General features: G+C 48.8%; 1 protein-coding gene and 1 pseudogene across 1 annotated transcript; both read right to left on the bottom strand.

The window, feature by feature from the left end:
- Positions 1-55,329: 55,329 nt before the first annotated feature.
- LOC140393461 (peptidyl-prolyl cis-trans isomerase B-like) lies at positions 55,330-193,759 on the bottom strand (annotated as a pseudogene).
- A 59,729-nt stretch (positions 193,760-253,488) lies between these two features.
- On the bottom strand, positions 253,489-271,862 carry LOC140393876 (adenosine receptor A1-like). Its single transcript, XM_072480444.1, has 2 exons — positions 270,979-271,862; positions 253,489-255,246 (listed from the first exon to the last, which is right to left on the bottom strand). The coding sequence occupies exons 1-2, from the start codon at positions 271,326-271,328 to the stop codon at positions 254,595-254,597; spliced, it is 1,002 nt and encodes a 333-aa protein (XP_072336545.1). The 5' UTR covers positions 271,329-271,862; the 3' UTR covers positions 253,489-254,594.
- Between the last annotated feature and the right edge of the window lie 16,496 nt (positions 271,863-288,358).

Here is a 288,358-nt window from a genome sequence, read left to right as displayed (position 1 = left end):
AGCGGGTAGTATTGCCACAGACCGCACACCATGGCAACAGCCGACCACCCACACCCCCCCACCCATCCACCCACCCAGCACCCTCACCGCCCCCCCTCCCCAACCCCACCCACCCCACCCGCATGCACACCACCCCCCCCATTGCCGATCCACCGGCGGCACAACGGCCGGGCTCACACAGTTACGGGTGGACGCGTGTCTATTGCAGGCCATGGAGGATGATGACAACCCGCCCTGCGGTGAGCTCCTGGCTCCACATCGTTGGACTATGTCTGACCCATGGCCACAGTACCACCATCCACCCGGACCATCCCTGCATACGGCTGTGACACTGCAGCGCACAGTCCCGTCCTCTGCCCGGGGGGATGTTGATGGCGGCCCAGGGGGAAGGGGGCAGACTCACCTGGGGCTGAGGTAAGACCACCCCTCACACACACACTTGCGCTCAACGTACATGACACCCCCGCACGCTTTGGACAGAGCACAAAGGCAGCTTCTGTAGGTGTGACATTGACTTTAATAACCAAAGGAGTTCATGCACATGCCCTAGCCCCTAAAACTCATCTGTGCCCTGCACCCGTGCCAACTTACTCAGTGTCTAATTGTTTGGCCTTACGGGCCCTTTGACTACGTCTACGTGGTTCCCCAGACGGTACAGCAGAACTGGAGGTGGACTCCTGTGATTCCTGCCCTCTGACACTGGATCCCTTTGGCGGCCGTTTCCTGGGGCGTCCTGGCCTAGATGGGCCAGGCTGCGGCCCGGGCGACTGGGATGGTGAGCTGCCAGCCTGTCCTGCCCGTTGCCCACCCGATGCACCTGGGACGGAAGGGGGGGAGTCCGAGGTGTCGCGGTGTTCCGGGACCTCCCCTACAGGGGGAGCCGGGACAGACAACACCACCTCCTCCTCCCTCGGAGTGCCCGATGGCCCCCAGGCCTCTACATGGGTGGGGGATGCGAACGGACTGGCCATCCGACGCCCCCCCCGACATCTGGCGCTGCCAGTCCTGGAGGCACGTGCTGGTATCGACAGTGGTCTGCAGGTTTGCAGCCATGGAGCCCAGGGGGTTGGCAAACCCTGGCTGTGACAGTGCGACGCCGACTCGCACATGGCCACTGGCGCCGATGCCCTCAGCGATGGCCTGTAGAGACTGGGCCATGGCCTGCAGAGACTGGGCAATGGCCTGCTGAGACTGCGCTATGGTGTTGAGCGCCTCTGCCATCTGGCGCTGGCACTGGCTCATGGCCTCCTGTGAGAGGGCAGCCATGTCCTGGGCCACAGGCGCCGCCTGCACGGAAAGCCCCAGGCCTCGCAAACCGTTCCCCATGTCTGACACCGTCGCACCCATTGCCTCCACCGCGGACGCCACCCGTGCGGTGTCGGCCTGGGTGGCACGCATGACCGGCACCACTCCCAGCTCCTGGACGCGGGTGGACTCCTCCACCTGCGACTGCAGACGCCGCAAGCTGGCCGTCACCCTCTTCGCTCGTCTCCGGGTCGGTGGTTGCATCGGATCTATGTGTGGGTGTGGTAACTCCAGGAACCCGGGATCCATCTGGGCGGCAGATGTTCGCTTGGGCTGGGCTGCCCTCCGACCGCCCGGCCCCTCTGCTGCTCCTACCTCCACCTGCTGTACCGGGATGGCTGTGTTGTGCGCACCAGTGAGTGTACCAGACGCCTCATCACTAAAGTGCCCAACCGAGGTGAGTGTTTCTGTGATGGTGGAGGGTGTTGGTGACAGCAGTGGCGTTGTGGCGTGCTCTTCGTCCCACCCCGAGTCCATGGCACTTTGGGGTGGGGGTTCGTCTCCACCCATCCACTCTGAGTCACTGTCCGGTATTTCGTCTTCCTGGGTAGTGCTGTCCCGGGTAGGGGTGTGCTGGGCAGTGCTGTCCCGGGTAGTGGTGTCCTGGGTAGTGGTGTCCTGGGTAGTGGTGTCCTGGGTAGTGGTGTCCTGGGTAGTGGTGTCCTGGCTCGGATGTGACGGGGGCCTGTGGCTGCCCCCCTAGTCGCTGGGTGGTCGCTCCTGCACGTGACGGGGGTGTCGTCTCCCTGTTGCTCCAGGTCTCTCCGTCTCCCGTGGTGTGCGAGGGGCATCCTGCGGGCGTCGCATGCTGGAGGGTCCGGGTCTCTCTGTCTCCCGTGGCCTCCGAGGGGCATCCTGCGGGCGTCGCATGCTGGAGGGTCCGGGTCTCTCTGTCTCCCGTGGCCTCCGAGGGGCATCCTGCGGGCGGTCTGCATCTGCGGGGATGGGTGCCTGGACGTTTGGTCCTGCGATACACAATGAAGCATGCATGGTTAGACATCAGGCAGTGATCAGATGATATTGGGGAGGGGGATATAAAAGGGAGGGGGGATATGGGGACGGGCTGTCGGTGGCTCATTTGCTAGTATGCCCCCGACCTCTGCATCAGCAACCTCCGGTCCTCAGGTCCGCCAGCCAGTTCCAGGGCCCTTTCCTTGTGTCCGGTCAGTGGCCTCTCATCAGCGGGGCCTCCTCCAGTCCTCACATGCTCCCTATTGTTGTGTGCGCGCTTCTCCTGTGGGGGGGGGGGGGGGGGGGGGGGGGGTTGGCAGGGGTAAAACGCAACACTGTTAGGCAGGTATATGAATGCATGCCATCGGTTGCGCGTGCATTGCGGAGGTTAAGGTTAGGGCTGGATTCACTTGGGGATATGGGGGATATGGGGGAGGGGGGATATGGGGAGTGGGGATATGGGGGAGGGGGGATATGGGGAGGGGGGATATGGGGAGGGGGGATATGGGGAGGGGGGATATGGGGAGGGGGATATGGGGGAGGGGGGATATGGGGGATATGGGGAGGGGGGATATTGGGGAGGGGGGTTATGGGGGAGGGGGGATATGGGGGATATGGGGAGGGGGATATGGGGAGGTGGGATATGGGGGAGGGGGGATATGGGGGATATGGGGAGGGTATATGGGGGAGGGGGGATATGGGGAGGGGGATATTGGGGAGGGGGGATATGGGGATATGGGGGAGGGGGGATATGGGGAGGGGGGATTATGGGGAGGGGGGATATGGGGGAGGGAGGATATGGGGAGGGGGGATATGGGGGAGGGGGGAGGGGGGATATGGGGGAGGGGGGAGCGGGGATATGGGGAGGGGGGATATGGGGGAGGGGGGGATATGGGGGAGGGGGGATATGGGGAGGATGGTGGATATGTGGGAGGGGGGATATTGGGGAGGGGGATATGGGGGATAAGGGGGAGGGGATATGGGGGAGGGGGATATGGGGGAGGGGGGATATGGGGGAGAGGGGATATGGGGGAGGGGTGGATATGGGGGAGGGGGGATATGGGGAGGGGGATATGGGGAGGCTCACCCTGCCTGCTCTGACGAGGTCGTTCACCTTCTTGTGGCACTGGGTGCCTGTCCGTGGTGTCAGGGCCGCTGCGGTGACGGCCTCTGCCACTTCCCTCCACAGACGCCGGCTGTGGTGTGGGGCAACTCTGCGGCCGTGCCCGGGATACAGGGCGTCCCTCCTCTGCTCCACTGCGTCCAGGACCGCCTCCACATCCCGTGACTCGAACATCGGGGCTGAGCGGCGGCCAGCCATCCAGTCGGGTGTTCCGGTCGGGTGTTCCGGTCGGGTGGGGGGGAGCAGCGCGGCCTTATGAGCTGTCATGCCGTGCGGCGCGTATGACGCTGCACGGCGTGAACCACGGGCGCAAGCGCGGATCCCGTTACGTCGCTGCTAGCCCATTTCGGGCCGGAGACTTTCGACCCATTTTTCCGACGTGACGCAAGTCGGATTTGCGCCGTTTTTTGTGCCGATCGGCGGACATTCCGCCGATAACGGAGAATTTCGCCCCAGGATCCTCCCACTAATTACAGCATCTCTCTCACACTCTGATCCCATGACCTGCTGACCTAAATGTAAGCACAATGTTTCAATCCAAAATACCAGATAATTCATGAACCCCATATAGTTAAACAAGTACATTCACTTATCTCACTTTTACAACATCTTAATTGCCATCTTAGCTGATGTACAGACAGGCTATCTTAACTTAGATTTTTTAATAATATTACTGCAGCAGATATATGTCATAATATACGCCAGTGTATCATGGTGCAGACACACACTGATGGACACACAGCGGGACCAATCAACACCGCAGCCAATCACCAGTGAGAGCACACGCACTATAAAGACAGGGGGCATCAGAATTCCCGGAATAGTGTTGCACTATTTCAAGTGTTGGTGACCTGTATGTGATCCAGAACACCCAACACATCATGATACCAGGCGTGGTGGGATATTAGCACTTCTGCAAGTGATTTGCCTTCCGCCAGCATTCCAACATGGACAACATCAGCCCACCGCCGCCGCTCCGCATCGCCGGCAACCTCGGGGCCAACTGGAAGATTTTCAAACAGCGCTTCCAGCTCTTCCTCGAAGCCACAGACAGGGAGGTCGCCTCAGATACTGGGAAGATTGCTCTCCTCCTCTCCACGGCCGGGGACCATGCCATCCACATTTTCAACTCTCTCACTTTTGCGGATGATGAAGGTAAATCGAAGTTCAAGACGGTCCTCCTCAAGTTTGACACTCACTGCAGCGTAGAGGTGAATAAAAGTTTCGAGCGCTACGTGTTCCAGCAGCATTTGCAGGGTAAGGATGAACCTTTCCAATCCTTTCTCATGCACCTCCGCATCCTTGCGCAGTCTTGCAGCTATAGGCCCACCTCCGACTCCATGATACGCGACCAGATCGTTTTCGGTGTTCATTCGTACCCCCTACGTCAGCAGCTCCTCAAAGTAAAGCAACTCACTCTAGCGACCGCCATCGAGACCTGTGTCTTACATGAAAACGCCACGAGTCAGTATTCCCAAAAACAAGCAGCTGAAACGGCGCGGCACGGTCCCCACGAACGGAACGGGTCCAAGTAATTGAGCACCTCCAGGGCTTCAGCCTGGATGAGGGCGGCCATTTCGCGCAGTTTTCGCGGACTCCCGCGCTTGTACTGCGGTGGCGCAGCGAACGTGCTGACGTCACGACGAGCGGCAACTGTGGCTCCGCCCATTTAAAGCGGCAATGTCCCGCAAAATCTCGACAATGCCTACGATGTGGCAGACATGGCCACTATGCTGCCTTCTGTCTAGCAGCTCAGCCTGCCAATTCATACCGCTTCAGCCAGCCTCGCGGAAATGTTCGGGCAATTCAACCCATGGTCACCGAGCCCGATGCGGACCTCCCACACAGCAGTGACACCGAGGACCCGAAGGCGCCTTTCCCAGTCGGTGTTGTAACTAAAAACAGGTTGTCCCCGAAGCAAAGACACCAGCCGCTGTCGGTATACAGCATGATCCAGACGATGAGTGGTGTGCCACCCTGATGGTCAACCGGTCCCAAATACGATTCCGCCTGGACACTGGTGCCTCCGCCAATCTCATGGCGTGGTCTGATTTCCAAAGCCTTCGTGTCAAACCAGCCATCCTTCCATCAGCCTGCCAGCTGTTGGATTATAATGGCAACACATTCCTGCTAGCGGCTCGTGCCTACTTGAAGTGACGCACAGGTCACGCAAAGCCATCCTTCCTTTCAAGATCGTGGGCTCCTCGAAGGACTCCTTGCTTGGCGCACAGGCATACAAGCTGTTGAACCTCGTTCAGAGAGTTCACTCTCTCTCTCCTGATGACACGTCTGCCTTCCAGGACGCTGACTTCAGGGCGCAACTCGACGCCATCATCGGCCAGCACTGCGACATCTTCGAAGGCATGGGCACGCTCCCATATCCTTACAAGATCCTACTCAAACAGAACACCACGCCTGTGGTGCATGCACCTCGCAGAGTCCCAGCACCCCTTAAGGACTGCCTCAAGCAGCAGCTGCAGGACCTCCAGGACCAAGGAGTGATCTCCAGAGTTACAGAACCAACCGACTGGGTCAGTTCCATGGTGTGTGTAAAAAAGTCTTCCGGCGAGCTGAGAATTTGCATTGATCCCAAGGATCTGAATCGCAGTATCATGAGGGAGCATTATCCAATTCCCAAGCGTGAAGAGATCACATGCGAGATGGCTCGCGCCAAGCTCTTCAGCAAACTCGACGCCTCGAAAGGATTCTGGCAAATCCAGCTCGACAAATCCAGCAGGAAACTGTGTACCTTTAATACCCCCTTTGGCAGATATTGTTACAACAGGATGCCATTTGGGATCATATCGGCTTCAGAAGTGTTCCACAGGATCATGGAACAAATGATGGAAGGCATTGAAGGTGTTCGCGTCTATGTCGACGACATAATCATTTGGTCCACCACCCCGCAGGAGAATGTCAGTCGCCTCCAGCGTGTGTACAAATGCATACGTGAGCAGGGCCTCCGCCTCAACAGAGCCAAATGCTCGTTTGGTCAGACGGAACTCAAGTTCCTCGGGGACCACATCTCCTAGTTGGGTGTGCGGCCGGATGCGGACAAGGTGGCTGCTATCACAGCCATGAAAACGCCAGAGGAAAAGAAGGCGGTCCTTCGAATTCTGGGCGTGGTCAACTTTTTAGGGAAGTTCATCCCTAACCTCGCCTCTCATACCACGGCTCTCAGGAACCGGGGGCGTCATTTTCCGACCCCCCAGCGGGTCGGAGAATGGCCGTTGGCCGCCGTGAATCCCGCCCCCGCCGATTGCTGAAGTCTCCGGTACCGGAGATTGGGCGGGGGCGGGAATCGGGCCGAGCCGGTTGGCGGGCCCCCCCGCTGGATTCTCCGGCCCGGATGGGCCGAAGTCCCGGCGCTAAATTGCCTGTCCCGCCGGCGTAAATTAGAGTAGCTATTTACCGGCGGGACAAGGCGGCGTGGGCGGGCTCCGGGGTCCTGGGGGGGGCGCGGGGCGATCTGGCCCCGGGGGGTGCCCCCACGGTGGCCTGGCCCGCGATCGGGGCCCACCGATCCGCGGGCGGGCCTGTGCCGTGGGGGCACACTTTCCCTTCCGCCTTCCCCACGGTCTCCACCATGGCGGGGGTGGAAGAGACTCTCCCCACTGCGCATGCGCGGGAAACTGTCAGCGGCCGCTGACGCTCCCGCGCACGCGCTGCCCCGATATGTCATTTCCGCGCCAGCTGGCGGGGCAACAAAGCCGGTTTCCACCAGCTGGCGGGGCGGGAATCCCTCCGGCATCGGCCTAGCCCCTCAATGTTGGGGCTCGGCCCCCAAAGATGCGGAGCATTCCGCACCTTTGGGACGGCGCGATGCCCGTCTGATTGGCGCAGTTTTGGGCGCCAGTCTGCGGACATCGCGCCGTTTGGGGAGAATTTCGCCCCTGGTCAGGAAGACGACAGACTTCCAATGGCTTCCTGCCCACGAGCGCGAAGGGAGAGAACTCAAAACCAAACTCACCACGGCCCCGGTCTTAGCTTTCTTTGATCCAGCAAAAGAGACAAAAATTTCGACCGATGCCAGCCAATCCGGCATTGGGGCAGTGCTCCTGCAACGCGATGTGGCCTCATCATGGGCCCCCTTTGCATTTGCGTCACACGCCATGACCCCACCGAACACCTCTACGCGCAGATAGAAAAGGAGTGTCTGGGCCTTTTGACCGGTGTCGTCAAGTTTCACGATTATGTGTACGGCCTTCCTCAATTCACCATCGAGAGCGACCATCGCTCGCTGGTCAATATAATACAGAAAGACTTGAACGAAATGACGCCTCGCCTCCAGCGTATTCTGCTCAAGCTCAGACGATACGACTTCCAGCTGGTATACACCCGAGGCAAAGACCTCATCATTGCCGACGTTCTCTCCAGGGCAGTCAACACTCCGTGTGACCCAGCGGGATTCGTCTGCCAGGTTGACGCCCATGTGGCCTTCGTGGCCTCCAATCTACCTGCCACGGATGAATTCCTCGTCCAAATTCGCCGCGAGGCGGCGGCTGACCCTTTACTACAGCGTGTCATGCGCCAACTAACAGACGGGTGGCTCAAGGGCCAATGCCCGCAGTTCTATAACGTCAGAGATGATCTGGCGGTAGTAGATGGCGTTCTACTGAAACTGGACCGCATTGTCATCCCGAATAGCATGCGCCAGCTCATCTTGGAACAGCTACACGAGGGCCATCTTGGCGTGGAAAAGTGCCGCCGACGGGCCCAAGAGACAGTGTACTGGCCCGGCATCAATGACGACATCGCCAACACAGTGCTCAACTGCCCCACTTGTCAGCTCTTCCAGCCGGCCCAACCACATGAGACCCTACAGCCCCATTAGTTGGTCACGTCCCCTTGGACCAAGGTGGGCATTGACCTGTTCCACGCGCTGGGCAGGGACTATGTCCTGATTGTAGACTACTTTTCAAACTACCCGGAGGTGGTACGTCTACACGACATCACATCGTCTGCAGTCATCCGTGCCTGTAGGGACACCTTTGCTCGACATGGCATCCCACTCACTGTGATGTCGGACAATGGCCCCTGCTTCGCAAGCCAGGAATAGTCCAACTTTGCCAGGAGGTACAACTTTGTGCATGTGACATCCAGTCCCCTGTACCCCCAATCCAACGGCAAAGCGGAAAAGGGTGTCCACATCGTCAAACTGCTCCTCTGCAAGGCTGCCGATGCAGGATCCGACTTCTACCTCGCCCTGCTGGCCCATCGCTCGGCCCCACTGTCCACTGGCCTGTCGCCAGCCTGAGGATGACGGTGCCGTCCATTCATGTCCCAGACCGCGACCACGTTCCGGTCCTTCAACGAATGCAGCTGTCTCGGGCACAGCACAAGGCGTCTCATGACTCCCGTGCAGTTGATCTCCCTGCTCTGGCTCCAGATGACAACGTCCGCATCCATCTTCCGGATGGTGGCTGGTCTGCAACCGCTGTGGTTCTTCGGCAGGTGGCTCCCCGCTCGTTCCTGGTTCGTCTACCGGATGGCTCCATTCTGCTCCGCAATCGATGTGCCCTTCGTCTCGTTCCACGCTCACTACGTGATCCTCCACCATTGCCACGCCCTCCTGTTGACCCTGACCTGGACTATGCAGAGATTCGGGTCACTCTGCATCCTCCTTACTCTGACGCAGTCCAACCCGCTCCTCAGCCAGCGGCTCCCGACCCACCCTTGAGGCGGTCAACCAGAATTCATTGCCCACCTCAGAGACTTAATTTGTGAACTTTGTGGACTTATGGAATTTCTAATTTGTTCTGTTCTTCTGTTTAATCGTTCAAGTGTTTTGTATATAGTGTTCATATCGTTATTCTTGTGACACACTGTTTTTCTGCACCAGGCACCTTCCCATGTAAATAGCTTAATTTTCATGTACATAGTCCTGTAAATATTTCACACACACATAGTCAGGAATATTCACCATACGCTATTTATTGCAACGCTATCAAGTTAGTGAGACACGACCTCCCCTTCACAAAACCGTGGTGCCTCTCACTAATACGTCCATTTGCTTCCAAATGGGAGTAGATCCTGTCTCGAAGAAATCTCTCCAGTACTTTCCCTACCACTGAAGTAAGGCTCACCGGCCTGTAGTTCCCGGGATTATCCTTGCTACCCTTCTTAAACAGAGGAACAACATTGGCTATTCTCCAGTCCTCCGGGACATCCCCTGAAGACAGCGAGGATCCAAAGATTTCTGTCAAGGCCTCAGCAATTTCCTCTCCAGCCTCCTTCAGTATTCTGGGGTAGATCCCATCAGGCCCTGGGGACTTATCTACCTTAATATTTTTTAAGACACCCAACACCTCGTCTTTTTGGATCACAATGTGACCCAGGCTATCTACACCCCCTTCTCCAGACTCAACATCTACCAATTCCTTCTCTTTGGTGAATACTGATGCAAAGTATTCATTTAGTACCTCGCCCATTTCCTCTGGCTCCACACATAGATTCCCTTGCCTATCCTTCAGTGGGCCAACCCTTTCCCTGGCTACCCTCTTGCTTTTTATGTACGTGTAAAAAGCCTTGGGATTTTCCTTAACCCTATTTGCCAATGACTTTTCGTGACCCATTCTAGCCCTCCTGACTCCTTGCTTAAGTTCCTTCCTACTTTCCTTATATTCCACGCAGGCTTCGTCTGTTCCCAGCCTTTTAGCCCTGACAAATGCCTCCTTTTTCTTTTTGACGAGGCCTACAATATCACTCGTCATCCAAGGTTCCCGAAAATTGCCGTATTTATCTTTCTTCCTCACAGGAACATGCCGGTCCTGTATTCCTTTCAACTGCCACTTGAAAGCCTCCCACATGTCAGGTGTTGATTTGCCCTCAAACATCCGTCCCCAATCTATGTTCTTCAGTTCCCGCCTAATATTGTTATAATTAGCCTTCCCCCAATTTAGCACATTCATCCTCGGACCACTCTTATCCTTGTCCACCAGTACTTTAAAACTTACTGAATTGTGGTCACTGTTACCGAAATGCTCCCCTACTGAAACAGCTACCACCTGGACGGGCTCATTCCCCAATACCAGGTCCAGTACCGCCCCTTCCCTAGTTGGACTGTCTACATATTGTTTTAAGAAGCCCTCCTGGATGCTCCTAACAAACTCCGCCCCGTCTACGCCCCTGGCACTAAGTGAGTCCCAGTCAATATTGGGGAAGTTGAAGTCTCCCATCACCACAACCCTGTTGTTTTTACTCTTTTCCAAAATCTGTCTACCTATCTGCTCCTCTATCTCCCGCTGGCTGTTGGGAGGCCTGTAGTATACCCCCAACATTGTGACTGCACCCTTCTTATTCCTGATCTCTACCCATATAGCCTCACTGCCCTCTGAGGTGTCCTCTCGCAGTACAGCTGTGATATTCTCCCGAACAAGTAGCACAACTCCACCTCCCCTTTTACATCCCCCTCTATCCCGCCTGAAACATCTAAATCCTGGAACGTTTAGCTGCCAATCCTGCCCTTCCCTCAACCAGGTCTCTGTAATGGCAACAACATCATAGTTCCAAGTACTAATCCAAGCTCTAAGTTCATCTGCCTTACCCGTAATGCTCCTTGCATTAAAACATATGCACTTCAGGCCACCAGACCCGCTGTGTTCAGCAACTTCTCCCCGTCTGCTCTGCCTCAGAGCCACACTGTCCCTATTCCCTAGTTCTCCCTCAATGCTCTCACCTTCTGACCTATTGCTCCCGTGCCCACCCCCCTGCCATACTAGTTTAAACTGGAAATGTATCCACTTTTAAACCTGCCAATACCTCCGAGACCTTGTCACTCCCTTTGTCAATTTGCTCAAGAACCACACTGTCTCTCTCCCTGAGTTCCATATCTATCTCCTCATTCTCGTGGGTGAAAACAGATGTGAAGTATTCCTTCAATACCCTACCAATGTCCTCTGGGTCCACCCACAGATTTTCCCCTCGGTCCCGAATGGTCCCTACTCTTTCACTGGTTCTCCTCTACACTTATAGAATATCTTGGGATTTTCCGTACTTTTACCAGACAGAGCATTCTCATATCCCTGCTTTGCTCTCTTAATTGCTTTCTTAAGCTCCATCCTGCACTTTCTGTACTCCACTAATGCCTCTGTTGATTTGCTCCGTTTGTACTTGCTAAAAGCCTCTCTTTTCCTTCTCATCGTTTCCTGAATATCTCTGATCATCCATGCTTCACTAGGCTTACTATTCCTTCCTATCACCAAAGAGGGCAGCACAGTAGCATTGTGGATAGCACAATTGCTTCACAGCTCCAGGGTCCCAGGTTCGATTCCGGCTTGGGTCACTGTCTGTGCGGAGTCTGCACATCCTGCCCGTGTGTGCGTGGGTTTCCTCCGGATGCTCTGGTTTCCTCCCACCATCCAAAGGTGTGCAGGTTAGGTGGATTGGCCATGATAAAATTGCCCTTCGTGTCCAAAATTGGGCTTAGTGTTGGGTGGGGTTACTGGGTTATGGGGATAGGGTGGAGGTGTGGACCTTGGGTAGGGTGCTCTTTCCAAGAGCCGGTGCAGACTCGATGGGCCGAATGGCCTCCTTCTGCACTGTAAATTCTATGATAAATTCTATGTTTGTTCCTGTACCTCACCATTTCCTTTTAGAATGCCCCCCACTGCTCTTCTGTCAATTTCCCCACAAGTAACTCTTTCCAGTATACCTTGGCCAGATCTTGCCTTATTTAACTAAAATCCGTTCTCCCCCAATGCAAAATCTTTTTTTGCAACTTGTCTATTTTGTCTTTGTCAATAACAAACTTAAATTGTACCATGTTGTGGTCACTATCACTAAAATGCTCCCCCACAAACTCACCAAATGCCTGTCTAGCTTCATTTCCCAGAATTAAGTCCGGCATTGCATTGTCCCTTGTTGGACTCTCCACATACTGAGCTAAAAAGTTCTCCAGTATACATTTTAAGAACTCTACTCCCTTAACCGATGACTATCTGAGAAAGATTTTGCTGCGCTCCGAAAGCTAGTGATTCCAAATATATCTGTTGGACTTTAACCTGGTGTTGTAAGACTTCTTACTGTGCCCACCCCAGTCCAACACCGGCATCTCCACATCATGGTTCAGCTCTAGTCTGCCCGCTTGTACAGGTCCTACCTTTCCCAGAACTGGTCCCAGTGATCCAGGAATTTAAAACCCTCGCCGTTGCACCAACTCTAAAGCCACACATTCACCTGCACTATTCTCCTATTTCTGTACTCACTGGCATGTGACACTGGGAGTAATCCAAAGATTACAACCTGAGAAGTCCTGCTTTTTAGTCTACGTCTAGCTCCCTGAATTCTTGACGCAATACTTCATCCCTCTTTCTACCTATTTCATTGGTACCAACACGTAGCATGACCTCTGCCTATTACACTCCCCCTTCAGGATGCCCTACAGCCGTTCAGTCTGCTGGGGTCTGGTCCAGGATTGTGATAATTGTAAATAATCGTAATATTTCCAGAAAAACAATTCTTCAAGTTGCACTTTTTCATGTATGGGCTTATAGATTTGTTATTGATGGGAGTAAGCATCACTGTGTAGGAATCTGCACACATTCCATGTGTTTCAATCCTGCATTACACTAGCTAAATGCAATCACTGCATAATAAACAGCCTTTTATGGCACAGGAGGATGTCATTCAACCCATTCTGCCTGTGGCACTTTCCTGCATGAGTGAGAAACAGATCGATGGAAGAAATGAAAATGAATTGACAGAAATTAAAATGGGGTGAAGGTGGAGGAGAGAATTCACAGTCAGACGTTGTTGAATGCTTTCACGTTCAAATATATACATTATCTGAACCGAAATACTAAATATTTACAATTTTTAAAAATACATTTAGAATAGCCAATTCATATTTTCCAATTAAGGGGCAATTTATCGTGGCCAATCCACCTACCCAGCGCATCTTTGGGTTGTGGGGAGAATACCCATGCAAACACGGGGAGAATGTGCAAACTCCACGTGGACAGTGACCCAGGGCCGGGATCAAACCTGGGATCTTGGCGCCGTGAGGCAGCATAAGACCATAGGAGCAGAATGAGGCCACTCGGCCATCGAGTCTGTTCCGCCATTCAATCATGGCTGATATTTTCTCATCCCCATTCTCCTGCCTTCTCCCCATAACCCCTGATCCCCTTATTAATCAAGAACCTATCTGTCTCTGTCTTAAGGACACTCAGTGATTTGGCCTCGACAGCCTTCTGCAGCATAGTGTTCCACAGATTCACCACCCTCTGGCTGAAGAAATTCCTCCTCATCTCTGTTTTAAAGGATTGTTCCTTTAGTCTGAGATAGTGTCCTCTGGTTCTAGTTTCTCCTACAAGTGGAAACACCCTCTCCACGTCCACTCTATCCAGGCCTCGCAGTATCCTGTAAGTTTCAATAAGATCCCCCCTCATCCTTCTAAACTCCAACGAGTACAGACGCAGGGTCCTCAACCGTTCCTCATACGACAAGTCCTTCATTCCAGGGATCATTCTTGTGAAACGCCTCTGGACCCTTTCCAAGGCCAGCCCATCCTTCATTAGATACGGGGCCCAAAACTACTCACAATACTCCAAATGGGATCCGACCAGAGCTTTATGCAGCCTCAGGAGTACCTCCCTGGTCTTGTATTCTAGCCCTCGTGACATGAATGTAACATTGTATTTGCCTTCTTAACTGCCGATTGAACCTGCACGTTAACCTTAAGAGAATCGTGAACAAGGACTCCCAAGTCCCTTTGTGTTTTGAATTTCCGAAGCATTTCCCCATTTAGAAAATAGTCTAAGCCTAAATACCTTCTTCCAAAGTGCATAACCTTACACTTTTCCACATTGTATTTCATTTGCCACTTCATTGCCCACTCTCCTAGCTTGTCCAAATCCTCCTGCAGCCCCCTTGCTTCCTCAACACTACCTGTCCCTCCACAGATCTTTGTATCATCTACAAACGTAGCAACAGTGCCTTCAGTTCCTTCTTCCAGATCATTAATGTATATTGTGAAAAGTTGTGGTCTCAGACCAGACTCCTGAGGTACATCACGAGTCACCGGCTGCCATCCTGAAAAAGACACCTTCTGCCAGTCAGCCAATCCTCTATCCATGCCAGGATCTTACCCTTAACACCATGGGCTTTTAACTTATTTAACAGTCTCCTATGCGGCACCTTGTCAAAGACCTTCTGGAAATCTAAATAAATCACGTCCACTGGTTCTCCTTTGTCTAACTTCCTTGTCAACTCCTCAAAGAACTCTAACAGATTTGACAGACACGACCTCCCTTTGACAAAGCCGTGCTGACTCAGTCCTATTTTATCATGCACTTCCAAATACTTCGCAATCTCATCTTTAATAACAGACTCTAAAATCCTACCAATGACCGAAGTCAGGGTAATCGGCCTATAATTTCCTGTCTTCTGCCTCCCTCCCTTCTTAAACACAGTGTTCCATTAGCCACTTTCCAGTCATCTGGGACCCTTCCTGTCTCCAGTGATGCCTGAAAGATTATCACCAATGCCTCCACAATTTCCTCAGCTATCTCTTTTAGGACACTGGGGTGTAGTCCATCTGGTCCAGGTGACTTATCCACCTTCAGACTTTTTAGTTTCCCCAGAACCTTCTCCTGAGTAATGGTCACTGCACTCTTCTCTGCCCCCTGGTTCTCCTGGACCCTGGCATCCCACTGGTGTCTTCCACCGTGAAGACTGATGCAAAGTAACTATTCAGTTCATCTGCCATTTCTTTGTTTCCTATTATTACTTCTCCAGCCACATTTTCCAGTGGTCCAATGTCTATTTTTGCCTCTCTCTTACCTTTTATATATATTGAAAAAAATTCTTCCTTTCTTCCTCTATATTACTAGCTAGCTTGCACTCATATTTCATCTTCTCCCCCCTTATTGCTTTTTTAGTTGCCCTCTGCTTGCTTTTAAAAGCTTCCCAATCCTCTGGCTTCCCACTAATCCTCGCCAGTGGATTCCAGTTCCGCCAGCAGTGCTAACCACTGCACCACCGTGCTAACGTTTACAATTTTAAGAACTTTTCTTGTGAAAATAAAATAGAAGAAAGGAAAAAGAAAATTTAATTTAATTTAATATCCTGTACAAATAATACGGATACAGACCCAGGAAGTGTAGAAGATTTTAGTTTAGACGGGCAGCATGGTCGGCACAGGCTTGGAGGGCCGAAGGGCCTGTTCCTGTGCTGTACTTTTCTTTGTTCTTTGTAAATCAGTAAGAAAAGAGAGAAAGAAAAAGAAACACCAAAGCTAAATCAAATGCAACAACAGACATGAAAACCCTAACTAATGTTGTTTTCCATCGACTTTATATCTGCAAGTTTTTGCAGCACTTTCCCCTTTTATGATTAATTTTGTATTGACAAAATTGCCAGAGATTTCAGTTTCTCTTGTGTCCTGGAAGACCTTGGGCTGGATTCTCTGCTCTGGCGGCAGCGTATTCCTTGGTGGCATGCTGTTCGCTGGCAGTGGGATTCTCTGTTCATGCTGCTTGTCAATGAGATTTCCCATTGTAGACAATCCACGCTGCCACAAAACCCACGGGCCGGGGTGCTCTGCTGGTAGGAACTGAGAATATCGACCGCAGAGACTTCAGGCCCTCATGTACATCTTTATCAGTTTCAGCTTACTAACTAAACTGACTGAGCTGTGGGCTGACAAGTCTCTAGCTCTCGAAGGACTTCGTCCCAGACTCCTAAAAGAGGTGGCTAATGAGGTAGTAGATGCGTTGGTATTAAGTTTTCAAAATTCCCTAGATTCTGGAAAGGTTCTATCAGACTAGAAATCAGCAAATATAACCCCTCTATTCAAGAGTGAAGCGAGGCAGAAAATAGAAATCTATAGGCCAGTTAGCTTGACATCTGTTGTGGGGAAGGTGTTAAAATCAATCATTAAACAGGTTATAGCTAGAGTTCTTTGAAGGAGTAGCTATGGTCAAAGGGAGCCTGTAGATATAATGTACCTGGATTTCCAGAAGATGTTTCATAAGGTGCTACATCATAGGTTATTGTGGAAAATAAAAGGTCCTGGTGTAGGGGTGACTTTTTAGGATGGATAAAGGATTGGCTGGTTGAGTCCAGCGGGCGGGAAAGGACGGGTAGAGATCAGGAATAAGAAGGGTGCAGTCACAATGTTGGGGGTTTACTACAGGCCTCCCAACAGCCAGCAGGAGATAGAGGAGCAGATAGGTAGACAGATTTGGGAAAAGAGTAAAAACAACAAGGTTGTTGTGATGGGAGACTTCAACTTCCCCAATATTGACTGGGGCTCACTTAGTGCCAGGGGCTTAGACGGTGCAGAGTTTGTAAGGAGCATCCAGGAGGGCTTCTTAAAACAATATGTAGACAGTCCAACTCGGGAAGGGTCTTTACTGGACCTGGTATTGGGGAATGAGCCCGGCCAGGTGGTAGAAGTTTCAGTAGGGGAGCATTTCAGGAACAGTGACCACAATTCAGTAAGTTTTAAAGTGCTGGTGGACAAGGATAAGAGTGGTCCTAGGGTGAATGTGCTAAATTGGGGGAAGGCTAATTATGACAATATTAGGCGGGAACTGAAGAACCTAGATTGGGGGTGGAAGTTTGAGGGTAAATCAACATCTGACATGTGGGAGGCTTTCAAATGTCAGTTGAAAGGAATTCAGGACCGGCATGTTCCTGTGAGGAAGAAGGATAAATACGGCAATTTTCGGGAACCTTGGATAACGAGAGATATTGTAGGCCTCGTCAAAAAGAAAAGGGAGGCATTTGTCAGGGCTAAAAGGCTGGGAACAGACGGAGCCTGTGTGGAATATAAGGAAAGTAGGAAGGAACTTAAGCAAGGAGTCAGGAGGGCTAGAAGGGGTCACGAAAAGTCATTGCAAATAGGGTTAAGGAAAATCCCAAGGCTTTTTACACGTACATAAAAAACAAGAGGGTAGCCAGGGAAAGGGTTGGCCCACTGAAGGATAGGCAAGGGAATCTATGTGTGAAACCAGAGGAAATGGGCGAGGTACTAAATTATTACTTTGCATCAGTATTCACCAAAGAGAAGGAATTGGTGGATGTTGAGTCTGGAGAAGGGTGTGTAGATAGCCTGGGTCACATTGAGATCCAAAAAGACGAGGTGTTGGGCGTTTTGAAAAATATTCAGGTAGATAAGTCCCCAGGGCCTGATGGGATCTACCCCAGAATACTGAAGGAGGCTAGAGAGGAAATTGCTGAGGCCTTGACTGAAATCTTTGGATCCTCACTTTTCTTCAGGTGATGTCCCGGAGGACTGGAGAATAGCCAATGTTGTTCCTCTGTTTAAGAAGGTTAACAAGGATAATCCAGGGAACTACAGGCCAGTGAGCCTTACGTCAGTGGTAGGGATATTACTGGAGAGAATTCTTCGAGACGGGATCTATTCCCATTTGGAAGCAAATGGACGTATTAGTGAGAGGCAGCATGGTTTTGTGAAGGGGAGGTCGTGTCTCACTAACTTGATAGAGTTTATCAAAGAGGTCACAAAGTTGATTGATGCAGGTAGGGCAGCGGATGTTGTCTATATGGACTTCAGTAAGGCCTTTGACAAGGTCCCTCATGGTAGACTAGTACAAAAGGTGAAGTCACACGGGATCAGGGGTGAGCTGGCAAGGTGGATACAGAACTGGCGAGGTCATAGAAGGCAGAGAGTAGCAATGGAAGGATGCTTTTCTAATTGGAGGGCTGTGACTAGTGGTGTTCCGCAGGGATCAATGCTGGGACCTTTGCTGTTTGTAGTATATATAAATGATTTGTAGGAAAATGTAACTGGTCTGATTTGTAAGTTTGCAGACGACACAAAGGTTGGTGGAATTGCGGATAGCGATGAGGACTGTCAGAGGATACAGCAGGCTTTAGATTGTTTGGAGACTTGGGCGGAGAGATGACAGATGGAGTTTAATCCGGACAAATGTGAGGTAATGCATTTTGGAAGGTCTAATGTAGGTAGGGAATATACAGTGAATGGTAGAACCCTCAAGAGTATTGAAAGTCAGAGAGATCTAGGTGTACAGGTCCACTGGTTACTGAAAGGGGCAATACAGGTGGAGAAGGTAGTCAAGAAGGCATACGGCATGCTTGCCTTCATTGGCCGGGGCATTGAGTATAAGAATTGGCAAGCCATGTTGCAGCTGTATAGAACCTTAGTTAGGCCACAGTTGGGAGTATAGTGTTCAATTCTGGTCGCCACACTACCAGAAGGATGTGGAGGCTTTAGAGAGGGTGCAGAAGAGATTTACCAGAATGTTGCCTGGTATGGAGGGCATTAGCTATGAGGAGCGATTGAATAAACTCGGTTTGTTCTCACTGGAACAACGGAGGTTGAGGGGCGACCTGATAGAGGTATACAAAATTATGAGGGGCATAGACAGAGTGGATAGTCAGAGGCTTTTCCCCAGGGCAGAGGGGTCAATTACTAGGGGGCATAGGTTTAAGGTGCGAGGGGCAAGGTTTAGAGTAGATGTACGAGGCAAGTTTTTTACGCAGAGGGTAGTGGGTGCCTGGAACTCGCTACCGGAGGAGGTAGTGGAAGCAGGGACGATAGGGACATTTAAGGGGCATCTTGACAAATATATGAATAGGATGGGAATAGAGGGATACAGACCCAGGAAGTGTAGAAGACTGTAGTTTAGTCGGGCAGCATGGTCAGCACGGGCTTGGAGGGCCGAAGGGCCTGTTCCTCTGCTGTACATTTCTTTGTTCTTTGTTGTTCTTTGTCTGGATGAATTGAGTTCCAGGAAGCTGTGGGAGGCAGGAAGGAGATTGCAGGACCTTTTATTTTCCACAATAACCTTTGATGTGACACCTTATGAAACATCTTCTGGAAATCCAAGTACAGTACATCTACAGGCCCCCCTTTAACCATAGCTACTCCTTCAAGGAACTCTATAACCTTTTTAATGATTGATTCTAACACCTTCCCCACAATTGATGTCAAGCTCACTGGCCTATAGTTTTCTATTTTCTGCCTCCCTTCACTCTTGAACAGAGGGGTTATATTTGCTGCTTTCTAGTCTAATGGAACCTTTCTAGAATCTGTGGAAGTTTAGAAACTTAATACCAATGCATCTACTACCTCATTAGTCACCCCTTTTAGGACTCTGGGACGAATTCCATCGACAGCTGGAGATTTGTCAGACCACAGTTCAATCAGTTTCATTAGTAATGTACACAAGGGACTGAATTCTCTGTCATCGGGATTCTCTGTTCCTGCCAGCAGAGTACCCCTGCCCGTGGGTTTTGTGGCACTGTGGATTGTCTACAATGGGAAATCCCATTGACAAGTGGCATGAACAGAGAATCCCACCGCCAACGAACAGCACGCCATCGAGGAATACGCTGCCGCCGGAGCAGAGAATTCAGCCCAAGGTCTTCCAGGACACAAGAGAAACTGAAATCTCTGGCAATTTTGTCAATACAAAATTAAATTGTCAGAATGATAAATATACGAAAGTGCTGCAAAAACTTGCAGATTTAAATTCAAGGGAAAAAGCATTAGTTCGGATTTTCATGTCCGTTGTTGCGTTTCATTTATCTTTGGTGTTTCTTTTTCTTTCTCTCTTTTCTTACTTATTTGTATAGGATATTAAATTAAATTCTCTTTTTCCTTTCTTCTATTTTATTTTCACAAGAAAACTTCTTAGACTTGTAAAAGTTTAAAATTCCGGTTCAGATAATGTATAAATTTGAACGTGAAAGCATTCAACAACTTCCGACTGTAAAGTTTCTACTCCACTTTCACCCCATTTTTATTTCTATCAATTCATTTTCATTTCTTTCATCGATCAGTTATTCACTCACCTTTGCCCACCACCAACTGTTCCCTGTTCCAAGTTGTCCTTTGACGCACTGCTCACCTTTGTTCTGCCATTAACACATTCTGATCTCTTAATGTGCCACTGTCCTCACGTTTATTAGCCTTGGTCACAACCATTTACATTCCCTTTGTCTTTCTGTCCATGACATATTTGTCAATCACCAGCTATCGCTGGCCTGCTATCCAGTCCCAGTGCTCCTCGGCACCAGCCCCAAAACAGTATAAATTTCATCCTATTTCCTGTTCACTCCAGCTTTGACAAAGAGTCGTCTAGACTCGAAACGTTAGCTCCCTTCTCTCTCCACAGATGCTGTCAGACCTGCTGAGATTGCCCCATATTTTCTGTTTTTGTTACATATCTGAATGTTGGTTGCATTTGATTTTTTCATTTCTAATACAGTCAACATCCGGCATTTGTGAGGTTTCTGTTCCCACACATTCGAGCAAAGTGTGATATCGCGAACGACAAACTTACGCATGCGCAGTCTGCAGTGCATGGTGTCCACGTGGAAACGATGTGGGAAAGGTGAGAATTTTATATTCCAAATCACAGATGAATGAGGTTTTGGGGCCATGAACTGTGATTACGTGTAGAACTACATTAGTGCAGGTAAATAAATTCACAATAGAGGGGGACTGACACATGAACACATGAATTAGGAGCAGAAGTAGGCCACACGGCCCCTCGAGCCCATTCCACCATTCAATACGTTCATGACTGATTTGGTTGTAACTTCAGTGAATGGTAGAACCCTCAAGACTATTGAAAGTCAGAGAGATCTAGGTGTACAGGTCCACAGGTCACTGAAAGGGGCAACACAGGTGGAGAAGGTAGTCAAGAAGGCATACGGCATGCTTGCCTTTATTGGCCGGGGCATTGAGTATAAGAATTGGCAAGTCATGTTGCAGCTGTATAGAACCTTAGTTAGGCCACACTTGGAGTACAGTGTTCAATTCTGGTCGCCACACTATCAGAAGGATGTGGAGACTTTAGAGAGGGTGCAGAAGAGATTTACCAGGATGTTGCCTGGTATGGAGGGCATTAGCTATGAGGAGCAGTTGAATAAACTTGGTTTGTTCTCACTGGAACGACAGAGGTTGAGGGGCGACCTGATAGAGGTCTACAAAATTATGAGGGGCATAGACAGATTGGATAGTCAGAGGCTTTTCCCCAGGGTAGAGGGGTCAATTAATAGGGGGCATAGATTTAAGGTGCGAGGGGCAAGGTTTAGAGTAGGTGTACGAGGTAAGTTTTTTACACAGAGGGTGGTGGGTGCCTGGAACTCGCTGCCAGAGGAGTTGGTGGAAGCAGGGACGATAGTGACATTTAGGAAGCATCTTGACAAATACATGAATAGGATGGGAATAGAGGGATACGGACGCAGGAAATGTAGAAGATTGTAGTTTAGTCGGGCAGCATGGTCGGCACGGGCTTGGAGGGCCAAAGGGCCTGTTCCTGTGCTGTACTTTTCTTTGTTCTTTGTTCTTTGGTCATTCCCACATTCCTGCCTGCCCTCCCATAATCTTTCACCCCCTTGTTAATCAAGAATCTACCCAGCTCTGCCTTAAAAATATTTAAAGACTCTCCTTCAACTGCCTTTTACGGAAGTAAGTTCCAGAGACTCAGAACCCCCTGAGAGAAAAATGATTTCCTCATCTCTGTCTTAAATAGGCGACACCTTATTGTTAAACAGTGACACCTAGTTCTAGATTCTCTGCCAAGAAGAAACAACCACTCTGTCATTAACCCTCAGGATCTTAAAGGTTTCGACCAAAGGCCTCTTACTCTTTCAAATGCGAATGAAAGCAAACCTTAACCTCACCAATCTTTCTTCAGAAGACAACCCTTCCATTCCTGGTATGACGGGAGGTGACTGTGAATTTTTTATGGCTTTATTTGCAGTATTTTCCGTCATTATGAAGCAATTATAAAAATGGCAAAATGTCTTCCAGGCGCTGAAATTGTATTTGCCCTGGGTGCTCTCAAACTTCGAGCCAGCCCTGCTTACTGGGTTAAATCGCTGGCTTTTAAAGCAGACCAAGGCAGGCCAGCAGCACGGTTCAATTTCCGTACCAGCCTCCCCGAACAGGCGCCGGAATGTGGCGACTAGGGGCTTTTCACAGTAACTTCATTTGAAGCCTACTTGTGACAATAAGCGATTTACATTTACATTGTGTTTGTTAGAATAGAAGTCAATAAGTGCACCACAAAGCTCTATGAATCGCTATGTGTTCGATAAACTGTTAATCTTTCTGAGATGTTGCCTGGGAGTCATGTTAACCTGGACATAAACAGAATGTCCTATTTATGCAATGCAATGTTATTTTTATGTCTACCAGAGGAGGTAAATGGAGGCCTTGACAGAAAACAGCAACCCTGATAATACAGTGTCACACGTTGCATTCTGTGATCCAGCTGTTGTAATGATATACACAGAACCTCTATTTGTTTAACTAAAAAGATGATTTATTGACAAACACGTGGAAAGATAACACAGGAACTATAATACAGACATAGGCTACTAAATGAATTCAATGAATTCTCCTGGAGTTACAAGTGCGACTATCCTGTTGTATGCCTTAGTACCAACTGGCGGTTATCTTGAGTCACGTGATGGATCTCTAATGCCACCCACTGGTCGGAGGTTGTACAGATAACTATGTGCATTGATAGACAACTATATACATTGATATGTACATACATATCACCACAACACTGGGTGATCAGCTCCAGCACTCGAGCGGGACTACAACCCATAACCTTGAGGATGCTACGAACTGACAGAGAGGTAGGGAGTAATGACATGCCTTGAATTTGTACATGTCCCTGCATTTAACTGCAGGAATATTTGAATCAAATGGTAAATTAAATAATATTTGAATTTAGTTTAGGTTATGGAAGCCGAAAGAATTGTTGGAAATCGCAAGAACTGCAATCCAAATTGGTCAGTCATCTGGCTGTTTGTTAAGATTCAGCCATCACTTCAAGAGCTCCCTGCTTTTCTTTGAGGTAGAACTAAGATTCTTATAGACAGACTTGATAACCATTCCCACATAAGGCAATGATATGCATAGCGACAGCTGATACCCACATCTAGACAGATTGGGTTTTATTTCAAAAACATTTCGGTTGGTTAGCTTTGTTTCCATTCAGGCTTAGGAATAAACTCTAAAATCAGTGTGCTGAGTGAACTTAAAATACCGAAGAGGAAGTTAATTTGGCAGATCTGCACTGACCGTACTTCCAGCTCAGCATCTAACAACCCATTGCATGATTACAGACTTGCTCGAGTAACCTCACCTGCAACAATCTGCGCCTTTACTGCCTCAAAGTGCTCCATCGGTATGTTATCCAACCAAATTTGACACAAAGCCATAGAAGGATATGTTGAGGCAAATGACCAAAAACTTTGTCAAAGTAGACTTTAAGAAGAGTATTAAAGGAGAGAGAGGGAGAGATGGAGAGGTTTTAGTGAGAGAAGTTTAGCGCTGAAGGTCTAGGCAGCAATAGGCCCACAACCAGCACTGATGGAACAATTAAAATTTAAAAATCAGTTTCCAAAGATTAATCTCCAGGACTTGGATCTGAGCAACTGGATACAGGGCAGTGGAGGGATGTTAATTATTTTCTTATTTTCATTGAATACTTCTGTTTATTACGTTTATTAAGAATAATATTAGAGATTGGACTGAGGTGCAGTGGGGGGGGGAAGGTGAAGGATGGAGAGAAAGATTTGACCACAAGTGAAGAAATTTCCCATTGTGATTGAATGGGCGTGCGTGTAAGGATGGGCATGTTGGGTGAACAATGACGGAAGTAAGGGGTCAGTAATTGGAGGCAGGAGATCATGTGACAAAACCTTGAAGAAAACATCCATCCAGGATTGGCAACCCTGGCATGAGGTGATTTAGCATCACTGACGCTGAAGTGAGATTTAACCATTGGATTTTGGACTATAAATTTTGATCTATTCCTGTTCTTCTGTGATGGAAACTCAACGGGCATTGAATGGTCAGCTTGGACTTGGAATGGAATGTGGACAGAGGAGTCAAAAACGTGGAGGGTGGCTAAACACATTGGTGGCTGGCTGTCTTGTTTATTCTTGCCCCAACCTGAGCATCAAGGGAGCTTTCATGTGTAAGATAGCTGGTTGGGTGGAATGGAATTTGAACCATCAACTTCAATCATCTCTAAATCTATACTTTCAGTAAGTTAAATTCTGGATCTTCAGGTGGAGCAGGGGTGTGTCCAAACTCAACCAATCAGTTGGCGTCTGGCATTGAGCATTTGTCTACCAGCCTGAGTTTGCTAATAGAATTTAAAGAACTAGCAATCTTACAGGTGAGGGAAATTATTTTTAACCTTTGTGAAGGCTGAGTTACTATTCTAATGAATTAAATTTTCACTCACTGTGCCCCATGTTAGCTTCAAAGTGAATGCAGCAGTCACCGGCGTTTGGTGTAGTTGTTGCTGAGGCTTTTTCCTTCTTGGATTACATCTTCAGCTTTGGCTGTCTCATGTCTTAGATTTAAAAGATAAAGATTATGGAGGGCAAAGTTCTTGCGATGCTAGCATCTTTTTATTTTACAGTTACCTCATGTTACGCCTAGGTGAGCAGTGGTAGAATAGCTCCTCTCTCTTTTCGCCTCTCTGTTAACTACAAGAAGTGTTTCAATTTTTATTTTAAGATTTAGGGGACCCAATTATTTTTTTCAATTAAGGGGCAATTTTGTGTGGCCAATCCACCTACCCTGCACATCTTTAGGTTGTGGGGGTGAAACCCATGCAGAATCGGAGAGAATGTGCAAACTCCACACAGACAGTGATCCAGGGCCGGGATCGAACCTGGGTCCTCAGCGCCGTAGGCTGCAGTGCTAACCACTGTGCCACCTTGCCGCCCTGCAAGAAGTGTTTCAAGAACAATTTGTTTGTCGATACAGTGAATGTTTAACACAGTGCTGTGAATGTAAAAGGCACACTGATAGGTTTTCCTCAAAACAAAATAGCATTTATCATCCTTCATACCCAATAATTTTTTAAAAATAAAAATATGGTACGGCACAGTGGCACAGTGGTTAGCACTGCTGCCTTACAACTCCAGGGTCCCGGGTTCAATTCCAGCCTTGGGTGACTGTGTGGAGTTCGCACATTGTCCCCGTGGCTGCGTGGGTTTCCTTCGGGTGCTCCGGTTTCCTCCAAAGTCCAAAGGTTAGGTGGATTGACCATGCTAAATTGTCCCTTAGTGTCCAAAAAAGGTTAGTGGGGTTATTGGATTCTGGCCATAGCTTCGGGGTATGGGCCTAGATTGGGTGTTCTTTCAGAGAGATTGTGCAGGCTCGATGGGCCAAATGGCCTCCTTCTGTACTGTAGAGATTCTAATTCACACTTTCGCACAGAAGTAGGTTACAAGGAGGGAGTGTGGGTTAAATTTGAGAGCTCAGATAAAAGTCAGTTATATACGGGTAGTAGGGGTGAGGCCCATGCAGAAATGGGGAGATTGTGCAAACCCCACACGGACAGTGACCCAGGGACGGGATCGAACCTGGGTCCTTGGCGCCATGAGGTAGCAGTGCTAACCAGTGCGCCACCGTGCCACCCTGGAGACACTTTTCAAACAGGTTACTTTTACATAGAATGCCCTCGCAGTGGATGGAAGCGGAATTCATTAGTGTCTTTCAAAATTGAAGTAAAGAAATAATTCCAAATGGGGCCACAAAACTAATGGGACTGGACAGAATGGATAGCTCATGCAGGAAACTGCCACAGGCAGTATGGGTTGAATGACATCCTCCTGCGCCACAAAAAGGCTATTTATTATTCAGTGATTGCATTTAGAGAGTGCAATGCAGGATTGAAGCACATGGAATGCATAAAGGCTCATACACAGTGATGTTTACTCTCATCAACAACATAGCCTATACATGAAAAAGTGTAACTTAAATAATCTTTTTTTTCACAATTATTATGACTATTTACAATTGTCACAATTCCGGACCAGACCCCAACAGACTGAACAGCTGCAGGGCATCCTGATAGGCAGAGTTCATGGTACATGTTGGTGCCAATGACATAGGTAGAAAGAGGGATGAGGTCTTGCATCAGGAATTCAGGGAGCTAGGGCAGTAGACTAAAAAGCAGGACCTCTCGGGTTGTAATCTCTGGATTACTCACAGTGTCACCTGCTGGCGAGTACAGAAATAGGAGAATAGTGCAGGTGCATGCGTGGCTTAAGAGTTGGTGCAAGGGCGAGGGATTTAGATTCCTGGATTACTGGGATCGTTTCTGGGGAAGGTGGGACTTGTACAAACGGAACAGTCTACATCTGAACCAGAACTAACATCCTTGCCGGCGGGTTTGCGAGTGCTGTTGGGAGGAGGTTAAACTAATTCGACAGGGGGAGGGGACAGAGACTGTTAGCAGAATAGAGACACAGCAAAACACAGAAAAGCAATCAAGTCAGAGGGAATATCATGGTAGTAAGTTCCAAGGGAGTAAGGCAAGGTTGAATGGCCTCTACTTTAATGCCAGGAGTAATACAGGTAAAGCAGATGTGTTAAGAACAAGGATTAATGTTGTGCTTGGTCCCTTGTACTATTTTGAAGAACTCACCAAAACACTTTGATCTGTCCAAACAAAGATTCTTTTTGTGTGTCTCGTGTGGTAGGATGGCAATCTGATACAGAAGCAGTGTTGGGGGGAATAGCGGGGATGGCCAGGAGGTGGGCAGTGGGGTCGGGGTGGACAGGCATGGAGCACCATTGCCTCACAGAAATGCAGCATGCAGCTGCACACGCCACTGACAGCCCACTGTCAACATAGCGTCACGGGTCGTATAGGTCACTCCCCACAGGTGCCCTCTGGCCCCAGCCGACCCATCAGCTGTATGGGCACGCACCAGCACAACCAGCGCCATCTTGTTGGCTGGGATGAGTGTGCATGGGGATTGTAATGTGTATATGCAGCTGCAGCTTGTCAACCTCCCGAGTGTCAATCACAGACCCGGTGAATCATGCACCGTTTTTCATTGGAATCGATTGTGTTCCACATGGCGCTGCTGCAGCCCTTCCACCGTTACTGAATCGGTCCAGGCTCGGCACCAGCTTTGCTGCCGTGAAAGTCCACGAATCCTGCCCCATCATCACCACTTAGTCTCAGGAATGGAATATCCAGCCCCATGTCTCTAATTATCTACTCCGAGGGAACATTATATAAAAATAATTCCATTAGCCCTACTCCAGGTAAACAGTACAGTTGATTGGAATGAATGATGATTTCATTTTTACGAAGCTTTAATTTGCACCTCAGTAGCCAAAGTGTCTGTCCTTTAAACCAGGACTTTTACAAACATTTCTGCAGCAGTCACATACTAACCCAGGTTTTAAAACCTTACTGCACCAACTACATATAATACAATGGGCTTGATTCTCCACTGCCCGACGCCGTTATCGTGATGGACGATCGGACAGAGAATCTCTTCTGATGCCCAAATCGGAGGCAGCGCAGGTTTGACGCCGGTTTTATATTCCCTGTCCCCTTCAAAATGGCGTCATCGCATCACGCACCACACACCATTGGAATGCCGTTGGCGCATCATTGGAAGGCGCTCCCCAGATGCTTCGCCCCTGATAGGTGGAGTTCCCAGCCGCGAGGTTGACGTGTGGTCTCAGCAGTCAGGAACCCGGCGTGGTGGCCGCGGACTGTGTCCAGCGCCACCACAGTCGGCCGGGAGCTGTGCTACTGGCCAGTGGGGGGGCTTCCACGAGGGCTGGGGGGACTGGTGAGGGGTGGCCAAGGGTTGTCCTGCGGGGTAATATTTGGCAGGTCGGGTCTGTGCACGGCCGGATTCATGTTGTACTGCACTACCGCCGCAGGTCATCGCCATGCGCATGCGCGGCAACGGACCCGGCCATTCTCCAGCTGTTTTTGGCACGGGAACTGGGAGTTTTACCCACCGTGGCTGCTAGCTCCTCAACGGTCCCAGGATTGGTGAGGGTTCGGCGCCGATTTTGGCGTCGTAAAACGCCACAGTTCCCACGCTGGCATCGGCACTTAGCCGCAAAATCGGAGATTCCAGCCCAATATATCTGAAATTCCTACATTCATCACACAATGGATAACTGTGGTCCAACTCCCCAGACATACAAAAGCAAACCATCAAGAGCTCACTGGTCTCAAATTAGTCATATTGCAGACTTGGATTGAACCATGTGAGTAGGAGTGCCTTGCATTCAGCAGATGCAATGGTTATCAATCCATCCGGAAGCTTTCTCATCCTTCTGCGATTCCCAGTCTTTGCAACATGAGTTTGGGCCTACAACTGAATTTAAAGTGCAGTAGAGGAACAAAGATGAAAGCTGGCATGAATGTGGTACTCTTATTGCCAGTTCCCCTCAAATGTCTGATTCCAATTATCTTATCATCCAGATTACAAAGGATACCTCCTGTACCTCATGTCTTTTTAGATACAGGGGATTCTGTCCTTTGCACCTTGTCCGAGCCAAGGCTTCAGGCTTGAGCTCCTGCTGCTTGCCCCTGCTGCTGCTGATGTTCCTCATAGCCTGGCTTCGCTCCCTCTTCAGCTCACACTCAGGCCTTCCTGCTCTGCCTCAGAGAACGTCATTGTCCTCCATTGCCATCACCACGAAGGCCCGGCTAACAGAACTCCTTGGCAGCTGTAGGAAATGCCATGCGGAGAATGACCCACAGAATACGGGATGCGGCATCCAGCCCCGTGTCGATGTCCGGAATTGGTGGGCGTGACCTGTTTTGACTCCCACACGACACCAGTGTAGAGCAGACCCACTTTGTACCGTGTCATTTAAATCAAAATGAATTGCGTTGGTACATTTAGTAGGACCTTGAATGTCCTCATCAACATCGGTTGACTGATGACAAAGTTTGGAGAGCTGTCTCAGGAGTTAGTCAAGCAGATTCTCACAGCCTTCTGTATCTGTGTGAGACAAATACAGAGGCATGTGTGCTTGAGGATACCCACTGCTTTGTGAAAATAGTTGTTCCGATTCCAATCACATTAAACGTCTTTAATGTCACACCAGCTTTCAAGTATAGTTCCATTTAACAATGTATCCAGCTGACTCAATAAAATTTACTTTGATAACACTTAACTAAACCCAGCATGTGCCAATATTGATGCACAGGCATGGTTCAGTTTAATAATGTATCCAGTAAGGCTGACTCAATAAAGCTTACCTGGATCACACTTTAATTAACCCCAGTATGTGCCAATGTTGGTACACAATGCTGCATTTAACATCACAGTTTCAAGGTTTTGTTTGCTTTTGCTTTTGAAATGTTTTCAAAATTCCATTTCTTTACTCCCAATCTAAATTGTTGTTTTAGTGTTTTGCTTTGCAGCAAGATCTTAAGAGATTGTATTATTCCGTGCAGCTTTAGAGTAAATACTACTTGAAGGAGTGTTGTGCAGAATAAAAGTAGTCGGGAGAATTGGCAAGTTCTCAATTCTGTGCATCAATAAACTCAGATTTTTTCATTCCTTCAAGGACCAGATTTGAGATTTGTTTACAGAGTCCTAGAATTTGATCTCTGAATTGTATTTATGTTTGAATATTTCCTATTACCGTTGAAGTTAAAAGAACTTTCTTGCATAACTTTGTTGGGATATGCCTTGGAAGGTATCTATAACAGGGGCCATTGCACAGCACTTGCTCAGCAATAACCTGCTCACTGCTCAGTTTGGAAATGATTCTGCCAGGATCAATCAGCTCTAAACCTCATTACATCCTTGATCCAAATATGGACACAAAGGGCCGATGCTCATTGGAGTTCAGAAGACGGAGAGGCGATCGAAACATATAAGATGGAGTACTCCAGCCATTCGCTAGTGGTGGGATTCCATGATCCTGCCAGCATTGCCCGCAGGTTTCCCGGCAGCATGGGGTGGTTTCAATAGGAAATTCCATTGACAGCGGCAGGAACAGAGAATCCTGCCGCCAGCGAACAGCGCACTGACCCCTGCCACCGAGAAACACGCAGCTGGGGAATCGGAGAATCCAGACCTCTGAGAGGGCTTGGCAGGGTAGAGGCTGACAGGATGTTTCTGCTCAACTAGGGGGCATAGTTTACAAAATAGGGGGTCTTCAATTTAAGGCTGGGATGAGGAGGCATTTCTTCTCTCAGAGGTCGTTAGCCTTTGGAATTCTCATCCACAAAGTGCAGCAGAGGCTGGTCATTGAGCATGTTCAAGGCTGCATTAGACAGAGTTTTGATCTACAAGGGAGTTGAGGGTTATGCTGGGCAGGCAGGAACACGGAGTTAACGCCACAATCAGGATGTCTGGATCTGGGGTCCTGGTGTCACTTAGGCGTGAAGTCTCCATGATTCAGTGAAAATATGTACCTAACTATCTGAGTTGCAAGATGAAGCATGCGGGACGGCATGCCAGGGGCAACAACAGGCATACCTAAAGAAGTGCTGTCAGCCAGCTGAAGCTACAATACAGGGCTACCTCCCTGCTAAACAGTGGAAGAAGCATCTGATAGGCAGAGCCAAGCAATCCGACAGTGTTCTCAGCTCTGCAGGCCCCAGCAGTCCTGAATGGTGGTGGAAAATTGAACAATCAACTAAAGGGGGAGGCACCACAAATATCCCCATCCTCAATGATGGGGGTCCCCAGCACATCAGTACAAAAGACAGGGTTGAAGAGTTTGCATCACTCTTCAGACAGAAGCGCCGATCAGTAATCTCGATCTCCTCCGAGCTACCTGTCTTCTGCCAACTCGATTCACTCCACGTGATGTCAATAAATGGTTGAAGGCATTAATTGCTGGAAAGGCGATGGTACCCTGGCGATATTCCAACACTAGATCAGAAGATGTGTGCTTTAGAACTAGAGATGCTTCTAGCCAAGCTGTTCCAGTACAGCATGGTAGCACAAGTGGATAGGACTGTGGCTTCACAGCGTCAGGGTCCCAGGTTCGATTCCCTGCTGGGTCACAATCTGTGCGGAGTCTGCACATTCTCCCCGTGTCTGTGAGGGTTCCTCCGGGTGCTCCGGTTTCCCCACAGTCCAAAGATGTGCAGGTTAGGTGGATTGGCCATGATAAAATTGTCCTTAGTGACCAAAAAGGTTAGGAGGGGTTATTGGGTTATGGGGATAGGGTGGAAGTTTGGGTCGGTGCAGACTTGATGGGCCAAATGGCCTCCTTCTGCACTCTATGTTCAAGAGTGGTCAGGGACTGCACCCCCCCCCCCCCCCCTCCCCAAAGCCTGTTCACCATCTACAAGACACAAGTCAGGAGTGTGATGGAATACTCTTTATTTGCCTTGATGAGAGCAGCTCCAACAACACTCAATGAGCCTGATGCTGTCCAGGACAAAGCAGACTGGTTTATTTATAATTTAGAGTATCCAATTCATTTTTCCAATTAAGGGGCAATTTAGCGTGGCCAATCCACCTACCCTGCACATCTTTGGCTTGTGGGGGTGAAACCCACGCAAACACGGGGAGAATGTGCAAACTCCACACGGACAGTGACCCTGAGCCGGGATCAAACCTGGGACCTCGGCGCCGTGAGGCAACAGGGCTAACCCACTGCGCCACCGTGCTGCCCTCAAAGCAGACTGATTGACTGACATCCCATCCACCACCTTAAACATTCACTCCCTCCACCTCAACAATAGCAGCAGTGTGTGCTGCCTAAACGTTGCACTGCAGCAACATATTAAGCTCCTTCAACAGCACCTTCCAAAGCCATGACCTCTACCACTTAGACGAACAAGGCAGAAGATGCAGGGGAACACCACCACCTGCAAGTTCCCCTCCAAGCCACACGTCATCCTGACTTGAAACCATATCACTGTTCTGACCCTCTTCTGGACTGAACTGATTTCTTTACACATCTTCTCTACTGAGTAGTACTATACACCTGTATGCTTCACCGAATGCCTGCGTGTATGTATTTCCATTGTGTATTTATGTATGTCCTATTCTTTTTCATGTATGAAATGATCTGTCTGGACTGTACGCAGAACAATACCTTTCACTGTATCTCGGTACACGTAACAATAAACAAATACAAATAAAACAAATACCAACTCCTGGAACTCCCCTCCTAGCCACACTAACCCTAACCCTACACCGCATACTGCAGTGGTTCAAAAAGTTGCTCCACCACCACCTTCTCTTTTTAAAAAAAAAAATATTTATTAAAGTTTTTTAACACAATTTTTCTCCCTTACAAACAATAACCCCCCCCCCGTAACAAAAAGAAACGAGAAATCGCGCAGAGCAAGATATATACATGGCAAAATGATATATTTACACAGCTTTGTACACTGGCCCTCACCCGTACGTGCCAGTTTCCCCAACCCTTCATGTTATCTCTTGCTCATCCACCCTCCCAGGCAGTCCCCCCTTTTCCCCTCCCCCCCCCTCCCAGGACGTCCCCTCCATCCCCCCACCCCCCAAGGTTGCTGCTGCTGCTGACCGACCTTCCTCCAACGCTCCGCGAGATAGTCTAGGAACGGTTGCCACCGCCTGTAGGACCCTTGCGCAGACCCTCTCAAGGCGAACATAATCCTCTCCAACTTTATGAACCCAGCCATATCATTTATCCAGGCCTCCAGGCTGGGGGGCTTCGCCTCCTTCCACATTAGCAAGATCCTTCGCCGGGCTACTAGGGACGCAAAGGCCAGAATGCCGGCCTCTTTCGCCTCCTGCACTCCCGGTTCGTCCACTACTCCAAATATTGCTAGCCCCCAGCTTGGCTTGACCCGGACTTTCACCACCTGAGATATTGCTCCCGCCACTCCTCTCCAGAACCCCTCAAGTGCCGGGCATGACCAAAACATATGGACATGGTTCGCCGGGCTCCCTGAGCACCTTCCACATCTGTCCTCTACCCCAAAGAACCGACTCAACCTCGCCCCCGTCAAGTGCACTCTGTGGACCACCTTAAATTGTATCAGGCTGAGTCTGGCACACGAGGAGGAGGAATTAACCCTACCTAGGGCATCAGCCCACAGACCTTCCTCGATCTCCTCCCCCAGCTCATCCTCCCATTTACCCTTCAACTCTTCTACCAGCGCTTTCCCCTCTTCTTTCAACTCCTGGTGTATTTCCGACACCTTGCCCTCCCCGACCCATACACCCGAGATCACCCTATCTTGAACTTATTGTGCCGGGAGCATCGGGAATTCCCTCACTTGTCGCCTCACAAAAGCCCTCACCTGCATATATCTAAAGGCATTTCCCGGGAGTAACTCAAACTTCTCCTCCAGTGCCCCTCGGCTCGCAAACGTCCCGTCGATGAACAGGTACCCCATTCTTCCAATCCCCGCCAGCTCTGGAACCCCCCATCCATCTTCCCTGGGACAAACCGGTGGTTACCCCTGATCGGGGACCACACCGGTGCTCCCATTGCACCCCGGTGCCATCTCCACTGGCCCCAGATCCTTAGCGTTGCCGCCACCACCGGGCTCGTGGTATACTTTGTCGGCGAGAGCGGCAGCGGTGCCGTCACCAACGCCCCCAGGCTCGTTCCTTTACAGGACGCCATCTCCATCCTCTTCCATGCCGCCCCCTCTCCCTCCATAACCCACTTTCGGATCATCGCCACATTTGCTGCCCAGTAGTAGCTCCCCAGGTTTGGCAGCGCCAACCCTCCTCGGTCCCTACTGCGTTCCAGGAACCCTCTCCTTACTCTCGGGGTCTTATTCGCCTACACAAACCCCATAATACTCCTGCCTACTCTCTTAAAAAAGGCCTTAGTGATCACGATGGGAAGGCACTGAAACACAAACAGAAACCTCGGAAGGATGACTGCACTCTACCCGCCAGTGAGAGCGGTAACATGTCCCATCTTTTGAAATCCTCCTCCATTTGCTCCACCAACCTCGTCAGATTCAGTTTATGTAGGGTCCCCCAACTCCTGGTATACCGAAAGCTCCCCTCTGCCCTCCTCAGCGGTAGGTCCCCTATCCCTCTTTCTTGGTCCCCCGCCTGTAATACAAAGAGCTCACTCTTCCCTACATTGAGCTTATAGCCCGAAAACACCCCAAACTCCCTTAGAGTCTGCATGACCTCCACCATCCCCTCCATTGGATCCGCCACGTACAGCAACAGGTCATCCGCATATAGCGACACCCAATGCTCTTCTCCCCCTCGGACCACCCCCTTCCATTTATTAGACTCCCTCAATGACATGGCCAATGGTTCGATCGCCAATGCGAACAACAGGGGGGACAGGGGGCACCCCTGCCTCGTCCCTCGGTACAGTCGAAAGTACTTCGACCTCCGCCGGTTCGTCGCTACACTTGCCATCGGGGCTCTGTAAAGGAGCTTAACCCAATTGATAAACCCTACCCCAAACCCAAACCTGCGCAGCACCTCCCAGAGGTAGTCCCACTCTACTCGGTCAAAGGCCTTCTGCGCGTCCATAGCTGCCACTATCTCCGTCTCTCTCTCCTCCGATGGCATCATTATCACGTTTAAGAGCCGCCGCACATTGGTGTTTAGTTGCCTGCCCTTTACAAATCCCGTCTGGTCTTCGTGGATTACCCCCGGGACACAGTCCTCGATCCTCGTGGCCAGCACTTTTGCCAGCAACTTTGCATCCACATTGAGGAGCGAGATCGGCCTGTACGATCCACATTGCAGTGGGTCCTTGTCCCGCTTTAGGATCAAAGAAATTGTCGCTTCCGACATTGTCAGGGGCAGGGTCCCCTCCTCTCTTGCCTCATTAAAGGTCTTCACCAGTAGCGGGGCCAACAGGTCTGCGTACTTCCTGTAGAACTCCACCGGGAATCCATCCGGTCCTGGGGCCTTCCCCGCCTGCATGCTCCCCAAAGCCTTGCTCAGCTCCTCCAACCCAATTGGTGCCCCCAAACCTGCCACCTCTTGCTCCTCCACCCTCGGGAATCTCAGCTGATCTAGGAATCGTCTCATCCCCTCTTCCCCCGCTGGGGGCTGGGATCTGTACAGCTCTTCATAAAAGGCCTTGAATACCTCGTTTATTTTCGTCGCACTCCGAACCGTGGCTTCCCTTTCATCTTTGACTCCCCCTATTTCCCTCGCTGCCATCCTCTTACGGAGCTGGTGTGCCAGCATCCGACTAGCCTTTTCCCCATACTCGTAGGTCGCCCCCTGCGCTTTCCTCCACTGTGCCTCCGCCTTCCCTGTGGTCAACAGGTCAAACTCCGTCTGGAGCCGTCGTCTTTCCCCAAGTAATCTTTCCTCCGGGGCCTCTGCGTATCTCCTGTCCACTCTCAAAGTCTCCCCCACTAACCTCTCCCTTTCCATACCCTCTGTCTTCTCCCTATGAGCCCTAATGGAAATTAGCTCTCCCCTGATCACCGCCTTCAACGCCTCCCATACCACCCCCACCCACACCTCCCCGTTGTTGTTGGCCTCCAAGTACCTTTCGATACACCCCCTCACCTTCCCACACACCACCTCGTCCGCCAGCAGTCCCACATCCAGCCGCCACAACGGGCGTTGGTCCCTCCTCTCCCAGCTCCAGTTCCACCCAGTGTGGGGCATGGTCCGAAACGGCTATAGCCGAATACTCCGTCCCCTCCACCCTCGGGATGAGCGCCCTACCCAGAACAAAGAAATCTATCCGGGAGTAGGCTTTGTGTACATGGGAGAAGAAAGAAAATTCCCTGGCCTGCGGCCTTGCAAACCGCCATGGGTCCACTCCCCCCATCTGATCCATAAACCCCCTGTGGTAGTATGTATTGGGGGTCATGTGGGACTGGAAGCCCTAATGTCATTGGCTGACAGATCCCGGGTCCTGGTTGGCCGTTGACCTCAAGCACCGCCCTGAAGGCGGAGTATAAGAAGCCGGAGTCTTCCCCCGCAGGCCAGTTTACTATCGAGCTGCGGGGGAACAGACACGCTTAATAAAGCCTCATCGACTTCACTCTATTCGTCTCATGGAGTCTTTGTGCGCTACACCCCCTAAGTACCTTGGCCGCCGCCGGCCTCTTTCCAGTCCTTGATTTGGAGCGGTCTAGTGCTGGATCCTACACTGTATTGAAGTCCCCTCCCATTATCAGGCCTCCTATCTCCAGGTCCGGAATGCGCCCCAACATGCGTTTCATGAATCCTGCATCATCCCAGTTCAGGGCGTATACATTTACCAACACCACCCACATCACTTGCAGCCTACCGCTCACCATTACATATCGCCCACCATTGTCCGCTACAATAGTCTTGGCCTCAAATGACACCCGCTTTCCCACCAATATTGCCACCCCTCTATTCTTCGCATCCAGTCCCGAGTGGAATACCTGTCCTACCCATCCCTTTCTTAGCCTGACCTGGTCCGCCACCTTCAGGTGTGTCTCTTGGAGCATGGCCACGTCCGCCTTCAGTCCCTTTAAGTGCGCGAACACTCGAGCCCTCTTCACCGGCCCATCAGGCCCCTCACATTCCACGTTATCAGCCAGATTGGAGGGGCTCTCACCTACCCCCCACGCCCCGCCGACTAGCCATCTCCTTTTCTGGGCCAGTCCCGTGTCCACGCCTCCCTCACCCTCCAGTCCCCCAGAGGGGGGATCCCCGTCCCGACCACCTCTTCTGTGTCCCATTCCCTTTCGGCCAGTGCAGCAGCAACCCTTTCCCCCCCCTTACCCCCCTCCCCTCCCCCCGCTAGACCCCTGTCTAGCTTTTTTGCTCCCCCCATGTTACTCCCATAAGTCAGCTGACGCCTGCTGACCCCGGCTTCCCCCGCTGTCCCATTGACCTCCCCGCGTGGGAGTCTCCCAATCCATATGCATTCCTTCGTTCCCCTTCCCGCCTTTCTTCCCGCGCTTTCCAAAGCCCGCTCCGCCCCCTCTGGCGCAGCTCCTGTCGCGGCCTTGTCTCTCTCCCCCAGCCCATGTAATATTTCCTGCGCGTGATTGACCCCCTATAAACAACAACCATCACACATCAAACCTCAAACATCCCCCCTACCCTCACAAACCCTCAGTTAGAGTCCAACTTTTCGGCTTGTACAAAGGTCCACGCCTGTTCAGGCATTTCGAAGTAATAGTGTTGGCCCTTGTATGTGACCCACAGTCACGCTGGCTGCAGCATTCCGAATTTCATTTCTTTCCGGTACAACGCCGCTTTGGCCCGGTTGAAACCCTCCTCTCCGCTTTGCAACCTCCGTGCTCCAGTCCGCGTATATTCGGATCTCTGCATTGTCCCACTTACTGCTCCGCTCCTTCTTGGCCCATCTCAGGACCCACTCTCTGTCCGTGAACCGGTGGAACCTCACCACCATCGCCCTTGGCGGCTCATTTGCCTGGGGCTTCTTCGCCAGCACCCGATGTGCCCCGTCCAATTCCAGCGGCCTCGAAGGGGCCTTCGTGCCCATCATCGCCTCGAGCATCGTGCTCGCGTATGCCCCGGCATCAGCCCCCTCCACTCCCTCAGGGAGACCCAGGATTCGCAGATTCTTTCTCCTCGACCTGTTCTCCAGGTCTTCGAGTCTTCCCGCCCACCTCTTGTGTAGCGCCTCGTTCTGCTCCACTCTCACCACCAGGCCCACGAGCTCGTCCTCGTTCTGACTGACTCTTTTCTGTACCTCCTGGATCTTAGCTTCGTGGACCTTCTGGGTGATCCCGAGTCCTTCAATTGCCGAAAGCATAGGCGCCAACATCTCCTTGCGCATCTCCTCGCGCTGCTCCTCGAAGCAGCGCTTGATGAACTCCTGCAGCTCCCCTTTGTCCCTCCCACCACCACCTTCTCAAGTGCAATAAAGGTTAGCCTAGCCAGTGATGCCCACACCCCATGAACAAACCTTTTTAAACAAATGAGCTTTATCAGCAACCCAAGTGCAGAGTTATGACCTCAGATATTGTGCAGAACACAAATAATTCATTCCACTTCATTGAGTAAGCAGAGCCCCAGCTAAAATGATTTATGCTAATGAGGCAGCTGGTGAGGTCCATGGATGTCTCACAGGTTTTAACCCACTTAGCAATTACGATATTAAGTGAAGCCTGACTCAGCCTGACTAAGCTTTAACTTTGTTTTCTTGTTTATCCTGGGACCAAATGCAAGGTCAGGAAATCAAGAACTCGGAAATGTTGAAAGAAGTGCAGACTGGGAAGGTATGTAGGGTCCAAACAAATGGAAAGAATTTATCATCTTAAACCATGAAATTGCAATCTGGATCATGTGAACATGACAGATGACACTCAGTCTCAGATATTTTTACTTGTTACTGTTGACCTTGGAATCCAGCCAGAGATAAAGAATATCTATCTAATGTTGGCTACTTGCCAATGCAGATCAAAGAAAGATCAGTCAGGCTTTAAAATGAAAGAATACCAGTCACGCACATTTTGAACCCTATGGGGTGAATCTTTGGCATTGCAATGCCCAGACTGGACTTGAACACAGATGGGAGTCTGCAGCAAGGTTTGTTGAAATCATTGTTTGGTTTATACTGATTTCAGTTATTGGGCAAACCTTGATCGACACCAATGGCAGCCAACCTGCTGCCTGGGGGCCACATGCAGCCCATCAGGGTTCTGAGTGAAGCCCACGAGACGTTTTGTTGACCTTTGCCCACATGCAGGGTTGCCACATTCCGCTGGTTCCCATCCAAATAGTTTTGATCTACCAGTTTAGTCGAAGTGACACACACCTAAAGTAAGGGCAAGTGAAGGAGGTGTGCGATGATTGACTGTGAGAGCCGTGCACTCCCTCTGTGTCCAATCAAGCAGAAATACTTATTTTTCTTTTACCATTCAAGGTTGATTAGAGCTCTATTAATATATAAATGATTAAGCATTTTCTATAACTTGTTCTGAAATATTCTGCATGTATTAAATGCATTCAATCTTAGTCAAGGGTCATGGTTAGTGAACAAGCCCGATTTCAATCTTGCAGCCCACAGAGATGAAGGAGGGCTACTCATGCGGCCCACTGACTAGGCTCGGTTGCCCATCATTGATCCAGACAGACAGAGAATTTCACCAGGGACAAGTAGCAAACTCATTTTTGATAGCATTTTTTTTTCTTCCTCTACTGTCAGTTCCTGCTCCTGCCTACACAGCATAAGCCAGGGGGTGGCATTTCCAGTTATGCTTAGGGGACACTCCCCCTCCAATTTGGGAAGCATGGTAACATAGTGGTTAGCACAATTGCTTCACAGCTCCAGGGTCCTAGGTTCGATTCCCGGCTTGGGTCACTGTCTGTGCGGAGTCTGCACGTTCTCCCCATGTTTGCGTGGGTTTCCTCCGAGTGCTCCGGTTTCCTCCCACAGTCCAAAGATGTGCAGGTTAGGTGGACTGGCCATGCTAAATTGCCCTTAGTATCCAAAATTGCCCTTAGTGTCGGGTGGGGTTACTGGGTTATGGGGATAGGGTGGAGGTATAGGCTGGGTAGGGTGCTCTTCCAAGAGCCGGTGCAGACTCGATGGGCCGAATGGCCTCCTTCTGCACTGTAAATTATATGATATGATATATGAATTAATTTGAAGGTCCAGTTGTGGACCAATGGATAAGGATCTTTGCCTTTCTAAGGAGGCTCTGGGAAGGCTATCCTCTCTTGCAGGATGACCCGCAACCAACTAGTACAGCTTTGCCCGGGATCATGGTAAATGTGTATGTCATGATATTCAGATACACATATCATGGTGCAAACACACATACACACTGATGGACAGATCAACGGACCAATCAACACACACGCAACATCACAGCCAATCACCTGTGAGAGCACACGCACTATAAAACGGGGAACACCACAGTTCCCGCTCATTCCAGCAGGAGACAGCTCAGGGCACAGAGCTCACAGCGTGCCACTCAGACATACACCATGTGCTGAGTGCCTCTCTAAGGTAGTGTTAGGGCTAGGTCCACAGGTTAATGGGTAAAGGACGAACCACAGTGATACATTTACAGATGTTGTTATCAAGAGTAATAAAACAGAGTTGTACCATCTACAACCGTGTTGGTTCGTTTGTATAGCGGAACACCCAACATGACATAGTACCAGGATTGGAACCCAGCAACTGTGAGACCTACCTGCACATCTTCAGGGATCCACCATCTTGCGCCATGGACACCATCAGCCCGCCGCAGCCGCTCCAAATCGCTGGAAACCTCGGCGTCAACTGGAAGCTTTTTAAACAGAAAGGGAAAATGCATCGGACACCAGGAAAATCGCCGTTCTCCTCTCCACGGCAGGCCAACATGCCATCCACATCCACAACTCCCTGGTGTTCACGGAAGGTGAGGACAAGACGAAGTACAAGACGGTCCTTCTAAAACTGGAGCAACACTTCAGCGTCGAGGTGAACGAGAGCTTCGAGAGGTACCTCTTCCAGCAGCGCCTGCAGGGTAAGGATGAGTCTTTTCAATCTTTCCTGACACATCTCCGTATCCCCGCGCAGTCCTGCGGCTATGAGGCCACATCCGATTCTATGATTAGCGACCAGATAGTTTTCGGGGTCACCTCGGGCACCCTACACCAGTAACTCCTCAAAATTAAGAGCCTCACCCTAGCCACCGCCATTGAAGCCTGCGTCCTCCATGAAAACGCGACCAGCCGGTACTCCCAATTCCAGGCGGCCGAATCGGCACGGCAGGGGTCCTACGAGGCCGAGCAGGTCTAGTCGATCGAGTTCCTCCCGGCCCGCGGCCCGGACGAGGGCGGCCATTTTACGCGCTTTCCGCGGCCTCCTGCGCTTGTACGCGCCAAAAGAGACGTTGACGCAGAGGGACGTGACACGCAGGCGCGCTCTACAAACGATCGAACTGCGCATGCGCGGTGGCACAACGAACGCCATGACATCACGACGTGCGGCAACTGTGGATCCGCACATTTAAAGCGGCAATGTCCAGCAAAGAATCGACAGTGCCTCTCCGCTGTGGCAAGTTGGGACACTACGCTGCCTGCTGTCGAGCACCTCAACCTGCCAACGCTCCCCAATTCCGCCAGCCTCGCAGGGACGTGTGGGCCATTCAGCCTCCATACACCGAGTCATACCCTGACGACGTACAGACCGGTGACACCGACGACCGGGAAGCCTTCCGTGTTGCGGTCATTGACAGGAATCGGATGTCCCCAAGCAGGACCCACCAGCCGATGCCAGTGAACAGCGTTAATCCGGGTGATGAATGGGGTGCCACCCTGATGGTCAACCCAAATTCATCACCCACCTACTAGGCTGGACTTATGAGCCTGTTTTGAACATTGGACTCACTAAAGGTTTATGCCACAATGTTAATATGTTTCTCTTTTTGTCATTACAGGCGTTTGTTTTGATGCTTGATGTTTACACTAGTTTTGTTTATGGTACAACCTTGTTGCTATGTTGCACCTTCCTATGTATATAGTTTAGCCTCATGTACATGTTGTAGATATTGTACACACACATTCAGCTGCACTCAGTACACAGCAATATTTATGAGCACATAGGCACATATTCTTGCAAAAAGGGTGGATGTCATGATATTCAGATACACATATCATGGTGCAAACACACATACACACTGATGGACAGATCAACGGACCAATCAACACACACGCAACATCACAGCCAATCACCAGTGAGAGTACACGCACTATAAATCGGGGAACACCACAGTTCCCGCTCATTCCAGCAGGAGACAGCTCAGGGCACAGAGCTCACAGCGTGCCACTCAGACATACACCATGTGCTGAGTGCCTCTCTAAGGTAGTGTTAGGGCTAGGTCCACAGGTTAATAGGTAAAGGACGAACCACAGTGATACGTTTACAGATGTTGTTATCAAGAGTAATAAAACAGAGTTGTACCATCTACAACCGTGTTGGTTCATTTGTATAGCAGAATACCCAACACGACAGTGTACAGTCACCAAAGGATGTGCTGTCACATCTCACATGACACGAGAGTTGTCTGTGCAGAGTGACAGGGTAAGAGGTGTTTCAATATACTCTTGTACTTGTGGTGTGTGTATATATGTTCCAGTTAAAGTTAAAATAAATAACTCACACATTCATTGTATATGTTTGTGACTCCTATATCAGTCACACACTGAAGGGGCAAATGATATAACACAGATGTAACCCGCATCCACTTTTTAGTTTTTCTGGCAGAAGACCTTTGGCCTGAAATATTGGGTGCACGGCAGCTGCGGTGCCTCGTGGGATCCACCCAAGATGTGCGAGGTGGTGTGACCAGAATCCCACCCACAATGGGCAGGTCAAGGCCGTGTGCTTAAGTCAGTTTTAAATGTACTTACCCAGAATCTACCAGCCTCCCGGGATCTACCGGCCTCCTTAGAAAGGCCTGAGCCAGGCGCCATTCAGTACTGGTCCAGACAAACGTGAACCAGGCGGAATGACACCCGGCGGGGGGGGGTCTCCCAGACCACTGGAGGCCCCTGGGAGACCAGGGATAGTGCAGGGTGGCCGCCTGGTGCTCCCCTGGAAAGAGGGCACCTTGGCACTGCCCACCTGGCACTGCCAAGGTGCCTGAACCGCAAAGCCAGCAGGAGCACCCCTGGGTGCCAGGATGGCAGTGTCAGGGTGCCCGGGTGCCACTGCCAAGGTTAGGAGCAGGTGAAGGGTGGGGGTCCTGGAATGGGGGGTCTTGTAAGGGGGTGTGGGAGGGCCTGAAGAGGGGAAGCCTTCAGGGACCCCATAGCGAGGTGTCCATACTTGGGGGAGTTACTGCCCATGTGTGTGTGGGGGTGACATTGTCCAGGGGTGGGGCCTGGGGGACCCACAAGCTCACTTAGAGATTGGGCCCCCTTTTGAAAATGTTGGTGCGGTGTCTGAGGAGCCAGTCTGCCCAGTGAGTTGAGCTCCGCAGTGATGAAATTAATTCTAAGTGTGGGCGAAACCGGTGAGAAACTCCCCAGGGCCCACAAAAGTGACGAAGTGAGGTTAGATAATGATGGGAAACTCGCTGACAGAGCCGGCAGGAAACTCCCAGCAAAACCCGCCACAAATGACATGTAGTACCCTGAATAATGACGCAAGAGAGTAGAACGGTAAAGAAGGCTTTAATGAGCTGAGAACTAGCCTGATAGCGAGTCGGGTGCTTACTGGGTGCTGCCTACAGAGCGGCCCCTTATATATGACTCCCTGGTGGGCAGAGTCCCCAGGGTTCCAAGCCCGGTCTTAAAGGGGACATTACCTTACATGATGATAAGGGTACAGTAACACAGTAACCATTCACCACATTCACCCCCTGTTTTAAAAAAACGCAAAGTCCGGCGGGGGTGAAGTGGAATCACAAGTCTATTCGTTTCGGCGGCCTGATCGTCCTCGTCGACGTCCTCAGCTCAGGCAGTGGTGCGGCGGATACGGACGTCTTAGGTGAAGGTACATCCGGGAGCACGGTGGTCGGAGCTTTGGTCCGGGTCAGGGTAGGGAGTCGGGGCACAGGGGGGGGATAGCTGGGGCTGGGGGTAGCGGCGCCGGCGCCGGCGTGGAGTGTGGAGGGGGGGCGCTAGGGGGAGCACGTGGTCGGTGTCAATTGACGGAGAGGGGAATTGGGGGGGGGCATCAGTAGGTGCCAGGTCCCGCAGGGAAACCATGAGAGGGGGGCGTCTGTATTGGGGGAACCAGCGGGTGCCAGATCCCGGAGGGAAACCGTGTCTTGCCTGCCGTCAGGGTGCTCGATGTAGGCATATCGGGGGTTCACATGTAGTAGTCGGACCCTCTCGACCAGGGGATCCGTTTTCTGGCTCCTCGCGTGCCTCCGGCGAAAAGCAGGTCCCGGGGTCGTCAGCCAAGGTGGAAGCGAGACCCCGGAGGTGGACTTCCTGGGGAAAACAAACAAGCGGTTCTGGGGGGTCTCATTCGTGGCCATGCAGAGGAGTGACCTAATGTAGTGTAGGGCGTCGGGTAGGACCTCCTGCCAGCGGGTGGTTGGGAGACTTCTCGACCATAGGGCCAGGAGGACAGCCTTCCAAACTGTCGCGTTCTCCCTCTCCACCTGCCCGTTTCCCCGCGGGTTGAGCTGGTCGTTCTGCTCGAGGCAATGCTCATGCTGCGCAGACACTGACGCAGCTCATCGCTCATGAACGATGTACCCCGGTCGCTGTGGATATAAGCAGGGAAACCAAACAGGGTGAAGATGCTGTGACGTGCCTTAATCACAGTGGCCGAGGTCATGTTGGGACAGGGGACGGCGAATGGGAAGCGGGAGAACCCGTCGATGATGGTTAGGAAGTAGGTATTGCGGTTGGTGGACGGGAGGGGGTCTTTGAAGTCCACGCTTAGTCGCTCAAAGGCCCCGAGGTCCTCACGAGGGGAGCCTTGTCTGGCCGGTAGAAGTGCGGTTTACACTCCGCGCAGATCTGGCAAGCCCTGGTCATGGCCTTGACGTCCTTGGTGGAGTAAGGTAGGTTGCGGGACTTGATAAAGTGGGCGAGCCGGGTAACCCCCGTGTGACAGAGGTCATTGTGGGTGGCCCGCAGGCAATCCTCCTGCGCGTTGGCACATGTGCCGCGGACAGGGCATCTGGGGGCTCGTTGAGCTCCCTGGACGATACTTGATATCGTACGTGTAGGTGGAGAGTTCGATCCTCCACCTCAAGATTTTATCATTTTTAATTATGCCCCATTGTGCGTTATCAAACATGAAGGCTACCGACCGTTGGTCGGTAACTAGGGTAAACCTCCTAGTTACGGGTAGTCCGAGTCCTCAGCCGAGTCGGAGTCACAAAATGGCCACCGCCGTCGGTCGCACGTGTCGGGTCGAGAAGATGGCCGCCACCAAGATGGCCGCCCCCATGATTTGCACGAAGCAGATGATGCGTCAGAAGGGGGGGTGTCGGTGCGCAGCCGCGTTGCGAGGCATACGGGCCTGTGAGCCTGATTTTCGGGCCTGATTAACTTTTTGTTTCTGGGCCTTGGGCCTGGCCAGGCAGACCCTCGCGAAATGCCCCTTCTTCCCACAGTCGCTGCAGGTGGCGGAGCGGGCTGGGCAGCGTGGACGTGGGTGCTGGCCCTGCCCACAGAAATAGCACGGTGTGCCCCTGGTCTGGGCGGACCGCCGCGCGGCGCAAGCCCGTAGCATGGCCAAGTCTGGGGAAGTCCGAGGGGGGCTCGCAGGGTCCGCGGGGTACGTGCCTCGATTGTGGTGGGTCACTTCCAGCGAGGTGGTGAGCGTTACTGTGTCCTGGAGGTCTTTTGCTCCATTTTTGAGGAGCCGCAGCCGGATATAGGTCGAACGGATGCCGGACACGAAAGCGTCTCGGATGTGCAGGTTCATATGGACTTCCCTCGTAACATCCTGATGATTGCAGTTCCTGGCGAGCGCGGTGAGCTTTTCCACTAATATGTCTAGCGTTTCCCCTGAGCGCTGCCGGCAGGCAGAGAGCAGATGCCGGGCATGTACCTCGTTTAGGGGTTTGACGAACCGCTTGCGTATGATCTCGACCGCCTCATCGTAAGTAGTCGCCTTCTTGATCGTGGCGGAGATTCTGTGACTCACCCGGGCGTGTAGTAGGCGCAGCTTGTGTGGCCCTAGGACGGGAGTCTCCGAGGAGTCCAGGTAGGCCTCGAAGCAGCGGAGCCAGTACTTAAAAATGTATTTTGCCTCCGGTGTCAGTGCTTCCAGGTTGAGCTTCTCTGGCTTGAGGCCTGCGTCCATCCTAACGTAGTTCAGCTTATTCAATTGTCGTACCCTCAATAACGACGCAAGAGAGTAGAACGGTAAAGAAGACTTTACTAAGCTGAGAACTAGCCTGATGCCGAGATGAGTGCTTACTGGGTGCCGCCTACAGGGCGGCCCCATATATACGACTCCCTGGTGGGCGGAGCCGGAGGCGGAGTCCCCCAGGGTTCCAAGCCCAGTCTTAAAGGGGACATCACCTTACATGATGATAAGGGTACAGTAACACAGTAACCATTCATCACATGACACTTAGAAACCTTTCCATTAGATCACGCCCATTAACTCTGATTCTCTCGTTCCACAGCATTTGTTGTTTTTGTTTCTGGTTCCTCGCAGACTGCCACATGAAATTCAGTAATGTTAATCAATCTTCAGCTGTAAAAAGCAGTTGACTGGTGCCTTCTGAGGTAAAGCAAACACTTCCACTACATTCGCCATTATACGAGAGCAGGAGGAATTCTGGCTTTGCACATATTCCTCTCATCCCAGAATGCCATTGACTGCTCTTGGGCCCCCCTGCTGGTTCCTTTAGGAATCTCACTTTTATTGTAAATCACAAGGGTTTCCGTTTCATGTGCAATTGAAACCATCACTGTGAATTGCCACGATGGTTGCAAGTTGGATGCACCATCCCACCCACTCCTTTCTTCTACACAGCAAATTCTCCCCCCCACGCCAGGTGGGAGAATCGCTGGGGCGCCGCGTGAGTCCCGCCACGCCGCCCCGGCACCCGCACGCGATTCTCCCACCCCCCCCACCCCCCCGCAAACCGGCGCGGCGAGAAACACGGCTGGCCACTGGGAGAATGTAATGGGCGAGCGGCCTGCCCAACACGACAGCTTCCCACTGGCGCCGGCCACACCTGGTCGCTGCCGGTGGGAACACCGTGGGAACGTTGGTGGGGTGGCCTGTTGGGGGGAGGGGCAGGGGGATTCCTGCACCGAGGGCAGCCTCAAAAGGGGTCCCGCCCACGTTCGGTGCCCACCAATCGGCAGGCCGGCCTCTCTGAAGGAGGACCTCCTTTCCTCCGCCGCCTCGCAAGATCCATCCGACATCTTCTTGCGGGTCGGCCTTGGGGAGGACGTGACGTCATTTATGCGGCGCCGCTTTTACGCGGCGCCAAGGCCCGGTGCGCGTAAATGGCGCAACACTGCTACTAGCCCCCCGGGGGCGGGAAAATAGGGGGCTGGGAGCAGCCTCCGATGCCGGAGTGAAACACTCCGGTTTTCACTCCGGCGTCAGGATTTAGTCTCCCGATGGGAGAATTGCGCCCGAGATTCTGGCTGTTTGAGCATAAAAGCCTAACCCCTGCACACTTGGCTGAGGCTTCCCTCAGACTACCACATGCTATGTTATAATCAGGCCCTCATCAAGCATACCTTCCCCAAGCTGCCGCACAAGGTTTGGTGATTTCCTGGAATGCAGTCCCTGAACCCTGTCCAATATGATAATGTCTGCCTGTACACTGCGTAACTTCGCTTTGCAAGTGGGTGGCACGGTGGCGCAGTGGTTAGCACTGCTGCTTCATAGCGCCAAAGTCCCAGGTTTGATCCCGGACCTGGGTCACTGGCCGTGTGGAGTTTGCACATTCTCCCCGTGTCTGCATGGGTCTCACCCCCACAACCGAAAAGATGTGCAGGCTAGGTGGATTGGCCGTGCTAAATTGTCCATTAATTGGAGAAAAAAAAATTTGATACTCTAAATTTATTAAAAACAACTTAGCTTTGCAAACATGACAGTGGGTAGACTGAGCATTGGACTAAAAGGTTCAGCATAATGAGGGAGGGGACACCACTTGCTTGTAACTGCCGCTCTTTAGCAACAGCTGATTGCCTGATCCCTCTTCCCCCACCATCGACCCCCTCGTCCTCCACATTTCCCAGTAATTCATGTCTCTCAGTCCTTTCTACCCTTGAATAAATTGCCTGTGCCTGGTGACCAATATTAATATTCATGTCATCCAGCATTGCCAAGTCATCAGCTATAAAGGAAAACCTACTAAAAATCACTGAATTGTAATGGTGCCGGAGGACATCCGGCCCATCGTGTCTGCACCGGCTCTCCAAATGAGCATTGTGGCTCAGTGCCATTGTCTGGCTTTTCCCTGTCACCCCTGCACATTGTTTCTACTTAATCATCTAATGCCCTGTTAAATGCCTCGGTTAAACCTGCCTCCTCCAGGCAGCGCATTCCAGACCCGAACCACTCGCTGTGTGAAAACGTTTTTTCTCACATCACATTTGCTTCTTTTGTAAATCACTTAAGATCTGCACCCTCTCATCCTTGACCTTTTATAAGTGGCAGTTTCTCCCGATCTACTCTGTCCAGCCCCCTCAAAATGTTGAACATCTTTCTCAAATCTCCTTCTTCTCTCCAAGGAGAACAGTTCGAATCTCCCCACTTTATTCTCAGACGTTTCTCATCCCTGAATCCATTTGTATCAACTCTCTCTGATGCACTCGCACCCTTCGTACAATGTGGTGCCCAGAACATTTTTTTTTCATTCGTTCATGGGACATGGCTGTGCCAGCATTTATTGCCCATCCCTAATTGCCCTTGAGGGTCAGTTAAGAGTCAACCATATTATTGTGGATCTGGAGTTACAGCAGGGCAGACCAGGTAAGAATAGCAGGTTTCCTTCCCCAAAGGACATTAGTGAACCAAATGGGTTTTTACGACAATCGGCAATGGTTTCATGGTCATCACCAGATTTTTTTACTGAATTCAAATTTCACTCTCTGCAGTGGCGGGTTTTGAACCTGGGACCCTAGAGCAGTACTCTGGGTCTCTGGATTACTAGTCAAGTGACAATATCACTATGCCACCGCCTCCCCAGAGCTGCCCCCAATACTCCAGTTGAGGTCTAAATAAATTCAGCACAGCCTCCTTGCTCTCTACCAAGAATTAACATTACCCTGGCTTACTCAAATGCTTGTACACTAAATATCACACTGGTGTGAGCCCCAGTGCATGTTTAAGAACTCCTTTGTCTGCTCTCTTGCTTCTTCTGGGTGCTGCTCCACAGAGGCTGCATTGGAGTTGGAACGCAACTATGGCTAAGTCAAGAGCTGCTGTGATATTCATTGTTGGTGACTTTAACAAGTCTTGCTGCAGATTACAGAAGCGTGGTCTATCAACTCTGACTCAGCTGGTAATACACTCCCCTCTGAGTCACAAGGCCTGTGTGGTGATATACATTACTGTAAGTACACATGGGTTAATTTACATACACTACACCTAGCTAGACACTAAAGGGAACACCAGAGACATGACACACAGACAGTCAACCAATAGGTCAGTAAGATAGGACACGACCAATGGGCAGTCACGATACACACAGAGGTGACACTACCACAGGAGGGCATTACACCAACCCATATAAAAGGACACATCACACATGCTCAGTCTCTTTCCAGTGGAGACACTCAGTGTGTACACAGGGTTGATTTGAAACACATCACTCCCACCACATGGATTGTAGCAGACTGGTTAGTCAGTGAGTATAGTTAGTGAGAATAGCAGGATTAACAGTAGCATCGAATCCAAGTAGGAGAATTATTAATTGTTCAATAAACGTGTTGAAGCTATCTCCAAGTCTGAACCTTCCTTTGTCAGAGTGCACATCAAGGAAGCAGCTTATGCTACTTCAAGAGCATAAAAACAGTCTGCATTCAAGTCCCCCCTCCAGGGCTTTTTTTTGTTGCAAAACGATACTTTGTTTCGAACGCCTATTTAAGAACATTGCAAAACATTTCAAAATGGCCATCACAGAAAGTGCAATAATATTCACATTTCCTGAATTGATCGTGTTGCACCCTGAGGTGCTTGAGTACAATTGTGATCCATGTTGTCATGTGAGGGTAGCTTTAAGACATGGATGTTTAAGCAATGTACCTTTAAGTAAACAGTGGCGTCATAGAGTGGGTGGAGCTCAGCTCAGGTCAGCCATTTTGCAGTTTAGTTTTTAGTTTCAGTTTTGAAAAGTGCCTGGCTGGTTTTGCTGAGAGCAGTTTGAAAAGTGCCTGGCTGGTTTTGCTGAGAGCAGTTTAAAAGTGCCTGGCTGTTTTGCTGTGAGCTGATTAAAAGGAGAAAGCCAGTTGGAAAAAGCAATTTGTGTGTGTCTGTGTGTGTCCAGAGAGTTTGCAGGAAGAAAGCAAGGTGCTGGAGCTGAAGTCACCCAAGCTAATATATCTCTGTCATTCTACAGAAAATATATATATCCTTCAACCTGATGTGATACTGTTTAAAGGTGTTAAGTCTCTTGGAAGTTTGAAGGAACATTTTAAGGAGTTATTTGCTGTTGCAATATTTTCTGAGTTATCTTTGAAGTAAGGGGTGTTAAGAGATCCAATGTTTATTTAAGATGTTAAGTTGAGTTCATGGAATAAACAGTGTTTTGTGTTTAAAAACCCACGTGTCCATAATTGTAATCCCACACCTTGGGAAAAAGCCGCGTGCTCGGAAAAGCAACAAATCCATTAAAGGGAGAGGTTGGTTGAACTCCATGATACATTTTGGGGTTCTGGAAATGCCTCGCTCATAACAATGTAATATTTACTGTATGCAAAATGACTTTGGTGGTCTGCTCGGGATATCAGTTGATAGAATCCACCATCTCCTTTTCCCATAGGACGTCTAGCAATTACATGTAGACCACTGCCTGATGGACATGTGGTCAAAGGAGTTTTTCTGCATAAATTTTTCCGTGAGGGATAGCTGGTACGTCGGATGCAACTACTTGGAGTGTTCCGTGACAATGTGGCCCAACCGATCTTTTGTAACACCGAGAACAGGTAGAACCTCAGCACGTAGTGACACTTGATGCTAACATATCAGGGATCTAATCAAAGCTTGGTTCTACTGCACGAAAAGGAGGCCGCCACGATGAGGGCGAAGTTGGATATCTTTTTCCCCCTTTCTCTAGAGGTTTGCACATCATGTCCCTGCAAACACATTCTATTTTTGACGTCCAGACAAAGCAAAAGATGGCTTGGGAGTTCGCCACAGCGCAGAAGTGAGGGATGGGCCAGACCTGTGCCACATGGAACAACACCGAGAGTGCCTCACAGCTGATGACCAGGTTTTTACCCGCAGTAGAGAGAGGGCAGTGCTCCCACATGTCCAGTTTTGTTTGACCAATGCTACTTACTCTCATTCCAATTTCTAGCACATGCCCCGGTCCCTCCAAATCACATCCCCAACATCTCCAGTCAATCTGACTTGGTGGTGATAGAGTTGAAAGATCGATCAGCCCAGTTCTTGCTGTGATTTACCTTGGCTCCGAAGGTCAGTTGGAAATGGTCGCAGATGTTCATCAGTCTGCGCACTGACAGCGGATCTGAGCAGGAGATGGTGACATTGTTCATATACAGGGAGGCTTTGACCTGAATGCCTCCACTGCCTGGGATCGTCACTCATTTTATGCCCGAATCCTTCCTAATGGACTCAGCAAATGGTTCTAGTGCACACAGGAACAGGACAAGAGAGAGAGAGAGAGAGGGTAGCCCTGCATGACTCCAGATTTAATTGGAAAGCTTTCTGATTCCCATCAATTGATTGAAACTGGGCTGCTGATGTTTGGATTCAATTGCAGATTCCCTCCTCAGACCCCACTGTGGAGAGCACATCCGTCATGTAGATATGCAATATTCTGTCACAAGTCTTCTCCTGCTCCAGGCTGATGAGGCACGTGTGCACACCACTGTCGTGTGCATAGGCAATTGTATTCCTGAATAGCTCGAGTCTATCAGAGATCTTCCTGGCAGCTATAGATGGGTCTGGTAAGGTTGGATCAACAATTCCAGAGCAGACTTGAACTGATTGGCGATGACCTTAGACAGAATTTTAGAGACCACATTCAACAGTGAAATGGGTGACCAATTTCTAATTTCCTCCCTGTGCCCCTTTCCTTGTAGGTGAGGCTGATGAAGCCTTTCCTCATGCATTCTGACAGCTGGAAAGTGGGATTAGGGTCTATGTTATTCTCTAAGTCTCAATAAAATTGTAAACTTCCAGTTAACACAAAGACTTTATTTATGTTCTGTTTCCAGAGCTTAACTAGATATAATACAGTCAAGAGGTATGACCAGGGAAACTAAGGTAAACTGCCAATGCTGAGCTGTCTCTGTCTGCTGCTGCTTACTAGCTCTGTGCTTCTGAAAGAGGCGGATCCTCCCTTGGGCTGGACCCTTTATACCCGTCTCTGATGCTGCCCTCTAGTGATGCTGTGGCTGTTACATCTGTCTGTAGTCCCTGGTGTATGTGCAAATGCATGTACAGATGTACAGATCACTACAGGTTCAATGGCTACTTGCCGGCCACTGTGCACGTAAAGGGCTGAATGGCCCCTTCCTATGCTGTAATTTTCTGTTTCATTATCTCTCTCTCAATAGAAAAAAAATCACATAATCCCTACAATGAAAAACGAGTCCATTTGGTCCTTCGAGTCTGCACTAACTCGCCAAAAGAGCCCACTCCCCTGCACTATCCCTTAACAATCTAAACTTAACATCTAAACTTTTGGATGCTTAGGGGCATTTGGCATGGCCAATCCACCTGATGTGCACTTCTTTAGACTGTGGGAGGAAACCGGAGCACCTGGAGAAAACCCACGTAGACACGGGGAGAACATGCAAACTCCACACAGACAGTCACCCAAGGCCAGAATTAGATCAGGGTCCCTGGCGCTGTGAGGCAGCGATGCTAATCATTGTGCCACTGTGCCATCATGTTGACAATTCAGTCATCAGAGGGAAATAAGATCCACTTAGTCAATTAGCCCTTCAGCACTGCATCAAAGAATCTGGCACCCAGGTTGAAGTCATTCAGACTATTGCTGTGTGACACCTACCTTAGAACACTGCAGGATGCCTTTAATTAGGGGCTTCCCACCAGAACTCTCTTCCTGTCAATTGGCATGCTGCTTTTCAGCAGTGCATTTCATGCTGGCAGCTCATTGTGTTAATTCACATTAGACTTTGTCTTGAAAATTATTTGGATCCCAGCTGAGTCTTTCAGGCGTGCAATGTACCCATTAGATTTACAAATGTTCCTCATTAATGCTTTTTATTTTCAGACGGTGGAAACTTCAAATTTGCAAAAACGTTATAATCATAGATAATCATAGAATTTACAGTGCAGAAGGAAGTCATTTGGTCCATCGAGTCTGCACTGGCCCTTGGAAAGAGCACTCTACTTAAGCCCATGCCTCCACCCTGTCCCCGCAACCCAGTAACCTCACATAGCTTTTTTAGATACTAAGGGGCAATTTAGCATGGCCAATCCACCTAACCTGCACATCTTTTGACTGTGGGAGGAAACCGGAGCTCCCGGAGGAAACCCACACAGACATGGGGAGAAAATGCAAACTCCGCACAGACAGTCACCCGAGGCCAGAATTGTACCCAGGACCCTGGAGCTGTGAGGCAGCAGTGCTAATCACTGTGACACAGTGCCACCAACGTGCCTCCGTTGTGATTGATTTTTCCCTGGACCTTGGCAGTTGAATCTATTATCTCCAGTGTTATCATGTAAACTGGTTCACAGTTGGACTCTTTTTCTTTTAATTAACATAATTTTAGCCACTTGTGCAGCCTGGCAGACTTGGAACAGCATGTGTTTGTCAAGATTGTGTCTGCTCGGGCCAGTTTTACTGGAAACCTATCTCCAGGCTGTTGTTGCTGCGAATAAACCCCAATCTTGTTCCAATCTAAATACAATTAAATCCATCTAGAACTTCTTGAAAACACTGGGCGCTGTTTAACCGTAAAAAAAAATCTATGTCCGGTTTTGGTCATGTTTACTGGGTGTTTGTCAGCTGCTACAGCGCCAAGAAACACCCCACCACGAAAAGGCACTTTGCCATTTTCTTTGGCCTTGGGTAGTTTCTCTCCACTGTTGCCGCACTTAAGAGTCGTTTCCTGCCGGCAAGCCCAGCAGGAAAGGCTTCCCCGCAGATTGGGAGGCTATTTTGTCTGGCTGTCCCACTCTTCTCCCCCCCTTTCAGCCCCACCCCCTATTTTCGACACCCCTCCCCCCCTCCACCTGGTAAAGCCGCCCCCCGGCCCCGATCCCTAGCAGTGCCAAACTAGGCGCCCTGACATTGCCATCCTAGCACCATGCTAGTTCCCCAGCCAACCTAGCAGTGCCACCCTGGCACTGCCAGGGTGCCCAGGTGGCACTTCCAGGGTGCCAGGCTAGCAGTACCAAGGTGCCCATGTGCCAGAAGGAGTATCAGGGTGCCACCCTACCCTCTCCCCGATCACCTGAGAACCTCTAATGACCTGGGAGACACCCCCAGGTGCCATTACGTCTGGTCTAGGTTTTCCGAAAACGGTACTAAATGGCACCCTGGCGAGGTCTTGCAAGCATGGTCGTTAAGTCCTGGGCACCGGGAGAATTCCGCGCAGGCATATTTGGGCTCATTTAAATATGCAGATCTAGATAATGCCCGATGATGGCGAAATCCAGATTGTGACATCTGATGAGCTGTTTCAAACATTGCAAATCTCGCGAGAGGCCTCTTGCAAAATCCAATGGCCTCGTCCCGACACAAAGTCGGGCACGCCGAGGCTGTTAAATCATACCCACCATTACTCAGATGCAAGTTACTCAGATGCCACTCCTTCCATTATTGTCATTACACTGATCATTTCTTGGGAATTTTGCAGCTTTACTCTAAGAGCCACAGTGAGAATTTACCTAGATCACGGTGTATAACATGGAGTATAAGATGAGCCCATTCTTTCAATGCCAAAATACATGTTTAGGTCTCTACTCGGTGTGTGTCTGTCAACCACCACATCCCACCCACACCCACCAGCAATGTTCAGGGAAAAAATTCAGGTTTAAGGTTATATTTGCATTAGGAGTGGCCTCCACCTTTCAACTCAGACCTACATTTTTAGGTTATCCCCTCCTTATAAATTGGCATATGGAATCAAACAGATAATCTGGGCCGTTTTGCCAAGAAGGTGCGCCCGGGAGTTTAAGGCATGAGGCAAGATGGCCAATTAATAGAAATGGGTCCTCCTCCAAAAAGAATGAAGTATCAAACTGGTTTCAAGATAAATATCCAAATATTTGTTCATCCGTCAAGTAACTGTGTTACAGCGAGGGAATTCAGCTTTGGTGAAAAACTGGTGCTAGAATGGATGACAAAGGAATCTGCCCTGAGAAAGATGCCCAAGCTAAAATGCACCAAGAGAACTGGAACAGCCACCAGCCTGACCTTGAGCAGCATGTTTCAGAATGGGTTCTCGAAAATCGGCAGAATGGTTTCATCGTCATAGTAACGCAATGGCACTTAACTGGGTCAAATCAAATTCTGAGTCCAGCAACGATTTCCGAGCAACAGCTAGTTGGTGTAGCCACTTAATGGGATGAAAAGTCTGGCATAAAGTTGGTAAGAATCACCGTTTCTGACATGCTTAGGTATCTACATATCCTGAAAGCTCAGGATCAGGATAACAATAAACAGGAATCTTGTAGCTTGCAAGGTGTCTGCAGAGAGATGCCTGCGGCTCGCTGCCCATCACAGGCAGTCAGCTCATTCATTGACAGTGGCATGAGGATTTTCCACATCGATCTTGCCATACTCTGCAATGGTCATATCTAATAGTGTTTTATCTCTGCTGCCTATCTTCGAAGCCCCAACTTTTCTTACAGCCTCAAATTCTTCGATGAGGTTTCCTAACACAGCATATTTCCCATCGAGCCAGGTAGTTTTGGTGGTTAATAAGAAATTGAGATCCGTCAGTGTCTTTGCCAGCGTTAGCCAGACTGACGCATCCCGGGCCCTAGTGTTTCAGTTTGAAGTTTTCATCAGGAAGTCTGTCACCGTAAATGTTCTTCCCACCAGTACCATCTCCACGGGCGAAGTCCCCTCCCTGATCATAAACTCTTTGATTACCCAATGGAATTTGCTTTTCTTTGTAACCAGATCCCTTTTCCTCTGTCACTAAAGCAACAACATATTCAACTGTCTTCGGAACAGTCTTCCCCCAAAGACCAAATACTATACTGTATCCTCATCGCCAATTTTAATATCAAAATACACCTTGACAACGACTTTCGGCCCTTTTTTCTTCCCTCAGATGGACTGATTCTTCTTAAAGCATCGCACTTCCATGTCAAAATGTATCACTAAAGATTCCATTCCATAGGCCACAATGCTCAAATTGCCTTCAAATAGAAATGAGTAGTGGGCACCTGAACTCGGAACTGTATGCTTTTATACTCCTGGTTTTTGTTACATACAATTTAATTTAAGAACTTAATGAAAAATTTACCTCAATTTTCCTGAATCACCAGCAGTTCTATGTTCACTTTGTGTAAATGGGCTCAAAGCTGCAAACTCCCTGATAGGAAGCCCATCAAATTGACAATTTCTTCCATTTAATAAACAATACTCATCTAAAATGTGGTTGATGGAGATTTATTTAAATCAATTTTTTATTGTAATGTTGAAGAACTTCAATGTGAAAAACAAAACCCTACCTTATTAATATTTCAGAATGGGAAACTATGAGAAAATGCAATTCAAGTACAGGCAGTTGTCCTCAGGTTGGAATGGAATAGAACAAAGCAGTTAACAATAGATAAATCCAAGATGTGAAAAATTTTGTCAAGAAGTATTTTATGAGAAAATATATTTAATTTTGGTTTCTGTATTACATCTAGTTTCATTTTTCAAACTGTTGTTGCTTCTCTCAGAATCATGTGGTGTCATTAAGGCTATGGGCTGCCTGTTCTATGATCCATGAAACAGCCACGGAATCCTGAAAATCAGCATTTCTATGGCTGCTTTGCTGCAGTTATAGTGGGCAATTGGTAGAGTCCCACAAAAATTCATCCCATCCTTAATGCCATAAGGATTGTTACAGAGCTCCAGATAATAATGGTCTATCAAAGTCTAATAACGTGTCCTCTGATATGCAGAAAACACACAAGCTACTGTTAAGAAAGGGAAAAGTTGAGGTAAAAAAATGTAAAAGCAGGGAGTTGACTAGAGGCAGAAATGTGGAGAAATGATGAGTATTTTACATATGAGACTAGAGAAAACGATGGGGCTATAGAAGTGGCAACTTCAAAAATGGAGACATAAGGAAATTAACAAGTACCTCCCAAAAGCCAGCTCCACAGGGTGGATAATATCAAAGGAAAGAAATAGTATAACTGTAAAACACTAACTAAGGGAAAGAAAGAAACAGCTAACATCAGAACATCAGCAAGCTGCAGATATGGGGCTGGATTCTCGTTCGGCGATCGGCTGGAGAATCCCTGTTTACGCCAGAATCAGGGGCGGTGCCGTTTTTGCAATGCTCCACCCCCTCAAAAACAGCGTGCTTAGGGAGTATGCTGCAAGGCATATGGACGGCCACAGGACATCACCTGAGGCCCTCCCCCAATGCTCTGCCCCCGATGGGTCGGGTCCCCGACTACTTGGGACACGTGTGCCCACACCGTTCGGGGACCACGTGTGGTGGCTGCGGACTGAGTCCAGCGCCATCACAGTCGGGGAAGGGGAGCCGTTCCACTAGCAGGGGGAGCTTTGGAGGGTTTGGGGGGACTGGTGGGGGGTATGGTCCGGGGGTGGCGAGGCTGGTTACAGGGGGACAGGTTTTGGCAGGCCGTGTCCGCACGCGGCTGGCGCCATGTTGCTCGGCTCAGCCGCCGCAGGTTGGATTCAGCCTCAGACCCGACAATTCTCCGGCCATATCCGCAGGTAAAGGTAGGGGCTTTACGCTGTGCGGCTGCTAGCCCCCCACTAGACGGAGGATCGGTGCAGGGGCAGCGCCGACTTTCTGGTCGTAACACCAGATGGATCCTGTGGACATAGCCACAGGATCGGAGAATCCAGCCTCTGGTCTCCCGAAGGAAGGCAGCCATTTTCCGCCTTTGCTGAACCTCAAAGCTATTTTCCAGATGTGACTACCTTAACCTGGTTGTGGTACTTACTTGTTGGATTTAGCTCCTAGAGTTTCATAAAATCAGATGTTGTTAGGGAAAAGGAGTATCTCAAAGATCAGGTAAACTTAGGTAGTTGGGAACCAAGGAATAGTTTTATGTAAAATTCTGTGTGTATGGTCACCAGTATACTTAAGTACCATAATATATAATCGTTCTTCTTGGTGTGTGTGTCTTTGCCTTTCCTTTAAGTTAATAAATATTCTTTATTAATTGTTCACACGATTGGACTGTCCCTCACTGGGTGATACACTGTTCCTCACATTATACCAAAAAAACACACATTCACCAGAACTTGGTGTTCCAAGTTACCCTTCTGGGTTTTGGGATACCCTCACATTTAACATCAGCTGGGCACCCAGTAGCCCCTTTGGCAGCCTCCATGCTGCATCTGGGTATGGCAGGCCTGACTCCACACTGGACCGTCCCCCAGGAGCAAAAATCATGCCACTCAGGACACAATTTCCTGAGGTGGGTTGTTCCTGGAAATCTCCTGGCTTGAGCTCCCTGCCTCAGGAGCGAAAGTTTGATTCTATCAGTCTGCCTACAGTTATCGAATATGTTGTTTCCATTGTCGACAGGTGTGAATATCTTGCACTTTCGTCCCGATAAAATTCCTTGCCCTCCCCTTTAACCTTTTAACAACCAAGGCACTCAAGATTGATGTTGATCAAAATTCAAAACAGGTGAGATAACCCACTTCATTCCCCTATTTTATCCTAAATTGGAGAGAGTCCCAAAACCTCGCAATTTTATAAGTTTGTATTTGTAAGATGCACGTCAAACTGCCTCAAATATTTGATTACCACATTTTTCAGAGAGCATTGACTCAGCTTCAATTTTCACTAACCAGGGGCGTCATTCTCCGACCCTCCGCCGGGTCGGAGAATCGCCGGGGGCTGCCTTGAATCCCGCCCCCGCCGGTTGCCGAAGTCTCCGGCACCGGAGATTCGGCGGGGGCGGGAATCGCGCCGAGCCGGTTGGCGGGCCCCCCCGCTCGATTCTCCGGCCCGGATGGGCCGAAGTCCCGACGATAAATTGCCTGTCCCGCCGGCGTAAATTAAAGCACCTATTTACCGGTGGGACAAGGCGGCGCGGGCGGGCTCCGGGGTCCTGGGGGGGTGCGGGGCGATCTGGACCCGGGGGGTGCCCCCACGGTGGCCTGGCCCGCGTTCGGGGCCCACCGATCCGCAGGCGGGCCTGTGCCGTGGGGGCACTCTTTCCCTTCCGCCTCCACCACGGTCTCCACCATGGCGGAGGCGGAAGAGACTCCCTCCACTGCGCATGCGCGGGAAACTGTCAGCGGCCGCTGACGCTCCCGCGCATGCGCCGCCCCGACATGTCATTTCCGCGGCAGCTGGCAGGGCAACAAAAGCCGTTTCCGCCAGCAGGGCGGAAATTCCTCCGGTGCCGGCCTAGCCCCTCAATGTTGGGGCTCGGCACCCAAAGATGCGGAGCATTCCGCACCTTTGGGGCGGCGCGATGCCCGTCTGATTGGCGCCGTTTTGGGCGCCAGTCGGCGGACATCGTGCCGTTTCAGGAGAATTTCGCCCCAGATATGCCCTCTCAGGGCATTCGCTATATAACATAAACCCTAAAGGTGGATAAGCAATGCTGACTCGGGAATTGAACTGAGTGGAATGTCTTGGGGATTTGTATGGGAAACCTTAACGGTTCGGATCTAGAACAGAAATCTGGGGCGAGATTCTCTGACCCCCCCGCCGGGTCGGAGAATGGCCGGGGGCTGGCGTGAATCCCGCCCCCGCCGGTTGCCGAATTCTCTGGCACGGGAGATTCGGCGGGGTGCGTGAAACGCGCCGCGCCAGTTGGCAGGCCCTCCCCCCCCCGTCAATTCTCCGGCCCGTATGGGCCAAAGTCCCGCTGCTAGAATGCCTGTCCCGCCGGCGTGGATTAAACCACCTCTCTTACCGGTGGGACAAGGCGGCGCGGGCGGGCTCTGGGGTCCTGGGGGGGGGGCGTGGGCAATCTGGCCCTGGGGGGGGGGGCCCCCACGGTGGCCTGGCCCGCGATCAGGGCCCACCGATCCGCGGGCGGGCCTGTGCTGTGGGGGCCACTTTTCCTTCCGCCTTCGCCATGGTCTCCACCTCCTCCACTGCGCATGCGTGGGGATGCCGTGAGCGGCCGCTGATGCTCCCGCGCATGCGCCGCCCAGCAATGTCATTTCCGCGCAAGCTGGCGGGGCACCAAAGGCCTTTCCCGCCAGCTGGCGGGGCGGAAATCAGTCCAGCGCGGGCCTAGCCCCTCAAGGTTAGGGCTCGGCCGTTCAAGATGCGGAGGATTCCGCACCTTTGGGGCGACGCGATGCCGGACTGATTTGCGCCGTTTTTGGCGCCAGTCGGCGGACATCGCGCCGATTACAGAGAATTTCCCCCCTGGATTCAGAAATGCAGTACAAGTATAAGGTTCATAGATTGTACAAAATTTAGTAGACATTTGATAAAAGCCTGCAGAGAACAACTGATCTAGTTAAAATTTCCAAGTGTCCAGTATTGTACGCATGTCGTTCAATATTGGAGTTTAAGATTTCACTCACAGGAAGAAAAAGTGTGGAGAATACTGTATAGTGGACTGAAATGACAAGATAACTGATTCATTTTCAGCTGCGTGACTTAACTAAGATCATGTCGGTTATGCTTTGAGAATGTACAGAACACACAATTGGATTAAGTCAAATTGAACGCTGCTGAACTTTCTAGCTTGACCTTTGTGGGAACATAAGATTTATGTGAGTGGAAAGTAGTAATGTACAGTCAGCTGTAAGCAAGCATGCAATCCTAAGGCAGGAACAGGATAATAAAATGACCAAAGAACCTGGATTGGATTGGATTGGATTTGTTTATTGTCACGTGTACCGAGGTACAGTGAAAAGTATTTTTCTGCGAGCAGCTCAACAGATCATGAAGTACATGAGAAGAAAAGGGAATAAAAGAAAATACATAATAGGGCAACACAACATATACAATGTAACTACAAAAGCACTGGCATCGGATGAAGCATACAGGGTGTAGTGTTCATGAAATCAGTCCATAAGAGGGTCATTTAGGAGTCTGGTGACAGTGGGGAAGAAGCTGTTTTTGAGTCTGTTCGTGCGTGTTCTCAGCCTTCTGTATCTCCTGCCCGATGGAAGAAGTTGGAAGAGTGAGTAAGCCGGGTGGGAGGGATCTTTGATTATACTGCCAGCTTTCCCCAGGCAGCGGGAGGTGTAGATGGAGTCAATGGATGGGAGGCAGGTTCGTGTGATGGACTGGGCGGTGTTCACGACTCTCTGAAGTTTCTTGCGGTCCTGGGCCGAGCAGTTGCCATACCAGGCTGTGATGCAGCCAGATAGGATGCTTTCTCTGGTGCATCTGTAAAAGTTGGTAAGAGTCAATGTGGACATGCCGAATTTCCTTAGTTTCCTGGGGAAGTATAGGCGCTGTTGTGCTTTCTTGGTGGTAGCGTCGACGTGGGTGGACCAGGACAGATTTTTGGAGATGTGCACCCCTAGGAATTTGAAACTGCTAACCATCTCCACCTCGGCCCTGTTGATGCTGACAGGGGTGTGTACAGTACTTTGCTTCCTGAAGTCAATTACCAGCCCTTTAGTTTTGCTGGCATTGAGGGAGAGATTGTTGTCGCTACAGCACTCCACTAGGTTCTCTATCTCCCTCCTTTCTTCGGACTCATCGTTATTCGAGATCCGGCCCACTATGGCCGTATCGTCAGCAAACTTGTAGATGGATTTGGAACCAAGTTTTGCCACGCAGTCGTGTGTGTACAGGGAGTAGAGTAGGAGGCTAAGTACGCAGCCTTGCGGGGCGCCGGTGTTGAGGACTATTGTGGAGGAGGTGTTGTTGTTCATTCTTACTGATTGTGGTCTGTTGGTCAGAAAATCGAGGATCCAGTTGCAGAGTGGGGAGCCAAGTCCTAGGTTTTGGAGCTTTGATATGAGCTTTGCTGGGATTATGGTGTTGAAGGCGGAGCTGTAGTCAATAAATAGGAGTCTAATGTAGGAGTCCTTGTTTTCGAGATACTCTAGGGATGAGTCCAGGGAAATGGTGTCTGATTTGGTCCGGTTGCAGCGGTATGCGAATTGCAGTGGATCAAGGCATTCTGGGAGTATGGAGGTGATGCGCTTCATGATCAACCTCTCAAAGCACTTCATTATGACTGAAGTCAGGGCCACTGGTCGGTAGTCATTGAGGCACGTTGCCTGGTTCTTCTTTGGTACCGGTATGATGGTGTAATGATAAGGGGTTAGTTAGGTAGCATGTCAATGACACGAATACCTTTGATTATCAAGACACTCACAGGAAGGATCTTATCAAACAAATCCTGAAACGTATTTTGGTTTAATGAGGTCATCATTGTGGTGAGGGGAGTGGTGAAACATTGAAACAGTGTGAGGGTACGTCTGTTTGATTCTTATGAACTTTGACAAGTTATCAAATGTCCACTAAATTTTGGATGCCTTGAAACTCCCAAAAGTGGCATTTTGAAACAGTTCACAGGGAATCTGCCCGTGAGGAGTGACCTTCACCTTTGACCACTCACAGAGCTGATGTTACTCATTTGGTGAGGAAGAGTGAGCTGACTCCCCTTCAATTCAGCCCCCTGGGTTGGTCGCAACAAAGGTTTTAAAATGTATTTCCCCCATCAATGCCCTTTCCAATACAAATGTACTTATTTGTTAAAAAGGAGACAATAAAACCATGTATTCTTGAGTCAAATAAAGAGTAAGTATTAGTTATGAAACCCAAGGAAAAATAATAAAGGCATGGCAACACATACAGATATGATTGGTAAGAAAGTTAGAGTCCAATCGAATGTTCAAAGAATATATGATAAAGTCATTTTCTTGTCATTAAGACATAGATTGTTAAACATTGTGGTCCTTTGAAGTTAGTTGCTGTCCTGTAGAATTCTGGAGTTGGCTTGCACTTTGTTGAAGACACTCTTTTAGCTTCAGAGAGGGAGAAAATTAGAGAGATCTTTACTCGTCTCTTCTAGCAGTGATTTAGATGACTGTGATATTTCTTTCTTCTCCTCATCCTGATTCTGTTTGGCAGAATCAGTTTTTAAAACTCCTGTCTGTATATTCATCGGAAGGAATTTGATCAACACATCTTGCAGTCATTGTTGCAGACCAAGTAATCCCTTTTTCTTATCTTTTCATTTCTGAAACCTTTGACATGTTTTAAGATTGAAATTGATAGTGGATGGAGTTATTTCATCCTCCACCCGGGATTTTGAATGCATGATGAATTTCTGCCTGGTTCACAGTTTCCATTGTTTTAATAGAACTACAGCTGATCAAAGTCGGACTCTTGCATTTTTAATGCCTTCCTCTCAAGGACGTCTCTGTTTGAACTGGACTTTATGTCGGTGGTCAGCTGGTGAAGTTGTAGGTAGAGCTCACTCAGTCATAGTTTCCTGCTGTCATGACAGTGACCATGTAGGAAATAATGAAACGTTTGCTTTTTAAATGATGATATTTTTAAATATTAGCAGTTTGACCATAGGGGCAGTGGGTGTGCTATGATTTACCTCAATGCGTTAGGAAGGGCAAAATTGACAAGGCTTTTCTATCTTACATGCTGTCGATATATTTGCACTGGAAGTGTATGTGTGTAGATATCGATTGAGGGCAGAATTGGACTTGGCTATGACACACCATCCAATTGAATAGCCCATAATTGAATGGCCTTCTCCCACTCATTCTTCAAAATTCCCACATGAATAATCTTCCCTAGTATGAGGAATTAGAAGATAAGTGGAGGTTTCCATGTATCATCTTTTGGGATGTGTGTTGCCGATCAAGGCCTGCATTCAGTGCCCATCTCTCCTGGCCCCTGTGAAGGTGAGAATGGGCTTACTTCTTGAGTGGGCCGACTGCAGTCCCTATGGAGAAGGTACTCCCACAGTGCCGGTCGGCAGGGAGTTCCAGTATTTCAAACTAAAATGATAATGTTATTACTACTTCCTTCCAATGGCTCCCTCTTCCATAGACCTCAATAAGATGGACTGTAAGAGTCTAATGCGCAAAAGGACAAGCCTTGGGCTAATGGTGTGGAATGGGCCTCTGTTTGATAGGTGTACTTTGCTTCAGATTAGTATATCCTTTTCAGAAGTATACTTAATCAAACCAAGCTCTTAACTGTATGCAAACACATTATATTAAGCGAAGAAAATTATGTTGACATTAGTTCTTGTATTACTTTTACCTCATGAACTTCCTTAAAAGATTAATCAAACCATAACATTAATATGCAACATTTTGTTTACCTGCCAGAACAGATTTTAAATGAACTCGTCCTAGGTATACACTCACTTTGTGTGTGAAAACCCAGAATAAACACTGAAAAAAATTAATTGTGCATGAGAACAGGAGCTTTTAATCTAAATAAGCGAAAGAATAACTTGGCAACTATTATGGCACCATCAAAGACTACATTTAGCACTACACAAATGTGGCATGCTTTATAGACTTCTTTAGATATTAATTCCTTCACATTGGTTCCCGGTGTAGGATTTAACATGGCACTGTGTAATTCCTTCCTCGCTTATCCGTAAGAGCTGTTGGCTCCTTCTTCCAAGTTGGAAAACCTCCTATTAGCCCTCCAGCTTTGAGAGCCTGCCTGCTGACTTTAATGAAACAGTAAATTTTCCCCTGGCAATGAATTGGACAAATTGGACAAAAAAAACAAGTGAATGACTGCACCCCACATAGCTCAGGCTTCTGACCCTCATTTGAGCTTTATTATGGGATTCCGATACCCATAGGAAAAATCCTGCACATACAGATTATGACTATGAAAGCAATGGATTCTCCACAATTTCACTGGAAATCACTATTTCACAGTGTCATAGAGTCAAATAGTCAAAATTACCAGGTTTAAGACTATCCTCCGCCAAATATTTACTGGCTCCTGAACTTTCTTCAGTAATTGTCAAATTTATTAAAAATTATGGGCCCGAATCTCTGAAAAACTTTCTAAGTTCATTTGCGGCTGACTTTTCAGGGGATTTCCAGCCGGCTCTGCTGGCGAGTTCCCCACCACTGTTTAATGACACTTAGACAGATGTTTGGGCCCTGGGGAGTTTCTCACTGATTTAGGCCACACTTCGAATTTTTTTTAGTTCCGAGGAGCTGAACTCAGAGATCAGGCCGCCATTTTCCAAGCGAGAGCACGACGCGGCCGGAGATTCACTCCCAGAATTTACAAAGTATTATCTTCAATTATTCATCATTTTTTTCCTGTGGTGGGTTTAAATGTTTTGAAAGCCAAGCTTCAATGCCAAAAACAAATTGCTTCAGCAAATTTGAGATATTAACCCAAGTTTTTTTTATTATTCATTTTAGCAGGCTAGTGAGCATAGCTGGCTGAGCCAGCATTTTTTGCTCTTTCCTTTCATTTCAGAGGGAATTTGCAAGTCAACCACATTGCTGTGGATCTGGAGTCACATGTAGGTCAGACCAGGTAAGGGCGGCAGATTTCCTCCCCTAAGGGACATTAGTGAACCAGATGGATTTTTATAACAATTGACAATGGTTTCATTCCAGATTTTTACTGAATTCATCATCCGCGGTGGTGGGATTTGAAACCGCGTCCCCTCAGCATTACCCTGGGTTTCTGGATTGCTAGTCCAGTGACAATACCACTGCGCCACCATTTCTCCAATTCAAGTTGGAGAGCTGGAATTTTGGGGGGAATTTGGCACTGCTCCCTGTTAGAAGATCTTAAATGCCATTAATCTGAGCTCTGCCCATGGCCTAGTGGTAATGCCATGGTGCAATAGCTTGACTTCAGCTGGGGTGCTTTAATAGGCCTGGCTTAAATGCCCTTCAGATGAATAGCCTAAGATTTGCTATCCAATTTTAAAGAGTGAACATGAAGAATGAAGGCATGGACATTAGGGTATTTGGAAAGGTGCCCCAGCATGAGTCAAGGAAAAAGGTCGGAAGAAAGTAAATAATAGTCTGAGATTCATCAAGACTTAAAGCTTTTCTGACAAACTTTAAATGCTAAAAACATTGAATAAGAGGGATAAAAATAAGTTCATTGGAGTTGGAAGGGAACTGCTATTAAACTGATTGATAGGGTGCTGGGAGAGTAAAAAAAAAGACCAATTCAGCCGTCATTGATGCAACTAGATCCGCAAAAAAAACAACTTCAGTAATGTGAAATGTGCTGCAGGTTGACCCAGAAATGCAGCAAAGGAGTGCAAAAGAAATTGAAAAATACATCACCGAGTCAGTGATCATTATGATAACTGTGCTCGTTTTGCATTTCCCTATCTATCAGATTCTGAATTTCAATCTAAAAATGATGACTGCAGCAATGAAGGTTCTTTCGGATAACACAATAAAACATGCTGTGACATTATGCAAGATGTTCTGGCTCTTGCTACTTACTATTTTAAACAAAGACCAATAACGTTTCAAATCATTGATTTCTTTTTCCTTCGTGCTTGATATTTCCTGCTTGACAAATAAACAAGTGATACTGGTTCACTAGAAAAGGCTGATGTCTCAGAAAACACAATATGGTTGAAGAAATAATTTATATGATGCCTTTGAGGACGTCCCAAGATGCTTTACAGTCAATAAAGTACTTCTGAAGTGTAGTCATTGTTGTCATATGGAAAATGTGGCAGCCAATTAGTTCACATCAAGGCCCCACAAACAGCAATGAATTACTGAGACAAAGGGCGCGATCTTCCGGCCTCGTTACACTTGCGCTCAAGAGTAACGAAGCCGGTGAATAGTGGGAAAGGCCAAAAACCGGAACCCGCCAGGCACCAAACTGTTTGTGATGCAACCAGCCTGCTCCCATAGGCAAATTTGGAATCTCGCCATCAGGTGGGGAGAAACCAATTATCACCACTTAAGCCCTATTGCCACACAATTAACGAGAGCCACCTGTCATCTAATGGCTTCCTGTCATTCACCGGCCTCCCCAGCAAGTGATCACGCTGGCGCCGATTGGTACTCCTTTTGACAAATGTGAACCTGGTGGAAGGGCTTCCATTAGGAGCCAAGTAGGGGAGTAGCAACCTTTTTGTACAGGGAAAGAGACCGTGAGCGCTGGGCTTGCCACCCCAGTGCTTGACGGGGGGACCCTCTGCAGGGGTGGGCCACCATGGGAGGTTGGGGGGACACGCTGGGGGGGGGGGGGTAATTGCCCGTGGCACCACCATGCAAACCTTTTGATCCCAACCCCATTCCTGGGGCAACCCCTGTCCATGCAAGTCTGCCCCACCAATCATCTTTCACCCCACTGACTGCTGAGACCTCTGGCTGCGCGTCTGGAGGCTATCGCTAATAGGGCATTGGTAATCATGGTTACGTGAGCACTTGACACATGCCAAGCTGGTTGACATGGGCAGGCAGGCCCTGTAGCATGTGGGAGTCACTGCCTAGCATTCCGATCGCACCTTGATGCCTGGACACTGTGTGGGAGACAACACCACACATGCAGCAGCCAACATCTGAACACCCAGGGTATGGGACACAGCTCCCGGGACATGACCACTCCCAGAGAGTGGGTGGGTACCACGGAGAGGGGAGGTTGCCTGGAGAGACAGGCAAACGGTCTGGAGGTCAGCCTGCATTGTGGAAGAAATTGACAGACATCATCATGCTTGTGCATAGAGTTGTTTAATGTACTGTACAATAACCCATATCCGACAGTGCTGTGCCCCCCCAAACCCCCCAGCCCCCAAACAATACCTAACCATTCCCCCCTACCCCAGTGCCCTCAGTGATGTTCAACGAGCCAGGCCCTCCTAGCTCTACCACTACATCTTGGTGTTGCCCCAGGATGCACATCTGAGGTAGAGGCAGCCAGCTGCTAACCTCGTCCTGTGGCCTTCGATGCCCCTGGCGGGCATCCTCTGGGGACTCTGGGGCCGGAGGGCCCCGGCTCACCTGCCGACGGCACATGCACAGTTGTGCCACCCTGTCCCATGTGCTGACCCCGAGACGCGGCCTCATCAGGGGGGTGGAACTCAGGAATGCTGGTGGCCACCGTCGCCGACACATGGGACGGGCCTGGATCGGCACTCAGTGACCGCTCCTCCCAGCCGGTGCCCATAAGGCCCTGGGGTTCACCTTGGGATGGAGGAGCAGCTGGTTTGGGCCTCGGCTGCCCCTGTATCATCAGGCTCTGCCAGCCCTGGTGGTTCCCCATAGTCCGCACCATTGTGTCGACGCCCTCGGCGACATTTCCCCGTGACTTGAACACATCCCCAGTGACCGGGCCATGCTCTGCAGTGCCTCAGCCATGCCCACCTGAGACTGGGACAAGCTCCGCAGCACCTCAGCCTTTCCCACCTGAGAGCGGGACAAGTCCCGCAGAACCCCGTCAAGGTTGGCTTGATACTAGGTGACATCCTCCAGTGAGGCAGACGTACTGCCGAGACCCTCAGCCATGGCCGTCACTGACTGAGCAATGCCTTGGACACCTTCACTCATGGTGCCGACGTTGTGCACCAGGCTCTCCACTGCGGTCACCACCCTAGCAGTATTGGCCTCGGTGCCACTCATTACCGGCGCTCCCTCCTGTGCCCCTAGCCTCTGGAACCCATCCAATTGGCTATGGATCTGCTGGAGTGATGCTGACATCTCCCTCTAAATGTCCAGGCTGCTCCCTACCGTCCCTATCAACTCCGGGTAACTCTGTGCCAGAGGCTCAGCATCAGGCTGGGACACAGCTGGGTCCAGGAATTGAAATGAAATGAAAATCGCTTATTGTCACAAGTAGGCTTCATATGAAGTTACTGTGAAAAGCCCCTAGTCGCCACATTCCCCCCTCATCCTTCTAAATTCCAACGAGTACAGTCCCAGTCTACTCAACCTCTCCTCGTAATCCAACCCCTTCAGCTCTGGGATTAACCTAGTGAATCTCCTCTGCACACCCTCCAGTGCCAGTACGTCCTTTCTCAAGTAAGGAGACCAAAACTGAACACAATACTCCAGGTGTGGCCTCACTAACACCTTATGCAATTGCAGCAGAACCTCCCTAGTCTTAAACTTCATCCCTCTAGCAATGAAGGACAAAATTCCATTTGCCTTCTTAATCACCTGTTGCACCTGAAAACCAACTTTTTGTGATTCATGCACTAGCACACCCAGGTCTCTCTGCACAGCAGCATGTTTTAATATTTTATCATTTAAATACTAATCCCTTTGCTGTTATTCCTACCAAAATGGATAACCTCACATTTGTCAACATTGTATTCCATCTGCCAGACCCTAGCCCATTCACTTAGCCTATCCAAATCCCTCTTCAAACTTCCAGTATCCTCTGCACTTTTTGCTTTACCACTTACCTTAGTGTCGTCTGCAAACTTGGACACATTGCCCTTGGTCCCCAACTCCAAATCATCTATGTAAATTGTGAACAGTTGTGGGCCCAACACTGATCCCTGAGGGACACCACTAGCTACTGATTGCCAACCAGAGAAACACCCATTAATCCCCACTCTTTGCTTTCTATCCATTGGCTCCACGTTATCTACCGCACTGTTAATGTCTTCAAAAAATTCCACTAAATTAGTTAGGCACGACCTGCCCTTTATGAACCCATGCTGCGTCTGTCCAATGGGACAATTTCCATCCAGATGCCTCGCTATTTCTTCCTTGATGATAGATTCCAGCATCTTCCCTACTACCGAAGTTAAGCTCACTGGCCTATAATTACCTGCTTTCTGCCTACCTCCTTTTTCAAACAGTGGTGTCACGTTTGCTAATTTCAATCCGCCGGGACCACCCCAGCGTCTAGTGAATTTTGGTAAATTATCACTAGTGCATTTGCAATTTCCCTAGCCATCTCTTTTAGCACTCTGGGATGCATTCCATCAGGTCCAGGAGACTTGTCTACCTTTAGCCCCATCAACTGTCCGATATAAATCTGAAACTTTGGATAGTTTTGACTGCCTTACAGTTCTAGTTATCCAGAAAATGTTAGAAAAATTAAAACAGCTTCTAACTTCTGGGTAACTATAGTACTGACCCCACCCCATCCCCACTCTGACTCCATCCCCCCCCCCACCCACTCTGACTACCCCCCTCACCCACTCTGACTACCCCCCCTACGCTCCCCCATGGGACTCCCCGTACCCCTCTACACACCATAGGACCCTCTCACCTAACTCTCCCCCCAATACAGCATAGGACACCCCTAACCCTCCATGGTATCCTTTACTCCCCATGGGACCCCTGACTGCACTCCACTCTTCTCCCCCCCCCCCCCACTGAACATCTCTGGATCACCTGGACCCCTCCACAATGGCAACCCTGTTATCAAATTCCAGACCCTCCCCCGACCACCTAACTACCACTGCCCCCCACTGACCACCCAAACCCTCAACACTGACCACTCCCCCCACTTAAGACCAACCCCGACCCATTTACCACTGGCTCTCCAACCCTCCTGAATAGCTGATACACAGCCGACGCCCCCAACCCTCAATCCTACCCACTTATCTTACAAATGTAACCTCTCCATGGCCTCTCAAAGTGGCTGGACTGTTGAACGTAACTGCTTTACAGCAACGAGTGCATGTCTTCGTTACCGATAACTCTCCAGCCATTGACACAAGGCCTCAGACATCCGCTACTCTGCGCTGTTCTCACCCGGCCTGAGTCAGAAGGATGGGCAAGAACGGAGCGGCTTGATTTCAAGGTAAAAAACTGGGAGCGGAGTGGCAAACCCATCTCTGATTACACTCACAGAAGTTATGGGCTTTGTTGTTTCATTACAAAATAGGTTCTGAGCCCAATTCTCAAACAATGGGGCAAATTGTAAATCCCAAAAACCAGAGGTTTGGATTGGGTGTGATGTTGAAATGGTAACAATTTGAAACCTGGACACAACTCATCTCAAACCTGCCCACTCCATGTTTTAACAGAGACAACACTTGCAGGTGGAGGGGTATGATGGCCCCTTCCACAACACCTGAGCCTTTTTGATTCCTCCACCGTCTGCATTCTACAGTTGTGGCCTTCGATCTTCATCAACCCAAATTTCTGTCCTCACCTTAAGTGAGCAGTGACTAGTAATGGAATTAGACCCATGATTAGCTTGCTGTCTTTGCAGGCAATTCATTATTGAGTGCATTTCCTGCAGACTGGATGGACTGAAGAGATAATACAACTACAATCAGTCGAAAAACCATTCATGGTTCCTGCAAACCATTAGATTTTGTTGCAATATGACATTAGGCAGCTGTGAATCAGAAAGTAATTCAGATCGTGTTTTCATAAACCAGATATCAGGAGGCATTTTCATTCTTATCACCGAGGATAAGATGCAAAATAAGCAAGGTGAAGGAATATTTATATACTTCAACTTTGTAGCTTTTTTATTTGCTTTATAACTTTAAAAAGAATTGCGAGTAAATTGCAATGGAAAATATGTTATCTGGAAAATGAGAGACAAAATAGCCTATCAGCCCTAGTGATCAGCTGCTTTTATTTCTATCTCTCATTCGCTCGCCGCACGTTTGCAGGTAAAATCAGGCAATGGCCATTCGAAAATCGCAGGCTCAAAGCAGTCTCCACACCATTCAGAGCTGAGCACATCTGCACAGTAACACACCACACGACTAGGATCAGCAGGGCATAGGTTTGCGTCCAACAAAGCTTTCTATCTGCAGCTATTTTGTTACTGGTTCAAATATTTTCTATATATGGCAATCCACGGAAGGTGGACAATCATACTCATTAGTGAGGGATTGTCGAAGAGAGAGAAGATATATTTTAGTTCTGATATGACAAAGTGTGCATCCTGCATATTGCTAATTAATCACAGCTAGGTTCTGATCTTGGAAGTGGAATAGAGGCCAAGTGAATTTCAAGAAGCTATGCTCATATATATACCCATCCTATTAGAATATGCTGATTTGAATCAGTATTTATTGCTACCCATAAAGTCATTATTAAAAAACCTTAATAGAAGTAAACAGAGATCATGATCATTTGTTTTACAAAGGTTGACCACTGTTCATCATTACCTTAATTAATGTATTGCAATTTTTAAACATTTGATTGTTTAGAGTTTTTGTTGTTCATTGGAATGGCTGGAACATGAACATAGGATTGAGAAAAGCCCATTTTGTCCATTCACTCTGTTCTATCACTGAAATCTGTCCCCCAGAAAACCAATCCCCCCCCCGCTTTTTGTATTCTAAGTCATACAGCCCCGCACACTGCCAGGATCATCCTGTGCTGCTGGGTACATGGCAAAGGATTGTGTGCAAACATAATTATTCCAAATATTTTGATTGTGATATGACTTTGGACAGAATTTTTCTCTTCCACAAGTGACAAGGAGGGGGCACTAAATTTGGTGTGATTGGAAAAGTCTGTTTCCCACCAGCGGAAAAGTAATTTGGAATTTTGTTCTTCCGACTTGGATGGCGGGTTAATGGTGCGTTGAGTTTCCTGCATCAGGAACCGCAGTTGCTTTAATTTGCATCTCATGAATGCTCATTAAAAGGTCAACGTGTCGGAACTCCCCCTCCAAATTACATGGCCTGTCAGCGGATAATTAAAACGGTCTGTTTTAAATAAGCAGTGTGCAACTGGCGAGCTTCAGTTCATCCATAACTTGGAGGTCAGTAGATGCTGCTTTGCCTTCCTTTAAGACAATGGCTGGGCAATATTGGCAGCCTGTAGGACCAGCTTACACCAAGGCTAGGCATGGGTGAAGAAATTGAGTTCTTTCTGTCCAGTCTGGTCTCAATCAAAAAGCTGAGTTCAGATTTAGAAATTCCTTTAGTTTATTTCAAATAGTTTGCAAGCTTACACTCCCTCTGATGAAGGCAGGAGACCCTTGTCTCTTGAAACTCCCAGAGTGAGTGAACAAAGAGAATAAACCCATGTGTGTTTATTCACATTCATGCAGTATCAAGTTCCACATGAAATGAAATGACATGAAAATGCCTTATTGTCACGAGTAGGCTTCAATGAATACAAGGTTCCGATAGGCCCTTTCCTTGACCTGGTCATATAATCTAACTGCCACTGATTCTGATAGGCTCATTGCACATTCCTTTCCTTCCTCTGGGCCTCTGTCTCCCAGCATCCGTTTTAGCATCCTTTGTGCAAAGAGCCAGTCCTGATAGCCACCCCTCCACCTCTCGCCATGCTTTGCCCATTGTGGTGGTATGTATTAGGGGTAATGTGGTACCTGTGAAGCCAAGAAGCTATTGGCTGACAGGTCCCGGGTCCTGGTTGGATCTGCCGACTTCTGGCTCCGCCCTGAAGGCGAAGTATAAGAGCTCGAGCTTGTCCCCGCAGCCTCATTCTGTTGCTGAGCTGCTGGGGACAAGTCTCGCTTAATAAAGCCTAGATCGACTTCATCGCTTCTCGTCTCGCGTAAGTCATTGTGCGCTACAATTTATTAAGCGAGCTTAAAAGAGTATGGAGCTCCAGATCGCCCCGGAGTGCCTGCGGATCAGCCCCCACGCAGCAAACTCGGCGGCCGTATTCAAACACTGGCAAGCATGCTTTGAAGGCTACCTCCGAACGGCCCCCGGCCGGATCACAGAAGAGCAGAAAATGCAGGTTCTGCATTCGAGGGTAAGCCCGGAAATTTACTCACTAATAGAAGACGCAGAGGATTTCCTGACGGCGCTCGCATTGCTGAAGGGCATCTACATTCGGCCCGTAAACCAGGTCTACGCGTGCCACCAACTCGTGATGAGATGGCAAATTCCCGGAGAATCGCTCGAGGAATTCTACGGCGCGCTGTTAATTTTGGGACGAGGCTGCAACTGCCCGCCGGTGAACGTGATTGAACACACGGACCTGCTAATTCGTGATGCATTCGTGGCAGGTATGAACTCTCCCCAAATTCGTCAAAGACTTTTAGAAAGAGAGTCGCTAGGACTCTCAGAGGCACGAGCCCTTGATGTGGCCTCCCAAAACGCCCGCGCCTACGGCCCCGTCCGTGTGGCAGCCCCTTGGGCTCCGTGGACCCCCGTCGCGACCAACTCCCCGGCACCCCCCCCCCCCCGCAAGCTTGCGCGGCTAAAGCGTCAGACCATACCGGGGGGCCCGCTGCTATTTTTGCGGACAGGCGAAACACCCCCGGCAGCGCTGCCCAGCCCGCGCAGCTACTTGTAAAAACTGCGGCAAAAAGGGCCATTTCGCGGCAGTGTGCCGGTCCCGGGGGGTCGCCGCAATCCCCGGAGAAGAACGAGGACAGCACATCCCAAACACCCCCCAACCCCCCCCAGCGCCCCATGCGCCCGCCATTTTGGGTCCCGGGCACCACGAGGGGAGAATGGGCGCCGCTATCTTGTGACCCCCTGCCACGTGCGATTCATGGGGGCGGCCATTTTGTCCACCCCCGACCACGTGCGACCCATGGGGGCGGCCATTTAGTCCACCCCCGGCCACGTGCGATTCATGAACGCCACCATCTTGGTTGACAACAAAGGACCCCAGCATCGACGGCTCCACGGGGTCCGAAGAAGACGCTGCGACACTACTACCACAACTGGCTTCGGTGACACTGGATCAATCGCGGCCCCGGATGCTCCAGACGACGACAACAACGGTGCTGGTCAACGGATGCGAGACGCCGTGCCTGATCGACTCCGGGAGCACTGAAAGTTTTAAGCTTACCAGACACGGTAAGACGCTGTTTTCTGACCATCCATCCAAGCACGCAAAAGATTTCCCTAGCTGCAGGATCCCACTCAGTGGAGATCAAAGGGTTCTGCATCGCAAACCTAACGGTGCAAGGGAGGGAGTTTAAGAACTACAGGCTCAACGTCCTGCCCCAACTCTGCGCGCCCACATTACTGGGATTAGACTTCCAATGTAACCTTCAGAGCCTAACATTCCAATTCGGCGGCCCAATACCCCCACTCACTATCTGCGGCCTCGCAACTCTCAAGGTTGAACCGCCGTCCTTGTTTGCAAACCTCACCCCGGATTGCAAACCCGTCGCCACTAGGAGCAGACGGTACAGCGCCCAGGACCGGACATTTATTCGGTCTGAAGTCCAGCGGTTGCTGAAGGAAGGCATAATCCAGGCCAGCAATAGTCCCTGGAGAGCCCAGGTGGTAGTCATAAAGACCGGGGAGAAGCAAAGGATGGTCGTAGACTATAGTCAGACCATAAACAGGTACACGCAGCTAGATGTGTACCCTCTTCCCCGCATATCCGACATGGTCAATCGGATTGCTCAGTATAAGGTCTTTTCCACCGTGGACCTCAAGTCCGCCTACCACCAGCTCCCCATCCGCCCAGGTGACCGCAAGTACACCGCCTTCGAGGCAGACGGGCGGCTATATCACTTCCTAAGGGTGCCATTTAGCGTCACGAACGGGGTCTTGATTTTCCAACGGGAGATGGACCGAATGGTTGACCAGCATGGGTTGCAGGCCACGTTCCCGTATCTTGACAACGTAACCACCTGCTGCCACGATCAGCAGGACCACGACGCCAACCTCCAAAAGTTCCTCCAGACCGCTAACGCCCTGAACCTCACATATAACGAGGAAAAATGCGTTTTTAGCACAAACCGTTTGGCCATCCTGGGATACGTAGTGCGCAATGGAGTAATAGGCCCCGACCCCAAACGCATGCGCCCCCTTATGGAATTTCCCCTCCCCCACTACTCCAAAGCCCTGAAACGTTGCCTGGGCTTCTTTTCATATTACGCCCAGTGGGTCCCCCAGTACGCAGACAAGGCCCGCCCGCTAATACAGTCCACTACCTTCCCCCTGTCTACAGAGGCTCGCCAGGCCTTCAGCCGCATCAAAGCGGATATCGCAAAGGCCACGATGTGTGCCATTGACGAGTCCCTCCCCTTCCAGGTCGAGAGCGACGCATCCGATGTAGCTCTGGCGGCCACCCTTAACCAAGCTGGCAGACCCGTGGTCTTTTTCTCCCGGACCCTCCACACCTCAGAAATCCGCCACTCCTCAGTGGAAAAGGAAGCCCGAGCCATAGTGGAAGCTGTGCAACATTGGAGGCATTACCTGGCCGGCAGGAGATTCAATCTCCTCACCGACCAACGGTCGGTAGCCTTTATGTTCGATAATGCACAGCGGGGCAAAATTAAGAATGACAAGATCTTAAGGTGGAGGATCGAACTCTCCACCTACAATTATGAGATCTTATATCGTCCCGGAAAGCTGAACGAGACGTCCGATGCCCTATCCCGCGGCACATGTGCCAACGCACAAATAGACCGCCTCCAAGCCCTCCACGAGGACCTCTGCCACCCGGGGGTCACTCGGTTCTACCATTTCGTAAAGTCCCGTAACCTTCCCTACTCTGTGGAGGAGGTCCGTACAGTCACCAGGAACTGCCACATCTGCGCAGAGTGCAAACCGCACTTTTTCAGGCCGGATAGAGCGCACCGGAAACATGTGCGGGCGCACAAATCGGACCCGTTGGTCGAGAGGGTCCACCTTCTCCACGCGAACCCGCAGTATGCCTATGTGGCGTACCCCGACGGCCGACAGGACACGGTCTCCCTGCGGGACCTGGCGACTGCCGGCAACACACACACACTCCCGACACCGATCACCCCCTCCCTGCCACTGGCGCACCTCGCGACCGCCCCCTTCCCGGGGGGATCGGTCTTCCTCCCGTGCCCGCCCAGGAGTAAAACAGGAACAAACAGCGAAACGCTCCCGGAGACGACAACGCCCGAGCAAGCACCTGCACCACCACCGGGGCTGAGGCGATCGACGAGAAAGACCAGACCGCCCGCTCGACTCGTGGATCCGCATGACACCAAGAAAAGCAAGAATGTTGTTGTAACAAAAATTATTTTTGCTCGTATTGTAAATAGTCCTCACAAACTTGTACATAGCCCAGTGTAGGGCTAAAGCTGTATTAACACAGTCCGAAATTTGTTCCAGGGCCAGCCTTGTAAACCCTTACCACCATGCGAACCACCACCCCGCCGGGTTCCTTTTTAACAAGGGGTGAATGCGGTGGTATGTATTAGGGGTAATGTGGTACCTGTGAAGCTGAGAGGCTATTGGCTGACAGGTCACGGGTCCTGGTTGGATCTGCTGACTTCTGGCTCTGCCCTGAAGGCGGAGTATAAGAGCTCGAGCTTCTCCCCGCAGCCTCATTCTGTTGCTGAGCTGCTGGGGACAAGTCTTGCTTAATAAAGCCTAGATCGACTTCATCGCTTCTCGTCTTGCGTAAGTCATTGTGCGCTACACCCTTCTCTTTGTTCATTCCTTGCAACCTGAATTAATGTCCATAATGCACTATTCTAACTGGTCATCCCAGTCTAATGCTCTTTTCTTTAGTTCAATTCCTCATTGGAGGGGGGTGGGGGGGGGGGGGGGTGGTGAACGCAAGAGCGGAAGGTGAATGGGAAGAGTTCAACCAAACAATTTGGGGTCAATTGAAGGGGCACTCTGTAAGATCCCTGATCAAACCATGATTAAACTGAGTGCTGAACTGGGGGTGGGATGGAGGTCATGCACAATGAATTAGCTAGGATCCTTTACTGATGTTACATATTTAGGTGAGTTTCCAGGCAGCCAGAACAGTTGGGTGCACAACAATCTCAGGTTTCTCACGAGTGCAGGGTGCCATCGATTATACACATGTGGCCTTGAGAGCACCCTGGCAGCAGCCTGGGAGATTTATAAATAGAAAAAAATGTCACTCTCTGAATGTCCAGCTAATTTGTGATTACAAAAAGCAGATCGTGCATGTTTGTGCTCGGTGCCCAGCGAGCTCATGCAGCTCGTACATTTTGAGTGATTAACGCTCCAATAGCACACCTTCTTAAATAACTACACAGAGTGTAGTTCGTTCAGCTATGGTGTCAATAGGTCAGTGGGCATGGCACCTGTCAAATGGCTGAAATGCCATTGCATATAGAGATGAACTCATGGCACTATGACAGCAGATTAGCAAGGCATTGCTAACAGGAAAAACACCATTCATTTTTTAAAGCACTTGACTGTCTCAAGAGGAGCAGCATCCGGACATCACCATCTCTCCAATTGCCAACTCTCATCTTGCTACTGAACCCCAACATGTCTTCGGACAACAGGATGCAATGATCTGTTGCTCTACATCATGCACCCAAAGCTGCAAGTTATGTTTGCCTTGTCCTCACAGTGAGTGAGTCAGCGGGACCATGGTTTGGTTATTTATAAACATTCATGAGCCAGAATTCATCAGAAGGCTGCCAAGGTAAGTCCTGTATTACATTGGCATTTGGTGCCTAAAGATGAATACTACCATTCCCAAGAACTCATTGTCATAAAATAAATGCCATTGCAAAGTATACTTTGGAAAAACATCCGAAAGTTGGTCCCACTGACGTGTGTGTATTTGCACAGGTGGAGGCGGCAGCTGATGGGTCTACATTTAATGGTTCTTTGGCATTTGAGGTAGTCTGGGGTGTACGGGAGGAGGGGTGCACTGTGATGCTTGCTAGAGGACATCTTTTGCCTTTACTGGCTGATACCTGGAATTGAGAGAAGGGAGAATTTGTTATTAACCAGGCAGGCCCTATATCATAGGTCATAGGTCATTGGGACGGGGTCGGAGAATCATCGGGGGGCCGTGCAAATCCCGCCCCGCTGCCCCGATGCCAGCTGCTGTATTCTCCGGCGCTGTTTTTCGGGCGGGGGCAGGATTCCCGACACGCTGGTCGGGGGCCGTTGACAGCGGCCCCGCCGGCAATTCTCCGGGCCCGATGGGCCAAGCGGCCGTCCATTTTTGGCCACTCCTGCCGGCGTGGGTTACTCAGGTCCCACATGGCGGGACCTGGCGGGTGAGTATGCGTGGGCAGTCCTCGGGGGGGGGGGGGGTGGATCCGACCCCAGGGGGGGCCCCCACGGTTGCGTGGACCGCGATCGGGGCACACCGATCTGCGGGCAAGGCTAGTTCCGTGGCGGCACTTCTTCCTTCCGCGCCGGATCCTGTAGGGCTCCGCCATGGCCGGTGCGGAGAAGAGAACCCCCGCGCATGCGGCAAAATACGCCGGCCGGTCTGCGCATGCGCGAGATCATGCCGGCCCTTCGGCCCATGCGTAAATTCGCGCAGTACCTTCAGTGCCAGCTGGAGCGGCGCCAACCCCTCCGGCGTCTACCTAGCCCCCGAAAATGCGGAGAATTCCACACTTTCGGGGGCTGTTGACGCTGGAGGGGTTGGCGCCGGTTCTCCCGCCGGCGTGGGGACTTAGTCCCCAGAAGGGAGAATCCCAGCCAATGTGCCCATGTGGTCAGTGTTACTGGGTGAACCTTCACTGGCTTGTTGGCGGTGGCTGATTCTGTGTTCCATCCTCTACTGCCAGCTCTGTGGCCTGTTCCTCTCGAGGGTGTGCTCGACTTTGGGGTCTCCCCTCCTGCCTTTTCTCTCTCCTTTTTGTTGTGGGAGATTTTGTCCTGCAGAAAAACAGATGGATTGACTGTGAGCTCTATGGATGAAAGAGAAGTTCACAAGCATGTGTCTGCTGAGCCGTTCCCAGTAAGGAATTAAGATGCCATTTGTGCAGGTCTTACATGAGATGGAGATTTCAAAGTGGCTGGCAGACACGCAGTCCTGATTGTCCCATCTACTGGTCATGTGTGACATCCCTGTGGACTCTAACCCTTAGACTGTCTGATGCCCCTATTTGAGTGTGAGTTTGAAGTGAGTGGAAGTTTCACTTACTTTGTCAGACTGTATCAGATCATTCATTCTGTGATGAATATAGGGAATGTTTACATGTATCATATGGGTCTGTTGCAGTAACGTTATTAAAAGAACTTAAGGTATCCAGCTGACATGTTCGCTAAAACTGTGATTAAGGGGTTAACTGCTAGGCAGGCTGTGATGTCACTCATGGGCAGGGCTGGGTCTGTTTTTAATTTTGTTTTCAATCCTGCCCTGTTTTTTTTGTTACATTTTTAGGGTTCTGCTCTGGTTTCTGTGGAAAAGATTGACTTCTGAAAACTTCTCTCCTGAGGGCTTTGTGGATAAATCTGTAAATTACTGAGTGTTAACTGTATTAATAAGTGGTATATGCATATGTGTGTGGATTTTGCTTCAGGGGAAGTAAGCTCAATGACCTTTTGAATCTGCGAGGAGCAGAACGCATTGACCAGGGTACAAATTAAAGAACAAGTTTATTCCAAGACAGGTACATACTCCTCCACTCCCCTAAGTTTCTCCTCCCCCGACCTGCAGCTTGGCCGGAGTTTATATACAGCTGGAGCTCTCCTTGGAAAGGGGAAACCTCACCCCTTAAAGGGGAAGTCCTGCCTGCCTTAAAGAGGAAGTTCATATTCCGGGTAGGTCATTGGAAATGGTATGGTCCTGATCCCGGGATGTCCACATCCATGGATATGTGCCCTTCAACAGTTTCGCCTGCAAACGGCGTTCAGGCACAGATCTTGCAGTGTCAGGAGGCGTATATCGGACCGGTAAGTAGCATTTAAGTGACAAGCATCTGGGCGTGGCCACGAGAGCTGTCACGGATGTCGTGTTGGGTGCTCTGCTACACAGACGAACCAACACGGTTGCAGATGGAACAACTCTGTTTTATTACTATCAACAACAACATCTGTAAACTTGTTACTATGGTTTGTTCATTACCCTTTAACCTGTGGACCCAGCCCTAACACTATATTGGAGAGGCACTCAGCACATGGTGAATGTCTGAGTGGCTTGCTGTGAGCTGTGTGCCCTGAGCTGTCTCCTGCTGGAATGAGCGGGAACTGTGGTGTTCCCCGTTTTATAGTGCGTGTGCCCTTGCTTTTGATTGGCTGTGATGTTGCGTGTGTGGTGATTGATCCGTTGATCTGTCCATGAGTGTGTATGTGTGTTTGCACCATGATGTTTATCTGAATATCATGACATCCCCCCCTTTTTTACAAAAATATGTGCCTATGTGTTTATAAATCTGGATGTGTACTGAGCGCAGCTGAATGTGTGTGTACAATATCTACAACATGTACATGAGGCTAAACTATATACATAGGAAGGTGCAACATAGCAACGAGGTTGTACCATAAACAAAACAAGTGTAAACATCAAGCATCAAAACAAACGCCTGTAATGACAAAAAGAGAAACATATTAACATTGTGGCATAAACCTTTAGTGAGTCCAATGTTCAAAACAGGCTCATAAGTCCAGCCTAGTAGGTGGGCGACGAATTTGGGTTGACCGTTAGGGTGGCACACCATTCATCACCCAGATTGACACTGTTCACTGGCATCGGCTGGTGGGTCCTGCTTGGGGACATCCGGCTCCTGTCAATGACCGCAACACGGAAGGCTTCCCGGTCGTCTGTATCATCTGTATATCGTCAGGGTATGACTCAGTGTATGGAGTCTGAATGGTCCGCACGTCCCTGCGAGGCTGGCGGAATTGGGGAGCGTTGGTAGGTTGAGCTGCTCGACAGCAGGCAGCGTAGTGGCCCATCTTGCCACAGCGGAGGCATTGGCGGTTCTCTGCTGGACATTGCCGCTTTAAATGTGCGGATCCACAGTTGCCGCATGTCGTGACGTCATGGCGTTCGTTGGGCCATCACGCATGCGCAGTTCGATCCTGCGTAGAGCACGCCTGCTCGTCACGTCCCTCTGCGTCGACGTCTGTTTTGGCACGTACAAGCGCGGGAGGCCGCGGAAAGCACGCAAAATGGTGGCTCTCGTCCGGGCCGAGGGCCGGGAGGAATTCGATCGCCTGGACCCGCTCGGCCTCGTAGGACCCCTGCCGTGCCAATTCGGCCACGTAGGACCCCTGCCGTGCCGATTCGGCTGCCTGAAATTGGGAGTTGCGGTTGGTCACGTTTTCTTTTTTTTTAAATATATTTATTAAAGTTTGTTAACACAATTTTTCTCCCTTACAAACAATAACCGCCCCCCCCCCCCACCTCGTAACAAAGAAAAATGAGAAATCGCGCAGAGCAAGATATATACATGGCAAAATGATATATTTACACAGCTTTGTACACTGGCCCTCACCCGTACGTGCCAGTTTCCCCAACCCTTCATGTTATCTCTTGCTCATCCACCCTCCCAGGCAGTCCCCCCTTTTCCCCTCCCCCCCCTCCCAGGACGTCCCCTCCATCCTCCCACCCCCCAAGGTTGCTGCTGCTGCTGACCGACCTTCCTCCAACGCTCCGCGAGATAGTCTAGGAACGGTTGCCACCGCCTGTAGGACCCCTTCGCAGACCCTCTCAAGGTGAACATAATCCTCTCCAACTTTATGAACCCAGCCATATCATTTATCCAGGCCTCCAGGCTGGGGGGCTTCGCCTCCTTCCACATTAGCAAGATCCTTCGCCGGGCTACTAGGGACGCAAAGGCCAGAATGCCGGGCTCTTTCGCCTCCTGCACTCCCGGTTCGTCCACTACTCCAAATATTGCTAGCCCCCAGCTTGGCTTGACCCGGACTTTCACCACCTGAGATATTGCTCCCGCTACTCCTCTCCAGAACCCCTCCAGTGGCGGGCATGACCAAAACATATGGACATGGTTCGCCGGGCTCCCTGAGCACCTTCCACATCTGTCCTCTACCCCAAAGAACCTACTCAACCTCGCCCCCGTCAAGTGCGCTCTGTGGATCACCTTAAATTGTATCAGGCTGAGCCTGGCACACGAGGAGGAGGAATTAACCCTACCTAGGGCATCAGCCCACAGACCTTCCTCGATCTCCTCCCCCAGCTCCTCCTCCCATTTACCCTTCAACTCTTCTACCAGCGCTTCCCCCTCTTCTTTCAACTCCTGGTGTATTTCCGACACCTTGCCCTCCCTGACCCATACACCCGAGATCACCCTATCTTGAACTTCTTGTGCTGGGAGCAACGGGAATTCCCTCACCTGTCGCCTCACAAAAGCCCTCATCTAAAGTCATTTCCCGGGGGTAACTCAAACTTCTCCTCCAGTGCCCCTAGGCTCGCAAACATCCCGTCAATGAACAGGACCCCCATTCTTCCAATCCCCGCCCGATGCCAGCTCTGGAACCCCCCGTCCATCTTCCCCGGGACAAACCGGTGGTTACCCCTGATCGGGGACCACACCGATGCTCCCATTGCACCCCGGTGCCGTCTCCACTGGCCCCAGATCCTTAGCGTTGCCGCCACCACCGGGCTCGTGGTGCACCTTGTCGGCGAGAGCTGCAGCGGTGCCGTCACCAACGCCCCCAGGCTCGTTCCTTTACAGGACGCCATCTCCATCCTCTTCCATGCCGCCCCCTCTCCCTCCATAACCCACTTGCGGATCATTGCCACATTTGCTGCCCAGTAGTAGCTCCCCAGGTTTGGAAGCGCCAATCCTCCTCGGTCCCTACTCCGTTCCAGGAACCCTCTCCTTACTCTCGGGGTCTTATTCGCCCACACAAACCCCATAATACTCCTGCCTACTCTCTTAAAAAAGGCCTTAATGATCACGATGGGAAGGCACTGAAACACAAACAGAAACCTCGGAAGGACCACCATTTTGACCGACTGCACTCTACCTGCCAGCGAGAGTGGTAACATGTCCCATCTTTTGAAATCCTCCTCCATTTGCTCCACCAAACTCATCAGATTCAGTTTATGTAGGGCCCCCCAACTCCTGGCTATCTGGATCCCCAGATACCGAAAGCACCCCTCCGCCCTCCTCAGCGGTAGGTCCCCTATCCCTCTTTCTTGGTCCCCCGCCTGTAATACAAAGAGCTCACTCTTCCCTACATTGAGCTTATAGCCCGAAAACTCCCCAAACTCCCTTAGAGTCTGCATGACCTCCACCATCCCCTCCATTGGATCCGCCACGTACAGCAACAGGTCATTCGCATATAGCGACACCCGATGCTCTTCTCCCCCTCAGACCACCCCCCTCCATTTATTAGACTCCCTCAATGACATGGCCAATGGTTTGATCGCCAATGCGAACAACAGGGGAGACAGGGGGCACCCCTGCCTCGTCCCTCGGTACAGTCGAAAGTACTCCGACCTCCGCCGGTTCGTCACTACACTCGCCATCGGGGATCTGTAAAGGAGCTTAACCCAATTGATAAACCCTACCCCGAACCCAAACCTACGCAGCACCTCCCAGAGGTACTCCCACTCTACTCAGTCAAAGGCCTTCTCCGCGTCCATAGCTGCCACTATCTCCGCCTCTCCCTCCTCCGATGTCATCATTATCACGTTTAAGAGCCGCCGCATATTGGTGTTTAGTTGCCTGCCTTTTACAAATCCCGTCTGGTCCTCGTGGATTACCCCCAGGACACAGTCCTCGATCCTCGTGGCCAGCACTTTTGCCAGCAACTTTGCATCCACATTGAGGAGCGAGATCGGCCTGTACGATCCACATTGCAGTGGATCCTTGTCCCGCTTTAGGATCAAAGAAACTGTCGCTTCCAACATTGTCAGGGGGCAGGGTCCCCTCCTCTCTTGCCTCATTAAAGGTCCTCACCAGTAGCGGGGCCAACAGGTCTGCGTACTTCCTGTAGAACTCCACCGGGAATCCATCCGGTCCTGGGGCCCTCCCCGCCTGCATGCTCCCCAAACCCTTGCTCAGCTCCTCCAACCCAATTGGTGCCCCCAAACCAGCCACCTCTTGCTCCTCCACCCTCGGGAATCTCAGCTGATCTAGGAATCATCTCATCCCCTCTTCCCCCGCTGGGGGCTGGGATCTGTACAGCTCTTCATAAAAGGCCTTGAATACCTCGTTTATTTTCGTTGCACTCCAAACCGTGGCTCCCCTTCCATCTTTGGCGCCCCCTATTTCCCTCACTGCCATCCTCTTACGGAGCTGGTGTGCCAGCATCCGACTAGCCTTTTCCCCATACTCGTAAGTCGCCCTCTGCGCTTTCCTCCACTGTGCCTCCGCCTTCCCTGTGGTCAACAGGTCAAACTCCGTCTGGAGCCGTCGTCTTTCCCCAAGTAATCTTTCCTCCGGGGCCTCTGCATATCTCCTGTCCACTCTCAAAATCTCCCCCACTAACCTCTCCCTTTCCATACCCTCTGCCTTCTCCCTATGAGCCCTAATGGAAATTAGCTCTCCCCTGATCACCGCCTTCAACGCCTCCCATACCACCCCCACCTGCACCTCCCCGTTGTCGTTGGCCTCCAAGTACCTTTCGATACACCCCCTCACCTTCCCACACACCACCTCGTCCGCCAGTAGTCCCACATCCAGCCGCCACAACGGGCGTTGGTCCCTCTCCTCTCCCAGCTCCAGTTCCACCCAGTGCGGGGCATGGTCCGAAACGGCTATAGCCGAATACTCCGTCCCCTCCACCCTCGGGATGAGCGCCCTACCCAGAACAAAGAAATCTATCCGGGAGTAGGCTTTGTGTACATGGGAGAAGAAAGAAAATTCCCTGGCCTGCGGCCTTGCAAACCGCCATGGGTCCACTCCCCCCATTTGATCTATAAACCCCCTAAGTACTGTGGTGTTGGGTGCTCTGGTGCACAGATGAGCCAACACAGTTGTATGTGGTACAACTCTATTTTATTTTAACTCTTATAATACAGTTCGTTCTGGATACTCTGCACGTGCTGTCTCCCTGAGTGTGTTTGGTAGCAGATCTGTCCTGGTCCTCCTCTGCAGCTAATACTGACCACCAGGGGTCGTGTCTGTGCTTTTATATCTTTCTGTCATTGGTTGTGGTGTTGTGTGTTCTGATTTGTCTGTTGGTGTGTCTATCATGATGTGTGTGTTTGAATATCATGACATCCACCCTTTTTACAAAGATATGTGCCTACGTGGTTATAAATATAATTGTGTCGTGAGTGCATCTAAGAGTGTGTGTGTGTGTTGTGTACAGCGTGTGTATATGACGTAACTATTTACATGGGGCGATATCGGGTGCGTCACACTAACAAGGTTGTACCATAACAAAACTTGGATGCGAGAGAAAAAAAAACTTGAACAGTGGTCCGGTCAGACGATATCTGGAACAATAAACAACAACAGGTTATAATACAGAAGTGTTTGACTTTTTGAACGTATGAACAGCGTTATAAGTCCAGTCTAATGGGTGACCGCCTCAAGAATGGGCTGGTCCTCAAGCCGGTTCAGCTGTGGAGATTTGGGGTCACACTGGTTCACCTTGGACTGTTGGAGGTGATGCTGTTGCCGAAGTCTCTACTTTACCATTTGTTGTACTTCGTGCAGTGCTTGGTTTTTTCATTCGTGCAAATATAACATTCAACATCTTTGTTAGTGGTGCCTTGGCTGTGGTTTGGTTCTGGTGGCGATGGAAGGGGCATGATCCGTGGCATCTCCACGAAGTCATCCTTGGGAACCAGTGGAGGATCCGGCGTGTGCGTACGGTTCAGTTGCGAGCGTGGAAGGCGGCGCAAAGCTCGCTGATTGCGCCTACGCACCAATCCATCCGCCCTGCAGGCCAGGAACAAGGTGGAGTCTTTTTTCTTTTTATGTTTTTGGTGGACGGCATCTTGTAGCCGATGGGTCGTTGCCATCGAAGTAGCACCATCACTAATATCATGCAAGGCGATGACTGTGCCAGATGTGGAAGTTGGCTGAGACCGTGCACGCTGGTTCCGGCCACCTGCTGTGCCGGAAGGGCGACTCCGCAGAGAAACGTCGAAGCATGTCGCCTTGGAGAGAGAATTGTTGCTCGCATCAACGTCTGGCGATGGCGCGAATTGGTGTGTCCATCTTGGACCGCCGGTGCTGGTTGCCACTGCCGACCCAGTGGGACTGCCACGTGATCCATTCCCTGTCGCCGTGGCATCCGCCGTCACCCTGAGCGTGCCATCACCGAGGCCGCGACACCGCCCGTCCGGAGCAAGGTCTGGCGTGCGCAAATCAGAGTCGGCGCTTGGCTGCTCCCCATCTGGAGTCCGGTCTGCCTTCCGTCGATGCCCCCCGTCCGGAGTCCCAACAGGTTCACTGGAGGCAGCCGAGATTCCCTGAAGCTGCACTTCTGGAGTCGGAACATGCAGGAATGCACCAACCAGTGGAGAGGCTCGAGCCATCGAGGGTGGAAGCGGTGCGCCACCACCGCAGTCGTCAGTGGTCCAACCGTGATCGTCGAGTGCCTCGGTACGCACTAGGCGAGGTCTGTCACCTTGCACCTTTTGCATGGGAAGTGGGATGCTGTCGTCACTCGTCTCACATCCCGTGGATAGATCCTCATTAGCAGCTTGCTGTTCACTAGGGTTGGATAAATTGTCAGAGTTTTCATCTGGTGGTGCACACCATGTCGGTGGACTGTCATTGTCTTGCCGTTGTCCTTCATTTGGGCTTTTCTTCTTTGGAATTTTAAATCTTCCCCCAGACATTGCAGAACCTTGTTTATTACCCCCAAATTCTCCCATATGTATGGTCTCGAATATAGGATCCAATGTTTCTATCGACATTGTACTATTTTCCAAAGAACATTCCGTTTCACTTTTCTTCTCAGGTACCTCATATGTATCTTTGTCTAATGTACATGCCTTCATGGTCTCTGGGTCTGATTTTGCTGGGACTGGCATGGTCACAGTCTCTCTTTTACTGTTCTCAATTGCCCACATTATACTCCCCATACATAACTGCTTAATCACTGGGGTTAGTGTGGTACAATGGATAATCGGGTCGACCTTATCTGCATCTTCACCATTAGTGGAAAGCACACTTGGTTCACTTGAAACTGCTGTGGGTTTTAAATTCGTTATCTGGCTACTCGATGTCGGTGTCCTCAGGATTCTTGCTCCAATGTTCTGCTCATTTATCAGTGGAGTGTGTATAGGTTCAATGCAATTAATGTTCCCCTCAAGGTTTGAAGAGTCATTACTGACTAACTGCTGGTCTCCGAAGTTGGGATTTTGCGGCGTTGTGTTGAAGGGAGACATTTGTCCCTGCTGTAGATATGATTCAGGTTGTGTTATTTCCATTACCTGAGGATCAATGTCTTGTCCATTTTTTCGATCCGTACTAAAACACTGGCAATTCTCAGTCTGCTCCTTGCAAGTTAAACATTCAATAAATTTCTTTAGCAAATCCTCAGCATCCTTCTGTGGCCGTGCAGCATTATTAATCTCTGTTCGGCTATAATGATCCTGAAGGTCAGCGCATAAACCTTTTTTCTTCGGGCTTGGACGAGGCGATTCCTTTGGCTTGTCTTCAGTTGGGCTTGAACAGTCATCAGCGCTGTGCCCTTCATTGTAGCATGAGAGACCGTCATGGTCATGCTGCTGTGTAGTGGAGCATGGTAGGCTGTTATAGCCTTCTTGCTGTTCACGTGAGCATGGCAGACTTGCATCGTCTGCCACTGGTTGGTCAGGAGAGGTTGCTAGACCCTCATGGTCTTGTTCCTGCAAGGACTGCACATTGGAGTCTTGCGTTGCTTCTATCGTGGAGGCTGTCCACGAGCTCTCTGTGGAGGCTTGTGACACTGGAGTCACTTCTTGTTCGTGCAAGGACTGCGCTCTGGAGTCTTGCGTTGCTTCTATCGTGGAGGCTGTCCATGAGCTCTCTGTGGAGGCTTGTGACACTGGAGTCACTTCTTGTTCGTGCAAGGACTGCGCTCTGGAGTCTTGCGTTGCTTCTATCGTGGAGGCTGTCCACGAGCTCTCTGTGGAGGCTTGTGACACTGGAGTCACTTCTTGTCCGTGCAAGGACTGCGCTCTGGAGTCTTGCATTTCTGCAATTGTGGAGTCTGTCCACGAGCTTGCTGTGGAGGCTTGTGACACTGGAGTCACTTCTGGTTCATGCGAGGACTGCGCTCTGGAGTCTTGCATGTCTTCTTTCATAGAGTCGGGAACGTTGAGCGGGACGTGGACCACGCTCTGTGTGGCAGCAGGGCGCTCTCCGTGTGCTTGCACCGCTCCCTGTCTGTTAATGTCAGGCTGCAGCATCATCCGGTACTGATAAGTTGGGACGTCATATCTGCTGGATTGAAGATCCTCAAATCCGAAAAATGAATCCGCATCTGCGTCGGATTCAATGTGGGGGCCGCCAATGTGCAACACGAAAGGTTCGTCCGAGTCATAGTCGTATAGGACCACGGAACTATCATTGGGCTCGCGAGGTCCGGAAACACTATAAAGATCGTCATCGAAGTATTCGAGGTCGGAATCATCGGCTTGTGCGTAGGTAACTGCTTGTCGGAGGGTTCTTCGGAGGTCAAATTCATCTCCTGGGTCAATTTGCGGCACTGTGCTGTCATTCCAGGTGAGGGAAGGTTGTTTTACAGCTTTAACAGATTTTTGATTTTTTGATTTGGGACGTTTCCCTTTTAAATTGGATTTGGGACGTTTCCCCTTTAAATTAGTGCAGTCTGGGGCCTCTGACATCCTGATGCTCGGTATGTAGCACGTAGGAAGCGACTGCGCATGCTCAGATCGCTGTTCCTTTACCGATGGCCGTTTTCTTGACTGCGCATGCGCAGCATCTCGCGCATGCGCAAACGAAACTTCCGGTTCTGCGCACTGCTCGCGCAACTGTGCTAGCGTGATACCTTTAGCAAGATGGCCGCCGACCTCGACCCAGCCCTCTCTCAGGCCCGGGATTTCGGCCTCTGGGAATTCGGGCTCCGGGATCCCAGCCACGAGGTGAGTACTGCAGCTTTTCTTACCTTTACTTGCCGATTGGATTGCGTTTTCTTCACGGTACTTGGAGAATTTGTCCAGGACTGCCTGGTAATCGTACCTTTGCTGCCTCCTGAAGAACCTGAACCTTGTGAATATTTCTCTTGCCCTTGCACCGGCGATGGTGAGGAGAAATTCAATTTTTTCGCTATCATCCAGGTCTTTGAGTTCAGCTGCCACCAGGAACAATTCGAACATTTGCCGGAATCGCCGCCAGTTTTCGCGGAGATCGCCGTAGCACTGGAGCGGCTGCAGAACCGGGAGCTCTCTCATTTTGCCTGGGCACTGCTGGTTGTCTGTGTACACTGAGGTATGCCGGCAGGTATCGATCCACTCCTGTACCATGTGGTGTTGGGTGCTCTGGTGCACAGATGAGCCAACACAGTTGTATGTGGTACAACTCTATTTTATTTTAACTCTTATAATACAGTTCGTTCTGGATACTCTGCACGTGCTGTCTCCCTGAGTGTGTTTGGTAGCAGATCTGTCCTGGTCCTCCTCTGCAGCTAATACTGACCACCGGGGGTCGTGTCTGTGCTTTTATATCTTTCTGTCATTGGTTGTGGTGTTGTGTGTTCTGATTTGTCTGTTGGTGTGTCTATCATGATGTGTGTGTTTGAATATCATGACAAGTACCTTGGCCGCCACCGGCCTCTTTCCAGTCCTTGATTTGGAGCGGTCCAGTGCTGGATCCAACACTGTATTGAAGTCCCCTCCCATTATCAGGCCTCCTATCTCCAGGTCCGGAATGCGCCCCAACATGCGCTTTATGAATCCTGCATCATCCCAGTTCGGGGCGTATACGTTTACCAATATCACCCACGTCCCTTGCAGCCTACCGCTCACCATTACATATCGCCCTCCATTGTCCGCTACAATAGTCTTGGCCTCAAATGACACCCGCTTTCCCACCAATATTGCCACCCCTCTATTCTTCGCGTCCAGTCCCGAGTGGAATACCTGTCCTACCCATCCCTTTCTTAACCTGACCTGGTCCGCCACCTTCAGATGTGTCTCTTGGAGCATGGCCACGTCCGCCTTCAGCCCCTTTAAGTGCGCGAACGCTCGAGCCCCCTTCACCGGCCCATTCAGGCCCCTCACATTCCACGTTATCAGCCGGATTGGAGGGGCTCTCACCCACCCCCCCCCCAAGCCCCGCCGACTAGCCATCTCCATTTCTGGGCCAGTGCCGTGTCCACGCCTCCCTCACCCTCCAGTCCCCCAGAGGGGGGACCCCCGTCCCGACCACCTCTTCTGTGTCCCATTCTCTTTCGGCCAGTGCAGCAGCAACCCTTCCCCCCCCCTCCCCCTTCCCCCCTCCCCTCCCCCCTGCTAGACCCCTGTCTAGCTTTTGTGCTCCCCCATGTCACTCCCGTAAGTCAGCTGATGCCTGCTGACCCCGGCTTCCCCCACCGTCCCATTGACCTCCCCGGGTGGGAGTCTCCCAATCCATATGCATTCCTTCGTTCCCCTTCCCGCCTTTCTTCCCGCGCGGGGGAAAAAACCCCGCGCTTTCCAAAGCCCGCTCCGCCCCCTCTGGTGCAGCTCCTGTCGCGGCCTTGTCTCTCTCCCCCAGCCCATGTAACATTTCCTGCGCGTGATTGACCCCCTATACAACCATCACACTTCAAACCCCAAAACATCCCCCCCACCCTCACAAACCCTCAGTTAGAGTCCAACTTTTCGGCTTGTACAAAGGTCCACGCCTCTTCAGGCGTTTCGAAGTAATAGTGTTGGCCCTTGTATGTGACCCACAGTCGCGCTGGCTGCAGCATTCCGAATTTCACTTCTTTCCGGTACAACGCCGCTTTGGCCCGGTTGAAACCCGCTCTCCGCTTTGCAACCTCTGTGCTCCAGTCCGGGTATATTCGGATCTCTGCATTGTCCCACTTACTGCTCCGCTCCTTCTTGGCCCATCTCAGGACCCACTCTCTGTCCGTGAACCGGTGGAACCTCACCACCATCGCCCTTGGCGGCTCATTTGCCTGGGGCTTCTTCGCCAGCACCCGATGTGCCTCGTCCAACTCCAGCGGCCTCGAAGGGGCCTTCATGCCCATCATCGCCTCGAGCATCATGCTCGCGTATGCCCCGGCATCAGCCCCCTCCACTCCCTCAGGGAGACCCAGGATTCGCAGATTCTTTCTCCTCGACCTGTTCTCCAGGTCTTCGCGTCTTCCCGCCCACCTCTTGTGTAGCGCCTCATTCTGCTCCACTCTCACCGCCAGGCCCACGAGCTCGTCCTCGTTCTGACTGACTCTTTTCTGTACCTCCTGGATCTTAGCTTCGTGGGCCTTCTGCGTGATCCCGAGTCCTTCAATTGCCGAAAGCATAGGCGCCAACATCTCTTTGCGCATCTCCTCGAAGCAGCGCTTGATGAACTCCTGCAGCTCGCCTTTGTCCCAGGCCACCGCCATTTTGTTTTCTTTCCCTCGCTTCTCCCGTTGCTCCAGTGCCGCTCCTTTGGCCGTTACACTTCTGGTCCGTTTCATAGAAGTTGGCAGTGTTTGCTTCACCAGTCTGCCCCCAAAAAGTCTATGGAAACTCCTGAAAAAGGTCTGAGAGTCGGCTCCAGACGGGAGCTGCCGAATGCGCGACTTACTCCTCCATGGCCGCCACCAGAAGCCTCGTCCCTGCTTCTTCAATGGACCTGGTAGATCTTTTCACAGTTGTTCCCTCTGCTGCTAGAATTCACCTTTGATAGAGTCAAGCCAGATTGCTGCTTTAAGCTTGCCCTTCTCCCACCTGCATGCTGGAAGAGGCCCTCGTCTACTGCTGCAACTCAAGCCAAATCTTTTACTGTTTCTGCCGGGTCTGGTAGCCAAAAGACACAACACTCCTGGGGGACACTGTCAGGGGAATGCTGCAGCCTTCTTCCCACACCAGGAAATGTCAAACAAATGCCGTGGGGGCCCTGTAAAAGAGCCCAAACGTCCGTTCCAAGCGGGAGCTGCCGAATATGCGACCTAGCTCTGCATAGCCGCACCCGGAAGTGCTGGTCATGTTTTCATGGAGGACACAGGCTTCGATGGCGGTGGCTAGGGTGTGGCTTTTAATTTTGAAGAGCTGCTGGCGTAGGGTGCCCAAGGTGACCCCAAAAACTATCTGGTCCCGAATCATGGAATCGGAGGTGGCCTCGTAACCACAGGACTGCACGAGGATACGGAGGTGTGTTAGGAAAGATTGAAAAGGCTCATCCTTATCCTGCAGGCGCTGCTGGAAGAGGTACCTCTCGAAGCTCTCATTTACCTCGACGCTGAAGTGTTGCTCGAGTTTAAGAAGGACCGTCTTGTACTTCGTCTTGTTCTCACCTTCCACGAACAACAGGGAGTTGTAGATGTGGATGGCGTGTTGCCCTGCCATGGAGAGGAGGAGGGCGATTTTCCTGGTGTCTGAAGCATTCTCCCTTTCTGTGGTTTCTAGGAAGAACTGGAAGCATTGTTTAAACAGCTTCCAGTTGACGCCGAGGTTTCCAGCGATTTGGAGCGGCTGCGGCGGGCTGATGGTGTCTATGGCGCAGGATGGCGGATTCCTGAAGATGTGTAGGTAGGTCTCACAGTTGCTGGGTTCCAATCCTGGTACTATGTCGTGTTGGGTGCTCTGCTACACAGACGAACCAACACGGTTGCAGATGGTACAACTCTGTTTTATTACTATCAATAACAACATCTGTAAACTTGTTACTGTAGTTCGTTCATTACCCTTTAACCTGTGGACCCAGCCCTAACACTATATTGGAGAGGCACGCAGCACATGGTGAATGTCAGAGTGGCACGCTGTGAGCTCTGTGCCCTGAGCTGTCTCCTGCTGGAATGAGCGGGAACTGTGGTGTTCCCCGTTTTATAGTGCGTGTGCCCTTGCTTGTGATTGGCTGTGATGTTGCGTGTGTGTTGATTGGTCCGTTGATCTGTCCATCAGTGTGTATGTGTGTTTGCACCATGATGTTTATCTGAATATCATGACAACGGGCACCTCTGGCGACGGCAGAATGTCCATCTCAGTTTCTGAATCGGGGCTAGGTGGATCGTCATCCGGCATCTTAGTGTCCTCAGAAATTACCGCTGAATCCTCGACAGCCGGCAGAGTCGGGGCCGTGCGGGAAACTCTGGACGTGTACCACGTGACCTGCTGCAACTTGAGTCTGCCTTGGTTCGGTACTGAGCATGGCGGACCTTTCCACCAATATCGAGAAGGATGAAATTCAAACGATGTGGAGAGGTGACCCACCCACATCTCCGCCAGGGCGATGCCCATTGTGGCATTCGGGTTGTTCAGTAGCAGACTAAGAATCTTGCTAAGTGAGTCTCCCAAGGTCCAATGTTTGTTTTCTCATGCTGATCTTAAAGGCTTGCACTGCTCGTTGGGTCAACCCATTCAAAGCTGAATGGTATGGGGCGGTCCTCCGTTGGTGGACATGAACGCCACAAATTTTGCATTCGTAAACGACGTACCATTGTCTGATACTAGCACCTCGGGTATACCACGCGTGCTGAAAATGTGCCAGAGTTTCTCCATGGTGGTCCGGTCTGTGGTCGGCTGTATCTTGAGGACCTCCACCCACTTGGAGTGGGCATCGACAAGGATGAGAAACATCACCTTTGAAAGGGGTCTGCAAAGTCTATATGGAAGTGAGACCAGGCACAACCTGACCATTCCCATGGGTGAAACAGGCTGCAGGAGGCAACTTTTGGTATGCCTGACACGGGACGCAGTGCTAGGCCACCCGCTCGATGTCCACCTCGATGCCGAGTCACCTTCGAGCTAACATTTTCATCTTCGGCATGCCAGGGTGTCCATTGTGGAAGTCTGTCAGAAGCGCGCTGTATCTACATTCGGGGACCACCATGTGGTCCCCCAAAGAAGCACACCATTGTCTATGCTAATCTCCTGCATTTTTGTGGTGTAGGTCTTTAGATCCTGTGGTACAGCCCAGTGCTGAGCTCCATACTGCACCATATGGTGGACACGGGATAGCTGAGGGTCAGTCTGGGTCCAGCCACAGATACTGGATGTCATGATCAGTAGTGAGTCCATAAAATGGAGGGTGGCAATGGCCTCGCCAGCCGCCGCTGGTATGGGTGGTCTGGTCAGCAGGGACAGATGTTGTCAGCATGGGGAATCTTGGTTTCAAAGCAGTGTTCTAACACATAGTGTTATGGGAGAGGCGTATTCAGAATCCCAAAATGTATCATGGAGTTCAACCAAACTCCCCCTTTAATGTATTGTTGCTTTTGAAGCACACGGCTTGTTCTCCAGGAGTGATATTACAATTATGGACACGTGGGTTTTTAAACACAAAACAATGTTTATTCCATGAACTCAACTTAACCTTTTAAATAAACATTGGATCACTTAGCATCCCTTACTTCAAAGATAACCCAGAAAATAATACAACACTAAATAATCCTTCAGTTATTTCTTTCAACATCCAAGAGACTTAACACCTTTAAACAAAAACACATCAGGTTAAAGGCATTACTATTATGAGTTTAAATCATCCAAATGATCCAGAGATAGTCTTTCATGGCAGAGATCACAGCAGATCTAGCTCACTGCAAACACAAGCTCTTTTCCTCAAAACTCAAACTAAACACTGCAAAATGGCTGAGCTAAAACCCAGCTCCACCCACACTCTGACATCACTGCATTTCTTAAAGGTACATTGCTTAAACATCCATTTCTTAAAGGCACTCTCACATGACACCTCCCCCCAAGAAAAAATAAATAAACCATCAACTTCAAGATGGTTTCATTTTTCACTTTTGCACCATCCACTAAGAAATGCACACAGTAAAAATACTTTTTGTTTCACAAAAAAAAACCACACGCAAACAGGCATAATAATATAGTCCATTTTTCCCATTCTTCTTCCTCCAACCGAAATCCTTCCATTCATCACATTCAGGACAAAGCATCGGCTATCACATTTTCCCGTCCGACCACATGTACTATTTTTAAATGAGATGGCTGTAACAATAAACTCCAGCGGAACAGCCTTGCATTGTTATTTCGGAATCGCTCCAAAAACGTCAAAGGATTATGATCAGTGTATATAATGGTGTCAGATGGATTGCTGGTCACATAAATGTGAAAATGTTGCAAAGCCAGCACCAAACTCAAAGTCTCCTTCTCAATCGTCGAATACATTTTCTGGTGAGAATTCAATTTCTTTGAAAAATAACCAACAGGCCGCTCTAGCCCTTCGTCGTCGTCTTGTAGAAGCACCGCACCTACACCCAGATCACTCGCATCAACAGCCACTTTGAATGGTTTGGTATAATTTGGGATGACTAACACAGGAGCAGTGGTTAACACAGCCTTCAGGCCGTCAAATGCCTGTTGACACTCCGCTGTCCACTGGAATTTGTTACGCTTCTTGAGCAAGTCCGTCAGTGGAGCAACCACACTGCTAAAGTTTGGTACAAATTTCCGGTAAAATCCACTCATACCAAGAAACTGCATTATTTCCCGAATTGTAGAGGGTATCGGAAACTCCCCAGTAACTTTCGTTTTCACATCCCGCAGGACCATTCGACCCTGTCCGATTGTATGGCCAAGGAAAGTGACTTGGGCTTTTCAAAATTCACTTTTGGCTAGGTTTATCACCAAACCCGCTTCCTGAAGTCGATCAAATAACCCCCTCAGATGTTTTAAATGTTCTTTCCATGTCTGGCTGAACACTACTAGATCGTCGATGTATACGCACGATTGGGTAATCCTGAAACGACTGTATTAGTTAACCGTTGAAATGTTGCTGGGGCGTTTTTCATGCCAAATGGCATAACTTTGAACTGGTATATACCATCTGGAGTCACAAAAGCTGAAATTTCCTTCGCCTTTTCAAATAAAGGTACTTGCCAGTAACCTTTCAGTAAATCCAATTTGGAAATAAAAGCAGATTGTCCCACTTTCTCAATGCAATTCTCCAAACATGGGATAGGATAAGAGTCCATTCTTGTAACTGCATTCACCTTTCGATAGTCCACACACAACCGTTGAGTACTGTCTGGTTTAGGTACCATCACTATGGGTGAGCTCCATTGGCTGCAACCCACTTCAATTATGCCATTCTTCAGCATATTCTCAGTCTCTCTGTTAACCTGTGCCAATTTTAAAGGATTAAGTCTCGATGGATGTTGTTTGATAGGAGCAGCATTTCCCACATCTACATCATGTATAGCCATTTGAATACTTCTCAATTTATCTCTACAAACTTGCCCATGTGATATCAATAACTCTTTCAGGTCAGTTTGTTTTTCCTCTGAAAGTAACTTAACAATTCATCCCAATTTTTAAGAACATCCGCATTTTCCAATTTAATTTGAGGTATGTCAAATTCACAGTCATCTGGATTTGGTTCGTCACTTTGAATTAGAATCATTAAAACCTCCTTTTTCTCTCCTTCCCTTTCAAAGTACCTTTTAAACATATTCACATGACACACTCGGTGAGTCTTCCTTCTATCTGGTGTTTTTACCACATAATTCACCTCACTTAATTTCCTTTCAATCTGATACGGTCCACAAAACCTAGCTTTTAAAGGCTCACCTGCAACTGGTAACAACACTAAAACTTTATCCCCACTGGCAAAACTACGAACTTTGGATTTCTTGTCCGCTACCCGTTTCATCACATTTTGTGCAACTTTCAAATGTTGTCTAGCCAATTCACCTGCTCTATTTAATCGTTCCCTAAAATTTGACACGTAATCCAATAGTGTAATTTCCGATTTCTCACCCACCAATTTTTCCTTAATCAATTTAAGTGGTCCTCTTACCTCATGAACAAAAATTAGTTCAAAAGGACTAAATTTGGTAGTCTCATTAGGTGCATCCCTAATTGCAAACAATAAGAATGGGATTCCTTTCTCCCAATCCTCTGGATAATCTTGACAATACGCCCTCAACATTGTCTTTAATGTCTAATGTCTGATGCCACCTTTCTAACACTCCCTGTGATTCTGGATGGTATGCAGTTGATTTAAATTGTTTTATTCCTAAGGTATCTATAACTTATTTGAATAACTTTGAAGTAAAATTCGATCCTTGATCCGATTGAAATTCTATGGGTAGTCCATATCGAGTAAAGAATTTAAGTAACTCCTCCATAATCCTTTTAGCTGTAATATTACGTACTGGAATGGCCTCTGGAAACCTAGTAGACACATCCATTATAGTCAAAAGATATTGTTTCCCACTTTTTGTTTTAGGAAGCGGTCCTACACAATCGATTAGGACCCTTGTAAAATGTTCCTCAAATCCTGGAATGGGTATTAAGGGCGCTGGTTTCATCACTGCTTGAGGTTTCCCTATCACTTGACATGTGTGACATGATTGACAACATTTAACGACATCTTTATGTAGTCCAGGCCAATAAAAATGTTTCTGGATTTTAGCTTGAGATTTCCTTATTCCCAAATGACCTCCCACTGGTACCTCATGTGCAACTCGCAACACCTCCTTTCTATAACCTACCGGCAATACTACTTCTGCCCACTTTTCATCCGCCTGCATATGTACAGGTCTCCATTTTTTCATCAAGACATCACTTTTACTGTAATAACACTCTGGTATACTCTCAGATTCCTCTTCCGTATATGCATTCTGATATATCTGTTTTATTTCTACATCTTTCTCTTGTAACTCCGCCAATTTTCCTGAACTAAAAACATCAAAGAACAAAGAACAAAGAAAAGTGCAGCACAGGAACAGGCCCTTCAGCCCTCCAAGCCCGTGCCAACCATGCTGCCTGACTAAATTACAATCTTCTACACTTCCTGGGTCTGTTCCCTCTAGTCCCATCCGATTCATGTATTTGTCAAGATGCTCCTTAAATGTCACTATCGTCCCTGCTTCCACCACCTCCTCTGGTAGCGAGTTCCAGGCACCCATTACCCTCTGTGTATAAAACTTGCCTCGTACATCTACTCTAAATCTTGCCCCTCGCACCTTAAACCTATGCCCCCTAGTAATTGACCCCTCTACCCTGGGGAAAAGACTCTGACTATCCACTCTGTCTGTGCCCCTCATAATTTTGTAGACCTCTATCAGGTCGCCCCTCAAACCCTGTCATTCCAGTGAGAACAAACCAGGTTTATTCAACTGCTCCTCATAGCTAATGCCCTCCATATCAGGCAACATTCTGGTAAATCTCTTCTGCACCCTCTCTAAAGCCTGCACATCCTTCTCGTAGTGTGGCGACCAGAATTGAACACTATACTCCAAGTGTGGCCTAACTAAGATTCTATACAGCTGAAACATGACTTGCCAATTCTTATACTCAATGCCCCGGCCAATAAAGGCAAGCATGCCGTATGCCTTCTTGACTACCTTCTCCACCTGTGTTGCCCCTTTCAGTGACCTGTGGACCTGTACACCTAGATCTCTCTGACTTTCAATACTCTTGAGGGTTCTACCATTCACTGTATATTCCCTACCTGCATTAGACCTTCCAAAATGCATTACCTCACAATTGTCCAAATTAAACTCCATCTGCCATCTCTCCGCCCAAGTCTCCAAACAATCTAAATCCTGCTGTATCCTCTGACAGTCCTCATCGCTATCCGCAATTCCACCAACCTTTGTGTCGTCTGCAAACTTACTAATCAGACCAGTTACATTTTGCTCCAAATCATTTATATATACTAATAACAGCAAAGGTCCCAGCACTGGTCCCTGTGGAACACCACTAGTCACAGCCCTCCAATTAGAAAAGCATCCTTCCATTGCTACTCTCTGCCTTATATGACCTAGCCAGTTCTGTATCCACCTTGCCAGCTTACCCCTGATCCCGTGTGACTTCACCTTTTGTACTAGTCTACCATGAGGGACCTTGTCAAAGCCCTTACTGAAGTCCATATAGAAAACATCCACTGCCCTACCTGCATCAATCATCTTTGTGACCTCCTCGAAAAACTCTATCAAGTTAGTGAGACACTACCTCCCAGTCACAAAACCATGCTGCCTCTCACTAGTACATCCATTTGTTCCAAATAGGAGTTGATCCTGTCTCGAAGAATTCTCTCCAGTAATTTCACTACCACTGATGTAAGGCTCACCGGCCTGTAGTTCCCTGGATTATCCTTGCTACCCTTCTTAAACAGAGGAACAACATTGGCTATTCTCCAGTCCTCCGGGACATCACCTGAAGACAGTGAGGATCCAAAGATTTCTGTCAAGGCCTCAGTAATTTCCTCCCTTGCCTCCTTCAGTATTCTGGGGTAGATCCCATCAGGCCCTGGGGACTAAATTGTGGTCACTGTTCCCAAAATGCTCCCCTACTGAAACTTCTACCACCTGGCCGGGCTCATTCCCCAATACCAGGTCCAGTACAGCCCCTTCCCGAGTTGGACTGTCTACATATTGTTTTAAGAAGCCCTCCTGGATGCTCTTTACAAACTCTGCCCCGTCTAAGCCCGTGGCACTAAGTGAGTCCCAGTCAATATTGGGGAAGTTGAAGTCTCCCATCACCACAACCCTGTTGTTTTCACTCTTTTCCAAATCTGTCTGCCTATCTGCTCCTCTATCTCCCGCTGGCTGTTGGGAAGCCTGTAGTAAACCCCCAACATTGTGACTGTACCCTTCTTATTCCTGATCTCTACCCATATAGCCTCACTGCCCTCTGAGGTGTCCTCCCGTAGTACAGCTGTGATATTCTCCCTAACCAGTAGCGCAACTCCGCCACCCCTTTTACATCCCCCTCTATCCCGCATGAAACATCTAAATCCTGGAACGTTTAGCTGCCAATTCTGCCCTTCCCTCAACCAGGTCTCTGTAATGGCAACAACATCATAGTTCCAATTACTAATCCAAGCTCTAAGTTCATCTGCCTTACCCGTAATACTTCTTGCATTAAAACATATGCACTTCAGGCCACCAGACCCGCTGTGTTCAGCAACTTCACCCTGTCTGCTCTGCCTCAGAGCCATACTGTCCCTATTCCCTAGTTCTCCCTCAATGCTCTCACCTTCTGACCTATTGCTCCCATGCCCACCCCCCTGCCATACTAGTTTAAACCCTCCCATGTGACACTAGCAAACCTCGCGGCCAGGATATTTATGCCTCTCCAGTTTAGATGCAACCCATCCTTATATAGGTCACACCTGCCCTGGAAGAGCTCCCAGTGGTCCAGATAACGGAAACCCTCCCTCCTACACCAGCTGTTTAGCTATGTGTTTAGCTGCTCTATCTTCCTATTTCTAGCCTCACTGGCACATGGCACAGGGAGTAATCCCGAGATTATCCGCCTCATCCTCCACCTGTCTTGTTCTTTTTCAACCATCTGATTAAAAATCGTTTCTGATAATTGCACTTCAACTTCATCTTCACTCCTCTTGTCTTAACCTGTGACTTTGCGACCGGGTTACTACACAATCCGGAAAAACCCCAGGATATTCGTCCTTCAACCCTTCAGTTGCTGATTTTCCACTGGTTTATCAACCACAGTAGGCATCACTCCCACCTGCGATCCAGCTATATCATTACCCAAGATAAACTGTATTCCTGGACAAGATAGTTTCTTTAATACTCCTACTACCACTTCACCACTCTTCACTGAACTTTCCAAACTTACCTCATATAATGGAATGCTACTCCTCTCACCCTGAATTCCACATATCACCACCTTTTCTGGCAACATTCTTCCGAAACTACATAATTCCTCATCTCTTAACATTAACGATTGACTAGCCCCTGTATCTCTTAAAGTTGTGACTTCTTTCCCTGCTCCTCCTGATACAAATGACTAAACTTTACCCACACAAGTAAATTCTTTAAAGACATCTGGCACCTTCTTAACAATTACTTCTTGAACAAGCTGTACAATCGTTTGCATCTCCTTCTCTTTCCTTGGGCTTTCCTTAACCACTCTAACAAATCCCACTGTCTTATCCTGTTTTACCACATCAGCTTTCCCAGTGCTTTTCTTCAACCACCAACACTGTGACTTTACATGGCCTAGTTAATTACAGTGAAAACATTTGAAACTTTTCATCGCTTTTCCACCCTCCTGGATTTCTTTTTTAATCTGAGGTACACTCTCTATATTGTCTCCCATCAGATCACCTTTACCTTTACCACTTGAGTATTTCTCATGTCCCCAGTTTCTATCCCTCACCGGCTGAAACTGATGTCGGAAACCAATCTTTGATTTATGAACTAATTCATAATCATCTGCCATTTCTGCTACTAATCCCACAGTTTTAACCCTCTGTTCTTCCACATGAATTCTCACTACATCAGGAATTGAATTTTTAAACTCCAAAAGTATAATTTCTCTGAGAGCTTCATACATTTGGTCTATTTTCAAAGCCTTTATCCACCTATCAAAATTACTCTGTTTGAGCCTTTCAAAATCCATGTATGTTTGACCAAATTATTTCCTTAAATTTCTCAACCTTTGTCTGTAAGCTTCAGGCACTAGCTCATATGCACTTAAGATGGATTTCCTCACCTCCTCATACGTTCCAGATACCTCCTCCGGTAGTGATGCAAACACTTCACTAGCTCTACCTACCAGCTTTGTTTAAATCAGTAAGACCCACATGTCCTGTGGCCATTTCATTTGTTTAGCTACCTTCTCAAATGAAATGAAAAAGGCTTCCACTTCCTTCTCGTCAAACCTTGGCAATGCTTGGACATATTTAAATAGATTCTGGAGCTGGAGTTGGAAGAACTTCGGATCATTCGGGAGGCAGAAGGGGTCATAGATAGCAGCTTCAGGGAATTAGTTACACCAAAGATTGGAGAGAGGTGGGTAACTGTAAGAGGGACTGGGAAAAAACAGTCAGTGCAGGGATCCCCTGCGGTCGTTCCCCTGAGAAACAAGTATACCGCTTTGGATACTTGTGGGGGGGACGACTTACCAGGGGTAAGCCATGGGGTACGGGCCTCTGGCACGGAGTCTGTCCCTGTTGCTCAGAAGGGAAGGGGGGAGAGGAGCAGAGCATTAGTAATTGGGGACTCTATAGTCAGGGGCACAGATAGGAGATTTTGTGGGAGCGTGAGAGACTCACGTTTGGTATGTTGCCTCCCAGGTGCAAGGGTACGTGATGTCTCGGATCGTGTTTTCCGGGTCCTTAGGGGGGAGGGGGAGCAGCCCCAAGTCGTGGTCCGCATTGGCACCAACGACATAGGTAGGAAAGGGGACAAGGATGTCAGGCAGGCTTTCAGGGAGCTAGGATGGAAGCTCAGAACTAGAACAAACAGAGTTGTTATCTCTGGGTTGTTGCCCGTGCCACGTGATAGTGAGATGAGGAATAGGGAGAGAGAGCATTTAAACACGTGGCTACAGGGATGGTGCAGGCGGGAGGGTTTCAGATTTTTGGATAACTGGGGCTCTTTCTGGGGAAGGTGGGACCTCTACAGACAGGATGGTCTACATCTGAACCTGAGGGGCACAAATATCCTGGGGGGGAGATTTGTTAGTGCTCTTTGGGGGGGTTTAAACTAATGCAGCAGGGGCATGGGAACCTGGATTGTAGTTTTAGGGTAAGGGAGAATGAGAGTATAGAGGTCAGGAGCACAGATTTGACGTCGCAGGAGGAGGCCAGCGTTCAGGTAGGTGGTTTGAAGTGTGTCTACTTCAATGCCAGGAGTATACGAAACAAGGTAGGGGAACTGGCAGCGTGGGTTGGTACCTGGGACTTCGATGTTGTGGCCATTTCGGAGACATGGATAGAGCAGGGACAGGAATGGATGTTGCAGGTTCCGGGGTTTAGGTGTTTTAGTAAGCTCAGAGAAGGAGGCAAAAGAGGGGGAGGTGTGGCGCTGCTAGTCAAGAGCAGTATTACGGTGGCGGAGAGGATGCTAGATGGGGACTCTTCTTCCGAGGTAGTATTGGCTGAAGTTAGAAACAGGAAAGGAGAGGTCACCCTGTTGGGAGTTTTTTATAGGCCTCCTAATAGTTCTAGGGATGTAGAGGAAAGGATGGCGAAGATGATTCTGGATATGAGCGAAAGTAGCAGGGTAGTTATTATGGGAGACTTTAACTTTCCAAATATTGACTGGAAAAGATATAGTTCGAGTACAATAGATGGGTCGTTTTTTGTACAGTGTGTGCAGGAGGGTTTCCTGAAACAATATGTTGACAGGCCAACAAGAGGCGAGGCCACGTTGGATTTGGTTTTGGGTAATGAACCAGGCCAGGTGTTGGATTTGGAGGTAGGAGAGCACTTTGGGGACAGTGACCACAATTCGGTGACGTTTACGTTAATGATGGAAAGGGATAAGTATACACCGCAGGGCAAGAGTTATAGCTGGGGGGAGGGCAATTATGATGCCATTAGACGTGACTTGGGGGGGATAAGGTGGAGAAGTAGGCTGCAAGTGTTGGGCACACTGGATAAGTGGGGCTTGTTCAAGGATCAGCTACTGCGTGTTCTTGATAAGTATGTACCGGTCAGACAGGGAGGAAGGCGCCGAGCGAGGGAACCGTGGTTTACCAGGGAAGTGGAATCTCTTGTTAAGAGGAAGAAGGAGGCCTATGTGAAGATGAAGTGTGAAGTTTCGGTTGGGGCGATGGATAGTTACAAGGTAGCGAGGAAGGATCTAAAGAGAGAGCTAAGACGAGCAAGGAGGGGACATGAAAAGTATTTGGCAGGAAGGATCAAGGAAAACCCAAAAGCTTTCTATAGGTATGTCAGGAATAAGCGAATGACTAGGGAAAGAGTAGGACCAGTCAAGGACAGGGATGGGAAATTGTGTGTGGAGTCTGAAGAGATAGGCGAGATACTAAATGAATATTTTTCGTCAGTATTCACTCAGGAAAGAGATAATGTTGTGGAGGAGAATGCTGAGCCCCAGGCTAATAGAATAGATGGCATTGAGGTACGTAGGGAAGAGGTGTTGGCAATTCTGGACAGGCTGAAAATAGATAAGTCCCCGGGACCTGATGGGATTTATCCTAGGATTCTATGGGAGGCCAGGGAAGAGATTGCTGGACCTTTGGCTTTGATTTTTATGTCATCATTGGCTACAGGAATAGTGCCAGAGGACTGGAGGACAGCAAATGTGGTCCCTTTGTTCAAAAAGGGGAGCAGAGACAACCCCGGCAACTATAGACCGGTGAGCCTCACGTCTGTAGTGGGTAAAGTCTTGGAGGGGATCATAAGGGACAAGATTTATAATCATCTAGATAGGAATGATATGATCAGGGATAGTCAGCATGGCTTTGTGAAGGGTAGGTCATGCCTCACAAACCTTATTGAGTTCTTTGAGAAGGTGACTGAACAGGTAGATGAGGGTAGAGCAGTTGATGTGGTGTATATGGATTTCAGCAAAGTGTTTGATAAGGTTCCCCATGGTAGGCTATTGCAAAAAATACGGAGGCTGGGGATTGAGGGTGATTTAGAGATGTGGATCAGAAATTGGCTAGCTGAAAGAAGACAGAGGGTGGTGGTTGATGGGAAATGTTCAGAATGGAGTACAGTCACAAGTGGAGTACCACAAGGATCTGTTCTGGGGCCGTTGCTGTTTGTCATTTTTATCAATGACCTAGAGGAAGGCACAGAAGGGTGGGTGAGTAAATTTGCAGATGATACTAAAGTCGGTGGTGTTGTCGATAGTGTGGAAGGATGTAGCAGGTTACAGAGGGATATAGATAAGCTGCAGAGCTGGGCTGAGAGGTGGCAAATGGAGTTTAATGTAGAGAAGTGTGAGGTGATTCACTTTGGAAGGAATAACAGGAATGCGGAATATTTGGCTAATGGTAAAGTTCTTGAAAGTGTGGCTGAGCAGAGGGATCTAGGTGTCCATGTACATAGATCCCTGAAAGTTGCCACCCAGGTTGATAGGGTTGTGAAGAAGGCCTATGGAGTGTTGGCCTTTATTGGTAGAGGGATTGAGTTCCGGAGTCGGGAGGTCATGTTGCAGCTGTACAGAACTCTGGTCCGGCCGCATTTGGAGTATTGCGTACAGTTCTGGTCACCGCATTATAGGTAGGACGTGGAGGCTTTGGAGCGGGTGCAGAGGAGATTTACCAGGATGTTGCCTGGTATGGAGGGAAAATCTTATGAGGAAAGGCTGACGGACTTGAGGTTGTTTTCGTTGGAGAGAAGAAGGTTAAGAGGAGACTTAATAGAGGCATACAAAATGATCAGGGGGTTGGATAGGGTGGACAGTGAGAGCCTGCTCCCGCGGATGGATATGGCTGGCACGAGGGGACATAACTTTAAACTGAGGGGTAATAGATATAGGACAGAGGTCAGAGGTAGGTTCTTTACGCAAAGAGTAGTGAGGCCGTGGAATGCCCTACCTGCTACAGTAGTGAACTCGCCAACATTGAGGGCATTTAAAAGTTTATTGGATAAACATATGGATGATAATGGCATAGTGTAGGTTAGATGGCTTTTGTTTCGGTGCAACATCGTGGGCCGAAGGGCCTGTACTGCGCTGTATTGTTCTATGTTCTATGTTCTATTCCCACCAAGACTTCGACTGTGATGCTCTTTCTCACTATCCTCATCACTATCATCCAACTGTACGTTTCCCTTTACGTCTGCCAATTTTAATTGACTGTCATGTTTCATGGCCATTTTCTGAAGTTCAAACTCCCTCTCTTTATCTTTTTCCCTGATCTGTATCTCCCTTTCTTTTTCCTTTTGTTCTGCTAGGGCTATTCTTTCTTTTCTCCTTTCTTCTCTCTCCTTTTCTTTTTCCTCTCTCTCTCTTTCTTTTTCCTCGCTCTCTATTTCTCTCTCTTTTTCCTCTCTCTCTCTCTCGTATTCAAGCCGCTTTAATTCTTTTTCATGTTCCTTTTGTTTAATTTGCAACTGAATTTTTGCCATTTCCAATGAGTCAAAATCTATCTCAGGCAACTTTAAATGCTTAACCACCGCCATAATTACCTCATCTTTTCGCATTTTGTCAGGTAATGTTAACTGCAATGTTTTTGCCAGACCCAATAGTCTGCTTTTAGTCTCTTTCCATAAGGTACTGCGTGTGACAGTCTCCACCCCCAAAAACTTCTGAGCCTCTGAAAGAGCCATTGTCCACAACACACTTAAACTAAAATACCACACTGGAAAAGCAACAATCCTTCACTGTCTTTAAGTTCACAAAAGCCAATCCAATAGATAGACTTTTATCCTCCTCGAGCCTCCAATTGTTATGGGAGAGGCATTTTAAGAAGCCCAAAATGTATCATGGAGTTCAACCAACCTCCCCCTTTAATGTATTGTTGCTTTTGAAGCACACGGCTTGTTCTCCAGGTGTGGTATTACAATTATGGACACGTGGGTTTTTAAATACAAAACAATGTTTCTTCCATGAACTCAACTTAACCTTTTAAATAAACATTGGATCACTTAACACCCCTTACTTTAAGGATAACCCCCAAAATAATACAACACTAAATAAACCTTCAGTTATTCCTTTCAACATCCAAGAGACTTAACACCTTTAAACAGAAACACATCAGGTTAAAGGCATTACTATTATGAGTTTAAATCACCCAAATGATCCAGAGATAGTCTTTCATGGCAGAGATCACAGCAGATCCAGCTCACTGCAAACACAGACACACCCAAGCTCTTTTCCTCAAAACTCAACTAAACACTGCAAAATGGCTGAGCTAAAACCCAGCTCCACCCACACTCTGAGATCACTGTATTTCTTAAAGGTACATTGCTTAAACAGCCATTTCTTAAAGGCACTCTCACATGGCAATAGTCATATGCTGTGAGCAGCAATGCTCATCGTTGGATGTGGGCGGAAGCAATGGGAGAAAAAAGAAATTGCTTGATCTTCCTTTAAGAGCCCTAGGAGGGGCTTGTGGTCCGTTAAAACATTGAAGCGATAGTCATATTGCTGGAATGCCTTGACCCGAATGACAACCAAACCCTCCTTCTCGATCTGGGCATAATGCTTCTCTGCTTCGGCCAACATTCTTGGGGCGAAGATGATTGGATGTTCAGATCCGTCATCCATTTTGTGGGCCAGCATGGCCCAAACGCTGAACGGAGAAGCGTCACAGGTCAACAGGATTGGCCGGGATGGGTTGAAGTGGGTTAGCAGTCATGATGAGGAGAGTTGTTGTTTTACCTCAATGAAAGCCGTTTGCTGTTCTCAGCCCCACTCCCAGTGTTGCCCTTCTTCAACAGACAGTGGAGGGGGGCGAGAGTGGTGGCCAGGTTTGGAAGGACCTTGTCATAGTAGTTTGCCATGTCCAGGAACGAACGCAGTTCCATCGGGCTACTTGCGTGTCCCTGCCAAATTTCTTGTACCTTCTCTTCCATCGGGTGCAAGCCACTGCGGTCTACGCGGTAGCTGAGGTACGTTACTTCGGCGGCGCTAAATACACATTTCTCATGCCGGAGGAAGATGCCGGTATCCTCAAAATGCCCCAGCACCTCGGCCAGATTTTGTAGGTGCTCCTGGTCAGACAAGCCCGTGATCAGAATGTGGTTGAGATAGACGGCCATGCGGGGTAGGCCTCATAGGATGTTCTCCATTACCCTCTGGAATATCGCGCATACGGAGGATACACCACAGGGCAGGCAGGTGTATTCATATAGCCCCCTATGTGTGTTCATGGTTACGAAGCATCTGGACTTGGGGGTCAGGACCAACTAGAAGTAAGCGGGACTCATGTTGAGTTTCGTAAACGTGCGCCGTCCGCTGAGCTCCGCATAAAGATCCTCGATCTGAGGAACCAGGTAACAGTCCAGTAGAGAGACACGGTTGACCATTATTCTATAGTCGCAAAACAAGCGAACTGTTCCATCCGGTTTCATGAGCAGGACGACCGGCACCTCCCAGTCAGCGAACTGCACTGGGCATATGCGCGGGTTCATCCAACCTGCCACTGAACAGGAATCATGCCGACTTTACCGCACATTACCGCTCTTAGTCTCCAGAATGGCCTTTCAATATTTTTCCAGTCTGGTAACCAGCACAACAAAGAAAACATCTGGCAAAACTGCCAGGACAGGTTTTGTTATTTTTAAGTATAATTTCCCAACATAGACATTATCATGGAGATGCACTGTTGTTTTCCACTGTGAACCAGTCATCAAGTTGCAAAATAGAGCATTAGATGCAATGACAACTATAATCAGTCTTTCCGCTCAATTGCAAATAAGAGGTGAATGCATCATTTGCCCACCCTATAATTATAGACAGGGATCAATATAGAAGCAACCTCAAAGTGTGCTCTGACACTCTAAGCCATAGTCCAGATTGCTCCAGGGTTAGTTAATTATTGTTGGAGCGAGAATGGCCTCCGAACAGTCCTGCTTTCCGGCACATTGGTCACAGTAAGTTATAGGATATGCTATTGGGTGAGAATACAACAACAACATGCATTTATATGGCATCTTTAACATAATAAACTATTTGAAGGTGCTTATTATATAACGCAATGGGGAATGAATTATTTTACTTCTCAGCTGAAGGAATGTTTGAAGTGCCTTATGCAATTAAGAACATGAAATTCAATTGCTATGAGAATATGAGATCACTTCAAGCTTAACGTTTTTCTTTTTGTCTCTTAGATACAGTACTGCCGATCATTTTAGTTTGTGTAATCTAAGTTGATGATTGGATTTGTCGCGGTTTTATGAATATTACTTTCAATCACTGAGATGCAACTATATTCCAAGCGTGAACTATTTTCAAGTGAGGTGGAATATTCAGAAAACGACTTGTTTCTGCACATAATATCCAATCTCCCAGGACCTTTGTAACTTTTGGACAGTCAGTCAGCCACTTTAACAACAAAGAGGCTGAAGCCATTCTATATTTTGACACCAAAATCACTGGCAAGGGCAGCATTTATTGCCCATGCCTGGTTTCCCTTGAGAAGATGGTAAGCCACCTACAAAAGTGAGTGTGGGCTGGGCCATTTCAGAAAGTGGTTAAGAGTCAACCACCTTGCTTTGCCTGATCATATAAGATCAGCAGATTTCAACTCCACCTACCCTCCCCGAAGGGTATCAGTGAACCAAACGGGGCTTTTACACCAATCCAGCTGTTTCATGATCATTATGATAATAATAATCTGTATTGTCATAAGTAGTCTTACATTAACATTGCAATGAAGCTACTGTAGTGATATTCAAATATCAATATACATGATCAATGTATGTAAATGTAATACCAATCATTTCAACACTAGATGGCTCACAGACAAATACTATAAGAACTGGTTTCCCGCCTTTTCTAAGTCAGATGATGACATGATGATATGATTCAGAACAGTGAACAAGCAAGACATAGAAGTGAGAGAAGTTAGAACTAGTTTGTTATAATAATGTATAGTCATATAGTTATCTGTATTGTACATTAATTCTTTATTGTTAGTTTAGTATTGAGTAAAAGGACTCACAATTTATTATTTTATTACTCATTAAATAGTTCATCTTTCAACAAGAAGACTATTGATCATTTTATCATCCTGGTGGATTCAAGAGTAATATACATATTTTAGATAAGTCATTATTTAAAATATAACAGTTACTGTGAAAAGCCCCTAGTCGCCACATTCTGGCGCCTGTTCGGGTACACAGAGAGAGAACTCAGAATGTCTAAATTACCTAACAGCACATCTTTCGCGACTTTTGGGAGGAAAACAGAGCACCAGGAGGAAACCCACGCAGACACAAGGAGAACGTGCAGACTTCACACAGACAGTGACCCAAGCTGGGAATCGAACCTGGGACCCTGGAGCTGTGAAACAACAGTGCTACCCACTGTGCCACTATGCCACCCTCATTATTGATGAGACTGTAATTGTATTCCACTCTTATTCATTAATTACATTTAAATTCCCTAAGCTGTAATAGTGAGATTTAACCTCATATCCATCTGTGCCTTTGGAGTACTAGCCCCTAACATTACTACAATGCTATCAATCCCCCCCCCCCCCCCCCCGCCCCGCATCTGCCCTAGGCCTTATTTAGCTCAAACCAGTGAATTCCCCTCACTGGATTTAGGTCGGTGCAAAATTATGTGGTTCGGCGCTGTCTGTTCAAAAGCAAGGGACGTTTTGGCGGAGAGGATGTGAAATCATGAGCTGGCAATGACGTAGATTATTTTTACGGGGTTCAAAGAAACATTCCTGCTCCTCCTGGCCCCACAAAAGTAATTTCAGATCTAGCTTTTCAAGCATAGCATCACCAGTAAAACCAGTTGGAAAGTGCATGGTTTAACCACTGATCTAACCAGATCTGGCCTAAAATGCCGTGTAGGAAATGATAGGAAAACAATTTGAATATACTACCTACAAGAGGCAGGTGCTTTTATAAAATAAATTTAGAGTACTCAATTCGTTTTTTGCATTAAGGGGTAATTTAGCAATACCTATTCACCTACCCTGCACTACTTTGGGGTATGGGGGTGAGATCCCCGGGGAGAATGTGCAAACTAAGAGACAGGTACTTTGATAGCCCATTGCTCAGCCTCTATAAGAGTGAAGCCTCACTGTTAATAGAGCGACAAGCCTATTGACTGTATTGAGGACATTACAGTGATGTATTAAAGATCAGTTAATGCTGATTTCATGAAGTTAACGTTCACCCTTAGATATCCATACCAAATATAGTCAGGTGAAGAAGCACTCGAGAGTGAGATATAATTAGACCAGAATTCAGAGTTATTTTTAAGTCATTACTATATTCCTTAATTGTGTTTAATGCTTTAATTTTCATATTACTATTTATATTCAAATAGCAAAATTCATGCAAAGCAAAGAATAAGAGGGTTTTTTCCAATTAGGAGGCAATTTAGCATGACCAATCCATCTACCCTGCAATCTTTGGGTTGTGAGGGTGAGACCCACGCAGATGTGCAAACTCCACACGGATAGTGACCCAGGGCCGGGATTGAACCCGAGTCCTCAGTGCCGTGAGACAGCAGTGCTAACCACTGTGCCACCATGTCGCCTGCAATGAATCAGAGTTGATTGAAAGACTGAAATGTCTCTGTAGCAGAGGCTGGGAAGATGGAAAATACAAAATTGAGGAACTACAGCACTAGTGGAAACAGTTAATTACATCTGCCATTTTTACATGGATAGCTTACATTACAAGTGTGGGCACCAGGAATTCTTAATGAAAAATATGACATAAAAATGTAATTAAAAATGATGAAAGTAGGAAATAATATTTTAGAAAAAGGAATTGCATGCAAATTATAGAGCCAAAATATGGTCTATTGTAATTATTTATTTACCTAATTTTGGTGCCATATTTCCCAGTTACAATATTTCAGGATCACTTTTAGTAAAGGGGGTTATTTTAATCTAACCTACCCATTGGAAACTGATGGGGTCAGATGGCCTCCCTGTTTCATATACCACCTAATTTTGCCTTTCATTGAAGTCAATATTAACTTGCAAAAGCCATTCACTTTGTGAAAGAGTGGGAGAGGAGAAGAACCATAAGTGTTTACTGTTACATGCAAGTGAAACAAAAATTGAAATAATTGACAGTGTGTAGTGTTTTTGTGAACAGGTGACCAGGCCTGGAGTACTCTGTTCAGTTTTGGGCACCACACCATAGGAAAGCTATACTGGCCTTCGAGTGAGCGCAGTGTAGATTTACTAAAATTATACCTAGAGTCAGATTATTATAGTCCCAATTGGGATCAAACATAGGTGGAACTAGTAGAAAATGGCAGCCAAACGGCACACCCAGACCACCCACCTCCATTTCTGCCCTCAGTCATTTTTAGAAACCCTGGAACCTGACCTCTATTATAAAGGAGACAGATGTTAGCTTTGTGGGCTCATTGCGCACCTGACCCAGGTAAGAATTTTCCATTTTCATGGAGGCAGTTGGAGTTCTGCAGCTGTTGGGTTTTCCACCAGCAGTTGGGAGTCATGAACTACCAATTGGAGGCTGATAGAGTTTAAAACATAAGTAAAATGATATTGTTTTCCTTTCAGTTTATCATGAAGTACTGTAACATGCCTTGTATCTATGTTCATTAAGGTGAGTTATGACAATATTATGGTTGTTTAATGGGTAGTTACATTTTCCAGTGTGTTTGCCTGATTGTTACTTCTATCAACTGGAAAGCTGCCAAGTAAAAGTTCAATATTATAAATGTGGAAGTGTCTCCAAATTAGTCAAAAAAGGTGCATCCTATGGATGAAAAAGTAGAGTGAAAGTGTGACCTAGTATGGTAATGTGTAAATATTTAATCTTTGCCTATTGCTTTTATATGTTTAGTCTGGACATCAGTTAAGATTGCAGTTCTGAAATCGGTTTGTTTACTTCAGGAATTCTATGGGCTCTTGGCTGCAATCCAGCTGCCTAATTGTTTTACAAATGCTTGATTCTATTCACACAAGTTCTTTGAAGAGTCCGCTTGTTTACATGGGGAGATATGTGGTCTATTCAAGTGTTATAATAGGGTTTGTATTTTCTGTTCATCTAGTGGATAATGAGTGAGCAGGGCGAAGGGATAAGGGCGAAGAGTAGGTGGGTAGGCGAGGACATTTTTAACATAACCAGAAGTGATTTAAACTGGTTTCCACGAGGCACTGATTGCATCAGAAACAAGGTCAAGGTTTTTGTACAGTAAGAAGTTTTACAACACCAGGTTAAAGTCCAACAGGTTTGTTTCGATGTCACTAGCTTTCGGAGCGCTGCTCCTTCCTCAGGTCTGCCGTGATATTAAGGGAATTGATAGTGAAGATATAGAGGAACTATTGCCACTGATTGGGGAATCTAGGACTAGAGACAAAAGCTGAAATTAGGGTCAGATTTCTCTGGAATGAAGGTCTAGGCATTTCTGTGCACAAACGCTGGAAAAGCTTGGATAACTCCTCCACAAGTGAGAGTCAATGCCAGGCCATCTGTTAAAATCTGGTATTGATAGATTTCTGTTAACCAGATGTAATAAGGGATATAGGACAAACATTCGGCATATGAAGTTAAGTCACAGATGAGCCACAGTTTTATGAAATGGTGGAACAGGCTCAGGGGCTAAATAGCCTACTCCAATTACTGTGATTTGAGCACTTTGTAACACAATAAAAACAGTTCAAACTAAAATAAATTTGTCATGATATGCAGACATGCACTTAATGAGATACAGACAGGTAGCTAATGTGCACAGGGAACAGGACATACCAATCAGCAGGCTGTAGATGTAACGCATAGCACGTGGCTAAGTGCTAGTCTGGTTCAGTCAGATAGAGAAATCACACTTAGGTTAGCAGAGAGTCGAACTCACAGAGAACTGTGCTAACTGTGTGACAGGTTCAATAAATCAAATTGAACTAACTTCAAGGTCTGGAGTCTTGAGTTATAGCTGCATCCAGTTGCAGCCCGTATTTTCTCAGTGTGCTTAACACGACACAATTTACAATTGTTGTTATTACCTGTTAACATGAAGAAATTGCATCTTTCTGAGACCGAGGCTTATGGATCTTGTTTCAGTTGAGTTAGTAAGTTACAGTCTGTACTGTCAAAGTTGTTACAATTCTGAAGTTTATAAGATTATTACGTTTTGGGATTGCGACTTTAAATTTAGGATAAAACAAAGAGCTTCATGCCTGGCAACAGGCCTGGATGATGGAGCTGCCAAAGATTAAAGGAAGGCTTATTTTGTTTTATTGGGGAAAAAAGGTGCAAAGTATTCATACTTGCAGATAATGTCAAAGGCAGCTGTAATGCCGGTGGAAAGACTGGGGATCACCATGTCCCAGAAAAATATTGAGAATGCCGGGGTGTAAACAATTGTACTTTGAACTGTCCATTTAGTTCCAAGGTGAAAAAGAGTTGGTCTCTCAAGGATATTTAATCAGCATTTCTGCATGACTACAAGGCCCATGTGATTCACTTTGCCACAGTGATAAACTTTGAGATGGGAAGGATACAGAAGAAGATATTATAATATTGGGTTGGAGGCTATTCACTTACAGGCTTTCCTAAAATATTGCTTAATATCACGGACAATGGATTAGTCTTCCAGGGAGAGAGATAAGCGAAAGGCCAACGTTTTCTGTAGTTCACCGTATCTGGATGTGGGTGGAGGCTCACATTCAAATTGAAAAGACCATATTTGTGAGAAGTTAATACAAAACTGAAAGATTCATTCCGCATTTACTCAAGGGAGTTTCCCCAATAATAGGACAGTTCTGAGGTTACAAGTTACCAGGTTTGGAAAGGAAAAGAACAAAAGTAAATTCCTGGGTGCTGAGAATCATTCTGGGAAAATTGAATATCTGCTTAAAGGACAGTGTAACGCATACCGCTGAAGTGTGTTTTTGGGTGTATTAAAATGTCCTTCTATTATTGGAGAAACCACTCTCAGGTTTGTGAGCTTCAAGTAAACAAGGACTTTATTTACAAGCATATGCTGGAGAAACGCAACATGGTTTTCCCAGGGTGTCACACAGCTACAAAGGCTGTGTAACACATTTATATATTTTAGTTATCACATTTTAATATACTACCTCGTAGAACTTTCAGTTACATACCTTATTACTCGAAATGTTCAGGCTGCAAATATTAGAATCCATACAATGCAGAAGGAGGCCATTGGGCCCATTGAGTCTGCACCTTATCTTGGAAAGAGCACCCTACTTAAGCCCACACCTCCACCCTATCCCCATAACCTATTGGACACTAAGGGGCAATTTAGCATGGCCAATCCACCTGACCTGCACATCTTTGGGATTTTTTCTGTTACCACACTGGGAGGCTGCTATTGCCGCAATTCCAGCTGTTCTCAGTGTGTGCTCTTATCACCCTATCATTTTTTTACCCATTAGATTTAATGACTTGTGACTTTCAGATGCGTTCCCACAAAGCTGGATACAAAATGATCAGGGGGTTAGATAGGGTGGACAGTGAGAGCCTTCTCCCGCGGATGGAAATGGCTGGCACGAGGGGACATAGCTTTAAACTGAGGGGTAATAGATATAGGACAGAGGTCAGAGGTAGGTTCTTTACGCAAAGAGTAGTGAGGCCGTGGAATGCCCTACCTGCTACAGTAGTGAACTCGCCAACATTGAGGGCATTTAAAAGTTTATTGGATAAACATATGGATGATAATGGCATAGTGTAGGTTAGATGGCTTTTGTTTCGGTGCAACATTGTGGGCCGAAGGGCCTGTACTGCGCTGTATCGTTCTATGTTCTATGTTCTATGTACCCATCATGCCCACAATGTTCGCTATATTTTCCATAATGCTTAGAAAGAGTTCTCAAAAATAAATTCATCTATTCTAAAGCTACTAATGCGCAGCCTAACATCAAGCTTAATATGAAATCATTTCAGTTACATCACTTGAAAAGTGGAAAATTACACTTTGTAGTACAAAAGTACAAAAATAAAGGTTATCATTAGTGTTTTTAGTCTGTTTTGTCCAGTAAATGTCTTAAAATGTGAAAACTTGCCATGTCACTCACTCAGCTATTAACTGGGAGTTCAAATTTCCTTTTTTTTAAAAGGATCATAACAAAGCACACATTACCCTTCTGTTAGGTGGGCATATAATCAGCTGTTATGTGGTCAGATGTTAGCAGGGCCCAAGCTCTTGAGTTTGGATTTGGAGACTCAATTCATATTGGTGTTGAAATCCATTTAAATCCTTTTGGGTTTTTAATATCATAACATCAGCATGTTTCTTGAGCCCAGGCAGCTATTATACTAGTTAGGCAAAATTTTTAATCTACCATTATTCCTAATTTATGTTTTCAATGGGAATGTTAAATCCACATACAACTCTGCATTTTTGAACCATTTGTTAGAAAATTCATTCGATGTGGGCATCGCTGTCTCAACCAGCATTTGTTGCCAATCCCTAATATCCCTTGAACTGATTGGTTAGGCGATTTCAGAGGGCAATTAAGGGTCAACCACATTGCTGTGGATCTGGAGTCACATGTAGACCAGACCAGGTAAGTACATTACTGAATCAGATGGGGTTTTAAAACAATCGACAACGGTTTCATGGTCAATATTAGACTTTTTCATTCCAGATTTTTCTTAAATTCAAATTTCACCATCTGTCTTGATGGGATTCGAACCCAGGAAAGCATTTCCTGGGTCTCTGGATTAACACTCCAGTGACAATACCGCCACCTCCCCAAATCCATATTTAATAAGACATAATTTACTTCAGTCCGTGAGTTGCAGTTTAGATCTGAAACTCTCAGCTACTGGGTGGCTTCCTGCACTCGCTGTGTAAGCAATCCAAATTACACTTTGCGTCATATTCTGCTGTGGTACTGTTAAGCATCACCCTAAGAATATAGTGAAGGATCTTATAAATCTGATCATCACAGGGTGTCAAGTCCATGCAAATTAATTTTGACAAAACTAACATAACAAAATCTTTAATATCTATGCGTCTACATGCATAGAATCATAGAATAGTTACAGAGCTCCAATCCCTCACCCTTAGAACTACTCTCGTTAATCTTTTCTACACACTCTCTAAAGCCTTTGCATCCTTGCTAAGGCAAAATGCTCACAACTAGTCATAACTGGGGTCAAGTGATGTGAGCGCAGGAGCAGCTGCATTTTCACAACCTGGCTCTGCTCATCTATTAATCCGTCTTTTCATCCTTGCACACATTGTATTTTTGTCTTTTCTTGGTGCACATGGTTTGTACTTTGTCCCGAGAATTGTTGGCTGATATTTCTGCATGATAGAGCCGAGACAGAATGTTTGACTTCCCACTTGTTCGTGGCAGCTGTCATAATATACACCAGTATATCATGGTGCAGACACACACACTGATGGACACACAGCGGGACCAATCAACACACACAACACCGCAGCCAATCACCAGTTAGAGCACACGCACTATAAAGACAGGGGGCATCAGAGTTCCCGCTCATTCGAGTAGCAGCTAGCGAGGAGCACAGAGCTCACAGTCTGCAACACAGACATTCACCATGTGCGGAGTGCATCAACTGGTTAGAACAAGGCAAAGGTCTTTAGTTAAAGCTAGTATCGTATTTACCCACAGTTCAAGTATGTTTAAGTAGAACCTTTTAATAAAATAGTGTTGCACTACTTCAAGTGTTGGTGACCTGTATGTGATCCAGAACACCTAACACATCAGCAGCTATATGGAGTAGTGCTCATTGATTTTGATCCTGCCTCATCCTTGATTTTTGCTTTCTGCATGTGCCAGTGAAAAAGTCTTTATCCTGGCGACTGCCCTGCATGCAGCTCAGTTGTTATCCTGGACTGTGCTCCTTGGTGATCATGTTGCTGCCCTGCTTGAGGCGGCGCGGTGGCACAGTGAGGCACTGCTGCTTCACAGCATCAGGGATTCAGGTTCCATTCTGGCCTTGGGTGACTGTCTGCGTGGAGTTTGCACGTTCTCCCCATGTCTGCGTGGGTTTCCTTCGGGTGCTCTGGTTTATTCCCATAGTCCAAGATGTGCAGATTAGGTGTGGTTACATGTTTTTGGGGATAGGGTGGGAGAGTGGACCTAGTGCTCTTTCAGAGGGCTCGATGGACTGAATGGCCTCCTTCTCCATTGTAGGAATTCTATTCTATGAAAATGTTGTCAATTATTTCCTTTTTACAGGGAATTGTAAGTGAGATGAAAGAGAAAATGCTGGAAAATCTCAACAAGTCTGGCAGCACCTGTAGGGGAAGAAAAGAGCTAAAGTTTCGAGTCCGATGACCATTTGTCAAGTGAGATGGCCTGTACCATTGGTTATCCTGATTTTATGAGTTCATATCATGAATGTTGAATTTGGGATTTGTGCACATAAATATATAAAAGGAAGGTGAGCAGAGCCGGAGCGGAGTGAGGCGTGGAAAGTTGGTGTTGTAAGGGTTAGCTTGTCCTCGCTATGATTGAAGAAGGCCTCCCATTTGGAGCTAATCATTCAAAATTATTTTCTTTTAATTTTGTTTTTGAGCATCCGTGATTTAATCCTTTTTGGGCCCAGGCAGACTTCATGTCATCCTGATGAAGACTGCGCTCTACCTGATTCTTCCTTTGGGGTCGAGTTAGTCTTTTCTCCTGATATGGGTCTCCCTCTTAGGCTGTTTTGCCCGATGTTGGGGTCAGGTAACTCGGGTCTTTATTTCTCCCTCCTTGCTCTTTTCGTGATTCTCTACAGGAGACCCAGGGTCCGAGGTTTGAGGTCTGAGTTTTACTTGGATGTGTTGTAACCAGCCCTCTCTTTGTAGTAATGCAGTCATGGGATGGCGGTCTGTTCTGTCCTAGGCTATGAGAGGGGTTGGATTGCGTTGTGGGGTATCAATGTAATATAATCCCCCAGCACTGGCACTTTGTTGTTTTTCTTTGAAGTGATGGGTATGATGTAGCTCTGTGCTGTTTACTGTATCCTTGTATCCGTGAAGGGAAGATGGTGGGGATACTTATAATGACTCCTGTGGTGTGCTGTACTTGCGATGTTTGTAAAAATTTGAAAATTTCAATAAAAATATACATTTTCAAAAAAGAACCAGTCATAATTCTTCACCTGAGGCCAAACCAAAGTTTTATAAAGTCTAATCGCATCCTCCTTGCTTTTGTACTCCATACCTCTATAAATTCCAGCTTCCCTGCCACCTTTAGCAATTTGTGTACATGTGTTCCCGGGTCTCTCTGTTCCTGCAACCCCTTTCCAATTGTATCTTTACTTTATGAACTAGGAGCATGAGTAGGCCATCTGGCCCCTTGAGCCTGCTCTGCCATTCAATAAGATCACGGCTGATCTTTTTGTGGGCTCAGCTCCACTTATCCGCCCGCTCACTATAACCCTTAATTTCTTTACTGTTCAAAAATCTATTTATCTTCTCCTTAAAAACATTCAATGAGGTAGCCTCAACTGCTTCACTGGACAGGGAATTCCACAGATTCACAGTCTTTTGGGTGAAGAGATTCCTCCTCAACTCAGTCCTAAATCTACTCCCCCTTATTTTGAGGCTATGGCCTGTAGTTCTAGTTTCGCCCGTCAGTGGAAACGAACCCCCGCTTCTCTCCTATATATTCCCTTCATAATTTTATATGTTTCTATAAGGTTCCCCCTCATTCTTTTAAATTCCAATGAGTATCATCTCAGTCTACTTAACCTTTCCTCATAAACTAATCCTCTCAACTCTGGAATCAACCTAGTGAATCTCCTCTGCACCCCCTCCAGTGCCAGTACATCCTTTCTCACATAAGGAGACCAAAACTGTAAACAGTACTCCAGGTGTGGCCTCACCCGCATCCTATACAGCTGCAACATAACCTCCCTGCTTTTAAACTCCATCCCTCTAGAAATGAAGGACAAAATTCCATTTGCCTTCTTAATTACCTGCTGTGTCTACAAACCAACTTTTTGCGATTCATGAACAAGGATACCCATGTCTCTCTGCACAGCCGCATGCTGCAATGTTTTACCATTTAAATAATAGTCCAGTTTGCTGTTATTCCTACCAAAATGAATGACCTCACATTTACCAACATTGTACACAATCTGCCAGACCCTTGCCCACTCATTTAAACTATCTATATCCCTCTGCAGACTTTCAGTGTCCTCTGCATAATTTGCTCTACCACTCATCTTAGTGTCATCTGCGAACTTTGACACATTACACTTGTTCCCTAACTCCAGATCATCTATGTAAATTAAAAACAATTGCGGTCCCAACACTGATCCCTGAGGCACACCACTAGCCATTGATTGTCAACCGGGAACACACACATTTATCCCCGCTCTTTGCTTTCTGTTAATTAACCAATCCTCTATCCATGCTAATACATTTCCCGTAACGCCGTGTACCTTTATTTTATCCAGCAGCCTTTGGAAATCCAGATACACCACATCCACTGGTTCCCCATTGTCATCTCCTCATCCTTCCTGCTAAAATTCACATGTCTCTGCGTTAAATTTCACCTGCCTGAAGTCCACTCATTTCATCAACCTGCCTCTGTCCTCTTGAAGTCTGCCACTGTTCTCCTCTCAGCTCACAATACTTTAACTTTTGTGTAATCTGAAACTTTTGAAATTGTGCCCTGTACACCCAAATCTTGTCATTAATTTACATGGAGAAAAGCAGTGGTCCCAGCACCGACCCCTGGGGAACCCCACTATATACACTTCAGTGTGAAAAACAGAAAGGAAGAGTATTATTTAAATAGAGATATATTGGGATATACAAAGTGTGGATGTCCAAAAGGATCTGGATGTCCCAAGTACACTGGTCAGTGAAAGTGGAGAAGCAGGTGCAGCAAGCAATTCGTAAGGCAAATTGTATGTTGACCATCATTGCAAGTTCAGAATTGGGGATGTCTTATTGCAGTTGTAAAGGACCTTGGTGAGACCACACCTGGAGTAATACGTGCAATTTCAGTCTCTTTACCTAAGAAAGGATATACTTTCCATAGAGGGAGTGCAGCTGGAGTTCACTAGGTTGATACCAGGGTTGACGGGACGTTTCTATGAGGAGAGATTGGTTCAACTGGGCCTGCATTCACGAGAGTTAGGAAGGATGAGAGGAGATCTGATTGAAGCACACAAAATTCTAACAGGGCTGGACAGACTAGTGCGGGGCGGGGGGGGGGGGGGGGGGGGGGGGCGGATGTTTGCTCTGATCCACCCAGGGGAGAAGGAGTTTGTTCTCTTTCTTCTCCCAGGTACATAACGTATACACCTGGATTGACTTGTTTGTAGTGGGGAAATAGGTGCTTCCAGGGATAGTAAGAGCGGAATACAATGCGATCATAATCCCCGACCACGCTCCACATTACTTGGATGTGAGGTTGGAGACGGGCTGTGCCCAACGCCCTCCATGGAGGTTGGACATGGCCCTCCTGGCCAATAAGGCTTGCTGCAAGAAAATATCGCAGGCTTAGGCGAGTATATTACTAATAACCAGAATGGGGAGGTTACAACCTCCACGCTGTGGGAGGCTCTGAAGGCTGTGATCAGGGGTGAAATTATTGTTTACAAAGCACGGAGAGATAGGGAAGTGAGGGAGGCTGGGCAACAGCTAGTCGACTCCATACTGGCAGTAGACTGGCGATACTCCAAGACTCTGACCGTAGCACTCCTGGCGGAGAGGAAGAAGCTACAAATGGACTTTGACCTACTCTCCATGAGGAAAGCAGCGCATCAACTCCGCAAGGTATGGGGGACCCTGTACGAACACCAGCTGAGAAGCAGGCATCCATGAGGGTAATAGCCCATATTAGAGAGAACAGAGGAAAACTAGTAACGGAGCCTAAAAGATCAATTTGAGACCAAAGAGGACAAAGACCCAACAATGCAGCACCTACTGGCCTATTTCGCTGTTCAACATAGATGTGAGTAAACTGGCCAAAATCCTAGCCAGGCTGAAGAACTGCGTACCAGAGGTGGTGGCAGAAAACCAAACGGGCTTTGTCAAAGGTAGACAGCTAGCATCGAACATCAGGCACCTGCTGAACATACTAATGACCTCCTCCATGGAGAGAACACCTGAGGTGACCATCTCCCTGGACAGAGAAAAGGCCTTCGACAGATTTGTATGGAAGTACCTCATAGAGGTCATGGAGTGGTTCGGGCTTGAAGCTGGGTTCGTTGTCTGGGTGAAGCTCCTGTACAACGCCCCCATGGCAAGCGTACAGACGAACACCACTAGCCCTAGGTACTTCCAGCTGCACAGCGGCAGAAGACAGGGATGCCCCCTGTCCCTGCTGCTGTTTGCCCTAGCAACTGAACCACTGGCAATCGCGTTGAGAGCGGCAAAGAATTGGGTGGGGATCCGTAGAGGAGACAGAGAGCAGAGTCTCGCTCTATGCGGATGACCCGCTGCTCTACGCAGACTCACATAGCAGCATGAAGGGAATCATGGTGCTTTTGAAAGAGTTTGGAACCTTCTCGGGCTACTAACTCAACCTGAGCAAAAGTGAGATCTTCCCAGTGAACTTGCGAGGGGGAGGGGCAGGCTGGAGGAGCTGCCATTTAAACAGGGCCTAAACAAATTCTGCTGCCTCGGGATCCAAATTGCCCATGACTGGATAAGGATCCACAAGTGGAAGCGGACCAATTTGGTGGAGGAAGTTAAAAAGGACCTGCAGAGGTCGGACACACACCCACTCTCCCTGGCGGAGAGGGTGCAGATGATCAAGGTGAATGTACTGCCCAGGTCCCTCTTCCTGGTCAGATCCATACCGATCTACACCCCAAAGCCTTTTTCAACTCAGTGGAAAAATTGTTCATGGTGTTTGTGTGTGTGCGCGTATGTGTGGGGTGGGGGGGCAAGAACGCTAAGATCGCCAAAAAAGGTCCTGCAGAGAACAAAAAGCACAGGGGGGCCAAGCCCTCCCAAACATGCAAGATTACCATTGGGCAGCAACAGTGGAAAAAGTAACGGGATGGATAATGGAACCGGAGGCCGAATGGGTAAGAATGTTGGAGGGCTCCTGTACAGGGACCTCCCTCCGGGACCTGGCCATGGCAGCGTTCCCATCCCAACGACCAGGCGCTCAACGCGGCCAGTGGTGATAGCCACACTCCGGTCATGGAATCAACTACGACAGCGCTTCAATCTAACCGAGATGTCCATTAAGTCCCCCATTGGCAACAACCACAGGATCGCTCCAGCCAAAATGAATGCCACCTTCAAAAGGCGGATACAGGATGGGGGGGCGGTGACAGTTAGGGACGTCTACACAGACAACCGACTGATAACACTAGGGGAACTGACAGAGAAGTTCCAACTGAGCTGGGGAAATTAATTAAAATACATGTATTTCGGGCCAAGCTTTAGAGAACCCCAAAGTACATCATGGAGTTCACCTGACCCACAACTTTTAATAGATTTTGGTTATGGGGAGCACAAAGGCCCACTTTACAGGTGTGATGCAACAGAGAGCTAAAGTATGTTTAAAACAAAAACAATGTTTGTTCGATGAATCCAGTTAACATTTTGTAAACACACAGTAAACAGTTTATCAACTACCAACACTGATACTTTCCCAAATACAATATTCTGTACGTAACCCTTAGTAACTTTCCTAACAACATCCATAAGCCCAAAACACTTTTTAAACAAAGATAGCAGGTTTATATTCTCTACAGAAGCAGGTATTACTTTGAAATCATCAACGGGCTGAAGACATTCTTTAGCTTGTAGAGAGAAAGATCAATACACATATCTGCCTGGTTCACATGCAACTCTCCAACTCTGAAAACGAAACTAACCACACACTGCAGCTGCCAGCTCAAAAACGAAAATAAAAGACAGAAAGACAGCCCAGCTCCACCCACACAATGACATCACTGCAGCCGTTTGATGAAACAAACTTTTCTTAAAGAGACTCTCACATGACACCTCCCCCAAGAAAAAAAAAACCATCAACTTTAAGATGGTTTCAATTTTCATCTTTTCACTTTCCTTCAAGAAGTATTGACAGTGAATATACGTTTTTTTTTAACAAAACAAACCCCACAAACATTTACAATAACATAGTCCATTTTAGTTCTTTTTCCTCCACCGAACCTGTTTCTTTTCATCACATTCATGGTAAAGCATCGGCTATCCCATTTTCTCATCCTGCCACATGTATTCTTTTTAAATGAAATGGCTGTGACAATAAACTCCATCGAAACAGTCTTGCATTGTTATTCCAGAATCGCTCCAAAAACGTCAATGGATTATGATCAGTATATATAATTGTGTCAGACGGATTGCTGGTCACATAAATGTGAAAATGTTGCAAAGCCAGCACCAAGCTCAAAGTCTCCATCTCAATTGTTGAATACTTCTTCTGGTGCTTATTTAATTTCTTCGAAAAATAACCAATAGGCCGCTAAAGTTCTTCGTTGTCGTCTTGTAGAAGACCACACCTACGCCCACATACTCGCATCAACAGCCACTTTGAATGGTTTTGTATAAATTGGGATGGCTAACACAGGAGCCGTGGTTAACACAGCCTTCAGGCAGTCAAATGTCTCTTGACACTCCGCTGTCCACTTCAATTTGCTACATTTCTTCAGCAAGTCCGTCAGTGGAGCAACCACACTGCTGAAGTTCGGCACAGATTTCTGGTAAAATCCAAGCCAGGAAATCGCATTATTTCCCTTCGTGTCGAGGGTATTGGAAACTCCCAAATAACTTTTGTTTTCACATCCCATGGGACCATTCAACCCTGTCCGATTGTATGGCCAAGGAAAGTGACGTGGGCTTTTCCAAATTCACTTTTGCCTAGGTTTACCACCAAACCCACCACCTGAAGTCGATCGAATAATTCTATCTGATGTTTAAATGTTCTTTCCATGTCTGACTGAAAATTACCAGATCGTCAATGCATACCACACAATTGGGTAATCATGAAACAACTTTGTTAGTTCACCGTTGAAATGTGGCTAGCGCGTTTTTCATGCCAAATGGCATAACTTTGAATTGGTATATTCCATCTGGAGTCACAAAAGCTGAAATCTCCTTCGCCCTTTCGGATAAAGATACCTGCCAGTAACCTTTAAGTAAATCCAGTTTGGAAATAAAAGCTGATTGTCCCACCTTCTCAATGCAATCCTCCAAACGTGGGATAGGATAAGAGGCTGTTCTTGTAACTGCATTAACCTTTCTATAGTCCACACACAACCTTTGGGTACCGTCTGGTTTCAGTACCATCACTATGGGTGAGCTCCATTGGCTGCAACCCACTTCAATTATGCCATTTTTAAGCATACTTTCAATTTCCTTGTTAACCTGTGCCAATTTTAAAGGGTTAAGTCTATAAGGATGGTGTTTAATTGGAACAGCATTTCCCACATCTATATCATGTATTGTCATTTTAGTACTTCCCAATTTATCTCCGCAAACTTGCCCATGTGATATCAATAACTCTTTCAGGTCAGTTTGTTTTGTCTCTGGAAGGTAACTCAACAATTTATCCCAATTTTTAAGAACATCCTCGTTTTCCAATTTAATTTGAGGGATGCCAAATTCAAAGTCATCTGGATTTGGTTCTTCACTTTGAGTTAAAATCATTAAAACTACCTCCTTTTGCTCTCCTTCCCTTTCAAAGTACCTTTTAAGCATATTCACATGACACACTCGGTGACATTTCCTTCTATCTGGCATTCTTACCACCTAATTCACCTCACTTAATTTCCTTTCAATCTGATAAGGTCCACAAAACCTTGCTTTTAAAGGTTCAACTGCCACTGGTAACAACACTAAAACTTTATCTCCACTGGCAAAATTACGAACGTTTTCTTTCTTGTCCGCTACCCGTTTCATCACATGTTGCGCAATCTTTAAATGTTGTCTAGCCAATTCCCCCGCTCTATTTAATCATTCCCTAAAATTTGACATGTAGTCCAATAATGTAAGTTCCGACTGCTCACTCACCAATTTTTCCTTAATCAATTTAAGTGGTCCTCTTACCTCATGACGAAAAATTAGTTCAATAGGACTGAATTTGGTTGACTCATTAGGTGCATCCCTAATTGCAAACAGTACGAATGGAATTCCTTTATCTCAATCCTCTGGATAATCGTGACAATAAACCCTCAACATTGTCTTTAATGTCTGATGCCACCTTTCTAACACTCCCTGCGATTCTGGATGGTACGCAGTTGATTTAAATTGTTTTATTCCTAAGCTATCCATAACTTCTTTCAATAACCTTGAGGTAAAATTTGATCCTTGATCCGATTATATTTCTGTGGGTAGTCCATATCAAGTAACAAATTTAAGTAACTCCTCCACAAAAGTACTGGAATGGCCTCTGGGAACCTAGTAGACACATCCATTACAGTCAAAAGATATTGATTCCTACTTTTCGTTTCAGGAAGCGGTCCTACGCAATCAATTAAGACCTTGTAAAAGGTTCCTCAAATGCTGGAATGGGTATTAAGGGTGCTGGTTTTTGTCACTGCTTGAGGTTTCCCTACCACTTGACATGTGTGACATGATCAACAAAATTTAGCTACATCTTTTTGTAGTCCAGGTCAATAAAAATGTTCTTATATTTTAGCTTGAGTTTTCCTTACTCCCAAATGACCTCCCAATGGTACCTCATGTGCAACTCGCAACACCTCCTTTCTATCCCTACTGGCAATACCACTTGATGAACTTCTGCCCACTTCTCATTCGCCTGCATATGTAAAGGTCTCCATTTTCTCATCAAGACATCATTTTCACGGTAATAACATTCTGGTATACACTCAGATTCCTCTTCCGTGTATGCTTTCTGATACATCCGTTTTATTTCTATATCTTTCTGTTGTAACTCTGCCAATTTTCCTGAATGAAAAAAATCCACCTCATCATCCACCTGTTCTTGTTCTTTCCCAACCATCTGATCAAAAATCGTTTCTGATAATTGAACTTCAACTTTTTCTTCATTACCCAAGATAAACTGTATTCCTGGACAAGATAGTTTCTCTATTACTCCTACGACCACTTCACCACTCTTCATTGGACTCTCCAACCTTACCTTAAACAACGGAACACTACTCGTCTCACCCTGAATTCCACATATTACCACCTTTTCTGGCAATATTCCTCCCAAACTACATAACTCCTCATCTCTTAACATCAAAGATTGACTAGCTCCCGTATCTCTTAAAATGTGACTTCTTTACCTACTCCTTCTGATACACATGAGGAAACTTTACCCACACAAGTAAATTCTTTGAAGAGATCTAGCACACTCTTAGGAATCACCTATTGATCAGGCTGTACAATACTTTGCACCTCCTTTGCTTCACTTGGGCTTTCCTTAACCACTTTAACAAACCCCACTTACTTATCCTGTTTTATCACATCAGCCTTCCCAGTGCTTTTCTTCAACCACCAACACTGTGACTTTACATGACCTAGTTTAATACAGTGAAGATACTTTAACCTTTTCTCTTCCACCCTCCTGTATTTCTTTTTTAATCTGAGGTACACTCTCCTTATTATCTCCCATCAGATCACCTTGACCTCTACCATTTGAGTATTTCTCTTTTCCCCAGTTTCTATCCCTCACAGACAGAAACTGATGTCGGAAACCAAGCTTTGATTTATGAACTAATTCATAATCATCTGCCATTTCTGCTGCTAATCTCACAGTTTTAACCCCCTGCTCTTCCACATGCATTTTCACTACATCAGGAATTGAATTTTTAAACTCCTCCAAAAGTAGAATTTCTCTGAGAGCTTCATACGTTTGCTCTATTTTCAAAGCACTTATCCACCTATCAAAATTACTCTGTTTGATCCTTTCAAACTCCATGTATGTTTGACCAGGTTATTTCATTAAATTTCTAAACCTTAGTCTGCAGGCTTCAGGCTTTAGTTCATATGCACCTAAGATGGATTTTGTCACCACCTCATACGTCCAAGATACCTCCTCCGGTACTGATGCAAACACTTCACTAGCCTTATCTACCAGCTTTGTTGGAATCAGTAATACCCACATGTCCTGTGGCCATTTCATCTGTTTAGTCACCTTCTCAAATGAAATGAAAAAGGCTTCTAGCTCCTTCTAATCAAACCTTGGCAATGCTTGGACATATTTAAATAGATCCCCATTAAGCCTTCGACTATGACGCTCTTTCTCTTTATCTTCATCACTATCCTCAAACTGTATGTTCCCTTTACCTCCGCCAATTTTAACTGACTGTCATGTTTCATGGCTATTTTCTGAATTTCAAACTCTCTTTTTCTTTTTCCTCGTTCTCTTTTTCCCTTTCCTCGCTCTCTTCTTCTTATTGTTCTGCTAGGGCTATACTTTCTTTTCCCCTCATTTCGTATTCAAGCTGCTTTAATTCTTTTTCATGTTCCAGTTGTTTAATCCGTAACTGAATTTGTGCCATTTCTAATGAGTGAGACTGTATCTCAGGCAATTTTAAATGCTCAGCTACTGCCGTAAGTACCTCTTCTTTTTGTGTGCCATCAGGTAACGCTAACTGCAATGTTTTTGCCAAATCTAAAAGCCTTTTTTATTCTCTTTTCGTAAGGTACTGCGTGTGACCTTCCCCACGCCCAAAAACTTCCGAGCCTCTGAAAGAGCCATTGTCCACAACACACTCCCTACTTAAACTGGTATACCACACCTGAAAAGCAAACACAAATATGCTCACCCCTCACTGTCTTTAAGTTCACTAAGCCAACCCAATCACAAAAGATAGACTTTATCCCACAAGCCCCCAATTTCCTATGGGCCAGAATTTAGAGAACCCCAAAGTATACCTTGAAGTTCACCTGACCCACAACTTTTAATAGATTTTGGTTATGGGGAGCACAAGGGCCCACTTTACAGGTATGACGCAACAGAGATCTAAAAGTATTTTTAAACAAAAACAATGTTTATTCTATGAATCCAATTAACATTTTCTCAACACACAGTAAACAGTTTATCAACTACCAACACACGTAACTCCACAGATACAATACTCTATAGATAACCCTTGATAACTTCCCAAACAATATCCAGAAGTTAAACCCTTTTTAAATAAAGACAGCAGGTTTAAATTCTCTACAGAAACAGGTATTACTGTGAAATCATCAAGTGTTTTGGAGACAGTCTTTAGATTGCAGAGAGAAATCATAACATCCTCTTGCTGTGAATGCAGCTCTCCAACTCTGTAAACAAATCTAACCACACACTGCAGCTGCCAGCTCAAAAACGAAAGTAAAAGTCAGACAGACAGCCCTGCTCCACCTGCACAATGACATCACTGCAGTCATTTGATGTAACACACTTTTTTTAAAGTGACTCTCACATGACACATGCAAGTCAAAAACTTCTTACATAGGGAGACAAAGACATTCCACGGCCATCACAACATCGCTACTAGAGGACCTACTGGACGCGGACATCCTAGAGAGGGTAAAATGCGGGGACCTGTATGGATGACTACTAGGAAGGGCACACTTACCACTGGATGAGACAAGGGAAAAATGGGAGGAGGATCTAGGGTTTGAAATAAGTTGGGGATTCTTGAGCGAAGCACTGTACAACGTCAACCCCACCTCCACCTAATCGAGGCCAAGCCTATTGCAGCTGAAAGTGGTACACCGAGCTCACTTAACCAGAATCCGAATGACTCAGTTTTTCCCGGAGGTGGAGGACAAATGTGAACGGTGCCAAGGAGGCCAGGCCAACCATGCCCGCATGTTCTGGTCATGCCCCAACCTTGTCAGCTTCTGGGCAGCCTTCTTTGAGTTGATGTCTGAGGTTGTGGGGATGAGGGTGGAGCTGTGCCTATGTGTGGCAGTCTTCGGAGTATCAGAGCCCCTAGACCTCTTTATGGGAAGGAGGGCCAATGCCTTTGCCATTGATCCCTACTCGCCCACCGGAGAATCCTGCTCAGCCTCCGATCAGCAGCACCACCCAAAGCTGCGGACTGGCTGTCCAACCTATCAGAATTTCTCCAACTGGACAAATCAAATTCACCATCAGGGGGTCGGAAGAGGGCTTCCATCATATGTGGGTGCCATTCACGGATCTGTTCCATGACGTGTTTGTAGCCAACAGCCAAGAGGGAGGGGGACCCACAGACGAACCACAGGCGCAAATGAAAGAGAGTGGGGAGCATTGGGGAAGGAGGGAGGGAGGGAACAAAGAGGCACAGAACCCAACCATATCTAACACAAAACAGTGTACGTGGCAGCATATCACCCCATCAGGTTCAGGTTGGAAGGCTACCTAACAGCACGTCTTTTGGGACTTGTAGGAGGAAACCGGAGAACCCAGAGGAACCCCACGCAGACACAGGGAGAACGTGCAGACTCCACACAGACATTGACCTAAGCCAGGAATTGAACCTGGGACCCTGGCGCTGTGAAGCAACAATGCTATTCAATGTGCTACTGCGCCACCCACGTGACACGCACGTAAAGCAAGGGCAAGTGAAGTGAGGTGTGTACTGATTGCTCACAACATTGACTGAGAGCCGAGCACTCCCTCTACATCCAATCAAGCTAAAATATTTATTTTGGTTTTAGCTCTTGAAGTTGATATTATTTATATTAATATATGAATGATTAAGCATTTTCTCTAATTTGTTATGAAACATTGGGTGTGTATTAAATGTATTTCATCTTATTCAAGGGTCATAGTGAACATGATTCATTTCAATCTTGCGACCCACAGAGATGAAGGAGGTCACTCATGTGGGCCACTTATGAGTTTAGGTTGCCCATGACTGCTTTACACTAACACTGTTCATCTATATTAGGATAATTAAAGCTCCCATTTTCACTCCTCAATAATTGTGAGTCTAATTATGTGAGAGATTGTTACACAAGTTCTCCTTTAAACATTACAAAGGTGTTAAATGCAACTAATTAAACTATCATTCAAGATCACTTACCCTTCATATCCAGTTGCTCAGTCCAGTTCAAGTAGAGTTTAGGGCACCACCCCTAACTCTGCATCCTGTGTACTCAGAATGACTGAATTATTTTATTCTGGTTATTGACAAGACAATTTGTGGCGCCACTTTTCCACTGCCATGCTACAGTAAGTGCCCCAGGGCATGACCCTTTGAGGTTGATGGAGTAACTATTCAAATGCAGCATCTGGAAAAATGCTCAAATTGGGGGCAGCACGGTGGCGCAGTGGTTAGCCTGCTGCCTCACGGCGCCGAGGTCACTGGTTCAATCCCAGCTTTGGGTCACTGTCCGTGTGGAGTTTGCACATTCTCCCCGTGTTTGCGTGGGTTTCGCCCCCACAACCCAAAGATGTGCAGGATAGGTGGATTAGCCATGCTAAATTGGCCCTTAATTGGAAAAAAATGAATTGGGCACTCTAAAAAAAATGTTTAATGCTCAAATTCATGGAAAGCTGGTGCACGAGGGATTGTTTCACTTAAGTAAAATATATTTGATGTGGCTTGCGCTGAATACGTCAAAATGAATCAAGTGCAAAGAGCATTGTGTTCAGCTCCCTCGCTCTCTCTGCTGAGCTGTTATAATAACATTTACAGACCTGTCTGGGTTTCTATTCAGTGACTTCTTTTATAGCATTCAAACAAGTATGCCAAAAGATATCCCCACCAAAAGGCTCCATCTGCTGGATGCATATGTAATTACATGATATATAAGGGTGGAAATATCCCCCAAAATGGCGAAGTGTCAATTCTGGCACAAAAGCCTGTGTGATTCCTGCCCGAGCCGGTGGCGTGATCTGGACCACAATTTTTAGGCACTTCGAATATTTTTGTTTCCCCACGTGAAAAATGCTACATATGAGGGGTGAAGCATCTGATGGGTATCCTGTGAGAACCTAGATTCACAGAGGGGGCCCTCACCCGTATGTTGGATGCTGTGGAGGAGAAATGGGCAACAATATACCCTCGAGCTGGCATGTGGCCCTCCAGAAAGATTACAAATCCTGCCTGGGAGACAGTCACAGCACTGGTCAGTGCCAGCAGCCTGCTAAAGAGAACGGGGTGGGGGGGGGGGGGGGGGGGGGGGTTAGTGCAGTGTTGCAATGAGATGAATTACCTACTCCCTTCTGCCAGGGTAAGTGCTCTCTGTCTCCTTGAGGTGCTGCCAACTTGCAGGACCCCAGCACCCGACTTCCTACAAGCTTCCTCACATCTCCATGGCACTTCTCATCAGAACCCCTCCTTGCTTACACGCAGTGCCCACACATTCCAGGTATCATCAACATCTTGCCCACCAGGCGTTCAGCTCACATTATCCCCATTTGTATCCCTGCTGGAGAAGTTTGCTCAGAACCACCACGAGTGATAGAAGACGTGCAATGGGATGCCTGAGCTGAGGATTCAGACTCCTTTTGAAGAGAGAGCCCTGGAGCTCAAAGGGGAGGAGAAGGAGCGGGCTTGTCCATGGAGGACATTCGAGTCCTGTAGATACTTTGGTGTCCTTCGGCGTTTCATGTTCCCTGTATGACTGGTGCGGCCTCCGGCCACTGAGTCTGCCTTGCCGCCCCCTAGTCTCATTCTGCAGGATGGATCTTCCTTCGGTGTTGCTGCACATTGATGCTGGAGTCTGTGCTCCTCCACCGCAGTTATTAGTAGGATGGCCATCTCCACTGGTTCCATTCCGATATCATTTGGATTCCTGTGCGGGATGAGAGAGAGAGAGAGTAGGGTTGGTGTTGCAGCGGCTGACTATCATCACCTTCCCTGACACATTGGTCATCCGGACCAGATCTTAGCCAGCGGCAACCGCTCACTCACAGCTCAGGTGCCCTCTGTTCGCTAGAACAAGCCTGGACCCGGCCTGTGCCCTTGTCCACTTAAACTTTAGCCTCCCATCTGGTTCTCCCCTTCTTAAGTTCTCCGCCAGGTTCTGGCAGGAGGGTTATACGCCCGCTCATCCTGAATGGCCAGGATTAATTGGACGGTTATGTCCGTCCTGAGGACTCATGGAACCTGACTGGCAGGCGTTGGGTTCCAAGCAGAGAAGCGAGGCCAGTGCCTCTTGATCCCATGCCACCAAGCTCGAAGCCCTGAACCCTGAGGATTCATCCCATTCCTTGACTTTGAACTCTTTTGTAGTTCCAACTAATTAAACTGCAGTAAACAAATTAAGGACCAAATCAAAAGGGGACGCTCCTTAAAGGCACTGCCCAAACAAAAACAAACTGAAATTGAAACAACATCAAATTAAAAGATGATTAAAAGCGTCAATGAAGCACCTCAGGCCCTGCAGTGCCCACCAGACACAAAAGGTCTTGATGGTGCCAGTGGGCACTGCAAGGTCTGAGGTGTTTCCCTCTCCAGGGACACCGGCCACAAATTCCTTGACTTTGAACTACTTTAAAAGTCTCAAGTGGTTAACCTAAATTAAACAAATTAAGGGACGAATAAAAAGCGGCCGCTCCTTCAAGAGGCACTGCTCATACATAATCACAGGGCAACTGAAACTTAAAAACTCAAACCAAAATGTTATTAAAAGGGTCAATAAAGCACCCCAGACCCTGCGATGCCCACCGGGCATGGAAGGCCTCAATGGTGCCAGTGGACACCGCATTTGCCCTCTCCAGGGACACCCAACCATGTAATCCTAGACTCTGAGACTGCCAGGAGCTGATATTGCTTAGGGGTTGACCAATTAGTGGCACGAGCATGAGTCTCAGGAATGTTGGAGGGCCCCAGTGCTTCCTGCTTCAGGGAGAGGCAGAGTTAATAGGCAGCCTTCTTACTCAGGCTGCACCACTCAGAGATCTCATTGCTGTTGTGCCTCAACACTTCAGTATCCCGGACAGTTACTCCATAGGCTGAGGACCCCCCACCTTGGGTCGGCAACCTGTTGCTTTCTTTTGGGGGGTCTCATCCATCCAGCCCATTAGGCCTGGATTCTTGACTCTCATCACACCCCACCCCCATGTGCCCTGAACCAGCCCCACCCCATACTCCCATGCCACAGGCAGCAGACTTACACAGCACTAAAAGCGTATTCACACAACACAGACAGCAAACTCTAGGACGATCAACACCAACTGCAACTCCACCCCACCCCACGAGTACAGCCTTATCTCCCCAACAGCTGCCCTCCTCTTTCTCTCACACCACTGACCTCTCACCGACCCACCTGACACCCCCCACTACAACCTCAAGGACCCCCCCATCCACATGGACAACCCCCCATCTACCCTTTCTCTCTGGAACTGGACAGTGGGCTCAGTCCACACGGACTCCCTGGTGCTCAGTGGAGACAGTGATGCTCACTTCCTCACTCTTTGAAGCAATGGCACCTGGTTCCCATTTTGAAAATGCAGTCGTGATTTGCGCTGGGGTGATGTCACATCCGGTGGGTGGGACGATTGAGTGAGGGCTGGGGACGCCATGTTAACCCTACAAAGTGTATGCGAATGGTTTCAAATTCATGTTAATCAGGATTGCGCCCTTCTTGGTTCTGAACTTGGTTGTGTCATCAGGGAGAGCCTAGGAAGATCTTGTTCACAAATCTTGCTGTGGAAACTCTATTTGTGGCCTCTTAGCAGTCATTATGGAATATTCCCCCCAGCGGCTAACGGGCCCACTAAATCGCGCCCATAATCATTAACTCTTAAAGACATCTTTGATTCTTCCACAACATAGAAGCCATAAAAATAGACCACCCTTCATACCACTGAATAGAAGAGATGAGTTCTCCCAGTGACCCAGAGAAGACACAGTCAGAGTGAGGCACAGCTAAGAGTGAGTTTGGTAATTTGAATCGAGGTGGGAATTTGAAGCTGGGTGGGGAGGAAGTGCTTTTCATCCCTGGTAAGTGACTGGTAAGTAGTGTTTCTGTTTTTCTGTTTCTTTTCATTGGTATATTTATTTATTTTTTTCTTTGTTGTTTATTTATTTATTTAATTTTTGGAAATTGTAATTGTTGAAGTTAACCGAAGGTTTAAAGACATGGCAGGAGATCTCAGACCCGTGTTGTGCTCCTCGTGTGCAATGTGGGAGCTCAGGGACACATCCACTGTCCCTGGCTTCTTCACGTGCAAGAAGTGTGTCCAGTTGCAGCTCCTGTTAGACGCTTGATGGCTCTGGAGCTGCGGATGGACTCAATTTGGAGCGTCCGCGCTGCTGAGGACGTCGTGGATAGCACATTTAGTGAGTTGGTCACACCGCAGGTGAAAGGTACTGAGGGAGATAGAAAATGGGTGACCAAAAGACAGAGCAAGAATAGGAAGGCAGTGCAGGTGTCCTCTGCGGTCATCTCCCTGCAAAACAGATATACCGCTTTGGATGGCTCACCAGGGGAAGGCAGCAGCAGTCAGGTTCATGGCACCGTGGCTGGCTCTGCTGTGCAGCTGGGCAGGAAGAAGAATGGCAGGGCTATAGTGATAGGGGACTCAATTGTAAGGGGAATAGACAGGTGGTTCTGCAGACGCAATAGAGACTCCAGGATGGTATGTTGCCTCCCTGGTGCAAGGGTCAAGGATGTCTCGGAGAGGCTGCAGGACATTCTGGGGGGGAGGGTGAACAGCCAGCTGTCGTGGTGCACATAGGCACCAACGATATAGGTAAAAAACGGGACGAGGTCCTACAAGCTGAATTTAGGGAGCTAGGAGTTAAATTAAAAAGTAGGACCTCAAAGGTAGTAATCTCAGGATTGCTACCAGTGCCACAAGCTAGTCAGAGTAGGAATGTCAGGATAGATAGGATGAATGCGTGGCTCGAGAGATGGTGCAAGAGGGAGGGATTCAAATTCCTGGGACATTGGAACCGGTTCTGGGGGAGGTGGGACCAGTACAAACCGGACGGTCTGCACCTGGGCAGGACTGGAACCGATGTCCTGGGGGGGTGTTTGCTAGAGCTGTTGGGGAGAGTTTAAACTAATGTGGCAGGGGGATGGGAACCGATGCAGGAAGTTGGAAGGTAGTAAAACAGGAACAGAAATAAAAGGCAGTAAGGAGGAAAGTGTAAGGCAGAGAAGCCACAGTCAAAAATCAAAAAGGGTGACAGTACAAGGTACAGTGACTGAGGGGAGCTCAATGAATAGGACCAGGACTACTAAAAGAAATAAAACGGGAAGTGAAAACAAATAGTAATATTATGGTGGGGCAGGCAATAAACAAAGAAATAACTGATGCATGTAGAAATGGTACAGCAGTTATCATGGGGGATTTTAATCTACATGTCGATTGGTTTAACCAGGTCAGTCAAGGCAGCCTTGAGGAGGAGTTTATAGAATGTATCCGTGATAGTTTCCGAGAACAGTATGTAATGGAACCTACGAGGGAACAAGTGGTCCTTGATCTGGTCCTGTGTAATGAGACAGGATTGATTCAGGATCTCATAGTTAGGGATCCTCTCGGAAGGAGCGATCACAATATGGTGGAATTTAAAATACAGATGGAGGGTGAGAAGGTAAAATCAAGCACTAGTATTTTGTGCTTAAACAAAGGAGATTACAATGGGATGATAGAAGAACTAGCTAAAGTAGACTGGGAGCAAAGACTTTATGGTGAAACAGTTGAGGAACAGTGGAGAACAAGGGAGAGTATCAAATTGAAGGAAAAACATACAAAGTAGCAAAGTTCAGTGGGAGACTAGAGGACTGGGAAATCTTTAGGGGGCAACAGAAAGCTACTAAAAAAGATATAAAGAACAGTAAGATAGATTATGAGAGTAAACTTGCTCAGAATATAAAAACAGATAGTAAAAGTTTCTACAAATACATAAAACAAAAAAGAGTGGCTAAGGTAAATATTGGTCCTTTAGAGGATGAGAAGGGAGATTTAATAATGGGAGATGAGGAAATGGCTGAGGAACTGAACAGGTATTTTGGGTCGGTCTTCACAGTGGAAGACACAAATAACATGCCAACGACTGATGGAAATGAGGCTATGACAGGTGAGGACCTTGAGAGGATTGTTATCACCAACGAGGTAGTGATGGGCAAGCTAATGGGGCTAAAGGTAGATAAGTCTCCTGGACCTGATGGAATGCATCCCAGAGTGCTAAATGAGATGGCCAGGGAAATTGCAAATGCACTAGTGATAATTTACCAAAATTCACTAGACTCTGGGGTGGGCCCAGGTGGATTGAAAATGAGCAAACGTGACACCACTGTTTAAAAAAGGATGTAGGCAGAAAGCGGGTAATTATAGGCCAGTGAGCTTAACTTCGGTAGTAGGGAAGATGCTGGAATCTATCATCAAGGAAGAAATAGCGAGGCATCTGGATGGAAATTGTCCCATTGGGCAGACGCAGCATTGGTTCATAAAGGGCAGGTCATGCCTAACTAATTTAGTGGAATTTTTTGAGGACATTAACATTGTGGTAGATAACGGGGAGCCAATGGATGTGGTATATCTGGATTTCCAGAAAGCCTTTGACAAGGTGCCACACAAAAGGTTGCTGCATAAGATAAAGATGCATGGCATTAAGGGGAAAGTAGTAGCATGGATAGAGGATTGGTTAATTAATAGAAAGCAAAGAGTGGGGATTAATGGGTGTTTCTCTGGTTGGCAATCAGTAGCTAGTTGTGTCCCTCAGGGATCAGTGTTGGGCCCACAATTGTTCACAATTTACATAGATGATTTGGAGTTGGGGACCAAGGGCAATGTGTCCAAGTTTGCAGACGACACTAAGATAAGTGGTAAAGCAAAAAGTGCAGAGGATACTGGAAGTCTGCAGAGGGATTTGGATAGGCTAAGTGAATGGGCTAGGGTCTGGCAGATGGAATACAATGTTGACAAATGTGAGGTTATCCATTTTGGTAGGAACAACAGCAAAAGGGATTATTATTTAAATGATAAAATATTAAAACATGCTGCTGTGCAGAGAGACCTGGGTGTGCTAGTGCATGAGTCGCAAAAAGTTGGTTTACAGGTGCAACAGGTGATTAAGAAGGCAAATGGAATTTTGTCCTTCATTGCTAGAGGGATGGAGTTTAAGACTAGGGAGGTTCTGCTGCAATTGTATAAGGTGTTAGTGAGGCCACACCTGGAATATTGTGTTCAGTTTTGGTCTCCTTACTTGAGAAAGGACGTACTGGCACTGGAGGGTGTGCAGAGGAGATTCACTAGGTTAATCCCAGAGCTGAAGGGGTTGGATTACGAGGAGAGGTTGAGTTGACTGGGACTGTACTCATTGGAATTTAGAAGGATGAGGGGGGATCTTATAGAAACATATAAGATTATGAAGGGAATAGATAGGATAGATGCGGGCAGGTTGTTTCCACTGGCGGGTGAAAGCAGAACTAGGGGGCATAGCCTCAAAATAAGGGGAAGTAGATTTAGGACTGAGTTTAGGAGGAACTTCTTCACCCAAAGGGTTGTGAATCTATGGAATTCCTTGCCCAGTGAAGCAGTAGGGGCTCCTTCATTAAATGTTTTTAAGATAAAGATAGATAGTTTTTTGAAGAATAAAGGGATTAAGGGTTATAGTGTTCGGGCTTAAAGTGGAGCTGAGTCCACAAAAGATCAGCCATGATCTCATTGAATGGTGGAGCAGGCTCGAGGGGCCAGATGGCCTACTCCTGCTCCTAGTTCTTATGTTCTTATTATGACGGCATCCTCAATATTCCCCATTGTATCCCTAAAATAGCCACTGAGAACCTATATGATTGGTGATTGCTGTTGACTCTTTTCTCCCTGTTGCCCTGTGAAATGTTGAGCCACAGATTTTGCGGCCAATTTTCATCTTCATTCGATTTCAGAAATGATTGACACCAAGGAAATGTCAATCAGACATGTTTTATAATGGACGAATCTCCCCGGCAATGTGGAAAATTGCCCAGGTGTGTCCTGTACACAAGAACAGGACAAATGCAATCCAGCCAATTACTGTCCTATCAGTCTGCTCTCCATCATCAGAAAAGTGATGGAAGGAGTCGTCAACGGTGTTATCAAGTGGCACTTACACAGCAATGACCTGCTCACGGACACTCAGTTTGGCTTCTGCCAGGGTGACTCAACTCCTGACCTCATTCCAGCCTTGGTTTAAACATGGACAAAAGAGCTGAATGCCAGAGGTGAGGTGGGAGTGACTGCCCTTGACATCAAGGCAGCATTTGACCAAGTATGGCATCAAGGAGCCCGAGCTGAACTGGAGTCAATGTGAATCAGGGGAAACCTCTCCGCTGTTTGGAGTCATACCTGGTACAAAGGAAAATGGTTGTGGTGGTTGGAGGTCAATCATCTCAGCTCAAGGACATCACTGCAGGAGTTCCTCAGCGTATCCTAGGCCCAACGATCTTCAGCTGCTTCATCATTTACCTCCCTTCCATCATAAGGTCAGAAGTGTGGAAGTTTGCGGATGATTGCACAATGTTCAGCATCATTCACGACTCCTCAGATAATGAAGCAGTCCATGTCGAAATGCAGCAAGACCTGGACAATATCCAGGCTTGTGCTGACATGTGGTAAGTTACATTCCTGCCACACAAATGCCAGGCGATGACCATCTCCTGCAAGAAAGGATCCAAATATCACCTCTTGACATTCAATGGCATTACCACTGATGAACCTCCCACAATCAACATCCTGGGGTTACCATTGATCAGAACCTGAACTGGATTAGCCATATTAATACTGTGGCTTCCAGGGCAAGACCAAGGCAGGCCAGCAGCACGGTTCAATTCCCGTAACATCCTCCCCGAACAGGTGCCGGAATGTGGCGACTAGGGGCTTTTCACAGTAACTTCATTTGAAGCCTACTTGTGACAATAAGCGATTTTCATTTCATTTCGAGTGCAGCTCCAACAACACTCAAGAAGCTCGACCCCATCCATGAAAAAGCAACACGCTTTATTGCTCCTCATTCCACAAATATTCAATCCCTCCACCATCGACCAACAGTGGCAACTGTGTGTACCGTCTATAAGATGCACTGCAGTAACTCACCAAGGTTCCTTAGACAGCACCTTCCAAACCCACAACCACTACCGTCTGGAAGGACATGAGCAGCAGATACCTGGGAATCCCACCACCTCGAGGTTCCCCTCCAAGTCATCACCACTTTGACTTGGAAATATATTGCCATTCCTTCACTGTCACTGGGGCAAAATCCTTGAACTTTCTAACAGCACAGCGGATGGACCTACACCTCAACATCTGCAGCCGTTCAAGAAGTCAACTCACCACCACCTTCTGAAGGGTAACTAGGATGGGCAATAAATGCTGGCCTAACCAGTGACACCCACATCTCATAAATGAATTTTAAAAAAGAATGGCCCGTCCTTCCAGATTTCCATCCCTACATCGAAGATAAGAATGTAACCTATTGTTTTTCTAGTCAGGAGTGTTACTGAAATGTTCAGCGCCCAAAGCCATCTCAGCCTGTTCGAGAGTCATTCTGAAAGAAGAGCAAAGCTCCAACAGGATACCATAAGTGTCTCCTGCACCGCAATTAACTTTGATGCAAGTAATCTGCGCTGGGATGGTGGCTGGTGCATTATAAATAGAACACAAAATTCAGATCAGAAATAGCTCAACACGTGTAATTATATAAAATAGCCGCGATTTCATGGCCCCATTAGCCATTGCAGTAAATCTTGTAATGCAACAAAATCTCGCAAGAGGCCTAAAGCAGATTTGTTCCAGTGAGGTTTCTGATCGCAACCTTCCCAGGCCCCCTCCAATGACACGATCAGGTTCACCTTCAGGAAGGCCGCAAATCTGATCAGCATAAATTTGAATGCACTATAATGTATTTAGTGGGGTTACCGTCACATCTTCCACCCTCAATAAATGGCCCCACCCGCCAGCCATGACATCATACCGGCGCGAATCACTGCAGCTCTTTTAAAACAGGAACTGAGCACCAGGACCTCCAGGAGGTCACTGTCTCCACTGAGCATCAGGGAGTTCAAGGGGACTGAGCCCACTGGGAAGCTCGAAGGAGGAGGGGTGGGGGGGAGGTGGGGGTGGGGGGGGGAGGTAGGAGAACAAGGAGGTCAGATGTCGGAGGTTAGTGATTTTATTGATTGGGCAAAAATATAGTGATTGATGTTGGTGGTCTTGGAGTCTGCTCTTTGTGCTGTGTGAGTCTGTTCTCTGTGGAATGGGAGACAGGGGTCAGGCCTGCCATGTCCTTCCAGACTTGAAGCCACCTGACGCCAGAGGGCACCCACTCCCTGTGGCCGTCAAGGTCATGGCAGCAACAAACCTCCAGGCCTCCACAGGAGACCTCTGCAGAATCTCTCAGGCATCCACCCATAAGTGTGTCTGTGAGGTCATGGATGCACTGTATGCAAGGGCTGCTGATTAAATTCACTTTGACCAGGACCGGGCCACACAGGATGAGAGATCAACAGGGTTCGGACAGATAGCTATTCTGCCACAGGTGCAAGGGGCAATAGACTTAACTAATGCCGCTCTTCATGCCCCGTGGCACCAGGGAGTTCCCTTCATAGATATGAAGGGATTGCACTCCTTAAATGTCCAGCTGGTGTGCAATTAACAGATTCAGCTCACGAATGTGGGTACCCGTTTTCCAGGGAGAATGCATGCCAGCTTCATCCTTGGCCAGTCCCAGATACCTCTTCGAGGGACACCCAGGTTACAGGGATGGCTCCTTGGAGAGAAGGGTTATCCCCTCCAGTCATAGCAGATGACGCCAATTCAGACATCACAGACCGCAGCAGAGACCAGATACAACGAGGCACAAAGTGCGATGCTCTCAGTCATCGAGGGGTGCATCCGACTCTTAAAAATTCGATTCCCCTGCCTGGACAGGTCCGCTGGAGTCCTGCAGCACAGCCCCTAGAAGGTCCTCACCTTGTGTTAGTTTCCTGCACCCTCCAGAATCTGGCTGTGCAATGGGGTGAAGAACTGCCAGAGGAGATATGAAAGAGCGACACATGTGCTCAGACGAGGAGGACATGCAGGAGGGTGCCAAGGATGAGCCTGCTGAGAAGGCTGAGGATGGACACCAGGTGGGGGTGTGGGTGCGCATGGGCAGGAGGGCTAGAGAATTCTCATCACCTCCCGGTTCATGGAGGAGGATTAGTTCAGTGAACAACCAGATGCCTCCCTCCCAGGACGTCGTCTCCCATCTGCGAAATGGGGATGAAGTTGGCCAATCACTCATTAGACAGGGAGTTAGGGATGGGGAGTTGTAGAATGCTTGCTGCCCTGTCAATGCAGGGGGATGGTGATGACTGGCGGTGAGGAATTATCTGCGATGCTCCTCAGCCAGTGCTTATGTCTGACTCCTGTCTGCCTGCTGCCAGCACGCTGACTCCCCAGCTTATGTCTGAGCAAGGTTGTGCTACATTCCTCTGTCCTTATGCTCTAGAGGCGGATTAGGGGTGAAGGTTTAGGGTCCCCTGCATCATGCCTGAATCATCTCACTGTGAATGAAACAGTCACACTGAGAGTACCTAATCGTTTGGAGGCCCAATGGGAACAACTGTGTCCCAATGGTGAGATTCACCATGCCACTGGGTGGAAGCTCTTAACATTCTGAGGTGTTAAAGTAGTGAGCAACAACAATATTTAATTCAGTGACATATTAAAATTGCACAAGTGTCAGTGTTCCCGAGCTACTCGAGCCTAACTTCACAAGTACCCCTGAGATGCCCTTGGTGGGTGCCCTTTGGGGGGGTTAAGACCCAGAGTGTCCTGGCCTACTTTCGGGTGGCACTGATGTTGAAGTGCCTTCTGCTGCACCTGAGGTGTGCTTGTCTTTGGAGGGGGCAGAGTCAGATAGGCAGAGCACTCCCAGTGTCTCCTGGGTGGAAGGCCCCAGGCTGTGCACTAGTGGATCCTCCTTCCTCCGGTTGCTCATGGGTCCCTTGGCCACTCCATTGTCTAGAGGGGCAGCTGGAGCGATATCCAGAAGCCCTACCGCCCTTTCGGGCTGCCACTCGTGGATGCCCACCAGTGTCTGCACCATGCAGTTGCTGCCCTCAGCCATGGTACTCAAGGACTGAGCCATGCTTCAGGAATTACCCGCCATGGATCTAACTTCAAGCCCCAGGCTTTCCACTGTGGACACCACCCTTACAATGTTGGCCCGGGTGCCATGCATTGCTGGCACAATCTCCTGCGAGAGAGGTCTTTGGGACTCCTCCATTTGGCCTTGCAGTCGCATGAGTGTTCCATGAGGGACAACCCCTCCTGCTATTCCCAGCTCTGCCTTTGAATCTCTAGCAGCTGAGGGGCGAATAACACGAGAGGTACGACACTAGGCTGGGCCCAGCTGAGTCCTTGGATCTAACAGACCTCTGACTGTCCGATCCCTGCGACATTCCTGCCTCTACATGATCCAGATGTGCATCAGAAGCAGTGTGGTGCTCAACAGATAGCAACCCAGGAGCCTGGCTGTTACGATCACCCACTGAAGGATGTGTCTCTGCTCTGGTGGAAGGTGCGGGTGACAATCATGAAAGATCTTCTGTATCCTCCACCTCCGACATTTCCATAGAACCGAGAGAATCCCTACAGTGGAGAAGGATACCATTTGGCCCAACGGGTCTGCACCAACCCTCCGAAAGAGCATTCCACCTAGGCCCACTCTCCTGCCCTATCCCCACAACCACAGCTAACCAGCACATCTTTGGACACGAAGGAGCAATTTAGCAAAGGTTGGTGTGGGAAATGGGTTTTAATTCATGGGGCATTAAAAGGCTAAGGAGAGAGCTGTTCCGATGGGACGGACTTCACCGGAATCCTACTGGGACCTGAGTTCTACCAAATTGCACAACTAGGGCTGGAGATGGGGCTTTAAACTAAATAGGCGAGAGGGTTCAGTTGCATATAAAATTAGAAAATCAAAATTAAAGGGGAAGGTAAGAGTGCAGGTTAGTGATGAGGTGGATTGTTACCAAAAGATAAAAGGAAGGGACAGAACATGTGAACATCTTATTGTACCAAAGAATCAGACAAGAGTACAGAAATTTGATAATAGAACAAACTTAAAGGTTTTGGGCGGGATTCTCCAATCCCACAGCAGAGTGTCCACACCGTCATAAACGTCATCGCGTTTTACGATGGCGTGAACAGGCCGCTCCCAGGACTAATTCTGGCCCCTACAGGGGCCAGCCGGGCGCTGGAGCGGTTCATGCTGCTCAAACTGTGCGCCGCAGGATCCGTGCATGTGCAGCTGCGCAGGCACCAACGAGGACATGCGCAATGACGTCAGCGCCAACGCGTGCATGCGCAGTGGCCTCCTTCAACGTGCCGATGCAACATGGCGCAGGACTACAGGGGCCAGCACATTGGAAAGGAGGCCCCCAGACACAGCGGCCAGCCCGCCGATCGGTGGGCCTCAATCGTGGGCCAGGCCACATCGGAGGCTCCCTCCGGGTTCGGGCACCCCCTCCCCCCCACAGGCCGCCACCCAACAATTCAATGCCGAGGTCCCGCCGGCTCAGAGCAGGTTAAAACAGCGCTGGCGGGACTCGGCTCTTTTCTTACGGCCGCTCGGCCCTTTGGCCCGGAGAATCGGCGGGCCGGCCACAAAGAGCACCCGCGACCGGCGCCGCACCAATGACTCCGGGGCCAATAGTGCCGATTCTCCGCTCTGCGGAGAATCGCATGCCGTCGTCGCCCGTTCGCGGGGATTCTTAGGCCCGGCCCAGGGCTGGGAGAATCCTGCCCCATGTGTCTCTGAATGCACAAAGCATTTGGAACAAAATTAATAGTTAACAGCACAAATAGAGACAAAGGAGTGTTTGACTAATTTGCTAGAATTCTTTGAAGATGTAACAAGCTAAGAGGATAATGAGGATCCTGTCGATGTAGTGTATCTGGACGTCCAGAAGGCATTTGATAAAGTGTTGCACAAATGTTTAATAAACAATGGAAAATCACATGGGGTTATGGGTAATTTATTAGCTTGGATAGAAGACTGGCTGCTGGACAGAAGGTAGAGGGTCGGGATAAATGGGTCTTTTTCTGGATGTCAAGATGTAACTAGTGATGTGCCACAGGGTCCAGTCGTCGGGGGCCCAATTATTTACAATATATATCAATGATTTGGATGCAGGGATAACAGGTACTATCGCTAAATTTTCAGATTGACACTAAAATAGCTGGGACTGTAAGTTGCAATGAGGAAATAAGAAATTCACAGATGGATATAGATAGGTTAGGTGAGTGGACCAAAATTTGGCAGACAGTGTTCAACGTGGATACGTGTGAGGTTATCCATTTTGGCCAGACTGATGAAAAGGCAACTTACTATCTCAATGGAGAGAAACTTCAGAGTGCTTCAGTGCAGAGGGATCTGGGTGTCTTCGTGCATGAATCATAGAAAGCTAACATGCAGGTACAACAGGTAATAAGGAAGACAAATAGAATTTTGGACTTTATAGCTATAGGAATAGAATATAAGGATAGAGTGTTGCTGTAACTGTACAAGAAATTAGTGAGAACGCACCCGGAGAACTTTGTAGAGTTTTGGTCTTCTTACTTGAGGAGGGATGTAGTTGCAATAGAGGCAGTTCAGAAGAGGTTCACTAGGTTGATTCAACAGAAGAAGGCTCTGTGCATTATGTTAAAAATTCAAGAAAAATTAAGATTAAAAAAATGAAATTTGTTTCTTGTGTTGGGGGGGGGGGGGGGGTTGCATCGTCATTCCTGAGGGGCGGGGCCTAAAGATGCCAGCAAGCCCGACTCCACCGTCTCCACAGCGATCAGGGTGTCTATTTACAAAGGGCAACCCAATGTCAAATTGAAGTTAAACAAGCCGCCCCTCGCGCATCATCACTGACACCAGGGCATTATACCCCCCCCCCCCCCCCCCCCCCCCCCCCCCACCCAATGCAGGCATCCCACATGCACAGTCCCATCATCGTCAGTCCCCCGTCCACATAATGGGAACCCCCAATGGAGTTTCCTGGAGGTCCTCTCAGGACCCCAGAGTGCCCAGGGTAGTGCCAGGGCACTACCCAGCCATGTCCCTCACCACCTGGGGCCTATTTTCCCCTCTGAGCCCCTGGGATGGTCATCACAACTGGTTTCCACTTTTGCAAACCATTAGTGATTACCACCAGTGTGACGACAGACAGCGAACTCGGAAGCAACGGCATAAAGCTATTTATTAAATATTTAAATACATTCAAATGCATGGTAATCAGGTTCTGATTAGAACAGCGGGGAGGGCCCCGGACCATAGCGCCATAGTTCTCACCGGCGCAAATCCCATTGTGGCCCTATCGCAAGAGATACCAGCCATAACAGATGTATCCCTAGGGAACAGGGCCAGAAAACCATCCCTATGAAAATAACTATGACCCCCTTCTTCTTCGGTGATCACTTTCTAACGGGAATGATTGACCACCTAAGAAACTCCGTGTTATTGGTCATGGGTTCTGTTGGTCCTTGCATGGCTGATGAGCCCAATCCTATAGACGCATCTTCGACCACCATTTGGCAGATGTCACCGGGAGGTGGAATCGATTGTTGGGTTCTAGATCACTGGTATAACTTTCCCAGGTTCATTTTCCAGACCTCCTCTTGCTGTCGGGTGTCCTTGAAGGATAGTGTCCCATCAGTCAGGAGGTCCCTTCAATTAGGGTCTCCCAGGCGTTGACACCCATGTTGCATTTCTTGGGGTAAGCCTTCAGGGTGTCTTTCCCGAGGAAGAAAAGTTTGAAAAGCCACAGGGGTAAGGGTGGATGCATAAGACTTGCTGAGTTGCTCTTGCAGAGAGCTGGCACTGATGTGATGGGCCCAATAGCCTCCTACTGTACTGTAACCATTCTAGGATTCTGAACAGACTTGTGGCACAGGATCTTGACAATTACAATGTACAACACCAGAGGGCACTCATGGCTTCTGTATGTTAATCAGCTCAAGGCTAATGGATATTCCGCACTCTACTTACTGCTTCATTTTTGTATTCGTGCTTACGTTTGTAGCCACCTGGGTTGGCCAACTCCCGATGTAAAATGGAGAACAGCAAAGGCTGCAGGGAAATTCAGCCAACACAGGCAGAAACCAGCAGGTGCAAGTTACTGGGTATTAAACTCTGCAAAAGCCCAGACAACATCGATACAAGCAGCCATCTGAATAATAATGTAGCAGCCATCTACATACTAATAAGCGATCCCCAGGAACAATCGCAACATTTGGGACAAACAAAGCTAAGCCAGACTCCCCGGCGCCAGCAGGAGCCAACACAAAAGAGGTTAACGGACACCTCAAGACCGCCCATCGATCAGGGAACCACTCCAGTATTGGAGAAATTCGAACCAAGCGATTGGAACAAAGTTGAATCACTTGGAACCAGGTACAGGGTCTGCCCCGAAAGGCGGGAAGCCCCTGGGGACTAAAAAGTTAAGCCCCCAAGTTTGAATCGTTCTTCTTGACCGGGTCACTCAGCAACGCGAACCAACCCTTGACCGTGACCGGTTCAACTGCCGCCGATATCCAGTAAGTCTTAAGTCAATGCTCGCTACAAGATAGGCGCTCCTAGCTACCAATCCGTACCAACTTTGAATCCCGCAGACTTAGAACCCGAACGAAAGGCCATTTGTTCCCCTGACCTGGTGGGCCAGTCCGAAGCTAAGTATAGGCCTGTTAGTTATAGAAGTAGCTTAGACGTAGAATTTGTGCATGAGTAGCGATTACTATGTATAATAAATGTGCTTTGATTTGAATCTTACTAATCGGTGTATTGAGTTATTGATCATTACTTGAACTTGAACCTCGTGGCGGTATCATAAATATACCTGGCGACTCGAGAGCAAAAGTTATAAAACAGAGCCAATTGAACCAACCAAAAGTTAGCAACATGTTCTGTGCACAATATGTCAGATTCTTTTTCAATAAAGTGTTTTTTGTTTTGTTAAACCCAAAAGGAATGTATGAAATTATAACTTAACATCGTGAGCCTCTGTTTCTCTATTGTGTCATCCTTTCTGATGAAAGCAGAGGATGAACACATTATCTCCAAGTATTTGATACATTGCATTTTAAGAGTGAACATGTATTTAACTGACCCACTGTCTGGTCTATATCTGGATGAAATGAGATGGCTTAATTATGGGTTTTTTTTAATTTTAGAGTACCCAATTCATTTTTTCCAATCAAGGGGCAATTTAGTGTGGCCAATCCACCGAGCTTGCACATTTTTGGGTTGTGGGGGCGAAACCCACGCAAACACGGGGAGAATGTGCAAACTCCACACTGACAGTGACCCAGAGCCGGGATCGAACCTGGGACCTCAGCGCAGTGAGGCTGCAGTGCTAATCTACTGCGCCACCGTGCTGCCCTGTAATTATGTATTAAATTAACTCATTCTTCGCTGTCATCCTGCCGATTCAGTGATTTTTTGTTGTTGTAAGCTTGGCTGCTGTGTAGGAATGATGAGAAAGCACTTCAACTTAAACGGTTTACTGTAAGATCTTCAACACCATCTCTTACACACCATGCCTGGAGCCACGCTGGTGAGAATCCCGCGCAACAGATACCCCACTTCCTGTGTACGATGGCAATATATATACATGAAACACTACATTGTATCTATTTTAGTTTGGACAATCCACATTCACCTGCAAAGAACAATGTTGAATGCAGTAACAGTACATTGGGTATTTAAATTGCACAAAACATAAACTCGGGCCACAAAACCTGTTGCAATGCCCAAGATCGTCTGTGATAACCTAAGAGTCACAAGCAGGAAGGCTTGCGTAGTTTATTTACAATACAAAAGTGAAGCCACTACCATGTCGTACAGCAATTGAGTCCCAACTTGGGACTACCAGCACTGCTGATCTAGGTTAGGGCCAACATTTAAAAGGTTCAGTTAATGAGTCACAGTTGGGCAGGCCTCTGCCCACTACCAGTGAAACACGTACTCCACAAGCCCTACTGGTGCTTCTTAGTTAATCTTCAGTATACTTTAGTGATCTTCCATGGTGCAGGAGATAGCACTGGCAATGCATGGCACTGAGGGCAACACTGATAGGGTGGCAATCGCAGTGGAGAACCTGGTGCATGAGGTCAGCAGCGCGGGTGGAGGTGTCCAGGGCCCAGTTCAGTCAGTGGTGGCCGGGGCTGAGCATCTCAACAGCATGTCTCAGTCCCACATGGACATTAATGAGGCACCACAGAGCACGCCCCGGTCGCTAAGGAGCATTGCCGAGGGAGATGACAGCATGCTGCAGACATTGGAGAGTCGCCAGTGCTGACAGAGCTAGATGATGGAGGAGAGGCTGCCGGGGCTCGATCCAGATGCTCCTCCATGCCGAAGGGAACCCTAGGGCCCTATGGGCACTGACCAGGAGTTGGGTGCTGGGTGCCATCCCGGAGCCACCCATGGAGTGACGACAGCGGCCACCAACTCCACCGGTTCCATCCCTCTGACAACGGCGCATTTCAGAGTCAGCACCCATTACAGGGTGGCACTGGGATGGGAAGGGGGGTAGGGAGGTAAGGGGGTGGGGTGAGGAGGGGGGAAGGTGAGGCAGCATCATCAGGGGCTAGGGGCAGTTGGGAACACACATATACAGCATCAAAATAATGTTGCAGACGAGAAATATGACCCCTTTGGCACTTTGTTCCGCAATGCAGGCCGACGCCCAATCCCCTGCCCCAGATCCTCGAGCATTGAGGTCCTGTACTACCCACTGATGTGTTGGGTGTTCTGGATCACACACAGGTCACCAACACTTGAAATAGTGCAACACTATTTTATTGAATGGTTAACTATTTAAACATACTCAAACTGTGGGTTAATGCGATATTAGCTTTAATTAAAGACCTTTGCCTTGTCCTAACCAGTCGATGCACTCAGCACATGGTGAATGTCTCTGTTACAGGCTGTGAGCTCTGTGTTCCTAGCTGGCTGCTACTCGAATGAGCGGGAACTCTGATGCCCCCTGTCTTTATCGTGCGTGCGCTCTCACTGGTGATTGGCTGCGGTGTTGTGTATGTTGATTGGTCCCACTGTGTGTCCACCAGTGTGTGGCTGCACCATGATATACTGGTGTATATTATGACACCCACCCCCTCCTTTCCCTACCCAGGCACATCACATGCAGGTGATGGGTGTGAGCGAGCACACAGCAGACAGGCAGGAGTCAGACTATGGCATAGATTGAGGTGCACCAGCGCTCAGCTCTCAGCGGGGAATCCTGCTGCCAGGCAACTTGTTGGGCCTGGTCCATGTCAAAGTTTATATAGTTCACTGCCCGGGCAAACAGGACACCTGCGACCTCACAGGTGCACTTTTGCGCTGTAGCTTGTGAGAAGCCATCCAAGTGCCCGCTCGAGCCCTGGAACAATCCTCAGGCACAGAGTTTCAGGGCTGCGGTGACCTTGACGGCCATCAGGAGCGGGTATCCTCCTCCCCACATGGTGCCAAGTGCACAAGGACATGGCACAGGTGCTGCACCGTTTCCTTGGAGCCTCAAGCAGCACATGCTGTCCATCATCTGTTCGAAAGACCAGTGATGCCTCTACACCTTAGATAATCGCTGGCCTCCCCCTCTGGATCCCTCCCTGGCCTGATGGGTGACCGTGTCCTCAAGGTGTGGGGCGGGGCCATGCACATGGACTGCCACCTCGAGCCTCTGTCAACGCTGTTGCCACCACCTTCTCCGGTGTCTGGCCAGCTGGCCTGCTAGCAGCACCTCGAGGGCAGCCTCCGCGGGATCCAAAATATCATCCATCCCATGTAATATCTGTAAGGAATTGGAAAGGGTGTGAGACTGGCAATCAGCAGTGTCCTCCCCCCCAGGGCCCTCCATTCCCACATTGCACCCCCTCTCCCCCCCACCTCATATTCCCTGCCATCCGACACGGCAAGCCTCTGCACCCTCGGCTGCATCGGGGGCCCCTGGTCACCGGACCTCAGACCCTGTACCCCAGACTCCCGCATGTAACATTACCTGGCCCAGGCGCTGGTCCCATCCCTGGTGTACACATCCACTCTGCGGTCGTGGAGATCCTGGGGCCCAGCCCCTGGGTGTTCGGATGTTGGCTGCTGCGTCCATAGTGTTGCTTCCTGCAGTGTTCAGGCACAGTGTCCAGGCATCAGGGTCTGATTGGAATACTAGGCAATAACACCCACATGCTAAATGGCACGGGAATCCACTTGGGAGCTGTGCTCACTTGACTATGATTGCCAATTCCGTATGAGCAATAGCCTTCAGCTGCGCGGCCAGAGACCGCCATGGTCAGTGGGACAGACAGGCAGGAGCTGGGGTTGCTCCCGTAATGGGCACACACGATCCAGGGGGTGGCATGGCGGACCCACGGGTGCTGAGAACTCCCCCCCCCCCTCCCCCACCCACCCAGGGGCAACCCCCTTCCTCATTGATGGCAGCCCACCCCGACCGAATCTGCCACCCCCCGAACAGCTGGGCAGCAGACCCAGTGCCCCAAGCTTATTGCCCAGGAGCGAAGATGGCTCCTCGCCTCCTCGGATCCCCGCAGCAGCCACCTACCAGCTTCGCGTTTTTAAAAAGTTGTACTGATCGGCGTCTGTGTGACCACTTGCTGGGGAGGCGGTTAGATCACGGGAGGATGTTAGGTAGGGGATCGTTCCTGTTAATTGTATGGAGATTGGCCTTAGGTGGTGATTATTGCTTTCTTGCCACGCTCCGGCGGGATCCTGATTTTGCCAAAGAGAGCGGGCGGTTAAATCGCAAACCGATCGGCGCCCAGCACGGTTCTCGATTTTGGCCTCACCCACGATCTAACAGCTTTGTCGTGCTCTCGCTCAGGCGCAATGTGGCAATTAAATTGTGCTTGTCAATCATTAAAATATATTTTTTAATTTAATGCTGAATGTTTGGGGGAATCTCAAAACAATCTAACATCAAAACAAGATGGTTGTCTTGCAGACGTCAAACTAGATCATTTTAAAGAGGCAAATGGCAACAGGCCAAGTTTCTAATTGTGAAAATAGCTTGAGGAAGTCGTACCCACACACGCTCAGGTTAAGAAACTCAATTGCACACATCTCCACTGCTAGCTTGTGTAACCTTATCTTCCCGTGCGGAGTTCCCCTAAGTCAATCTGAACTGAGCAGTGTTGAGCAATTCTGCTGAAAAGCCTGCTGGGAGCAATGTCGTTCAGCTGGCCTGCTGCATGCTTCACCCCGCCCCCACTTTAGGGGGTACTCAGCTTCTGCTGGCAGTTTGTTCATTTAGCAACTTTGCCATTGATCTTACATTGATCTTACAGCAATGATCATTTGCGCAGCACAAAAACATGACGTTGTAATACTCATGTTATAAATTCTTTTCAATTAAGGGGCAATTTAGCGTGGCAATCCACTACACTGCGCATCTTTGGGTTTTGGGAGTGAGACCCATGCAGACACGGGGAGAATGTGCACACTCCACATGCACAGTGAGGGGGGGAGGGCGTGGAGGTGGGAGGGGGGAGGGAGGGGGGAGGGGGAGGAGGGGGAGGGGGGAGGGGGGAGGGGGGAGGGGGGAGGGAGGGGGGGAGGGAGGGGGGGAAGGGGAGAGGGGGAGGGAGGGGGAAGGAGGGGGGAGAGGGGAGGAGGGGGAGGGGAGGAGGGGGAGGGGGAGGGGAGGGGGAGGAGGGGGAGGGGAGGGGGAGGGGGAGGGGGAGGGAGGGAGGGGGAGGGAAGGGGAGGGGGAGGGAGGGGGGAGGGAGGGGGGAGGGGGAGGGGAGGGGGAGGGAGGAGGGGGAGGGAGGGGGAGGGAGGGGGAGGGAAGGGGGAGGGGGAGGGAGTGGGGAGGGAGGAAGGGGGAGGGGGGAGGGAGGGGGAGGAGGGGGAGGGGGGAGGGGGGAGGAGGGGGAGGGGAGGGGGAGGGAGGAGGGGGAGGGGAGGGGAGGGGGAGGGGAGGGAACGGGAGGGGAAGGGGGGGGGGGAGGGGAGAAGGGGAGGGGGGAGAGGGGGAGGGGGAGAGGGGGAGGAGAGGGAGGGGGGAGAGAGGGGGGGAGGGGGAGGGAGGAGGGGAGGGAGGGGGAGGGGAGGGAGGGGGAGGGAGGGGGAGGGAGGGAGGGGGGAGGGGGAGGGGAGGGGGAGGGAGGGGAGGGGGAGGGAAGGGGGAGGGGGAGGGAGTGGGGAGGGAGGAAGGGGGGAGGGGGAGGGAGGGGGGAGGAGGGGGGAGCGGGGAGGGAGGGGGAGGAGGGGGAGGGGAGGGGGAGGGAGGAGGGGGAGGGGAGGGGAGGGGGGAGGGGAGGGGACGGGAGGGGAAGGGGAGGGGGGGAGGGGAGGGGAGAAGGGGAGGGGGGGAGAGGGGGAGGGGGGAGAGGGGGAGGAGAGGGAGGGGGGAGAGAGGGGGGGGGAAGGGGGGAATTTAAAATAAAAATACCCTGAGCAGCCATGCCACCAGAGAGGAGGGATAGCCCTTTGATAGAGTGACTGTGGACAGTTGGACAGGGAGGGGAAGCTTCCATGCCTGCCTCGAACACTGCCCTATTGACCTGCATTCGGGAGGCCCACTCCAATTACCGTTCCTCAATGCGTCCAGGGACCCGGAAGCTGATGGGAAAATTCCAGTCAATCCCTGACAGCAGGACTTCTTAGGTCTTTGATAAGTTTAATTGACGATACGCTGCTTTTGGGTGGGTAACCAGGCTGCCCCTCTCCCCCGCCCCACCCACCACTACCACCACCCATCCCCCCACCACCAACCCTCCCCAGGCCCAAATCCTGTCTCCAGAAAAATGTTGGAAGGAGGTCTAGGGGATAAACAGCTCGGGCGGAATTAGGAAGTAAAAAGGGGAATTGTGTTTTATACTCTTAAATCTTGGGAAATTATAGTGTTGGGTGAGTAATGCCTGCTTTGTTTCTTTTTATATACAGTAAATGTTTTTGTGTTTAGAAGTGTGAAACCTTGTGGTGTAATTTCATCCAGTTAATCACTGGGTGTTTGAATTTCTCTATAGACATTAACAGCCTCTATAGTGATCACAAATGGTTCTGAAAGACGCCATATAAGTGCAAGTCTTTTTTTAAATTACACCTCAACAGCAGTGAGCACAGCCTCACTCTACTGTGTTGCCATTGTGTGGCTGATCTTCCTATGGTATCCGAATAAATGGAGCCCGTTAAATTCAATGAATATTTCACCCTTCCTGTCTGCAGGGTCCTCCCGAGCAGCTCCTGCTCGTGCAGCCTCATTGCATCTGCAAGGACTGCTGCGGCATGGCAGGTGCTCACTGTCATGATATTTAGATCAGCATTTCATGGTGCAATCAAACACACACTGATGGACATGCAGTAGGACCAACCAACACACACACAACATCGCAGCCAATCACCAGTGAGAGCACACGCACTATAAAAACAGGGGACACTACAGTTCCCGCTCATTCCAGCAGCAGCCAGCTCAGAGCACCGAGCTCAGAGCCTGCCACTCAGACATTCACCATGTGCTGAGTGCCTCACCCAGATAGTAATAGGACAGGGTCCACAGATTAGCAGGTAATGCACGTACCCAAGTTAGCAGTGTGCTTGTTACAGTTGAGTAGTTAATAAAATTGAGGTACACCATCTCCAGCCGTGTTGGATCGTTTCTACATCAGAACACCCAACACGACATTCACCATACCTAGTTGAATACTCAAGTCCACTATCTGAAGGGGTGAAAGCAAACATGTTAGCATGGTGGGTTCCCCCATGCCCATCCAGGTCCAGCGGGCTGTAAGGTGGCCCTGACTTTCACTGCAGCCCCTGCCCCCGCATGTCCCCCATCCGGCTCCCGCTCCCACTCCCGGCTGCTCCCCCGACTCTTTGCGTTCCACGCCGCACCGCTAGTCCCGTCGGTGCCTTGCGCCGGGAGGGCTTCTAACCCTGCCACCCATCCCTGCTGGCATGAGTACCGATGGCTGGTGCTACCCATGCCAGCAGTATGCTCTATTTTCCCTGTCGTAGGCCCTACTGTGGGTTCTACTGTTGGTGGGCCATGTTCTACCTCACCAGCTGGGTGGCAGTAGGTTGAAGGGGGGTGAGCATTGTGCCAGCACCTGGTGGTCCACTGGCTACTCTGGATCATGTCCATGCCGTTGATGGATTGGCTGTGGTGTGAGGGTTCCTAACGGGGTGGCCTGGGGGAGGGCACCCATATAGCTGATGATGCTCTGCTCATCTACGGGCCACAGTGGGCAGTAAGTGGAGTGAATAGCCAGATGGCTGCCTTGCAGGTCCATGCCCGGTCATCCCAGTGCCCACGGCCCATCCCCTGGTCGCCCCCCCGCTACTCTCTTGGCTGATACCCCCCAGACAGCGGAACAACTGTTAGTCCAGCATTGCGTTTTGGGGAACTTTTCTTACCTCCTCACTCTCCCTCAGCAGCCACGGCGCCTATTCCTGATTTAAAATACCACAAGTTAACTTCGCCGTCATCTTTTCCACCTGGCGGAGGCGGGGCATCGCGGGAGGCTGGAGACTACTTGGTCAAACTCGTGAATAATATGCTTCTGTACATTTTGCATGGCCATATCGGCACACGGCGTGGAATGCATTCACGCCACCATCGAGGCATGGGAGCATGGTGCTACGCTCGGTACCCGGCGTTGACCTCGATTTTCAGCTGGTACCATAATCTCCGTCCTATCCCGATTCACGATTCCAAAGTCTGCCAACGGAAAATCCCGCCCTTAATGTTTCAAGTCAATGACCATTCACCAATCAAGAAAAGGTGGAGGGGTCTCTGTCCACCTCCTGCCAATGTGTTGGACAAAAACAAAAAAAAATTGAATTCACATAGTATGATTACCGAGGGCAGCACAGTAGCATTGTGGATAGCACAATTGCTTCACAGCTCCAGGGTCCCAGGTTCGATTCCGGCTTGAGTCACTGTCTGTGCGGAGTCTGCACATCCTCCCCGTGTGTGCGTGGGTTTCCTCTGGGTGCTCCGGTTTCCTCCCACAGTCCAAAGATGTGCAGGTTAGGTGGATTGGCCATGATAAATTGCCCTTAGTGTCCAAAATTGCCACTTTTGGGTGGGGTTACTGGGTTATGGGGATAAGGTGGCGGTGTTGACCTTGGATAGGGTGCTCTTTCCAAGAGCCGGTGCAGAATTGATGGGCCAAATGGTCTCCTTCTGCACTGTACATTCTATGATAATCTATGATTAATGTTGCATAACCTCCCAAGGTATTTCACAATGGCAATTGTCAGTGAAATTGACACCAGACCACATAAGGAGAAATTAAGAGATGTAACTTCATGCCTTTTTAAAGAAAAAGGTTTTAAAGAATGCCTGAAAGGGTTATCACAATTCCAGTTGATGTTGTAATTGGACGGAAAAAACGTGGAGGAACAGAGTCACAGGATTGCTAATTAGTTTTAAAAACAGGAAAAAACATTCATTAAATATGAAAGTTGGATTTTGATATGATATTATTTTACTTTCCCCCCCTTAGTTTAACAAATACACACAGATTTAATGAGTAACATGGATTACAGAATACATCTTAAATTACAATGGTCTCATTAACACAAAATGTCCCTTTTAAGCACATAAAATGACTGTGGCCAAATACACACATTCCCCTCTGGACCCAGTTGAATTTCTCCTCAGAATCCCCCCAGATAATGATCTGGGGCGTGGCATAGTTGTACTGTCATTGGACTATTAATCCAGAGACCCAGGATAATGATGTGGGGACCTGGGTTTGAATCCCACCACGGCATATGGTGAAATTTGAATTCAATAAAACTCGGGAATGAAAAATCTAATGATGACCATGAAACTATCGGCAATTGGCATAAAAACCCATCTGGTTCACTAATGTCATTTAGGGAAGGAAATCTGCCGTCCTTACCTGGTCTGGCCTACATATGACTCCAGACCCTCAGCAATGTGGTCGACTCTTAACTGCCCTAGCAAGCCAGCATGTTCAAGGGCAATTAGAGACGGCCAACAAATATTGCCCCAGCCGGCAATGCCCACATCCCCATTACAATTTTTTTTTTAAATTAGCGTTTCCAAACTCCACTCCCAAAAACATGCTTTAAAATTGTTTCTCATAATAATGCTTTCCCTTAGCAGTTTAGTACAAAGTCTTACAACACCAGGTTAAAGTCCAACAGGTTTGCTTCGATGTCACTAGCTTTCAGAGCGCTGCTCCTTCCTCAGGTGAATGAAGAGGTATGTTCACCTTAGCAGTTTGCCTTCTAAAATCCAGACCAGGTTTTCCAAATTACACTTTTAAACAAAGTTTCAAGTCCACCTCTAACAGTGAATCCAGTCCACGATTTTACACTACCCCTTTGGGATTTTTTCTGTCTTGACTGCTGGACAAACTGCTTAACTGTCAATTCCCAGACAGTGTTAAAATTACAACAAAATGTTCCACTTAACTCTGAAGTCTGCTGTCCAACTTTAAATCTTGGTACTGCAATTGTCTCTTTAACTCAGAACACATTGCGGGATTCTCCGTCGGCGGGATCCTCCACTTCGCCGGCAGCGCACCCACACCTGCGGGTTTCCTGAAGGCATGGGTGGCCATAATGGAAACCCCATTGTCCGGCTGCCGGAAAGGAGAATCCCACTGCCAGCAGGGGCGCACCATGCCGGAAAATCCCCCCCACTTGTTTCCTCTTCCTTGAATTCTGCTGAACAACACCTTGGTCTCTGTTCTCTTAACTTCAGGATTCATAAATGTTCTTTCTGGCCCAATTCCATGGGTATCTGGATTGTATCTTGTTCCTTAGGAAGCCTGCACACTTTTAACTGTCTTGTCCTGTCCAGCTTTTCCTGGCAGAGTTGAGAATCGTTCACTCCTCAGTGTCCTGTCTGCAACTTTCTGCAAATTCAGTCAAAACTAAAACTTAAAAGCTTCTCTGCCTTACAATGGGCCCCAGTTGCTAATCAACATCTAAGTGTTGTTGCCTTTCATTTATTCTTCATGCCGTTGCCCTCTCTAAGTACAGTTCGAACTCAACCGACCTCACACATACAAACACCTTTGTCCAGCATGGACCTAACTATAGGTTTTACACTTCCAGGCACAGAAACATTAAATTAAACCCACTTGAGACTATACCTTACTTCTAATGTTTACCAATACAAATATTAATCCCTTAAAACTACCTTTGTTTTCCTAATAGGATTATTAGGAGTGACCTCTCAGGAGTGATACCTCATCCCTGCCATTTTGCAACTCAGCCCAGGTCCAGGTAAGGGACCCATGCTTATGGCGTCATGGAACCAATGAAGTGTCCGTGGTGCTGGTAAAAGAGCTGGTACCTTGAGGGACAGGGGCTTCTTACAGACAGAAGATCCTTTGGGAAGAGGATTTGTGTTTCCTTTAAGGAAGGATATAGGAAACCACCTGATATATTCTTTGCCCGAGTCATATTCCTCATTGAAGTTGAAAACAGAAGGCTCCTATAAGCAACTGGAGGGGAAAGCTGAAGACATGGAGAAATGAGCAGAAGAGCTGCCCTTATAGGCAGATCACTATTACTGAAAGGAGGAGAGAGAGCACAGAGAGTATGAAGGAGGGAATTCTGGAGCTTAGGACCCAGGCAACTTAAAGCACAGCTGACAATGGTAGACTGATTGGGTATACTCAAGGGACCAGAATTAAAAGACCATGGTAATTTTGGAGGATTGTGGTTTCGAGTTGGTTACAGAGAAAGGGAGGGATGAGGTAGGATTTGAAAACAAGAATGAGAATTTTAAAATCAAGCCATTGCCGAACTGTGAGCCAATGTAAGTCAGTGAGCACGTGAATGGAATTTGATGTGAATTAGAATAAGGGTAATTTATGTTTGTGAGCTTGAATTTCTTGGAACTTAGATTACAATCATTCTATCTGTGTTTGACAGTTAAGGGTATTTGATTGCAATATTTTCCAAATTACTTCCCGAAAGCTCCCTCCAGTCTTGAAAGGCCTGGTCTGACTGTTGTCACATATGTACATATCTTTTATCATCCTGGATGGTTTCTCAAACCCTTTGTTCTTTAGTTACCACAGTGCCTCTGTCGTATACAGGGGAAGCACGGTAGCATTGTCGATAGCACAATTGCTTCACAGCTCCAGGGTCCCAGGTTCGATTCCGGCTTGGGTCACTGTCTGTGCGGAGTCTGCACATGCTCCCCGTGTGTGCGGGGTTTCCCCCGGGTGCTCCGGTTTCCTCCCACAGTCCAAAGATGTGCAGGTTAGGTGGATTGGCCATGATAAATTGCCCTTAGTGTCCAAAATTACCCTTAGTGTTGTGTGGGGTTACTGGGTTATGGGGATAGGGTGTTGACCTTGGGTAGGGTGCTCTTTCCAAGAGCCGGTGCAGACTCGATGGGCCGAATGGCCTGCTTCTGCACTGTAAATTCTATGATAATCTATAATATAGAGAGAGCCACAGTGCAGCATTTGATGAAGATGTTCCATCACTCGCTCTGACATTCACAGCTACAAGCTCAGATGTTGGCACGGACCTAACTTAGATGATTGTATAGAGTCGGGGTTGACACGTACTGAGTCATTAGGCATGAGGGAGCTATAGCCAGAAAAGACACAAAGGATAGTTTGTGTGCAAGCTCACCCAAGGGTGAGTTTTGAAGGTGATCCGGTATAGCTGTTTCATGTCACAATCTGGCCAATCAGGAAGCTTATAGTGCACGCCCAGCATGCCCATGCGAGCACCCTTACTGGCATGTGGCACTGCATGGCTCACATCAGAAGCAACCAGAAGTGCTGTGCATCCCATTTGCGAGGCCTTCAGCTTCAATAGCACTGGCTCCTGCAAGATGACAGAGCTGAATTTTTTTACCCAACCTCCTGTGAAGCTTTGAGTGAGCAAATTCAGTTTAACTTTGACATATTCCCATTAATCTTTTGTCACACATATACCACCCACACCTTCCTCTCACCCGGTCACCAAAAAAAGTGCTGCTTTGCTAGTTTTCTTCAGGTTGTATTGAAATGCAATGAAAATGAAAATCGCTTATTGTCACAAGTAGGCTTCAAATGAAGTTACTGTGAAAAGCCCCGAGTCGCCACATTCCGGCGCCTGTTCGGGGAGGCTGGTATGGGAATTGAACCGTGCTGTTGGCCTGCCTTGGTCTGCTTTAAAAGCCAGCGATTTAGCCCAGTGTGCTAAACCAGCCCCTGCTGTGTCAGTAATCAAATTCAATGGACAAGAAAACAAGATAAGACATGGAACAAATTTGGCTTGCGTATAATGCACTTGATTAATTGACTTACTGACTGAACAAGTTACTAACTGTAATATGTTGCACCTTTACTCTGATCTGTTGGATGCTCCAATGATTGGATCTCATGTAGGGGATGGAAAGTTTTTCCACTTGCTTTCAGAGGACTTCTTCATCCTTCCTGATAGCTGCCCGCCAGCTTTGACATGCTGGGACTGCCGCAATGTCTTGCCTGTTCATGTTTGTGTCAAAGAGGCTCCCTCCTGGTACCCACCAGAGGTCACTTCAGCCACCTGGACTGCATCAAGTATCTGAAATGGTGGTCAGTAGGATTCCATCGTAATTGGGGCGGTAAGATAGAACTCTCCATTTTAAAGGCCTCCGCTCTCTGTTAGATTGTTTTTTTAAAAATTATTTGATGGGATGTGATAATCACTGAAAGGCCAGCATATGCTGTCCATTCCTAATTGCCTTTGAGCTGAATGGCTTACTTGGCTATTTCAGAGGGGATTTAAGAGTCAACCACATTAAGAGTCACATGTAGTCCAGACCAGGTAAAGATGGGAGACTTCCTTCCCTAAATTGATCTTTAAGACAATTGATGATGGTTTCATGGTCACCATTACTGAGAAGAACCTTCAATTCCAATTTTTTTATGAAATTAATTTTAATACCACCAGCTCCCTTGGTGGGGTTTGAAGACATGTCTCTGAAGCATTGACCTGGGCCTCTGGATCGCAAGTCCCGTGACATTACCACTACCCCACTGTTTCCCCCTATTGTGTTCAGGCAGGGTGAAGTAAATTGAACCTCATGGCTAATTCTTACCTTGCCAATCAAGATAGATCTTTGCAAACTGTAGACTCGAAACAAACAGGAAGGTGCATCATTATTCTATAAGCTTTCACAATTAAGCTAATTTCTGATGTGCAAAGTTCAGATTGACAGGGCCGAGGCCAGAATTAGTGCAGCTATTCCACCATGAACTGAAATTATTGCTCACTAAAAGCACTATGCAGTGAAAAGTTTCCTTTAATGGAAAACTTCCAAGAATAATTTGAAATATAGGAAATCCTTCATATCTCAAATCCAATATGCCCAAGGGGAGACTGTAATGTCATGGGGCCTAAAAAAGGAACTTTATTTTAGCAAGCATAATGCCAGGTTTGTCACAATCAATTAGAAAAAAGAAACATCAGTGAAATGCCTTTTGATCCACTTTCGCTTCCATTATCACCTTCTTTCAATTCTCCATAAAAGACTGCACAAAACACCGCAACAAAAAATAGACAGGAAGAGGAATTCCCCATCCTAGGTTGGCGGAAATATTCTGAGAGAAGAAATATATTGTTTCTTTTCATCATTCATATTTTTCAGACCAGCTGGTTAAATAAAAGGATTATCTGCTTCTAAACAAATTCCATTGGGAAGAGCATGATTAGCGGCTGCGGTCATTTAAATTCATTAAATTGACAACGTGAGTAAGAACTGCATGCGCATTACAATCAATCCATAACATATATAAAGTCTGCATAGAACTTGTGTGAAAAGTTGTGCTTTTCAAGAAAGTACAACTGTTCGGCTGGGTTGATTACTCCGAAGCATCAATGAAGCTCGAATATGAAAGCAAAATACCGAGGTAAACTGAAATAAAAATATAAAATGTTGGAAACAGAGAAACAGTGTTAATATGCAGGTTTTCCTGTCGGCTATGGGACCCTGATATCAGGACAAAATGGGGGTCCCGAGACATTGCTTGCCAAGAGCCAGACCAGTTGAACACTTTCCTCACAGGCAATACCCTCAATGGACACCTCCAAGCTCAACGTCCATTTGGAGACAATGGGCAGGGTCCAGCTGCTTTGAGTCCCACCAGCCCTCACCGGGAGAAATGGGCACTGCAGAGGCAGATAGGAAAACACCAGCTGGCCTTAAAACGGAGGTGCTCTCGGAGGAGTACAAATGATTATATATTTAGAGGGACCAAGTTGTAGATACCATGGAGGTAGCGTTTGGATATCAGGTATAGATATTTCTGCCTCATCTTTTGGGGATGGAGATTTAGGCTCAGATGACCCTTAAATCAACCCTAATCCTGGGCCCTAAATATGTAGATTTTCTTCCCGCCACCCTTGCGGCAACAGCAAATCTGTATCACTGCCCCCCTCTGGGAAGCCCTGAAGTGCTGACTCATCTTCCCATGATATTCCTGGATTGTTCCTCCTACCCCATTTCTACTCTCAACACCCTTGGGCTGGGAAAATCTGCCCAATGTTGTAACTTGATGACTTTTCATCAGAACTGACTCTCACAAAAGGTCAAGGACCTGTAAAGTTGGCAGAGGTGGGATCAGGAGTGGGAAATTTGCAGAAAGTTATGTGGCTCGCAATCCTGACATGAACCCACTCCTTCTGGCTTTCCCAGGGGTACGATGGGAGTACAGTGAGAAGCCCCTGAAGATGGGCTGCTAAGCCAATTAATGTATAATTTATTAGTCAATTAATGTGATGTGGTTGACTCTTAATTGCCCCCCCCCCACTGAAATGACCCAGCAAGCTCAGTTCAAGGGCAATTAGGGATGAGTAATAAATGCTGGACCCAGCCAGCGATGCCCACATCCCAAGAATGAATGTTCAAAAATTTTAAAAGACTTAAACTTAAGAAGGTTATCAGGAGAAATGGATTCCCCCTTCCTCACCAGCTATTTCTGCAATGCAGGAGGTTGAAGAAAGCGAGAGCATAGTGAAACTGACAGGCTGGGAAGGCTTTGATCAATTACACTGAAGAACTCCAGCCATGGCCATTCAGGGTTTTTTTGTTCAAAGCACTTCTTCTCTCAAACATTGCCAACTGCTCCAAAGTCACTTCACTTGTCTAACACGTCACTCGCCTTCAGCTGTACTTTACTGCTGTCAGCCTTCAGAGCTGTTTTGGAGCACCTGAGCCAGCTCTGCTGTCCCTCGCTGATGAGGATCAAGGGCAGGGGATTCACCACTGTCAACAGGACCACAGCAGCAGGAGCAACACCAGCAGCAGTTGGTTGTTCAGTTGGGGACGTGAGGTGCTTGGAGAGAGAGGGGGATGAATAGCGCTGCAAAGTATGTTGCCCTAAGATGTGCCATGCAGGAGAATGCTGTTGAAGTCAGAGTATGAGAAATGGCACCCGTCAGTGTTATGCCATTCATCTGTCATCCCCTCACTAAGGTTCGGGATCCTTTTGGTCCATAGTCTCCAGGTTAGTGCAGCCACACTCCAGTTGCTGATTTTAGCCTGTTACTTTCATCTCTATCTGTTTGGTCGAAGCAGTCATCCTCTTCCGCTTGCCCTTAGAGCTGACCTCAGATCCTGCAGCAGATCTTTTAAATAAGAATGAGATATCCAAGGTTGAGTCTGCTCAAGTCTCCTCTCGACTCCTGTGGATTCTGCAGTCTGAAAATCCAAACGCAGTAGAGCGTGCTATGGATACTTTAACAGAAATCGTTCCTCTGACAAAATAGTTGTTTCTTTCCACCCAACTTTACTAGTTGGTCAGGGAGCCCAGATGCAGGTTCTTAATTGGTTTCCTGTGATAACAAATCAGGATATCAGGATTGTGACCTGAAAATGGCCTCACTTTGCATCAGAAACTCAGGTGGTAAGAATTTAATTTTGTTACCGAAAGACTGGTGAAAAAGTGGAGCTCGCTACCACAGGGAATGGGTGAAGCAAATAGTGTTGATGTATTTAAGATGAAGTTGGACAAGTTTATGAGGTAAAATGAATAGATGGTTATGATTATAGACTTGGATGAGGAAAGATGGGAGGAGGCTTAACTGGAGCATGGACACCAATGCGGATTGATTGAGCTGAATGTCCTCCTTCTGAGTGATGGCATCCATGGGTGCCCTGTGTTGCCTTTTTTTCCTGTGTTTTCCTGTGGCTCTGTTCCAATTATGGCAATCAGTGAGTATGCCCTCCTTTCTTTTGATATCTATGTTCTAATACTCAGAGTCGCCAGGTATCAAATGATACCACTACAAGGTTCAACCGGCTATTGATCAAAGAGCCAAACACCGATTTGTTAGTTCAAGGTCAAGGGTACTTTATTTACACACAATTAGTCATGCAACATAAACACTACTAGTTAACTACACCTATCGACTAAGACAACCTGTACTTAACTTCAGGCACCCGGCTTAGGTCAGAGGAACAGTGGCCACTGTCCGATTCTGGATCTATCGAGTCTGGAGAGGTAACTGCTGCTCAGCTAGGCTCATCCGTCTGGTAGCGAGCGTTGAACTTCAACTTGCTTTTGGTGGTGCTATGATTGGAGATGGAGGTTGCCGGGGCGCCAGGACCAAAAGAGGCCGAACATATGGCGAACTCTCTTCTTATACCTGGGGGTTTTCGCGCTCTTTCGGGCGGTCCTTCAGTTTGGACCCCACTAATTGGGTGATCCCTGATCACTATGTTCGATTCCTAACCAATAAGTAGGCGGGGATATGGATGGCTGGGCATGTCCCAAACAGTCACTGACCCCATTGTTTACGGTTCCCCTGAATAGGGAGTGGCACTGAAATGTCTGGGACAGTACCGGTCGCTCGAGTACCAGTCCTTTGTTTTGGGGAAGATGGGCCATCAAATGCTAATCGGCCCATCAAAATGTTAATTGGTCGGAGTTTCGATACCGTCTGAACATCTTGCTTGCAAATATACATTTCAGGCTCTGAGCCTGCCTGAGTCTTGCCTTGTCCATTTTACCCGCTAGGCTTTGCGAGTTTCTCTGTCCCTAGTTGTAAGTGGCCATCCCAGATGGCTACACTCCATCCTCTTGATCCTCAATGCGAAGCATGAAGGATCACAATACTGGGTCTTCTCCTGTTCTCTGAAATGCCGGGTACTCTCAGTCAAGGACAGGTTCTACCCTACTCTGTCCTATGGGTCAAAACATTCCCTAATACAACACATCTCTAAAATTTCCTACGGTGGCATTTAACATTCAAACCTATATTCCATTCTCCTTGCACCAAAAGGGGGACCTCTAACTGTCTCTAACTAGTCTACACTCATGCTGCTATTTAACAATCAAAGAACTTATCTTACAATACAAAAATCCAATGGCACCATCACATTTCTTCTTATCAAATGTCTATGTACAAAGAAGTAACTTTGTTAAAGAAACAACAACCGTGGAATTTATTAGGGGGAAAGGGTTCAGAAAGAGTGTGGGGTTTGCTGGAGTCCGAGGAAAGGGGCTCTAAATGTGTATACTGGAGGCGGGAGGCTCTCCTTCTTCATGTCCGCAGTCTGATTGTCTGGATGACACTGCACAATACAGCTTTCACCAGTAAGGCTTCTACTGTGTATGACAGGGAGTACCATTTAATGAGATTCTCACAGCATGTGGGGGTATCAGTGGCTGTGTCTATGTGTGGTGTAGTGTCCGGGCTAAGGGTGTTGTGTTGGGTCGTCATGTTCGGGGCCTGTAATGTTAACCACTCCTGGGATTTTGATGTAGTCGTGCTTGTGCTGGGCAAACGCTGCTTTATGTCTTTTCAAGACCTCTCTAACCGCTTTGCCTGTGGTAATGGTTTGTGGATCAAACCAGTACTCTCCTACTGAGCTGACTCTATGTGCATAGTCTCCTACTGTGAGCATGGCGGTGGCTCGCGCTGCTCTAGCCATTTTCCATATGCATCTATTAACTGGGTCGAATGAAAGGTTGCGTGTACTCATGAAATCTATGCCCAGGACGTATTCTATTGCCTGGGGTAAATCTACTAACACGACCGAGTGTTTTGTTGCCAAGCTGTAGGTCCACAGGGGCTGTGATGTGTCTTTGTTGGAGGTGACCTGTAAAGCCACTAAGGGTAATGTGTCTGTAGTGGACCTCTGTGGTCTCTCTCTGGTACATGATGGAGGAGTTTAACGTGGTTCGGGACCCTCCTGTGTCCCAAAGGAACTCTACGGGGTGTCCCCAGACTGTGCCTGCAACTACCGATCTTCCGGACTTATCCCTAAGGGTATCGCAGACCCAAGTTGGGGAGCCCGAACACCGTCAATCGGTGCCATTCCTGGCCGAATTATCTGGCCGGGCGCTAACACTGTGGGTGGGTCTGGCATTGTTTCTGGGGGGGGGGGGGGGGGCTTTGGGTTCTGATTCCCTTCGGGGGGGCTTTACATTCTCGTGTGTAATGTCCTTTCTGTCCGCAATTATAACATTCCTGTGCTTTAGGATGCTGCGCGCTACTTCTGCCTTCATTTACCCATGCGGGGTCTTGATGTGCCCTTGCTGAATTCACTGTGGCGTCTACGCTCTCCTGCTTTGTCTTTCTCTGTACAGACTGTTCCCAAGCTCTCGATAAGCGTTTCAGAACCCACACTTCATTGTGTGCCGGGTCTGAGGGGTCGTAACTGGCACATGCCTTCTGTCCTGCCTCTGTGGCATGGGATACTAGCGTACGGGTCCATTTGGCCGTATCGTCTGCTGATAAACGGGCGCGGGTAACTCACCGAATACCGCAGTAAAGTGGATGCAGAGGTGTCCAGCAAACGCTGTTGGATGCTCTCCCTTTTTCTGTCGGCACCGGTTGAGTCCTTCTACTGGATCTCCTCTATTATAGCCAATGGCGTCTAAAATGGCTGTTTTCATCTCTTGGAGGCTACCTCCTCCCACATTTTGTGGGTCGGGAAGGGCTGAACTAACTAATGCGTCAAGCACATCACTGTGAGCTTTACCTCTTCCTTTTCGTCTAAACCGTACATGAGGGTCTGTTGCTTCACTAGTTCGAAAAAGTGGTGTTGGTCTGATGTGGGTTGGAAAGTCTCTATCTTATCGCGGGCATCTCTTAACTGGGTGATGGTTAATGGGGTTGTACACACAAAATCGGGTTGGTCTTTCGTGGTGACCCTGCGCTGTGTGGTGATGGGGTTCATTGGGTTGGGTGCTGCCTGTGCAGTCGGTGGTGCGGGTGCTTTTCTTTTCAGGTCCTCTATTCTGATTCTCGGTCTCACTCACGTACCGTTGGGCCGTTTCACTGAGTTCCTGCCAATCGGGGCCATCCTCCTGATCTAACTGTGGGCCAAAGGTGTCTCTGAACCCATTTTGAACGGACAGCAGGGATTGCAATTTTGCAATTTGCTGCCTGCACTTGGCATGATCAACCAAACTCTGCCTCTGTTCCGTGGTGGAACTGTGGAGCACTCGGAGGGCTGCCTTCAAATCATCGCACTGTTTCCTCAATTGTTGTACCTGGTTCTCTATTTCTTCTCTTACCATTACAGCACGTTGCGAGTCCTGGTAGGCCTTATCATACTGAATCTGGAAGCTGCTAAGATGGGTGAGACAGGATTGATGTGCCCTGTTGACATCATCCATTTCCTTGTCCTTCGCTGCTAACTGCTCCCGGAGCTGCACATTTAATCTCTCGCTTTCACTAATATCTCCCTCTCTACTTCTCTCCTTCTCCTCAAACTGCTTGCGGAGCATCCTCACGACCTCCTCTGTGCCTCGCAATTGTGCCAGACAGGACACGATTGCTATCGGCTTACAAAATGAAAATGAAATGAAATTCGCTTATTGCCACGAGTAGGCTTCAATGAAGTTACTGTGAAAAGCCCATAGTTGCCTGTTCAGGGAGGCTGGTACGGGAATTGAACCGTGCTGCTGGCCTGCCTTGGTCTGCTTTAAAAGCCAGCGATTTAGCCCAGTGAGCTAAACCAGCCCCTTATGAACCTTACTTAAACTTTTCTTATTGATCTCGGTCAGGATGTCCCACCAACACTGTCCTATGCTGCCAGGACCTGTTTCCTCATCCCGTAACAGCCTCCCCGAACAGGCGCCGGAATGTGGCGACTAGGGGCTTTTCACAGTAACTTCATTTGAAGCCTACTTGTGACAATAAGCGATTTTCATTCATTTCATTTTCATTTCATTTGCACAAAATTCCGACCATAGGGGCCATCCTTTCCCCTTTAGGTATCTCCTAAGCTCTTCTTCCCATACGGGACACTGTTCTGATCTGTTGGTCGTTGCGACCTCAGGCTTTTGTGGATGAATAAGGCATTCCATTGCCTTCATGGCCATCCCTACAATTACTTCTGTCTCTACCGGAAATTTGGAACAAGGGGGAATAAAGCGGTGGTGCAAACACTGGTACGGCTCAAGCTATTTTCCGGTTTATGCAACTCCCGAAAGTTTCACGCAACAAAATCTATCGAGGTTACCTTATATCCCTTTGTTAGTACGCATGCAAATTACACACTTCTGAATTTTGGAGGTTTGATCGATACTGGTTTCGCTTGTGGTTTCTTTCACTTTGCCAATTTAGATTTCTAATTCAATCGTTTTGTGGGTTCTCTCGGAGTGACACATTCACTTCTGGATCGAGTCCCGTCAGATGTCGCCAATAACTGTTGCCTTTTTTTCCTGTGTTTTCCTGTGGCTCTGTTCCAATTATGGCAATCAGTGAGTTTGCCCTCCTTTCTTTTGATATCTATGCTCTAATACTCAGAGTCGGCAGGTATCAAATGATACCACCACAAGGTTCAACCGGCTATTGATCAAAGAGCCAAACACCAGTTTATTAGTTCAAGGTCAAGGGTACTTTATTGACACACAATTAGTCATGCAACATAAACACTACTAGTCAACTACACCTATTACTAAGACAACCTGTATTTAACTTCAGGCACCCGGCTTAGGTCAGAGGAACAGTGGCCGCTGTCCGATTCTGGATCTATCGAGTCTGGAGAAGTAACTGGTGCTCAGCTAGGCACATCCGTCTGGTAGCGAGCGTTGAACTTGGACTTGCTTCTGGTGGTGCTATGATAGGGGATGGACGTTGCCGGGGCGCCAGGACCAAAAGAGGCCGAACATAGAGGGGGCAACAGAAAGCTACTAAAAAAGCTATAAAGAAGAGTAAAATAGATTATGAGAGTAAACTTGCTCAGAATATAAAAACAGATAGTAAAAGTTTCTACAAATACATAAAACAAAAAAGAGTGGCTAAGGTAAATATTGGTCCTTTAGAGGATGAGAAGGGAGATTTAGCAATGGGAGATGAGGAAATGGCTGCGGAACTGAACAGGTATTTTGGGTCGGTCTTCACAGTGGAAGACACAAATAACATGCCAGTGACTGATGGAAATGAGGCTATGACAGGTGAAGACGTTGAGAGGATTGTTATCACCAACGAGGTAGTGATGGGCAAGCTAATGGGGCTAAAGGTAGACAAGTCTCCTGGACCTGATGGAATGCATCCCAGAGTGCTAAAAGAGATGGCTAGGGAAATTGCAAATGCACTAGTGATAATTTACCAAAATTCACTAGACGCTGGGGTGGTCCCGGCGGATTGAAATTAGCAAACGTGACACCACTGTTTGAAAAAGGAGGTAGGCAGAAAGCGGGTAATTGTAGGCCAGTGAGCTTAACTTCGGTAGTAGGGAAGATGCTGGAATCTATCATCAAGGAAGAAATAGCGAGGCATCTGGATGGAAATTGTCCCATTGGACAGACGCAGCATGGGTTCATAAAAGACAGGTCGTGCCTAACTAATTTAGTGGAATTTTTTGAAGACATTAACAGTGCGGTAGATAACGGGGAGCCAATGGATGTGGTATATCTGGATTTCCAGAAAGCCTTTGACAAGGTGCCACACAAAAGGTTGTTGCATAAGATAAAGATGCATGGCATTAAGGGGAAAGTAGTAGCATGGATAGAGGATTGGTTAATTAATAGAAAGCAAAGAGTGGGGATTAATGGGTGTTTCTCTGGTTGGCAATCAGCAGCTAGTGGTGTCCCTCAGGGATCAGCGTTGGGCCCACAACTGTTCACAATTTACATAGATGATTTGGAGTTGGGGACCAAGGGCAATGTGTCCAAGTTTGCAGACGACACTAAGATAAGTGGTAAAGCAAAAAGTGCAGAGGATACTGGAAGTCTGCAGAGGGATTTGGATAGGCTAAGTGAATGGGCTAGGGTCTGGCAGATGGAATACAATGTTGACAAATGTGAGGTTATCCATTTTGGTAGGAACAACAGCAAAAGGGATTATTATTTAAATGATAAAATATTAAAACATGCTGCTGTGCAGAGAGACCTGGGTGTGCGAGTGCATGAGTCGCAAAAAGTTGGTTTTCAGGTGCAACTGGTGATTAAGAAAGAAAATGGAATTTTGTCCTTCATTGCTAGAGGGATGAAGTTTAAGACTAGGGAGGTTCTGCTGCAATTGTATAAGGTGTTAGTGAGACCACACCTGGAGTATTGTGTTCAGTTTTCGTCTCCTTACTTGAGAAAGGACGTACTGGCACTGGAGGGTGTGCAGAGGGGATTCACTAGGTTAATCCCAGAGCTGAAGGGGTTGGATTATGAGGAGAGGTTGAGTAGACTGGGACTGTACTCTTTGGAATTTAGAAGGATGAGGGGGGATCTTATAGAAACATATAAGATTATGAAGGGAATAGATAGGATAGATGCGGGCAGGTTGTTTCCACTGGCAGGTGAAAGCAGAACTAGGGGGCATAGCCTCAAAATAAGGGGAAGTAGATTTAGGACTGAGTTTAGGAGGAACCTCTTCACCCAAAGGGTTGTGAATCTATGGAATTCCTTGCCCAGTGAAGCAGTAGAGGCTCATTCATTAAATGTTTTTAAGATAAAGATAGATAGTTTTTTGAAGAATAAAGGGATTAAGGGTTATGGTGTTCGGGCCGGAAAGTGGAGCTGAGTCCACAAAAGATCAGCCATGATCTCATTGAATGGTGGAGCAGGCTCGAGGGGCCAGATGGCCTACTCCTGCCCCTAGTTCTTATGTTCTTATTATGTTCTTATATGGCGAACTCTCTTCTTATACTTGGGGGTTTTCACGCTCTTTCAGGTGGTCCTTCAGTTTTGGACCCCACTAATTGGGAGATCCCTGATCACTCTGTTCGATTCCTAACCAATAAGTGGGCGGGGATCTGGATGGCTGGGCGTGTCACAAGAGGTCACTGACCCCGTTGTTTACGCTTCCCCTGAACAGGGAGTCAACTCTGATCCCAGCTAACGTGAGGTCTCGCTTTGATGTCATTGTATCACAGATGTGTTCGACCTGTTGGTCTCACACTGATAGTAAACATGTTTTAGGGGATGCATCATCCATTCAGCTCACATGACCCAGCCAACAGAGGCGCCGCTGACTTGAAAGAAAAAATATGCTAGGCATTCCTCGAAGCTGGCGTACCTCCACTTTCAAAACTTTATCTTGCCACGAGACGCCCAATATTTACCGGCGATAGTGGTGGCGGATGCTGTTGAGCTGCCTATCGTGGCTTGTGTAAGATGTCCATGCTTCACTGCTGTAAAGATGGTGCCGAGGACACATGCACAGTTAGTTTGCTATTGGTCCACATTTAAGTTCTCAACTTTGACATGACAGCTACGGCCTTGACAATGCTGGTGCTGATTTCAGCATCAAGCAACAGGTTGCTGTTGTTAGAGTTTACCTCAATGTCATGTCTGTGTCATTAATAAAGCTTAAATTATAAAATTATATCTCACGTCAGTTTAGTGATGAAAAACCTTAATTTGTATATGTTACTGGGATGCTGTTCTAGAATCTTAAAGTTGACACCTCTCTTTAAGTGCCAGGTGCGGTTATGTCTAAGATGAACTATGATTAAAGTTGCGACATATTTGCCCAATGAGTCTAGCTGAGCAGTTAACAGAAGCCAAAGCTACAAAGCTGATTGGCCCGGGAAATGGTCCAAGGACTAAATGTTCCAAGGACCACTGGTTAGGAGATGCACGTTAAGGTTAGATTGTTGTGGGGGACCAGGGATATTTTTCCCATTGGCCAAGAGTTTCAAATAGAGAGTGTTAGTTTTGTTGACACAGGTGCACATACTTCGGCTAAATGTTGCAAGGCCACCTCAAAAGAAGGTATAAAAATAGGGGTGCCTCACTGAGCATTTTGCGCATGTGAGGGGATAGCAGTTGTCTTGAACGCTTGCTGGGGTGGGAGTGCACTTGTCTGATGAGAGTTAGGAATGGGCACTTGCTGGAAGGTTAGCATTTGCGTAGGACATTGTTAGTCAATGGTATTTGTCATAAGTTGAGGGATTATCGTAAGAACCCAGTATTAGAGATCGGTGGTTCCATCAGTTGAAGTCTAGTTTGGGAGAATCAGTCGTAAAATATAACCTTAGTCATTTTTGGAAAGATAGTCTTTATTAGGAAGCTGTTTCAAAGAAAGTTAGATATGGAAAGATAGATAGAACTCAGCAGCTTCAACATTTAAGGTTATCTGGAAGCTTCAGCAGTTAAGGCAGGCAGGGACATTGTGGGTTGAAAAAGGATACGCTCAAGTTGAAGTCTTAAAGCTGCAAAGAGATGTGTATGTGTGTTGGAGTTAAGTTGACTTAAGTTAAAGTCTTGAAAGACATTGTGAGTCATGGGACCAGGTTCAAGGAGCCAAAAAGAGAAGACCCCAGAAGCCCCCGAATCCACAGGAAAGATAGACCGACATGCGTTGAAATGTGTACCATGCCATGCCTTAACTCGTGAAATGTTAAGTACCAATCTTTATTGTCCAATGAACTGTTAGTTTTGATTCTAAACTAGTGATTGTCCTTTTTGGCAATAAGGTTATTCTCGAACAAGAATTTTCTTACTCTCGGGTTCAGTATAGAGTCCAAATTAGCTCATTTGCCCAGAACAAGGCCAAGGGGGTTCAATTCCCAAACCGGCTGAGGTTATTCATGAAAGCGCCACCTTCTCAACCTTGTCCCTCGCCTGAGGTGTGGTGATCCTCCGGTTAAATCACCACCAGTCAGTTCTCCTCCTCAAAGGGGAAAGCAGCCTATGGTCATCTGGGACTATGGCGACTTTTGTGGACTCCAAATCCCTACACTGTTAATTATTAATGCATGGTATCTGAAGCTGTCAACGACCTCCAGAGTGAGGTTGTCAATGTTGATGGAAGGTGGAGCCTATGTCCTGGCCCATAACGTTGGTCTTGCTGAAACTGACTGACATTCCAATCTTCTTGCAGGCCCGGGAGAACTGGTCTACAAGCTGGTGCAATTATAGGATACCAGTGCAGCACCATCAGCAACTCACAGACTATAACTCTACACACTTTGGCCCTGGTGCACTTTGGCCTTGGCAAGTTGACCAGCTTGCCCTTGGCTCCAGCATGCAGGTGGAAACCTTCATTCGAGTTGCCAAAAGCATACATTAGCAGCATAGCGAAAAGAGAGTCAGCACCAGGTTACATACCTGCTTCACCCCACTGCTGATCTTGAAAAACTCATGATGCTTCCCGTAGCTGACAAAAATATGCACCTTCTCATGGAAAGAGAACAAGAGTCCAGGTGAGCTGCTTATTTTCCATTTTTGATGATTTCAGTTGGAATGCCACCATTTTTAAGGTTTTTTCCCTCAAAGGACAATTGATGGCCTTTTTAAGCTCTGCTTTGATGGGCTCGCAGTCCAGTTCCTTCACGACAGGAAAGTCTGGAATGGTGTGAGGAGGTTTTCTGTTATTATGTTCATCATTGCACAATGTTTAAGGTAATGCTCCACCCACTGTTCCATCTGCTTTCTAGGTTCAGCGATGGCTATCCCTGTCTTGGACTTGAAACGGGCTAATTTGTGTGCCGCTGGGGCTGTTGCTTTCTTGGTCTCTTCATAGAACCCCTGATTCAGCAGCAGATTGTAATACTGTTGCAGAGTTTCAACCAGCATTGATTGGAGCACTGCCAAAATGTCTGCTGCCATTTGATTCTGGCAGCTCTGAGAGCATCGAGATTTTGATTTCTGGGGGGCCTGATCAAGGATGTTGAGGTGAAAGAGCCTGATCGAGGATGTTGAGGAATTTATTGGTCCTCTCAGTATCAGTGGTATGGCAAGTGTTGATCCAATGAAATGAAAATCGCTTATTGTCACAAGTAGGCTTCAAATTAAGTTACTGTGAAAAGCCCCTAGTCGCCACATTCCGGCACCTGTTCGGGGAGGCTGGTACGGGAATTGAACCGTGCTGCTGGTCTGCCTTGGTCTGCTTTCAAAGCCAGCGATTTAGCCCTGTGCTAAACCAGCCCCAAGGACAACCTTTTCTGTTGGAGTGGTGTAGTTTCTTGGTCTGAAGCCTGATATTTCTACACATCAGGAGTGGTCAATGTCACAGTCAGCACAGTGATAGTTATGAGTGATGAGGGCACTGTTTAAGGGTGGTGTGTCCTGTGATGAGATCTAGCTGTGCCTGTGGAATAATCTCGGACATCTCCAGGACAACTTGCAGCATAGCTTGGTTTAGAAGTAGCTGTTCATCACAGTGTCCATGGTAACAGCATCAGCTCCAGCAATCTCTGTCCATTTTCATTTATCTTGCTGTTTGCATAGAGCGCTATGCAGGTTTTCCAAGCTGTGTAGTCGGTACTCACCCTTGCATTGAATCCCCGGGAAACTGCAGCCTCTTAGTGCTGTTAATTCTGCTGAGGGTGCCGTTAAGTGCCTCATCGAATTGATCCTTGACATCTGCGGTGGTGGTGAGTGTTGAGGATCAGGTTAACTAGGCCCATGCATGTCGACACGTCAAGAGTAGGATGTCTTTGTGTTTTTTGTGGTGGCTTTAACCATCGTGAATAGAGTGCTTTTTGCTATGCTATGAAATTCACTCCTTGCCTCTTGGTTTTCCCTGTCAGAAAAAAGTGTAGTGTTTTTCTTTTAGGAATCCACTTTGAGCCTAGTTTCTTGCAGCCAGTCATGTCCATATTGATCAGTAAGTTCTTTGTCGATCACAGCTGTTTTGCATGCGTCAACTTGCAGAAGGTCATCAGGATGCTGGGTCCTTACATTCCAGTTTGCAATGCAAAAGACACATGTCTTCTTTGTTCAGTTTGTCTTGCCTGGGGCATAGATTAGTAAACCACCTGTCGAGATGACTCTCTCAACTCTAAGCTGGCTGTGTTGGGGCAGCGGGTAACTGACTGAAGACTGCGGAGCTTGAGACCAGCGGTAACTATTAAATGCATTTGAATGGCCAGCACGGTGGCGCAGTGGGTTAGGCCTGCTGCCTCACGGTGCCGAGGTCCCAGGTTCGATCCCAGCTCTGGGTCACTGTCCGTGTGGAGCTTGCACGTTCTCCCCGTGTTTACATGGGTTTCGCCCCCACAACCCAAATATGTGCAGGCTAGGTGGATTGGCCACGCTAAATTGCCCCTCAATTGGAAAAAAAATGATAATTGGTTACTCTAAATTTATAAGGAAAAAAAAAGCGTTTCAATGATCTCTCCCGCTACTGGAAGTAACGCCTGGCACTTATGCTTTACGCGAATCGAGCAAGAACTTATATCCGGTAACTTTCTTCCTGGGCGAAGACAATGTAAACCATGAAGCTGGAGTGCCGTCTCCATGACACATGCCTGGGAAAACAGTATTGAGACCCTGAGTTGCCTAGGTATCAGGGCCTCCACTCTCAGAATTACTGAAATTGTCCAAAGGGAATAATGAAAGTAGTACTGTTTGGTACCTGCTGTGCTACAGGAGTTGCCAGAAAGCTGCCTGACAGATAACAGATTACCACCTATGAGACTCCACTCTGGATTTTCTGTCAGGGTTTACTCCCTTAGCCTTCTTCTCTCCCAAGACACCCACAAGGCAGTGGGGCTATTTACCCATAGCTGCTTCATGGGCCTGTATGCCATGCCACTGGGGAATAACTGGCCTCCTCTGAGATCCCTGTAGTTTAGCCTGGATCTGTGAGGTATCCAGTTTATCCATGTCGTCATGCGGAGGCACTACAGAGGGCTTGATGATGAAGAGACCACGTACTGACAGGAGAAACTTTCACAATTGGCTATCTGTCCACAATAGTTGTACGGTTAGACAGTGATGAGAGGTGAATGCAGGAGGTTACAAGCAGACTAACCCCTACACACCAACTATTACACTAACAAACTTGTGACATCACATCAACTGGAGAGTGTGCTGTACATCCTTTGTAATCCTACATAAATCTTCCTGTTAACTCTGTTTCTCTCTCCACAGATGCCGTCAGACTGGCTGAGTATTTCCAGCATTTTCTGTTTCTATTATCAACAAAGCTTTGTTGTGTGAAGATATCAAGGCGAACCTTTAACTTCCACATTAGAGAAACTAATAACGACAGCAGTGATAAATGTACATTTTCAGCCAACAGCTATCTCCCATTTAAATTCTGTTGCTAACTAGATCCCTTCAATGATAGTTAGCTGCAGTTTATTTAATCTGACATCCTAATCAGACATTTCCACCACGCTAGTGTTTATGCTATGCTCGATGTTCCTCTCATCTTTCCTTATCTAAACATACCGATAGAACCATCAATTTCCTTCTCTTTTATATGGTTGTCTAGCTTCCCCTTATGTATCATGTTCTTCATTTCAGGCATTCACTGTGGTAACGAGTTCCACATTCTTACTGTATTTTCATAGTGATTTTCCTTGTTTTCCTCTGTAAATACAGGATGACAGGCGTGCCTGTCAATGTGTTTCCGTGATGTGCCTCCTTTCACATGTTTAGTGCTATATATAACTGCACAGACAGGATAGACACTGGACAACTCCTTTGCTTTTGCACCTGGCTTCACTCTTCACCTTTCCCTCTTGATTGCCTCTTCATATTCGATTTATTCTCCCAAGTGCACTGTGGCTGGATATGAAGAATTTGGGGACAACCTATTAATCTCTCTCTTCTACTATTGTGGATATTGATTGTAAGGCAGTGACTGTTCAACATTATTTTTGCTACACTATTGTTCCTCTGACAGCAGTGAGGTTCTTAAAGTCAGTTAATGTAAGAGGGACAGGCAGCCTAATAGATTTCCACCCTGCACTTGATCTCCCTCACTGTTGTCAAACATTTTCCTTCTTATTCGCTAAATTCATGCCACAAACGAAGAGGAACATCTGGGGCGGTATCCCCCCCCCCCCCCCACGCTAGGTGGGAGAATCGCCGGGGCACCGCGCGAGTCGCACCACGTCACCCCGACACCCGCACACGATTCTCCCACCCCCCCAAACCAGCGCCGCGAAAATCGTGCTGGGCCGCTCGGAGAATCGCCGCTTGCCGTTTGTGCTACGACACGACAGGTTCCCGCCGGCGCCATCCACACCAGGTCGCTGCCGGCGGGAACTGTGCTGGAAAGCTGGGGGCGGAGGGGGGGGGGGAGGGGGGTTCCTTCGCCGGGGGGGGCCTCCGTTGGGGTCTGGCCCGCGATCGGGGCCCACCGATCGGCGGGCTGGCCTCTCTAAAGGAGGACCTCCTTTCCTCTGCCGCCCCGCAAGATCCATCCGCCATCTTCTTGCGGGGCGGCCTTGGGGAGGACGGCAACCATGCAAGCGTAGGGTGGCGCCGGCCAACCCGCGCATGCGCAGATGACGTCATTTACACGATGCCGGCCACGTCATTTATGCGGCGCCGCTTTTTACGCGGCGCCAAGGCCCAGTGCGCGTAAAAGACGCGACCCCGCTCCTAGCCTCCCGGGGACGGGAGAATAGGGGGCTGGGAGCGGGCTCCGACGCCGGAGTGAAACACTCCGGTTTTCACTCCGGCGTCGGGACTTTGTCTCCCTTTGGGAGAATCATGCCCATGGACATTGGAAATAGGAGCACGCACCTTCAACCCGCTCTGCCATTCAACTAAAATATAGCTGATGTTCTATTTCAACACCGGTTTCCCACACTATTCTCATATCCCTTGAAATCTTTACTATCTAGTAATCTATTGGTCTCTGTCTTAAATTGACTAAATGGCTGAGGCTCCATAGTCCTTCTGGGATTCAGAATTCCAAAGGCTCACTGCTCTCCGGATGCAGAAATTCCTCCTCATCTCAATCCTAAATGGCCAATCGAAAATGAAATGAAATGAAATGAAAAATTGAAAATCGCTTATTGTCACAAGTAGGCAGATTCAGCCGCAGATTGTAATACTGTTGCAGAGTTTCAACCAGCATTGATTGGAGCACTGCCAAAATGTCTGCTGCCATTTGATTCTGGCAGCTCTGAGAGCATTGAGATTTTGATTTCTGGGGGCCTGGTTGAAGTTTGAGAGCTCTCCTCTTGATTGCAGTAAGTGCCTCCATTTCAGTCCAATAAGTCTCAAGTCTCACAGCATTCTCTTTTCCCATAAGTACTGGATTCTGAATGAAAGCCGGTGTCAGGCAGATGATCCCACTTTGACACCAGATTTTGGCCTTGGTTGGAAGTGCCTGATCGAGGATGTTGAGGAATTTATTTGTCCTCTCAGTATCAGTGGTATGGCAAGTGTTGATCCAATGAAATGAAAATCGTTTATTGTCACAAGTAGGCTTCAAATAAAGTTACTGTGAAAAGCTCCTAGTCGCCACATACCGGTGCCTGTTCAGGGAGGCTGGTACAGGAATTGAACCATGCTGCTGGCTTGCCTTGGTCTGTTTTCAAAGCCAGCGAATTAGCCCTGTGCTAAGCCAGCCCCAATCTATTATTCTAAGACTTTGTCCCCTGGTTCTAAAGCCCACTCCCCTCACGCCCCAGACAGGGGAAGCATCCGACGTGTATCTACCCTGTAGAGCCATAAAATAATTATGTATGCTTTAATAAGATCATCTCTCATTCTTCTAAATTCTAGAGAATATAGGCCTAATTTCCTTCATCTCTCTTGCTATGACAATCCCATCATCCTCGGAATCAGGGTAGTGAACCTATGCTGCACTCCCTCTGTGGCATGTATATTCTTAAGGTGAGGGGACAAAAACTGTGCCCAAGACTCCAGGTGTGGTCTTACAAAAGCTCAATATATTTTCAGCAAGACTTTTTCTCTCTAAACTCAAATTCTCTTGCAATAAAGGCCAACATATTTTTTACTTTATTAATTCAAAGAATGTGGGATTCGCTGGCTAGGCCAACCCTAATTGCCCATGAGAAGGTGGTGGTGAGCTGCCCATGAGAAGGTGGTGGTTAAATCCTGTTGTCCATGTGGTGAATGGGAGGGATTTTGACCCAGTGACAGTGAAGGGACAGACCTATAGTTCCAAGTCAGGATGGTGAGTGGTTTGGAGGGGAACGTATAGATGATGGTGTTCCCATGTATCACCTGCCCTTATCCTTCTAGATGGTAGTGGTCACGCGTTAGGAAAGTGCTTCTTAAGGAACCTTGGTGAGTTCCTGTAGTACATCTTGTAAATGGCACACTTTGCTGCCACTGCTCATCAATGGTAGAGGGAGTGAATGTTTGTGGAAGGTGTGCCAATCAAGCGGGCTGCTTTGTCCTGCATGGTGTCGCGCTTCTAGAGATGTTGGAGCTGCACTCATCCAGGCAAGTGGGGAGAATATTCCATGAGACTCCTGACCTGTGCCTTGGAGATGATGGACAGGCTTTGTCTAATCGGGAGGTGAGTTACTCACCACAGGATTCCAAGCATCTGACCTGCTCTTGTAACCATAGTGTTTATAAGACTGGTCCAGTTGAGTTTCAGGTCAGTGGTAACCCCCAGGATGTTGATAGTGGGGGACTCGATTATGGCAATGCCATTGATGGTCAAAGGGCAATGGTTAGATTGTCTCTTGTTGGAAATGATCATTGCCTGGCACTTGCGTGGCACAAATGTTCTTTTCAGCCCAAGCCTGGATATTGTTGCGGTCTTGCTGTAGTTTAACATGGATTGATTCAGCATCTGAGGAGTTGCAAATGGTTTTGAACATTGTGCAATAATCAGCTTCTGACCTTATGATGGAGGGAAGGTCATTGATGAAGCAGCTGAAGATGACTGGCTCTAGGGCACTCCCCTGATGATCTCCCATATTGGTATCCTGGAACTGAGATAACTGACCTCCAACAAACACAACCATCTTCGTTTGTGGCAGATATGACTCAAACCTGTGGAGAATTTTCCCGCTGAATCATTTTTCTGAGGCTCCTTGATGTCACACTCGGTCGAATGCGGCCTTAATGTCAAGTGCAGTTACCATCGCCTTATGTCTGGTGTTTTGTTTATTTGTCCATGTTTGAACCAAAACTTTAATGCGGCCAGGAGCTGGTGGAACCCACAGTGGAGCCCTGGTGGAATCCACAGCTGTACCTGCACGTTAGCATTCAGTAAATTATGAACAAAAACATCTAGAACCCTGCCATATTTTGCCCACTCACAACTCATATTCCCACCTCGTTTTGTGTCAGCAGCAAGCTTGGAAATATTACATTTGGTTCCCACCTTCAAATCATTGATAGAGATTGTGGATAGCTGCGGCCGAAGAACTGATCCTTGTGGTACTCCCATTAATCACAGCCTATCAACCTGAAAATAGCCATTTATTCCTATTCTGTTTTCTGGCCTTTAACAAATTCTCAATACATTCCAGTATATAGCTCTTGTGTGGGATCAAAGCAAAAATCTTCTGAAAATCCAAACACACCACATCCACTGGTTCCCCTTTATCTATTTTGTAAATTACATGCGCAAAAATGGATTTCAAATGTCAAACATGAGTTCCCTTTCATAAATCCATGTTCACTTTTCTCAAACATAGAACATAGAAAATACAGCACAGAACAGGCCCTTCGGCCCACGATGTTGTGCCGAACCTTTGTCCTAGATTAATCATAGATTATCATTGAATTTACAGTGCAGAAGGAGGCCATTCGGCCCTTTGAGTCTGCACAGGCTCCTGGAAAGAGCACCCTACCCAAACTCAACACCTCCACCCAACACCAAGGGCAATTTTGGACATTAAGGGCAATTTATCATTGGCCAATTCACCTAACCTGCACATCTTTGGACTGTGGGAGGAAACCCGAGCACCCGGAGGAAACCCACGCAGACACGGGGAGGACGTGCAGACTCCGCACAGACAGTGACCCAAGCCGGAATCGAACCTGGGACCCTGGAGCTGTGAAGCATTGTGCTATCCACAATGCTACCGTGCTGCCCTTAAGAACAAATAAATCTACACTATATCATTTTACCGTAATCAATGTACCTATCCAATAGCTGCTTGAAGGTCCCTAATGTTTCCGACTCAACTACTTCCACAGGCAGTGCATTCCATGCCCCCACTACTCTCTGGGTAAAGAACGTACCTCTGATATCCCTCCTATATCTTCCACCTTTCACCTTAAATTTATGTCCCCTTATAATGGTTTGTTCCACCCGGGGAAAAAGTCTCTGACTGTCTACTCTATCTATTCCCCTGATCATCTTATAAACCTCTATCAAGTCGCCCCTCATCCTTCTCCGTTCTAATGAGAAAAAGCCTAGCACCCTCAACCTTTCCTCGTAAGACCTACTCTCCATTCCAGGCAACATCCTGGTAAATCTTCTTTGCACCTTTTCCAAAGCTTCCACATCCTTCCTAAAATGAGGCGACCAGAACTGTACACAGTACTCGAAATGTGGCCTTACCAAAGTTTTGTACAGCTGCATCATCACCTCACGGCTCTTAAATTCAATCCCTCTGTTAATGAACGCGAGCACACCATCGGCCTTCTTCACAGCTCTATCCACTTGAGTGGCAAATTTCAAAGATGTATGAACATAGACCCAAAGATCTCTCTGCTCCTCCACATTGCCAAGAACTCTACCGTTAACCGTGTATTCCGCATTCATATTTGTCCTTCCAAAATGGACAACCTCACACTTTTCAGGGTTAAACTCCATCTGCCACTTCTCAGCCCAGCTCTGCATCCTATCTATGTCTCTTTGCAGCCGACAACAGCCCTCCTCACTATCCACAACTCCACCAATCTTCGTATCGTCTGCAAATTTACTGACCCACCCTTCAACTCCCTCATCCAAGTCATTAATGAAAATCACAAACAGCAGAGGACCCAGAACTGATCCCTGCGGCACGCCACTGGTAACTGGGATCCAGGCTGAATATTTACCATCCACCACCACTCTCTGACTTCTATCGGTTAGCCAGTTCGTTATCCAACTGGCCAAATTTCCCACTATCCCATGCCTCCTTACGTTCTGCATAAGCCTACCATGGGGAACCTTATCAAATGCCTTACTAAAATCCATGTACACTACATCCACTGCTTTACCTTCATCCACATGCTTGGTCACCTCCTCAAAGAATTCAATAAGACTTGTAAGGCAAGACCTACCCCTCACAAATCCGTGCTGACTATCCCTAATCAAGCAGTGTCTTTCCAGATGCTCAGAAATCCTATCCTTCAGTACCCTTTCCATTACTTTGCCTACCACCGAAGTAAGACTAACTGGCCTGTAATTCCCAGGGTTATCCCTAGTCCCTTTTTTGAACAGGGGCACGACATTCGCCACTCTCCAATCCCCTGGTACCACCCCTGTTGACAGTGAGGATGAAAAGATCATTGCCAACGGCTCTGCAATTTCATCTCTTGCTTCCCATAGAATCCTTGGATATATCCCGTCAGACCCGGGGGACTTGTCTATCCTCAGGTTTTTCAAAATGCCCAACACTTCTTCCTTCCTAACAAGTATTTCCTCGAGCTTACCAATCTGTTTCACACTGTCCTCTCCAACAATATCGCCCCTCTCATTTGTAAATACAGAAGAAAAGTACTCGTTCAAGACCGCTCCTATCTCTTCAGACTCAATACACAATCTCCCGCTACTGTCCTTGATCGGACCTACCCTCGCTCTAGTCATTCTCATATTTCTCACATATGTGTAAAAGGCCTTGGGGTTTTCCTTGATCCTACCCGCCAAAGATTGTTCATGCCCTCTCTTAGCTCTCCTAATCCCTTTCTTCAGTTCCCTCCTGGCTATCTTGTATCCCTCCAATGCCCTGTCTGAACCTTGTTTCCTCAGCCTTACATAAGTCTCCTTTTTCCTCTTAACAAGACATTCAACCTCTCTTGTCAACCATGGTTCCCTCACTCGACCATCTCTTCCCTGCCTGACAGGGACATACATATCAAGGACACGTAGCACCTGTTCCTTGAACAAGTTCCACATTTCACTTGTGTCCTTCCCTGACAGCCTATGTTCCCAACTTATGCACTTCAATTCTTGTCTGACAACATCGTATTTACCCTTCCCCCAATTGTAAACCTTGCCCTGTTGCACGTACCTATCCCTCTCCATTACTAAAGTGAAAGTCACAGAATTGTGGTCACTATCTCCAAAATGCTCCCCCACTAACAAATCTATCACTTGCCCTGGTTCATTACCCAGTACTAAATCCAATATTGCCCCTCCTCTGGTCGGACAATCTACATACTGTGTTAGAAAAGCTTCCTGGACACACTGCACAAACACCACCCCATCCAAACTATTTGATCTAAAGAGTTTCCACTCAATATTTGGGAAGTTAAAGTCGCCCATGACTACTACCCTATGACTTCTGCACCTTTCCAAAATCTGTTTCCCAATCTGTTCCTCCACATCTCTGCTACTATTGGGGGGCCTATAGAAAACTCCTAACAAGGTGACTGCTCCTTTCCTATTTCTGACTTCAACCCATACTACCTCAATAGGGTGATACTCCTCGAACTGCCTTTCTGCAGCTGTTATACTATCTCTAATTAATAATGCCACCCCCCCACCTCTTTTACCACCCTCCCTAATCTTATTGAAACATCTATAACCAGGGACCTCCAACAACCATTTCTGCCCCTCTTCTATCCAAGTTTCCGTGATGGCCACCACATCGTAGTCCCAAGTACCGATCCATGCCTTAAGTTCACCCACCTTATTCCTGATGCTTCTTGCGTTGAAGTATACACACTTCAACCCATCTCCGTGCCTGCAAGTACTCTCCTTTGTCAGTGTTCCCTTCCCCACTGCCTCACTACATGCTTTGGCGTCCTGAATATCGGCTACCTTAGTTGCTGGACTACAAATCCGGTTCCCATTCCCCTGCCAAATTAGTTTAAACTAAACCTACCATTATTTTTCTAAGTGTCCAGTTATCAAATCCTTTATGGTAGATTCTAGCATTTTCCTTATTACCGATGCCAGCTCAACGGGTGTGCTGTTCTCCTTTTTCTCTCTCCTTTCTTTCTTAAATAGTGAGGTTACATTTGCTACTTTTCAATTTGCAAGGTCCTTTCCAGAATCTATACAGTTTTGAAAGATGATCACCAAATGCATCAACAATCTCTACAGCCATGTCTTGCATCACTCTGGGATGTAGATCATCGGGTCCAGGGAATTTATCAATGTTCAATCCCATTAATTTTTTCAGTGTTACTTCTTCACTACTACTAATTTCTTTCCGTTTCTCATTCTCATTTGCCCCTTGGTTCTCTAGTATTATTGTATCTTCCTCTGAAGACAAATACAAAGTATTTGTTTAGTTTCTCTGTCATTTTCTTATTCCATATTATACATTCATCCGTAAAAGGCCCACAACTGTCTTTACTAATCGTTTCCTTTTTATACACCTATAGAAGCCTTTACTGTCCATTTTTCTGTGTCTCGTTCATTTAATTTCTGGTTCTATTTTTTCTTTCTTTATTGTTTCTTGGGCTTCCTTTGCTGAATTCTAAAATGCTCCTAATCCTCAGGCTTACTACTTTTTGGCACCATCATAAGCCTCTATCTTTGTTCTTTGATCTGTATAACCTCTCTTGCTGGCCATGGTGGGATCATCTTTCTTGCCAGGTATTTGCCCCAAAGGAATGTAAATTTGTTGTAAATTAATTCTTTAAGAGCTAGCCATTAACTGTCTAACTTACCTTTCGATATAGTTTACGAATTTGCCACAGCAAATTTAGTCGTCATATCTCATCGTTTCCCTCATTTGGATTTAAGGCATTAGTATGAAATTGAACTACATCACTTTCAAACTTAATATAAAATTCTATCATATTATGGTCGCTATTTCCTAGAGGCTCCTTCATAACAAGCTTATTAATGGACCTTTTCTCATTGCACGTTATTAGATCTAAAATAGCCTCTTCTCTAGTTGGATCCTCAATTTACAGTTCTAGAAAACCTTCTTGTGTACATTCAGAATTGACCCTCGTTTAGATTGAAGTGCCCCCATGATTACTGTATTACACTTGATACACACTTGTAATTTCCTGATGTATACTCTGCCCTAAATTACCAGTACTGTTGGTGGTCTACAAGAAATTCCTACCCTTTGCTGCTTCTTAGCTCCAACCAAACTAATTCAACATCTTGATCTTCTGATCTAAAATTCTCTCTCAGTAATGTACTCAACTCAACCTTTATTAACAGCACTACCCCAACTCTTTTCCCTTTCACCTATCCTTCCTAAATGTTGAATACCCTTAAACATACAGTATCCAGCCTTGATCACCTTGCAGCCATGTTGCCGTAATGGCAATTAAGCCAAACCATTTTACTTCCATTTGTGCCGTCACTTCATCCACTTTTTTTGAGTGCTGTGTGTATTGAAATAGTGCCTTTACTTCGGTCTTCTCTTTTCTTCTGCAACATCAAGCCTTATATTCTGGTGCACTCTTACATTTGTACACACTGACGCTTCCTGAGACACATATCCTAACTTATTTTATTTTTACATTGCTTTCTTGTCTTATCTTCTCTCTTTCATTGATAACATCTTCACACATTTGATCCTTCACCTTGACTATTTAGCTTAAAGCCCATTCTATCACCCGAGACATAACTCGCCAGAACATTGGTCTTGACACTATTCAGGTAAAGAATGTCCGTACAGTACAGCTGTGACTTTCCCCATTATATGTGCGAGGGCCCCTTGAATAATAACCCATTAATTTTTTTATTTGGTTACGGGTGTCGTTGGTTAGGCCAGCATTTATTACCCATCCTTAGTTGCCCTTCAGAAAGTGGTGGTGAGTTGCCTTCTTGAACCGCTGCAGTCCTTGAGGTGCAGGTACACCCATTATGCTCTTAGGGAGGGAGGGAGTTCCAGGGTGTTGTATCAGTGACAATGATATATTTCCAAGTCAGGGTGGTGAGTGACTTGGAGGGGAACCTCCAGGTGGTGGGTTTTCCCATTATCTGCTGCTCTTGTCCTTCTAGATGGTAGTGGCCTTTGGTTTGGAAAGTGTTGTCGAAGGAACCTTGAGTTACTACAGTGTATCTTGTAGATGGTACACAGGGCTGCCAATGTTCGTCTGTGGTGGAGGGTTTGAATGTTTGTGGAAGGAGGAGCAATCAAGCAGGCTGTTTTTTCCTGGATGGTGCCGAGCTTCTTGAGTGTTGTTGGAACTGCACTCATCCAGGCAAGTGGAGAACATTTCATTACACTCCTGACTTGTGCCTTGTAGATGGTGGACAGGCTTTGGGGGGGTCAGGAGGTGAGTTGCTCGCCGTAGGATTCATAGCCTTTGACCTGCCCTGGTAGCCAATATTAATATGGTTAATCTAGTTCAGTTTCTGATCAATGGTAACCCCAGGATGTTGATTGTGGGGGATTCAGCGATGGTAATGCCATTGAATGTCATAGGGTGGTTCTATCCTTCCTTGTAGGAGATGGTCATTGCCTGGCACCTGTGGCACGAATGTAACTTACCAGTTGTCATCCCAAGCCTGGATATTGTCCAGGTCTTGCTGCATTTGGACATGGACTGCATCATTATCTGAAGCGTCGCGAATGGTGCTGTACACTGTGCAGTAATCCACAAACATCCCATCTTCTGACCTTATGATGGAAGGGAGGTCATTGATGAAGCAGCTGAAGATGGTTGGGCCTAGGACATTACGTCAGGAACTCCTGCAGTGATGTCCTGGAGTTGAGATGATTGATCTTCAACCACCACAATCATCTTTCTTTGTGCCAGGTATGACTCCAACCAGTGGAGAGTTTCCCCCCTGATTACCATAGTGTATTTTAGATTATGGCCATGGCTTAATCGGGAGACTGAATCCCTACTGAAGGCCCGGTCTGAGGCGTCCAAGTCAGGCAACTTCATACAAGCAATCCAGGTATGATCTCTCCAAAGTCATCCGGGATGCTAAGAAACAATATCAGACCAAGTTAGAGTCACAGACTCGAGTCACAGACTCTCGTCGGTTGTGGCAATGCCTAAACGCCACAACGGGCTATAAAGCGAAGCCGAGCAGAATCTCGGGCAGCAGCGCACCCCTCCCTGATGAACACTCTGCATTCTATGCTCGGTTCGAGCAGGAAACCAGCAAATCACTGTTGATTGCCCCAGCCACCCTGGGTACACCCATACCCACCATCACAGCTTCCAAAGTCAGATTGACTTTCCTGAAATGAACCCTCGGAAGGCGATGGGTCTAGACGGGGTCCCTGGTCGTGCACTAGAATCCTGCGCGTACCAGATGTCAGATATGTTCGTGGACATCTTCAACCTCTCCCTACTCCGGTCCGAAGTCTCCACCATCTTCAAGAAGACCACCATCGTACCGGTGCCAAAGAAGAATCAGGCAACATACCTCAATGATTACCATCTAATGGCCCTGACATCAATCGTAATGAAGTGCTTCGAGAGGTTAGTCATGGGCCACATCAACTCCATATTCCCAGAATGCCTTGATCCACTGCAATTCACATCCCGCCGTAACCGGTCCACAGCAAACGCCATCTCCCTGGCTCTACATTCATCCTTGGAGCATCTCGACAACAAAGAATCCAACATCAGACTCCTATTTATTGACGACAGCTCCGCCTTCAACACCATAATCCCAGCCAAGGTCAAATCAAAGCTCAAAAACTAGGACTTGGCTCCTCACTCTGCAACTGGATCCTCAGTTTTCTGACCCACAGACCACAATCAGTAAGAATAAACAACAACACCTCCTTCATGATAGTCCTCAATACCGGGGCCCCAAAGGCAGCGTACTTAATCCCCTACTATACTCCCACTACATGCATGACTGCATGGCAAAACCTGGCTCCAACTACAACTACAGGCTTGCTGATGACATGACTGTAGTGGGTCGGATCTCGAACAACGACAAATCAAAATACAGGAGGGAGATAGAGAACCTAGTGGAGTGGTGTAACAACAACAATCTCTCCCTCAATGCCAGCAAAACTAAGAGCTGGGCATTGACTTCAGGAAGCAAAGAATTGTGCACATCTCTGTCTACATCAACGGGGCCGAGGTTGAGATGGTTGACAGCTTAAAATTCCTAGCTGTGCACATTACCAAAAATCTGTCCTGGTCCACCCATGTTGACGCTACAACCAAGAAAGCACAACAGCATCTATACTTCTTCATGAAACGAAGGAAATTCAGCATGTCCACATTGACTCTTACCACAGATGCACCATAGAAAGCATCCTATCTGGTTGCATCACTGCCTGGTATGGCAACTGCTTGGCCCAAGACCACAAGAAACTGCAGTCGATAGCACGATTTAATACAATCCATAACACAAACCCGCCTCCCATCTATTGACTCTATCTACACCTCCTGCTGCCTTGGGAAAGTGGGCACCATAATCAAAGACCTCTCCCACCTGGCTTACTCACTCTTCCAACTTCTTCCATCGGGCAGGAGATACAAAAGTCTTGAGAACATGCACAAACAGATTCAAAAACCACTTCATAGATATCATAGAATTTACAGTGCAGAAGGAGGCCATTCGGCCCATCAAGTCTGCACCAGCCTTTGGAAAGATTACCCCACTTAAGCCCACGCCTCCACCCTATCTCCATAACCCAGTATCACAGTAACCCCACCCAACCTTTTTTTTGGACACTAAGAGCAATTTATCATGGCCAATCCACCTAACCTGCACATCTTTGGACTGTGGGAGGAAACCGGAGCACCCGGAGGAAACCCACGCAGACACAGGGAGAACGTGCAGACTCTTCACAGACAGTGACCCAAGCCGGGAATCGATCCTGGGACCCTGGAGCTGTGAAGCAACTGTGCTAACCACTGTGCTACCGTGCTGTCCTTCTTCCCACTGTTACCAGACCCCTAAATTACTCTCTGGGGAGACGGTGGCATGGTAGTATTGTCACTGGACTAGTAAACCAGAGACCTAGAATAATGCTCTGGGGACCAAGGTTCAAATCCGGCAGATGGTGAAATTTGAATTTGGACTGATATGATTACCACTGCACTCCTGTATGCTTCACCCGATGCCTGTGTCTATGTATTTACATTGTGTACCTTGTGTTGCCCTATTACATATTTTATTTTCATGGATTAAATGATCTGTTTGAGCTGCACACAGAAAATTACTTTTCACTGTACCTCGGTACACGTGAAAATAAATAAATGCAATTCAAGATGCCTGTCTCCGGGTCCTCCTCAGTCCCCCTTATTTAGGTGCCACTACCTTCCTTCTCCTGCTCCTCTCTCCCACTCCTTTACTTGTTCCAGTTTGTCTCCAATTCCTCCTCTTCCACTCTTTTAGATGTTGTTCTCTGCTCTGGGTTCTACTATATTCCACTCTATTGGATGCTGCGGTATGTCTTTGGGTCCTTCTCTCTCCTGCTCTTTAGAAGCTGCTGCTTGACTCTGGGTCCTCCTCTCTCCCGCTCTTTTAGATACCGCTGTCTGTCTCTGGGTCCTCCTCTCTGCCTCTCTATTAGACGCTGCTGTCTGTCTCTGGATTCTCCTCGCTCCCCCTCTTTTAGATGCAAATGTCTGTCTCTGGGTCCTCCACTCTCCTTCCCTAGGTCCTTCACTCTCCCGCTATTTTTAGTGCAGCTGTCTGTCTCCAGATCTTCCCCTCTCCCACTTTTTTTAAATGCTGATCTGTCTCTGGGTTTTCCCCTCTCCCTCTCTTTTAGATGCTGCTGTCTCTGGGTCTTCCTCTCTTCCCCCTCATTTAGATGCTGCTGCCTGTGCCTGGGTCCTCCTCTCTCCCCCTTGTTTAGATGCTGCTGCCTGTCTCTGGGTCCTCCTCTCTCCCCCTCGTTTAGATGCTGCTGCCTGTCTCTGGGTCCTCCTCTCTCCCCCTCGTTAGATGCTGCTGCCTGTCTCTGGGTCCTCCTCTCTCCCCCTCGTTAGATGCTGCTGCCTGTCTCTGGGTCCTCCTCTGTCACGCTCTGATCTCCAGACTGCAAGTTGCTCTCTCTGAGCCAACGGTTATTGGAAGTGTTGGAGATGGATGTTGCACATGAAATCCTCCTGGGCCACGGTTGTTACTGGAAAATTGAAGACAGCAAATTGAATGTTCACAAAGGTTAGTAGAGTTGGATTAGTTGTTTTGTTTGATTTCCGCGTGAACAGTTTAGTGAAGAAGATTTTCTGAGGTTCAGTGGTAGAGGGAAGATAATATTTGTGATTTTTGGTGAGTTGGATTCACTGGTTGGATGAATTATTCACTGACTGTCCAGTGAAAAAGGGGATGAATTGGTTGCCTCCTTCCTACCACTTCTCTTTTTACTTATTTTCCTACTCAACGTATCTCTGGTGAAGAAGGCTGTGTCTTTGTGTCGGTGAGGCAATAGCCGACCTTGAGTTATCATGACATGTGCTCCAGCAAGTGTTGCATGGCTCCAGGGTAGTCCAGACAGCAGAGGAGTTTCTTTCTCTATTCGTTCATAGAATGTGGGCATCGCTGATGAGGTCAGCATTTGTTACTCATCCCTAATTGTCCTTGAAGCTGAATGGCTTGATGGGCCATTTCCGAGGCCAGTCAAGAGTCAATGACCGCGCTATACATCTGGGAGTCAGGTGTGCACCTGACCTGGGCAGATTTCCTTCTTTTAAATACATGAGTGAACCAGATAGGCCTCTACTACAAGCAGCAATATTTGCATTGATGACCATTGCTGGGTCTTTATATTCTAGATTTATTTGCTGATTTCAGAATGCCACTAGCTGTCCTGGTTCCAGGCTACCTGCATGATGTGCTGAGTGTGACGAATGCAGGATTTTCGATATATTGGAGTATAAACATTTTGCAAATTTAAGGGTTAAAAGGCTGGATTAGAGTGTGTTTGACTGCTTAGTCATGTTTTAAAAATAATCCTGTTTTGCAAGACCAGAAAGCTTTTAGGAGTCAGAGGTGAAATTGAACGAGTAAAAACATGGGCTAGTAAATTGAACGTGTAAAAACCTGGGCTAGTGCACTGGGGCGTTAATTTGATATTGATTTGATTTGACTTATTGTCACATGTACCGAAGTACAGTAAAAAGTATTTTTTGCGCCCGAGGAACGTGTACAGTAGACACAAGAATAATCAACAGAGAACATTGACAAATGGTACATCGACAAAACAGTGATTGGTTACAGTGCGGAACAAGGGGGCAAACAAAGCAAATACATGGGCAAGAGCAGCAAGGGCATCGTGAATAGTGTTCTTAGAGGGAACAGATCAGTCCGAGGGGGAGTCTTTGAGGAGTCTTGTAGCTGTGGGGAAGAAGCTGTTCCTATGTCTGGATGTGCGAGTCTTCAGACTTCTGTACCTTCTGCCTGATGGAAGGGTCTGGAAGAAGGCAATGCCTGGGTGTGAATGGTCTCTGATAATGTTGTCTACCTTCCTGAGGCAGCGAGAGATGTATACTGAATCAATGTGGGAGTGGAAGTGTGTGTGATGCATTGGGCTGAGTTCACCACAGTCTGCAGTTTCTTGCGATCTTGGACCGAGCAGTTGCCATACCAGGCTGTGATGCAGCCGGATAGGATGATCTCTATCGCACATCTGTAGAAGTTTGTGAGAGTCGATGCAGACATGCCAAATTTCTTTTGCTTCCGTAGGAAGTAGAGACATCGTTGGGCTTTCTTGACTGTTGCAGCAACGTGAGTGGACCAGGCAGACTGTTGATAATGGTGACCCCCAGGAACTTGTTTCCAGCCTGGGGAGATAAGGCATTCAGACATTTTGAAAAAGCTTTTGAGTTGAGTTCTGATCTGGCTAACACTGAGTCCACAAGTAAGGTCTTTTGCTCTCAGTAGCAGTGTTTAAAAAGATCAATAGTATTTAAAGCTGTGCAGACTTGTCTGAGGACAATGGGAAGCTGAAACAAACCAGTTGAAACAGATTTTTGAAGACATTCAGCCAGAGATTTCAGGGGTTCTAACTGGAGCAAAATCTGATCAGGAAAGCAAGAATTACTGTGCCATTGAAGATGTAGGATGGATTGAGAGCTGTATGTTTTTTTGTTTTTTAATTGGGAATAGAGATGGTAATTAAGGGTATTATATTGTTTAAAGAGTAATTGTAAGCTATTTTCATATGTGAGGTTTAATACTGTGTTAATAATAAAGTTTTTTGTTATAAAAATACCAAATCTCTATTTTTTTCATGCAATCACTCCTGGAGCAACTAAAATATTCGGGTTTCAGTCCAGTCAGGGATCATAATATGAGCATGGTTGACACTCTGAACCTTTCACAATTACAGTACATCTCTAAATTTAGGTGGGGCACCTGCAAAGTCATGTGTGTGCAGTTGATGGCACCTTCCGCCATGGGAAGATGGTAGGGATGTCTCCTGATCAGGCCTGAAAGGATCCTGACTCAAGGAAATTTAAGGTCTGTGGTGATTGTCCCTTTAAGAGCAAAACAGCAGAGTAAGGGTCACCTGGCTTGGGGGACCCTTTGGGACTCAATGTATAATTGCCCGGGAGTGGAGTCCCCTCTTAGGCAGGCAGCATGTAGGGAGCGAGGTGCAGCCATGAGGCTGCTGTTTTCTTATTAATAAATCCTTTTTGTGTTCACAAATGAAATCTGTGAAAGTGCATCATTGCAGGGCCGCACTCCTCTTTCCAGGCTGTCTTTTCCCTGCTCTGAGACAACAGGCATGCCTGCAAGACTGGCCGATTTCCTGGGCATATCCTTTGTGAAATAGAGGCATTGCCCACATTGTTTCTATCTAATGGGGAACAAAAGCAACTGCCCCCTGAAGACCTTGGGTGGATGCAACCTGATTAGTGCCTGCTCTGTCTCTTCCTCCTTCCTCTGCAAGCCTCGCATCTGCTATGGTGTTCTACTTAGTATCCCTGTCACATTGCAGGCCAATGGTGATGTTAACTACATTCACCATGACTGTGGGCAAGTGTCTGAGCAGAATCCTTAAAGTCAGAACCAAGATCTTAATCAGGCATCTCTCCACTCCCTGTCAATTCCATTAATGTTAAATAGCAGCAGAACAATGAGAAGCCCTTCCACAAACTTAAATAAAATCAATAGAAATCAATTAGCAACTAACCAAATCATCATCTATGTTCCATCTAGACGTCAACAAATCACCCTTCTGCAATTCTTTTGGGCCTATCTTAGTGCTTCTACTCACTGCTGTCCCATTGGTTGTAACATGGCTAGTGTAAAGCTGCTGACTTTCAGCAGTGAAGACTTTAAATGGCCCCTCGACCCCACCTGGCCCTCAGAGGCCCGACTTGAACTGCAGATTGGCATGGGTGCCAGCAGTCTTGGCTGACAGGGAACAACAAGGACACAGGTGGGTTGCGAATGGTGAGAGGGTGAGTGCTGTGATCTGGAGACGGGTCAACAGGGTTATGCTTCCCAGAGTCACACTGCCCCTCTCCCACGTGGTGCCTCAGCAATCCTACTAATCTGTTAGTGAACAGAGGTCATCGACTGCGTGAGGACGTGTAGGTCTGAAGGAAACCCCAGGAACATCTGATTCTGCTCATGGTACAGCCTCTCCATGAGAGTCACCATACTTTTAATTAAGGAGGCTGCGCACCCAGTGCCCACTGTCAACGTAGTGCTCAAGTTCCGCAGGGGCTCCTCTGTGACAGATACCATGGAACATGAACCCTACAAGATCATCGTTAGATCTCCTTGGGCACCCCACAATACATCCAGCATCTGCCGCCTGGTGGATGACTCCAGAGACTCACCAAGATTCAGGATGGTCCTGGTCTCTGACTGCCAATGCCCTGGGCAAACTCTCTCTCCGCAGCTATCACTGAGTGTGATATGCCATCGCCACGCGTTCAAAACTGAGCTAACGCGCTATAGCCCACCGAGTGCCTGTAACTGGACTGGTGTTGGTGCAGCCAGCATATGTGGCAAGTGTGCCTCCTTTAGTGGTTTCCTCTCGGGTGTCAAGGCGTCTCCTTTGGATGACGCTTCTGAGGGACAAACAGATTATGTTCTCCAGCATGACAATAGCTTGTCTCAGTGGTCACATGTTTCATGGTGGCCAATCTATAGGAAGTCTGGATTTGCTCTTCTCATTGGAGATGTCACAATTCAGTCCGTCCTGAACATTTCCCTAGTCTCTCATCTACCCAGTGAACTCTGACCATCATCCGACACCCTTGCCTCTCCGATACTTGAGGACCCGGCTCCTCGCTTGCCTTCCAAGTCCAGGATATTCATCTCAAACATGGACAGTATCAAGATGTTGGGCATCTCATCACCCATTCATGTGCGCGTTATGACTTGTCTTCTGAACATGAAAAAGTGCATTCATAAGTCCAACATTTACCTGCTGCACCATTCCAGGCTCACAAGCCTCCCCCCAGAAGAGCCAGCTTCAAGTGCCCTCCAGACTGGGACTCCTCACCCATCCTCATGAGGTGAATGGCTAAATCGCTCCCTCTTGGCATGCACAGAGGTACTTGCCCTTTGCCACTCTGCATCTTTGACCTCTGAGTGCCACTACTTACACCCGCCCTCCACAATATCGATTCTCAGCTCTATGCCAAGTTGGCACTCTGTCTTGCAGAGGAAGATCATTGAAACATTTCTGACACTGGATCGATGTGCGGCACAGCACATCTTTCCTGCTCACCTGAGCAGCCACCTCCAAGCAGGCCTCCTTTGTCTGGTGGGGTGGCTTCCTCTGTCCATCCTTCAGCATGAGTATTTCACCCCAGGTACTCAGTACCTCCACTAGAACTGTAAGTTGCCATCTGTGAATTGGTGGGCTGAGTGCCCACCAGCTTTGGCAGTGCACTGGATACTGAGGCTATCACTTGTGCCAAAGTTTCCACTTTATTGTCCACAGATCCATTGGGATCCTGCCAAAACCCTAGCAGCCTTTAGGGAGCTGACTGGCTTGCTTTACACCCCTTCCAAGTCACCATGTAACCCAACACGCACCATACTCCAGCCCCGCCACCAGTGTTGCACCAATGTCCGGTTGTATTTCACATTGTCCAACCTTAATTGGCCAGACAATGTGAAGTCACATTGTTCCGACATTCACGGGCAGGAGTGGACACCATAGCTGCCTCCAGAGCCACCAATCACACGCGCTTGATGAGGGAAAAATTCAGGTTCTACAATATACAAACGTGGCAAGACATTAATGTGTGGCTCAAGAGGGGACCTTGACCTTTATGTAAATGTTGGAAAACATGCTGTTGTTTTCTATGTTTCAACTAGTGATAGTAATGCGGATGGCAAAAATGTGAAATGGCAGAGAATGGCTGATGTCAGCAGACATGTGAGACTCAGGTCGTCTGTAAAAGGGAAAAAATAAGAAACATCTGTGGGGGGCCAAGGCTCTGATTTTGGATAACTAAGTTTATCTTGGCCCTGTCATGCCAACAAGAGACAACTGTAGCCTGATATAGTGTGAGAGGCGTATCTGGACAGGATACAAGAGAGAGAATCTTCGGCATTGTTGGCATACCTCAAGAGAAGGTGAGACCACCTTCAACAGAATATCATCGGGAAGACCTGCCCTAGTGACTTTGTAGAGCCAGGACTAGAGTTCACTATCGCAACTACTGCTATTGTTAAGTATAGATTTGTGTACATTAATTGAGCTTAAAAATACTTGTTACTTAAGACGGAGCCTGAATAGCAGAAGGGGGGATGCCAAAAAAAAGGAAAAGCATGTCAAGTGTAAATAATAACCATAACCATTTTAATCATCTCCTGTATAGTGTACAAATCTAAAATTCAATAAAAATATTTTTTTAAAACTTGTACTGCTAATTAAATACTCTGGGCTGTATTCTCCGCCGTCGGGATGCTCCGTTTTGCCGGCAGCCCACGGGTTTCCCGACAACGTTGGGCTGCCCCACAATGGGAAACCCCATTGATCAGCCAGCGAGAGGTCAAAGATGCATAGTGGCAAAGGGCAAAGCACGCCGTCGTGCTGAACCGGAAATCTGCCGCGGCGGGACGGAGAATCCAGCCCTCTGTGTCTGTACCTGTTGAGTCGAGGAGTGGTTAACATCTAATATTTATCTCAATTTTTTACAAGACATTGATCAATCTGAACCAGGCCTTGAGTGTGATTTGCTGGTGACTGTTTGCTCCATCTCCTTGACCACCGAAACAGGCGATGCAGGGAAAACTGTGGGAGTGCCGGGCAAAACCTATCCAGTGGGTTCGGTCTTCTGGGAGGCAATGGAAGATAGGCCATTATTGGATACTTGGGAGACAATGTTGCCAAGGAAGTGTGGACACTTCTTTGTCTTTGTCAGGAAAACAAAGAAACTGTAAGAATTTTCTTGTAATATTATTGTCATATTTCGAATGTATTGGAAGATGAGCTGTTGGCGGTTTGTGATTATGGTAAGTTGAGTAAGAGACAGGTTGGCTGCAAGAATCCAAATTAATAAGAAGAAGTGGGCAGCACGGTGGCGCAGTGGTTAACATTGCTGCCTCACGGCGCCAAGGTCCCAGGTTCGATCCCAGCTCTGGGTCACTGTCCGTGTGGAGTTTGCACATCTCCCCGTGTTTGCATGGGTTTCACCCCCACAACCCACAGCCAGGTGTAGCCTCACCAATGCCCGATACAATTGCAGTAAAACATGTCTATTCCTATACTCAAATCCTCTCGCGATGCAGGCCAACATACCATTTGCCTTCTTTATTGCCTGCTGTACCAGCGCGCTTGCCTCAGTGACTGATGCACAAGGGCACAAGGTCTCGCTGAGTATCCATCTCTCTCAAATTACACCCATTCAAATAATAATCTGTCTTCCTATTGTTGCTACTGAAGTGGATGACCTCACATTTATCCACATTATCCTGCACCTGCCCCATGCATGGACCACTCACTCAGCCTGTCCAAATTCCACTGAAGCATTTCTGCATTTCCTCACAGTTCACTCTCCCACCCAACTTTGTAGCATCTGAAATTTGTTGATAATACAAATTGAGCAATTTAGAAAGTGCTGCGTTTGTTCACAAGCACATTGGCACTGAAAAAGTTAAACGTTGCTAAGGGTTAAACCAAAAGGAAAAATGGTGTATATATTTAGAGAATCAATGCTGGAGAAATTGGAATTTGTAAGGGAGAAGGTCTACAGGCAGAGTAAAAGGTGAGAGATAATGGAGATGTTAAATAACAGTAGATTATGAATTCAAGATTATGAAATGAATGTCATTGCATTTCAGAAACAGGTTGACCACATTTGGTTCGTGGAAAGCCAAATGAAATGAAATGAATGAAATGAAATGAAAACAAAAGCAGATTGAAGGAGATTAAAGAATACCACGATAAAGATTAAGATGAACAACAGGATTGTTTATGTTTCAAGATTTCCTGATTTGCAAATCAAGTGTTCCTTTTAGTTTATGAGTGTGCATCCGTTCTGTGCACAGATTTTGTAATGTCTTAGGCCAGGCCTTTGAGATTGGCCAATTAAATACGAGTTCCCTGATTAGTGGCCCAATCAGGGAACCCCTTTTTGTGTATGTAACAGGGAGTGTCAGATCCTCTGCACTCCCGGTGTAGATAGCAGACTGAATGGTCATGGTTGTTCAGCTTGTAAATAAAAGGAATTCTGGTGACGGGACGTCTGCCTCTGTGGACTTATTACAGTGGCGACGAGGAAATCGGAATGACCTGAAGAAACCTGCTCGTCAGGAGCGACCGCGTATTGAGGGTAAGCCACTGACAGGCAAACTGCCTTTATTCGGTAAGTTGGACTCTTTTGACCCTGCAGTGGAAGACTGGGCCCAATATGTAGAGCAGATGAAGTACTTCTTTAGAGCAAACGATAGAATTTCGGATGAAGAGCAATGGGTCATTCTGCTGACTGTGTGTGGACAAGCAGGCTGTGCCATTATGCGCAGTCTCACTTTTCCGGAGGCACCGGATATGAAAACTTTCCAGGAATTGACGGACTTAGTAAAAGAGTACTATGAACCTAAGCCACCTCTGATCCTGCGAAGGTACCAGTTTTACTCAGCATTCTGAGACACTGGGGAGCCAGTTACAAACTTTTTAACAAGATTAAGGCAATTAGCAGAGGCTTGCGAATTTGGCCTGACGCTAAATGAGATGCCCCGAGACCGTTTGGTAGGTGGAATAAATAATTTAGCAATACAGAAATATCTGTTAGCAGAAGCCGAGCTGGATTGCAAACAAGCATTTCAGCTGGCTTTGTCCTTAGAAAAAGTGGCAAGCGGAGCGCATGAGTTACAGGGTACTCAGTTGGAGGTAGATGCCCATACCAGTGAAACTGAGTTAAGGGACTACCGCTGGGGGATAGGCAACTGCATAGCCACCCTCAGGAACGACTGGGATACTAAGTTAACCAGGTCCACTCGCAGAAGTCCTTCCAAGCAAGGAAAAATTAGGTCCAGACAGATGGCCCCTGCAGCCTTTCGTTTGGCAAAATATTGTAGTTGTTGCCAGAGATCGGAGCCAGAAAATAGAAATAGAAGTCCAAAGCCATCATCTTGGAGAAGGTCAGGTAGGCCGGGGTACAGGAGCATGCATACCCTAGAAGCCCCACCTACCTCCAACGAGGAACAACTAAATTGTGTAACGATGGTGAAATCAAAACCCATTAAATTATCCAAAAGGTTGAATGGCCGTGCCACCCTGATGGAAGTCGACATGGAGCAGCCGTATCAGTGATAGGGGAAACAGTATTCAATAACATTCGCACTGGACTCCGACCCATATTCCTAACCAGGAACTTGACAAAACTGAGGACATATACAGGGGAACTACTGAGAGTGTTGGGACAACAGCTGTAACTGTGGCTTATGGAGAGCAACTGGTTAGGCTGCCTTTAATAGTAGTGAAAGGTGTGGGGCCAAGCTTATTGGGACAAAACTTGCTAAAAGAGATCCAGCCTGAATGAACTCCTGTGCAGATACCCAGAGGTTTTCCGAGAAGGGCTCGGACCAATAAAGGGAGCAAAGGCCACATTGCATGTAGATCCAGAGGCAGTCCCAAAATTCTACAAGGCCCAACCAGTACCCTTTGCATTAAGGCAGAAAGTCGATATGGAAATAAAACGATTAGAGCGTGATGGAATAATAAAGCGGGTCCAGTTTGCAGAGTGGGCGGCACCCGTGGTGCCTATCCTTAAGCCAGACGGCTCGGTCCGCCTTTGTGGAGATTTCAAACAAACGATTAATCGCTACTCACAACTGGACAAATACCCAATTCCCCGGGTTGAGGATTTGTGTGCAAAGCTGGCTGGAGGACTCCTATTCTCAAAGCTGGATATGAGCCATGCATATCTACAGCTGAAGCTGGATGAAGAGTCCCAAACATTCTCAACGATAAACACCCTGAAGGGCCTTTTTCAGTATGCAAGATTACCCTTCAGGATATCGTCAGCTTGTGCGATATTCCAAAGGACAATGGAGAATATATTGCAAGGGCTACCACAAGTCGCCATTTACCTGGAAGACGTCCTCATTACAGGAAACAACAAAGGCAGAACATCTGCAAAACCTGGAGGAAGTCCTTCGGAGGTTTTCAGCAGCAGGCATGTGCCTAAAGAGGAAGAAATGTGTTTTCCTAGCACCTCAAGTAACCTATCTGGGGTACAAGGTTGACAAACAGGGCTACATCCTTTGGAGGATTGGGTGAGGGCGATTAAAGATGCCCTGGCCCCCATCACAATCCAGGAGTTAAGGTCTTTTTTCGGCCTGGTGACATATAATGGAAAGTTCATACAGAACAGGGCTTCCATCCTGGACCCCCTACACCAATTACTAAAAAACAGGCAAGCCTGGGAGTGGTCCGCCCGCCAAGACAGGGCTTTCAAGAAGATAAAAGAACAGCTTTCCTCAGAGAACGTCTTGGCACACTACGATCACCGTGGAAGATGGGACCCTGCTATGGAGAGCTCGAGTAATAGTTTCAAGTCAAGGCCATCGAGCCATACTGGCTGAACTACAACATGGGCACCCTGGAGTCTCAAAAATGAAGATGCTGGCCAGAAGCTATGTCTGGGGGCCGGGCCTGGACACAGACATAGCGGCATTGGTAGGTTGGTGCCAAGAATGCCAACAAAGGCAGAAGATACCACCGGCAGCCCAGCTGCACCCACAGGAATGGCCAGGTAGACCATGGTCGCGACTTCATGTCGATTTTCCAGTCCCGTTTATGGGTTCAATGTTTTTTAATAGTAGACGTCCATTCCAAATGGCTGGACGTCTAAAAAATGAACTCTACAAAATCAACAATTACCATTGAAAAACTCCGCATCTCGTTCGCAACTCATGCTATCCCGGAGGTGTTAGTTTCGGATAATGGATCGGTTTTCACCAGTCAGGACTTCACAAAATTTATGAAGTCGAATGGCATTCGGCACATAAGGACGGCACCATACCACCCGGCATCGAATGGTTTGGCAGAGAGAGCCGTCCAGACCTTAAAATTCGGGTTGAAGATACAGTCAGCAGCATCATTGGACGCAAAACTGTTACGCTGGCTATTTGACTGCCGAACAACCCCACACGCCACAACGGGAATAGCACCGGTGGAGCTACTCATGGGCAGACGATTCCGAACCCGGCTGAGTCTACTATTCCCAAATTTAGGTGGCAGAATAGAGCGACACCAAGAGGCCCAATACAGGGGCCACGACAACACTCGCCGAGAAAGGCAGTTCAACACAGGTGAAAATGTATGAGTCAGAAATTATACGAATGGCCCCACATGGATAGCAGAAACAGTCAAGGCCAGGACAGGACCTGTGTCGTATGAGATACCTGTGGGAAAACATGTAATAAAGAAACACCTGGACCAGGTGCGGGCCTCAGATTTGTTTCCTCCCCCAAAGCTGACTCAGACAAGCATACCAAGGATCGTGGAGAGTCCTCCCCGAAAAAATATTCACTCCCCTCCGACACCACTGGTGAGGACATTGGACTCAGATATGGACACCATGGATGATGCCGCAGCTGTACCCCTGCCACCGGAGGAAAGAGGTGAACCGCCCCTCAGGCGCTCACATCGGAAAAGACGGGCGCCTAGCCGTTATACCCCCCCCTATGTCGGAGGCCGAAGTGGAGGAGCCGAACCCGGCACAAAAACGAAGCAGGAGACCCGTGAGTCATGAGGACCATGGGGCTCCTCGGACTTTGGAGGGGAGGGGTGTAATGACTTAGGCCAGGCCTTTGAGATTGGCCAAATAGAATACGAGTTCCCGGGCAGCACGGTGGCGCAGTGGGTTAGCCCTGCAGCCTCACGCCGCCGAGGTCCGAGGTTCGATCCTGGCTCTGGGTCACTGTCCATGTGGAGTTTGCACATTCTCCCCGTGTTTGCGTAGGTTTCGCCCCCAAAACCCCAAAATGTGCAGGCTAGGTGGATTGGCCACGCTAAACTGCCCCTTAATTGGAAACAATGAATTGGGTACACTAAATTTAAAAAATAAAAAATAATAAAAAATAAATAAATAAAAAATAGAATACGAGTTCCCTGATTAGTGGCCCAATCAGGGAACCCCTTTTTGTGCATGTAACAGGGAGTGTCAGATCCTCTGCATTCCCGGTGTAGATAGCAGACTGAATGGTCATGGTTGTTCAGCTTGTAAATAAAAGGAATTCTGGTGACAGGACTTCTGTCTCCGTGGACTTATTACAGATTTCAATGTTGTTTAATTCTTTGTGGTCCTGTCTCGGATGTTATTTTCAGTTTGCCTTTTGTATTGTGTATTTATTACTGGTGGGGTTTTACTGTTTGTAAGGGACAAGGAGTTTGAAAACCTGTCTGCCAGAAACTTGACCCCCGAGTGGAGTTAAAAGAATGGCTGAAGAGAGAAAAGGAGGTTCTACCAATTGAAAATTATGGATCAGCAGTGATACTGTTGTTTCAACTGTAACTGCATGGGGGACAGATCTGGTGGCGAGCTTGCGCTGAATTAATTGTTGGAAATAAAACAAACAAAGAGAAGCTTAACATTGAAAGCGTCATTGAAGATGAAACAAGATCAGGAGTAGGCCTTCGAGCCTGCTCCCCCATTTAACCATGGGTGATCAGAAACCTCAATGCCTTTAACACCCATTATCCCCATAACCCTATGTGAATCAGATATTCATCAATCTCTACATTAAACATACTCAATAAATGAGCTTCCACAGCAATCTGGTGTAGACAATTCTAAAGATCCAAACCCTCTGTGCAAAGAGGCACCCCCCTAATTGTGCTCCTTGGTTCTAGACTCTCCAACCAAGGGAAACATCTTACTTGCATTTAACTCTCATTCACCTCTCATTCGTCGAAACTCAAGAGAATACAGGCCCAGTTTGCCCATTCTCTCTTCATAAGGCGTCCTGCCATCCTCAGAACAAGTCTGATGAACCATTGTTGCACTAATTCTGAGGCAATAATATCCTTTTCTGAGGTAAGTAGGCCACAACTGCACTCAATACTTCAGGTGTGGTCTAAACAAGTTCCTATAAAATTGAAGCAAGACTCCTTGGTGGCTGTGGCTAGTGGGGTACTGCAAGGATCAATACTTGGGCCCCAGCTATTCATAATACATATCATACACCTGCTAGCAATATGATACATCTGTTAACTGTATGACACACCTATTAGCAATACATTACACCAGTTAGCAATACATTACACCTGTTAGCAATATATTACACCTGCTAACAGTATGATACACCTGTTAGTAATATAACACACTTGTTTGCAGTATAATACAACTGTTAACTATATAATAAAACTTCTAACAATACTATACACCTGTTAACAATATGATTAAGCTGTTAGCAACACATAACATCTGTCAACGATATGACTCATATGTTAGCAATATTACACACCTGTTAACAATACAATATACCTGTCAACAATGTGATACACCTGTTAGCAATACAACAGGACTGTTAACAGTATGATGCACCTTTAACAATTCACCTGTTAACAATATGATACACTAATTAGCAATACTACACACCTGTTAATACAATACAAATGTCAACTGTGCGATATACCTATTACAATATGATACACATATTAGCAATACTACACACCTGTTAACAGTGCAATGCACCTGTCAATAGTGCAATATACCTGTTAGCAATACAATACACCTGTTAACAATATGATATGCAGTCGCATATCCTCCCCCATTCCCCCGCGATGTCAGGTGTGCCGTAATCCGGCAGATATGTCGCACTGACCCCCTGCCCAGCCGGAGTCTTTGACGACATGCCCGGTCCGGCAGGTCCTCGAATGGCAGATGCTGCCGGTATACATGAGGCCTTGTGTGTGGGTGGTGGGTAGGGGAGTGGGGGCTTGCGTGTGGAGGTAGAGATGGGGGGGCACCCATACGCCGGTTGGTGGTCAGTGGGGGACGCAGCAAGGAGGCTGCCTTGCAGGCTACGGCAGTGGAGGTATGTGCCTGGGCACCACCCCAGTCCCATGGGGTTCATCCTGACCCCATGGACCATCTCCTGATCACCCCCCCCCCCCCCCTCTCCAACACATCCTCTCACCCCCGGCTCTGTCAGGGGCCCCCCCAGTCAGGACCAACAGCCCACGATAGCATCTCTGCATGCCCTAACTCCTTTCACTCCCTCATCAGCCATGGCTCTTGTTTCCTGATTTGTAAAAGCACAAGTGAACCTCGCCACCGGTATTTCGCCCCAGTGGAGGCGGAGGATATTGAGGTTTCTGTCCGGTATCATAGCAACTGTTGGGGTCTCGTCTGTTGGGGTCGTGTCTGTAATACCTGTGAGCAATATGATGCACCTCTTAGTAATACAATGCACCTGTTAATAGTACCATACACCTGTTAGCAATATGATACACCTGTTACAATACAATATACCCATTAGCTACATATCCACGACAAGAGGTTATACATAGGATCACACATTAAACAATCACTTAATCATGCTCTTCAGAAACTAACCATGTTTTCTGGCTGCAGCATCAAATCATACCTTATAATAATTTTTATTTCCTTCTTTCCCATGGATTGACAGGATCATACTGTCCTATCAAAGTTCACCTTAAGGTACAATTACCGAATGATATTTTGAATCTTTTATTTAATCAGTAATGTAGGTCCTGCCTTGCTAAGTTCCAAGTTTCTTCGACTTTTCCCAGTGAAGCTTATTTGTGGAATTATCTACTTTGCATTTCGATAGAAGACAAACCTTCACATCATCAATCAATGTCAACTTGTGCCACTTTCTTGCAGCTTTCAACTCACTCTGCATCACTGAAGCCAGATGATTTAGCATGCCTTAAACATGCTCCGTGATGCCTATCTTTTATGTCCATGATTTAATTTTGCAATCCCTTCTTTGTAGTACTTTGTGTAAATTTCCTATCAGATTTATTGAAACAAGAAGTTTTACCAAGGTTCTGACTTTGCATCAAAGCAAAATACAGCTTTGAAGCATGGTTGTATATTAGATTGAACCCACTTTTATGACCCCCGGACCTCTTGCTAAACATTCCATGGCTTTGAAAATGTTGTTTCTCGTGATCTTTTTAATCTGCAAATAAAAAAACAGCATTCAGTTTTTCGCAGGTTGCTTTTTTGCCTATGGCCTTTGCTATGCATACTGGTAAAGGTCGGTTCGATTCTGTACACCCACCATCTGCAGCAAACAGCCTTTATTTAATTGAAACTATCGATGCCCCTGGCAAGTTGAAACTGCAAGTTTTTATAAAGTATTATCGCTGTTTTGTACAGTTTGTCTTTTTACCAATCTAGTGGCTACCAAGTCATGAAGTTAGCACACTTCCGCTCCCAAAATCAAGTTTTCTTACGCACACCACTGTGGTGAATGTATAATTACTGATAATTCACCAGTGCACTGTGTTATGTTATTATCCCTGTGGGCTCTACCTATGGGCCATTGTGTGGCTTCACCCACGGGGGATATGTTGGGGCATGTACGGGCTCCGCCCATGACTCCACCCCCTTTACAGGAAATATAAGAGCTGCTGACCTGCGGGGCCGCCTTCAGTGATGTACCGGTCACAGGCAGGCTCAGTTCTAAGCTGATTAAAACCATGGTTAACTTCTCCACGTGTCTTCGAGTGAATTGATGGTTGCATCAATTTAATCAGCTTGAAAGACTACTGTGGAATCAGCCCTCAAACCTGACAGACTGGAACTCGATCCACAGGCCGCGGAGGCGAAAGAAATGTTTTCACATTGGCTTCGATGCTTCAAGGCCTAGCTCGCTGCGTCGTCCACGCCACCCGTCACTGATGAACAGAAGCTGAGCCTCCTCCGTGCACGGATGAGCCATCACATTTCTGTCCAGCTCGACGAAGCCGCTTCCTATACAGAGGCCCTCGCACTATTCGAGCGCCTCTATGTGCGGCCTGCGAATGAGGTATACGCGCGACACGTCTTCACCACTCGCCGCCAGCGCCCCGGGGAGTCGCTGGATGATTACCAACGCGACCTCAAAGCCCTCGCGCGCAACTGTAACTACCAGGCCGTTACGGCCACTCAGCACATGGAGCTCGCCGTCCGAGACGCTTATGTGGCGGGGGTCCGATCGAACTATGTGAGACACGCCTGCTCGAAAAAGGGGCCCAGGATCTGGATGACACGGTAAAACTGGCTGCCTCTCTGGAGGCCGCTTTTCAGAGCCTTACTGCGTTCCCGGCCGATCACGCGACCCCCTCGTGGGCCCCCGACCTGAGACTACCCCAGGCCTGTGCCGCGCGGCCACCCACCCATCAAGGGTCTGCTACTTTTAGTAGCTACAAGTACCCTGCTACTTTTGCGGCCAGTCCCAACACCCCCGACTGCACTGCCCGGCCCGCAACGCAAACTGCAGCAGCTGCGGGCGAAAAGGACACTTTGCCAAGGTCTGCCTGGCCAGGTCTAAGAACTCAAACTCACAGACCCGATCCACAAACTCACAGGCCCGCAGACCCCGCAACGTGGCAGCGTGTCTGCCGACTCCGCCTCCGCATAACATGTGCGACTCATGGGGGCCGCCATCTTGGCCATCCTCCCCCACGCGGCCGGCCACGTGCGATCCATGGGGGCCACCATCTTGAACGCCATCTTCCTCACTGCCCGCCACGCTCGACCAACAGGGGCCGCCACCTTGGCCGCCATCTGCTATGCCGCTCGACGCGTACGACCTACACGGACAGCCATCGTGGGGCCGCCCCAGCACCTCCGATCACGCCGCTGGCTACCCACACCTCAGCGCGGTTACCCTGGACCAGTCGCGACCTAAGCACCTCCGGAGCTCCATGATGGCCGTCCGGGTTAAAGGGTACGAGACACCTTGCCTTTTCGACTCCGGGAGCACAGAGAGCTTCATTCACCCGGACATGGTAAGACGCTGCTCGCTCCCAATATTCCCGATGCAACAAACCGTATCCCTCGCCTCTGGGTCGCACTCGGTGCAAATCCATGGGTGCACTACTGCAACCCTAGCGATACAGGGCGCTGAGTACGCAAATTTTCAACTATATGTGCTCCCAGACCTCTGCGCTCTTCTCCTTTTGGGACTCGACTTCCAATGCAACCTCAGGAGCCTAACTCTTAAGTTCGAGGGGCCACTGCCCCCGCTCACGATATGCAGCCTCACGACCCTGAAAATCGACCCCGCCCCCCTCCCCCCCCACCTCCGTTCGCAAACCTCACTTCCGATTGCAAGCCAGTAGCCACCAGAAGCAGGCAGTATAGTATGCAGGACAGGACGTTCATTAGGTCAGAAGTCCAGCGTCTCTTGTGGGAGGGGGTCATAGAGGCCACCAATAGCCCTGGGAGAGCTCAGGTGGTGGTCGTCAAGACCGGGAAAAAGCTCCGGATGGTGGTTGATTACAGCCAGACCATTAACCGGTTTACGCAGCTCGATGCGTACCATCTTCCCCGGATTGCAGACATGGTCAATCAGATCGCACACTACCGCGTGTTCTCCACGGTGGATCTGAAGTCTGCATACCACCAGCTCCCAATCCGCCCGTAGGACCGCCACTGCACGGCGTTTGAGGCAGATGGCTGCCTTTTCCATTTCCTCCGGGTCCCCTTTGGCGTCACAAACGGGGTTTCGGTGTTCCAACGAGCGATGGACCGAATGGTGGACCAGTACAGGCTGCGGGCCACGTTTCCATACTTGGACAATGTCACCACCTACGGCCATGATCAGCAGGACCACGACGCCAACCTCCACCGATTTCTCCAAACCGTCCAAAAACTCAACCTCACCTATAACAAGGAGAAATGCGTTTTCCGCACAACCAGGCTAGCCATCCTCGGCTACGTCGTGGAAAACAGGGTCCTAGGGCCCGACCCTGACCGTATGTGCCCCCTCCAACAACTCCCTCTCCCTCACTGTCCCAAGGCCCTGAAGAGGTGCCTTGGATTTTTCTCCTATTACACCCAGTGGGTCCCCCAGTATGCGGACAAAGCCCGCCCACTATTTAAGGCCACCCTCTTTCCACTGGCAGCCAAGGCCCGCCAGGCCTTCAACTGCATCAAGGTGGACATCGGCAAAGCTGCGATGCGTGCGGTGGACAAGTCCGTCCCCTTCCAGGTGGAGAGCAACGCCTCAGAGGTCGCTCTTGCCGCCACCCTCAACCAAGCAGGCAGGCCGGTCGCGTTTTTTTCACCCACCCTCACCACCTCCGAAATTCGACACTCCTCAGTCGAAAAAGATGCCCAAGCCATCGTGGAAGTGCGGCAGTGGAGGCACTGCCTCGCTGGTAGGAGTTTACCTTCGTCACCGACCAACGTTCGGTTGCCTTCATGTTTGACAATACGCAATGGGGCAAGATCAAGAATGATAAGATCTTTAGGTGGAGAATCGAACTCTCCACCTATAACTACAATATAGTATATCGTCCTGGGAAGCTCAACGAGCCCCCAGATGCCCTGTCCCGCGGAACATGCGCCAGCACGCAAGATGACTGACTACGGGCTATCCACGATGACCTCTGCCACCCGGGGGTCACCCGGCTCGCCCATTACATCAAGGCTCGCAACCTGCCCTACTCCACCGAGGAGGTCACAGCTATAACCAGAGACTGCCAAATCTGTGCGGAGTGTAAACCGCACTTCTATCGACCGGATAAGGCCCATCTGGTAAAGGCATCCCGGCCCTTTGAACGCCTCACTATCGATTTCAAAGGGCCCCTCCCCTCCAATAACCACAACACGTACTTCCTTAACATCATAGGTGAGTTCTCCCACTTTCCGTTTGCCATCCCCTGCCCTGATATGACCACCCCCACTGTCATTAAAGCCCTGCATAGTGTCTTCACCCTGTTTGGTTTCCCCAGTTATGTCCACAGCGACAGGGGCTCGTCGTTCATGAGCGACGAACTGCATCAGTACCTGCTCAGTAAGGGCATCGCCTCGAGCAGGACTACCAGTTATAACCCCAGGGGAAACGGGCAGGTGGAGAGGGAGAACGGGACGGTCTGGAAGACCGTCCTACTGACCCTGTGGTCCAGGAATCTCCCAGTTTCTCACTGGCAGGAGGTCCTCCCCGATGCGCTCCACTCTATTAGGTCACTCCTTTGCACGGCCACAAAGCAGACTCCTCATGACCGTTTGTTTGTTTTGCTCCAAGGGGAGCTACCTCAGGGGCCTCGCTTCCACGCTGGCTGATGACACCGGGTCCAGTCCTCCTCCGAAAACATGTTCGGAACCATAAGACCGATCCCCTGGTAGAGAGGGTCCAGCTCCTGCACTCCAACCCACACTATGCGTACGTCGAACATCCCGATGGCCGGCAAGATACCGTCTCCCTCCGGGACCTGGCGCCCGCAGGCTCCAGCAACACTCCCACTACTGCATCCCCCACACTATGACCTGTCCAACCTCCCATGTTCAGCGCCCCCACCCCTATATGGTTCCCGCGCTCCCTCCCACCCGCCGCACCGGTGCACAGGAATGAAGCTCCGGAAGAGTCGCTCCCGGAGTCCACGCCTGTGCCGGCTCCGGACCCACTTCCACAGCCACCCGAAGCAGCTGCAACACGAGTGCTTCGGCAGTCGCAACGTACGATCCGGGCACCGGACCGACTGAATCGATGAGCCCGTCACCCCTGCCGGACTTCATTTGTTAATCAGGGGGTGAAGGTAGTGAATGTATAATTACTGATAATTCACCAGTGCACTGTGTTATGTTATTAACCCTGTGGGCTCTACCTATGGGTCATTGTGTGGCTTCACCCACAGGGGATATGTTGGGGCATGTACGGGCTCCGCCCATGGCTCCACCCCCTTTACAGGATGTATAAGAGCTGCTGACCTGCGGGGCCGCCTTCAGTGTTGTATCGGTCACAGGCAGGCACAGTTCTAAGCTGATTAAAACCACGGTTTACTTCTCCACGTGTCTTTGTGTGAATTGATGGTTGCATCAACCACCATCCTTCCCATGTATATGTCATCTGTCCAAAATATTCCTAGCTACCTAAAATAAGCCAGTTCCTTTTTGTACACACCATTCATTTGAGGGAAATGCTTTCTGTGAACAAATATACTTTGATATTCCAAATATTTCATTCAGGTCTGCACGTATTGCTCTTCTTAGAAGCAGAGATACTGGGTGGGATTCTCTGAAATCGGCGCGATGTCCACCGACCGGCGCCAAAAACGGCGCGAATCAGTCCGGCATCGCGCCGCCCCAAAGGTGCGGAATTCTCCGCATCTTGAGGGGCCGAGCCCTCACCTTGAGGGGCTAGGCCCGCGCCGGACAGATTTCCGCCCCGCCAGCTAGCGGGAAAGGCCTTTGGTGCCCCGCCAGCTGGCGCGGAAATGACTTTGCTGTGCGGCGCATGCGCGGGAGCGTCAGCGGCCGCTCACGGCATCCCCGCGCATGCACAGTGGAGGGGGTCTCTTCCGCCTCCGCCATTGTGGAGACCATGGCGAAGGCGGAAGGAAAAGAGTGCCCCCAAGGCACAGGCCCGCCCGCGGATCGGTGGGCCCCAATCGCGGGCCAGGCCACCGTGGGGGCACCCCCCGGGGCCAGATCACCCCGCGTCATCCCCAGGACCCCGGAGCCCGCCCGCGCCGCCTTGTCCCGCCGGTAAGAGAGGTGGTTTGATTCCCGCCGGCGGGACAGGCATTCCAGCAGCGGGACTTCGGCCCATCGCGGGCCGGAGAATCGCTGGGGGGGGGGGGGGGGGGGGTGCCCACCAACCGGCGCGGCGCGATTCCCACCCCCGCCGAATATCCGGTGCCGGAGAATTCGGCAGGGGCGGGATTCACGCCAGCCCCAGGCGATTCTCTGACCCGGCAGGGGGTCGGAGAATCCCGCCCACTGTTACCAACATTGAGTAAAAGAAATATTCCTGCAGACGACCTGCTCATCCTGCACTGCTGGAATCTCTTTGGCATCAAAGAAAATGCAAAGTAACATAGACATTGTTGCCTGGACTCACTCCCTCAGTTATTTCCCTCTGAAAACGAAATAGCCTGAGAAAGCATGGCACATTTTTCATGTCACTGACTTTGGCAGAATGCAAAGCATTATTAATGACAAATACAAAGCTTTACTGGCCTCAAGCCTTCATAAACCTTCACAAACAGAAATGAAAATGCCACTGATCAGCAGCCATTATGCATGTGAATGTTGTTGCTCATTTTAGCCTTAGTTTAATTGCTCTTGTTCTATCACCTTTGCTCTTGAGTCGCCAGGTATCTTTCTGATACCGCCACATGGTTCAAATCCGAGTAATGATCAGTAATCCAACACATCGCTTAGTAAGAGTTAAATCAACGCACATTTATTATATACAGTAATCAATACTTATACATTAATTCTACTTCTAAGCTACTTCCTACAACTAACAGGCCAATACTTAACTTTGGAAATGGCCCACCAGGTCAGGGAAACAAATGGCCTTTCATATGGGATCTGAGCCTGCGGGATTCAAAGCGGGTACAGGTCGAAAGTCAGGAGTGCCTATCTCGTAGCGAGCATTGGAGTAAGACTTATATTCTCGCGGCTGTTGCAGAAGGTCAGCAGAAGGGTCTCGAAAGGTGCGGAGAGGAGAAGAAGGGTGCAGAAGGCTCGATTTGAACTTGGACTCTATTCTTATAGTCCCCAGGGGCTTCCCGCCTTTCGGGGCGTACCCTGTACCTGCTTCCAAGTGATTGGACTTTGTCCTAATCACTTGGTTCGATATTCTCCAATGCTGGAGCGATTCCTTGATTGATGGGCGGTTTTGGGGTGGTCGTTCACCCCTCTTTTGTGTAGGCTCCTGCTGGCGCCGAAAAGTCTGGGTTGGCTTTGTGTGTCTAATTTGTTGCACATTGTTCCCGGGGATTGCTAATTAGTATTCAGGTGGCTGGTGTGTTGTTATGTTGATGGTTGCAGGTATCGATTCTGTCTGGCCTCCCCAGAGGCAAATACACAGTTTTGCCTGCAGCTGCCTGTTTGAGTCCTGTTGGCTGATTTTCCCATCAGCCTCTTCCGTTTGCCATTTTAAATCGGGATTTGGCCATTCTAATCGGGTGTTAGCCATTTTAACTGGCTACAATGTGTATCCTGAACATTCATAACTCCTTTATTCTGGGACAATCCATGGTAATACTATTATTTGAATGGGCAAGAAGCCTTCTCTGAGTCCTCCCCCATAGCTGTCAGGGCACAGTATCTACCAGTTACCATATGATTCAGTCTGATTTGAGAAGTGCGGCTGTGCTTGATGTACCATACCTCAGTGTTTCCCTTTACAATAATGCATGTACATGGCTGCTCCTATCCAACATAATGCTCCCACTAAGTGATAGTTCAGTTTGAAGAGCAGGTGTTTTGGTTGTTTGTTTTCAGTGTGTAGCCCCTGAGGCAAGATGTGCTTCTTGAGCTGCTTGCACCACATCTAATGCAACAGATAGAGCCCAGTTCTCAGGTTACTCTGGTGTTTGCAGATTATTTGAGCAGAGTAGCTAAGTGAGACAGATGTGCTATCACCTTGAACAGCTATTCCATTATCCTATCATTTAACAGCTCCTAGCCATTTCCTCGGCATGTCAGGCAATCCTACATGTGAGCAAACTGCTGGCCAGTCATCAAAAACCTGTGTTAAAGCTCCATTAATCCAATGTTGCAATGTTGCAACAAACAGGGGAGTCTGCTGTTTAATGCAGCCCAAAGTGTCTACAGACCCTGCCAGAAGATTTATTGAAAACCCTGTGTTGGGTTTAGGACTTCTGTTACTGGTGCATTGCTGCAGATAGCCCTGAAGGACCATTTACTCCACAGTGTTAAACAATTTGCATTCATTGTTGAACTTAATTGCATGAATTAATAAAATGGGATTTTCATTCAGGCTCCCAAGATTTTCAGAATGCTTGATATATTCTCAAACGACTTCATAACATGTTTGCAAAGGAAAATATTGCAAGGCTAAGGGGGAGCAGCGAGGGAGTGCAATGGATTGGATACAGGTAGTGCATTCAAAATCAGGGGTGGAATTCTATGTTGGCCGATGCCGGAATCGGGGGCGTCATTCTCCGACCCCCCAGAGGGTCGGAGAATGGCCGTTGGCCACCGTGAATCCCGCCCCCGCCGGTTGCCGAAGCCTCCGAAGGGAGAAAAGCCGGCGGGGCGTTAATGTCGCCGCTGCCGTCGGAGAATGGCACAGGTCTGCGCAAGGCAGCCGATTTTCGGCCTGCCGATATTCTCTCTTCCAGATGGGCCGAAGTCCCGTCGACGTGATGACCGTTCACGTCGAACGTAAATTAAACCTCCTTTTCATCGGCGTGACCCTGTGCTCCAGGTTCACGCCGACCAGCGTGGAGGTGAGTGACGGCCTGGGGGGTTGGCTCTGGGCAGGCGATGGCGTGGCCGCAGTCTGAATGTGTGAGGAGAGGTGTGTCTCGGGTTGTGAGTGTGTGTGTTCGGCGGGGGGGGGGTGGTTAGAGTGGGCTGGGCTCCGGGGGAGTGCCGGGAGGGGGGTCCGTGCCGGGGAGGGGGATGGGGGGTCCGTGCCGGGGAGGAGGTTGGGGGGGTCCGTGCCGGGGTGGATGTTGGGGGGGTCCGTGCCGGGGAGGAGGTTGGGGGGGTCCGTGCTGGGGAGGAGGTTGGGGGGGCGGGTCCGTGCCGGGGAGGGGGATGGGGGGCCCGTGCCGGGGAGGAGGTTGGGGTCCGTGCCGGGGAGGAGGTTGGGGGGGGTCCGTGCCGGGGAGGGGGATGGGGGGTCCGTGCCGGGGAGGAGCTTGGGGTCCGTGCCGGGGAGGAGGTTGGGGGGGGGGGGGTTCCGGGGAGGAGGTTGGGGGGGGTTCGTGCCGGGGAGGGGGAATGGGGGGTCCGTGCCGGGGAGGTGGTTGAGGGGGTCCGTGCCGGGGAGGAGGTTGGGGGGGGGTCCGTGCCAGGGAGGGCGGATGCGAGGGCAAGTGAGTTGGTCCACCTGGCTAGGTGCCAGCCTCCAACAGTTGGACCCATGCGGTCCATGCCACCTGGCTGGGGGGAGAAGGGGATGTGGGCAATGATGGCATGTCGTCATTCCCCTCCCCCCCCACCAGGCCGTCATGTTTTCCGAGCATCCAGCGATGTTGGCCGCCGTGGCGGCAGTCGCTCATGTCTATGTTGCCCTGGATGAGGAGAAGGAGGAGGAGGAGGAGGAGCGTGCCAGAGAGGCGGCGCAGGCTGCCGCAGAGGGACAGGCGGCAGCCACCCAGGCTGGAGGGACACCTGACCGACAGGACGAGGAGGGGGAGGAGGAAGTCGCGGCCCCACGGCAACGGAGGCACCTGAGGGCGCCCCGTGTGTACCGGCCCCGGCAGTCATACCAGGACCTCACGGACCGGGAATGCAGGAGGAGACTCCGGATGAGGCGGGAAACCGTGGCACATATCTGCCACCTGCTGGCACACCTGTCACCGCGTGGCACTGGCGGGGGACATCCTCTCCCCATGTCCGTCAAGGTTACGGTGGCCCTGAACGTTTATGCAACGGGGTCATTCCAGGCACCGAGTGGGGACCTGTCCGGTATATCGCAGACATCGGTGCATCGGTGCATCCGGGCAGTGACAGATGCCCTATATGCCATGGCGCACCGCTACATCCGCTTCCCCGTGGACCGGGCCAGCCAAGATGCCCGGGCCGTGGGCTTCTCTGCCGTAGCCGGGTTCCCCATGGTCCAGGGCGCGATTGATGGGATGCACGTCGCCGTGCGGCCACCTGCAGATAACAGGGCCGTGTTCACCAATAGGAAGGGGACCTATTCGATGAACATACAGGTGGTCTGCGACCACCGCATGATGATCCTGCACGTCTGCGCCCGTTACCCAGGCAGTATACACGACTCATACGTGTTGTCGCGGTCATCCATCCCCGGCATGTACGAGGGACGCCATCCCCGGCTGAGGGGCTGGTTGCTGGGCGACAGGGGCTACCCATTGCGATCGTGGCTGATGACGCCTATACGGAGGCCACGCAATGAGGCGGAGAACCGCTACAATGATGCCCATGTAGCGACAAGGGGAGTGATAGAGAGGTGCTTTGGCGTGCTGAAAATGCGTTTCAGGTGCCTGGACCTCTCTGGGGGCGCCCTCCAGTATCGGTCAGATAGGGGCGGCCGCATCATTATGGTGTGCTGCGTCCAGAGGAGGGCGGACTGGAGGAGCAGCAGGAAGAGGCGCAGTCCTCCCCAGATGAGGGGGATGGGGGTAATGGTCAGGGCAGACGGGGTAGACACAGGCGGGTGGCTGTCCACCGTTACCGGCTGGCCCAGCGGGCACGGGACAGACTGATAGCCGCCCGCTTCACTGACTAGATGGGCGTGGGACTCGGGTAGTATGGCCACAGACCGCACACCATGGCAACAGCCGACCACCCACACCCCACACCCATCCACCCACCCCGCACCCTCACCCCCCTCCCCAACCCCACCCACCCCACCCGCATGCACACCACCCCCCCCATTGCCGATCCACCTGCGGCACAACGGCCGGGCTCACACAGTTGCGGGTGGACGCGTGTCTATTGCAGGCCATGGAGGATGATGACAACCCGCCCTGCGGTGAGCTCCTGGCTCCATATCGTTGGACTATGTCTGACCCATGGCCACAGTACCACCATCCACCCGGACCATCCCTGCATGCGGCTGTGACACTGCAGCGCACGGTCCCGTCCTCTGCCCGGGGGATGTTGATGGCGGCCCTGGGGGAAGGGGGCAGACTCACCTGGGGCTGAGGTAAGACCACCCCTCACACACACACTTGCGCTCAACGTACATGACACCACCGCACGCTTTGGACAGAGCACAAAGGCAGCTTCTGTAGGTGTAACATTGACTTTAATAACCAAACGAGTTCATGCACGTGCCCTAGCCCCTAAAACTCATCTGTGCCCTGCACCCGTGCCAACTTACTCAGTGTCTAATTGTTTGGCCTTACGGGCCCTTTGACTACGTCTACGTGGTTCCCCAGACGGTACAGCAGAACTGGAGGTGGACTCCTGTGATTCCTGCCCTCTGACACTGGATCCCTTTGGCGGCCGTTTCCTGGGGCGTCCTGGCCTAGATGGGCCAGGCTGCGGCCCGGGCGACTGGGATGGCGAGCTGCCAGCCTGTCCTGCCCGTTGCCCACCCGATGCACCCGGGACGGAAGGGGGGGGAGTCCGAGGTGTCGCGGTGTTCCCGGACCCAGGGGGAGCCGGGACGGACCACACCACCTCCTCCTCCCTCGGGGTGCCCGATGGCCCCCAGGCCTCTACATGGGTGGGGGATGCGAACGGACTGGCCATCCGACGCCCCCCCGGCATCTGGCGCTGCCAGTCCTGGAGGCCCGTGCTGGTATCGACAGGGGTCTGCAGGTTTGCAGCCATGGAGCCCAGGGGGTTGGAAAACCCTGTCTGTGACAGTGCGACGCCGGCTCGCACATGGCCACTGGCGCCGATGCCCTCAGCGATGGCCTGCTGAGACTGGGCCATGGCCTGCAGAGACTGGGCCATGGCCTGCTGAGACTGGATTATGGCGTAGAGCGCCTCTGCCATCTGGCGCTGGCAGTGACTCATGGCCTCTTGTGAGAGGGCAGCCATGTCCTGGGCCACAGACGCCGCCTGCACGGAAAGCCCCAGGCCTCGCAAACCGTTCCCCATGTCTGACACCGTCGCACCCATTGCCTCCACCGCGGACGCCACCCGTGCAGTGTCGGCCTGGGTGGCACGCATGACCGGCACCACTCCCAGCTCCTGGACGTGGGTGGACTCCTCCACCTGCGACTGCAGCCGCCGCAAGCCGGCCGTCACCCTCTTCGCTCGTCTCCGGGTCGGTGGTTGCATCGGATCTATGTGTGGGTGTGGTAACTCCAGGAAGCCGGGATCCATCTGGGCGGCAGATGTTCGCTTGGGCTGGGCTGCCCTCCGACCGCCCGGCCCCTCTGCTACTCCTACCTCCACCTGCTGTACCTGGACGGCTGTGTTGTGCGCACCAGTGAGTGTAGCAGACGCCTCATCACTAAAGTGCCCAACCGAGGTGAGTGTTTCTGCGATGCTGGAGGGTGTTGGTGACAGCAGTGGCGTTGTGTCGTGCTCTTCGTCCCACTCTGAGTCCATGGCACTTTGGGGTGGGGGTTCGTCTCCACCCATCCACTCTGAGTCACTGTCCGGTATTTCGTCTTCCTGGGTAGTGCTGTCCCGGGTAGGGGTGTCCTGGGCAGTGCTGTCCCGGGTAGTGGTGTCCTGGGTAGTGGTGTCCTGGGTAGTGGTGTCCTGGGTAGTGGTGTCTTGGCTCGGATGTGACGGGGGCCTGTGGCTGCCCCCCTCGTCGCTGGGTGGTCGCTCCCGCACGTGACGGGGGTGTCGTCTCCCTGTTGCTCCAGGTCTCTCCGTCTCTCGTGGTGTGCGAGGGGCATCCTGCGGGCGTCGCATGCTGGAGGGTCCGGGTCTCTCTGTCTCCCGTGGCCTCCGAGGGGCATCCTGCGGGCGTCGCATGCTGGAGGGCCTGGGTTTCTCTGACTCCCGTGGCCTCCGAGGGGCATCCTGCGGGCGTCGCATGCTGGAGGGTCCGAGTCTCTCTGTCTCCCGTGGCCTCCGAGGGGCATCCTGCGGGCTGTCTGCATCTGCGGGGATGGGTGCCTGGACGTTTGGTCCTGCGATACACAATGAAGCATGCATGGTTAGACATCAGGCAGTGATCAGGTGATATGGGGGCGGGGGATATAGAGGAGGGGGGATATGTGGACGGGCTGTCAGTGGCTCACTTGCTAGTACGCCCCCGACCTCTGCATCAGCAACCTCCCGCTCCTCAGGTCCGCCAGCCAGTTCCAGGGCCCTTTCCTCGTGTTCGGTCAGTGGCCTCTCATCAGTGGGTCCTCCTCCAGTCCTCACATGCTCCCTATTGTTGTGTGCACGCTTCTCCTGTGGGGGGGGGGGTGGGGTGGCAGGGGTAAAAGGCAACACTGTTAGGCAGGTATATGAATGCACGCTATCGGTTGCGCGTGCATTGCAGAGGTTAAGGTTAGGGCTGGATTCACTTGGGGATATGGGGGATATGGGGGAGGGGGATATGGGGGAGGGGGGGATATGGGGGATATGGGGGAGGGGGGATATGGGGAGGGGGAGGGGGGATACGGGGGATATGGGGGAGGGGGGATATGGGGGATATGGGGAGGGGGGATATGGGGGAGGGGGGATATGGGGAGGGGGGGATATGGGGGATATGGGGAGGCTCACCCTGCCTGCTCTGACAAGGTCGTTCACCTTCTTGTGGCACTGGGTGCGTGTCCGTGGTGTCAGGGCCGCAGCGGTGACGGCCTCTGCCACTTCCCTCCACAGACGCCGGCTGTGGCGTGGGGCAACTCTGCGGCCGTGCCCGGGATACAGGGCATCCCTCCTCTGCTCCACCGCGTCCAGGAGCGCCTCCACATCCCGTGACTCGAACCTCGGGGCTGAGCGGCGGCCAGCCATCCAGTTGGGTGTTCCGGTCGGGTGTTCCGGTCGGGTGGGGGGGAGCAGCGTGGCCTTCTGAGCCGTCACGCCGTGCGGCGCGTATGACGCTGCACGGCGTGAACCACGGGCGCAAGCGTGGATCCCGTTACGTCGCTGCTAGCCCATTTCGGGCCGGAGACTTACGGCCCATTTTTCCGACGTGACGCAAGTCGGATTTGCGCCGTTTTTTGCGCCGATCGGCGGACTTTCCGCCGATAACGGTGAATTTTGCCCCGGGAAACACGATTGGATGGAGACTCGGTTCCAAAGCGAAATCGCGGCGGGCGCCGATATCACGCCAAATCGCAATTCTCCGTCGCCTCGACAGTGCGTAAAAGCTTTCCACTCCACAGTAAACGCCATTGGCATATCATTAGCAGGCCCAAACTGGTATTCTTTGGGGCCTACGCAATTCTCTGCCTCCACTGGGGGAATTCCCGACAGCGAGGTTCACTTGTGCTTTTAAAAATCGTGTAACAGGTGCCGTGGCTGATGAAGGGGTAGCCAGTTAAAATGGCTAACTCCCGATTAGAATGGCCAAACCCCGATTTAAAATGGCGAACGGAAGAGGCTGATGGGAATATCAGCCAACAGGACTCAAACAGGCAGCTGCAGGCAAAATTGTGTATTCGCCTCTGGGGAGGCCAGACAGAATCAATACCTGCAGCCATCAACACAACAACACACCAGCCATCTGAATACTAATTAGCAATCCCCGGGAACAATATGCTACAAATTAGACACACAAAGCCAACCCAGACTTTTCGGCGCCAGCAGGAGCCTACACAAAAGAGAGGTGAATGACCACCCCAAAACCGCCCATCGATCAAGGAATCGCTCCAGCATTGGAGAATATAGAACCAAGTGATTGGGACGAAGTCCAATCACTTGGAACCAGGTACAGGGTCTGCCCCAAAAGGCGGGAAGCCCTGGGGACTATAAGAATAGAGTCCAAGTTCAAATCGACCCTTCTGCATCCTCTCTTCTCCTCTCCACACCCTTTGAGACCCTTCTGCTGACCTTCTACAACAGCCGCAAGAACTGTAAGTCTTACTCCAACGCTCGCTACAAGATAGACACTCCTGACTATCGACCTGTACCCGCTTTGAATCCCGCAGGCGCAGAACCCATACGAAAGGCCATTCGTTTCCCTGACCTGGTGGGCCATTTCCAAAGTTAAGTATTGGCCTGTTAGTTGTAGGAAGTAGCTTAGAAGTAGAATTAATGTATAAGTATTGATTACTGTATATGACGAATGTGATATAAAATAGTTACTTTAGAGATATTAGTTACTGTAATGTAGAGATAGGCCAGTCTCATGCTGGTGAGTTCACAGGCAAAGGATTTCAGACCGCATGACAAAGCAAGGAGGAGGTGTGTCCACCAAAGGAGGAGAAAAGGATGCTGGGTAATAAGGGGGCCAGAGGAAGGGATGAGAAGTGAGCCAATGAGAATGTATGACCAGGTCAGGAGGGGTATAGGATGACCTATGGGAATCGTGTATGTGAAACTTGATACCATTTGAATTGATTTGCAGAAATCCCTTTGTCTCTTTGTTCATTCGCTTTCCGGGGTGTAGGAGACTGGATGTGTCCTATGCTTCTGTGAAATGAATCAGGCTTGCAAGCCAAATAAAATAACTAATGCTGTACCTGCAAATCCATCTCGACTTTTATTGAGGCCAGACTGACGGGTAAAGAAATTTGTATTTTGTCATATATAATAAATGTGCGTTGATTTAACTCTTACTAAGCGGTGTGTTGGATTATTGATCATTACTCGGACTTGAACCACGGGGCGGTATCAGAAAGATATCTGGCGACTCGAGCAAAGGTGATAGAACAAGAGCAATTAAACTAAGGCTAAAACGAGCAACAAGGGAGAGAGAGGAAGTAGGGCACAGAGAGGCATGACTGTGGGATACCGGTCCTGGCACTGGCTGGGGTGAGGGGGTGACCCTGCTGGGGGGAGGGGTGACAGGGGGGTGGACCATGCGGCCGGGGTGACCCCCATTGGATCGGGGTGGTGTCAGGCACGGACTGCCATTGCCGTGGCCTGCAAGCCAGCCATCTTGCTATGCACCCCCTGACAACCCACCTTGGCCCATGATGCATGTCGCCCTATGAGTATCTGCAGATTACAGACTGCACTACACAATCCGAGAAGGGTTCCACCTGATGACTCTGCAGCTGGTATGTGACCATCGGATGTGCATGATGCACATCTGCGCCCGATATCGGGCAGCATGTATGATGCCTTCCTCCTGGAACACTGACGATTCCTGGCAACTTCGAGGTGCACCCCTGGCTGGGGGATTGGCTCCTGGGCGACAGGGGTTATCTGCTGCGGTCGTGGCTGATGACGCCCATGCAGTGACAAGGGGTGTAATTGAGCGGTGCTTCGGGATCCTAAAGATGCTGTTCAGGTGTCTGGACCGCTCTGGAGGGGCCCTCCAGTATGGCGCTGGGAGGGTTACCCGCATTGTGGCGACCTGCTGCGTCCTCCACAATATCGCACAGAAGAGGAGCAACATGCTTTAGGAGGAGGTTGAGCGAGGTTGAGGAGGTTGAGCGCCAGGCCTTGTCCGGCAAGGAGGATGCGGGGGAGGGCAAGGATGGGCAGGACATGGTGTCCGGGCAGGCTCGGGAGGCTGCTCCACGTGTGCGCCAGGGCCAATGTGCATGGGATGTTCTGATCGCCTCCACGGTCACCAACTAGATGGGGGGGACTGGCTAGGGACACGGACACCACATCCCACACCCAACCCCCACACCCGGCCGGCCACTCCCCCCCGCCTGCACCCCCTCTATGATACATACCGGTCGCACTTGGGCTATGGACCTAGGTTGGCAGTAACAGTGGGTCTGGTCAATGGGATGGAGGATGATGACAACCCGCTCTGCGATGTGTTCCGGTGCTCCGCATCATCTGACAGCCTCTGACTTCAGCCCACAGTAGCACTTTCCACCGTCCACCTGGGTGATCCCTGCATATGAGCGGGTCATACACCCGGCACTACTGGCCGGTCCAGATGGTGCTCAGAGCCTCTACCATCTGCACCCAGACACGGCTAATTGCGGCAATTGGCAGACTCTTTCCCAGGCCGGGTACAGGGCCGCACAACTTTCCTCCACCGTGTCTAGCAGGGTCTCGAACTCAGTGTCCGTGAAACGGGGTGCTGCTCTCCTCGCTGCCATCTTGTTGGCTGAGATGAGTATGTGTGGGGAGTGAAGTGTGTATATGCGGCTGCCGTTTGTCAGCCTCTTGAGCGTCAATCGCAAATCCCCGAATCCCGCACTATTTCTCATTGAAATCGATCGTGTTCCACGTGGCGCCGGTGCTAGCCCCTCATTGAGTCGGTCCAGGTGCGGCGCAAGTTTTGCTGTCGTAGAACTCCACGAATCCTGCCCTGGCATCAACACTTAGTCTCAGGAACGGAGAATTCTGCTGCAGAAGTATGAATAAATGAATGATCTCCTTCTCAGCAGTAGCTTTGTGTGAACCCCTTCATTTTTTGTTATTCATTCATGGGACAGAGGGGTTGCTGGCTTTTCAGTATTTTTATTGCCTATCCCTGAGTTCCATTGATAAGATGGTGGTGAGCTGCTTTCTTGAATCGCTGTAATCTATGTGGTGTAAGTACACCCACAGTGCTGTTAGGGAGAGAGTTCCAGTATTTTGACCCAGAGATAGTGAAGGAACAGTGTTATATTTCCAAGTCAATATGGTGTGTGCCTTAGAGAGGAACTTGTAGGTGGTGGTTTTATAATCTATCTGCGGCTCTTGTCCCTCTAGTTGGTAGAGGTTGCAAGTTTAGAAGGTGCTGTCGAAAGGGCCTTGGTAAGTTGCTGCAGTGCATCTTGTAGATGCCAAGCATGGGTCTCACTGTGTGTCAGTGGTGGATGTTGATGGTGGAGGATGTGGTGTCAAACAAACAGGCTGCTTTTCCGGGATGGTGTCGAGCCTCTTTGAGTGTTGTTGAAGATGTACTCACCCAATCAAATAGAGAATGTTTTATCACACTCCTGACTTATACCTTGCAGATTGTAGGCAGGTTTTGGGGAATCTGCAGGTGGGTTACTCACCACTACAATGAAGTTAGGAACAGGAATAAGCCATTCAGCCATCAAACCTATTGTACCATTCGATAAGGCCATGACTGACCTGGCTGTGATCAAAACTCTAACTTCCTATCTGTTCCCCTGCCCTCACCCACCCTCGTCTATAACCTTCGACTCTCATGTCTATGAAAAATCTAATTCAGACGTGAATAAATTGAATGACCCAGCCTCCACTGCTCTCTGTAAAAGAAAATTCCATAGATGACTGCTCTTCTGAGAGATCGCTGTCTTAAAAGGGAGATTTTGTATTCTTAAACTGTATCCCCACAAGAGGTAACAACCTCTAGGTATCCACCCTATCAAGTCCCCTCAGGATCTTACGTGTTTCAATAAGGTCACCTCTCATTCTTCCAAACCCCAATGGGTATAGCCCCAACCTGTTCAACCTTTCTCCGTAGGATGAACCTTTCATCCCAGGAATGAGTCAACAGAACCTTCTCTGAACTGCTTCTTCGGCAATTATGTATATTTTTTTCAAATAAGACCAAAACTGTACATAGAAGACTGGGTGTGGTCTCACTAGTGCCTTGTTCAGCTGCAGTAAAACATGTCTCCACTTTCGTATTCCATTCACATGCAATAATTGCATAACATTTTAAAAGTATAATGTTTGTTCATGACTGCCAATCAACTCTCTGACTTAGAAAGTAAGCAATTGCTACTCTGGATTCTCATTCCATCGGTTGTAAATTGGTTTAGGTGCTTTTAAAAATGTCATTTTTAATTTTAATTCATTTTCTTACTTTATCATTTTGTCTTTTGTTCTCTTTCACTTAATCTAATTACTCTCACTCTCTATCTCTCAGGGCTGAATTTTAAAGTCACTCTGAACACTTTTTCCTTTTCATCAATGTCCCTGCTGCCCTTTTGCCTTTGTTGCATCATTTACTGTTCACAGTTCCAGCAAATTTGGGGGTGATTATTTTAAAAGCCAAAACGAAAGAGCCTAACGAACAGGGCAGACTGTGAGATGCCCAATTGGACGATTGGAAATGAGTTATGTCTGGTTAAATATCCCCTCATTTTGTCAATCATGATGTTCAATTGTTAAAAATCTGTTTTACGAATTCTGTGAAATATCACAGATCAGTCTCGTAATTGGACTTTACAGCATCTGCAATCCAGAACATCTGTTTACTGCCCTGTTTTTCCTGTTTCGTTTCACTAAACTGTAAAGCATTTTACCAAGATGAAGTAAACCCAAAATTCACATAGAAGATAAAATAATCAAATTAGAGTTTTCAAAGTTTGCTCGACACTCCTCATGTACAGAATTAGACAAAACGCAATTCTAACTTTGTTCTTGGCAAAACTAGCTCAAGTTTCTGATCATATCTTCCTTCCTTGTAAGTACTATCAGTTTGTAAATCAGCCATAGATTTTGTGATTAGAGAGAGAGTGGAGGAAAAAAATACTCTGACTCATTCCACAACTTGGTCTTTTGAGGTTTGCCCTTGTAGCCACCTAAATTGGCCAACTCCCGATTTAAAATGGTGAACGGCAAAGGCTGATGGGAAAATCAGCCAACAAGACAGAAACCAGCGGCTGCAGGTTTGCTGTGTATTTACCTCTGCAAAAACCAGACAACATCGATACCAGAGGCCATCAGCATAACAAAGTAGCAGCCATTTGCATACTGATGAGCAATCCCCGGGAACAATAAGTAACATTTTTGACACACTCCAGACTCCTCGGCGCCAGCAGGAGCCAACACAAAGGAGGTGAACGAGCACCTCAAGACCATCGATCAGGGAACCGCTCCAGTATTGGATAAAATCGAACCAAGCGATTGGGACAAAGTCCAATCACTTGGGACCAGGTACAGGGTCCGCCCCGAAAGGCGGGAACCCCCTGGGGACTATAAGAGTTGAGCCCCAAGTTCAAATCGCTCTCTTCACTCTTCAGCAGCTGCTCTTCAGCTCTTCTTCCTGTCCGGGTCACCCAGCAACACGAACCGACATTGACCGTGACCGGTGCAGTGAAGACCGACAATCGTAAGTTTTAATTCAACGCTCACTACGAGATAGGTGCTCCTAGCTACCAATCCGTACTAACTTTGAATCCCGCAGGCTCAGAACCGGAACGAAAGGCCATTTGTTCCCCTGACCTGGTGGGCCAGTTCAAAGTTAAGTATAGGCCTGTTAGTTGTAGAAGTAGCTTAGACGTAGAATTTGTGCATGAGTAGTGATTACTGTGTATAATAAATGTGCTTTGATTTAAATCTTACTAATCGGTGTATTGGATTATTGATCATTACTCGGACTTGAGCCTCGTGGCGGTATCATAAAGATACCTGGCGACTCGAGAGCAAAGGTAATAAAACAGAGCAATTGAACTAAGGCAAAGTTAGCAACATTATTTGGCAACTCTGGTGAGACTCGAACCCACAACCTTTGAATTAGAGGTCCAATTGGAAACAGAAAACCACAAGTGTTCAAGCAGTTCTGATCAATACTCATAATTCGGAAGTGTGTGTATGCATGCGTAACTATCAGGGCTATAAGGTAAAACTGATTTTTTGTTGCGACAAAACTGTCGGAAGTTTGTATTTCGGAAAGTAGCGAAAGCCGTACCCGTATTTACAGCACCGCCTTAATACCCCTGTCCCAAATTTGAAGAGCAGCATTCGGATTAATACCCCTGTCCCAAATTTGAAGAGCAGCATTTGGATAGGAAGGATGGCAATGCAGGCAATGCAGCGCCTCATGAACCCAGAGGAATTTGCGGCGCAGCGACCAGCAGCAGTAGAGTGATCCACTTTGCAGCAGACTTTGGAGACTTAGACCATGCCCATTTGTCCCCAGACAACATGGCCAAATGGACCCGCACCCTTATCTCCCATGCCACAGAAACAGGACAAAAAGCCTGAATGAATTATGACCCGTCAGAGAAAGCCCACAATGAGAAATGGGTTTTTAAAAGATTGTTCCGTGCCTGGGAGCAGTCTGTACAAAACAAACCCACAGTTAAAAATCGCAAGGAAGAGCAGGCAGATATGCATCCAGTTAAAATGCACCAGAACCCCGCATGGGTAAACGAAGGAAGGAACAGCTCCCACAGAAACCACCGGAATGTTATAATTGCGGACAATTAGGACATTACGCACGAGAATGTCAAGCCCCCCTGAAACTGCAACGGAATCAGCCCACAAATGCCCCCGAACCAGCGAAGGCACCAACAGCCACGACCCCCCCACCCAGAGAACCACACCCAAGGGAACAATGCACCAGAGAGCCTGCTCCACCTTATGTGCCCCAGGGGTCGTGTTACAACTGTGGGCAGCCAGGACACTTCGCCCGAGATTGCAGGAGACCCCCACCAGCCAGACTAGCCTGCAGATATGAAAGAAAACACCACCCACAGCAGCTACAAGGTCCCAGCTGCCCCATGCAAACTGTGAGCGCTTACCCACCACTTCTCCTGGCAGGGACACCTCAGCAAGGCCACTTCATTTTTGTTTCACTCCTCCTTCCGCTTAGTATAGGCCTGTTAATTGTAGAAGTAGCTTAGGCATAGAATTTGTGAATGAGTAGCGATTACTGTGTATAATAAATGTGGTTTGATTTAAATCTTACTAATCGGTGTATTGGATTATTGATCATTACTCGGACTTGAACCTCGTGGCGGTATCATAAAGATACCTGGCGACTCGAGAGCAAAGGTAATAAAACAGAGCAATTGAACTAAGTCAAAGTTAGCAACACCCTACAGCGTTGTAATAAAATGAAAGCAATTCAAGCTCCAACTCAACAAACGTGATTGCATCAAAACTGGAGTTCACATGGAAAATCATGCAGACTGATTTATCTGAACCAACCCATGAACCATTCTATCACATGTGCATGAACCTTTATGAATGGTAGTCATCGTTGCAACTGAGGAACGAAGGGAGGAGCCGCAAGTGGAAACTCCAACATGGACCAAATGATCCATTTCTATGTTGTATATTCCATGTAATTCCATGTAATTTCACCATTGTTTCCTAATTAACATTTTGAATGACTGTAACATTAAGGGGAGGTGGTGGCATAGTGGTACTGTCGCAGGACTAGCATTCCAGAGACCCAGGGTAAGGATCTGGGGACCTGGCTTCGAATCCCACCACGGCAGGTGATGGAATTTGAACTCAATAAAATAGCTGGAATTAAGAAGTCTAATGATGACCATGAAACCTTTGGCGATTGTCGGCAAAACCCATCTGGTTCACTAATGTCATTTCAGGAAGGAAATCTGCCATCCTTACATGGTCTGGCCTACATGTGACTCCAGGCCTACAACAATGTGGTTCACTCTTAACTGCACCCTGAAGGGCAATTAAGGATGGGCAATAAATGCTGGAACAGCCTGTGACACCCACGTCCCATGAATAAATTAAAAAAAAGATAGATTTCACGTCAATCCTGCATTAAAAATGTTACATTTAATTGATAAGAAAAAAAATTAGTAAAGTCCTCTTGGATCGTTAAAGAAGCCTTGAGGAGGTTCTGTAGGAAAGCTTGTAGGTGGCACAAATCACAATCAGTCCGAAACACAATACAGTAGTGTTGATGTGTTTTCGAGTAACAGATAATGATGATTGAAATTTAGGAAGCCTCGGGCCCATTCGAGTCTGAATATTGGGCATGATCTACGCTTATGGGGCCAGAGTCTCGTAGTGCGCAAGATTAGCCGGGTGTTTCCCGACACTCAGATCAATGGTAACCCCCAGGATGTTGATTGTGGGGGATTCAGCGATGGTAATGTCATTGAATATTAAATGGCAATGGCTATATCCTCTCTTGTAGGAGATGATCATTGCCTGGCATGTGTGTGGTGCAAATGTAACTTGCCACTTGTCAGTCCAAGCCTGGATATTGTCCAAGTCTTGCTGTATTTGAACATGGACTGCTTCATTATCTGAGGAGTCGCGATCGGTGCTGAACATTGTGCAGTCATCAACGATCATCCCCACTTCTGACCTTATGATGGAAGGGGTGAAGGTCATTGATGACACAGCTGAAGATGGTTAGGCCTAGGGTACTACATGTGGAACTCCTGCAGTGATGTCCTGGAGTTGAGATGATTGACTTCCAATCGCCACAACCAATTCCCTTTGTGCCAGGTATGATTCCAACCAGCAGAGAGTTTCACTCTGATTCACATTGACTTCAGTTTTGCTAGGGCTCCTTGTTGCCATACTCGGTCAAGTGCTACCTTGATGTCAAGAAGCGTCACCCTCACCTCACCTCTGGCAGTCAGCTCTTTTGTCATTTTTGAACCAAGGCTGTAATGAGGTCAGGAGCTGAATGACCCTGGCGGAACCCAAACTGAGTGACGTTGAGCAGGTTATTGCTGTGTAAGTGCCGCTTGATAGCACTAGTGATGACCCCTTCCATCACTTTGCTGGTAATGGTGAGTAGACTGATATGGTGGTAATTGTCTGGGTTTGATTTGTCCTGTTTCTTGTGTATAGGGCACACCTGGGCAATTTTCCACATGCCAGTGTTGCAGCTGTACTAGAACAACTTGGCTAGAGGTGCGGCAAGTTCTGGAGCACAAGTCTTCAGTAATATTGTCGGAATATTGTCAGGGCCCATAGCTTTTGCAGTATCCAGTGCCTTCAGCCTTTTGTTAATATCACGTGGAATGAATCATATTGGCTGAAGACTGACATCTGTGATGCTGGGGACCTCCAGAGGAGACCGAGATGGACCAGCCACTCGGCATTTCTGGCTGAAGATTGTTGCGAATGCCTCAGTCTTGTCTTTTGTAGATATATGCTGGGCTCCTCCATCATTGAGGATGGAGATATTTGTGGAGCTTCCTTCTCCAGTGAGTTGTTTAATTGTCCACCACCATTCACGGCTGGATGTGGCAGGACTGCAGAGCTTAGATCCGATACATTTGTTGTGGAAACGCTTAGCTCTGGGCATCCCTTGCTGTTTTGCTCACAAGTAGTCCTGTGTTGTAGCTTCACCAGGTTGACACCTCATTTTTTGGTATGTATGGTGCTGCTCCTGTCATGCTCTCTTGCACTCTTCATTGACCCAAGGTTGATCCCCTGGCTTGGTGTTAACGGTAGAGAGGGGGATCTGCCGGTCCATGAGGTTGCAGATTGTGGTTGAGTACAATTCTGCTGTTGATGGCCCACAGCTAGATCTGTTCGAAGTCTATCCCATTTAGCACGGTGGCAGTGCTAAATGGAATAGACTTTGAACAGGTGATGGCGGGTATCCTCAATGTGTAGTTGGGACTTTGTCTCCACAAGGACTGTACAGTAGTAACTTTTACCGGTACTGTCATGGACAAAGGACGAGGTCAAATATATTTTTCCCTCTTGTTGGCTCCCTCACCACCTGCTGCAGTTCCAGTCGAGCAACTATGTCCTTTTGGACCCGGCCAGCTTGATCTGTGGTATTACATTGAAGTCCCCCATCCAGAAGATACTCTGCGCCCTTGCCACCCTCAGTGCTTCCTCCAAGTGGTGTTCAACATGGAGGAGCACTGATTCATCAGCTGATGTTGGCCGGTACATGGTAATCAGCAGGAGGTTTCCTTGCTCATGAGACTTCATGGCGTCCAGGTTCAATGTTGAAAATGCCAAAGGCAACTCCCACCCAACTGTTTACCATTGTGCTGCCACCTCTGCTGAGTCTGTCCTGCAAGTGAGACAGGACATACCCAGGAATGGTGGTGGAACATTGTCTGTAAGGTATGATTTTGTAAGTGTGACTATGTCAGGCTGTTGCTTTTTCACTGCATTATTGTCTTGAACTACTCCAATCCATGTACATAGGTACATCCACACAACTGGTCAGTAGGGAATTGCAGTATTTTGGCCCAGCAAAGATGAATGGAAGCTGATTATATTCCAAAGTCAGGGTGGTGTGTGAATTGAAACTTGCAATCCAGATTGTTGGTGATCCAAAGTACCTACAATCCTTGCCTTTCTAGGTGGTAGCCGCTGTGGGTTTAGAAGGTGCCGTTAAAGAAGCCTTGAGGAGGTTCTGTAGGAAAGCTTGTAGGTGGCACAAATTCCTGGAAGGGCAGTCCAGATTTTCCCAAAATAAGGTTGTAGCCTTTTTCAGAGTGACCTCCAGTGTCCCCTTTATGCTCCCCATATTTGTATTGGAAATTGACAAATTATGTCCTAGCATAGGGTCCTGATTTGAATTTTTAAGGAGCCTCCTCCGCCTGTTTAAAATGACTTTGCTGAACACCTATTTATAACTCGCCTGAAAATTGGATCAAGGCGACCAGGGGTTAAAGTGTTAAATTTCAACTACCACCTCGTAAATGGAGCAGCCAGCAGTTAAAAATTGTTCACATTGTGTAAAGGAGTAGTAACGAAATTTGTAATGATCTATTATCTCACAGGTTAAAGGTGTGAAAAAAATCATAATCCACAATTTTAAAAACATTCCGAGTGTAGTAGAACATGGCATTTTCTCTTGTGCTGCTCAATTGACTCTTAAGCATGTTTTAGCTCCATTACTATGAAATTCCTTTCCAAAGCAACATTACTCACCTTTCTGATTCCAAACTTTCAAATTTGCTGAGCCACCCATTCATCTCCATTACCATCAGTTACCATCCTATACTCACCATCTCTAGATTCAGCTGCCCAATGGAGTCTAATATTTTCCATGCTGTTATAAATGTTTTGTTACGTTTCAACAGCATGGAAAGAAAGCCAACATTGCACATTCAAAATCTTATACTCATTGCTATATTCTGTAAAAACTGGACATTTTCTGCTGATCAAAGAAAATTAAGATGGCTGCTACCAGTCACCTGATCACAGGATTGGCCCTCTGCCTGGGAGCTATCCCCAGCAGTATCAAGGACAAAATACTTTTTTTCAGCTTCTGGAATTTCTCACTTCATTGTGCAAACCATTTGTGATCAACGAAAATGGAGGAAATCCATTCAAACTGGCTCCTCCATTCTGAACAATCACAAAAGAGAAGGATTGAAACTGGTCACTGAAAGCGATGCTCATCAACAAGTTGTCTCTCTAAATTGTTTGCCTAATGAGGAACACATAGAATCTAATTGTCAAACTGCAGTTAACCATTAATAGGCCAAGTCACATAACCCCAGCCTCTGGCCTTTTGGTCAGTTGAAACATTATGAGCGGGGTTCTCCGACATCCCCCCCCCGCCGGGTCGGAAAATCCCCGGGGAGTGGCATGAACCCTGCCCCACCACCCCGACGCCGGCTGCCGTATTCTCTGGCGGCGTTTTTCAGGCAGGGCCGGGATTTATGCCAAGCCGGTTGGGGGCCGTTGGCAGCGGCCCCCCTGCAATTCTCCGTGCCCCGATGGGCTGAGAGGCTGTCCGTTTTTGGCCATTCCCGTCGGCAGTAGGGACTTAGTCCGAGAAGGGAAAATCCCGGCTTACACCTTTGAGCCTTGAAGACAGCCTGTTGTTTTAACATCAACTGGACAGACCTCCAGCAGCCAGCTACTACCTGTCAACTTCACAAAGCCTGCTTGATTTTAAAAGTCTCTGACAAATACCTGCCAAGCAGCACAAACACAGTAAAGCCCCTGGTGCAGCAACATTATTCATTTCAAGGTTTTTTTTGCATCATTTAACCAATCAGAAACTCATCAGAATTGAACCCCGCCTGTGGACTCTGACTTTAGACTCACCAACTCACATGAACCAAGATTCATTTTTTCTGACATCCTTGTACCGTAAACTCCTCTACTCTATCAATCTCCCCCTTTACTTTGTGTGTGTGTGTGCGTGCAAAGTGGGAAATGACACACACTCCTTTCTTTAGGTTATTAACTAACCTTCTGCGTCAATCCTAACTTGCGTTTGCTGCAGATTATTGGTAAAATTGGATCACAAAAACCCATTGGACGAGATTCTCCGCTTCCCAACGCCGATTTAGTAATCGGCAATCGGGTGGAGAATCCATTGTCACGACCGAATTGGGGGCGGCGCTTGTTTTACGCAGGTTGCACATGCTCCGCTCCCTCCGCAACGGAGTCATCGCGGCGTGCGGCGGCCTCAAGTCATCACCTGAAGGCCCTGCCCCAATGCTCCGCCCCCCATGGGCCGAGTTCACGACCGCGCAGTTCACTCATGGTCCCAGCCGTGTGAGAACGCGGCGTGGCGGCTGGGGACTGTGTCCAGCGCGGCCACAGTCGGGCGGGAACCATGCTGCTGGCCCGGGGGGTTTCGGCGAGGGCTGGGGGAACTGGTGGGGGGTGACAAGGGGGTGGTGAGGGGGTGTGTCCAGTGGGCACTATCTGGCAGGTCGGGTCCACGCTCGGCCGATGCCATGTTGTACTGCGCGACCGCTGCAGGCCGTCGCCGTTCATATGCGCAGCCATGGACCCGGCAATTCTCCGGCTGTTTATTTCGTGGAGGCTGGGCGTTTTACGTGGCACGGCTGCTAGCCCCTCGGTGCCAATATTTCCCATGTAAAACGCCACGGATCCTCTGGACATCTCCTCAAAATCGGACAACTTAGCCCAAGGATTGGGAAAATATGCCACCAGCTATTCTTTTAGCAAAGTTAATTCAAAACACCCTCTGCTTACAGACAGGTGATAAGAGGAAATCAGTGCTGGTTGTTGGTCTCTCTCATGTCCGTAAAGGTTTCTATGTACCCTGCACAGGAGTTTCTACCCAGCTTTGCTGTTTGACCCCAGTGGAATTACTCACCAACTCCACTGGAAATAAGCCAAACGAGCATAACAGATCAGGGAATTTTAAGCACACTCTGGACAGGATTCTCCGACCCGCCGGGGGCTGGTGTGAATCCCGCCCCTGCCGATTGCCGAATTCTCCGGCACCAGATATTCGGCGGGGGTGGGAATCGTGCCGCACCGGCTGGCGGGGCCCCCCCCCCGGCGATTCTCCGGCCCGTGATGGGCCGAAGTCCCGCTGCTGGAATGCCTGTCCCGCCCACCGGCGAGAATCAAACCACCTCTCTTACCGGCGGGACAAGGTGGCGCGGGCGGGCTCCGGGGTCCTGGGGGGGGCGTGGGGTGATCTGGCCCAGGGGGGGTGCCCCCGCGGTGGCCTGGCCCGCGATCGGGGCCCACCGATCCGCAGGCGGATCTGTGCCGTGGGGGCACTCTTTTCCTTCCGCCTTCGCCATGGTCTCCACTATGGCGGAGGCGGAAGAGACCCCCTCCACTGCTCATGCGCGGGGATACCGTGAGCGGCCACTGACGCTCCCGCACATGCGCCGCACGGCAAAGTCATTTCCGCGCCAGCTGGCGGGTCACCAAAGGCCTTTCCCGCCAGCTGGCGGGGCGGAAATCAGTCCGGCGCCGGCCTAGCCCCTCAAGCTGAGGGCTCGGCCCCTCAAGATGCGGAGAATTCCGCACCTTTGGGGCGGCGCAATGCCGTACTGATTCATGCCATTTTTGCCACCGGTCGGCGGACATCACCGCCAATTGCGGAGAATCCCGCCCGGTCCAGCTCAATTTGAGTTTCTGTGATCTTTTTCACTGATTTTAAAAGCATTGCGCTAGAAACTGGCCCCATCCCCAAAACTGGCTACACACTGGATCAAATTACAGAGCATTGCAAGTTCCTGCTGATTGCACCTATTTAGGCTCTTAAAATTTAGTTTGCGGTTTAGGCACAATAAAGACGCTAATAGATATGTTTTAAAAGCCTTTGAATATAAATGTTTTTAATTTAGTAAAGAACTGTCGACGGTATTCCAATAGAACTTGCAAACAGTTCACTGTAGCTTTCTAATGTCATTTTCAACTTTATAAAATTTGGTTACTCACATATGGTGGAATAAACATTCTGATCACAAATGCTTATTTTTGTGCGGAACCCATTTTCAGCTATATTAATCAAACTGTATTGTTACCACCCTTAAATATATCAAGAAATTAAAAGAATACATTCCAAATCTTGCTCTCATTGCATTGGTTCATGGCACTTCTTTCATGTTCGATAATATGAAAATGAGTTCCAGCAGAAAGCTGAGGAAGAATCATAGAATCATAGAATTTACAGTACAGAAGGAGGACATTTGGCCCATCGAGTCTGCACCGGCTCTTGGAAAGAGCACCCTACTTAAGCCCACATCTCCAGCCTATTCCCGTGACCCCAGCTAATCTATTTTTTTGACACTAAGGGCAATTTAGAATGGCCAATCCACCAAACCTGCACATCTTTGGACTGTGGGAGGAAACCGGAGCACCCGGAGGAAACCCATGTACACACGGGGAGCACATGCAGACTCCACACAGACAGTGACCCAAGCCGGGATTTGAACCTGGGACCCTGGAGCTGTGAAGCAACTGTGCTAATCACTGTGCTGATGTGCTGCCCACAAAGAAGTTCTCAGAATGTGCACAATTTGGGTGAAATATATGCCTGCATTTCCAAGCCTGTCCATAGGTCCATAGAATCCCTACAGTGCAGAAGGAGGCCATCTGGCTCATTGAGTCTGCACCACCCCTCCGAAAGAACACCCCACCCAGGTCCACTGCCCCGCCCTATCCCCCTAACCCCAATTAACCTGCACGTCTTTTGACACTAAGGGGCAATTTAGCAAGGCCAACCACCTAACCTGCACATCTTTGGACTTTGAGAGGAAACCAGAGCACCCGGAGGAAAACCACACAGACATGGGGAAAGTGACCCAAGGTTGCAATCGAACACGGGTCCCTGGCACTGTGAGGCAGCAGTGCTAACCACTGTGCCACTGTGCTCAAAAGTGAAAACTCCAAGGGTGGGATTCTCCGTCCCGCCGCACCCATTTTCTGGTGCGGCGCGCCCCCACCGACAGCGGGATTCTCCGTCCCAGCAGCTGGCCAATGGGGTTTCCCATTCTGGACACCCCCCACGCCGTTGGGAAATCCACAGGCGTGGGTGCGCTGCTGACAAAATGGAGGATCCCACTGAATGAAAATCCAGCTCCAAGTCTCTCAATGTTTAGCTAAAATTCACTTAATTTTTTTGTAACAAACTACATTGACTTCATGAGAATAAGGTAAGTTGGTATAAAATTTGGTGATTTTTATATGGACGGAATGCTTTTTAAAATTTTACAGAAGTTCCATTTTCTATAGAACTGACTGCGGCCTTTCTTTCCATATGTTATCTTCCATGACTTGACTTTGGTGGTTAATTTTAATTTGTTCATATCTTTCTTGGAAGTTTGCAAAAGATTGTGGAACATAAAGGTGGGGGAGGGAACTTCCATTTAAACAGCTTCATTCACAGCATTCGGATATCGCAAAGCGCATTAGAACTAATGAAGTATTTTTAAAGTGTAGCCAGTTAAAATGGCTAACTCCCAATTTAGAATGGCTAACTCCCGATTTAAAATGGCGAATGGCAAAGGCTGATGGGAAAGTCAGCCAACAGGACACAAACGAGCAGCTGCAGGTTGAGTGTGTATTTACCTCTGGAAAGGCCAGACAAGATCGATACCAGTAACCATCAGCACAACAAAACACCAGCCATCTGCATATTAATGAGCAATCCCCGGGAACAATGAGCAACATTTAGATACATAAAGCCAACCCAGACTCGTCGGCGCCAGCAGAAGCCTACACAAAGGGAGGTGAACGACCACCTCAAGACCGCCCATCGATCAAGGAATCGCTCATCGATCAAGGAATCGCTCCAGCATAGGAGAAAATCGAACCAAGTGATGGGACAAAGTCCCATCACTTGGAACCAGGTACAGGGTCCGCCCCGAAAGGCGGGAAGCCCTTGGGGACTATAAGAATAGAGTCCAAGTTCAAATCGTTCTTCTTGACCGGGTCACTCAGCAACGCGAACCAACCCTTGACAGTGACCGGTCCAGCCATCGCTGAAATCTAGTAAGTCTTACTTCAACGCTCGCTATGAGATAGGCACTCTTAGCTACCAATCTGTACCAACTTCGAATCCCGCAGGCGCAGAACCCGAACAAAAGGCCATTTGTTTCCCTGACCTGGTGGACCAGTTCCGAGTTAAGTATTGGCCTGTTAGTCGTAGAAGTAGCTTAGACGTAGAATTTATGCATGAGTAGTGATTACTGTGTACAATAAATGTGCTTTGATTTAAATCTTACTAAGCGGTGTATTGGATTATTGATCATTACTCAGACTTGAACCACGTGGCGGTATCAGAAAGATACCTGGCGACTCAGGAGCAAAGGTGATAAAACAGAGCAATTAAACTAAGGCAAAAGTTAGCAACATTTATTTGGCGACATCCTGACGGGACCCGATCTCGAAGTGGAAAACCACTCCGGGAGAACCCAGAATTTGAATTAGAGATCCAATTGGCAACAGAAAACCACAAGTGTTCAAGCAGTTCTGATCAATACTCATAAATTCGGAAGTGTGTGTATGCATGCGTAACTAACAGGGCTATAAGGCAAAACTGATAGATTTTTGTTGCGTCAAAACTGTTGGATGTTTGTACATCGGAAAGTAGCGAAAGCCGTACCCGTATTTACAGCACCGCCTTAGCTCCCCTGTTCTAAATTTAAAAGAAGCATTCGGATAGGAAAGATGGCAATGCAGGCAATGCAGCGTCTAATGAACCCCGAGGAATTTGCGGTCGCAGCGACCAGCAGCAGTAGAGTGGGACAATGTCCCATTTGGGAGGAAGAGATCAGGAAATATCTCAAAGGGAAAGGATGGCCCCTTTGGAATGAATTCTGTGATAACGAGGAATCAGGTCCCGGGAGTATAGGACATACTTGGTGGGAGACCCTGAGCGAGATCCACAAAAAGAGCTTAAGGAAAGCTCGCAAGCCGATGGCAATCGTGTCCTGCTTGGCACAATTGCGAGGCACAGAGGAGGTCGTTAGGACGCTCCGGAAAGAAGTAGAAGGCATACATCGGATGAGTAAGGTCGATGTAAGCGAGGTAGAAAAGGAGAATTTAGACTTGAGAAGGAAATTGGCAGCAAATGATGTAGAGGTGGATGACGCCAAAAGGGCTCACCAGTCTTGTCTGGCGCACTTAAGCAGCTTCCAGTCTCAATACAAAAAGGCCTATCAGGACACGTAACGTGCAGTCCTGGTACGAGAAGAAACGGGAAAACAGGTAGAGGCATTACAAAAACAGTGTAGTGACCTCAAGGCAGCATTAAGAGCACTCCATGCTGCCTCCACAGAACAAAGACAAAGCACATTAGACTACGCAAAGTGCCGGAAGCAGATTGCAGAGCTGCAATCGCTGCTTTCTGTTCAAAAAGGTTTTCAGGAAACCTTTGGGGAAAAATTAGATCAGGAAGACGGCCCTGATTGGGAAGAGTTGAATGAAACAGCGCAGAGATATGTTCAGGGAACATGTGCGCAGGGAAAGCCACAAAAGAGAAAAGCGCCCCAAACCCCCACACAGCAGATAGTTCATGCTCCAATGAACCCAGTAACCACCCGCCGCACAGCCATAGTAGACGACATGGAATTTCTATACTACACCCCCTTAACAGTGACCCAATTACGGGACGCGTGCGATAAGATCACACCGTTCCTCCCCACCTCAAACCCCACCATTTCTTTGCCACAGTCAAGCATCAGGCGACCATGTACGGCCTGGATGAGCGAGAGCATGTAAAGCTCACCGTTTTAAGTTTAGATCCGTCAGTAGCAGCAGCCCTTCCCGACCCACAAAATGTAGGAGGCGGCACCCTTGCAGAAATGTATACCGCGATCCTGGATGCGATCGGGTATAACCGGAGTGACCACGTAGATGGCCTCAACAAATGTAGGCAAAAGAAATCCGAGCACCCCACAATGTTTGCTGGACGCCTGTGGATCCACTTTGCAGCAGTCTTTGGAGACATTTGTCCCCAGACAACATGGCCAAATGGACCCGCACCCTTATCTCCCATGCCACCGAAACAGGACAGAAAGCCTGTACGAGTTATGATCCCTCAGAGGAGGCCCTTAACGAGAAGTGGGTAGTGAAAAGATTGTCCCGCGCTTGGGAGCAATCTGTTCAAAGTAAACCCACAGTTAAGAATAACGAGGAAAAGCAGGCCGCCACAGATATGCAGGCAGTAAAAACAACCAAAACCCCGCATGGGTGAATGAGGGAAAGAACAGCCCCCAACCCAAGTCACAAGAGTGTTACAACTGCAGACAGTTGGGACACTTCGCAAAAGAGTGCAATGCTCCTAAAAAGCCACAGAGAGCCCAACAGACGGGCACTCTGAGTAAGAAAAAGACAGAGCCCATTCATAGCGTTAGCGCCCGTTCAGATCAGACGGACTTGACCAGAACGGACTGACGGTGTACGGGCTCCCCCAGTTGGATCTGCGACACCCTCTGGGATAGGTCCGGACGACCGGTAGTTGCAGCAAAAATTCGGGGACAGCCCATTGAATTTCTCTGGGACACAGGAGGGTCCCGCTCCATGATAGATTCCTCCATCCTGTTTCAAAAAGACATGTGGCCCACTACAGCCACCATCACCCTCAGCGGCTTCACAGGCCACTCAGAGCAGGGACACATCACAGCCCCTGTACCCATTCAAATCGGCACCATCACACCAAGCACCCTGTAGTTTTAGTTGACCTGCCCCACACAGCAGAACACATTCTGGGAATTGATTTAATCAATTCCCACCACCTTTCATTCGATCCAGTCAACCAGTGTGTCTGGAAGATGGCAAAATCCGCAAGAGCCCCCGCAACGCTCAACATAGGAGAGTACATGAACAAAATTAGCACAATAGGAAAATGTTGGTTCAACCCGACCATGCTTAGTACGGACAAGCAGGTTAGGGCAGTTCTGCAAAAGAACAGGGCAGCATTCGCAACCCACAAGCACGACTGTGGACGGATGACTGGCTCCGTACAAGTAACAGGACCTGACCCGAGACCCCAGAAACAGTACGGATTTCCCAAAGAGGCAGAGGGAGAAATCTCCAAGGTAATCGACAGCTTATTAGAGCAGGGCGTACTTAGATCAGTAGCCTCCACTAATAATGCCCCGATTTGGCCAGTGAGAAAGCCCGATGGACCATGGCAACTGACCATCGATTACCGGGAACTCAACAAAGTCACCCCCGCAGCAGCCCCCACCGTAGCAACAAGTCCCGAGACCATGCTCAAGCAGGGACTCAATTCCCTATTCTTCACGGTTTTGGATGTCAGTAATGGATTCTGGTCCATTCCATTGGCAAAGGCGTGCCAGTACAAATTTGCCTTCACCTTTAAAATACAGCAGTACACGAAGACATGCCTGCCACAAGGATTCCACAACTCCCCCTCCATTTTCCACCGACAGCTGGCAAATGGCTTAGCCAAATTCTCTCGCCCCAAATGTCTGGTACAGTATGTCGACGACCTACTATTGCAGACAGACACCAAGGCAGAGCACATTGAGCTTCTGTCCGAACTCCTGGGACTATTACATTCAATCGGTTGTAAAGTCAACCCCAAAAAGGCCCAGATTTTGGAAGATAAAGTGATATATTTGGGAACAATTATCACGCATGGTAAACGAGAGATCGAGCATAAAAGGATTGACTCGATTGCTAAATTGCCCCTTCCCCAGAACGTTTCATCTGCAGAAAGTGCACCCAACTGGAGCTCCTCACAGACCGCATGGTTCGGTTGGAGCAGCAATTGGATGCACTTAGGAGCATGCAGGTGGCGGAAAGCGTCATAGATCGCAGTTATGTAAATGTGGTCACACCCAAGGTGCAGGCAGAGAAATGGGTGACCACCAGAAAGGGCAGGCAGTCAGTGCAGGAATCCCCTGTGGTTGTCCCCCTCTCGAACAGATATACCCCTTTGGATACTGTCGGGGGGGATAGCCTATCAGGGGAAAACAGCAACAGCCAGAGCAGTGGCACCACGGCTGGCTCTGATGTTCAGAAGGGAGGGTCAAAGCGCAGAAGAGTAATAGTAATAGGGGACTCTATAGTCAGGGGCACAGATAGGCGCTTCTGTGGACGTGAAAGAGACTCCAGGATGGTATGTTGCCTCCCTGGTGCCAGGGTCCAGGATGTCTCCGAACGGGTAGAGGGAATCCTGAAGGGGGAGGACAAACAGGCAGAGGTCGTTGTACATATTGGTACTAACGACATAGGCAGGAAGGGGAATGAGGTCCTGCAGCAGGAGTTCAGGGAGCTAGGCAGAAAGTTAAAAGACAGGACCTCGAGGGTTGTAATCTCGGGATTACTCCCTGTGCCACGTGCCAGTGAGGCTAGAAATAGGAAGATAGAGCAGATAAACACGTGGCTAAACAGCTGGTGTAGGAGGGAGGGTTTCCATTATCTGGACCACTGGGAGCTCTTCCGGGGCAGGTGTGACCTGGATAAGAAGGACGGGTTGCATCTAAACCGGAGAGGCATAAATATCCTGGCCGCGAGGTTTGCTAGTGTCACACGGGAGGGTTTAAACTAGTATGGCAGGGGGGTGGGCACGGGAGCAATAGGTCAGAAGGTGAGAACATTGAGGGAGAACTAGGGAACAGGGACAGTGTGGCTCTGAGGCAGAGCAGACGGGGAGAAGCTGCTGAACACAGCGGGTCTGGTGGCCTGAAGTGCATATGTTTTAATGCAAGGAGCATTACGGGTAAGGCAGATGAGCTTAGAGCTTGGATTAGTACTTGGAACTATGATGTTGTTGCCATTACAGACACCTGGTTGAGGGAAGGGCAGGATTGGCAGCTAAACGTTCCAGGATTTAGATGTTTCAGGCGGGATAGAGGGGGATGTAAAAGGGGAGGCGGAGTTGCGCTACTTGTTCGGGAGAATATCACAGCTGCACTGCGAGAGGACACCTCAGAGGGCTGTGAGGCTATATGGGTAGAGATCAGGAATAAGAAGGGTGCAGTCACAATGTTGGGGGTATACTACAGGCCTCCCAACAGCCAGCGGGAGATAGAGGAGCAGATAGGTAGACAGATTTTGGAAAAGAGTAAAAACAACAGGGTTGTGGTGATGGGAGACTTCAACTTCCCCAATATTGACTTGGACTCACTTAGTGCCAGGGGCTTAGACGGGGCGGAGTTTGTAAGGAGCATCCAGGAGGGCTTCTTAAAACAATATGTAGACAGTCCAACTAGGGAAGGGGCGGTACTGGACCTGGTATTGGGGAATGAGCCCGGCCAGGTGGTAGATGTTTCAGTAGGGGAGCATTTCGGTAACAGTGACCACAATTCAGTAAGTTTTAAAGTACTGGTGGACAAGGATAAGAGTGGTCCGAGGAAGATTGTGCTAAATTGGGGGAAGGCTAATTATAACAATATTAGGCGGGAACTGAAGAACATAGATTGGGGGCGGATGTTTGAGGGCAAATCAACATCTGACATGTGGGAGGCTTTCAAGTGGCAGTTGAAAGGAATTCAGGACCGGCATGTTCCTGTGAGGAAGAAGGATAAATACGGCAATTTTCGGGAACCTTGGATGACGAGAGATATTGTAGGCCTCGTCAAAAAGAAAAAGGAGGCATTTGTCAGGGCTAAAAGGCTGGGAACAGACGAAGCCTGCGTGGAATATAAGGAAAGTAGGAAGGAGCTTAAGCAAGGAGTCAGGAGGGCTAGAAGGGGTCACGAAAAGTCATTGACAAATAGGGTTAAGGAAAATCCCAAGGCTTTTTACACGTACATAAAAAGCAAGAGGGTAGCCAGGGAAAGGGTTGGCCCACTGAAGGATAGGCAAGGGAATCTATGTGTGGAGCCAGAGGAAATGGGCGAGGTACTAAATGAATACTTTGCATCAGTATTCACCAAAGAGAAGGAATTGGTAGATGTTGAGTCTGGAGAAGGGGGTGTAGATAGCCTGGGTCACATTGTGATCCAAAAAGACGAGGTGTTGGGTGTCTTAAAAAATATTAAGGTAGATAAGTCCCCAGGGCCTGATGGGATCTACCCCAGAATACTGAAGGAGGCTGGAGAGGAAATTGCTGAGGCCTTGACAGAAATCTTTGGATCCTCGCTGTCTTCAGGGGATGTCCCGGAGGACTGGAGAATAGCCAATGTTGTTCCTCTGTTTAAGAAGGGTAGCAAGGATAATCCCGGGAACTACAGGCCGGTGAGCCTTACTTCAGTGGTAGGGAAATTACTGGAGAGAATTCTTCGAGACAGGATCTACTCCCATTTGGAAGCAAATGGACGTATTAGTGAGAGGCAGCACGGTTTTGTGAAGGGGAGGTCGTGTCTCACTAACTTGATAGAGTTTTTCGAGGAGGTCACTAAGATGATTGATGCAGGTAGGGCAGTAGATGTTGTCTATATGGACTTCAGTAAGGCCTTTGACAAGGTCCCTCATGGTAGACTAGTACAAAAGGTGAAGTCACACGGGATCAGGGGTGAGCTGGCAAGGTGGATACAGAACTGGCTAGGCCATAGAAGGCAGAGAGTAGCAATGGAGGGATGCTTTTCTAATTGGAGGGCTGTGACCAGTGGTGTTCCACAGGGATCAGTGCTGGGACCTTTGCTCTTTGTAGTATATATAAATGATTTGGAGGAAAATGTAACTGGCCTGATTAGTAAGTTTGCAGACGACACAAAGGTTGGTGGAATTGCGGATAGCGATGAGGACTGTCGGAGGATACAGCAGGATTTAGATTGTCTGGAGACTTGGGCGGAGAGATGGCAGATGGAGTTTAATCCGGACAAATGTGAGGTAATGCATTTTGGAAGGTCTAATGCAGGTAGGGAATATACAGTGAATGGTAGAACCCTCAAGAGTATTGAAAGTCAAAGAGATCTAGGAGTACAGGTCCACAGGTCATTGAAAGGGGCAACACAGGTGGAGAAGGTAGTCAAGAAGGCATACAGCATGCTTGCCTTCATTGGCCGGGGCATTGAGTATAAGAATTGGCAAGTCATGTTGCAGCTGTATAGAACCTTAGTTAGGCCACACTTGGAGTATAGTGTTCAATTCTGGTCGCCACACTACCAGAAGGATGTGGAGGCTTTAGAGAGGGTGCAGAAGAGATTTACCAGAATGTTACCTGGTATGGAGGGCATTAGCTATGAGGAGCGATTGAATAAACTCGGTTTGTTCTCACTGGAACGAAGGAGGTTGAGGGGAGACCTGATAGAGGTATACAAAATTATGAGGGGCATAGACAGAGTGGATAGTCAGAGGCTTTTCCCCAGGGTAGAGGGGTCAATTACTAGGGGGCATAGGTTTAAGGTGAGAGGGGCAAGGTTTAGAGTAGATGTACGAGGCAAGTTTTTTACGCAGTGGGTAGTGGGTGCCTGGAACTTGCTACCGGAGGACGTAGTAGAAGCAGGGACGATAGGGACATTTAAGGGGCATCTTGACAAATATATGAATAGGATGGGAATAGAAGGATACGGACCCAGGAAGTGTAGAAGATTGTAGTTTAGTCGGGCAGCATGGTCGGCACGGGCTTGGAGGGCCGAAGGGCCTGTTCCTGTGCTGTACATTTCTTTGTTCTTTGTTCTTTGTTCTTTGTTTCAGCCCTCAGGTCATTTTTAGGACTGGTTGGCTACTGCCGAAACCACATTGACGGTTTCGCCAGCAAGGCAGCACCCCTCTCAGACCTCCTAAAGAAGGGAGCCTCCTGGGAATGGCTTCCGCAGCATACAGATGCTGTGGACTCTTTAAAACAGGCACTCATAGCAGCCCCTGCACTACAAGTTCCAGACCCATTTCCCCCTCACGCCATAGAGGTAGCGACCACAGACCGCACCCTTTCAGCCGTGCTCCTCCAGGAACGGCATGACCAGTTAAGGCCCGTAGCTTATGCCTCCAGACTCTTAGATGCTGTGGAGCCGGGATTTTCAGCCTGTGAGAGGCACCTGAACGCAGTAATCTGGGCAGTCCAGTATTTTTCGTACATTACCAGACTGAACCCCATCACAATTCGCACTGAACACACCCCCCCCCCCACCCAACTTTTACTGGACGGACGACTCAAGGACGGTACAGTCAGTCAAATAAGAGCAGCGAGATGGACCCTTCTCTTGCAAGGATGGGACATCACTGTTAAAAGGACAAAGACACACACCTATTTAGCCGACAACTTACAGTACCCCAGAACCCCCCATGAATGCGAAATGATCTCTCCACACCACAACACAGGCCCCTTTATCGCTAAAACACCCCCCCAGAAAGATAGGTCGTTCAACCCAGAGCCCCCAGCACACGGACACGTGTGAGCTCATAAAGATCTATGTGGATGGATCTTCCACAGTCTTGGATGGGAAACGCGTAACAGGTTGCGGTATCTATGTTGAGGACGCGCAGGGACGCGTCCTCGAGGAAATAGCGTTAAAACTACCCCGACACGTAGGCGCGCAGGCAGCAGAGCTTGCGGCCACGCATATATAGTTGAGCACCCAGATTCCTTCCCCAGCCCAGCAGACATATACTCGGACAGCCTCTATGTCTGCAACAGCCTCACGGAATTCCTGCCCCTGTGGAAAGCAAGAGGATTTGTTTCCGCAGACGGAAAACCCCTCCCCTAAGCCCCATTGCTCCGTCATATTTTAGAAAGAGCCCAGAACAGAACCTTTGGGATCATCAAAGTTCGCAGCCACCATCGTTCCTCCCCCCCCTGGAAATGTGAAAGCCGACGCACTGGCTAAAGCAGTTTCCAGGCACGGATATTTTTGGACACCCCCCGAAAGCGCCCCAGTGAGTGCAGTTCAGGTCTCACAGACAAAGATCGAGGATCTAGTGGAGGCCCAGAAGCAGGACAGCAATCTCAGGGAGATTGTAAAGGGAAAATATCCAGCTCCCTATGAGAGATTTAGAAATGCACTGACCACACATGACGGTGTAGTGTTAAAAGACACCCTTTATGTGGTTCCTGAACAGGACAGGAATCAATTGATTTGCTTGTTCCATGACGGTCATGGACATCAGGGAATCGATCCCACTACAGCCCATCTCAAGCAGCTTTGTTAGTGGCCGAATTTAAAGGAAGCTGTAAACCATTACATCGAAAATTGTCTTATCTGTGCCCAGAATAATCCGGACAGATATGCCAAAAAGGCTCAACTCAGCCAATCCCGACCCGTTAATGGCCCCTGGACTAACCTCCAGATTGATTTTATAAGACCATTGCCCCCTTGCAGGAATGGCTATAAATATGTACTTGTGGTAATTGACACATTTACAAAATGGGTGGAAGCATTCCCAGCCCACACAACCACTGCAAAAACCACAGCCAAGATTTTGACCCACCACATCTTTACAAGATGGGGACTCCCCCGCAGCATTGAATCAGACCAAGGTTCCCATTTTACGGGACGTGTCATGAAAAACGTCCTCATGATATTTGGCATCACCCAAAAATTCCACATAGCATACCACCCACAGTCGAGTGGTATCGTGGAGCGCATGAATCGGACCCTAAAATCCACCCTCAGAAAAATGGTCCAGCAGAACAACACCACTTGGGACTCAGTCCTCCCTTTTGCGCTGAAGTTTTTGCGTAACACAATTTTGACTTCCACAGGCTACACCCCACCCTCATGACCGGACGCCCCATGAAAGGCACAGAATATTTGTTAGATTTGGACTTGACCAGCCCCGAAGTGACGGCCATCACACAGTAGAAAGCAGTCGAACAATTAGTGGAAAATATTAAAATGGCTCAGCTAGCAGCCGCAGTACAATTGGGCACAAGGAAGAAACAGAGCAAGGCTTGTTTCGACAAGACAGTGCATGCGACTGAGTACAGTATAGGACAGCAAGTGATGCTCTCTGTATATAACCCCAGCACATTCCTGTCACCAAAATACTCGGGTCCGTATTCCATTACGGATAAAGTAAGCCCTTCCGTTTTGGGTCAGTAAATTTGCAGATGATACGAAGGTTGGTGGAGTTGTGGATAGTGAGGAGGGCTGTTGTCGGCTGCAAAGAGACATAGATAGGATGCAGAGCTGGGCTGAGAAGTGGCAGATGGAGTTTAACCCTGAAAAGTGTGAGGTTGTCCATTTTGGAAGGACAAATATGAATGCGGAATACAGGGTTAACGGTAGGGTTCTTAGCAATGTGGAGGAGCAGAGAGATCTTGGGGTCTATGTTCATAGATCTTTGAAAGTTGCCACTCAAGTGGATAGAGCTGTGCAGAAGGCCTATGGTGTGTTAGCGTTCATTAACAGAGGGATTGAATTTAAGAGCCGTGACGTGATGATGCAGCTGTACAGAACCTTGGGAAGGCCACATTTGGAGTACAGTGTGCAGTTCTGGTCGCTTCATTTTAGGAAGGATGTGGAAGCTTTGGAAAAGGTGCAAAGGAGATTTACCAGGATGTTGCCTGGAATGGAGAGTAGGTCTTATGAGGAAAGGTTGAGGGTGCTGGGGCTTTTCTGATTTGAATGGAGAAGGATGAGGGGCGACTTGATAGAGGTTTATAAGATGATCAGGGGACTAGATAGAGTGGACAGTCAGAGACTTTTTCCCCGGGTGGAAGAAACCATTACAAGGGGACATAAATTTAAGGTGAATGGTGGAAGATATAGGGGGGATGTCAGAGGTAGGTTCTTTACCCAGAGAGTAGTGGGGGCATGGAATGCACTGCCTGTGGAAGTAGTTGAGTCGGAAACATTAGGGACCTTCAAGCGGCTATTGGATAGGTACATGGATTACGGTAGAATGATGGGGTGTAGATTAATTTGTTCTTAATCGAGGACAAAGGTTCGGCGCAACATCGTGGGCTGAAGGGCCTGTTCTGTGCTGTATTTTTCTATGTTCTATGTTCTATGTTTTAAAAATAAAGTACCCCAACGGTAAGACTGCGTGGTTTCGTATAAACCAGCTGAAGGCATGTGGAACACAGTCGAACCACGCACACCACGTCATGCTCGACGCAGCACACCACACCCCGCCCACAGCCTACGCAACCCTACCAACCCCCACCACGTCCAGCCCAGCCACGGACTCGACCTCGACTCCACCCCCTAAATATACACACCGCCCCGGAACGCCCACAGACTGTAGCAGCAGAGACAGCGACTGTGACTCGGACGATAGCCACAGCACGCCTCCCTACTATCCCCATGCAACACGACGCACACCCAGTGATTCCGACTACGATCCAACTGACCCCTTCATGATCACTTTCCTAAATAAACCCCACCACCGGCCACCGAACCACACTGACGACCCCGATTTTGTCTCCACACAACTGGACACCAATTACTGGCACCAAGATAACTCGTTCTGACTCGTCCGCAACGACGAGAGCAAACCCACCTCACACCACGCAGCCCTTTCAGCTCTAATCCACTCAAGAGTGTGGCACCCGGGCGAAGAGGACGACCTTGGGTCTGACTCCCAAACCGAGAACCCCTTTGCGACCCTGTTCGCAACCGAGAACTGAGGTGTCCAGATGATGTTTTAAAAGGAACCGCTTGGGAGAAGTGTTGTCCTTTCTGATGGAACCTGCAGAATGTTTTATGTTGTGTGTACGTTTGTTAAATGTTGTATGTCTGACAGGAGAATTTTTTCTCACTGCCCCACACCTATTCGGCCGAAACCTCTGAGGACTTGCCTACAGAGACTCACCGTTGCCAGACACTAGTTTGGCTGAAACCTCTGAGAGCTTGTCTGCAGAGACTGGTTAAGGAACCAGACGCCCATTCGTAACTGCCCTTCTGATTCGAAAGATAGAACCACTACGGCAGCCCCACCACGATGACTACAATTTTTGCCCATTCTTGTCGGTTGCTCAGGTAGTGGAGAAACGGCTTGGGACCCGCCCTGCCTGGGAACCCCCCCTCTGGTCAACTACGCTCAGGTAGGAGAGACACGGCATTGGTAGCCGTCCTATCCAGGGACTCCATCCAACTCTTACCCGTCGCGGCTCTTACGCACCTCATTTTGGCATTTTTCTTTCAAAAAGTTTTGTTTTGTTTAGGTAACCCTTATGTTGCCGACCGTCTGCTATTTACATCCTGGAACATTTGGATGGTAAATCAGCACTGGTTCATTATTGGGAAGTGTGCCGTGTCCTAAAATTTGTTTTTTGAAAATAAATGAGGGAGTCACACATAGTGACCAATTATAAAGGGAGTAATTGGCACTACAAGACAGACACACTAGCGTACAATATATTAAACAAAGATAGTTACAGACACTATGCTTGTTTCCACAGAACTCCAGAAGCTCCAGGACCGGAGAAGAGAAGAAAGAAAAGGAAAGAGAAGAGCCATGAGGACTTCCTTCACGTGGATCACCCTCATGATTTTGGACTTTTGGTTGTGCGTGAACGCGAACCCCATGACTTCAAGCCCCCCCAGCCGTTAATGTTTTACTTCCCTGCAGTACCCAGAGCCCAGCCACCAGCGACACTACAGCATCTTGGTGTGCCAGGTTTATAACCTGGTACTCTCTGTCCTATGTAATCGAAACATTACTAACATTAGCGATACTCTGCTGTATTGTGCAGACTATGCGTCTACGTAAATGGAGAAGGAGAGCCTACCGCGTTCGAACCCCGGTATATCGGATCAAATCCCCTATGTTCGGATACGACCAGACCCCCGACCCCCGCGATCTATAATAAAGTGCATTCACTTGCGTTTTTGTAAATAAAGAAGTGTAAAGAACTTTTCATGAGCAAATTGTATGATCCTGAGCTTGACTGCCAAGCCAGGAAAGACTGTGTATGAAATGCTATGATTTTGTTGTATGATTGAGGAAGTTAGGATAATGAAGTGTTTAAGTGAGTGTAGTGTATTAAGAATAGTTAGAGGTTCCCAGTTTATTGTTTTGTAATGCATGTCCCTGTTTGACATAGCGCCCTTAGAATTGTTAGCTAAAAATTTTTGCATAGCTATGGTCAGTGCAGAGGCCATGAAGGAAGTGTCCCCCCCAGGTCAGGGAATGGAAAGCAACATAGTTATGTGATCCTTCACGCTTCGCGTTACGATCACAAGGAGGGAATGTAGCCAGGTAAAATGGCTAACTCCCGATTTAGAATGGCTACCTCCCGATTTAAAATGGCAAACGGCAAAGGCTGATGGGAAAGTAAGCCAACAGGACACAAACGAGCAGCTGCAGGTTGACTGTGTATTCACCTCTGGGAAGGCCAAACAAGATCGATACCAGTAACCATCAGCACAACAAAACACTATCCATCTGCATATTAATGAGCAATCCCCAGGAACAATGAGCAACATTTAGATACATAAAGCCAACCCAGACTCGTCGGCGCCAGCAGAAGCCTACACAAAGGGAGGTGAACGACCACCTCAAGACCGCCCATCGATCAAGGAATCACTCCAGCATTGGAGAAAATCGAACCAAGTGATTGGGACAAAGTCCAATCACTTGGAACCAGGTACAGGGTCCGCCCCGAAAGGCGGGAAGCCCCTGGGGACTATAAGAATAGAGTACAAGTTCAAATCGTTCTTCTTGACTGGGTCACTCAGCAACGCGAACCAACCCTTGACAGTGACCGGCCCAGTCATCGCTGAAATCTAGTAAGTCTTACTTCAACGCTCGCTACAAGATAGGCGCTCCTAGCTACCAATCTGTACCAACTTTGAATCCCGCAGGCGCAGAACCCGAACAAAAGGCCATTTGTTTCCCTGACCTGGTGGGCCAGTTCCGAGTTAAGTATTGGCCTGTTAGTCGTAGAAGTAGCTTAGACGTAGAATTTATGCATGAGTAGTGATTACTGTGTATAATAAATGTGCTTTGATTTAAATCTTACTAAGCGGTGTATTGGATTATTGATCATTACTCGGACTTGAACCACGTGGCGGTATCAGAAAGATACCTGGCGACTCAAGAGCAAAGGTGATAGAACAGAGCAATTAAACTAAGGCAAAAGTTAGCAACAAAAGTCATTGTTGTAATGTAGGAAATATAACTATCAAATTGTGCACAACAAATTTCTTAATCCCTACTGTTCACGTTAGTCATAAATGACAGAGGAAAGCATCTCTTGGTAATATTATAACATTTGGTGATTAACTTAATCTGTGTGGCCAAACTATGAGTATAAGACTAAGAATAGCAGTAAAAGGGATATGAACCAATTAAATAGGAGGGTTAAGTATGGCTTTTAATTTGAATAAATATAAGGTATTGCATATTGGAGCATAACGCAGGAACACCATGAAGGCGTATCAATTAGCAAAGATGGAAAAGGATGGGTAAATTATTGATTACCGACACAGAAAATGCGATTATTAGCAGATCGCTCCAGTTAATTAGAAGCAACAATTGTATGATGAGTCAACAGTCATTTCCATTGATGCCGTAATTTATCTGATTCATGATTTTCAAATAATGTGAACACATTGCCTGCAATATTTATCAATCAAATGCAGCTGGAAGGAATTTGATTAAAAATGCACAAGTTGCTTTAATTTCTAAGTAGACGATTAATTAAGTTTAAGTCAGAGGAGGGTGTACAGCTTTAGCCATCTGACCTTGACAAGGTACTTGATAGATTGCCGAGGCGTGGATAAAAACAACAAAGATACTTTCAGGATTTTAATAATAATAATCTTTTATTGTCACAAGTAGGCTTACACTGCAATGAAGATATTGTGAAAAGTCCCTAGTCACCACATTCCGGCACCTGTTCAGGTACACAGAGGGAGAATTCAGAATGTCCAAATTACCTAACAGCACATCTTTCGGGACTAGTGGGAGGAAACCGGAGCACCCGGAGTAAACCCACGCAGACATGGGGAGAACGTCTGACTCCGCACAGACAGTGATCCAGCGGGGAATCAAACCTGGGACCCTGGTGATCTGAAGCCACAGTGCTAACCATTGTGCTATTGTGCTGCCCACGGTTTCAACTCTGATCAAAAGAAAGATTGAGAATGGATTTGAATGCAGGTCATTAAAATTGCAAGCTGATCTAACATGGCACAGCCCAAAGTATTACTAGAAATTGACACTGGATTTGCAATTACCAGTGGAGTGAGTTCAGGTTTGGAAATTATTTGAAAATAGCCCTGGCCAGGCAGAAAATCCTTGAATGTTTGTGACTTAACCAAGAAGAAATACAGGGCAGAATAAATTGAAAAAACCATGAGTTAGGATAGGCTAAGATGATTGAAACGAAGCAGAAAATTCTAGCTACGCAAGATAAATAAGCACATAAAAAGTATTAGAAAAGTCTCATACATGGAGCTAATTTTACACTTTAGTTGGGCATTTGTATTTGATTCACCTGTTTCCATTTGAAGAACAAAATACATGTTTTAAGTAATTTATTAGAAACATCTGCTTTTACAAGGATAGATTTTTGCCAATTCGAAAAGAAACAACATAAATGGTGCAACGTTTGTGGTCGGGTATTGAGGTGATCGTGCTCACCAATGCCAGAATCACAGAACTATACAGTGCACAAGAGGCCCTTCAGTCCATCAAGTCTGCACCAACACATGAAAAACACCTACCTACCTACTTAATCCGATTTGCCAGCACCTGGGCCAAAGCCTTGTCCTCGAAGACAGTGTTCACAAAGATCTAGCAATCTCGATGGCATGGATTTTGCTTTTCCTGATGGTTTTGTGAGGTCTTCAACATCCAGCAACAGTGATGCCATCATGCCAGCTAAGCAGTCAATCACTGAATTATTCTCAGGAATAACAAACCAGGGCATAAAATGAACAGATTGAAGTCACTTTTTAATTAAAGTATAGCATCAAGGAGCCCTCGCAAAACTGGAGTCAATGTGAATCGAAGGATAACTTGTGAATCAAGGGGAAAACTCTTTACCGGTTGGAGTCATATCTGGCACAAAGGAAGATGGTTGTGGTTGTTGGAGGGAAATCATCTCAGTCCTAGGACATTGCTGCATGAGTGCCTCAGGGTAGTGTCCTAGGCCCAACCATCTGCAGCTGCTTCATCAATGACCGTCCCTCCATCATAAAGTCAAACAAAGGAATGTTCACTGATGATTGTACAACGCTCAGCACCATGCCTGACTCCTCAGATACTAAAGTATTCCATGTTCATATGCAGCAAGACCTTGGCAACATTCAGGCTTGGGTTTATAAGTGGCAAGTAACATTAACACCACACCAGTGCCAGGTAATGACCATTTCCAACAAGGGAGGATCCACAATCTTCCCTTCTATCAACATCCTATTGAGGAGGCGAGGTTACCATTGACCAAAAACTGAACTGGACTAGCCATATAAATACTGTGGCTACAAGAGCAGGTCAGAGGTTAGGAATTCTGCCAAGATTAACTCATCTCCTGGCTCCCCAAAGCCTGTCCACAGTCTACAAGACACAAGTCAAGAGTGTGATGGAACACTCTCCATTTGCCTGGATGAGCGCAGCTTCAGCAACACTCAAGAAGCTCGATACCATCCAAGTCAAAGCAGCCCGTTGATTGTCACCCATTCACCACCTTAAATATTCACTCCCTTCACCGCTGTTGCAGAGTGGCAGCATTTTATGCCATCAACAAGGTGCACTGCAGCAATTCGCCAAGGCTCCTTCGACAGAACCTTCCAAACTTCTACCACCCCGAATGACAAGGGCAGCAGATGTCTGGGAACATCACCATTTGTAAGTACCCCTCAAAGTCACACATAATTCAGGCTTGCAATTCTATTGGCATTTTGTCACTGTCGCTGGGTCAAACTCCTAGAAATCCTTTCCTAACAACAATTGGTGTACCTACATCACATGGACTGCAGTGTTTCAAGAAGGCAGCACAAAAGGCAATTAGGGATGGGGTATAAATTTTGACCTAGCCAGCGTTGCCCACATCCCACATAAGAAAAAGAACAAATCATGGTAAGCTTGTTGGTTCCAATTACTACTGACTATCAAAATATTCTCATTTTCCCAATAGTCAATAGTGAAATGAAGAACATTGCCTTTAAATTACATGTTGGAGTAAATTTAACTTTGCATATTTTTCTAAATGGATTTCCTTTAAGGGTAAACTGTTCAACAATCCTTTTCTTATAAATGTCGCATTGTGGTTAGCACCCAAAGAGAAAATGCTGGAAAATATCAGCAGGTCTGGCAGCATCTGTAGGGAGAGAAAAGAGCTAACGTTTCAAGTCCAGGTGGCCCTTTGTCAAAGCTAAAAGACATAGAAAGTGGGAAATATTTATACAGTGGAGTGAGAGAATGAAAGATGAGTCATAGCCACAGAAACCAAGGGAACAGAGTGCTACTAGCCACAGAAACCAAGGGAAAGAGTGTGTCATGTTGGGTGTTCCGTTGCACAAATGATCCAACACGGCTGTAGATGGTACAACTCTGTTTTATTGTCTTAAACAATAACAACTACTAACTGCTGGCTGAGGTTCGTGCTTCACCAGCTAACCTGTGGACCCAGCCCTATCACTATCTTGGTGAGGCACTGAGCACATGGTCTATGTCTGAGTGGCACGCTGTGAGCTCTGTGCTCTGAGCTATCTCCTGGTAGAATCAGCGGGAACTGTGGTGTTCCCTGTTTTATAGTGTGTGTGCTCTCACTGGTGATTGGCTGCGATGTTCTGTGTGTGTTGGTTGGTCCAACTACTTGTCCATCAGTGTGATTGCACCATGATATGCTGATGTGGATATCATGACAGAGTGCTAATGGCAGTCGCCAGAGAGAACAAAAGATGTGAAAGGCCAAACAGCAGAGAAATTAACACCAGACGGTAAAATGTGACAGATGTAGATGTGGGGGAAAGGAAGGGGGAAGCAAAGGGGAGAAAAGATAAGGAATGGGGGGGGGATAAGATAGGGGGTTAAATATAGATAAAGAAAGACAAGAAATAAATGAATGGTAAAAGACAGTTAAAATGAAATGTGATGAAAACAAAGGGGTAGAGGTGGGGTAGAGCTAATCATCTGAAATTGTTGAATACAATGGTGAGACCAGAAGGCTGTAGCTTGCCTAACCGGAAGATGAGATGTTGTTCCTCCAGTTTGCGTGAGCTTCACTGGAACATTGCAGCAGGCCAAGGACAGACATGTGGAGCAGGGTTTTGTGTTAAAATGGCAAGCAATGGGAAGGTCAGGGTCCTGAAAGCACACAACCGAAGATGCTCAGCAAAGCAATCACCCAGTCTGCGTTTGGTCTCTCCGATATAGAGGAGACCACATTGGGAGCAGCGAATGCAATAGACCAAATTGACAGAGGTGCAAATGAAACGCTGCTTAACCTGGAACGAGTGTTTTGGGCCTGGGATGTTCAGCATGGAAGAGATAAAGGGGCAGGTGTTACACCTTCTGCGATTGCATAGGAAGGTGCCATAGGTGATGGGAGAGATGTTGGGTATGGTGGAGGAATGGTCAAGATTATCTCGGAGGGAACGGTCTCTGCGGAATGCTGACAGAGGGATGGAAGGGAAGATGTGTTTGGTGGTGGCATCACGTTGGAGTTGGCGAAAATGGCGGGGGATTATGCTTAGCATACGGTGGCTGGTGGGGTGAAATGTGAGAACGAGGTGGATTCTATCCTTGTTCTTGTAGTGGTTAGCACTATGGCTTCACAGCGCCAGAGCCCCGGTTCGATTCCCGGCTTGGGTCACTGTCTGTGTGGAATCTGCATATTTTCCTCGTGTCTGCATGGGTTTCCTCCAGGTGCTCCGGTTTCCTCCCACAAGTACCGAAAGACATGCTGTTAGGTGAATTGGATATTCCCTCTGTGTACCCGAACCAGCGCCAGAATGTGGTGAGTATGGGCTTTTCACAGTAACTTCATTGCAGAGTTAATGTAAACCTCCTTGCAACAATAACAGATTCTTAGAATATTATTATTATTTTATGTTAATGATTGTATTGATGATGCCCGGTTTAGATATAAAATATTATGCCATAACACATCTATTAGTACCAAACCATCAAAAATTAGCTAGAATTTCAAGATTAGGTATAGTTTTCACAACGATACATGACAAACAAAAGTAACCAACTAGCCAACATATGAATAAGTAACAAATCATTGCATAAATTGCTTGAAGAAGCTGCAGACATCAGAAGTTCAGGAAACAATCATTTTTGTCAATGTTGGATCAGTTGCACAAATTCATATGGAGCAGCTTTATTGATTTGTTTATTTATTATGATATCAAAAAGTAAATAGAGTGATGAAAATAAACAATCTTAAAGAATATACTTTGGAAGTAAAGAGCATAAAATTGAACAATTGACATATTTCTATATGAAGTTGACTAAAAAGAAAACTGTACTTTAAAAAGTGGGCAGATATTTCTGCCCCTGTTAGTTGGTTTGTCTGTAAACAATATGTCTCAAAAATGAATGGCTGTATTTCAACAAAACGTGGTACACAGATAGGGTATAGCCCAGGAAAGAATTGATTAGTTTTTGGCTAAATGTGGATCTGGATACTGGAATTTTCAATAGGATCCACCTGTTAATTTTGGGAGATATGGAAAATTGACTTTTTCTTTTAAAATATTAAGGGTTGTTTTATTTAGAAATTGTTTTAGAATATTGTGGGTCATCTCAGCCACTGCCTTGAAATTTGGCCCAGCTGTCAACATGTGAGCAGAGTTTTCAGACCAGGTTGTTGGATGCTGATTGGCCTAAAGCCTTCTCAGTGAAATGGAAGATTTCTTTTTTCAGCTTTGTAGTTGCATAACATCAGCCAAGCAAGGAAATGCCTTAAAGAAGAGTAGAGCAGTTGTCATAATCTTAACCAATGTGGCAAAGGTATGTACTATACTGAATTACCTCTTCACTTGTTCAACATATTTCTAATTGCCGATCATGGAGCTGTTGTAGAAATTCTGCTCGAGAAAGTGAGTCCACTGCAATTTGCACATTTTTATGAACAGAGCTTATAAGCACTTGTCACACACTAAACTGATCATACTATGGTCTCAATGAAATCCTGAGCTTCAAATATATGTGGTACAATTTTCAATGGACACATTCAAGTGACCTTTGGCTGAGCAAACTGTGTGACTGCTTCATTATGTGGAAGAAGCTAAGTGATCCACGCCTAGTGGACTAGTCAATAAATGAAGCACATATTTTCCAGCAATCAACAATGCAGAAAAACAGAATATATTCTGTGTATTGTTGTTCGATGTACTTGGTGATGAAACCCATTTTCTACATACACATCCACAAAATTACTAGAATTCACCATTTATAGAGTTTGCAATTTTCCTTATCTCGCAGTGCAATATCTTATGCGGTTAGAATAGAGTTATGTGATAGAGTTCGATTGCAACTTTTCTTGATAAAATATGCAAGTTTTTCCCTCAGAATTATAATCAAACACTGCTGTTTGCATTGTATTCGCTGACTATATGACCATCGTAATTATACATATTTAAGTTATCTTTTTTACATAATATATATTTATTCCAAATCTGAAGAAAGGATTTCCGGAATTTCTTAATCCTGAAAGCATATATCACTGTGTTCACAGCTGAATTAGCATGGGACAGACATATTCCAATATACAAAGCAATTTTTGGAACCTTGCACCAGGGGCAAAAATACCAAATAACATTTAGAATGTTCACTGGGATCCAGCAGGCAGCAAACAGGAATAAAACTAACGCCAGGGATTTTGCGAGTCTGAGCTCCTTCCCAAAATATCTTCTCGACTCCGTAGCGTTGGTAACCTTGTTTAGTTGCTTTCTAATTATACAAAATATTTCAATATACAGGCCAAGCATGATGAGCAAAGGCAAGAGCACGCATCCAAAGAAAGAAAAGTACACCATGAAATCCATTCTGATCACCTTTGTAAAATTGCATTTGATGTATTTGCAGCTGGAATTCAACTCCTCCTTTTGCACCTCGATGTTTCTTCTGTTGTGCCAGCCAAACATTGGAGATAACCCGATCAAAATAGATGCAATCCAGCAGATTCCAACAGCAATCCAAGCTCTCTTCTGTGTAACAATAATCCTGTACCTGTTGAACAACATGAACAATATTTTTCAGTACAGAAACAAAGCGGAGGCTGTGATTAATGTGAATTTTTTGGGAGTTAAAAACAACAGCAGTTACTTGGCACCGTACTCAAAAGTCAGAGATTGAAAATAAAAAGATGCATGAGGGCGGCTGACCAAGTGCTTTGTAAAGGGGATGGAGTTTAAGGAAGATTTTAAAGGCGAAGAAAGCTGGATAGTCGATGAGAATTTTAGGATGTGGGGACCAGGGGCGAAATTCTCCTTTATCGGCGCGATGTCCGCCGACCGGCGCCAAAAACGGTGCAAATCCCACCTGCATCACGCCGCCCCAAACGTCGCTAAGTCTCCGGCCCGGAATGGGCTAGCAGCGACGTGACGCTATTCACGCTGGCTCACGGCGTCACGGCTCATAAGACGCGCTGCTCCCCCCACCCGACCAGAAGACCCGACCGGATGGCCGCCCGCCGCTCAACCCCGAGGTCCCAGTCCCGCGATATTGAGGCGCTCCTGGATGCAGTGGAACAGAGGAGGGAGGCCCTTAATCCCGGACACGGCCGCAGAGTCGCCCCACGCCACAGCCGGCGTCTGTGGAGGGAGGTGGCAGAGGCCATCAGTGCTGTGACTCTGACACCACGGACAGGCACCCAGTGCCACAAGAAGGCGAACAACCTCGTCAGGGCAGCCAGGGTGAGCCGCCCCCCCACCCGATATCCATATCCCCATATCCCCCCTCCCCATATTCCCCATATCCCCCTCCCCATATCCCCCTCCCCATACCCCCCCTCCCCATATCCCCCCTCCCCCATATCTTCCATCCCCATATCCCCTCTCCCCCATATCCCCCCTCCCCATATCCCCCTCCCCATATCCACCCTCCCCCATATTCCCCATATCCCCCTCCCATATCCCCCATATCCCCCCTCCCCCATATCCCCCCTCCCCCATATCCCCCCTCCCCCATATCCTCCCCCCCATATCCCCCAACACCATATCCCCCCTCCCCATATCCCCATATCTCCCCTCCCCCTTATCCCCCATATCCGCCTTCCCCCATTTCCCCAAGTGAATCCAGCCCTAACCTTAACCTCTGCAATACACGCGCAACCGATGGTGTGCATTCATATACCTGTCTAACACTGTTGCCTTTTACTCCTGCCACCCGCCCCCCCCCCCCCACCCGCCACAGGAGAAATGCGCACACAACACCAGGGAGCATGTGAGGACTGGAGGAGGCCCAGTTGATGAGAGGCCACTGACCGAACATGAGGGAAGGGCCCTGGAACTGCCTGGTGGACCTGAGGTCCGGGAGGTTGCTGTGCAGAGGTCGGGGGCCCACCAGCAAGTGAGCCACCGACAGCCCGTCCCCATATCCCCCCTCCCCATATCCCCCCTTCCCCATATCCCCCCTCCCCCATATCCCCCCTCCCCCATATCACCTGATCACTGCCTGCGTGTCTAACCATGTTAGCGGTCTGCATTGTGTATCGCAGGAGCAAACGTCGAGGCACCCATCCCCGCAGATGCAGACCACCCGCAGGATGCCCCTCGGAGGCCACGGGAGACGGAAAGACCCGGACCGTCTGGCATGCGACGCCCGCACGATGCCCCTCGGAGACCACTGGAGACGGAGAGACCCGGACCCTCTGGCATGCGACGCCCGCAAAATGCCCCTCGGAGACCACTGGAGACGGAGGGACCTGGAGCAACAGGGAGACGGCGCCCCCGTCTCATGCGGGTGTGGCGACGCAGGCGAGTGCCACCCAGCGACGAGGGGGGCAGCCACAGGCCCCCGTCACAGCCGAGCCACGAAACCACAACCCAGGACACCCCTACCCAGGACACCCTTACCCAGGAAACTGAAATACAGGACAGTGACACAGATTGGATCGGGGGAGACGAACCGCCACCCCAAAGTGCCATGGACTCAGAGTCGGACGATGCGCACCACACAACGCCACTGCTGTCACCAACACCTTCCACCATCACAGAGACACTCAACTCGGTTGGGCACTTTAGTGATGAGGCGTCTGGTACACTCACTGGTGCGCACAACACAGCCGTCTTGGTACAGCAGGTGGAGGTAGGAGCAGCAGAGGGGCCGGGCGGTCGGAGGGCCGCCCGGCGCAAGCGAACATCTGCCACCCAAATGGATCCCGGGTTCCTGGAGTTACCACACCCACCCATAGGTCCGATGCAACCACTGAACCTGAGACGAGCGAAGAGGGTGACGGCCGGCTTGCGGAAGCTGCAGTCACAGGTGGAGGAGTCCACCCGCGTCCCGGAACTGGCAGTGGTGCCGGTCATGCGTGCCACCCAGGTCGACACTGCACGGGTGGCGTCCGCGGTGGAGGCAATGGGTGCGACGGTGTCAGACATGGGGAGTGGTTTGCGAGGCCTGGGGCTTTCCGTGAAGGCGGCGTCTGTGGCCCAGGACATGGCTGCCCTCTCACAGGAGGCCATGAACCAGCGCCAGATGGCAGAAGCGCTCACGCCATGGCCCAGTCTCAGCAGGCCATGGCCCAGTCTCAGCAGGCCATCGCTGAGGGCATCGGCACCATTGCCCATGTGCTAGCCGGCGTCGCACACAGACAGGGATTGCCAACTCCCTGAGCTCCATGGCTGCAAACCTGCAGACCCTTGTCGATACCAGCACGGGCCTCCAGGACTGGCAGCGCCAGATGTCGGGGGGGCGTCGGATGGCCAGTCTGTTCGCATCCCCCACCCATGTAGAGGCCTGGGGGCCATTGGGCACGCCGAGGGAGGAGGAGGTGCTGGGGCCTGTTCCGGGTCCCATTGTAGGGGAGGTCCCAGAACACCTCAACACCTCGGGCTCCCCCCTTCCGTCCCAGGTGCATCGGGTGGGCAACGGGCAGGACAGGCTGGCAGCTCGCCATCCCAGTCATCCGGGCCGCAGCCTGGGCCATCTAGGCCAGGACGCCCCAGGAAACGGCCGCCAAAGGGATCCCGTGTCAGAGGGCAGGAATCACAGGAGTCCACCTCCAGTTCTGCTGTACCGTCTGGGGAACCACCTAGGCGTAGTCAAAGGGCCCGTAAGGCCAAACAATGAGACACTAAGTAAGTTGGCACGGGTGCAGGGCACAGATGAGTTTTAGGGGCTAGGGCACGTGCATGAACTCCTTTCGTTATTAAAGTCAATGTTACACCTGCAGAAGCTGCCTTTGTGCTCTGTCCAAAGCGTGCAGGGGTGTCATGTACGTTGAGCGCAAGTGTGTGTGTGAGGGGTGGTCTTACCTCAGCCCCAGGTGAGTCTGCCCCCTTCCCCCTGGGCCGCCATCAACATCCCCCCCGGGCAGAGGACGGGACCGTGCGCTGCAGTGTCACAGCCGCATGCAGGGATGGTCCGGGTGGATGGTGGTACTGTGGCCATGGGTCAGACATAGTGTAACGATGTGGAGCCAGGAGCTCATCGCAGAGCAGGTTGTCATCATCCTCCATGGCCTGCAATAGACACGCGTCCACCGGCAACTGTGTGAGCCCGTCCGTTGTGCCGCAGGTGGATCGGCAATGGGGGGGTGGGGTGGGTGGGGTTGGGGAGGGGGGTGAGGGTGCTGGGTGGGTGGATGGGTGGGGGGTGTGGGTGGTCGGGTGTTGCCATGGTGTGCGGTCTGTGGCCATACTACCCGATTCCCACACCCATCTAGTCAGTGAAGCGGGCGTCTATCAGCCTGTCCCGTGCCCGCTGGCCCAGCCGGTAATGGTGGACAGCCACCCGCCCGTGTCTAGCCCGTCTGCCCTGACCATTGCCCCCATCCCCCTCATCTGGGGAGGACTGCGCCTCTTTCTGCTGCTCCTCCACTCCGCCATCCTCTGCCTGGGGCACATCGCCCCTCTGCTGGGCTATATTGTGCAGGACGCAACACACCACAATGATGCGGCCGACCCTATCTGACCGATACTGGAGGGCGCCCCCAGAGAGGTCCAGGCACCTGAAACGCATCTTCAGCACGCCAAAGCACCTCTCTATCACTCCCCTTGTCGCTACATGGGCATCATTGTAGCGGTTCTCCGCCTCATTGCGTGGCCTCCGTATAGGCGTCATCAGCCACGATCGCAATGGGTAGCCCCTGTCACCCAGCAACCAGCCCCTCAGCCGGGGATGGCGTCCCTCGTACATGCCGGGGATGTATGACCGCGACAACACGTATGAGTCATGTACACTGCCCGGGTAACGGGCGCAGGCGTGCAGGATCATCATGCGGTGGTCGCAGACCACCTGTATGTTCATCGAATAGGTCCCCTTCCTATTGGTGAACACGGCCCTGTTATCTGCAGGTAGCCGCACGGCGACGTGCATCCCATCAATCGCGCCCTGGACCATGGGGAACCCGGCCACGGCAGAGAAGCCCACGGCCCGGGCATCTTGGCTGGCCCGGTCCACAGGGAAGCGGATGTAACGGTGCACAATGGCATATCGGATGTCTGTCACTGCCCGGATGCACCGGTGCACCGATGTCTGCGATATGCCGGACAGATCCCCACTCAGTGCCTGGAATGACCCCGTTGCATAAAAGCTCAGGGCCACCGTAGCCTTGACGGACACGGGGAGAGGGTGTCCCCCGCCAGTGCCACGCGGTGACAGGTGCGCCAGCAGGTGGCAGATGTGTGCCACAGTTTCCCGGCTCATCCAGAGTCTCCTCCTGCATTCCCGGTCCGTGAGGTCCTGGTATGACAGCCGGGGCCGGTACACACGGGGCGTCCTCGGGTGCCTCAGTTGCCGTGGGGCCGCGACGTCCTCCTCCCCCTCCTCGTCCTGTCGGTCAGGTGTCCCTCCAGCCTGGCCGGCTGCCGCCTGCCCCTCTGCGGCAGCCTGCGCCGCCTCTCTGGCACGCTCCTCATCCTCCTCCTCATCCAGGGCAACATGGACATTAGCGGCTGCCGCCACGGCGGCCAACATAGCTGGCTGACCAGAAAACATGACGGCCTGTGCGAGCGGGGGGGGAAAACGACGACATGTCATCATTGCCCATACCCCCTCCTCCCCCCCAGCCAGGTGGCATGGACCACATGGGTCTGACTGTTGGAGGCTGGCACCTGGCCAGGTGGACCAACACACTTGCCCTCGCACTCCCCCTCCCCGGCACGGACCCCCCCCATCCCCCTCCCCGGCACGGACCCCGTCCCCCCCGTCCCCCTCCCCGGCACGGAGCCCCCCCGTTCCCCTCCCCGGCACGGACCCCCCACCCCCGTCCCCCTCCCCGGCACGGACCCCCCCCCGTCCCCCTCCCGGCCCGGCATGGAGCCCCCCCCGTCCCCCTCCCCGGCACGGACCCCCCCCCCGGTCTCCCTCCCCGGCACGGACCCCCCCCCGTCCCCCTCCCTGGCAGTCATCCTCCCGCCCCCGGCACTCACCCCCCCTCCCGGCACTCCCCCGGAGCCCAGCCCACTCTAACCACCCCCCTCCACCGCACACACACACACACAACCCTACACACACCTCTCCCCCACACATACAGACTGCGGCCACGCCATCACCTCTCCAGCGGCCCACCCCCCAGGCCGTCACCCACCTTCACGCTGGTCGGCGTAAACCTTGAGCACTGGTTGACGCCGATTGAAAGGTGTTTTGATTTCGGCCCATCCGGACGGGAGAATATCGGCAGCCCCGAAATCCATTGCCTCGCGCCCACCCGTGCTATTCTCCGAGGCGTGCGGCGCGATTGACGCCTCGCCGACTTTTCTCCCTTCGGAGAATTCGGCGGGCGGCGGGGGCGGAATTCACGACGGCCCACGGCGATTCTCCGACCCGGTGGGGGGTCGGAGAATCTCGCCCCAGAGAAGGGAAGACAGTGGGCTGGATTCTCCGATCCCCGACGTCGAAATTGCGTTCAGCGATGGGGCGGAGATTCCCTGATGACGCCCAAATCGGGGGAGGCACCGCTTTCACAATGCTCCGTCCCCGACCGGCCGAATTCTGGACGCGTGGGACACGAGTGGTCTCACCCGTCGTGAACTCAGCGTGCCGGCTGCGGACGAAGTCCAGAGCCGCCACAGTCGGGGGATGGCCAATCTGCGGGCAGGGGTGGCTTCAATCGGGGCTGTGGGCACTGCGGGGGGGGGGCAGCCCGGGGCGAGCGACCGGCCAAAGAGGGGATACTATTTTTGCGGCCCGGGTCCACGCTGCCGGCAGGAAAAGTGAATGGCAACGACCGGAGAATTCCGCCCTATATTTAATAAATAGTAGAATTAACCAACTGCTTTGCTTTCGGCAGTACCTATACATCAATATCATGACAACCTCATCTCAGAGCCACAATGATGATAACATATAATATAGGGGTGGAAATGGGTGCAACAATATGGAGGGCTCGGGGTGGAGGTTGGATTCTTCTTGTTTCTACATTGCAATCTGAATTGATTTCTGTTTCAATCATATAGTTTCTCAGCAAACCAACAAGCAGTTTGCAGATTGTTCTGCAGCTGCTTAATGTAGTTGAGTGAATTTTGTTAACAAGATCAGGGTCGCGATTCTCCGACCACCCGCCGGGTCGAAGAATCGCCGGGGGCTGGCGTGAATCCCGCCCCCGCCGGTTGCCGAATTCTCCGGCACCGGATATTCGGCGGGGGCGGGAATCGCGGCGCGCCAGTTGGCGGGCCACCCCCCACGATTCTCCGGCCCGGATGGGCCGAAGTCCCGCCGCTAAAATGCCCGTCCCGCCGGCGTAGATTAAACCATCTACCTTACCGATGGGGCAAGGCGGCGCGGGCGGGCTCTGGGGTCCTGGGGCGCGGGGCGATCTGGCCCCAGGGGGTGCCCCCACGGTGGCCTGGCCCACGATCGGGGCCCACCGATCCATGGGCGGGCCTGTGTCGTGGGGGCACTCTTTCCCTTCCGCCTTTGCCACGGTCACCACCATGGCGGAGGCGGAAGAGACTCCCTCCACTGCGCATGCGCGGGAATGCCGTCAGCGGCCGCTGACGCTCCCGCGCATGCACCGCCCGGAGATGTCATTTCCGCGCCAGCTGGCAGGGCACCAAAGGCCTTTTCCGCCAGCTGGCGGGGTGGAAATTCGTCCGGCGCCGGCCTACCCCTTAAGGTTGGGGCTCGGCCCCCAAAGATGCGGAGCATTCCGCACCTTTGGGGCGGTGCGATGTCCGACTGATTTGCGCCGATTTGGGCGCCAGTTGGCGGACATCGCGCTGTTTCCGGAGAATTTCGCCACAGGTAGCTCGGTTTTATAGTTTAGTTCTGTACGTGAAGTAAAGTCACCATAGTTCCAGAAGACCATAAGCTGCTTTTCCCCTTTGAGGGGGAGAGCTGACTGGTGATGATTTAATCTGAGGATCGATTGAGAAAGCGGAGCCTGCCTGAAAATTTTCAGCCGGTAAGGGAATTCAATCCATGCTGTTGGCCTTGCTCTGCATCATGAACCAGGGACGCGATTCTCCGACCCCCCACCGGGTCGGAGAATCGCCGGGGGCTGGCGTGAATCCCGCCCCCGCCGTGTCCCGAATTCTCCGCCACCAGAGATTCGGCGGGGGTGGGAATCGCGCCGCGCCGGTCGGCGGGCCCACCCCCGGGGATTCTCCGGCCCGCGATGGGCCGAAGTCCCGCCGCTGTCAACCCTCGCCAGCCGGCGTGGATTAAACCACCTTTTGAACGGCGGGACAAGGGAGCGCGGGCGGGCTCCGGGGTCCTGGGGGGGTGCGGGGTGATCTGGCCCTGGGGGGTGCCCCCACGGTGGCTTGGCCCACAATCGGGGCCCACCGATCCGCGGGCGGGCCTGTGCCGTGATGGCACTCTTTTTCTTCCGCCTTCGTCATGGTCTTCACTATGGCGGAGGCGGAAGAGACCTCCTCCCCTGCACATGTGCGGGGATGACGTCAGCAGCCGCTGACGCTCCCGCGCATGCGTCGCCCGGTGAAGACCTTTCGCCGCCAGCTGGCGTGGTGCCAAAGCCCTTTTCCGCATGCCGGCGGAGCGGAAACCGCTCCGGCGCGGGCCTAGCCCCTCAAGGTGAGGGCTTGGCCCCTAAGGGTGCGGAGACTTCCGCACCTTTGGGGCGGCCCGACACTGGAGGGGTTCCCGCCCCGCCGGAACCCCCCGCCCCACCGGGTAGGGGAGAACCCCGCCCCAGATGTCCAGCCAACTGAGCTAAATCTGCCCTGAGCTAAACCGGTATAATCCTGTATGCCAGCTCTGCCTCACTTGTGAGTTAAAAATGTAAGGTATATTATTGCCTGTACAGGCATGATGGGCCATTGCTTTCCTTCTGTGCTGTAAACCCTCCTCTAATTCTTTGCTTCTATTATGAGGAATGTTGCCGGTGTTGCAAGTCCTAAATTATATTGACTTTTATCAGATGAGGAGGAGATAACTTTAAACTTCATTAATTGTATTTTAAGAAGTTTTCAAAGCTAAGCTTTGTACTTTAATTGATGGCCTCACCTTTCTGCTTCAGTTGTGCTTTCTACTCAGAAATGTGAACAGACGTCTGGAATTATTCCATCTGTTGTCCTCTTTATGAACGAAATCTGCTTGTGAGGAACTGAGATGTGATTGGTCGCTTATATGTGACAAACACATTTTTCGTTTGGCTTTCAATTGCTTGCCATTCATGTTTGCTCAACAAGTGTACACAAAACTCTGAACATCAACATGAAAAAAGGTTTAATGCCTTCTAGAAATTATTTTGCTTTTTCCTCCTAATTGCCAAAGTGAATATCCTCACACTTAACCACAATATACTCCACATCTGCCGTTTTGTTGCCCACTCACGTAAGATGCACCTCAAGGATACTCCAGCCTTTATTCACACCAGCAAATTTCCGCTCACTTCACAGGTACAAAGCTCAATTAACTCTTGGTTAAGTGGTTCATCTCCTTCAGTGACCCAGTGAATACAATGTACAACATGGTACTGAACCACACTGATGAGGAAGTATCACAGGGCAATTCCTTGCTTATCTAGAATTAACTGATCTCAGCCAAGGGTCACTCCAATTGGCCTCAGTGCCCCAGGCCTACTGGGAGCGAAATTCAACCAGAGTTCCCATTATAATCCCCTTGCAGTTACTACTACCGGGAGCGTCTTATTGTAGGGTTTGGGTGAAGACAGCATCGGGTTTTACTGTGAATTCAATACCCTGTCGATACTCATGAGGCTCACACCTGAAGAATTGCTACTCAAGAGCTGATGATGACAATGGAAAAATTATCCTGCTTATTCCATGACTTTTAAGAAAGGGGAGGATATTGGATTCAGTCAACGACTGTTCACTTACTCATGTGATTGATTATATTCAAGCAGCTTTGGAATACTTTCCCAAATGCCGACTTAATCATTCTCAGTTAAATGTTTTTATATTCTTTTGTTCAACCAGATATTGTGCCAAATTGAAACCAACCAGATAAAGATAATACATTTTGATAACAAGATAAAAATACAATTTATTTTGCATGTCACCAAACTTAATTTCATATTGCAATCTTTGTCCAATTGTTCCCTCGGGTTTGTCTGTAACTATTCATCTTCACATTATCCCCAAACAAGGAAAACTAATGACCAACCCAACAACACCTCTACATTGTGCAGGCTAGAGATATTGGCAAATGATGCTCAGGTTCAATGTGTTGAGACTTGTGTATGTATGTATGTGTTTATATAAATATATTGGTCTAGATAGTGTGGTTGAAATAAAGGTGAGACCATGAGCGCTGAAGTATAAGTTGGACAGTAATTGTGTGAAATGTGAAAATCAGGAAGTTATTGTCCTAGCTGCCCTGCTCTTCCAGATGTTTTGCTATAAAATAATCTTGTCCTGGTAATTAGCATTGAAATGCATGAAGTTGAAGTACTTTTGCATTAGGTACCTGCTAAACTCACCAGAAAAAATCCAATTAAATGTAAATAAATTTTGAACAGCATAATAAGTCTTAATTATTGCCAGATAAAATCTCTCGGACACTGAACATTTTACAAGTCTACAGTCTCATTTCTTCAGATTTTAATTATTGTTGGAAAATTAAAAATGTAACTTTGTCTCTTTTATCTGTCTTTCTTAATCCCATCCTCCGTTGCCTCATTTTATTACACTTTCTGCATGTCATTTGTCATTGAATGAATTATTCTAATTTACACTTTGCATTTCAAACTTTTTTATGCCTCAGTAAGGATACTGCAGGTGATTGGTTAAGGAGATACACAGTTGTTTGTTCTATTCACGTCAGGTCCAATAACCCCTATAGAGGGTACTGTACTTGAAATGGTTTTCTCTTCACCCCAAATTACAATACCAAAGGCCACCAAACCGTGGGATTCTTTGGTTCAGAGACTAACTGCTCCCACCAAAGGAGAATTGGGACTATGTCCTGTGGGTGCTTGGAGTGTCCCGAGGTGGTATTCACATGCCTTCGCTCCCTCAGCCCTTTGCTTTAAACTGCTACCTTTTGAATAATACTGTCAGATTTAAAATGGAGATTTATTTTACGAGAAATGTAAAGCCTCAAGTAAAATGGAGGTTGACTTCTTTCAAGAAATGAAAATGCTCAAGTCCAGAATATTTTATGAAGTTGTTTGTAACACAGGAAGAGAAATAGGCCATTCAGCACCTTGAACTGGCCTCTCATTCTGTTCATGGATCATCTGTATCTCAACTCTATTTCCTCAGCTGTAATTTCTTTTTTAGTCTGAACACTAGCTGTGTGATAGTTTCTTGACAAACACATTTAGGACTGTAATAACATTATATCACATTCTTCAGCCGCATAATAGATTTAAAATAATGGGGACAATTTGATCCAAGTACAGTTTATATAGTTAGGAAAATAAGAGCAAGAACATGTCAAACAGCCACTTGTGTCTGTTCCATTATTCAGTTAGATCATAAGAACATAAGAACTAGGAAGAGTAAGCAATTCAGCCCTTCAAGCTTGCTCCACTATTTAATACGATCATGGCTGATTTCTTCTCAGCCCCAACTCCACTTTCCTGCCCTTTCTCCATAGCCCTTCAACCCATTACTAATTAAAAATCTGTCTACATTCCCCCTTAAATTTACTCAAAGTCCCGGCATCCACCACACTCAGGGGTAGTGAATTCCACAGATTCACGACATTTTGAGAAAAGTAGGGTGGGATTCTCTGTTAGCTTGCACCGAAATCGCGGAACCGAATGGGCGGAGAATCGGTTCTGACGCCAAAATCGCGGTGGGCGCCGATTTGATGCCAAATCGCAATTCTTTATCACCTCGACAGCGGCGTAAATGCGTAGCGGAACTAATGTACAGTAAACACCATTTACATATTATTAGCGGGCCGACCCAGTATTCTCCGGGACCGCCGCGATTTTCCGCCTCCAATGGGCCGAGTTGCCGATGGCGAGGTTCACTTTTACCTTTAAAAATCGTGAAACCGGTGTCGCGGCTGATGAAGGAGAGAGAGAGGAGGTAGCACACAGAGAGGAGCAACTGTGGACTGCTGGCCATGCACTGGCCAGGCTGGTTGGGGTGGTGGGGCACTGCGTGGTGGGTGTTACGGGGGGAATAAGCTGAGTGGCCGGGGTGACACCCCTTGGCACGGAGCACCATTACCGTGGCCTGCAAGGCAGCCATGAGGCTGCGCACCCAATTAACCACCCATCCTGGCCACTGGTTCTGCGGAGTATCACCGACCGCATCGGCGCCCCCCCCCCCCAACCCGGCCAAACCACCTCCTCCACCCAGACGCCACTCGCCGGCAGCCCACCCAGGGCAACACCCACATTAGCCCCTATGGAGGCTGTGGTGCCTACCCCGGCAAGGTCAGTGCAAGCCAATGGCACCTCTGGCATCAGGGACAGGCGCCAGGGTCACAGGCCCCCAAGGTGCCGGCCATCAATGGGGCCAGTGGTGCGGGGTTGGGGGGGGGGGGGGCATGCCGGAGCGGAGCCCGCAGTGTCAACGGGGCCACCATGTAGCCCATTGAATCTGGTTGGGCATGGGTGTATGCACCATGCTAATATAGAATCAGAGAATCGACAGTGGAGAAGGAGACCATTCGGCCCATCGAGTCTGAACCAGCTCTTGTAAAGAGCCCTATACCTAAGCCCACATCTCCACCCTCTCCCTGTAACCCAGTAACCCCACCTGGCCGGGCGCATTCCCCAATACCAAGTCCAGTACATCCCTTCCCTAGTTGGACTATCTACATACTGTTTCAAGAAGTCCTCCTGAATTTTCCTTACAAACTTTGCCCTATCCATGCCCCTAGCACTAAGTGAGTCCCAGTCAATATAGAGGAAGTTAAAATCACTCACCACAACAACCGTGTTACTTTTACACCTTGCCAAAATCGGCCTACATATTTGTTCTTCTATCTCCCACTGGCTGTTGGGAGGCCTATAGTAAACCTCCAACATTGTGACTACAGCCTTCCTATTTCTGAGCTCTACCCATATTGTCTCGCTGCATGAGCCCTCCGAGGTGTGTCCCACAGTACAGCTGTGATATTCTCCTTAACCTGCAGTGCAACTCCCCCACCCCTTTTACATCCCCTTCTATACCACCTGAAACATCTGTAGCCTGGAACGTTAAGCTGTCAATCCTGTCCTTCCCTTAACCAAGTTCTGTAATAGCAACAACATTATAGTTTCAAGTATTAATCCAAGCTCTAAGTTCATCTGCCTTACCTGTTACACTTCTCGCATTGAAACAAACACACTTCAGTCCACCAGACCCTCTGTGATCAGCAACCACAACCTGCCCCCTTCTCCTCTGAGTCTTACTGGCCTTACTCGCTCTTTCCCCTTCAGTTAATTCACCTTTGCCTTGGTTCCCAACCCCCTGCCAAACTAGTTTATATTCTCCCGTGTGACACTAGCAAACCTCCCGGCCAGAATATTTATGCCCCTCCAGTTTAGATGCAACCCGTCCTTTTTGTACAGGTTCCACCTGCCCTGGAAAATATCCCAATGGTCCAGATATCTGAAACCCTCCCTCCTATACCAGCTGTTTAGCCACGTGTTGAGCTGTACTATCTTCCTATTTCTAACCTCACTGGCACGTGACACAAGGAGTAACCCTGAGATCACAACCCTAGAGGACCTGCTTTTTAGCTTTCTACCTAACTCCCTAAACTGTTGCTGCAGAACCTCATCACTCTTCCTACCTATGTCGTTAGTACCAATATGTACCACACCCTCTGGCTGTTCACCTTCTCCCTTCAGAATGCTTTCTGCTTGTTTTTTGGACCCTGGCACCAGGGAGGCAAGATACCATCCTGGAGTCTCTTTCACGTCCACAGACGCACCTATCTGTACCCCTAATTATAGAGTCCCCTACAACTATTGCTCTAGAGCTCCTTGTCCCTCCCTGATTAACAACAAAGCCAGCTGCTCTGGCTGTTGTTGCTGTTATCCCCTGATAGGCCATCCCCTTCAATAGTATCCAAAACAGTATACTTGTTGGGGAAGGGGTGACCACAGGGGATTCCTGCACTGACTGTCTGCCCCTTCTAGCAGTCATCCCTCTGTCTGCCTGCACCTTGGGTGTCACCTCATCACTAAAACTCCTGTCTGTGACGCTTTCCGCCACCTTCATGCTCCTAAGTGCACCCAACTGCTGCTCCAACCTATCCATGCAGTCTGTGTGGAGCTGCAATTGGGTACATAAGAACATAAGAACTAGGAACAGGAGTAGGCCACCTGGCCCCTCGAGTCTGCTCCGCCATTCAATGAGATCATGGCTGATCTTTGTGGACTCAGCTCCACTCTCCGGCCCGTACACCATATCCCCAAATCCCTTTATTCTTTAGAAAGGTATCTATCTTTTTCTTAAAAACGTTTAAAGAAGGAGCCTCAACTGCTTCACTGGGCAAGGAATTCCAGAGATTCACAACCCTTTGGGTGAAGAAGTTCCTCCTAAACTCGGTCCTAAATCTACTTCCCCTTATTTTGAGGCTATGCCCCCTAGTTCTGCTTTCCCCGACCAGTGGAAACAACCTGTCCGCATCTATCCTATCTATTCCCTTCATAATTTTATATGTTTCAATAAGATCCCCCCGCATCCTTCTAAACTCCAATGAGTACAGTCCCAGTCTACTCAACCTCTCGTCATAATCTAATCCCCTCAACTCTGGGATCAACCTAGTGAATCTCCTCTGCACTCCCTCCAGTGCCAATATGTCCTTTCTCAGGTAAGGAGACCAAAACTGAACACAATACTCCAGGTGTGGCCTCACCAACACCTTATACAATTGCAGCATAACCTCCCTAGTCTTGAACTCCATCCCTCTAGCAATGAAAGACAAAACTCGATTAGCCTTCTTACTCACCTGTTGCACCTGCACACCAACTTTTTGCGACTCGTGCACCAGCACACCCAGGTCCCTCTGCACTGCAGCATGTTTTAACATCTTACCGTTTAAATAATAATCCATTCTGCTGTTAGTCCTCCCAAAATGGATAGCCTCACACTTGGCAACATTGAATTCCATCTGCCAGACCCTAGCCCATTCACCTAACCTATCCAAATCCTTCTGCAGACTTCCGGTATCCTCTGCACTTTTTGCTTTACCACTCATCTTCGTGTCGTCTGCAAACTTTGCCACATTGCACTTGATCCCCAACTCCAAATCATCTATGTAAATTGTGAACAACTGCGGGCCCAACACTGATCCTTGAGGGACCCCACTAGTAACAGGTTGCCAACCAGAGAAACACCCATTTATCCCCACTCTCTGCTTTCTGGTAGTTAACCAATCCTCTACCCATGCTACCACTTTACCTTCAATGCCATGCATCTTTAGTTTATGCAGCAACCTTTTGTGTGGCACCTTGTCAAAAGATTTCTGGAAATCCAGATATACCACATCCATTGGCTCCCCGTTATCTACTGCACTGGTAACGTCCTCAAAATATTCTACCAAATTAGTCAGACATGACCTACCCTTTATGAACCCATGCTGCGTCTGCCCAATGGGACAATTTCCCTCCAGGTGCCCCGCTATTTCCTCCTTAATGATAGATTCCAGCATTTTCCCTACAACCGAAGTTAAGCTTACTGGCCTACCTGCAGGTGTAGTTGTCCGAGATGCTGGAAGCATCACGGATCTCCCACATCACACAAGTGCAGCACTTAACCCCACTGACTGACATTTCTATCACCAATTAATTTATTTAAGGAAATTTATTAAACTCTTACCTTCACCTATAGCTGCAGATTCCGAGGTAGGTCTTTGTATCACTTACCTTCCCATGCTCTCTGGATCACTCCCTGCAGATTAACAGTTACAATGCAAGAAAAAACAAAACAAAACAAAAAGGGAAAAAGTACCTCCTGCCACTCTGCACCGAATTACCACACTGCTCCAAATTACCAAATTCCAATCCCATTCTGGCTGCGTCAGTCAGGCTGTCTCCCACTTCTTGTGCGCAAAGCTCACCACCATCTTCTCAGGGGCAATTAGGACAACAAATGGCCCACATCCAATGAGAGAGTAAATAAAGTACACATCCCAGTTAGAACCTAGTTGGGTGACTTGATATATCAATATATTTTATTCACAAGAAAATGCTCACTCTTAATAATAACCTTTTATTGTCACAAGTATGAAGTTACTGTGAAAAGCCCCATTCTGGCGCCTGTTCGGGTAAGCTGGTACAGGAATTGAACCTGCGCTGCTGGCCTTGTTCTGCATTACAAACCAACTGTCTAGCCCACTGAGCTAAACCCAGTCCTCTTTTTTGTCAGAATGACAGGGTGATTGACAGAGCAGGTAGATGAATGAAATCTTTACCTGGTCGGAATCCTGGCTCGAAGGTAACGATCCACAGCAATAGCCAAAAGGCAGAGAATGGAACTTTGGGTCAACGTTAGGAGGATGCAGGTTATGAAGAGACAGCTGTAGAAATGGGTCCTTAAGCCCAGGTTGATGGTGATGGCCATGGGGATCGCCAAAGCCCCCACGGTGATGTCAGCCAGGGCCAGGGAGACGATGAAACAGAAGGTGGTGTCCCTGAGAGCTCGGTTGATCTTGACCGCCCAGCACACCAGCACATTGCCCAGGACAGAGGCCACCGCGATCAGCAGCTCCACAATAATGTAGACAACATCCAGCGCATCCCTGGACTCCGTCGAACCGGACATGGTGCCAGAGATTCACCAACCTCTCAAAACAAAACTTTCGTGGGGGAGGGGGCAAACTCGGTTATCAACTCTTGTAGCTTGAGACCTAAAGATTCTGGTGGTTGGCCAGAACGCTCCGTCCATTGCGATCTCCAGAACTCGTCCTCTGTGAATAGCCCATCATCTTTATTTCTGCCATTCCAAAATCCTACCCCATTCACGTTCCCGACTGTGAGCCAGTAATTCCCAAGTAACTCCCACTCCTCCTCGCTGTGAAGATGTTGATCTCTTGTCTGGCAGCCGCCAAGCAGTCAAGTGCACAACCCTAACCCCCTGAGCGTGGAAGCAAATCTCAAGACTCTTCCTTGAAATGTCATCTGAGTTCTCTTGTGGGGCTCCTCTGATTTCTCCCTCGTGTCTGTTTCAACCCACAGGTTTGTTACATAGCCCACAGTGAAACCATCCCACCAAGAAATCCTCCTCAGAAGGTCCTTCGTTCCCATCCGGTGGAACCGTTCCAGCCAGCCCTTGTCTCTCTGTGTGTGCCTCTCTTACTTTGGCTGAGTGCTCCCTCATCTGTTTCCACTTTTCTCAGAGGTTAGTAATTATTGGGCTGCCAGAGGAATGGGAGGGTCTCAGGCGCCGTGTGTTTCGGTGTATTCAGTGTGTGTGTCGTGTGTTTTAAAGTTGTACAATCGAGTTAAAAGGTTCCACACCTCCGTGACATTTAATTCCTTCAGCTACAAAATAAAAGGACAAATTGGGCGTCTTTCGACAAATCTAATTCAGCCCCACTCTGTAACGTTCAACATTTATGAAAGGGAGGTTGGTGAACGGAACGGGAAGGGACAAATAGTGTTGGAGGGAACACTGGAGGATTCTAATTTTACCCATACTCCAAAAACTGGAAATTAAACCAAGCTCATTTTAACTTTTATTATTTTTAAAAATTAATTTGGTTCCTGTTACTGTCATCACGCCACAGTTCTTCCCATTTTAATTTGTTTTGATTATCTTTCAGCATCATGCATGAAAAGAGGGTTAATTCCGAAAAGACGAGACAGTGGTTTCATCTGCACGGGCATATTACATCATTGAGAGGCGTGTCAAAATGGGACAAGAGATCTGACAGGCTTTATCAGGGAAGCGCTTACTAATGTTCTATTAATGAAACCAAGTAGATCCTTTTGTGGGGTTCGAGATGAACACATGTTTGTTTTGAATCTCTCAATGCCTTCAAGTTCTGAAACCTTCGTTCTCAGAACTCTATTCAGAAACCCTCTGGTTGGAGCTTTTTCAAATCCTGTCGAAAAATAATTGATGCCGTGTTCCTGGTGACACGGTGGCACAGTGGTTAGCACTGCTGCCTCACAGAGCCAGTGACCCGGGTTTAATTCCGACCTCGGTTACTGTCAGTGTGGAGTTTGCATGTTCTCCCCGTGTGTGCGTGGGTTTCCTCCGGGTGCTCCGGTTTCCTCCCACAGTCCAAAGGTGTGCAGGTTAGGTGGATTGGCCATGCTAAAATTGCCCTTAGCGTCCAAAGGTTAGGTGGGGTTACAGGGTAAATTGGGTCTGTGTAGGGTGGTCTATCGAATGATTGGTGAAGACTCGATGGGCCGAATGGGATGTAGGGATTCTATGTCTATTCTATAGTGTTAGCGATTTCAGGTGGAAAAGTAAGAAGGCTGACTGGGTTGCTCTTGGAAGGAGCCAGCACAGACTCAATCATTCGAAAGACCTCATACTCCATATTCTGTGAAAGCCAATGGTTGAGAGAAAATTTTGAACATTGTAGTTTAATACATAGATTTTCTTCCAAGATCTTGGACTCAAAAAATGCATATATGTTCCTGAAAGAACACACATTGAAATATGAATGCATAGATGTGAAATTGAGATAAATTATGTGCCTGCTGTAGATGGCGTAGTGGGAGTATCACTGGGCTAATAATCCCGAAACCCAGGCTAATGGCCCGGGGATGTGGGTTTAAATCCCACCATGACCGCTGATGGCATTTAAATTCAATTAGTAAAATCTGGAATTGAAAATTAGTCTCAGTCATGCTGACCATAAAACAATCATCAATTGTTGTAAAACAAACCCCACCAGGTTTACTTGTCTTTTATGGAAGAAAATCTGCCATTGTTCCCCAGTCTGAGCTACCTGTGACTGCACACTGGTTGACTGTGAAATCGCCCAGCAAGACCCTCTGTTCAACGGCAATTAGGGATGGGGCAACACATGCTGGCCTTGCCCGTGACATTTGCAGCTCATGAATAAGAAAGGAATCCGACTGATCTCCCATTCTGATTCAATTTTGAAGGGAGGGAACTGGGAATATCTGTTGTGTTTTATCAAGTAGGATATGAGTGGCTGGGGATTACAGACAGTTCTTTCACAGGGTCCCAGGGGAGGTAATCATGAAGCTACAGGAATACAAAAGTAATGCAGATGAAGAAGCACCAAATACTAATATTATTCAGTCAGGTTAGTGCATGGAAAGACAATCCAGCTGCAGTGAGAATTGCTCACTAGCTGAAAGACTTAATATGTTTATCTAAATTTCAGCTGATTGCTCAGGAAAGGAGGTTGTTTGATAGTACCATAGGCTGAGGTGACAGCAGAGATAGCTGGTACACTAGAAGAATTTACAATTGAGACAGAGGAGGCTAGGAAGGCTCGGTGGGATTCTGCGTTCCTGAGACAGCGACCGTGGAGTGGCTGGCACTGGCGCCATGGGGAACACAATCGATTCCAATGAGATACAGTGCGGGATTCGACTGATCCGTGATTGACACTCGGGAGGCTGACAAGCTGCAGCCATATATACACATTACACTCCCCGCAAATACTTATTCCAGCCAACAAAGAACAAAGAACAAAGAAAAGTACAGCACAGGAACAGGCCCTTCAGCCCTCCAAGCCCGTGCCAACCATGCTGCCCGACTAAACTACAATCTTCTACACTTCCTGGGTCCGTATCCCTCTATTCCCATCCTATTCATGTATTTGTCAAGATGCCCCTTAAATGTCACTATTGTCCCTGCTTCCACCACCTCCACCGGTAGCGAGTTCCAGGCACCCACTACCCTCTGTGTAAAAAACTTGCCTCGTACATCTACTCTAAACCGTGCCCCTCGCACCTTAAACCTAAGCCCCCAAGTAATTGACCCCTCTACCCTGGGGAAAAGCCTCTGACTATCCTCTCTATCTATGCCCCTCATAATGTTGTAGACCTCTATCAGGTCGCCCCCTCAACCTCCGTCATTCCAGTGAGAACAAATCGAGTTTATTCAACCGCTCCTCATAGCTAATGCCCTCCATACCAGGCAACATTCTGGTAAATCTCTTCTGCACCCTCTCTAAAGCCTCCACATCCTTCTGGTAGTGTGGCGACAAGAATTGAACACTGTACTCCAAGTGTGGCCTAACTAAGGTTCTATACAGCTGTAACATGACTTGCCAATTTTTATACTCAATGCCCCGGCCAATGAAGGCAAGCATGCCGTATGCCTTCTTGACTACCTTCTCCACTTGTGTTGCCCCTTTCAGTGACCTGTGGACCTGTACACCTAGATCTCTCTGACTTTCAATACTCTTGAGGGTTCGACCATTGACTCCATAGTGGCTGTCAGCGGCATGCACAGCTGCATGGCTGCCTTCCCGGCCGTGGCAATGGTGCTCCCTGCCCGTACACCCTGACCCCTGAGCCCTCCTCCTGGCTGCCCTCCCGCTACTCCTCACGGCCCTGGCAGAAGCCCCCCGTTGTCAGGAATTCGCCCCAGTGCAGGCAGAGAATCGCAGAGGCCCCAGAGGTGGTCAGGCCCGCTAATGATATGCCAACGGTGTTTACTATACGTACGGAGTGTACGGCATTGAGGCTGTTGTCGAGGCACCGGAGAATTGCAGCTTGGCGTGAAACCGGCGCCTGCCGCAATTGCAGCGTCAAAACCAAATCTCCGCCGAATTGCGTTTCCCAATTCCGGTGTCAGCCAACGGACAATCCCGCCCTCTATCTTTACTTAAAAAAGATAAGCTGGATTCTCCTATCCCCCAGCCGTGTGTTCTCAGTGGCATTCCATTCGCTGCCGGCAGGATTCTCTGCTTCCGCCACGTGTCAATGGGATTTCCCATTGAAGCCATCCCACACTGCCGGGAAACCCGCACGCGGGGCTGCACAGAGAAAGTAAATCACAACAGCCAGAGTATTCTGGTCAAGATACTGGATGACTTACAGCTAAAGCTACTGAGGAAAGCGAAGGTGGAAAGTGCAGAGGCGCTAGTGATAATCTTCCCGTCTTCCTTAGACACCGGGATGGTGTCAGAAGACTGGAGAATTGTGATGTTACACACTTGTTCAAAAAGGGATGAAAGGGTAAAGCTGGCAGCTACAGACCAGTCAGTTTGAATTCAGCTGTAGGGAAGCTTCTGGAAATTTCAGTTCAGAACAAAATCAATAGTCTCTTAGTTGAGTGCAGGATAACTAAGGAAAGCCAGCATGTGCTCATTAAGGGAAAATCATGTTTCACTAACTTGCTGTTTTTTTTTTTGAAGAGGTAACAATGAAGATTAATAAAGGCAATGCTGTTGATGTGTGTATAGATTTTCTGAAAGGCATTTGATACAGTGCCACATAACAGATTTGTCAGCAAAATTCTAGCTCATGGAATAACTGGAATGTGAACACAAGAATAAGAAATTAGCTGAGTGACAGAAAACATAGAGTAGTGATTTGTTTTTCAGATTGGAGGAAAGTTTGTAGTGGAGTTCCATGGGATCGGTGTTGGGACCCTTGCTCTTTCTGATATATACTGGGCGGGATTGCCTGGGCCCGTGCCGGGTCGGTGAATCGCCGGGGGCACGGGAGACACCCGCCACGCTGCTCCAATGCCGATTCCCCGGCGACTGGAAAATCAGCGCCAATCGCGCCTGCACGGTCGCGACAGCGCTGGTCGGGGGCTGCTGAAGGAGGCCCCCGCGGCGATTCTCCACAGGCGGCGGCCGAACTTCTGCCAGCATGGTTCAAACCTGGTACAACCCGGCGGGAGCTCAGACCCGCGGCCGCTGTGGATGTCCTGGTTGGGGTGCGGGGGGGAATCTGACTCCAGGGGGGCCTCCACAGGATCCAGGCCCGCGATTGGGGGCTTCCGACATGTTGCTCCGCGCCGGCGCGGAAACGGCAACCACACGCATGCGCGGCGCGGAGACGGCAACCACACGCATGCGCGGCGCGGAGACGGCCATCGCGCGCATGCACGGACCCAAGCCGGCCGTGCAGGGCCGCCTTTTGGCACCGGAGCAGCGCGCAGCACTCCGGCGCCGTGCTAGCCCCCTGAACAGCAGTGAATTGCTGGGCCAGGAGTCCCGTGGCCTGAGACTGAGATTTGGCAGCTGGTCCCCCTCTCCCTTCTACAAAGCAAATCTTGCCCCCATCCCCTCTGACAAAAAGGGGCATCCTCCACCATGGGAATTACGAGTCACCTCCCCCACAGCACGCAGGCATGAGGGTGACCTGACCCTCCCATGACTCCCCATCATACCCCTCCATCAGACCCTCCCCATCAGATCTCCAATGCAGTCCCTCCATCAGACCCCCCCATCAGACCCTCCCCATCAGATCTCCAATACCGTCCCTCCATCAGATCCCCCATCAGAGACCCCCATCTCAGAGACTCCCCCATCCGAGACCACCCATCAGAGACCCCCCATCAGAGACCCCAATCAGAGACCCCCATCTCAGAGACCCGCATATCAGAGACCCCATCACAGAGATCGCCAAATCAGAAACCCCCCATTTCCCTTGATGCTTGAATGCACTTCAAGTACCCTGCTGTAAAGCTAACTACAATGTTTATAAACATTGAGAAGATAGTGCTTTAGTTTCCCCTTTCTCTCAGCAGAAAGCATGTAATTACTTTTGATGTGGTGAGGATCAATCAATCATAGCTAGATGTTCATAAACACTGTGATTGGCTTCAAAGCAGGGTATGTGAGATGCATTAAAGCTTGAAGGGAAATTAAATAAACAATCTAGACACCTGGCTGTCTAGATGTTATTATCCTGTCAATTACAGCCTACTAAAAGCTATATCTCCTTGAAAGTGAATAGAAGCTCTTAGATCAAAGTATCTGAGGGGGTTTGAAGTCTTGTGATGTGTTTTGGTTTTCTAAGATGTAACAGCTGCTGATTTCAACACTTCAATCTGAAGCAGCAGGAGTATGAGGCTGGTAAGTGCAAAAACAGTGATTTGAAAATCTGACTGATATCAGGGTCTCTGATATAGGGGTCTCTGATGGGAGGTCTTTGATATGGGGGTTTCTGATGGGGGGTCTCTGATATGGGAGTCTCTGATGGGGGAGTCCCTGATATGGGAGTCTCTGATATAGGGGTCACAGATATCGAGGTCTCTGATATGGGAGTCTCTGATATAGGGGTCACAGATATCGAGGTCTCTGATATGGGAGTCTCTTATATGGAAGTCTCTAATCGGGGCCTCTGATATGAGGGCCTCTGATATGGGGGTCTCTGATATGGGGGTCTCTGATCAGGGAGTCTCTGATATGGGGTCTCAGATGGAGGGTTTCTGATATTGGGGTCTATGATGTAGGGGTCTCTGATGGGGATCTCTGATGTGGGGGTCTCTGATACGGTAGTAACTGATATGCGGGTCTCGAAATAGGGGTCTCTGATATGGGAGTCTCTAATCAGGGCCTCTGATATGGGGGTCTCTGATATGGGGGTCTCTATGGGGGACTCTGATATGGGGATCTCTGTATGGGGGTCTCTGATGACGAGTTCTGATGGGGGACTCTGTTGAGGGTCTGATTGGGAGTCTGAGGGGGGAGCTGGGGGATGGTGTGGGCAGGATTTGTGTTGTGAGTGGGAGGGTCCCACCGATGGACTTTGGGGGGCACCACCATTAAATATTTACCCCCTTGACCCACCATGGTGTCCACCGTGTCAGGGTCACGTTCAAATGACCCATTAGCAACCTGTCCCCAGCACGAGGTGTGTGATTCTGCTGCCACTGATGGGGGACCAGAGCATCGGAACAGGATTAATGTTTCACCCGACGCTCGATTCTCCGCATTGGGAACCCCGCTATTGGCAGTGGGTGTGGAGAATCCACGCAGTAAAAAACAAAGGAAAGAACTTTAAAGGAGGTGCAGGAACAGAGGTATTCAAGTTCCTGAGGGGTATGGATAGGGTGCATAGTGAGAAACTGTTCCCACTCAAGAGAGCATCCAGAACTAGAGCATTATTTTCAAACTCAAGTTCGCGATCTACAGGTGGGTCACGGGCGGGTCGCAGAGCGAATGGTTATGGCACTCCCAATCGCGGGAAGAAGTGCCCAACGGTTTTTTAAAATGCGATCGGCTTTTTAAAATGTTGGCTGTCTCGTGCGTGCCCCCCTCAGCCGGATCCAACTGTGCGCAGGTCCAGAGCCCAGCAGGGCAGTCTGCCTCCTCCGATGTCAGGCCGCTGTCCCAGGACCAGATTTTTTTAAAAATCGATGGAGTCCTCCAGCCAGAGGTGGTGGGAGAGAGCAAGTCATGTGCCATGTACACTGACGTCATGTGCTCTGGGCGCGAAATCACAGAGTAGAGATTCCTCCATTTTATAACCGCCAGCAAGCGAGCAACAGGACTGTGTGAAGAACTGAAGATGGATCAGTTTGTAATAAGGAAAGAGAGGGCCAGAAGCACAAAAAGGCCAGGATGTCACAATTGAATCTGCTGGAGAGGGCTTCTCAAGAGAGTACACAGCAGGACAAAGCAGTGCTGTTGTGAGCAGTATTCAGAACTCCAGGTCCACTGATGAACAAACAATTAAGAAAAACCTGAAATTGGGAACAAAACAGGAGAAAGGTAATTTTTTGAGGAATGGCATTATTAATTTTGCCAATGGAAATCAAATGCAAAGCCCATGTGTGTTGTATGCAGGGAAGTATTGGCAAATTAAAGTTTAAATCCCTCTAAACTTCAAAAGGCATTGCAAGCTCGAGGGCAAACTCTTGATTTTTTCAAAGGATGGAGAAATAAATTACATCATCAGCTGAAGTCCTTAGCAGAAATGTAACATTGAATGACAAAGCAAGTGAGATTGCTGGCACCAACCAGGCTCACCAGCTGCATTAAAGGTAAGCAATAATGGTGTGACACAAAAGTCAACCAGCATCAGTTATGAAGGTCGGCCGGCGTGGGTCATGACAGACTGCCAGTTGGTAAAAGTGGGTCCCGGGAAAAAAAGTTTGAAAAACATTGAAATAGAGGACACAGATTTAAAATAATTACCAAAAGGTGTAAAAGTGATGTGAGGAAAAGGCACCGAGGAGTTGCGTGAACCACTCCAGCGTCAGGCCGCCCCAAAGGTGCGGAATCCTCCGCACCTTCAGGGGCTAGGCCGGCGCCAGCGGGGTTGGCGCCATGCCAGTCGGCGCGGAAGGGCTTGGCGCCACGTCAACCGTCGCCGAAGGGCCTCTGCCGGCTGGCGCGAGTTGGCACATGCGCTGGAGCGCCAGCGTGTGCTGGCGTCATCCCAGCGCATGCGAAGGGGGGTTCTTCTCCGCACCGGAAAGGGTGCCCCCACGGCACAGGCCCGCCCGCGGATCGGTGGGCCTGATCGCGGGCCAGACCACCGTGGGGGCACTCCCCGGGGCCAGATCCCCCCGCGTCCCTCCGAGGATTCTGCAGGCCGCCATTGGAGCCAGGTCCTGCCAGTAAGGACCTGTTGTGATTTACGCCGGCGGGACCGGCCGAAAACGGGCGGCCACTCGGCCCATCGTGGGTTGGAGAATCGCAGGGGGGGCCGGTGCCAAAACCCCGGCGCCGGAGAATTCGGCTCATTATTTATGGCACCTGGAAACTGACTGAAGATTGAGTGATTAATAAATTCATAAAGAAAACTCCCTCCTATAGCAGGAGTGAATGAGTATTTTCAATGGCAGAATGTTAGAAGAGAATTAAAAGTAAACAAACCAGAATGTGAGCCTTTCACAGTGAGTTAATCAATCCAGAAAATTTATCAAGTGGCCAAAGATGTTGGACCTATGGATGAGCAATCAATCTGGCCCTCGAGCTTTCTGTTCTGGTTAACAATTCAGGACAGCTAAGTGTGTGTTTTGCATAAGGTCAAGTGCATCTCTCAAGCCATTTGGACATGAAGCGAAGCCATAACATAAAAGCTAGTTGCTTATTGGAACAATTTCTCACTGATCAAAGCTCAGAGATCTTTGCTGGGATTCTCCGACCCTGCGCCGAGAATCGGGGAGCGCGAGAATCGCACCATGCCGCCCCGACGCCGGAGCTCCAATTCTCCAGCGCTGAGTCTCGGGCACCCGCGGGATTGCCGCCGCGCCGGCCGGGGGCCGTTGAAAGCGCCCCCCCCCCCCGCCGATTCTCCGGGCCTCGACGGGCCGAGTGCCCACCGAGTCCGGCCGAGCCCGGCCGAGCCCCACCGCCGTGGGTTACTCTGGTCCCAGTTTGGGACCTGGATGTTCTGTCTGCGGGGGCTGGCCTGGAGGGTGGGAGTGGGGGGATCCGACCCCAGGGGGGGACCTCCACGGTGGCCTGGGCCGCGATCGGGGCCTACTGATCATTGGGCGGGCTGCTTCTATGGGGACCTATGTGCCTCCGCGCCGGGGCCCTGTAGGCCTCCGCCATATTGCCTGGGTGCCAAGGCGGAGACGGGATCCCACACGCATGCACGAACCTGCGCCGGTCGTAGCAGCATGCGCAAACTCATGCCGGCCGTGCCTCGCCGGCTGGAGCAGCGGTGACCACTCCAGCGCCGACCTAGCCCTTTAGGAAGGGGTGAATACCTGACAATCGAGGACCGTTGACGTCGGAGTGGTTCGCGCCGCTTTTCACACCGGCGTCAGAACCTGGCTGCGGGATTGGAGAATCGCGGCCCTTTTCTCTGCATTCAGCAGCTGTCAATATGCATTTTGCACACCAGAGTGACTCTTCGAGCAACCCGGTTTGTGACCACAGAGTAAATTACCTGAAAATACCTATCTCGAAAACCTGAGATGTTCACTCAAGTCTCATTAATTTTACATGGACCTCCAGAGATTGGATTTACTGAGTGTTGCTCTTCTTTATAGAGCTTGGTATTAACTAATCCTTTTTTATTCATGGGAAATTGTATATTTTAGCTAAAACTAATCAAACAGGCCAATGTAAAGTTGGCCTTTCTATCTGAAAGGATAGGATGCAAGTGGATAGAAGTTATACTGTATAAAGTCCTAGTCAGACCACGTCTGGAGTAATGTGAGCAATTCTGGGCATCATACCTTGGGAAACATATATTAGCCTCGGAGGGGAGGGTGTTTCGACTTATTAGAATAGTACCTGGACTCCAAGTGTTTAATTATGAGAGAGATTATCCAAACCAGGACTGTATTCTCTAGAATTTATATGGTATGGGGATGGTTTCATTGAAGTTTTAAAGATGTGCAGGTTAGGTGGATTGGCCATGGTAAATTTACCCCTTAGTGTCTAAAAGGTTAGGTGGTGTTGCTGGGTTACAGGGACAGGGTGGAGGCGTGGGCTTAAACCGGTGCAAACTCGATGGGCTGAATGGCCTCCTTCTGCACTATAGGGAATCTAGGATTCTACGATATCATGGGGAACAGAGAGGGTAGATTAGTAGAAACTAATTCCACTCATTCAGGAATTTCTAGGATGCTTAGTAAAAAACAGAGAGCCAGACGTTTCAAAAGCAAAATTACAAGAGAACTTCTTCACGCAAAGGATGGCAGAAGTTTGAAAATTTCTTCCGTAAATGGTAATGAAGCCAGATCAATTGTTCATTTTAAAACAGAGTTAATTAGACAGTTAATAGTTAAGGGATATGGGGAAAAGGCAAATATATGGAGTCAGGTTGCAGATCAGTCATGATCTCACTGTATGGAGAAACCCATCTGTTTTCTTTAGTCTTTCTGTTCATTTCTTTTACATCCTGTTTGAAGCATTGCCCATAATTTTGCTCTAGTCTTTCATTATCGTTATATTTTCCCACTGGCTTTCTGTGGGCTTTTGCACTGGTGTTTGATATTATTCGTGAGTCTTAATAGCAAAATACCCTCGAGGGGAGATCTGAGACCTGTGTGAATCGGCCGAGCAACCATAAGCATTGTTAATAAAACACACAGGGAGGAATTTAATGCCCCCCTAATATGGACTGGGAGGTGGGGTTGCTGCTTAATGGGGTGGGATGGCGTTGTGTTGAGAGCTCACCATTTTCCCAACTTCCCTCAATTAAGTGCAGAACACAGAAGGTTGAGGTTGGCCTTCTCGCCCTTAGGCCAATTTCAACTGTAAAGTGGCCAATTAAGGGCTTCAGCTTGCCGCTGCTGGTGGCCACGCAAGGTGGCCAGGCTGCCAGGTACGCCATGGAAGTCCGTCCGTGGGCTGCGACATCCTCCTGATTCCAAACTTCCTCCTGATTCCAAACAGACGGGATCCTTGGTCGTGCACTCAGAGCCTGCGTGGACCAGCTGGCAGAGGTATTCACGGACATCTTTAACCTGTCCCTACGCCACTCCGAGGTCCCCACCTGCTTCAAGAAGACCACCATCATACCGGTACCAAAGAAGAACCAGGCAACATGCCTCAATGACTACCGACCAGGGGCACTGACTTCAGTCATAATGAAGTGCTTCGAGAGGTTGATCATGAAGGGCATCACCTCCATACTCCCAGAAAGCCTTGATCCACTGCAATTCGCATACCGCTGCAACCGGTCCACATCAGACACCATTTCCCTGGCCCTACACTCATCCCTAGAGCATCTCGAAAACAAGGACTCCTACATTAGACTCCTATTTATTGACTACAGCTCTGCCTTCAACACCATAATCCCAGCCAAGCTCATATCAAAGCTCCAAAACCTAGGACTTGGCTCCCCACTCTGCAACTGGATCCTCGATTTTCTGACCAACAGACCACAATCAGTAAGAATGAACAACAACACCTCCTCCACAATAGTCCTCAACACTGCCGCCCCGCATGGCTGCGTACTTAGCCCCCTACTCTACTCCCTGTATACACACGACTGCGTGGCAAAACTTGGTTCCAACTCCATCTACAAGTTTGCTGACGATACGACCATAGTGGGCCGGATCTCGAATAACGATGAGTCCGAATACAGGAGAGAGATAGAGAACCTAGTGGAGTGGTGTAGCGACAACAATCTCTCCCTCAATGCCAGCAAAACTAAAGGGCTGGTAATTGACTTCAGGAAGCAAAGTACTGTACACACCCCTGTCAGCATCAACGGGGCCGAGGTGGAGATGGTTAGCAGTTTCAAATTCCTAGGGGTGCACATCTCCAAAAATCTGTCCTGGTCCACCCACGTCGACGCTACCACCAAGAAAGCACAACAGTGCCTATACATCCTCAGGAAACTAAGGAAATTCGGCATGTCCACATTGATTCTTACCAACTTTTACAGATGCACCATAGAAAGCATCCTATCGGGCTGCATCACAGCCTGGTATGGCAACTGCTCGGCCCAGGACCGCAAGAAACTTCAGAGAGTCGTGAACACCGCCCAGTCCATCACACAAACCTGCCTCCCATCACTTGACTCCATCTACACCTCCCGCTGCCTGGGGAAAGCGGGCAGTACAATCAAAGATCCCTCCCACCCGGCTTACTCACTCTTCCAACTACTTCCATCGGGCAGGAGATACAGAAGTCTGAGAACACGCACGAACAGACTCAAAAACAGCTTCTTCCCCACTGTCACCAGACTCCAAAATGACCCTCTTATGGACTGACCTCATTAACACTACACCCTGTATGCTTCATCCGATGCCAGTGCTTATGTAGTTACATTGTATATGTTGTATTGCCCTATTATGTATTTTCTTTTATTCCCTTTTCTTCTCATGTACTTAATGATCTGTTGAGCTGCTCGCAGAAAAATACTTTTCACTGTACCTCGGTACACGTGACAATAAACAAATCCAATCCAATCCAATCCAACTTAGTGTGTAATGGAAAACCCCATTGGTGACAAGGTTTACTCCCATGGGAAGATGCACACCAGCCAATCCCTCCCCACAGTTTTCAAATTGCCCTGCACCTCCTTACCAGGACCTACATGACCAAACTTGGTGAGGCAGCCGCCATCTCCACCCATACTCCAGGGCCTCCAACACTGCTTTTCCCTCTGGTCTCCTACAGTAATAGGAGTGCCCACCATTCTCAGTGACGCTGCTGGTACTGAACAGATGCCACCCTCTGATTGACAGGCCACCATTAGAGCTAGAATAGTTTCCCTGATGGCAGGTAGGTAAGGACCTGACTGGACTTAAATCACTTTGGACCTCCCAGGATTAGCTGCAAAGGTGTAAATCAGCCTAGTATATTTCATGTTAAATCATGTACAGAAGGCAAAATAAAGGGAGGGAAAAATTAAGAGAGAGAGAGAAATAGATAAAATAAATAGAAAGAAAATGCAAAAGAAAATTGTATTAATTTTTAAATCTCTGTTACAATCCCAGCTAATGGGCGTCATTCTCCGACCCCCCCGCCGGGTTGGAGAATCGCCGGGGGCTGCTGTGAATCCCGCCCCCGCCGGTTGCCGAAGTCTCCCGTACCGGATATTCGGCAGGGGCGGGAATCGGGCCGCGCCGGTTGGCGGGCCGCCCCGCTGGATTCTCCGGCCCGAATGGGCCGAAGTCCCGCCGATAAAATGCCTGTCTCGCCGGCGTGGATTAAACCACCTTTTGAACGGCGGGACAAGGCGGCGTGGGCGGGCTCCGGGGTTCTGGGGGGGCGTGGGGCGATTTGGCCATGGGGGCTGCCCCCACGGTGGCCTGGCCCGCGATCGGGACCCACCGATCCGTGGGAGGGCCTGTGCCGTGCGGGCACTCTCCGCCATGATGGAGACCGTGGCGGAGGCGGAAGAGACTCCCTCCACTGCGCATGCGCGGGAAACTGTCAGCGGCTGCTGACGCTCCCGCGCATGCGCCGCCCCGATATGTCATTTCCGCGCCAGCTGGCAGAGCAACAAAGGCCGTTTCCGCCAGCTGGCGGGGCGGAAATCCCTCCAGCGTCGGCCTAGCCCCTCAATGTTGGGGCTCGGCCCCCAAAGATGCGGAGCATTCCGCACCTTTGGGGCGGCGCGATGCCCATCTGATTGGTGCCGTTTTGGGCGCCAGTCGGCGGACATCGCGCCGTTTGGGGAGAAATTCGCCCAATGTTACTATTGGGCAGTCCTATTCCCCTGGCCCCACCCGGGCGGCCATGGAATGAGTCACAGCCGCCAAGCGAGCATCCAGACCAGCAAGAGCAGGTTAGTTCCACGCCGTGGGGAACTCTGCTGGTCGGGAGCGGAGGATCGCTGGGCTGGCCTCTGTCAATAGACCCCCAGCCATGCGGAGTACTCTGCGATCACACACGATTCCCGGGTCCCGGCGAATTGCCGGACCTGCGCCAGGCTCGATTTCAGTGTGAAATTGGATTCTCTGCGCCCTGCGATGAACGAGATTTCGGCACGGGGCTGCATGGAATCCAGGCCCATAACTTTTAATTTTTGTTTAGAGACACGAAAGAACAGTCACAGGACTGCCAATTAACCTTTACCAAAAAAAAAAAAACATTTAATTAACATTAAAAGATTGACAATAATACAGTACTCCAGTCATTTTCAATCCCAGAGTCGCGACCCGTGGGTGGGTCACGGGCTGGTGTTGGGAGGGTCGCGGGGCCAAATGTCGCGGCGTTCAACATCGCGGGAAGTAGTGCCCAAAGGTGAGATTTGCTTTTAAAAATGCCGGCCGTGACCAACTTTCAGCATGCCTTGTGCTCCGCGTATGCGTGCCGCCTCAGCAGTGCGCAGGCCCGGAGCCCAGCGGGGCAGACTGCCTCCTCCTGATACCAGCACACTAACCCAGCAGCAGATTTTTTTTTAAATCGCTGGACTCTTCCTGCCTGGAGTGGCAGCAGAGATCGGGGCAGGCGCCCCGTACACTGACGTCATGTGCTCTGGGCACGAGAGTGATTCCTCCATTTTGCAGCTGCCAGTAGTGCTGGTGTGAACTCCAGGCCCTTTGATGAACAACTCATGAAGAAGATGCTGAAAACATCAACAAAGTAGCACTGCATGGACAGCACAGTGGCAGAGTGGTTAGCACTGCTACCTATGGCACTGAATACTCACTGTCCATGTGCAGTTTGCACATTCTTCCCGTGTCTGCGTGGGTTTCGCCCCCTGTGGTATTATAGGTATTACGGTACCTGATAGGCTAAAGCACCATTGGTGGAAACTGTATGCTTTCTATTGGCTAGAGTGTATAATAGCTCGCCCTGATAGGCGGGGTATAAGAACCCGTGCCACCCCAGCAGCCCTCATTCTGTACCTGAGCTGCTGGAGAAACATCTAGCTTATTAAAGCCTTCAGTTGGACTACAACCTCGCTTTGGTGGTCATTGATCGTGCATCAATTTAATAAGCTAGAATTTTAAGAAGAAAGGATGGAGCTCCGAATCAAGCCGGAGTGTCTGCAACTTAGCAAACACGGCAAACTCAGCGGCAATCTTTAAGCACTGGCTGGCATGCTTTAAAGGGTATCTCGAGACTGCCGAAAACGCACCCACGGGAGAGCAGAAACTGCATGTCCTGCACTCAAGGGTGAGCCCGGAGATTTACACCCTCATCGAAGAAGCGGAAGACTTCGATGCAGCAATTGAGCTGCTAAAAGGACATGATATTCGCCCGGTAAACCAGGTCTATGCCCGGCACCTGCTTGCAACAAGGTGACAAACCCCTGGGGAATCGCTGGAGGAATTCTACCGCGCACTCCTGGTGCTGGGAAGAAGCTGCGGCCCGCATGTTTCGGCGAGCAAACATAATGGATCTCTTAGACCGGGACGCTTTCGTGGCAGGTATGCTTTCGTCACAAATTCACCAGCGTCTGTTAGAGAAGGACACCCTGGGTCTCAGGGAGGCATGGGCCCTTGCAGGCTCCCTGGATGTGGCCTCCAGGAATGCTCGCGCCTATGTTCCCGGCCGCGCGGCAGCCCCCTGGGCAGCGTGGAACCCCGCTGCGGCCGACCCCGAGACTTCCCCCGTTCCCCCACAAGCCTGCGCTGCAAGGCGGCCTGGCAACCCCGAGGGGCCCCGCTGCTACTTTTGCGGGCAGGCCAAGCACCCCCGCCAGCGCTGCCCGGCCCGCGCATCCACCTGCAAGGGATGCGGCAAAAAGGGCCATTTCGTGGGGGTATGTCAGGCCCGAGCGGTGGCCACAGTCTCCAGCGGCGAATGCGGACCGCAACCACAAACTTCTCCTTGTGTGGCCAGCGGTCGCCGCCACCTCCATTTCCCAGGGCCACATGCGGATCCCGGGCGCCACCATCTTGTTCCGCGGACGCCACATTGGAGGGATGGGCGCCACTATTTTGTGCACCCCCAGCCATGTGCGACCTATGGGAGACGCCATCTTGGATGAATCCCCAGGACCCCAGCTCGGCCGAACAAACTGCCCGAGCAGAACTCTCAACTACTGCGATTGGCCTCGGTGACCCTGGATCAGTCTCGACCTTGAACACTCTCAACCGCTACGACGACTGTTTTCATCAATGGGCATGAGACGTCCTGCCTAATCGACTCTGGGAGCACGGAGAGCCTCATACACACCGACACGGTAAGGCGCTGTTCCCTCCTCATCCACCCTGTTAATCAAAAAATCTCACTGGCCGCCGGTTTCCACTCAGCGGAGATAAAGGGGTTTTGTGTAGCAAACCTCACAGTCCAGGGAAAGGAGTTCAAAAATTTCCGTCTCTACGTCCTTCCCCACCTCTGCGCGGCTACACTCCTGGGTTTAGACTTCCAGTGTAACCTTCAAAGTCTGACCTTCCAATTCGGCGGCCCTATACCCCCCACCCCCCTTACTGTCTGCGGCCTCGCGACCCTCAAGGTCGACCCGCCTTCCCTGTTTGCGAACCTCACCCCGGATTGCAAACACGTCGCCACCAGGAGCAGACGCTACAGTGCCCAGGACCGGATCTTTATCAGGTCAGTGGTGCAAAGGCTACTG

This window comes from Scyliorhinus torazame, chromosome 17 (genome assembly GCF_047496885.1).
Source record: "Scyliorhinus torazame isolate Kashiwa2021f chromosome 17, sScyTor2.1, whole genome shotgun sequence".
Classification (NCBI taxonomy): domain Eukaryota; kingdom Metazoa; phylum Chordata; class Chondrichthyes; order Carcharhiniformes; family Scyliorhinidae; genus Scyliorhinus; species Scyliorhinus torazame.
This window is presented reverse-complemented; position numbering and strand designations above follow the sequence as displayed.

What these genes read in the sequence shown, in the direction of transcription:
- LOC140393876 (XM_072480444.1), bottom strand. Translation starts at nt 271,328, where the DNA reads ATGTCCGGTTCGACGGAGTCCAGGGATGCGCTGGATGTTGTCTACATT. An exon ending in CGAGCCAGGATTCCGACCAG is followed by an intron (nt 255,247 to 270,978) that starts GTAAAGATTTCA and finishes GTTGTTCAACAG; the next exon opens with GTACAGGATTATTGTTACAC.